The 226,659-nt window shown below is 40.4% G+C and overlaps 5 protein-coding genes and 2 long non-coding RNA genes across 15 annotated transcripts; 2 read left to right on the top strand and 5 right to left on the bottom strand.

The window, feature by feature from the left end:
• Positions 1-14,423: 14,423 nt before the first annotated feature.
• On the bottom strand, positions 14,424-16,540 carry kcne4 (potassium voltage-gated channel, Isk-related family, member 4). The gene is made up of 2 exons (XM_003456952.4): positions 16,425-16,540; positions 14,424-15,882 (listed from the first exon to the last, which is right to left on the bottom strand). The coding sequence occupies exons 1-2, from the start codon at positions 16,445-16,447 to the stop codon at positions 15,330-15,332; spliced, it is 576 nt and encodes a 191-aa protein (XP_003457000.1). The 5' UTR covers positions 16,448-16,540; the 3' UTR covers positions 14,424-15,329.
• A 2,868-nt stretch (positions 16,541-19,408) lies between these two features.
• acsl3a (acyl-CoA synthetase long chain family member 3a) lies at positions 19,409-58,585 on the bottom strand. Of its 3 annotated transcripts, none has more exons than XM_025898418.1 (15): positions 58,219-58,585; positions 50,898-51,414; positions 48,276-48,453; positions 41,517-41,626; positions 40,886-41,024; positions 37,505-37,652; positions 36,009-36,132; positions 34,302-34,373; positions 29,012-29,151; positions 28,747-28,919; positions 26,618-26,692; positions 25,980-26,171; positions 25,448-25,562; positions 22,063-22,220; positions 19,409-21,971 (listed from the first exon to the last, which is right to left on the bottom strand). In XM_025898418.1, the coding sequence occupies exons 2-15, from the start codon at positions 51,270-51,272 to the stop codon at positions 21,814-21,816; spliced, it is 2,157 nt and encodes a 718-aa protein (XP_025754203.1). In that variant the 5' UTR covers positions 51,273-51,414; positions 58,219-58,585; the 3' UTR covers positions 19,409-21,813. The 3 variants fall into 3 exon arrangements, with proteins under 3 accessions (XP_025754203.1, XP_025754202.1, XP_003456999.1); XM_025898417.1 differs by having other exon boundaries at positions 37,505-37,655; positions 50,898-51,282; positions 58,219-58,584; XM_003456951.4 differs by having other exon boundaries at positions 37,505-37,655; positions 58,219-58,584.
• A 2,155-nt stretch (positions 58,586-60,740) lies between these two features.
• LOC102081338 (uncharacterized) lies at positions 60,741-64,628 on the bottom strand. Its single transcript, XR_267456.3, has 5 exons — positions 64,430-64,628; positions 62,296-62,452; positions 61,478-61,549; positions 61,275-61,375; positions 60,741-61,183 (listed from the first exon to the last, which is right to left on the bottom strand). It is a non-coding gene; the product is annotated as an uncharacterized LOC102081338 (long non-coding RNA).
• Positions 64,629-65,432: 804 nt separating this feature from the next.
• farsb (phenylalanyl-tRNA synthetase subunit beta) lies at positions 65,433-87,374 on the top strand. Its single transcript, XM_003456950.4, has 18 exons — positions 65,433-65,557; positions 68,588-68,643; positions 68,808-68,962; positions 69,485-69,557; positions 69,679-69,794; positions 73,689-73,839; positions 73,924-74,032; positions 74,256-74,326; positions 74,414-74,475; positions 74,844-74,895; positions 74,997-75,058; positions 76,662-76,869; positions 76,986-77,066; positions 77,207-77,299; positions 77,788-77,905; positions 78,179-78,331; positions 85,904-86,051; positions 86,401-87,374. Exons 1-18 carry the CDS (start codon positions 65,500-65,502, stop codon positions 87,179-87,181), a joined length of 2,547 nt encoding a protein of 848 aa, XP_003456998.2. The 5' UTR covers positions 65,433-65,499; the 3' UTR covers positions 87,182-87,374.
• Positions 87,123-101,119, bottom strand: sgpp2 (sphingosine-1-phosphate phosphatase 2). 2 transcript variants are annotated; one of them, XM_005461724.4, is made up of 5 exons: positions 100,741-101,119; positions 99,661-99,822; positions 94,600-94,779; positions 91,173-91,262; positions 87,142-88,570 (listed from the first exon to the last, which is right to left on the bottom strand). In XM_005461724.4, the coding sequence occupies exons 1-5, from the start codon at positions 100,927-100,929 to the stop codon at positions 88,025-88,027; spliced, it is 1,167 nt and encodes a 388-aa protein (XP_005461781.1). In that variant the 5' UTR covers positions 100,930-101,119; the 3' UTR covers positions 87,142-88,024. The 2 variants fall into 2 exon arrangements, with proteins under 2 accessions (XP_025753996.1, XP_005461781.1); XM_025898211.1 differs by lacking the exons at positions 99,661-99,822; positions 100,741-101,119 and adding an exon at positions 96,753-96,886 and having other exon boundaries at positions 87,123-88,570.
• Positions 101,120-111,899: 10,780 nt separating this feature from the next.
• On the top strand, positions 111,900-138,978 carry LOC100698441 (paired box protein Pax-3). 6 transcript variants are annotated; one of them, XM_005461722.3, is made up of 9 exons: positions 111,900-112,451; positions 112,943-113,178; positions 113,341-113,395; positions 113,857-114,000; positions 128,535-128,734; positions 129,402-129,567; positions 129,898-130,112; positions 133,655-133,934; positions 137,571-138,978. In XM_005461722.3, exons 1-9 carry the CDS (start codon positions 112,367-112,369, stop codon positions 137,603-137,605), a joined length of 1,416 nt encoding a protein of 471 aa, XP_005461779.1. In that variant the 5' UTR covers positions 111,900-112,366; the 3' UTR covers positions 137,606-138,978. The 6 variants fall into 6 exon arrangements, with proteins under 6 accessions (XP_005461779.1, XP_005461778.1, XP_005461770.1 ...); XM_005461721.3 differs by having other exon boundaries at positions 111,905-112,451; positions 113,338-113,395; XM_005461713.3 differs by having other exon boundaries at positions 111,909-112,451; positions 113,341-113,467.
• Positions 138,979-148,296: 9,318 nt separating this feature from the next.
• LOC109205049 (uncharacterized) lies at positions 148,297-152,604 on the bottom strand. The gene is made up of 3 exons (XR_002064514.2): positions 152,553-152,604; positions 151,080-151,114; positions 148,297-149,154 (listed from the first exon to the last, which is right to left on the bottom strand). It is a non-coding gene; the product is annotated as an uncharacterized LOC109205049 (long non-coding RNA).
• Between the last annotated feature and the right edge of the window lie 74,055 nt (positions 152,605-226,659).

A 226,659-nucleotide genomic window follows, 5' to 3' on the forward strand; every position in this document is an offset into this window, starting at 1 on the left:
AGGTTCTTTACCTTACAATATAAAGTGCCTTGAGGCAACTGTTGTCATGACTTGGCACTATATAAATAAAACTGAACTGCTACATTTTGAGTTCAGATTAACAATCCTTTAGCATTTCCGCCAGCTGCTGTCAGCTTGTGTTCACTCAAGCACCTTCCCTGAACTGCGGCATTGTGTGTAAGCCTGAGCAAACATACTGTTTCACCTGATAACACATTTAAATATTGGTGGGGTTTTTTCTCCAACAGTAACTTAATGATTTTGGAAGGCTTAGTCGATATCTTCCTCCTCACTAGGCTGTCTGTTAGTAAAAAGCTTCCCTGTGTACTTCTGGAGAGCACAAACAAATACATTTTGACATTTAATTTTGAACAAGAAGAGAGAAGAACAGATTGTCCAAGCAGCCCTACCCGCACTGCTGGTGAGCATTACTGAAAGACTGTAATGAAAGAAATAACTGAGTTAGTAATAGGGTTGCATCTTTTGCTCAACTGTGTTTACAAGTGAGCGTAGACTTTGAAAAGATGATGCAGGCAAAGAAAAGATTAAAGTGTTTTTGTAGCAATAGGCGTGGTCGTACACGACTCTCGAGCAGTGACAAAAACAGAAAATGCTCATATTGTTTAGATAGCATGACCTGTTGTTGACTGCAGGGCTCGTTGCTCTTCCTTTGACATTATTTTGCTTTTCTTTCTACTTTTAATTAATCTGCGCTGTGGACGCAGGAAGCTGTGAGTTAACACTTATCATTTTATGACATCTTCCCCTCATTGCTGGTGCTGCTTTGTCCCTCACTCTATAAATAACCCGAGTGGATGAGTCATTCACTTCATTTCATTCACAGCATACTCTATGTTGGATACAAAAGAAAATTTACAAATTGTAAAATAGCCATTAAAAACTAGTGAAACACCATTTGCTCTGACTGCCACTTCAGGTTGAATGTTGCCATCATTCAGGTTATTTGTGTTCGCCTCCACAGCTCCACAGAGAATAACACCACAGAGGCAAATCAATTGTTTGTCCAGACAGATGGAGGCAGCCATTTGAGGAATCTGATGGAGACTCTTTAGAGACTTCAGTTGATATGGGCTTTTGATTACCAGTAATGATGGGACTACATTTAATTATAAATTCAGAATTAAATATCTTAATACATGGTTGAAAAACCTAAATGACAGGCGATAAAGGCCCTGGGTAATCTTTATGCTTTATTCCTTGTTTTCTCTCTGGGATAGTACAACAAACTGCAACACGCCTGTGTGCATTCTAACCATGTAATGTTTATGAACCAAAACAACGTCCCAGTAATGCAGAGTCACTCTGCAGGATTTGAGGTAACTTGCAGAGACCTTGCATTACAGACAAGAGGCCTCTGCAAAATATTTAATTGGAACTTGATCCATTATAAATGTATGCACTCTCCAAGCACTTTATTAGAAATGCTGGTACATTTGTACATATATTCATGCAATTTCCCTCAAAGATAATTGGATGGATATAGATTAAGGTCAGAAGCTTCAATTCCTGCTAACATCAGAAAGAGGTAAAAGGTTGATCTCACTAACTGTGATAACTGTAGTTTGATTGTTGGCAGACAAACTGATTTTTTTTAATCATTTCTGAAACTGCTTCTACACTGTATATCAAAATATCCTGCTAATCTTCTGCCATCACATTATTTTTTTTTAAACAGAGGTTAAAAAAAGTCCTTAAAAAATGAATACAAAAATTTCCATAATTTTAAAATGGTACATTTGGCCTTTTTTTTGTAGGTTTTTTTTTTTCAAGGGATTTACAGCACGGTAAGACAGCTGGTCACAAAACAAAAGCACTGCAAACTGTTTTTGGGAACAATGAGGAATGACTTCGTTGAACTTCGGCAGCCTCTACACAGAGGAACCAGGATCTTAATCCCATTGAAGCACACTGGGTCTGTGAGGAATTATGGAAGTAAAATGAAATAATGGAGCAGAATCTCAAGAATATTTCGAACATCTTAAAGAACACAACATACCAAGAAATGAAGCCAAAATTCACTGCAATATTGACAATGGACAAAAAAAGGAGAACAATAATAAGACGGAGACAACAGTGCTTACGTTTGCGTTACAAACCACTCATCTCTTTTGTTGTCTTTTCTTATTCAGAATGGAAGAGCAGGCTGATGTATTTCTTAATCTGCTCAAGGTTTAGTGCGCATAGCTGGCTTGTACTCTTAATGTTCCCTGTCCTCTGGTGTGCCAGACAGTTTCCTTCTCTCTCTGAACGTGACTCTCGTAATCTTTCACCAACCCTTTTCATTCATATAAATAGCTGGCCTGCAGACCCATCCAAGCACACGTTGTTCCTCCCCTCAGCCCAAACCCTGTTTTTAGCTCACTGTTGAAGGTTGATACATGCTTAAAGTTAATAATGCACATTTTTGTTGCAAATGAGAAATTGTTAGAAACAGTTACAGAATCTAAAGAGCTCAATTTTACTTTATGCTTTTTGTCTTCTTTGCAGCACGTGTAAAGTTCTTGTAGGAGCAAGTCTTGTCACTTAAAGGCAGCCCTACTTTAAACTACTCTGCACACCTATTTTGAAGCCCAATTTAAACCAATCTAAACTGTATTTTCAAAAGTCACCATAACGTATCGCTGCATGTATAGAATTATCAGCCATTATGTTAAAGGTGCCTAAAAATTTTACTGACTTTGCTCTAAAAAAGATTTAAAAATGTTTCTTATGCCTTCTAATGTTTTGGTAAAAAGACTGGTTTTTAGATAGCTGGCTTATACTATATAGTGGTTTCAAAGCATTTTATACAACATCCTCATCCATCTCATTCACTCAAGCGCTTTCTATCTAATCTATATCATTCACACTTAGATGAATGCTTCAGAGGGCAACTTGTCGTTCAGTATCTTATCCAAGGCATGCTGCAGCAGCCAAGGATCTAACCACCAACCATCCAATTAGTAGATGACCTGCTCTACCTCCTACAGCCACCCCAACAGGCACCACTGCAGTGAACCAGAGAAAACATATCAAAAAATATATGAAAATGAAGATGAGCTAAAATGTAAAGCAGATTATTTAGTGTTCTAGCCTGTGATTTTGGGCTAAGACACTAAGATTGGTCAGGCACTTACTTTTAGGCATTAGGAGCATTTGTATGGCTTTTTTCTTTAGTATTCTCTCCTCCTGTTCTTGCTCTTAACCTTCCCTCTAATGAACCATCTTGTTGATTAGAGGGAAGGTAACCTGCAGAGAAGCAGAGAGTGGGTCTGCATCCATTCATCCAGGTCTGTCGTTAGCCTGTGAACCTGTGCGTCAAAGACATTGTCATATGAGTTAAGATAGTCAAGTGGGTTTTTGGGAGGCCTCTCAGCTCATTTCTGCTTGCAACAACAGTGTCGGTGCAGCGCACAGCAAGCTACCACGACTGCCAGGCCACAGTAGTAGTTGCCAGGCCCAGTAGTTACCTGCATCTGCTTACCCGTTTACTATAATCATCTTGATGTTCTAGCTGGCCTTGCCTGAGGAAACCATCCTCCTTGGAAACACACCTTGCCTCCTCACACCCATCCTACAGGAAACCTAAGTTTTTGTTTTGTTTTGTTTTAATGAAAGCCCTGAGCTAAGTCTCTGCTTTCCTTATTTGTGAGTCTGATAGTTCTTGCTGAAATTGGAACAACAAACTGTTGATATTAAAGAATGACACTTTGCTAAAATTGAGGAACAAATCCTATTTGTCAGACTCACTCCTACATACTGCAAAGAGTAGGAGTAACCTTTAAGGACAGTGATCCTGTGATTAATCACATATATGCTTCAAGCAGGAGCCAAATAAAGGAACTGAAACTAATAATGTCATGTTGGCACATTTTTAGCTGAAAGCTGATCTCATGAAACTACAGGCGTAGAGTCTGAAAAAAGAAAAACATGAGCATTTACTCTCTAGCAGAGAGATTAAAAAACTGCAGGATGCTGTGTTTTTGAGCTTTGCACATATTAAAAGTCAAGACATGCTTGCCTCTGCTGCTTCTATTTTAGTTTGAATTATTTTTGCTTCTTTTAAAAAAAATATCTCTACTTAAGGAAGTTTCCCTTTAGTGCTTGCAGCGACACTTATCACACAGGATTAACTGGGAATTAAGCCTCCAGTCAAACAGGGCTAAAATTCTTATGATAGGAAACTGGAACCATAGAGGACACTCAGCAGAGCAGAGAATAAAAGGCTAGAACAAAAGATCCTCACATGCAATCAATGACAAGCTTTCAAGGTTGGGCTTCAAGTCGGTGTGAAAGTGGAATGGATGAGCTACTGAGCATGTTTTTAGTTTTGATGATGAAGATCTCTCAATACAGCTGAAAATTATGGGAGTGTAGTAACTCAGTTACTGGCAACAAAATAGTAATAGTAGAAGGAATCACATAAGGGAATTTTTGATAACTGACTTTATAGATCAGATGTAAATGACCTTACAGCTGGCTATAAGGTACTATAAATAGCAAAGTAATCAAAACCTTCCATTAAGCTAAAAACGGAGGGCTAATGGCAGAGAACAGAAGGCACACAGGCCGAGAGACCAGCAGCAGATTGGGCCACGTAATTGTGAGTAACATCAAGAAAAACAGGCCAGAAACAGCTCCAGAGAACACACTTCTCAGACCAGTAAGAACGTGTACAGAGGGAGCGTGAAAGCCATTCACAAGCTCAAAGAAAAAAATAAAAACACATCTAGGTCTAAATTAGTTAACAGACAGTAAGTTTAGGAGATACATTTTTTCAGATGGGTCCAAATTCAGCCTACACGGATCTGATGGTAGAAAGTCCTGCCAGAGGGGAAAGAATTATGTCCAAGAGAATTTGGATGCAAATTTAAAGAAATCAGCCAAAAGATTATTAAAGCAATGGGAGTGGGTCTTTCAATGGGATAATGATCCAGAGCACACAGCTAAATACTTACGGAATATTTTACAAGGAGAAAATGAAAGTGCTGGAATGACCACGGGGCAAAAAACAAAACAAACAACCTAACAGCTCGCTAATGTGCCACTGTGCCACCCAAAGCTATGCTAGTCGAAACATGGAGCAAACTTTTATCACCACGTGACAGCGCCCGGCTGAATCCACGATCAGATGGCAAGACAAAGAAAAACCAGCTTGACTCTCTTTTGCTTGATCTCCAGTGAAATAACTTTTAAGCATTTTAGATATTTTTTTTTTTCCAAATTTAAAGTGTCTCAGTTGCTTTATTATTTAAAAGTGCAATGTTGTATTTAAAAAATTTGATTTAGATGTTTAAATGCTTCTGAATCCAGTCGGGTTGTGTGAAAATTCAACTGGACTGAACCACACAGGAAGTTTCTTTTTGATACTGATGGTCTAATTATCACTCATTACTTAACTTAAGACCGTCTCCAGTTTTAATAAAATTCTTACTGAATTCTTACAGTGGCGTCCCATTTTCGGATAATAAAATGCTAATCACGACATGATGAAATAATATGTAGTTATTATATGCATCACTCAAGATGCTCCCACATGAACACATGGCTTTATTACATTCTGCACCCATGCAGATGGAAACTGTTGCTTATAATTACTTACACCATATGGCAGTTAGTACACAATGATCTGCCTCGTACAAGACGCCTCAAATACGGGTAACATGTGATTTAAAAGCCTCTGAGAGGCATCAGAGCTCCCCCATGCTGTCTGCTATCAGCACCGTGTCCATCGCAGTAAAGTCCTCTGACTCTTGGTTTCAGTGGAGACACACCAAAACAGGCAGTAACAAGCTCACGAGCAGTTGTGACAATGACAGAGCACAGCTTTCAAGAAGATAATAATGGAGATACTGGCATTGGTGTGTGGTTGTCACGGTAACAAGCCTATAGGGGCTAGCTCTTTGACTGCATAATTAACAATAGTGGCTTAATTTGCCTCTCATTAGACAGGTGTGTTTAAACAGCCAGCAGAAAGCAACTTCTTCTTCTGCCGCTGCTGTTTGAGGCGGCCTGCAGTGTGCGATTACATGGAGCTGCTTTTGAAAAATAAAGCAAAATGTATCTTTTCTACACCTTGTCACTGAACCATGACTGTGCTCATTAGTAGTGATCCAGGCAAAACTGGCAGGAAGGCGCAACACCTCCCACTGACTTAATGAAGCTTCATACACACAGCACTAACAAAGCCGTGACCAAGTATTTTCAGAACTAAGGACTTCACTGCGCCTGGCTCGATGTGTCACGTGTGACTATGTCCGTACACCCCCAGACTTTTACATGAGTCAGGCTCTTTTAGAAAAGCAACAGCTTGTGCACTGGGTGACATGGTCTGAGGGAGACATTACATATTTCTGGTGTATTTGTTTTCTTTAGGAGAGACCACAAATCTTCTTCCACTTATCCAGTCCCAGGTTGTGCTGGGACTGAAGCCTATCCTAGCTCTCACAAAGCAAAAGGCAAGCTACACTCTGGACAGGTCACCAGTCATTCAAGGGTTAACACACAGAGACAGACAGCCATTTAGACTAACATTTACAGCCAGTATGGAATCACCAGTTAACCTGCATGTCTTTGGACTGTGGGAGGAAGCCGGAGTAGATGCCCAGCCAGTGGATTTGAACCCAGGATCTTCTTTGCGGTTGGACAAGACTTCAGTCTTTTACATTGATGCCTGGATATAGATTAATAATAGGTTGTCCCAATAGACTGTATATAAAAGATGGAAGTAGCCACCGTGAGATCACCCATTTCTTTCTGGACTCCATATTTTGATGCCTTAATATTAATATTATTGTTTTGGCTTCACTTATTTATTTGTTTGTTTGTTTTTTAATTCAACCAGAAGCAGGCATGTTTAGGCAAGAGGGCATCATGCTAATTCATCAGCGAATGCTAGCTAGTATCGTTAACAAGCTGTATGAGAGTTTTGCACACATTGAGAAGCCTGGTCGTTAGTGCTAACTATTATAAAATAGTAGCATTTTAATCATCAAACACAAACTTCTTGGATGTCTGTACCTCACACAAAGTCAGATAATTCCATTAGAAATTTTCACAAATTTAAAAACACACCAGGAGGTCTAGTGCAGTGACTCTGCGAGGATACTGATTGGATACAGCTTCCCGTGGTTCTTCTTTCAATCAAAGCAGATAGTCCTTAATTTTAAGCCTTGTCTAACTCCCTCAAATCCTAACGCTTCCCTTTTTTTCTGCTCCTAACATCAACTCTTAGGACCAAATGTTGACTTGCTCCCTCATATATCCCACCCACTAACAGGTAGTGTTGGGAAGGTTACTTTTAAAATGTATTCCACTACAGATTACAGAATACATGCCCCAAAATGTAGTTTGTAACATATTCCGTTAAGTTACTCAGTGTGCGTAACATATTCTGAATACTTTGGATTACTTAATATATTGTCATGCTTTTTACAACTACATGAATGTACTATTGCTGTGTGATTTATTACTATTACTGAAGGCTACTTGCCACCGAGCTAAAATTGTTAGCTGGCATTAGCTGAGGTTAGTTCATAGACTGCTTTCAGAACTGAACATGATTATTTGCAGCGAGCAGGTTGTTAACGCTATCCATCAAGTCTAACAGTCTACAGTCTATGAACTAACCTCAGCTAACGCCAGCTAACAATGTTAGCTCGATACTTAAGTGGCACATAACCCAGGTAGCTACCATAACTAAAACAAGATAGTTGCAGTAGACTAACGTTAGTTTTTTTTTAAAAGAACTTACTTCCAGATGTTTCTTTAGGTTGGAGGTGGACTCTTTTGACACTGAGAGCAGCTTGGTTGCTTGCAAAGAGAGTTTGGATTGATCGGTCAGATTTTGCCCATCCCTTTCTTCTTTAAATATGAAGTGGTGTCAGAATTTCCAAGTAAGAAATGCATTCCTGCCCATGCACTGCTGGCTCTGTTGTGCTGGCTTTGGGTCCAATGTGTAACGGACGCCACCAACATTAACAGTACACTTACATTAGTGCCTATTATTTCGTGTTTTGTTTGGGTTTGGGCGAATGTGTGGAATTACAAAAATTAGAGAGGGGATAGAGAGGGGATAGAGAGGGGATAGCCTAACATATAAAACAGGAAAACACTGCCGTTTAATCCATTTATTTCAACAAAGTAACTGTATTCTAACAGCTACTCATATTTTGTATTTTAAAAAGGTAACGCTGGTACATGTATTCTGTTATTCCCCAACACTGCTAACAGGTACCATGATGGAGAGATAATCAGTGCTATTCACTTGACCTGTCAGCGCTCATAATGTTAAGCCTGATTGGTGTATATTGATGGTACAAGTCTGTACTTTACAGGCTCTTCTCTTTCTTGACTAGTACCGGTGCTCCCTTCAGACCAGGAAGACAGATGCAAATTAGCCTTTTGACTTACGTTTCCATAGTAACACTTATTAGATAAAAGGTTGAGTCCAGACTAATGTTTGTGAAAAGGAAAACATGACTATCCACAGTCTGAGAGAAAGAAACACATTTAACGTGCAAAATCACACAACACTCGCACTTATTAGCTTTCTCTTTTGCTGGAGCTGACAGGTGTGTGAGTGCATTCAGTGGATAAGAGCCTGTTTACAAGGACTAAAAGAGTAGGAAGTTCGCACACAAACAATTATTTTTACTGTGCTGTAAAACACTACAGAAGAACACCTCTCAGTGTGACCCGAGAGCTCACTGGTTTAGTGACTGTGAGAAAGATAGTATTATTACGGTCTGCCCAGGAGAATGACTTCAAAACACAAGGCAATATGCTGAGAAGCTTTCTAAGATTAGGCACTAATGGTCTCTGAGATAAAGATCAAAAGGTCAGAATCAATACAAGAACTCCAAAGAAAGTTGTGGTTTTCATAATAAGCTCATCAGAAGAGTCTGACTACATTTCCATCCCCGTGTTATTAGTCTGCAAGAGGCTGTGAGAACAGTTCATACAGTGTGGATTAGAGTGGCATACTGAAATGCCACGTGAGGAGACAGAGCTCCGACGCCTAACATCCTCGTGAGGTGAAAAAAGGAAGGTCAGCAGCTTTAGATTAAGCACCTGTAGACTAAAAGTACACACAAAAATATCAGTCCATCATTTAGCTGTGAGTACTCTGTTAGACATCTAAAGCTAAGTTACCTCTCAGAGTGATTTTCTGACTGCCAAATAATAACTCTCAGCATGGCCCAAGTAATTCCTTTGGATTTGTGTTATAATTTTCTTCATCTTATTGACCTAGAAAAGATTGGGCACACACAAAGCAAAAAGATCCATGAAGACTGTTCTGGTTAATCCCCCAAAATCGGCAGATAATAGAAAAAATTACATAAATATGAAGCAGTTTAGATTTTGGGATGTGAACATTTCTTTATCACTAGAAAAACTTTTTTTTGGGGGGGGGGGGGGGGCATTAGTGGGCAGAACAATAAGTTTTAAATTCAGCACTAATCTGTATAACTTTACAACATTGCTTTATATGAATACGTTGCAGACTAGCTTCCTATTTAGATTGCTAAGAGAGCAACATCAGTAACATAAAGAGTATTGTAACTGGGACTCTGATGGATGCCAACTCAATATTTTACTCCAGCATCCACATGATCAAATATTCCAGAGGAAATATTTGATCATGTGGATGCTAAGTGCTACACTCTCTTCTCACGTTAAACAATTAAGAAAGGTGTTTGTTCTCTGTGGGTTCATCGCTGTGGGAACTTTTCACACTACACACAATAATTTGATCCATTATTAATATAATACCATTGACTATAGCAGCTTTAAACCTTCAGTATTTTTACGAGGTTTGCTTTCCACTAGATAAAAAAGACTACTAGCATGACGAAGATTTTCATATTTTTGATGAACTGACAAATGCAAGTTCTAAATACTTCCACTGACTACTTTTTACCTTGGCTCTTCTGGTGTCTAACTTTGAGCTGTTTCAGTGGGTATTTTTAGAGGTGTTTCACTGAAAAAAAACAGCTCCTGTTTGTGGTGGAAATTGGGTTGATAATGGTGCATTCACACAGGACTCACTGCTGGGTTCGACGTGCTATTTGAGGGAGCTGCAGAGCAAAGTGCGAAACTGAGTGTCTTTAAAATTTCCACCAGGATGCGTTGTGTTTCTGCCTCATTTCCACGTTATCTCAAGACCTTCAGCAGATGGATAACAGATCTAACCTGAGGTTACACTCACTGCAGACTTACAGCAGGTTACAAACATGCAACTGATGTGTGTACTTTGATGAAATCTGTTTACAAGAAAGGCTTTTCCTCATGTGGTCTTGATACAAAATGTAACGTGTCGTAGTGTTCAGTTAATTCAGTGCTGTTCCTGTCTGCTGCTGCTGACTGGATGGACCTTCTCTGGGCAGTCGTCACATTGCACACTGGTCAGTGCACTGCGTGAAATCACCTTAATGGTGCTATGAGTAACCCCAGCCTACTCCCTCTGTAGACCTAAGAAGAGTTGCAGGGGTGGCTAATGCGGCTAATAACTAACTATGGCTTAGTTAGTATACATTGCCTCTTGATGCACAAAAAATTAGCTGCTACCTGTAAGGTGATGTAAAACATTTGTTCAGACATACTAATGCTAATTATATTTAGAGGAAATCTGAATGTGCCTTTAAGTGGACCTGTTACATAAACGCACATTAGAAAGGCTCCATTCTGCTGAAATCTCCACGTTACACTTAATGAGATAAGAGAAGAGAGGACAAAAGGAGGACGAGGATGGAAAAGGGGAGAGACTATGTTGGTGGTTGGTAGTGATGGTGGTGTGTGTGTGTGTGTGTCTGTTTGTGTGTGTGTATGTGTGTGAAAGAGGCCTGAGGCAGGACGCAAGCTCCACCATTGACTCCCACAGGGGGACACTAATGACACACATCCTGCTTCACAGTGCAGGAGAAGCTCCATGCATCACATCTGCTTCTTATTCTTGCCCTTGTTACACTCCCTTGTTCTCTTGCTTTCCTGCCCCACTATGTCTCTCACACACTCACACAGCCGTTCTTAGACTGTGAAATAGGACAAAGGCAGTTTGCAGATATGTTTCCCAGAGACACAGCAATGCACCCTCTTCGACTTCCTGGTTGATAATAAATGAACGGTCGACTGTGTGGCAGTGGGTTGGCTGTACATCAATAATTCAAGTGGGTGTTTATGTCGGAAATGCGATTTCGAACGCTTCAACAAGTCTGCATCCGTGTCAGAGTGTCTGGAGGTAAGGAAGACACACAGAAACAGAGACGTGCACAAAGGCTCCTCAATCATGCTTTTTCTCTTCTTCTCATAGCACTTCCAACTTATTTGAATGCGTTGCGTTCTGAAAAGATGACCTTCGTACTCTTACAATGGTAATAACGCATACTAGCAACCCCTCCACTAGGAATGTCTATAATAATATTCTTATTTTTTCTTGAATTGATCACCAGAAAAGAGCCCTTTAATGTTAGTGCATGGAATGGGCACTGGTGGCTGACTACAACAGCTTAAAGAGTCATATCTCAAAGACTCATTTTTAGGTGCTCGTACAAAAAAATCTAGGTGTTCTGGATGGCTTCATTTGGACACTGAGAAGGCTTAAATTTAGATTTACAGTGTGTGGACACAGCTGTAACCATTTGTTTACTGCTAGGCCTCAATGGCGGAAATTGGACTAACCCAAACTGGACCTGCTGGTGTTGGTGGTTTTTAATGATATTCTTTTTTTCATATTTGTCTGCAAGCACTTGCTATAACTATAAGCTGAGAGGTAGCACAATTTAAGCAAGTTTGACGAAGACTGGAAATGGAGAATTCTTGCCTGCTAATTCAAAGGTTGAAGGGAAATGGCGGTGGCCCTGAGAGACCAAACGCACTGCAACTTAACAAAATACCAGCAAATGCTGCAAAAATACACAGAAAAATGGAAGAAGTGAGACAATAACCAGACGGAACAGCTGCGGAAGTGGCAGAAAACAAAACATGCAAAGGATGGAGCCACACTTTTACAGAGGAGGATTAGTCAGTGTTGTGAGGGAAAAAAAGATGGAAGGTAATGTGTGCTGTATTCACATTATTCATATAATACTGTAGATATGTTTGCTGTTAGTCATTTACTGTAGCTCTCAATCACTTCCTTTGTATTTTGTTAGCTTTCATGGTGCTTTTCCTACTTCTGCTGTGTTTTGTGTTCTTTTGTAGTGTTTTTCGATTTGCTGGTGTTTTTTTAAGTTGCAGTGCATTTGGCCTCTCAAGGCCACTCTTCCATTTCCTTTCTGTGTGACACTTTTTAGTTTCATTATGATTCAGAGAGTAACTGGAAAATGGATGGCTGGATGAATGGTTGGGGAATATACATTTTCCGTAGGTCCGTGTCACTGGGGCTTTATTCCCTTGAGATTACATCGTTATTATGATTGTCACTTCAAAATGGTGGACAACTTAATGTCAACTGGTTAGTGGTCATGTGTCTGCAAAACCTCAATGTTCTGTGCTAATTACCCCCGACACCAGACTTTCCCTTACCTATGTTTTCATGTCACTATTCCAATGCACCAAAAGTTCCACTTTCCAGGTGAGTTACCCTAAAGTCAAGTCATTTAAATAATAAGCCTGCCGAGACTTTTGAAGCCATATGACAGCACAAGTGAATTTAGGTGTGCTATGGGAAAGAGTCTTTGTTTAAGTCCAGTTAAATTGCATACACAGCCAAGCTAGCTGCTGAGCTAAGCCACAGTGGTGCTTTGAGATAAATGCTAAAACATCATGCTAATATGAGGCTAACAACTGAGCTGAGCCAAGTTAGCATACTGAGCTAAGTTAGCATGCTAACTTGGTCTTAGTGAAAATGCTAAAAGACCAAGTTAGCATGCTAACTTGGTCTTAGTGAAAATGCTAAAAGAAAAAAAACCCCTGATGTTTGTTATTATATGTTTGGCATAAAGTAAGTAATACAGGTAGCTATACGCATATCTACATCCTCAAGCAAGCATAAATTTCTTATGAGAATCAAGCTGTTCAATGTTGAAGAAACATTAAAAGTGTTAATCCTCCATATGGGCTTCATTTGTGCTGATACTATGGCTAAATACCAATTACTGTGCTAGACAAAAAATAATTTAAAACAAACAAAACAAAAGAAAGCCACACTACCAAAAGATAAATCTGAAACAATTCCTGACCTCTGAGGCTGAGACTGGATACACTGTGGGTGCTTCACTGGTTGGGGTTTTATAAAAGAAGGTCAAAGCAAAAAGCTCAAGGCTCTGTGCCAGTAGTCTAAATATCATGTTTAGGTCCTAAGCATAAGCATTCACTAAACAGTGTTCGTGGTGCTGAATACTTATGAAGTCAAGTGCTTCAGTTTTTATGTTGGTAATAAACTTGGATCACATTGACATTCACATTGGATCTGCTTTGATTCACATGAGAACTTTCAGGGGAGTGGGTACTTCTCTTGATAAGAACTAAATGTCTAATCTCCCGGGATGAGGCTGAAGACCATAAAAACTCATAAATCCATAAAACCAAATATTTAGTGTAGCTGACTTCCTGCCTTTCAGTTCACTGAAATGTATTTACAATGGTGTTAAATTGAGCATGCCTGATAAACAAAGAAGAGAGACCCAGACCCTTGCCAGACACCTTGTGGGCCTATCAGGGCTGATACGGTGTCAATACATATACGTCATAAAGTCTTTACTTGTATTCCCCGTGGTCTATGTTGGTGCTAATGTTGTTGTGATGAGTTGTCATTGCAGCTGTGGGACTCAGAGCCTGCAGTGCTGCTGATAGCCCATGTTTGTGTGCTTGTGTGAGGCTGGTGGACAGGGTTGATGATGCGGTGGAGGAAAAAAAGACACATACACACATAAGAGCGAACTGAAAACTTGACATCTTTTCCCCTTCAGAGGAAAACCTTGGTGAATCATTGCTGCTGTCTGCTAGTGCTCCGTGTCAAATCACCACACGATAATGGAGGCTGATGGGTCTACAGATGTTGTCTGCGATCCCTCAGGTGGTCTGCTGTGACCTTAAACCCCCACACCAATAAAAATATTACCAATAAATAAGGAAACAAATGGGTTAAGGCTTGCTGGTTAGCTGACGGTAAAGGTTTGGGCATGGTCTGTGTTTAAACTAAGAAGCAGAATTGTGTTTACTGTGATAACCCCTGCTGTGTTTTTTTCAGGACTTTGGAAGTTTAACTAAGGATATGTGCAAAGGAGATGAGCTTCAGAGGCAACGATACACTTGTTATCAGCCCTATTTTGCATTATTCTAATATTAATCAAGGCTTTCTAAAAATAGTGAGTATTTCTCATTTCATCTCCATCATCCTTATTTGTTAGGAGCTACAACTACAACACTGCCCTCCATTGGTGAACCATTACAGTGCAAGAAAAAAAGACCTGAAGCTTGTCTTGGGTTCAAAAACATTTATTCTTTCTGTACCACTACAAAGATTCAATTTTAAATTAAGCCTTACAGTGTGACAAATGCAAACCATATGTACAGTGCAGTGGTGTCATCAAGTAAACCTAACTCAAAGATTGTGTACAAAGCTACAATTACATCAGAGTTTACACTATTTTTCAAGTGGGTTCCAGGTATATATAAAAAACAAAACAAAAAAACCCAAAACTTAGGGTTGGGTGGGCCAGAAAGAGGCCAGGTTCAGTTTCAGACAAAATATCTTCCCCACAAGAAAAGTCATCTGTCTTCCACTCATCCCCCTGCAGCAGGGTGAGTCATCAGCCCAAACCAGTGCAGTGGAGCTCAGTGTGGCGTCAGAAGAGAGGGTGGGGAGCTCCAGCAGGGAGGCGTCACCACAGAGTGAAGCAAAAAACCCAAAACAAAACAAAATAATCATGAATATACAGTAAAATCATAGAATATATGAGTAAATACTCTGATTTACTTCTATTGAGGATATCTGAGTTTGACATGAACAGAATTCACCACTTGGCAGTTCTTCCAATATATAACATGTAAAATGACATCTGAATCTCAGCTTGTAGTTTTAAATAAAAGCAGATATACATTTAAATATGTGGCCTAACGTGGTGTATGTCTGTGGTTTCATGCTACCTCTGGGCACTCAGTCATAACTGTGACACCCTCTAAGTGGTCTGAGAGCAAAATCTAAAACATTTCACACTCAGGCTTCTTTGACAGTTCCCAGTCCCTTCATGGAACTTATATCATAAATAATGGTGGCTTGGGAAGTTGATGTTGGGCTGTTTAAGGCCCCTCTGATAGTAAGACGTCAGAAGACATCCCGATCTTCTCTCATGGTGATGTTTCTTCTCTTTTGGAATGGGGGAGGTTCAGCCTGAATCATCCCCGCTGTTCTCGGTTCCTGGCTTCGCGCTCTCCTCCGGTCCCTCCGCCGTGCCGCTGTCGGACTCCTCTTCTATGGTGAGGCGCGTGTCCGCGGAGGAGCACAGGGAACTGATGCTGCTCTGCTCCGTGCACAGCGCGCACGCCAGCGCGCTCTCATAATGGAGATTCCCAAAGTGGCCGCCGTGGTTGTTGTAGAAAGGCAGGGACATCTGCACCGAGCGCAGTCCCGAGGCCGCAGCGGGGCAGCTCAGGCTGTGCTTCTTTGGCAGTGCACCCCACTCCCGCTGCTCCTCCTCGTGCACTAGGCGCGTGAATATGTTCACCCTCCTTTTCTCCCTCCTCTTGGAGCGGAAGTAGCCCAGCATTATACCACAGAGGAAGACTCCGTAGAAAGACATGACTATCAGTATGTACAGGTACGCGTTCCCGTCGCTTTTGTCTTCTCCGGTGCTCTGCGCGTCCAGAACGAGGCGTTTTGGTGAAGCTGTGGAGTTTTCCAAGTGCTCCATTTTTAAGTGCAACTTTTGTGTAGGGGACCTAAAAAAAAAGAAAGAAAAAAAGATTTCCATCCATAAATATAAGACTTTCTGTACCTTTTACACGCGTTTTACGCACACGGCAAAGTTTCTACAGAGTGCCCCCCCCAAATAGTTTTAAAAATTTTATAATTAAAATAATTTTCACGAGTTTATCTCCATGTTTAACACATGTCACTGTTAATGAAATTCTATCTATCCCTTTTTAAAAAAAATCCAGTGTCCTGGGGCAGGAGGCGAGGTACCGATACAGCTTGCCAGTCTGACCCAGGGCCAACACTGACAGACTGATAATCATTCACACCTATAGGCGATTTAGAAAACGCCCTCTTCTTCTATTCATGCACTCATTGCTTAAAAATATCGTTTTGAGGGTTTTTTGTTTGTTTTTAAAATTTTGCTCATTTGCTATATTTTAATTAAGCTTTTTGTGCATTTCCCTAAAGTTGAGAAAAAGTTACCAGCAGTCAAAAACAGAATTAGTCTCAAACTAAACCTACAGTCTGTAAACATTAAGAAGAGTATCAGGATTTGTCAACTCACCAAACTGAAGAGCGGTGTCTCATGTGGGCCTTTTTACCACTTGTGTCTTCTTGCAGCTCTTCTGGAGTTTGGCAGAACTACTAAAAGTTAGAAGTTATTTATACCCTTTCCCTGGAGCGTCATCGTGAGTCACATGACGGGGACTGATTGTAAGATGAGCCCTCTGTATATGGAACCCTTGAGGGAGAATCTTGTGTTTAAAAAAAAAAAATTGAAGTAAAGTACATCTCTGAATATTCTTCACACCTCTGGAGGATTGTTATGAAACTACCACATGCTCATGAGTACTTTAGATCTTATGAAGAATTACATCACATCTCCAGAGTCCAGGAGAAAGTGGCCCCTGGGAGGGCGTAATGGAAAAAATACTTTAAGACTGCAACTGTTTAGAAGCAGCTGATGAAAAGTGAATTAATACTGGAGTCACTGCTCACACTCTCTGCTGTCAAAGTCCATATCTTATCGGACCACTCTATTTTTCCATCAATCTTCTGGACCATTCTGAGGCAAAAACAGTTTTACGTTTCCTTGCAAATGAGCCTGAAGTCTATGGATAAAATCTTAAAGATGTGTTTGAATAATGTAGGGACTTCATTTCCAACATATCTTTGCTGACAAATATTCTGAGAACTCTATAGTCTGATGGTGGTCTTTTGAATCTCCAGCAGAAGTATCCATGTAACAATAAAATAATCACAAAATCCGTCCCAAATAAAAGTGTATCAGTGCTGTTAGCAATATGACAGTCTTACAATCAGAAGTATTTTAGTGTCCTAGCTGTTAAAGGAGCCGCTAACTGATTTTAATCTAGTGGTTCACCTCATGGAACAAAGTTCTGCTGCAGACTCTGTTCTGTTCTTCTATTGTTGTTCTAGCATAATTTCCACCTGTTGGACCTGGTTTAAAATGAGATAATCAGAGAGGCTGAGAAGAAAAATCATTTTAGCCACTGATAGAGGGTTGAAATGTAAATGCACTTCAGAAGACCAACACTGATATTTGATATCTGAAACAACTGTCTGTTGTTTTAGATATCAAATGTTCTTTTCAAAATTCAGTAGTAACCTTAAACATATATGTAAATAGATAAAGTGCAATATCCCTTTCTTAAATGTATTACAAAGGAAATGTAATATAAAAAGTTAATACTCAAGTGCAGTAACAGTTTTTATTGTTTTTATAAGTATAAAATATCAGTGTATTAGCAAAGCACTATTTTTACACCTTCAGCAGTTATTGCAGTATGCAGCAATAGAACTGTTAGTTTGGAGTTTTGCATCTTATTATTTTGTTAGTGTAACTCCAATACTGACTGGCTCTTTGGTCTCTTCTTTGGTCTCCACCAGCCACTTAAAAGAAATAGCTCTACTTTATGTATCATGTATGAAAAAGAGCCAAAAGCATTAGGTTATTATGAGTTGTTACAAGCCAGGGAAGAGCTGCAGATTCATGTGAGATTCCCAAGTTCATCAAAAGCTTCAGTCTTGGGGGTTGAAAATTGAAGGTTTTGCTAAAATGCCAAAAATTGCAGTTTTTCAAGTGGCCACTTGAGGCCAGCTCTAAAAGCATGTTAATCCAACACGTGCTACGCCCCGGGAGTGAGAACGGGCTGGTTAATCTGTACAGAACGTGATGTTCAAATGGGCAACTTTATACGAGAAATAACCACGATTATGGCACGGAGCAAAAAACAGTTTTGAGTTCTACAGATATTTTAACCGTTTCATAACAACCGCTGGTAGAACACAGAACAATGGTACAGTTGAAAAACACCTTAGTTCTTCAACACAGTGTGAACTAACTTAGGCTTTCTGTAATTTCTTTAAGTAATCATCAGGAATAGTGTCAAGGCTTCTTGACGGACATTCAGAGCTCTTGTGGGATCCTCTTGATCCCTAGAGGATCCCACACTGCTTCAGTGATGCTGAGGTCCGGGCTCTGAGGAGGCCAGTACAGGCTGATAGTGTTCCACTCTGGGCTTTTTCTAACCGGGTATGCTTTTATTGCATTGGCAGTTTGGGATCATTCCAATGCTGAAGCCGTTGCCAGTCACTGAGTCACTCTTCCACTGACATCATTTCTGAGAAGATTTCAGTGTAGATTTATCACACTAAAGAGCCAGGTGCTCTCAGGCCCTGTTTCAGATATTTGATGGATTTTTTTCTGTTGATAAGATAACTTTCAGATACTTTTTAAATTTTTTTTAGATATGTCACTTCGTTTGTCCTACACTTTAACGGTTTTCTCAAACTTTTTAAGGACACACTGCACACCATGCAGCGACTTGTCAGATTTTTTTTCTACCTAACAGCTCTTTGGAAATTACCTTACTGGTGCAAGGTACAAGGACTGGACTGAAAATGAGTGAAAAGCAGCCAATGCCCAACGAAAAAATTTGAAAGGCCCTCAGAAAGCTGGAGAACTTAAGCTCAAGACCTTTTTTTTTTTTTTTACTACTACTATGTTCAAAGTAACACAAATAAATAGGGCTCAGATAAAAGGGCTGACCCTCCAGAAAGCAAAGCTAACATAGATGTTAAAGATCATGAAGGTCACCTTGCAGTTTCATCTTCCATGTGATGTGACTGACCTGCTGACTGTTTGTGTCATTTCATTTCAAGGGTGCCTCCATTTGTTTTAAAAACGTGGCATCCAAAGGACATTTCACCAGACACAGCCAAGGATCAGTTTGCAAACACTCCAAACTGACTCCTCAAAACTCCAATGACTGCTGAGCATTAATGATTGAATTGAATTTAGTTCCAATTAGCCATTAGCATTATTGAATCAGTGGAGGCTGATTTCACTCTGTAGCTGACGTTCAGGCACAAATAAATGTCATCATTTCTCTGTTGTCTGGTGACACAGGCATCACCCCCACACCCAGTAAGGCTAATGTGCTCATTACAAAAGAATGATAGTGCTTAATACTTTCAATTTAATTAGTCAGACTTGGTGACCACAGCGGAAATAAAACGCACTTACAAGGAGACCAAAAGCAATCTTTATTTACTTCATTGGAGAAGGCAAATTATGAATAAATAATTTTCATCACTGGGCTGGGCGATGTGTTACAGTGTTCAAACTGGCAAACCACTGAATCACAAATATTCATGTAGGTGGGCGTACAGCACATGCAGGAGGTAGTGTGGCTCACTGCCCCGTGTGCCCTTTTCACCAAATGCAATCACGGAAGACTTTGTTATAGAATAATAAAAATGACGTATTCTTACACTTGCAACCTCTGTATAGAAAGACAACAACAGACAATAAAGCCCTACATAAAAGGTTTGGTCTAATTCTCAAACATGATTTTGGAACAAAGGTGGGAAAACACGATGCCTCAACTAGTTCCCGTTCTAGCACACACTTTAAATTGCACCTGACAGGTTGATTATTTAGCAGGCTTCTCAAGGTCTAGTTCCCTGAGCTGCAACACACACAAAAACAAAATTAAACACAGCAACATTTCACTTTAGGGAAAAGGTAGCCATAATCTTTTAAGATTTTAAATGCTGGATCCAAAGGCTCTCGCTAAATGTTGGTACTGTTCTTGTGTAAAATATAAACTGAGGGAATGAAAGAGGAGACTGGAACCTAAGGGACTACTTTAACAAAGATATTCAAATGATGTATAGGCAAAGTAGAGGACCACATACACACCATGAAGCTCACAGTTTTTGTGCTGATGTTAATGCCACAGAAGGCTTAGGTTCCAAATGCTTCCACTCTGTAGTAATACCACTTACAGCTGATTCTGGAATATCTCGGCTGGACTCCAGTGAACTCTTCAGAATGGCCCATTTTCCCACAGATGCTTGTAAAAGCAGTCTGCATGGCTAGGTGCTTGATTTTATCCAACTGTGGCAATGGGACTGAAAACATGTGAATTAAAACATGAAGAGGTGTTGCCCAAAATTATACAAGGCAAATATTCTAAGAGTAGAATAGAAAATAACCTAAAACAGCTCTACAATATCCCTTCTGTTTCCATAAAGTGAAATATTGTGTTTGGACAACAGAGTCATCGCATCATCAGATTAGCTCACGTGTATCTGATGCATTCATCGAATCGTGACATGCTCCAAGGCAGGTTCTCACTGCAGCAAAGGAGTGCAGTGAGTTACAAACCTGGTTTTTGATAATGTAACTTCAGTTTAAACACAGCCTACACATTTGCTTCAGTGACGGATGTGTGTGAATAAGGAGGAACACCCGATCAGCCAAGATTGACAAAAAAGGCAAAAGGCTGTGAGGGTCGTGTATGTGAAGCTACACACTTGGCCATTCTCACGCAAAAGACAACACGTATGACACAACTTTAAAGAGAATGACTGCAAGGCAGACAAAGTCACACTTCTATAAATGTGCTTGTTCTCCAGCCCAGACACACACACACACACACACACACTGATAAAGTTTTATTTAGATCCTGTCTGTAATCAACTGCCTTACTCGAGCAGATGCAATCTACTTTCATATTGCATTATGATTTATCAATACTACAATGATTACACAGTCATTTCATCTGTAATATAAGGCGTACCCACTGAAAAGTGTACTGTATTGCTGTAGGGAATGTCTAAACATGCACTTTTGTTTCTTTTTCTTCAGTGTTTAAAAGGCCTATTAGTCACAATTTGGTAATTTTCCGAAACTAGAATCATTGTTAAAAGATAAAAATCATCAGATCACATAAAAGGATTTATCTTTGATTACCAACCTGCTTTCATTGCCCTCAAATGACTTTGTGCTTTTAGTTTCACAATGTGCTGATGGGAGAGACGCCCCACGAGCGTGGGAGTCGCAGTCTGACTGTGGGAGGGAGGCAAAATAAACCACTGACAGAACACCAAACAAGTTAAAGACAAGAAAAGAAAATTAACCGTCTCCTGACCTGCAGGAAATTAGAAATTTGAAGTTAAACTTTTAGAAGAAGATCAAAATGAACTGATTTCGCCACATAGTGCGACACAGGTGAGCAAAAAGCACCGAGGCTACAAGCGACCTGAGCTTCTACTGTGGCAACTCAGACAAGAGTTCAACAGACAACACCAGCTTACGCATGCTCTGTTTCATAACTCACATCTGGAACAATAAAGACCTCTGGAATAGGGTCACACACCTGGATGGAAAAAAAGGGCACAAGGGATGTTTTCTTACAAAGACCTTCTCAGCCCGTCTTTTGCAACAAATTCAAGTAAAATCTGCTTCCTCTGTAAAACTGGTTTATCTGTGTTTCTGTGAGATCCTTGAAACAACAAGATTTCGCACAGATTTATGTTGCTGTGGCTCTTTCACTGCAGACTAAAGGAATGGGGGTTGGGGGTGTGGGAGTGTTTCAGAGTTAAGTATTGTTCTGGTCTCGGGTCTGTGCTGGTCCTGGCTGTCATTTTCCACCGTACATTCTCTCTATGTCATCCTGGTAATGTGTTTTCAGCTCCTTGCGTTTGAGCTTGAACGCATCAGTCACTAATCCTGTCTCGGGTGTCCACGGTTCTGGGCTCAGCCGGATCTTGCGGGGGATCTCAAAGCGTTCTAGCTGGGCTACAAAGGAAGAAGAAACATGAACTTGGTAAAAACTAGTTTGTGTATGCAGCTCTGAGATGAAGCTTAACCCCTTCTCTGACTTTCTCACCTGTCAGTGCGGCCTCAGTAATGACCCTGAGGACGAGCTCCTCCACGGCTTTGCTGTTGCACAGCTCCTCCCATGACCCTCGGATACCGTACTGGTCAACCAGAGCCAACAGCTGCTTCTGATTGGGCACCACAAAGCCAATCACGTACGTCTCGTCACTGCAGAGCAGGAAGACGAGTCAAAGAGAAAGAAAAACAGAACAGTTATTAGCTTAAACTGGTCTTCAGGATGTGGACGCTGGGCCGAATAAGGTGATGGAGCACCAGAGTGAGCAATCTTTGCAATCTTTTCGTCAGTGAGTGGCATATTTAGCCTTGTAAGGAGATGGAAAAACTACATGCTTGAGAGAGTGTGAACAGATTGCACGCTCCAAATCTCTTGACAAACAGCTGCACTGTGACCCAGAACTGAATAAATATTTCAGGCTGCAGAAACAGATCCAGGTTCTGAATCAGAAAAACAAAATGTTTTCATGAATCTGTGGAAACACACAGAGCAGGAGGGCCTGCCACTTTTAGGGCACAAAATGACGGTTTTCACTCCTACCGAATAATGAAAAACAGATCAGAGCCCTTTGTTGTTAGCTGAGCTTAATTCACTATAGAGATGTCAACTCTGCCTGTTGGTTATATCTTGCGGGGTAGATACATGGAGCTTAATCAGAAAAATATTGCACTGCAGATCGCCAGACAGCCAAAACTTTAATAAACGATGAATAAACATTCATCTTCTTCTGCTTGTTATTTGCTAGTTATTTGTCCATCACATAGCTAACACAGACAGTCATGCTCACACTTATACCTTACAACCATTTTAGAGCCTTTCGGCCACAGATGTGGGCCTGTGGGTGTCCTGTGGACTGCAGCTTCCGCAGAATGGATTTTTTGGCACATCTGCTGTTAATGAATAAGACTGAGACGTGGTAACAACTTTGGCTATTTTTTGTGTTCCCTCAAGCCATTCCTGAGCAAATTGCATCTTGCTGGGTGAGACTGCTGTCATTGGGGAGTGCCTTTGGCATGAAGGGTTTGCTTTGACAGCCCCAGTTTGTTAAGGTGGGTTGATATGTCAGAGTAACATTCATACAGATGAGGACAAAATTATTACCCACCAATAACATTTAAAGTTTTTGTCAGAATTTTGTGTGTGTTTTTTTTTTAACAGAGCAAAAGATTTTTAACGTAATATTTCTTAACATAACAGTTTTCTTTATAACATATTTCTATTTGCACACAACAACAGACTCATTTAAGAAAAAAAAAGATGACCGATTCATTATTAAATTAGTATCGATAGATCGATAAATATTATTATTAGTGCCCTGACCCCTTTTTATTGAACAACAGAACAAACCAGTGCTGTGCAATGATGTGCTTAAACTTTTAATGCTCAAAGCAAATCAACTTAAAACTGAGAGGGTTTGAGCAGTTATCAGGCCAAAAACACAAGAAATCAGTTTAGACTAAGAAAAAATGTTGTTGCTCAAGAAAAAAAACTTTGCAGAAAGACAGACTGAAATATGCTAAGGAAACCTGGAGAAAGATTCAGGATACGGAAGCAGGTCCTTTGGTCAGATGAAGTGAAAGTAGAGCTCTTTGGCCACAGAGATGCTGCTTATATTTAGAGAAAGAAGGGAGAGGCGTACAAATCTGGAGGGGCTTGAGAGATTCCCCAAAGAAGAATTGGTTGGGATATTTCAGGAGACGAGTTTGAGACTTACTGAAAACTACAACAAAAGACTGCAGGCTATTATACAGCATAAAGAACACATAATTAACTATTAGCATCAATAATTTTGACCTTGGTAATTTTTGTAAAAAAAATTTGTTTCTAAGTACACAAAATAAAACCAGGATGTTTGAAAAAGCTGCATAAGAAATTCCTAGTTCTGCTTACTAGAACTTGGAAAATACTTTTTTAAAAAAACAGAAATTTTCATAGGGGGACTAATAATTCTGTCCTCATCTGTATCTGTGCCAGAGGGTCCTGAGAGTGGTTGTTGTTGATGATGTGAGTCGGGCTCTGAGCTGGAAAGCTGCAGCTGACTGAGTGTGTTTATAGCAGCAACTGGAGTTAACAAAAAGATGGTGAAAGGCATGTTCATGAACATGTTGCCGGGTCTGCCGTGGTTTGTTTACAGTGGTGCCAAAACCCAGCATGGGGGCACGGCAGACTCAGGACTGGGCTGAAATGGTGGCCAAACTGGCGGCCACACAGCAGGAGCAGGCCAGAGTGTCACGCCACCAGCAGGGAGAACTCCAGGACGGTATTGAGCACCAGATGCAGAGGATTGAGAATTGAGAATCTGGCAGCTCTGATCCGCTCCTGGCCGACACCGCCGCCATTCCCCCGGCATTCCCCGGCGGCGTGACAGCTGCTGAGGTCCAGACTGTTCCGGCATCTGTGCTGGCCCCCAGGGTGCAACCAGCCAGGACGCAGCCTGCCACTGCACCCATCCCCACTCCTCGGGTGGAAGCGTCTGGTGCCCAGCAGGGGCCTGCACCCATTCCGGCTCCCCAGAGGAGGGCGGCAGAGTGACCATCGTGTCCTTGACCGGGGCAGCCGTAGGTGGAGGACAAGGGGTCGGAGGTCACAGCACTTGAGGGTCCTGCCCAGCCGGTGCCGGAGTTCGTTGTGCGCAAGGGACATGCCCAGCCCGAGGTCGGTGTGCTGTCTGGACCAGCCTCGTACTGTGCGGTCCTGCGTGCTGGCCGCCTGTCCAGCCGTCTGTGAGCCTTGGCTCACATCCAAGCCTGCTGCGGTGCCGCCACTGACCACATGGGTGGCCCCCAGACCAGCTCCGAGGCCACTGCTGGACACGCACCTCTGGGCCCATCTCGTCACCAGTCCCACTGGATACACGGGTGGCCACCTGAACTCACACCTCCCTGTCCGGGCTGATTCCCTCTCGCGCTTGTGTGGGGGCAGTAGGTTCAGCCAGATGGCTCCCTGGCCTCAGTCGGGTGATGTAGGTATGTGGTGGGGCGTGGTCTGCGCTGCCACTGCAGGGGAGGCAGACACACCTGAGCGGCATCCGCAATCACACCTTGCTGGTACAAAGAGTTCGTACTGGGTCCTGTTAGGTGTTGCTGTTGTTGTTAGTGTTGTTAGTGAAGCTGCAAAGCTTCAGCCAAGCAGTGTGTAAACAGCAACTGTGTGAGTTAATAAAAAGTTAATGCTAAAAAGCATGAAAACGTCATTGGGTCTGCCGTGGTATGTTTACAATTATAGATTATGGAAAAGAAGCTAATGCGAGAGGTCTGTTTTATAATTAAAAGTCAAACCAATACGACGATCTAAAAGAACAGGATCCACAGAGACAATAAAGGTTTCAGTGGATCTGTAAACTACTCTTATGTATATTTCTGCCCCACTCCTCACACACCTGTTGGCATAGGCACAGATATTATCGATCAGAGGGCAGTTCTTCAGCATGGCCTCCACCTTTCCCAGGGAAACGTACTCTCCTGCCTGCAGCTTCACCAAGTCTTTCTTACGATCTGGAAACAGCAAAGGGAGCAGCCGGTAAAAAGTGTGTTTGTCCATGCATACGTGTGGATACATCTTAAAAAGAAAGGAGGAAGTGAGATAGAAGGATGCATTTTCTACTCAGCTGTGCGCATCTGAACAAAATCATCTTGATAAAAGAGGAAAGTTAGGGGCTGGGACTGGCTCACTGAAGTAAACAGAAACGTGAAATCATCCTAGGATATGAAGTAAAGCCTGATTTGTTAAAAGCTTTCCAGACACACTGATAAATGGCAAGTGGAGATGAAAGGTTGTCTGGGACAAGACCAAGCATGAGAGGCACAACTTTGAGAATGTGAGCTTTCAGACTTAGTGGCGTTAAAAACCAGGATAAGACCTTCTCGGTCTACTCACTCCACCCACACACACACCTCCTCATGCCTCCTCACCAATGATCTTGAGACAGCCGTCTTCCTGAAACTCTCCAATGTCGCCTGTACAGAACCAACGCTGGCCGTTCTCGTCTACAAAGAAGTCCTCTTGGTTTTTCGCATCCTTCTTGTAGTATCCCATGGTTACGTTGGGCCCACCAATGAGAATCTCTCCCCTGGGATGAGGCTTGTCAGTGCTACGGTACCCACCTAAAAGCATTAGTGGATTAGAAATGAAAAAACTTTTATTGGACTGAATCTGCTACATCATAACACTGCTGAGAAACAAACCCCCCCCAAAAATCAGATGGTATGTTTACTTAAAATTCTATTTTTACTCTGCAAGCAGTAAACTCAACTCGATAAGTATCAAAACTTCAACAGAGTGCAATGAAAGTGAGTTATGATTCCTTGCGTAAAAAGTGGAGAGAGCAGTGCTGTCCTTACAAGGTTACAGAGCAATGCTCAAAGTGCCACCAGGCAGGGAAATGTGAAAGAAAGTGTTGGATCAAGTGTGTATGTGTGTAAAAGATGACACATAAAGAAACAAAACATGCAGACTAATGTTTTTTTGAATATTAATCCAAATGACCGTGTTTATATCATCATAAAATCTGCGTGTGTATGTGCGTAGTGCCTCTCCCAGTCTCACTCACCCTCCACCCAGTCTTTAAGCTTGATCTCACAGCACACCAGCGGTCCTCCCACTCTCCCAGTGCTGTAATCCCACACTAGAACAGACAACACACATAGACACACGCACATATCAGGAAGCACACTAGCATCAAGGCACAACATTTATTGCCATAGCAACACGACCTGACTTGCTCTCTCGCCATGGAAACCCCATCCCTAAGGAGCATTCGCAACTCAGTGTTTTCCTGACTCAGATGACCACAGTGGATTTGATGGGTCTGTTGGTCTGGGCTGCCTGGGAAAGGCTGATAGGGTTTCTTACATTTCGCAAACGCTTTGGCAGTGGAACAGATAGATTAATTCATATCTGATTATTGGGACAGACATTGGCACTCTAGTTATGTGAAACATTCTTGGTCTTCATGTTTATGAGGGAATGGAGACTCTCACTTGTGTCTCTTTTGTTTTCTTTTACAAAACTCATAAAATTTCACATTCATTGCTTTTTCTTTTTCCTTTTTTTTAACCTGATAGGGTCTCAGTGTAGCGTGACTTATTGCTAATGTTGATTTTTCCACACCACTCTGTCTGCTGAAAACAGATAATATACTCCCATTTTTTGTTTACTGCAACCCACGCACTGTATATCTACTAATTATTTTCCTCTCATCCATTTTCCCATCCTGGCTATAAGGCCTCTTTCCCTCTTTGTGTTCTCCCCCTGTTTTTATCTCTGCTTTCAGGCTGTCAAAGTTGACGGGAATTTCATGGGGAAAAACCACAAAATAGCAGGGTGCCAGGACTTGAATGGAAAAATATGGGAAAACTGAGGAAAAACTGGTAGTAGGTATATTTTTATGTTACGTGCCTGGGCTCTACAGATGTAAATTAGCAGCTTTACTAAAACCCAGCATGTTTACATCTTATATATTCACATTGATATCCAGTAATATGGAATGTCCCTGTTAAATAAACAAATAAACACAACAAGCTAGCAATTTTGCCTGAGAAAATGTGATTTGTGAAATTCCAAGGATGTCTAAAATATTGGCAACATCCCATTTTTATTCTTACATATCATGATAAAATCAGTAATAAATTGTAATACTTTACATAAACAGTGTCTGTCCTTCTGTTTGTCTTTCTTCCACTGCACACAGACTAAGCATAACATAACAGTGGTTTGGAGTGTTGCTTCCAGCTGTTTATGAAGCGGCGGTCCTGTCTGTGACTTTATTAAATGCCTGCAGATTTACAGGGTTACCTGCCCATTTCGGTATCCATAAAGCACGATGGTAAAATGTGACCTTAAAATTATTTCTGCTTCTATGATCACTAAAGGAGGTTTGTAGCTTTAGCTATGCTGAAATTTTTAGGTACACTTAGCAGTAGCTACTACAGTCTAGTACCATTGTAGTGAGGCATTTCCCTTGTTTAGTCTAGCCTCGTTTATAAAAATAGGGTCAGCAGAATGATAGAAACCACTGTGAGTGTGTCACAATGATACCGATGCAATCGGTGATCATACAGCTAAATCAAAGCATGTGTAAAACAGTTTTAAAAAACAGGACTGTACTGGACTGAATTAGTTAAACTGGTTGAAGCTAATAAACTTGACAAGTGAGTGTATTTTTTTCATTTGCACAGGACAGATGTAAAGTGTGATCTACTGACTGATTGTTGCCAAACAGGATACAGGGATTTTACTCTGAATGAGTTCAGCTCACATTAAAAATACTGATGGCCGGCAGTGCTAACACTCAGACTCCGAGTAGCTACACCTGTGGTATGAATTTGAAAATCCTTGGTAATTTTCAGAAAACTTGACCTCTGACCTTGACATGGGTTAAGGTCACAGAGATTTGAACTCATCTGAGATTTTTAACAGTTGCACCTTTTATATAAGTTTGAAAAATTACAGCGTCTCGCTCTCGATTGATTAATTTTCATATTCACCAACTTGGGTGTCCACCCCGTCCGCTCACTCGGTGGGGTGATGACAATATGTCATCAGCCTTTTAGGGCTGAGGGGTAAAAATTAATGACATAAAATGTTTTCGTTTTCCTAATTTGTGAGTGGTTTGAAATTTTACATATACTGCTTGCATGCTAACTGCATGCCTACTATAAGATTTCCATTCATGCTCACGCTCGCTAATGGTTCCAGCTCCGCAGGTCTCCGTCAGGCCGTATCCTTGACCCACAGGGCAGCAGAAACACACATTCATGAAACGCTGCGTGGCTGCTGAGAGTGGCGCTCCACCTGAAAGCAACACCCGTGTCCGTCCTCCTAGCAGAGAGCGGACTTTCCTGAACACCAGTCTGGATGAACAAAGGAGGAAAGAAATTCTGACTTTTAAATATTTCTTGCGAGTCCAAGCTGCAAATGCAACAGTAACATCTTGTCTCCATACCTGTCACACAGTGGTGTGCTGTATCCTTTGGCGAGCTGCTCCAGTTTGTAGTTGTATGCCAGAATGAAAAGCGTTCGCTGAACACAGTTCATCTCCTCAACCTTGGTCATCACGTTCTTATAGATACGGTCCATGATCTCCTGAAGTCAGGAGGCGGGACAGGGTGAAAAGAAAAAGAGCATTAATAAGTAAAAGAAAACAATAAGAACAACAGTTAAGCCTGATACAGATACAGATACAGAGAAAATACTAAAATGATGGTTAAAAAATGTAAATTTTTATATTTAACTTATAAGTGAACTTACAGCTGTGATTACAGGTGATTATACTGGAGTCAGAGCAATGAAGAAAATATATATCAGAACTCGGGCCTGAAGCAGAACCCGAGCAATGCTGGATTTTAGAGACCAGTGCAAGTTTAGGGTGCAAAAAGATCCCAATATAAATATATAAGGCAATATTTTTTTTTTCTTAGAAACATTTGGTAAATAAATCAGTGAGAGTTTCTTAAAGTTTTTTGGAAAGCACGGAAAAGAATCCAGCCATTGAAAGTTGGAGCACGCTCTGCTGGACAGACTATGCAATGACACTGGTTCTAATGTTACCCTAAGCATGTTTTTTCAGCATCATTGTGCAGAAATAATGTTTCACATCTAAACCAACATATACACTGATAGCAATATCCCTGTCACAGGACGACAATAGGAGTTAACCTTCATGTTGGCTGGGCTTAGACATATGGTCCCTGCTTTGGAGGTATTTAAACAAGACTAAACACTAATGTGTTCAAAACCCCGAAATCTCATAGTTAAGCAACTGTATAAAACAAAAAAAAAGATCAACACAAGCACACATGCAAGTGTGCTCCTCAAATCTGGTTTCATAACTATAAGGCTCCCAATGGATATGTAATGTGTTTCTAATTTCTATGTGACCTACAAAACTACTAAAAAACCAAAAGCAAACCAGAAGAGGGACTTTCTCTTTGGAATAAACAAAACCATGTGGTAAACCCACTGCTAACTGTGGCCCTAATCATCAGATTGTTTTTTTTTTTTTAATATTTATTTTCTGACATTTAGCCTTTGTTGGATAGGAAAGTAGGGAAACACGGTAGGGGGACAACACACAGGAAAGGATTGGAGCAGACTCAAACCCAGGCACCTGCAGTGGCAGCAGCTCAACCAGGTGAGCTAAAGCAGCTCCTACTGAGCTCCTTTGTTTAGTATAACAATATGCCAGCGACAAAGCAACATTTGGGACTTCCTTGGAACAGCTTTCACTGATACATTACAGGAGAATTATCACCAGAATGAGCACCTGCATTCATCTCTATTGTGATTTACACTAAGTTTCATCTCCAGTACTTTCTGAGCACCAAACAGCAGGCAGACTCAGTTAGAAATGAGCTGGTGAACGTTAAGCAGCAGAGGATGCAGATATTTCCCCACAGGAGTCCAAGAACAGAGCAAAAAAAGAGGAAGTATCACATTTAAATCTGCCAGGTGGCCAGAAACCTTTTAAAAATCCTAATGAATGCACATGTTTCTCTGTTAATACTGGGTAACTAAGCCACTGTCTGCCATACCAACTCAAACTATCTTCTGTCAAATGCCCAAAATGCCTTAGCCCAACATTCACAACAAATATCTTCTTGGCTAAAAATGGGGTGAAGTGGTGTAGGAACAGGACGGTACAGGGAAGAGGAATGTCAATCATGGGAAGTGGTATAATTTTGTATCACCAAAGGGACTGTGGTGCAGAGAACAGAAACCCACAGATCAAGAGCACTTCATCATCTACATCAGTGTTGTCAAAAGGCTGGACATGGTGAAATGGGGGAAAGGGCACAAATAAACCCCCCTCCCACCAAAAAAACAATAAAAACCAGCTGGTCCCGGTGGGTTTGTGTATGTGTGTGTACGTGTGTGCATGAAGCAGTGAGAGAGGAAGTCGACACAGGATCCATGCAGCCGCCTGTTGTCATATCACAGCAAACAATTTGTATGTGTGTGCGTGTCGTGGGGATAACCACATGGGGCTTTCTCACGTTCTGTTTACAGCTGTGAATGGTTCCAGAAACTGGGGCCCTCTGGCCTTTACACCACGACCACTGGGAGATGGGGGGGAGGGGGTCTCCATGTGAGTGAGAGGGAGAGAAGAGTGCATCCTGTATTGAATACAACTAGCTCGTTAGATGACATTCATTTTCAGGCGCCTTCAGTATTGCCAATGGTCACAGTCAAACAACAAGATATGGGAAAACAAAATCCTGAATGGAGGAAAAGTGCCGAGACCGTCACTTTATCAATGTGTCTGCAGTCTGTTCACTTTTAAACAACTGGTAGGTAAGCAAATGTAACTTTTCAGCCTAATAATACAGTTAAAACAATAAGTGTTTTTATACATGTAAATACAGTCTGAACTTGTGCATCAAACTGGTAAAGTTTTATTAAAAAGGAAAAGAACTTTGAGGCCACAATATACACAAATTTGCTCATCATGGAACGTCATATTAATTTGGAGCTTTTAATGCTTTCTTTTTTTCTGTTCCTTTTTCCAGACATCTTTAATGAGGCAAAGAAAAAAACACAAGAATTGGCTGCACAAGTTTGAATTTCTCAAGGTTTTTCTCAAATTCTCTACACAGAATCAAAAGATTACACAGATTACTGTCCATGAATGATTGTAACAGGTAGTTTATCTCTGCCAGCATAAAAATAATTTATTTCACAACACTCTTTCACTCACTCATTTCCCTCTGGGATTAATAAAGTTTTGATTCTGATTAGATGCCTTCTGGAGAGAAGTTTTATGGTGAGACGAGATAAAGACTTGGCTATGTGGCCACAATGATAAGAGATATGTGGAGGAGTAAAGGTGAGGTTTTCAATGAGAAGTGCAACTTCTGAAAAACAACCCCACACCATAATCCCCCTTCCACCAAACTTTACACTTTACCGTTGTCCTGGCAACCACCAAACCCAGACTCGTTCATCGAATTGAGAGACAGAGAGGTGTAATTCGTCACCCCAGACAACAGTGGCGGCGTGCTTTACACCACTGCATCCAACGCTTTGCATTGTAATTGGTGATATAAGATTGCAGGCAGCAGCTCGGACATTGAAACCCATTCCATGAAGCTCTCTACACACTGTTCTTGAGGTAATTAGGAGACCAGATGAAGTTTGAAGGTTTGTTGCAGTCAGCTCTCCAGAAAGTTGTTGACCCCTGTGCACTATGATCCTCAGCATCCGCTGACACCACTCTGTGATTTTACTTGGCCTACCACTTCATGGCTGAGTTGTTCTTGATACCAGTTGCTTCCACTTTGTTATAACCCACTGGGCAAAGTGATGTTGGAGAGACATCTTTTATGAGTCATTTTTGGACCTCCAATTTTGGTCCACTGAAGGGGTTGTTTTGTATCACCAGGCGTTCACAATGAAACAGGATACTTGAAACTTAATGCAAATGCTCTTTTAAACTTATGAAAAAATGAGTTTAAGAGCAAAAGGAATTTAAACATTTTTTAAATACTCTAACCATTACTATTTTATATAGATTTCAACATGTTTAATATTTCAACACATTTCAATAAATGACAGTTTTAACCTGGTTACAAACAAATAAGTTGATTAACTAAAATACTATCTATATTGGACCAACAGACCCAATATACACATGATCACATCTATCCACCAGTGTTTAGTGGGAACACCCACAGCTGACTGTGGAGCATTTAGTAGCAAGAAAATTTCACAACAGCGAGCTGTTCTTTCACAAATGTTTGAAGAAGCAGTCTGCATGCATAAGTGCTTGATTTTATTCACCTGTGACTAGAATATCTGAATTCAATGATTTGGATGTGGGGGTGAAGACATTTGGCAACATGTTGTACAAGTTTCCATCCTAGAAAAGAACAATGAAGAAATAATTAAAAGCCCCCAAATTACCATGACCTTTATGCCCATGTTGAGTGGATGTAAACCTCTGACCACAACTGTATGTGTCGACTTTTATTGACTATTTGAAGAAATAACATTTATCATACTATGGCTGTAGATATAGCTGTTATTGCTTTCTGAATTGAAGCATGGATTGGACTTTAAAGTATTCCAAAAATACTACAGCCTCCAAAACACAATTTCAGTCTATGAATTTTGTAGAATGTCCCGGGAAGAGACACATATCCTTTTGGAGTTGTGTCAGGATCCAGGATAAAACTCTTCCAAATCAAGCATGTGGCGCTACCTGCTGTGACAACTCCTTGTGAATAAGGATGTGGGTGTAGAATGGGGGAAAATTAAGACACTGCAAGCTGGAAAATGCAAACTAAAAGACACTTTGACAGTAAAATATAATTAAGACTTCTTTTGGACCTGTAGACACCCTGTTTTTCCATCACGACTGAATAGAGTGCTAAATTTTGTTGACTCTGAGTATTTGTATGAATATCTCTCTGCAGCAAAGCACAATAAAATTACAACCAGAAGAACCTTCAAAAGTGTGAACACTTGGATTTGTTTGAAGTCATGTTTCAGGCCACAGTCTGAATTTTAGTCCAGCATTTACTATCATTTTTTCCACTTTTAATAATAATCACTTCATACACATTATATATCTACCAAGTAGCTGCTAAATGTGGTTTTTGGTTTAGAGCAAAAGAGGGGACTCTTTCACTTAAAACAGCCATCTGCAGCATTTCTACCAAACCAAAAGTTGTGTGTTGTAAAAGAGAAGTAAAAAGACTCTGAAACAAACAACTTGGAGCTACAAGTGACCTAATTTCACCTTAAAGTTTTTATTTGCATTAATTGTGTAAAATGTTAAAAATGTCCATGTGATTACAGCAGCTTAAATTCAGACATATTCTGACTACCTTGGGGTGTTCTTTAATAAACAAACTGTAAAATGTTTTAAGCAAAGTCCATCTCGGATTTCTGACTGCTGAAATGGATTAATGAGTAAAATATACTTCAAAGACAAGCAGCACTAGGCAACCACAAATATTCAACTTAGACCCCTGAGAATCAAACATTGTCTGGTGATTAAAACCAGCATTGACCATTGGTAGGATGTATTTACGTCAGACCAAGATCCAGCAGATCCAAGACTGCTGGACTCTGTCACTGCTATTCTATGAGTAAACCTTGTGCACAGGCCTCAAACGCAAGCCAGCACCATTGTTTGACACACAGACTCAAGTCGAGTGAGTCAGTGAGTGATACTGTTATTGTTAATGGTAATGGTTCTCTAACATTATACTGGACAGTGCATTATGACATACCGGGACAGCTGCCATCAGAGTGGGCTGGAGCACACTGGTGTCTCCTTTGCTTCCTTTCTTGATCTTTGTTGACTTAGGGTGGGAGAAAGAAACATCAATTTATTGATCATTTAAATTATTACATTTGTAATTAGCTGTTACCTCATTTTGGATTTTTTTGCACATATTTGGACTGAAATGATGTCTAAAATCTAGTAGCTCCAGCTATATACAGTCATGAAAAAGTAAAAGTACCCACTTTAAGGTTGTTTTTGTATCAGTACATAACAGTAAAATAATCTGATGCTTAGCGAGATCTAAAATTATTTAAATACAACCTCAGATGAATATATTATATTGGGTCATTATTTATTTAACAAAAAGTATGCCCCCGCTGTTTCCACAGGAATTCAGAGGGTAAATAGCAAGCATGTCCTGCAAATCAAACGCATGTTTAGAACTGATCATCTGCAAGTGTGAGGCACCTCTATAAAAACAGAAGTTTTGGCAGTTTGCTGGTCTCGACTATCCACATGAGTGTTGACAGATGCAGTGGAGGAAAGACATCAGAAATTATCTTAGAAGAGTAATTGTTGGTGCTCATCAATCTGGGAAGGGTTATCAGGTCATCTCCAAACTATTTGAAGTCCATCATTCTGCAGCGAGAAAGATTATTCACATGTGGAAAACATTCAAGACAGCTGTCCATCTTCCCAGGAGTGGACGTCCCAGCAAATTCACCCCAAGGTCAGACAGAGCAATCCTCAGAGAAACTGCAAAAAACCCAAGAACTAAATCTCAGACTCTACAGGCCTTTAACCCTTAAACTTCAGGTCAGTATAATTAGAAGGAGAAGTATTTTTTTATTTGGAAGGGTTGTCAGGAGAAAGCCTCTTCTCTCCAAACAGAACATGGTAGCACAACTTAGGTTTTTCAAAGTCGCAACTAAACTTCCGCAACAATGTCCTTCGGACAGATGAGACCAAAGTGGAGATGTCTGGCCATACACAGCACAATCACCTTATATTAACTGTATACCAACTGCATGAAGTTTCATGATTTTGGCTTGTTTTTAATCCACATGACCTGGGCAGTCCTTGGATACCAAAGTATTCTACAGCCCTGTGTGAGGCCATCTGTTCAACAATTAAAGCTTGGCTGAAATTGGATCATGCAAAAGGATAATGATCCTAATTTCAGCAGCAAACCTACAAAAAATGGCTGAAAAGAGAAATAAATCAAGGTGCTGCAGTGGTCCAGTCAAAGTCCAGACCTCAGCCTGACTGAAATGCTATGGCTAAGAGAGCTGCGCATAAAGGTATCACAAACCTCAATGAACTGAAGCCCGATTGTACAGAAGAGTGGGCCAAAATTCCTCCACAATGATGTGAGAGACTGATAAAGTCGTACAGGAAGTTACTGTTGCTAAAAGTTCTACAAGCTGCTGAATCATGATGTATCCTTAGTTTTTCACACAATGCTTCTACATGTTAGCTTAGTTTTTGTTGAATGAATAATGACACAGTGTGATATGTTGTGTGTTCTTATTCATCTGAGGTGGTGTTTAAATAATTTCAGAACATGGTAAAGATGTCCTGATATATAAAACCTTAGAACAGTCAAAGGGTGTGCTTTCTTTTTCACCACTATATATTAAATATTAAATACATGAAAGGTAACCTAAAACCAGAATGCACTTCAGATGAGACAGATGAGAGGTTTTATTACCTGGTCAGCAAGAGTCTGAGGCGATGAATAGCCAATCCTACAGCCATGAGACACACATACGAGCTCTGCACTGAGCTCCAGTACATGGGCAAGAGGCAGGTAGCCGATATAGGTGTCTTCTTCACTAAAAACACACGCAAATTTCAAAAAATGTGATGTGGGCTATTAAATGTTTGAAACTACTGCAAACATGAAGGTCTTAGGGTCATCCCATCTAAAGTCAGAAAATTTTTAGAAGGCTTCCTGCATGACCTTTCTCAATTTGCGTAAAAACTTTACCTTTATATATAAAATACTTTTCAAGATATATTTGCATATATTTTTATTTTTTGTATTGTTCAAACATTGCCACAGATTTCATAGCGCAAGACAAACCGCATGAAAGTGGGTCAACAGGCGTTTGGAATTTTTTTTTTTTTTAAGTTATTTGTTAAAAAAAGCTGAAATTAACAGCAATCATTACAGTTTGTATGTTCAATTCGAATTTGGTTGGTTGATTTGAGACAGAATGACCCTTTAGTGAAATTAATCAGGCATTAGCGGTAGTTTCCAAAAGTTGAATCTGTTCATCTGGATGTAGCGTTTTGTGGGAGAAACGTTTCGTCACTCATCCAAGTGACTTCTTCAGTCTCAGCTGACTGCACCTGCAGTCAGCTGATTCAACTTTTGGAGGTTCAACTTTTGGAGATTTACTTTCCTGGATGATTGAGAATGCATCAAGACGATTAGCGTTAGTTCATTTCATCAAGCTGAATCAGTACTTAGACAAACTATTGCAAAACATATTCATCTCAACACAAGTAACAACCAAATTTTGGGGAAATTTCCATTTTAGTGAACATGTTGTACATTCAAGCCATGAATGAGGGGGAGGTTTACATAGTCGTGTTACTTAATCCACAAAGGAAAGCCAACATTTTTATAAGATCGACTGAGACTGTCACAACTAAACCCCTTTAACCTCCATCCATCTCACCCTGACTCCCTTTCTCCCACATTGTTCCTCTACTCATACTAAGCTCCCTCCCTTTTCTGTTTCCTCTCACTCCCATCTTAATCCCCGGAGACGGGTCAGTTTCTCTTTTAATATAAGCAATTGAGCTGCATGATGATACCAGCTGAACAAGCATACTTCCCATAATGTTGGTTAAAATAATCCTTTGAAACATGCAGAAGAGAGAAATTTGAACATTGACCTCAGCTTAGTTTTGATTACAGACTTCCCGACTATTTCTTCTGCTTCCAGTAATCCAGTGCATCACACTCTTCTGGTAATGAACAAACCTAAATGGCATGTTCTAATCTGTATGTTTCCTGGCTGGTGATTCTGCTTAGACATGTAGCAAAGGAGATGAGCTGCTTTGGAAATTGAATTTCCCTGCGAAACTGCCACCATATTTTACAAACAGATGAGCCAAAAATCATCATATTTAAAGCCAAAAACTATTAGACCATACCCCGGGGTGTGATATAATAAGTACGTTTGAGGTCTTTACCACAGGTTGGGTATCCTCTCAGCCATTCCTGTAATCCCAGCGATGATGTTGCTGTGGGAGATCATAACGCCCTTTGGAATGCCTGTGGATCCGCTGGTGTACATGATGACTGCAATGTCCGAGGGCAGCGGGGCCTTGCGCTCACGTGCTGCTGGAATGTCAACAGAGAAAGCCCCAAAACATACACACTCAAATGTGGCAGAACTAGATTAATGGTTTATAGCACAAAAATTAACCAATGTTTAAACAATCCCCAGAAACACGGTTCACTTGTTGTGTGTGTGCTGGCTAAAAAAATCTTTTTGTATGTAGGAAAAACCACATCACTTAAGAGTCAAACACAGAAAGGTTAAATGGTTATCGCAGAAATTAAATCAACTAATTTCAATTAATCAGGTAACACATCTGGCACAATGCAGAGTTTAAATAAGTGCGTTCGCCAAAAACACTATTTGCACGTGTTCATTCATCTCTCTTTCTCATGTCGTTTGCTGCTGTCTGTCCTTTCTTATCTATTCTTTTCTCCCTCCTTACACTCTTCCTTATGCTCCAAAAACTATCATACTTCCTGGTTGCACTGTTTAGGCCAGGACGCTATGTTCAACTTTTACCAAGAACTGTACAACTGCATGTGTTTTACTGGCTACTGCAAAAAAGTTGGTAGATTCCTTGATATTGCACTGCAGCAAAAGTTGAGCATGACTTTTTTTATGCATATTTTTCTTTCACAGACAGTCGCTTCCCACCCATGAGTCTGTTTTCATCACTGCCTCCCAGCAGGTAAGGTTCACAATCAAGACATGTGATCAAGAACAAGAAAAGCTGCTGTGAATGTTTCTTTACATCAAAGAACACAGCAGATAAAGGCAGTGAAAAAGACATTCACATGTCTAGACAGCAGAGCACAATATGATGAATCTCTTGCCTTCTGATCCCTCTCTTGGACTCCTACGGTCTGAATAAATAAGTAAAGAGCAAGTCAGTTTCCAGCGGGAACAGAACCAGTTGGGAAACAAGAGATTGGTTTTTGTTTTTCGCTTTCTGTCAAGAACAAAAACAGATCTAAGACGCCCAAGCTCAGCAGGCACTGACAAACCAAAGGATGAAGTAAAGTGCATCACAGTCACAAGGGCAGACATCGCTTCTCTCCCTCCCGAGACGTGGATACGAGGCGTGTGCACTCTGAAAGCTGATGTCATGTGAAGTTAATAGCGCCATGTGTAAACATGACCCTCGCCTATATCGCAGCACTCTATCCTCCCTTCCTACTTCCTTCTCCCTTTATCTGCACATGACTCTACCAGCTAGACATGTTTTGGGTCAGTCAGTTCAAGGGGCCTCAATAAAAAGTGAAGATGGGTGATGGCCTCTTCCTTATCTGTGCGCTAACTGAGCATGCACGGTATCAACCTTAATCTGACACAGATGTTAGCACTTCCTTCTTCACATGACCTAATGGGCCAGATACCAATCTGCCCCCACTCCATACCCCCAAGAAACAAGCCCTGACTATTTCATTTATTTGAGAGGAAGAGATGGCTACATCAAAAATCCCGGCAGATTAAAACACATGTGCTGTGAACGGTAGTGTTTTAGGACCTTTTAGTTGGAAAGTTGCTTCTCTTCAAGGTGTTCTGCTGTTTGTTTGTTTATTGGTCTTTTATAAATTATAACAGCACTGCCTGCTAATGGATTTGTTTCATTTGCTTTTATTCACTTCAAGCTTGTAACAAGGCAATTGTGCGTTGTAGGTTGCTTCTGCTGCCCCCAAGTGGCCAACTGTCATTTTATTACATGTTGATGAATACACACTTTTAAAAGAAAAAAAAATTTAATGTGTATATATAACTGAATAAAAGAAATAGACATTCAGTTTTGAAAATCTGTATCCATGGGAAAACAGGAGCACTGCAAGCTGCTGTCTGTGTCCCAAGTGGCACAGAGAGGAATGTAAAGTTTGGTTTCCACCAGAAAGCTGCCAGATCCATTAACAGAGCGCTGCTTAGTCATAGAAACCACACTAGCAAAGTTGGGACAGCTGTGTGGTGTAGGTGTAGCTCTCTTTGGACTTGAGCTTGGCTGTAACCTCAGAGGATAACAAAAATGAAGCAGCAGTTCTGCAGTTCTTCTGGTCAGGCTGCCCCCAAAAAGGAATCAGTCCCTGTATGCCCCAGTGTTAAAAACCTAACTGCAATAAAAAGTATGTTTACAGCCTGATACTGGAGTGTAAGGATAGTTTGTTCTTCAAAACAACCACACGAGTGGTGGATGCTTGGTGTGACAGGTGTGGACAGTGGCAGCTACACCTGACTGATCTCTGCTAGGCCTCATGAACACTGATTGAAGTCACTGAACTGGACCCTTCAGCTGTGTTTGTCCTGTTGGAGCCTTTTGGAGCTTTTACAGTGGAATTATCTGACAAATAATATGGTGTGTTGTGTGCTGCCGACCATTCAGCTTAACAGTCAGATCAGGGCAGTGGTTAAATCAAGCTTTTTCCAATTGAGGCAGCTGGCCAAAACAAAGCCAACTGTTTCCAGGCTGATGCTGAAACCATTGTAGCCTCACTCCACTGTCTGCCCTAACATTTTAGGATTCATTTTAAAAGTCTTTTCTTTCCTTTTAAAGGCCTCATTGGTCTTGCCCTTCCCCACCTCTCTGAGCTCCTGCATTCTTTTGCACCCACCTGTTTTCGTCTGATAAGCTGCTCTTGAGTGTGCTTAAAACGACACGTACGCTGTGAGGGGAGCACACTTTCACTGCTGTGGCTCCCAGAATGTGGAATGATCTGCCTTTGCACATTAGACCGGCCTCTCCTGTCTGTTTTTTAAAGCTCTTCTTTCAATCTCTTCTTCTCTTCAATGACTTTATTGTATTTTATTTGATTTAGTGTATGACTGTTGTTCTTCTAATATTTTGTGTCTTTTATTTATTTCTATTAAAAAATATTCACACTGTACTTCTAAAGGCTGTTAAGAGTTTTTTTTTTTTTGTCAAACTGTAGTTAAGGCCACAATTTTAGATCAAAATGCCTCCTAAGAGCTCCAAAATCCTTCACTGGAAAATGGCATTTTGCCATAGTGAAGCAACATGGAAAATATTAAACACTACATAGATCACTCTGCACAACTCAGTTCTGTTTACACTGTTAATGTCCTGCAAGAAAGTGCTTTATCTCAAGTGTTGTGTTGTGTGGTGACTTTAATTGTCACTGTGACTCACCATGATACACAAAACTGTAGAGAAAACCTTTTTCTTAATGGGCAAGCAGCTAAATACTTTTTTATGTTTTAAAATGGAGCAATCCTAATTCTGTGAGTCATGAACTCTTGAAAGCAAACTTCACATAAATCAATAAACAGAAACACAGACAAAACCTACCATTCTCATGCCTGGCTCCCAGCTTCTGAACCGCAGCCATGTTGTGGATGCTGATGCCACGTGGATAGCTGGGCCACACGGTCGGTGTGTTGTCCACTACAATGATGTGCTGCAGCCTTGGAACGTCTGTTAGGATGGCCTGACACACACACACACACACACACCAAATGTATGCACATGGCATCTTGATATATGTTGTTTCTATATTGACAAAAGATAAAGAGTGGGTTTATCTGTGAACAAGTGAACAAAGAAACATTCTGTTTATGCCGCCTCAATAAAAATGGAAAGATGAAATGCAGGAGCGCTGCTTGTCTTGGCACTGAACCTGGCCAAAACAGGCCAAAGCAGTCAGCACGTGTCTTCTAACATTTACAACTCTGTTATGGGAGGCTGCAACTTCTCTGTTCTGTCAGCGCTGAACATCGTGTTCTATCTGATTGAAAACTTTGGCTCCGACGTTTCCTCAGAAGATCAGATATATGAGATATTTGTCCACACAATGATGTTTGTCACTGTAATGTTCGCTGCTTTATACGGCTTTGTCTAGTAGTTTCTCATACTTTGTGATGAAAAATTAATTTCCTGTGAAAAAAGATTTGCAAAGAGAATTTACTCAGTGTATTCTAACCTTGAGTCTGGTCTCCAGGAGCTCCCTGCTGGTGATGATGTGGGTCACCTGAGTCTCATTCAGCCCGTGGGCAATAGCGGGACCTCCCAATGTGGAGTAAATGGTGACCACTGCAAGCCACAGGGACACAGAAAAGGCACATTAGAGTATAATAGACTAAAACATTAATGACCCCACAGGCAAATTTGCTTTCCACATAGTAGTCCAACAAAATATATACATGCATACACAGAGGACATACAGAACCCACATCCATATGTACTCGTCTGCCACTATGAAGCGTGAGGCAAAGGTGGACTTAATGTGATGTGCAAGAGGCAGGATGGGCTGTTTATCTAAACTGCGTTAATTCAAGACAAGCCTGTCTGTGTGTGAACACAGTGACCGCGCAGACATGTGAAGATGGACCATGTACGTGCTGACTGTCTACAATCCTCAGTGTCCCTGATTTAGGCCCCTCTCACTCAAATGAGCTCTTCAGGCACCTCCAGAGGCTGCTGCTAAAGCTTCCGAGCCAAACGGCTCTCGTTGCATGGTAAGTACTCTTTGGGGGATATAAACAAGTACTGATATTTGAGAGGGTTTACTGTTTTGACTAAGTGCATATGTCTAATGAAGCACTGTGTGTTTGCATGAATGCATGCACTCAGCAAAGCAGGGTTAGCCTTTCAAGCCGTCGTTTAAAACCAGATATTGACTCTTGTCTCATGGCTCATTATGGATATGATCTAGTTTGGTTACACAACATTGTGCTTTTTGGGAAGAGTTGATCGGAAGACTGATCAAACTCTGAACACCCAAATGATGCACCTATATGCGCTTATTTAACATCTTTATAAAACTGCATTTTGGAATCAGGGTTGTTTGTATGGGGTCGACTATGTTGACTCTGTACAGACGTTCTTCACGTTCTTTGTGCTATCTGCGTGTGCATGAAGGGTCACGTCATGTTTAAACAGGAAACGGCATTAGCCCGATTTACTGCCACAAATTTAGAAGCTTTTGATTTTCTAAAATATCACTGGATGTTTCAGCATTATGATTTGCCTCGAAGGGAATAAAAAGGATCAAAGGGACTCAAAACATGACAAAAATAGCCCCAGATCATAAGCACAACTGAGTATGTAGTTTAAATTCCCAAACGCAGATCATAAAGTTTTTAAGTGAATTATGTTTATGTGCTTTTACAAAACTTCTCAGCAGAAGAAAGTTAAAAAAAGGTTTTCTCTTCTCTACTTGGGGCAAAAAAAAAAAACATGGTTTCCCTGGAGAAGTATAATCAAAGAGGGTTAAAAATCACAGCATTAAAAAAACCCTTATTTAAATTTGGACGATTTCCCCTTCAATCTTCTTATGCATGTTTGATTGGCTGTGTGTGTTATATGTTCACATCATACCAAATGTTCAACATATGTATGGTCTCTTTCTTCCTTTGCATTTTTTTCCACTCTGTCAATTTTTAGAGCAAATTTCAGACCATAAACTTTTACCTGTACTCAACGAGGAATATCATGCATTTTTAGAAAACAGAACCACAGGCCTATTAAAAGACATTTTAATCCTCCACAATTAAAGTACAGACAATAAAACCTGACTTCACTATCCATATGATTCCTACAATTGTTTTTCTTTTTGGCTGCCTCTCCCTGAGCTTGGACCTCTTAGAGGCTTCCTGCTATCACCTAGTGCTTGCTCTTGTGACTATTGGCATTTTCTCAAATGTTATAGTCTTTTATATGTTATTAAGGTGACTGCTGTTGTGATTTAATTCTATATAAATTCAATTGCTTGCCTCAAAGTTATCACGGGACTCGCTTGCATTGTGTCACTAATGGTTATTTCACCTGTTGACACCACATGTTGCAGAATTTGCTCTCTGTTTGCTTCTAGTCTCTTCCTGCATGGACCCCCACCCCCAACTTGTTAAATAAAAACACTACCAGTATTGATTTTGCTTCATGTCCAGCTTATGATTATTATTCAGCCTGGTGTCTCACTGAGGTACTTAACGGGTAATAACATAATTGTGATTGACTTAATTGATTGCCTCGAAATTTTCTTCATTCTTATGATTTAAAAAAATCTTTTGCTGCATGTCCTTGTTGTGACTGATTCCCTGAAACTTAATACATTTTGAAAAAACTGCAATTATTTCTTCCTCACATTAGACAGAATGTATTTTCTTGCAAAGTGCCTCTACTATGATATACTGCAGGAATCCCCGCTATGTGTGCTTATAGTGTGCTGCAGACATGCACATTTACACAGAAAGACTGAAAAAAACATAATATAATTAGTGCTCAGCTGAAGAATGTGTTTGTTTTAAAAGATGAGGGCAGGAGACAAAAAAAACAGGAGGAAGGAAAGAAGGAGGAAAAAGTAACAAGAGGAAACAACAGTAGATACACTGACAGCAACAGAAGCAGGCTAGCACAGAACAACATAGTCTGCAACCCTGTGTCCCGGCTCTGACACAGACACAGGGGTTTATGGGACAGGGCTTTGTGACATCAAAATCTTGCGTCATGGAGCTCCAACACTTCCTGCGCTGCTGCTGTGTGTGGGTGACCATGTGTGTGAGAGGGAGGGCCATGACACCTCCAGCCGTGAGATCTAAACATTCATTGTGGCCCAAGCTTAACACATACACACACTGTCACACACTAGATGTCAGTACAGGAAGCTTAGCAAACATCCAGATTCCACTAAGTAGCAACAAAGTGGAGTCTGGACTCTTCTTTTTTTGATTTGATACAACAAATGACATCTTGAAAGAGAAGCCTGTCCTTGACTCTGCGAGGGGGAGCTCTGCTGTGCAGCTGATGCTTGTGATACACCTTATATGTAACTTATATACGGTAGAGTAGACAGGTCACAAAAGTTGGCCTTCTGAGCCAATGTACAGTGAATATGAAGTACAATGAACACACATACACACACACTAAGTATGTGAGTTCACTGGGGGCCTTTGGCTGACTCCTTGATGCCTCTGTCAACATCAGATGCTCACGTAGACTCTCTCACCCCTCTTCTGACGCCATCGGCCCTCGCTTGTCTTGTTCTCCTTCCTCCCCTCTGTTTCTTCCTCTGCTGCTCTTTCCAACCTTTAAGGCCTCTGTGTGCTGTCCACTGCCCCTGGCTTTTCCACTCTCCCACTGTTTGTGTTTGCAACGGAGGAAGATGAAATATAAAGATGCTTTCTTGGCTTGCATGGCTGTGTCTTTTATGAGAATGACAGTTTAATGGAGCTTAAATTAAAGTGGATAGCCCAAACAAAAGCGTCCTCTATGGGTAATCAAAAAGATTTAACGAACTGCCGTGGAAGCTTGTGATGAATAAAAGGTGCTGCAGTCTTTGCTATGGAACATATTAAATAGTAAATCATGCTGAAGCCCACAGCTGCTTTGCTCTCTCTGATTATTAACGTTTTTATTCAGAGCGAGAGAAGATCTTTGCTTTTCTTTCTTCCAAGTAATCCTCGCTAGCTTTTATTGTCGTTATTCTTGACGTTCCCAGAAACACCATTAGGAAGCTCAATCAGCTTTGCGCTAACACTGAATGATTCATTCACTGGAAGAAATGAAAAACTACACCGAACAAACCACTTTCCATTACACAAGACACGTTTTTGCTAAGTGTATGAGTGCCGTACAAGTACAGACACCATTCGTGTATAATTTTTTTTTCAAAAATGTACTCTTGTCAGTGTTTGAGCATCTTTTCCTAACAAGAACTCGGAAAAACGGATGGGGAAAAGAGAAGCACCGAAGGAGGAGAAATGGGACACTTATATAACGCCGAAGCAGAAGGGACAAATTGACCTTCTTCTGTCTCAGCTGGGCCCTCCATGTTACAAGTTGTCCACTAACATGAAACCACTAACATGCAAACACACACAAACACATTTTCAAACACACATACATGCACACACACACAGAGAAATGGCTATAAATCTGCCACATCCAGACTTATTTAGAGCTACTCAGTGGGAAAGACCAAACAGAAGAGAATACAGAGAATACAAACCATACAGCCAAAACTGAAAGCACATGATAATGTGCAAATTATCTATATATCCATGAAAAAGGCAGATCCATTTGTCAGCCTGTTTTACTGCAGGCACTCTTACTTTTCAATTGATACTATCCATTAGAATTTTTTACTGTAACACCTGTGGGAAAACATCAAACACCTTTTACTTTGGGAATTACAAAGTTACACGGCAGGTAGCTGTGGCTTACAAGTGTAGCGTGGGTCAGATACTAAATGAAAGGTTTGAGGTTCGATTCCTGGCTCATCCAGTGTATGGGCCAAAATATGATAATAATGATAACAAAGCATCTAGAGGCATAAAATAAAAGTGCTGCATGTGGGAATGAAGCTTGTAGTAGAAAAGCTATACAACTACAAGTCAATTTATAAGTATAGTTGGAATTGTTGTGGGAACAAGGTTGGTATATTATCTAAAATAAAAGTTCACTAATAAAATTATCCAGGATGTGTTACAATTTGTGTCTGAGTGCCTCTGGTGCATGTTTATTGATACTGGGATGTCTACTATGAGCCAATCAGTTCCTCATGTGAACGTGGTCCAGCAGTTTCCCATGTCACAAGTCTGTTTATTGCTTTCATACCATTCTGTATTGAGCCTAGTTTATTTGTTGCTTCTTTCCTTTGTTCCTGGATATAAAAAACTGTCTTCTAGGAGTGGTGGAAAAAAATCCATACAGCAGAGTATTGCAATATTTTGTTTGGCAATATTGTATCAATACAGGGATGCCAAATATCTTTTTTTTTTTTTAAATAAGTTCAACTACTCTGAAAAAATACTACGATCAAGAGAGCTCATCCCCTTCACCACACTCCTGAGATAACATTATCTAAGAAAACTTGAAACATCAACACTGGAAACAAATCTTCCTCCTAAGAGCTCAGTCACACAAGTAAAATAGGACAGCAAACTCCTTCCATCTACAAAAAAACAAACTGGTGGCTGATAGATTGCATTTTTTTCACTACTTACAACTTGTGATGGTTAAATCGTTGCCCAGAGTTCAGGCTGTTACACACTAATGGTTGCTTATGATCCCAAAGTGATTGCACCCGAGCACATCTCAAGTGGACTCAACTCAACTGGCTGCCAGCTGGTTGTATTGTTGTTATGTTTCTGTAGAATACAAACGTTTCAGAGTGCAAATGTAAAGGTTAAATGCAAATTTCTGTCTATGTAAAGAGCAACAGATATGTGATTTTTTATGCTTTATGGCAGTTAATTGTTGTATTATCAGAAATAAATAGGATATAATTGTCATAAAATGACCCCATACAATTGCAGACAGATATGTGATCAATATCAGACTGTTATCAGATGGATTCCACTTTATGGGAACATGTATTTCAGTTTTAGGGACAGTGTTGGTACGCTAAAATATCTTATTTTTCAGCAAAAAAATAACTGAAGTGAGATAACTTTATCTTATTGAATAACAGATATTGACAAAGTTTGACTCGGAGGACACCATTTGCAGGTGAAAACATGATTAATCACAATATATATTACTGAAATACTCAGCATATCGTGAGTTAAGTATTGTGATAATATTGTATCATTCGGTGTCTGGTGATTCTCACCTATAGCCTCTTTCCTGTGTTTTTATGTACCTGACTAGGTTTGCAATTTTAAGCTGATGCCTCCTGTGTCCCACATCTGGGCTCGCCTACTTCTGAAGTAACACTGAACTGAGGAGGCCTTAACTTCAGCTCTGGACATACTGCTATAAGGGTGGATTGTAGGCTGAATGTCAGTTAGCATTTGTCACATGTAACACCAAGAAAAACTAACAGTACCTGACAGCAGCTCGCGCTGCACTGGCAAGAGGACCCAAAATAACACACAAGACACACAGACACACACTCCTCTCCATTACACATCTGTATACAGTGGTGCCTCGCTATATCGCAGTTCACTTTTCACAGCCTCGCTGTTTCACTGATTTTTTCTGGTGCAATTTTTCACCAATTTTGCATTTTTTATTTTTTTAATTATTTTTTTTACAGCGCATTGTGTTCTGCACCCTGATCGGCTGTAGACCATTTTCAATCAATCTTGTGCCGTGTCTCCTGTACAGTACAGAATGCATCCAGCTTGTCAAATTTAAATCTTCGGTAGCAGAAGAAAACAAAAACAACAGTGTCGACGTCAAAGGATTATAAGGCGCATTAAGTGAAACCAAACAGTCAGATAAGTCAAACTTTACTCAACTCATTCTTCTTGCTTCCTCTACTTCCGTACCATTGATTCATTAATGTTGAATTCTCTCGCAGCTGCTCTATTCCCATGTTCTGGACCTGAAAACAGTTTGATCTTTGGTTTCATTCTATAATACTGGACTTATTTTTCTTTGAGAGAACTTTGAGAGTGTTTAAACAAGAGAGAAACGTGTGGAAAATGTCGATGCCTGTCTGGGAAAAGTGTATAAAGTGTGTAGTGAGGGATTTTACAGCCTTACAACATCTATAATAATTGTAAAAAATAGAGTTCACTACTTCGTGGATTTCACCTATTGCGGGTTATTTTTTAGAACGTAACACCAGCGATAAACGAGGGACCACTGTCGTGTAAAGGAGGGCAAATGGAAAGTCCATATGAAACAAAAAGATGCATAGTAGTATAGAGAGATCGATGTTTCTATCCTTGTGTTAGCATTATGTATGCAATATTCGCTGTATGTTTAAGTACTCAGAGAAACCTGGACTTACATGGGAAGTTGTATGTGAAACAAGCCTGGGCAGCTATTATCCATTCTGCTCGTGTCTCACAGAAGATAGCGATGTTGGTTTTAGGCCGCTGCCCCAACGCTGCCAGACCACTGCCCAGATGGGTGGCTGCAGTGAGGGTGTCCTTGTAGGAGAGCCAGCGGTACTCGCCCAGAAATACCTGCAGGGGTGTTGGAAAGAGGGGAGGTCAGAGAAAGACGCAGAAAGATCTTGCTGTCAGTAAGAGAAAACTGTTTCCAGTCTCAATGAAGACAAAGTGTAAGTGTTAATGGGTTTTATTATCATTTTGTCAAATATAAAGGGCTTTATTAATGGAACAGAGCAAGGAAAAAGATGAATAGTAAGAAACTGAAAGATGAAATGATGCAAATCTATTATCTCTTTAAAAAAGCCACTGAACTGTTGCAAAGCCCTGCTCCTGTGTCCCATCCCACAGTCACATGCTTGGCCTGTTTCTTATTAAGAAGTCACAGGAAAGGGAGCAACTGTCCACTGTTGCCAAACAGAAGTACTTCCTCTTGCTGTCATTCTCATGCTGCTGCATGTCACGGTCATCAGCTGCACGAGAGAAAGATAAGCACAGGCTTCTGGATATTCTCTTCACCACTCACACATTATGATCAGAGAGCTTCCTGCACATGTATTAGTGAGCTTATACCGGCTCCTAATGGTTAATAAATGTCAGTGCACATAAACACGCAGAAGGACACAGAGCCACAGTGCCTACACGGTGCTGTTTTCCACTGGTTGGGAACAATAGCTAGGAGCTAAACAGCTTAATTATGTACTCTTGCAGCAATAAGTGTTTCAACAGTGGAGATTCAATGGATTACAGGGATCAGGCCACTGGGTTTAATGAGGTAATTCACAAGTAACATAAACACCTAACTGTGCAGGCACACTGAAGAAGAAAACATATAGCCACAAATCTTGAAAGCAGAAGCCTTCCTCCTTTCTTTCTACTCCAATTTACACTAATTCTGGATTGATAACAAATACTTTTTTTTTTACTGTTTTGACTTTACTACTTCGTATTCATACTCTATCCTCTGTCCTAACATTTGCAAGGTCGAAGGAAATAAGTGGTCTAGTAGACAAACAAGCTGTCAGCTGAAAGAGTAGCAGCATCTGGAAGTGGATTTTGAACATTTTAAACATTAACAAGAGGTTTGTCTAGACAGCAGGCCAAGAGAAGTCACAGAGGAACATTTTGAAGACATTTGGAATTTTACAAACTTTATTTTTTAGAATATGAAAAATGTCTAGCCTCCTCTTTTCCTCATTAGTTTCCGAAAGCTATACCCTTGACAGCTTGCCTATTGATTGACATCTCAGAATCCTTCCGCTCTTTGCCCAGTCCCTATCAGAGGCTTCCTTAGACTGACTGACACCCTGTCCAATATGGCTATGCAATCTCTTGCTTATTATCCAATGGATGTGATGTTTTCATATAACACCATAGAAATCCATACATTGAGTGATAACTATCTAAAAATATTGTCTTACAAATACACCATTGAGCCACAGCGTTGCACTTGAATAACACGATCCTTCAATATAATGAACAAAGGAGCTCCAACATATCAAGACATTTCCACATACAGTTACCTGGAGCTTTGAGTATGCACCGATACAACAAATCTACAGATGAAAATAGTTCACAACAAAAGCTCTTTTTAGTCTAGAGTGAGTAACTTTTATTAAAAGCTACACTGCGTAGCTGGTTTTCAGGTATTCATCCTAAATACATAAAAGATGTTTTTTTAAATGTGAGGTTGGGGCTGAGAGCTGGGCCTGTTAGATTTAAAGAAAAGGTGCCATGTATTTCAATGCTTTGCTTTAACAGGCACGTTGCTAACATAACTCACACTAGATAAAGAAATGAGGCAAAGCTTGTTTAAACAAGCTTTAAATGAGATCAAAGGTTTGCACACTGGGTGTTAATGCAGTTCACAGATCCATACCACAGTCATTATGGAAATATGAATTATAACTGAACCACTGTCGATGCACTTTTCCTACATGGAGCTACACACACAGGTGTTTATGGGTTGTAATTTAGTATCTTCTATGCTATCCCACATGGGAAATAAATTAATAAAAATGGTAAATATTCATCCACTGGATATATATAAAACTTGTGTTTTATATAGATGGTACCTTTCATAAGACTACTATGTCTCACATTTCCTGACAAATCCTGAAATTGTACCCATTTTACTTATTTCAAAATCAATATTTTTATTCTTGCACTCTAGAGCAGCTTTGTATGATTCAACTAACGCAAGCCTTCCTTTTTCCACCGTTCTTCCGGCTCTAGATGCAACTTCCAACCCCACACCTTGCAGCTCCATAGTGAGTCTTTCAGTTTCAGCCCCACTTTTAATATCACTCTCTGTGCTCCTTCTTATTCTATTTCTATTACCCCATTTGTAAGTAGACATACTTCCTAACTTTAAATGCTGGTTGCAGCTGCATACTTAAGGGATAGATAAAAGTGTGTGGTCCTTTAAGTACCTGTAATAGAATGTTGGATAGCCCTTTTTTAGCTACACTGCTACTACAACACAACATTTACTGCCTCACTTCCATATCATTTTTTACCTTCTTGAACACCTTCCCGTTGCTTTGTCGCTCATCTTCCTCGCTAATCACCTCTCTTGTCCCAAGGCAGTCTCTGTGGGGGAACCTCATGGCTGCATACTCGAACATCTTATCCAGTGTGTCCACTCCTGGATGCAGAGATGTGACCAGCTTCTTCATGGAGCTCACTGCTCGGTATGGTCCCTCTGGTTGTCCCAGGACCGAACGAGCTTTGGCTCTCTTGGCTCTCTCCTCCTCTGAGCCGTAGAAGCTCCCGTCAGGTCTGGACACCCAGCTAAGGAGGTAGGAAGGTAGAAAGGTGATGACGGTGTAGATCCACACCATGAGGTGGAAGAGGAGCAGCAGCATGGGGTTCAGGTCCTCTTTCAGCTTCATCTTAGCAGAGCTGTGACAAGCAGAGAGGAGAGAGTGGGGAAGAAGTGCCTGCTCGTGCTGGTTCAGTTGCTCCCTTGTTTCTTCTGTTGCTTTCTCAATTCTCCCTTTCTGCTAATGGAATGCCCACAGCTCTGCAATACTCCTAAAAAATATCCATAACATGGCATTAGAGGAAAAATTTAAACTAGTTTCAAAATTATGCTTGTGTCTACAACACTCCTGTGGTTTTCCAGGAGATTCATTCTGAAACTGAAACAAAGCACTGTCTCACATGTTCTCGCTGATAGTAAAGCAGAAGCTTGTTATTGTATTATTGGCAGGTGATGGTGTGACACACCGACTCTCTTACTCAAATGTTCCTTCCCCACCCTGCAACTCCTGTGTCCAGTGCACTCACGCCAAAGCAGAGAGCACATCAGTCAACGTCAGCCACTGTTAGTGTCGAAGAAAGCAAAACAACACAGACAGATGAAGGGGGTGAGGAAGGAGACCAGAGAGGAAATATAAGGAGAAACAAATCAAAAAGGATGGGGACACGTAGGAAGAAGTGAAAAAAGTAAAAAGGTCAGCTATAACAGACATAAACTACACTAACTGTGAGGTTTCTGGAAGTCTACATGTGGGCTGTGTGACAGGATACAAGCAACTCGACAGAAGGAGATAGCCAAGTCAGGAGCAGATAAGAACAGGGAACAGGCTGTAGCTCAAGAATCCACCCGTTAAACTCCATGATGTAAAATTTAGAGAGAATGTGATGAGGTTTGCATAGAGGGACTACCGCACATCTACTTCACTGGGTAAAAGGTGACTGTATTGTATGTGCGTATCTCTGAAATTTTACCTCATCCCTAGCTTCTTCACACACAGACAGAACAGATATGCACTTGGTGACGGAAACTGTAACCTACAGAAGATGAGTTTGGGAGCTATCCAGCGTCCTGAACAGAGATCAGCGTTAAGGTTATCTTACAGACTTCCTGGTAAGTGTAGTTCCCTATAATCCATGAAGGGAATTAGGCAACATTATCATGTCAATATAAAGACGCCTTACCAATAGGTACCAGTTAGGTACAGTATAAAGTGCCAATATCTAATTTTCAAGGCAGATACAGAACCTGGTCAATGACCTAAAAAATAATAGGTTCAGCATGAATGTTTATTTCACACCATGAAGGAAAAAGCAAAACAGATAAATGAATTTTGAGTTGAGATTATTTTGCAATTTAAAAAGCCTGCATTGACTGAAATCTTACATTATCCTATCAATGGGATTTTTTAAATTATCTGAAGCATGTAGTTGTAGAAGAAATCAGGATGTGTTTTCATTCATCTGAGTTTAAGACCAGATTTTTTTTCATGTCCTGATACACAAAACCTCAGAATTTAAAGAGAGTTTACTTTAATGTTTACCATGACTCTATATGCCAAAAACTGAATGTAAATTTGCCATCAAAGAGGCACAGAATTGGGAGTTCACTGACTGGTTTTAGTACAGAGTGTTGAGAATGAGCAACATTAAACAGTTTCTTTTGTCAGTGTTACATACGTCTGTGTATCTACTGTACATACATTGACTAAACATTGACTTTCTCACAGTTGGACTTTTTAGTGTGTGTAATGAGAGAAATAATGATTTCAAATTTGGGGTGAGGAAACAGGAATGGTAAATAAAACTAGTTCCCAGTATAACCAAACACTTAGTTATAATGTCTTCATCTGTATTAATAATGACAGTGATTCAAGTAAATTAAATGTCATGCCAAGCTGTAGAAGAATGTCCCATCGACTCTGAGACACCACAGACACCAGATCACAATTACTGTGGATTACTAGGATAGCCATACCCAACAGCCGAATAATATGACGATCTGGCTGTTAGGTGTGGTGACTGAGCTGGAAAAATGCTTATCTTAAAACTGTCATCACTACTGGCAACCACTTAACCACTTGTTGATACAACATGATGTTATATTTACCAAGACATTAAAGTAGTGATGAGACTATAAACCTATCAGTAAAGTACAACAGTTTAAGTGAGCTGTTTTCATAGACTGTATCCATAGACTATACGATCAGAGAATCAGCCCCCTCTTTGGTTTTAGGCTAGTTAACACTTATTGATAAGCTGTTTTCGCTACTCAGCTCTGTGCTATATTATGGGGGTTTTTTTGTTATTACACATCTCTTAGTTTCTGGGTTAATAAGGTTCTTAAGGTGTTATTTACGGGCACCACTATGACAAATAACCATAATGTATATTGATGTTTCTATTCAGGCCATCGGCCGACTTTGCAGCTGCGCAGCTAAAATAACACCGTCTGTCAAAACAGCTTGTGTGTGTGTGTGTGTGTGTGTGTGCGCGTGTGTGCGCACATTCGCACTCTACAACAGTCCGTTTTAGCAGCAGTAATTTATTATTCATAGGAGGAAGAGGCTCATCTTGCCACTTCACATTGTTCCCCCACCTCTCCAAAAAATTGCCCGCTGAAAAACACACACACTGTGCCCACCTTCCTCCTGTACACACTCATCTCACAAGTGTCCCTTTGAGACTCATAAATAAATCAAAGATTTTACCAGCGCTGCTCTCCCAGACTACCATCTGTTCCCTGTGGGACATGGACTCCTTTCTCTGCAGCTCTGTGGTTCTTCCTGGTGTCTCGTTACCCAGCAAGGACACCCTGCTTCATCACAGGATGCTAAAGCCTACCAAAACTGTACCCTGGTGGAACACAAGTTTTACCCCATCACTGTTCAGTGTTCGTTTGTTGGCCCCACTGTCCCACTTGTCATTTTTCTTTTGCTCAAAGTGGAGCTCAAGGAAATACAGACAACGGACGAGCGGCACTGTGCTAAACAACCTATAAACAAGAGGAAAAAGATTCAGGAAGGCATGGTGCTGGCAGACTACAACTTCTTCCACTGCTGCTCAGTGTCAACAAGGAACAGATGGCTTAGATCTCCAGTAAAAAATCAAATAATTTCCACTATCTTCTGCTAGTTGTTAAAAATGACTCCTGACTTCCATTAAGCAATAAAGTTAAAATCTGTTTTTCTTCTGAACTCAGTGACTCTGTCCTTCACTTTGCTTCAACTCATTCAGAGGGTTTGACACATTTTATACCATGGCAGAGGTTAAAGGGCCAGTGATTTATGTTTTAATTTAGTTTAGTTCTAATGATACAGTGCTGTTATTGTAGTGGATTTTTAAAAAATTGAGAACATTTAACAGAGAGATTTAAAAAATTTGAGAAAGTTTAGCAGGATAGACCCAGACATACTGAATTTTACTCCAGAAAACACAATGTCACCCCATCATGTCTTTAGAGATCCCTTACTGCTAAACAGTGACATCTTTTAAACTTCACAGCTCTAGTCAGTATCAGACTTCAGCTGCTTTGGCTTTGGTCAGGACTTTGAGGTCAGTTGGCATCTTTCCGTCACTAAAATAGGAGCAATAAATATTTGTTGGGAAGCTTTTCTTGTTGGCTTATCTCTTCCCTTCTCATCTCTCTCTCACACACAGTGTCAGCAGAGGAAAGAAATTGTGAGAGTATGACCATGAAGGTTTGCATACTATGCCCTAGAAAGCACCTTTCATAGCTGTTGTTCAATGTAATTCATGTGTAATTGATATTCTTTCTCACGTTTCTGCTTTTTTTCTAGTGTCTGAAACATGTATGTGTGAAAATAATGAAATAAAAAGAAATCATGAAGGGGGTAATACTTTTTTACAGCACTGTACTTCCTGTTTTTTGGGGGGATTTTGATGGAGGGGGGGTATAAAAAGTCTCTGTTTGTTTATACAGATTTTCCTTGCTTCTTTGTGGACAGCTGCTTAGCGCTCATTAGATTCCCCTGTGCCTGATCATTTTCACCTCTGTTTAAACAGTATTGCTCCTCTCCTTATCAGTTCTCTATTTGCTCTTTACTTGTTCCTCTTTTTCTCTTTGTTTTTTAGAATCCTGCTGTGGTTTTGAAGCCCTTTGGACTTTGTGTATCTCAGCTATTAAAGGTTCATCTCTTGCGATTTAACGTTGCTCTGCATCCTGCATTTGCAGACTCTCCCTCACGAACCTTTACAGAGGAGTAATACTCACATTTCAAAGGCTGAATACACACAATGTCCAGCATTGTTGCTACTTGAACAATATTTAAAACTTAACAGTGGTTAGTGCTATTGTGTGTGTTACCAGGTACCATTAGTTAGTTTGTGCGAGGGCAGTGAAAGGAGGACCTGATAACTTCACTACCTTTACAAAAAAAACAGTGAGTTCCACTAGACGCCTTCAGAATCAGTTAATTTTTTATATGATAGCTTTAGCGTATTAAATTAAAAACATTAGACAATACAAATTTTATTTTGACACAGAAGGATGAAGATGAGCCTGGTATCAAAATGTAGCTAAGAAATAGACCTTTGAAATGCTGTAACTTGTTCAGGACCAGCCACCTGCCCACCTGCATTTTTCGCACTGCCCAAATGTGTCGAGGAAACTGTTGCTGTGATTTGGCACTATATAAATAAAATGTAATTCAATTTTTCAGCCCTCAAAATGTAATGTAAGATATCTTCATGGACAAATTATATAGGCTAAAAAATGTTGGAAAAAATAAGGCAGTTTAAAAAGTAGCACGTCGCACCCCAAACCTATGTGCTTATAGGCTTCATAACTGACATTATGGAGGTCAGATTTCACTTGGCTACATTAAATATACTCAAGTTACCATAAAGAAAAGATTGATGGTTCTGAGGAGGTCTGGTGAGAACTTTTTTCTGATCTACATCACTAACTACCCTAAATAGCCATTTGCTGACTATAAGACAGCATCTTGACCTCCTGATGGTTTAGAAGAGGCTTTTCAAAAGATACAACCAAAGATACAGCCTGATTTACACACGTCTTTGCACAAAAAAAAGGATCAAGAGTCTAAACTGCAAAACTGGAACCAATAACAAGGCTGACTCTAATCTCCTGCATTCAAGAATGGGTATTCATAACATGTAGCTAGCTTAGCTTTATGCAACCAGCGCGATCTCTGCAAGCAGCCTCCACTCACTGGATTAATTGAGTAATATAGTGGCACGGTCTACGTAGTGGTGGGGTGAGCTGGTATGTGTGTGCGCCTGTGTGTGCGCCTGTGTGTGCGCCTGTGTGTGCGTGAGGGAATCTTTGCTTCCTCAGGAGATGGCGTGAATGGGGTCTTTTGTGTGCACACGTCATAGTGCTTACACCCACTCAGCTATGCAGGCGGCCTCGAAGCCTTGCAGAAACTTTAACAAGGATATTGTGGCGAAACAATGTACCAAACGGAAACAATCGGGGTCAGGGTTAGCAAATATAATCCTTGAGCCGTTTGCTGTGTGGGTCAATCTAATCTGAAAAGGGGCACCTCTAGGCTAGAGGGTCACACTTTGTGTGTGTGTGTGTGTGTGTGTGTGTGTGTGTGTGTGTGTGTGTGTGTAAAAAGAAATAGGATATGAAGTTAGTTTGTATGTTTGTGTTTGGTTTGAGGGATCAGATTTAAAATTATGACACAATCAAAACAAATGAAGTGTGATTTCAACAAGAGTGAAAGCACAAAACACAATTGTTTGGATTATGCGGATCAGACTGCAGCTTTACTCTGCTTCTGTGGTGACACAAACTGTTGGCATGCATGCCAATCAACAACTTATTTCTTTCTCCGATATGAGCTCGCTTACAATAGATCGAAAACTGTTAATACAGCAGATACAGAGCCTTTAATCACATCAAATTTAGAAGGTGTTCACAGTGAAGCAGAACAATGACAGTAAATTTAAATAAAAATCCTTATTTCCCCTCCATACCCAGCTTCAGATGTGTTTTATAACAGCACAACAGCACAATGAAGTAGATAGTGTCTTGGCTTGCAGGAAGGAGTGTGTGTGTATGTATGTGTGTGTATGTATGTGTGTGTGTGTGTGTGTGTGTGTGTGTGTGTGTGTGGTGGGTTTTCTGATCACATCAGACCATTCCCTGCAAGACAACAGCGTCTCTGTCTCTAGGTACAGGAGCACTCTAAAGGACCTGCATCATTTGATAACTGCCACCACAGGCCAGTTCCCCTCAGCTGTGTAAATAGAAACTAAAAGTGGCCAGCAGGTTGGGATTGTACGTGTTAGAGAAAGGATTGTGGTGAGGTTGACACACTTTCCGCTCTGGGCCTTTGAGTACAACAAATGCTCTTTTAAAATGTGCTCCACTTGTCTGCTTTTCGTAATTGGGTAAATGTGAATACCAAAGGAGAGATGGAAAAGGGACATTTATAAAAGTTTCCACGTCAAAAAAAAAATTAAGACTGTAATAAGCCGGCCTATATTAGCTCATGAAGAAATGTTACAAAATTATTTTAAGGGGCATGAATCATTCCTTATTAAGGCTTAAGAGTGAGACCAAAGACATGTAACATGTTGTGTAATTTCAATGACTTTATCAGTTCAGTGGGCTCAGCAGTGAGCCACAGATGTTCCAGCTGCAACATTCAACACAAACCAGTTACCGTCAGTTACACTTCCGGTTTCAAATTCTAAAGTAAAACACTTTACATGGAAGGCAATGCCCACATTTAATTTAAGAAGAAAAATAAAAAACAAACAAACAATAAAAACAATAAATATGGACATTATTTATCCTTACCTGCAACGAAACAAGTCAGGAAGCTAATAGCAAAACTGCTATTTAAAATACTTAGTACATAAAATCCCCCCAGTCACTGGCTCTTTTTTTTTGGTAGGCCTCTAAGTTAGCTCCCAAATATTTAGAACATGTGACATTCAACATCATTTAATAAACCCCTTAGACCTGTTTTTGTTTTTAGACTCATAAAGTTTGTTACTTGCAGAGTAGACTTCATTTTTTAGTGTAGCTTGACGGTGCCACAGCATCCTGTGTGCTCGTCACAAAACGACGGGGAAACTTACCGGTAAATGTTTCTGTCAGTTTATCGCCGACACGTCTTCAGTGTGTCTGTGCTCAGGCTCTGTCTGTGACGTCTCCGTTCATATGTTCATCCATCGGCTCTCACTCTGCCTGCTGATGCTGCGCGCTGCACAGTCCGGAAGTGACACGCGCGCTGTGTTGTTGTACGGGGACGACTTGGATGGCGGGTTGGGAGGGAGAGGGTGGGGATTCTTTGAGTTATGATTGGACTCGCGGAGGTGGCGCGTGCTAGGGGCCGGCCGACATGGAAGGAAGGCTCGACATGACCGCATGGGTTACTGACGGTCAGAAAAGAGCAAGATGCCACGAGCACGGCACCCGCACACAAACCAGTGCGCGAACCCCGAATTCACCTTTATAGACAAAATTTAAGATGGGATGCTTGTCGCCATGACAACGCGCGGTGACGAGCTTCTCGGTGATGGGAGAGTCCTGCCTGAGTGTTTGTTTAATGTATATAATCATTAGCTCATGCAAAATAGTGTTCGTATAAACGTAGTTATTTTTATGTGTAAAACCACACAGACAGCGGTTTAAAATCAACCTCTGGGTAATACTTCAGAATAAGTACACACTGTTAAACATTAAAGTCTACCCTGGCATCATCAGAACAATTTGAAATTTTTCAATGTTTCAATTAAAGTGTGCTTTAAATCTCTGCATCTTTTTTTCCCCCACAACACTGAAAGTCTTATTGAGGCTATTAATGACAAAGCGCACTGTAACATCATGACATCAACAACACTGGACATAAAACCTGTTTTCATTCTATCCTGTACTGTCATCAAAAGATAAGTTAGAAAAAGATAGACAATTCCAGATAATAATTTTTTAAAGCTATTACTACTATTATTAAAGGGTCTAAACTTGCCTATGATATGACACACAATGCTAATCTGACGTTTCATTGTACTGTATACTACGATATTTCATAGAATGAGTGGTGAAGTTCAAGTGTTTTTAACAACCTGTTCTTTGTTTTTGTAGAATTCATCAGCATCTGTGGAGGGATGTATTTGAATATCTCCAGTGACACTTTTCCTAACCTGCAAGCTGAGAGAGGGCTTAATCCTAACCAAGCGACAGATCTCAGTGCTTTGCATAGATGTTACATCCTCTGTGCAACAATTCCACTAAGAGAGCAACGATCATTCTCTACGATCAGACACAAGTCTGTCTCTTTCTGTTGCTGTGGTTGAAGCATAGCAAGATAACAATGAACAGATAAAATAATAAATACTTCAACTTCAGGTAGATTTGTATGAATCCGAAAACTGAAACTCAACTCTATTACCTATTTGCTTTTTGTCCAGGTGTATGGAATGGCAGTGCGATTGTTATGTCTGTACTGAATAATGCTATTTTAATCACGTAGAGTAAAATTGACTGACTTTATGTGATTAGGAGACTGAAAAAAGGAGACTGAAACAACATTGTACATGTTTCTCCTCATATCTACTTTGCAACAAATTATTCTTTACTTAATTTGCACAATGTTCGTCAAAAAATCGAATCGGGTTTGATGACTAAAGAGTCGACACTTAAACACTGTAGAGTGGACATTTCTATATGGAAAACTGTAATCATTCATTCTGAATCATTCTTAGACTTGAAAATAGGTCATCCAACTTAGACTGCGTTTGAAAGTATCATCGCAATGTGTACTCTGTTGATTTGATTAGAAACAGACTGAATATGTTTGCAAGCAGCAAATATATGATCATGTGTTTGCTTCAGTTCTCTCAGGGTACTCCACAGCTTCCTCCCAAGTCCAAAGACATGCAATTAGTGAGGTTAGGTTCATTGGTCCTGGACCTGTCCAGGGTGTACCCTGCCTGCTACCTGTGGTAGCTGGGATAGACTCCAGAATCCCACCCCCACCCCACCCCACCCTGTGTGATGGGAGTGCATCACTACAAGTCAAATGTTTCTTCTCACTCATCCCTTTACTGTAGTGTTTTCAGTCAGCCCTCAAGGGTTCTCTGTCTTTTTTGACATTTGAATTCATTATTTTTAGCTAGTTCACATACTGCTACTCTTTTTCAGTACATTTTTCTTCTCTGAAATTATTTAACCTGACTTTTGCCTTGGGCGCCAACAAACAGTTTTCTCCTCAGTGTTACAAATAGTAGTGTATTTTGTTTTCTATGAGAGAACTTAACTCTTATTTGCTATGCTATCTGTCCTGTCAGTGGTGCTTTTTTAAATGTTTCATATATGTTCAGACAGAAAATGAAGAAAAGTACTATTTACTATAGCATTCATTTTTAATTACATTATCTTCTTTAAAGTATAATAATAATTCCCTCATTAAGACAACTCATAATATTTATGACAAATGTGAAAGAAAATATGAACAACATACATCTAATTTATATAGCGCAAGTATGTTATATTTATAATTCAGGCTAAAAATGAATGTAATTTACCTCTGTAAAAATGCCAGATTGAGTGATTTTAAATTAATGAGACCACAATAAATAATTTTAAAAGTTTTCCCGTCTTTAATGTGACCAATTTAATTTGATTTTTCAATTCAATTCTATTTATGTGGAACCAAATCACAACAGGAGCCGCCCGAGGGTGCTTTATATCAAAAGTTTAAGTGCAGGATATAACCTCCGGGAGAACCAGGCTGAGGGAGACGCAGCCATCTGCCATTGTAGAATAAACCTGCATAAACTGCACAAGTTCATAATAAGTTGCATAATCAGTTTAGATCACCAAAAGAGCACCATACCCTTGGTGAAGCATGGTGGAGGCAATATCATGGTTTGGGGTTGCTTGTCTTCAGCTGGAACTAGGTCTTTAGTCAAGGTGAAATGAATAATGAACAGTTCCAAATGCCAGTCAATTTTGGCCGAAAACACAGAACATGGTTTTTTAAAAACTTTTTTCAGAAGTGGTTTGGCTTCTTTTTCCTCAAAATCCTCCAAGTCCCAAAGCCTTCAAAAGAAAACAAAACAGAGGTTTTCTCTTAGCATTTACACTTCATCAGGTGTGAGGTGGATGGTCTGTAGGTGTCACAGTAACTCACTGCTCTCTGAATGTCTGTTTGCTCTTCTCCATCAAAAAATCCCCCAGATATTCAGCAGCGATGTGTGATAGGATTTTGTTTTCCTGCTATAGTCTAAGGAACTAAAAAGGAGACATTTAAACCACCACCACTCTCAGGTCCTCAGAAATGATCTCATATCAGTCACTCATGTCAGTTTTGGTTTCGATGGGTGTGGGTCTTACATAAGCCCTGTAGCCTGGAAGATGCCAGCAGATCTTCAAAGCTGTGTTGCAAATGGGCGTGTTGAACAACACCTGCCAAAGAAATAAGAAGTTACTCATTGTTACTTCAGCTGATTCTCAGTTTATCAGCTTTTAAAACTACATCAAGTTCTTTAAACTGCTGAAATGCAGTAAAAACAAAAACTGTAACATACCCTGATGGGTTTGTACATTCCTCTACTTGCTTCTATGTAAATGTTGTTGTTGTATCACAGTCGGGAACAAAAACTGTCAAATACTCTCTAAAAATTGCGTAATGTAAAACTCTGAACTCGATGGTTTCTCTTGCAAAGATGAGCTGTTTTTAAAGTCTGTTGCAGATTTACGAATGCAGAATTCTAGAACGGTCAATATGGAAACACTTGATACAGGTTTCAGGTTATTAAATTATAAGAAAATGCTATTTTGCGCTACATTACACTAAACTTTATTTACAGTATCATATAAGTAAATAAGTGTAGGCTGCAGCTGTCCTTAGGTCACTCCTGTGAAAAGATGCATAAAAGCTGGTGAATCAGAAAAAAAGCCTGCAGCATCGTCATGTCCTTTCATATTATTTGCCTGCTTATCTCTATTTTCCTTCTGTAGATGTAAAACACTGGACTGTGGAGGGGGCTAATGCATAAATTTGAAGCCTGACAGCATGTGGTATATATTATATTATATATTATATTAAAACAGCCCAGAGGGAGAGACCTCTGTATAATCTGTAGAGTCTAAAACACAATAATAATGATAATAATAATAATACCCTAAATAATTAAGTCATTCTTAGTTACTGATTGTGAATGATCCAGACCCCACACAATGCTCGGGTGATTGTTCACTTTTGCTCTACTGCACACAATGCTCTTTGGTTCGGCATCCATTCTCAGTTAGGCCAGCGTTCCAGCGGACCTCAGGTTCCACTCCTCTCTCTTCCACTCCCCGGCGTCACTGAAGAAAGGAAGAGCATTTGTTAGGCAAATGACTTCCACGTGCCCCCTCAGCCTCCCTGGCATTTATGGAGAACCACAATAGCCGCACGTATCGAAATAAATATTCTGTTAGAAAATAATGAATTGTAGAATAAATTGTCCATTTGTAAATTCATTTTTGAATTCATTTTTTAAATCATTTTATTTAAAGACTATTTTTAAATACATTTTTCAAAATTAATTATTATTCCACCAATAAATGCTTGAAATCGAAAATAAATTTCACAAAAGAATTAAAGTCTCAATAAAAACCTCATTTCAAAGACCATTTTTGAATTCCAAATTTAAAAAATGATTTTTAAAATGTTTTTTTAAACACAATTTAAAATGATAATTCCATTCATTATAAAATCAATTTTCCTTTCCTGTTTGCTCACGGATTAGCTCACAGGTTAACTATTGGATGAACTCCGGGATTAGCAATGTAAATTAGCCACACCGTTGGATGTAAGGAGCTCTCTGATTGGTTGGACAGACACAGGCCTGCTGGATTTTTCTATGCTGGTGTTTACTATGGAAGAGGATCAGGGCCATGAAAAAAATGGGCACCGCTTTTTTTTTTTTCCATAATCCTGAGAAAAAAGTCTGAATCTCAGAATTCTGACTTTTTTCTCAGGATTCTGACTTTTTTCCCAGAGCTCTGGAAAAGAAATGTAAAAGACGTGTCTACGTTTTTCGTTTTTTCTGGTGGCCCTAATCCTCTTCCGTACAATTGAAGCTTGCGTTGAAAAACGGTGCATTACTGAAAGCTTTTCAACACAGTGCAATCTGGTGACATCTGGTGGCCAATAATATGAAGAGCAGCTTAAATCTACAAAATAAAATGAACCGCTTAATTAGACTGCCCACTCTACAGAGTGGAGTTCACAATTCTGTCTGATATTGGGCCACAATAGATGAAAAATACACACACACGTGTGTGTGTGTGTGTGTGTGTGTGTGTGTGTGTGTGTGTGTGTGTGTGTGTGTGTGTGTGTGCATGTTTATAAATAAACAAAATAAAGAGCAAGGAACAAAAATGAAGGAGATAAGGGGGATCATGAAAATCATTAAAAGTGAGGTTTTATAAACAAGACATATAACTCAAATAGGGGTTAAGAAAGATCAAGCTCTTCTAAAAAAATTTATGCAATTTAGTTGCCTGGGGCTTCAGAGAATTACACAACAGGGAGAGCTCATTTAAGAGCAGGCCATGAATCTTATCTTGCGGTAATGACCCGTTTTTTAACACAAGCTTCAAAATGCTTCAGAGAGCTTCATTTTGCCCTCATTAAATTTAGTGTTTATTTGCTGGTTTGTTGGTGGTAGGGCTGGGTATCCGCTCTGATTTCAATAATTGATTTGATTCCGATTCACAAGGTCCCGAAATTTTGCCTCAGATAGTCAGAAATATTATAATTCTAAACTGTTTATCGCAAAGTGGGCGATAAACAAACAAGAGAGACGGGACTTGCGATAGAAAAGCCGATCAGCTGAACATTGATCACTTTCATGATTGAAGTAGCAAGGGGGGGGGAGAATAGGGGAGGAAGAAGAAGAAGAAAGGGGCACCTGCGCAGCGTAAAGACACAGAATAACTCCAGCTTTGTGTTTTGTTTTTTATTCTAGCTGAAGTACGGGACTAATCGCGTTCCTTTTAACCTCAATACGGATACCTCAATACCATTTTCTTCTGTTTATCTGTGATAAGGTTGCTTTCAGAACCGTTGCTCAAGGAAGGGGGAGGGTGCAGCCAACCTCCTCGGCTGTAATCCTCCACCTTTCATATACCGCTACAAAAAAACGAAACAAAACAAAACAAACAACAACAACAAAAAACATCTGCTCATCTGCCAACGGAAAATCACCATCGGCCCACACATCTGTTTGGCCGTCACCGGTTAATTCACGACGCCAGTTAATCCAGAACACTGGCGACACAGAACACCTGTCGCACCTCCATCAGCGGGCACTCCCGCCTCAGGTGTCACAGCAGCCCACACTTCCAGCACTCCTGCCCCAGTTTCTCGGGAATAGTACCGGCAGAGACGAGGGAAAAGGGTTAGTCGACTGCAACGGCGGTGTCCGCTCCACCGGAGCGTTGCCAGGGGGCTTCCTCCTTGAGCCTCCGTTAAGTAATGATACTTGAAAATAGGTAAAGTGCTGCATTTCTTCAGCCCAAGGCTGTTCGGTCAGCACACGCAGTCTATGTAATATTTAAATAAAAATAAATATAGAGGTTTTGACCTTCAGCTAAAAGGAGCTTCGGGTTTTGTTTGTTTGTTTGTTTTAATATCTTACACACTGTACTACACCATACAGTGTAATTACTGTACTTTTAATTTCTGAAAAGCTACTCTAAAGCTTCAAAACCTATTTGGACAGAACTGAAGTATGAAAGTATGCGTTCCAAGGTTTATGTCGGGGCCCATGGGGTCAGGCGTAAATTCGATTTACTCAGTGTCTTTGGCAAATAAACTTACTAATGTGTATTTTGAAGATGTTCAGCTACTTTCCAACCTTGAAACTTCTCTTCTGTGTGAACTTCATCTTTCAGGTGAATGATTCGGTGTAAGTCAGTTAAATTTAACAAGTTTCCCAAATATTTCAGCAATTACAGGATTTCAGCTAAAAATATTCGCGTATCAGCTTTCGCACTGCATTTTCTTTAGGGAACGCATTCTCTAGTTGTTATTATTATGATGATAATTATTTATCCAGCACGCAACAATGTGTTACCGATTGTTTGAAGTAAAATTAAATAGCTAAAAAGCTGTAAATAAATAGCTTAACCTTTTTGTAGTTCTGTGTCCCAGAGCTCTCATGCTGCACTGCAAAAATTGAACAAATATATATCTAAACGTTTCCCTTATGTTCAGAATGAACATAACGGCCTGTGTTAAGTTCTAAATAAAATTTTTGTGAGAGTAAAAAAAATGAATAGTCACTCAGGCACCTCTGCAGACAACTACAACCGGCTAGTGAGGGTCCTTTTTCCCACATAGCTGGTGACGATTAGCAGCAAACATGCCGACTGTCGGAGTTAAACGGGATCTTCTGTTCAAAGCTTTGGGTAGAAGTTACAGTAAGTCATATTTACTGTATTTTCCGGTAACCGGTAATTTGCTCGTCTATTTTCTCTGTTTTTTGTTTCTAAACAACAGAGTTAGGTCAGTACATTGTGAACTCGCTGTCTGATTGTTAGCAATTTAGCAGCTGCTCATGAACTGTATAGCTAATTTTAACTGCCTTCATTTCTAATTTTTTTTAAAGAAAATACCACTTATTTGATGGCGAGTTTATTTATTAATTTGTTTTTTTTGCGATAAGAAAATAGTACTAGTTCATTTTTATCTGCTTGTTGACTGACAGCGTGATTGCATCATTTCCTCCGCTTCCTCCTGTCATTTAAGCCTCTGGGTTTGTTCAGAGTCACTATCCTGTCAGCTTGTTCGTTGCCAAAAGTGTCCACCAACAGATTATATCTGTAATTTTTAAATAATTTTTATGTTTTGTTGCTATTTTTACTGCATAAAGTCTTTAACATCAGTTTTTATCATTTTTTTTCACAATAGTCATTACGTTTGTTTGTACAACGCACATGTTGGAAGACAACCTCAAAAATTACCGTTTCATATATTTGCAGTGCTGCTTGATTTTCTTGTATTGTTAATGGTAAAGTCTGGGACATGTAATCGATTAGATAAACATTGTCATGAATTCCCTCTTACGTTTACTGATTTGCTTCCACCACGATTAAATCACACTTCCTGCACAGCTCTCTCTCAGTGTACTTCATGACCAGTATTTCACATCTCAGTATCTCAAATCTGTTTTCTGCATTATTCGCTTTATTTGTTTATTATTCGCTTATTATGCACAAGTCATGTACAGTGCTGCTGGTTTTTGTTTTTGTTCGACAAGAAAGCATAATTTCTGCTGTTTAATACCGAAGGAATTTAAACTTTTTAAAATTATGCCAAATTTCAAAATGCTTAGATGTTTTATTAGAGACACAGCCAACTTTGCTGTGCTTCACTTCAGCAGCATTGGTTAATGTTCATATGTTGATTCATGGATTTCTTCAGTTTTTGATCTACTGCAGAATTTTTTTGAGGCAGTTATCTGTTATAAAAAGCCAGGCCAGGAAAATCTTCTTTGTGTTTTTCTGTGTTTTATCCTCAGTTACTTTAATACAAAGGCATCTGCTGTGATGCTTACACCTCTGATGAAGTCTCACAAGTGTCAGTACTGATCAGAATTGTAATATTTCTGACTGAGTCAAAATTGAATTGAATCGAATCGAGACCTTGTGAATGGGAATCGAATCGATTATAGAAATCAGTGACGATACTCTGTTCTGGTGAGTAGCCTAGGCCCAACAGAAGTGGAAGTAGGTGTGGGTAATGAGAAAAGATGAAAAGAATGTTTGATGACTTTTTTTTTTTTAAAGGCCTGAGCCATCTGAAGTTCATAGCTAGTGCTCTGACACGGAGCCATCAACCTCTCAGGTTATGTCTAACATTGGTCCGGAGACCGCATCAGATAATGAGCCACATACGATCGACTCCGAGCCAGAGCCCACTGAAAGTAAAAGGGGGAAAGTGTTATACAAAGTATTTCAAAGAGAGTGGCTTGACCAGTTTCCCTGGCTAAGATACAGTAAAGTTGACAACATGATGCACTGCATTTACTGTCGTGAGTGTGGAAGGACCATGGGCGGCAATACTGCATTTGTGACTGGTGCTAATACGTTTTAAATTGAAATGCTGAAAAAGCACAGTGTATCCAGAAAAAACATTATATGTCACGATAAATGCACTGCTCAAGTGTCCCCTCTCCCCGCTGCCTTTCAGCAACAGGCAGCAGCAAACAGGTCATCAGAGGAGGCTGAGAGGATGGTTAAGTTTAACATTACCTACGATATTGCCAAAGAGTGACAAAGCACTTTAAGCACAAGCACTTTTTCAGTAACTTACCATATTTTCCATACTAGAACTCACTGGCTAGAACTCATCATCATGCGCTCAGCCTATTTGGAGATTGTCCCCTCATCTTCTGGAGAGGAAGTTTCTTCATCTTGGGTAGATGTCTTTTCTTCAAGGGCAGAAGACTCCTTGCTGTCCTTGCTCTCTGACCAGATCGTATAGACACTGCTTCAAGCAGTGATGCCCTTCTTGCCATCTTACCAGAAAAAAAAATGATCTGGAAGCTGTTAGGCTTACTTATAGCAGTAGCACTGACTGCACCTGCATAAACTTAAGGACAGATTTACAGTGTTTGGTGTTGTTTGTGCTGCAGCTTTAGCTGTGAACTCTCCAAAATGTCCTGCGATTATTATTATTATTATTATTATTATTATTATTATTGTTATTATTATTTTTTGAGAGTTAATATTTTGGGTATGGTATTTTTTTTTTTTTTTAATGAAAAGTACAAGAGTAAAGGTGCTTTTAGCATTTGCTTCAAAGTTAAGGGAAACTAAAAGCTCAATAACCTGCATCAACATAAATTCACTGCAGCTTATGTTATGTTTAGTGCATCATAATTTCTTTCAGTCTGTCTTGCAAATACATATTTCTGCTGCAATGTCATGCACAAACACAAACTATTATCTGACATCCTCAAGATCAAACCTGTGTCAAAATTGTGTCATACCTTTGGTTCATTGGAGTCTGGTAAGCCATCATATGCCCCTATTGGGAACTAAGAATATTACATGAAATTGCTTGTTTGACTAAAAATGGGTAAATGACGTAATTTAATTTAAAAAAAAACCCATTAAAAACTACAATTTTCATGTGTTGAGCTTAGAATGAAAGCAATTTTACCTAAATTACATGATTTAGTACTGTCAGTAACAAGGAATTAAAAAATGGGTTTAAGTTGGCCAAAAGTGGGCACCATAGAGCCAAGAGGAACAATTGGATGTATAGTGTATATTATTGATATAATTAAGGAGCTGAAGTTGAAAATTAAAAATTAGTGAAAAATTGAAGAAAGTGAAGTGGAGACAAATGGCCAGCATAGAGCCCAGAGGGTTAAATGTGAGCAGGCTGCTGTGACATGTGTCAGTAAATATCTTCTAATCATGTCTGTCTGCCTTTTGTTTTAGCTGATGAGGAGTTTGACGAGCTTTGCTTTGAGTTTGGGCTGGAGCTGGATGAAATTGTAAGTACATGACATCAAATACGAACAGCTCGCTATTTGTGGTTAATAAAGAAATACAGTAATGCTCTGTTATTACGGAGATGTAACTACAGTTCTTTGATTTGTCTACATTTTGTGTCTGAATTCCGGCATGCTGAAGTTCCTCTTCCCCATCTGCTTTACAGACCTCAGAGAAAGAGATAATCAGCAGAGAGCAAGGTGACACTAAGGCCTCAGGAGCATCTGATGTGATCCTGTATAAGATCGATGTACCAGCTAACCGCTATGATCTGCTATGTCTGGAGGGACTGGTTCGTGGACTGCAGGTCTTCAAGAATAAGTGAGTTTCAGAATATGCAAAGCGTCTTCTGTTTCTGCAATTTTTAACAGGCTTAACCTGAAATAAATGATAAGAGATTATTTATAAATCAAGTTTTGTTGCCGTGATTGACCAGGACTTTGTTTTTTTGTTTCTGTGTACCGTATTTTCCGCACTATAAGGCCCACTTAAAATCCTTAATTTTCTCAAAAATCAACAGTGCGCCTTAAAATCCGGTGCACCTTATGTATGATATCTGGTTGTGCTTACTAACCTTGAGCCAATTGTATGTGGTACACGGCGCTCATAAACCTGTAAAAAAATGTTTTAGTACGACTTTGGTAAGCTACGAAGCTGCACTGCTTGATGGATTGTCGGAGCGATTGTCGGAGCATTACGGCTACCGTAGTCAGGAGCCTCGTGGAGTAATCTGGGTCCAAAACTCTGTCCGCTTCAGGTCCCAAAGTCAAACAAACACTGCGGCATCACTGAGAGTTAAAACTGTTCTTCCCGCTAACTGCAGAGATTGTGTTTTTGTTTTAGGCTGGAGGCGCCCCAATATAAACGTGTTAGCCCACTCAGTGGGGAGCCTCAGAAGCTGATCATCACTAAGGAGGTGTGTGGAGCTGTTCACAATGTTAAAATGTTTAACAAGAAAAAACTAGTTTGTAACCTAAAACAAGTATCAGTGCGATTTGCCTGTTGACCCTACGTTTACGGTGTTTCACTCCCCTCAGACGGAAGCAGTGCGACCTCACGCTGTGGCAGCAGTCTTGAGGAACATCACTTTCACACAGGAGCGCTATGACAGTTTCATTGAGCTGCAGGAGAAACTACATCAAAACATTTGCAGGTGAGAGCACACCAACCATCTACTATATATAACATGAATGTGTTTCCTTTAAAAATTTGAGTCTAATGGCTAGCTGCAGCTTTATTTACAATGAAAAGCCCAGCATGATGCTGCCATTACCTCTGACACTTGTTACTATCCTAAGTCACCTAGTTAAGCAACTAAAGACATAATATACTTATTTAAAAGTACTAAGAATCCTTTTGATAAGACCCAGTAATAAATCTTGCAGAACAACACTTATGTTCTGTGATGATAGTTTTACTCTTATGAAACTCACTGCAGAGCCAAAAATCATCAGGGCCTTTGTTGCCTCAGATTGATTTTTCCACATGCCTAAGGATGAGTTTCGTAAGGACTTAATTGTTTACTTTTTATTGATACTACTCCTTATTTTGTGTAAAATTTACTTGATGATTCATCAAGTAAATTTCATGAATGACAAAAAATCCTGGATTCAATTTTTTTTTACTTTGATGCTTTGTTTACAAAACAATACTGTGGCGTTCTGTAGCCTTCATGGCAAGTGGTTCACATACATTTGCCAGTGAAACTACACCTTGAGCAGAAACATATCTAGGAGCATGTGTGTCAATAAAAAGTGTGACAATTTTAAGCCCAAGGAGCCCCCAGTTTTCAAGAAAAAGACCGATAACACAACAACAACAGTGACAAATTTGCTGTCATAATTTAATGTGGAGCTTTTCTGTACACGTACAGCAAAGAGTGAAAAGGCGGTGCTGTTAATGAGATGGTGAGCTGAAATGGATTTATTACTGTAACCACTATTAAACCCCTTTACTGTGGAAAAAGTTGGCGGAAGTCATTCATCAAACCACCTGATTACCAATGTCCAACATGAAGTAAAGCTAATTTTGTAGCTGCTCCCATTTCGTCGCAATTTGTTATATATACAGCAAAACTCGGCAGAAAGCTACAGAAGTTCAAATAAAATATGCAGAGCTGTTAACCTTGTCTGATACCATGTTTCAATCAACAGCTGTTACAGTGATACATGCAGCAAGCAGGAGTGAGGGTACAAGAGTACATTTATTTAAAGGCTTTTGTGACATTTTATTTTTCAGATGTAGACTAATCTAAAATATGAATACCATATTGTAATAATAAAAATGTATTAACCTTTAAAAATAAACTAGGGTTTGTTTTTTTGCATTTCAGTAAAAATATACATAGGCCAGTAAAACTGAGCTACTGACCTATGGCTGAGTTAATTATTCACATTGTTAACATCTACACCATCAAAACAGGAAACATTTCACAGAATACTGATATGCTCTGTTTTCCTCATTGCAGCCACCACATGCTCCTATAAAGGCTTCGAGACACACACAGTTATTCACAAGCACACTTAAATACACAGAGGCACACACAGAGAGAATCTAACTCGGTGTTTCCCAAGCTTTAGGAGCCACGGCACATATTTCACATTAGAAAAATCACATGCCACACCACGAAACAAAAATGTCACAAAAAGCATATTGATAACTCTTCCGGTATACCTGGTGCACGTACCAGGTATACCGGAATTGGCTCAGTTTGTCCCCAATATACCATTTTTGCTTTCTTCTGACCACTACTTCATGCTAGGGCCTTCATCTGGGTCAGAATTTTCTCCAGGACCCAGGTTAGATTGACTACTTTTTCTTTTCAAATATTTATCTATTGCTATTATGTGCTGCGTTCTCACTCACAGCTTGACTATTATGTACTTTCTTCAACCCATTTCATTAGAGCAGAGTAGTTATACTGCCCTCTAGTGGAAGAGAATGTAATTGTTGTGTCTGTTACTCACACCGATCGCTTAGAGTACTAATGAGCTTGAACCAGATAATCTTCCACGACACACCTGATCATTTCTCACGGCACACCTATGTGCTGTGGCACAGTGGTGGGGAAACACTGATCTAACTCATCCAGAAGATAGAAAAAAGCTCACAGTATTGTATCTTGCCTCCCACCAATGTAAGAAAGCCTGATCAGTTAAAAGGTCTGAGTGTTTTTCTTTTGAATATTTACTATTTCTCATTAATAAGACAAAAGCATTTCTTATCCAGTTGCATAATTAATTGATGGAATAATCAATAGAATAACTGATTACTAAAATTACTATTAGCCGCAGCCCTGGTTGTCTCGAACACGCTGCGTGGACATCCACCCAACTGATTTTCAGCCTTTTTGTTGGAGATGAAAATAGAGGCTCCTTTGATGGGTTTTTTCTTTTTTCTTTTCTTTTTAACATGTATTCCTAACCATGTGTTACACTTCACATCACATCAGCTTTTGATTGCAAATGAGAGCAAAATCCTTTCACAATCAGAATATCTGAAAACATTGGTAGTGTTAATAAATTAATAAATGTTACATAAATACCAATTCGGCTCAGATATCAATTTAATGTTAGTTCTTTTTATCCTATTGTGTCCCAGACTCTACTGCCTAGTAGTTATTGAAACAAATTAAAGTGTTGTCTCAGGGCCATTTGTTGTTGTTTAATACTAGAGATGGCACGATATCACTTTTTTATGTCCGATACCAATATCATAAATTTGGATATCTGCCGATACCGATATGAATCCGATTGTGTATTTTATAATCAATAAAACTGTTTTTTAAAATATTTTGCTGCATTTTGTATAAATTCATACTCAAGTATTAAAAAGCAAAACATTAAAGCTATTCTGTTATGCCTGTATGCAAAAAATACACTGCACCCAAAATATTTCGTAGTTCAGCAATACTGATCAATCTAATAAACTTAGACCTACACCATCCTCCCTATTTTAAAGAGTACTTAGGGGAAATATTAAACAACCTAACTAATAGGGTTGCCAACTCCCAGCAAAAAAACAGTCGACGTAATCGACTTTAATTTAAAGCTTGTGTAAAAAAAAAAAAAAAAAATGCACAGAAATCAATTATTTTTGTACAATAATTAAATAGATTCAACATCTTTCTTCAACAGAATTGCAGACTGCACAGATGGTACCTTCCCAAAGGAAAAAGTACTATAGCTTACTAACTATTAGACTTAATATTTACTATATACAATAATGGACTTTATACAGTTTACATCAGATGAAAACTTTGGTTGTAAGATTCAGATAATTATTTATTAAAAGCTAGACATTTTAAATGAAAATAAGAAAGAAAAGTATTTCTTTGTGCCCCCCCTTCTCTGTTAATGCCCCTGGCCCCAAACAAATTTTTGCTAGACCCGCCCCTGCGCAGTTAACAGCTCTCAGCTACGTAAAAGGATCCTGGTGTAGAAAGTAATATTAAATAAATTCTAACAACAGCTTATCAAGCTTTAACGTGCTGCTGTTGTTTATCCGCTCGTTTCCTCTTTCTGGCGCAAAGTGGGCGATAAACCAACAAGAGAGACGGGACTCACGACAGAAAGGCCAATCAGCCAATCATTGATCAGTTTCGTGATTTCAAGTAGCAACAGGAGAGGGAGGGGGAGAGAAGAAGAGGCAGTCGGTCCATATATCGGTTGTTAAGCTTAACGTGAGAATGCTTTACAAACATTCAGAGATGAACTTACACACTTGCTTTACTTCTCTGGGATACCTTTCTCAGAGATGAAATGCCGGTTTGGAAGCACATAGCGAGGCTCCAAATGCTCCACCAGACAGCCGACAGCTCTTGCACACCACAGCCGCTCTATCACGTGACGCATACTGCTCCGATGTGCTAAGGTTGTGAGCTGGGTTACACCATGTCGCAAGTTTTGTGAGGTGCTTTTATGATATTTAATGGATCGGATTACATTTTTAATTTCTCTCCGATATCCGATCCAGTAATTCAGGTCAGTATCGGACTGATACGTAATATCAGATCCATCCCTATTTAATGCCATTTATGTTTGTGCAGAAAGAGGAGCCTGGTGGCGATTGGGACTCATGACCTGGACACCATCTCTGGTCCTTTCACATATACGGCCAAACCTCCAGGAGACATCTCCTTCAAACCACTCAATCAGACCAAAGAGTACACGGCCACCCAGCTCATGAGCCTCTATAAGGTGAGCAGGTGAATGACTCAGTGTGGGTCACACAGACAGTTTGTAGTTTTAGCTAACCCACTGATGTTCTGCTGGTTCCTACAGACGGACAGCCACTTGAGGCATTATCTTCACATTATTGAAGACAAACCTGTGTACCCCGTCATCTACGACAGCAACGGCGTTGTTCTGTCTATGCCTCCTATTATCAACGGTGAGTGCTGTAGCCTCATTCTGCTTTCATTTTCTGCCTCTTGTTTTTATCTTTGTTTTTTGCTTTTTTAACTCAAAAATTTGTGTTAGATGAGATTACACAGTTTACAATTAATATATTTTGTTCATAAATGCCCAGGGTCTGTAGTTAGAGAAGATTAAAATAGGAAAGCAGTAACGCTTCTTGAAATATTTCCAGTAAAATGAAGTGCTGTTTGTTTCAGGGGACCATTCAAAAATCTCCCTGAAGACTAAAAACGTCTTCATTGAGTGCACAGCGACAGACCAGACCAAGGTACAGTTGAGAGAAGAAAACAATAAATCTGTCACTTATCACCACTGTCATGAGAAACTGACTTTAACTTGATCACATTTCCTACAGGCGAAGACTGTGTTGGACATGATGGTGACTATGTTCAGCGAGTATTGTGCTCAGCCTTTCACGTAAGTAACGTCTTTCTGAAATGCTGGCTTTCCTGTTTGCAGGCAGACAATAAATGGGATGTCAGGTCACTTATGCTTGTTCAGGATTGAAGATGGACATGTTGTTGACTGTGCAGTATAGTGTTGTAGAGGTTTACATTAGCAGTGAGTCATATTTTCACTTTTTACCTCTCACACTCTGCTGTGTGATGTGACAGCAGCTGTTTGCCATCAGCTGTCACATGTTTACTGGATATCATTTTAAAAGCCCGTCTACAAGCTGTACTTTATTTCACCGACTTTCTGTCTGTCTGTGTTGTTAAATTCGGCCCAGCTTTGACGTCACTGAATATTACAATGAGTGTGATGTTTTCTTCTTTCTCCCTCAGGGTGGAGGAGGCTGAAGTGGTGTACCCAGATGGCAAGACCTGCATATACCCAGTACTGTATCACCCACAGTTATCCTAAATGTGACACATGTGACACTAATTTCTTGGAAAGGCTCTTAATTCTTGTCTCTTGATTTTTGGTTTACACTTTAGGAGCTGGCTTACAGGAAGGAGAAGCTGTCTAGTAAATTCATTAACCAGAAAGTTGGCATCAAGTAAGTCATTTATGTATCAGTGTAATTATCAAAGTTTGAGATGCATATGGAGCACGTGGATAAAATGCTTTGTTTAAAGAGCCTTTTTTAAAGTTAATAATAAAGCTTAAGAATAAATGTCACGCTTACATGTTTCAGATTAACAAAAATTTATATAAGACAACGATAATCTGAATTTACATTCAGTTTTTGACCTTTACGGCCAATATAGGCCGGTACAGAGAAACAGAAAGAGACTCCTCTTTAAAATTCTCTCTGATTTCTTTTCACACTCGCATGTTTCATATTGTCAGATAAATCTTAATATTAAACAACGATGATCTGAGAAAATGGGGAAACAGTTTTTAAAGTGATGATTTCCTTAAGCGGGAGAAAAAAGCTTTCCAAACCTACCTTGTTAAATCACAGAAATTTAGTTCAATTTCAGTAGTCGCACCGAGGCCCGATTACTGCCAGAACTGTTGATTTAAATGCGTATTCACAGCACTGTATATTTTTAACTGATATATGGAGAGTAGAGTTACCTAAAACTGACCAATAGCTGCTGATTGGTCAGTTTAAGGTAACTCATCTTTGAGCCACTTTCCCAAGTGTAAATAGTGTAGTTTTTAGGTTTAAAAGATTTAATAAAAATTAAAAATTGTCCGACATGTCACTCTGAACGCTAAAATGTTTAATACAGTGAAGCGGTGTTCCTGTAGCCCTTGTCCATTTAGTAAATATGTCTGGTGTACATTTATTACAATGATTTAACTTGGCAGCTTTACATATGTTCACATAAACTAAGTACAGTGTGTTAATCTGAGCTGTATATTCAGTGTGTTTTGTTTTCTTTCTCAGGATAAGTTTGATTTGAATTTTAAAGTAGTTTAATGCCTCAGAAGATCCTAAGATCAGTGTTTGAAGGAGACAGATTTGGAAACTTTTCATGACCAAAGCGCAAATGTAGTACCTCCTTTTCCTGGTATGATAAGTTGGTTAACCCTTGTGGGGCTGACTTCAAAGATCTTATCAGTGATTTATCACATTGTACCAAATTTCAAACATATGTTTAATTCAATTCAATTCAATTCAATTTTATTTATATAGCGCCAAATCACAACAAAAGTCGCCTCAAGGCGCTTTATATTGTACAGTAGATAGCACAATAATAAATACAGAGAAAAACCCAACAATCATATGACCCCCTATGAGCAAGCACTTTGGTGACAGTGGGAAGGAAAAACTCCCTTTTAACAGGAAGAAACCTCCGGCAGAACCAGGCTCAGGGAGGGGCGGCCATCTGCTGCGACCGGTTGGGGTGAAAGAAGGAAAACAGGATGAAAGACATGCTGTGGAAGAGAGACAGAGATTAATAACTATTGATGAACAGATTTTTCCCACTCTGTCAGAGTATAAATCCATGTTGTGCCCAGGGAGAACTGTCTGTAGCCACGTTTTTACTTTCCATTGAAAAGTTTCAGATCAGTTTGTCAGTATATGTTCTTAAAATGATATACTCACAATCTGCATTTGATTCTTGGTACTAAAACATTACATGCTTGGTGTCAGCTGATGTTCAGTAACATGAAAAGGCTCACTTTTGTTTTTCCTCTCCTGACAGTGAATCGACAGAGAAAATTGCTCAGCTGCTGACCAGGATGTGCCTGCTCTCCCAGGCTACCGGTGTCGGTGATGAGATTGAGGTCGAGATCCCACCCACTCGCTCAGACGTCATCCACGCCTGTGATATCATGGAGGATGCCGCCATTGCCTACGGTTTCAACAACATTACCCGCACCACCCCACGCACCTACACTGTAGCCAACCAGGTAGCTGACTTTGCTTGTTTTCTACACATGGTGCATTACTGTAAGCAAATGCTGAGTTAATTAAACAATCAAGTTTGTCTAATCAAGCATGTGCATTCTTATGTATTTGTTCATAGTTCCCACTTAATAAACTGACAGAGCTGCTGAGGCAAGACCTGGCAGCCGCTGGATTTACAGAGGCCCTCAACTTTGCCCTGGTAAAAAAAAAATAAAAAAAATAGTCATATACTTTTGTTTTGGGTTGGGGTGTTTTTTGTTTGTTCTGGGTTTTTTGTTGCTTTTTTTTTTGTCTCCCTTTAAAAAAAATCCTCAAATTTTTCATCTTCTCTTTCTGTAGTGTTCTCAAGAAGATATTGCAGACAAGCTTGGGAAGAAGATCTCAGAGATGAGGGCAGTTCATATCTCCAACCCCAAGACTGCCGAGTTCCAGGTAATATACAGTCAAACAGAGAGACCAAAATATAATGGTGACGTGTTTTGGGCATTAAAAAAAAAAAAGTCACATTTTTATCCTCAAAGTAACTTAAAGAGTAGGTTTATTTGGTTGAGCATTAATTGGTCTTTTTAGGTCACTCTGTGATTGGATATTTACACTGTACAGTAATCTGCAAACAACAGGGTGCAGTGAAATTTGGAAATGTTCAGCATGTCATCTGCAGGTCTTCATTTCACTGTATGTGTAATGTACTCTACAAATGTTTCAACTCCAAATAATGTTTATAGATGCATTTTAAAATTTCTCTCCTTAAGCTTAAAATGAAAAAGGTAAAGACGTTTAATGCAGGGATGATTTTGAGAAGTTGAGAACTAATCAGAAGCACAATGTTGTACTGTTTCCATAAGAGGGCGCCCTCTTCCTCCATAAGGAACCGCAGGCCTGTTTCTAGCTTGACCTGATTATTTTTTTTTCCCCACCAGGTGGCGCGCACCACCTTGCTGCCAGGCCTGTTGAAAACCATAGCAGCCAACAGGAAGATGCCACTTCCCCTCAAACTGTTTGAGATATCAGACGTGGTGCTAAAGGATGAGACCAAAGGTAGGCGTCAGCAAATCTGAAGTGATGGAGACATTTTTATTACATGTAGAGTTGTACAGTTTTAGAAAGGGAAAAACTTTCCTAAACACTACAAATTAGATAAACTTAAAGTGGAATCGTAGTTGAAATTAATAGATTTACTTAAAGAAGGGTCGATGAATGTTTTAATAAACATAAAGGATTAAAAAAAAACCCTAAAATGTGGCATACTGAATTGTGTGTATTAGCTTTACTGTAGAAACTGTTACTTATGTCTCTCATTGTTCCACCCAGATGTTGGGGCGAGAAACAGCCGACGTTTCTGTGCTGTTTACTACAACAAGAGTCCGGGTTTTGAGGTCATCCATGGCCTACTGGACCGAACCATGCAGCTGTTGGAGGTGAAGCCAGCCCGTGGAGAAGGCTACCACATCCAGACTGCAGACGGTAAGAAGCGTGGAGATGAAGGGGGACGTGGGACTAAAGGAATGTATGTACAGCCTAGCTTTGTTGGTAAATAACTGAAGACCGTATTTGTAAAGCAGAGAAAATCCCAGCCACAGATTTCAAACCACGTGATCTTTTGTTTCTGTACAAGCTGTTGAATGAATTAATCTGCCTCGTGATGATAAAAGGCAGGTTTTGTTGACATTATGTAAATCAACTCTTTGACTAGCAGCAACTGCCTTGTTGTGTTTGCTATGAAAGCAGCATCTACATGCTTTATTGTGAGGGAACATTTATCATCGCAGTGAGCTGCACAGTTCTGTTTCAACTCCACACTGGCTTGCATCATCAGTGGTGAGGGTAACTCCACAGGAAGGATATACAGGAGCTTGTGTATGTATACAGAGGGGTGATGTAATGATTGGCATGGATATGAAAATGGATTGTTGGCTTTTTTTTTTTTTTAAGTCAGAATTATGGGTTGTTAACTCAATCCTACAAAACAAAAATGAATAATCAGTAGTTGCTTGGGCTGTTTAAATCAAAAAACACGTCAGGGGTTCCACTCATAGACGGATAACCATGGAGTCATAAATCAGATATTATGCTGTAACTTCAGCACATTGTAGTGTCTATTTTCATCTTATGTTGTATGGTATTGCATTTTTGAGCACACAATCTGATTACTTGGAAGTCGTGGCCCAAAACTAACATTTAGATATTTGAGTTATCACTGACAACATGGTTGCTGCACATGTAGTCAGACAGTGTTAGGATCCTTTATTTTCCCCATTCTTCATGCTGTAGTGCCTGAGCAGGAAGAACAGGTCTTTGTGTGTGTAAAACTGACCACACACATTTTTTTTTCTTTTTTTGTTAGCAGACAGAATTGTGAAGTAGCCACCTTCGCTCAATAAAAAGTTAATGGAGAGCATGACCGGGTTCCCCTCTGGTCTGGGTTGGACTGAACGTGCACGGTTGCTACAGTAGCTTATATTTTCAGTCTCTTCTGGAATAGACTCACCGGCTTCTATTTTCTTTTTCTTTTTTTAAAATTTATTTATTTTGGGACATAAAGAACAGGAGTGAAGGTCAACCCCCGCTTCCTTCCTCACCTCCAGATTGCTCACCAATTCCTGTAAGAAGAGGTTATGACTTATTTTTTATTGTTTGTTTTAGAAAGCTGCAGAGTGAGTTGCAGACCTCACTCATCCAAAAATCTGAAAGATGTGCGGGAAGGATTTTAGAGCTTCTTCACTTAAACATTCTGCTACAACAGATAATATGAACAGTGACCGATAATCATCAAATATTTTTATATTTAGAAATCCTATGTCATTTGAGCTCTTTTATTGATAGTAGACTATTTAGTGAGCAGGACTTGGCTAACATTGTGAAGAGCAGCACTACAGCACATTTAGCCAATGATAACAGTAAAATTTTAACAATATGGTAATAGTAAGGGTCAATTGTTGAATTAACTAACCCTCACAATTACTTTTCTCCAGATCCAAAGTCTTACAAGCCCAGTGGCCTGCTGTTTTTGTGCAAAACTACAACTGTTAAATTGGCTAATGCATCTCATTAGCCTACTTTTACCTTCAATTCAATTCAATTCAATTTTATTTATATAGCGCCAAATCACAACAAAAGTCGCCTCAAGGCGCTTTATATTGTACAGTAGATAGCACAATAATAAATACAGAGAAAAACCCAACAATCATATGACCCCCTATGAGCAAGCACTTTGGCGACAGTGGGAAGGAAAAACTCCCTTTTAACAGGAAGAAACCTCCGGCAGAACCAGGCTCAGGAAGGGGCGGCCATCTGCTGCGACCTTGTGTGTTTAGCTCTACATGTGTAATATGTGTTTAAGATACGTAAAAGTAGCCAGAGAAAATCTATCAAAAGGAATGAGGAAACGGAGAAATGTTGCAAGTTGACACTGGAGATATTCATCTTTTAATCGTGGATTAATCTTGCAGTTATGCTAAGGAGAACTGTGGCTCTGGTCAGGGCATGACAAAAATGGCTGCAACCAGGTGCAATTAACTTGCAGTCCTGTTCCATTTGAAATGGTTGAGTTCTGGTGTGCCACGCACAGACACTTGCAATCTTGAAAGTGAGTTTGTTGTGTCTAGATGGTGATAAAAGCTAACAGTATGGAATTGGTGTGCTGTCAGGTTTCAATTTAATGGGGCCAAGTTGGCAATTACATACAGTCTGTTTATGATGAATGAGCAAAAATTGCAAATCTCTTGCTGTATGAATGTAAGTAGTTACTGTTTCTATGTGTAGAGTTCAACCAGAACCATACAGATCTGAAACAGAAATTCCTCCACAATGATGAGATAGTTGTTACAGGACAAAAATGTAACTGCAAAATGACATCATGATCGACAGCCTTGCTTTTATATAGGAGTGGAACCAGTTGAGTTGAGTCCCCTATTGTCTGTATTATAGAGACACTGCAGATGGGTTGTGCTACTCTGTATTTATAAATTGGACAGCAGTTATTTGCCAACCTTTGCCAAACTGTCTGAGAGCGACTGCAGTCAGTCTGAGTCAGACCGCAATTGTTTGCAGACAGGTGGCCTTCGACCTGTCCTCCTGTGCAATCACCCAGAGGTGGAGGTGTCAAATGTGAAAAAATCAAATGCAATCATCAGGCAAGGATTCAGTATCTCTCTCCTTGTGTGTGCAGAGGTGTATCTAATACACTGCACCTTCACTTCTCAATCTGTGCCTCATGATTAATGGTATAGTGGCTAAAAACATGCCAAAATATGTCTTTATACACGATTCTTTGTTAAGGATATCACTCTTGAAGTTGACTGCATGTAAATCATCCTAATGCACACCATCCAGACCTGGCTCAATCCACCAGGATGTTAAAGCCACGGTGCTGCCAATGCATCTACACTTGATGCCAACATTTGACATGTTGGTGGTGTTGGTGTCATCCAGTTTCTCTAGCACCTGGAAAATACCAGATACGATTTTAGTGGGAACTCATAACGTGTCATCAGTGTCAGTTTTTGTGACACCCTGATTTTTAACACGTGTTATATTATGTTCCTTCGCTGCAAATCCAGCGATCACATCCCATCACCCTAATAATCAGTCTAACCCTCTTTCTATTACATTCATATACAGATGGCATTAAACTGTTCCTGTCATCTCTTTGCTCAATAAAAATAAAAGGTGTCACATCAGCGTTGCTGTTTCAGAGGTCATGGACCCAGAACGCCACTTCACTTAACTCTAATGATGAAATGCATCTGAGCACATTTTCATAGGGGTTCTTTCTTAAGTCACTGTGAATGAAATTAGTCATATTGCATCAGCACTTGGAGCCTGTTGAGAAATCTGCTGACCTTTAATTCTGAAAGGCTCTTTTAATCACCGAGAACTTGAAAGCTGTAAACTGTACAGTGCGAATGAATTTTCTTTTTCACAGTCCGCTGATATTAACATGTGGTGACATGTAACCAGCTTTGTCAAATTTGCTGTAAAGCTCAGTTTGAATGGCAGGTGTGACTCAGTTTCTGATGCAGTTGCTCTGTTCCTATGAGATTGGCCTGCAGTCGAATATTTCTGATTAACAATCTGTATGCATTTGAGCTGCCCCAAGTTTCCCAGAGGGATTCTCATCCATTCATTTCAGTTTTAGATTCTTCGCCTCTTTCCATTTCCCCCACCCCCAGACCCATATTTTCCTACCTATTTACCTCTCCACCACCCACCACTTCCGCCCCACCTCTCCTTTGGGCTTTGCAAGGTCACGCTGTAGGATATCTGCCTCTACTGGCCCATTCAGACTGCAAATCAATGGGCTCAAGTATCGGTGAATGAGAGATGAGTGCAGAGAGAGGAGTGGGGAGGATTGAAAGCAGACATAGGAGAGGAACAATGGGGGGGAAAAACTACAGGGTACAGATAAAAACTTGGGGGTTGGGGGGCAGAAGAAAGAAGCTAGGTATGAGAGCGTGTAAAAGCTGCAGAGTGGAGAGGAGCACAGGAGTCACGTCACCCACTGCAGTGCCGAGCAACGAGACAGACTGGCACATACAGCACCCACCCACGGGTGCTTAGACTGGCCATCTGACAGGCACAAAGTAACACACATACTTCAAACAGGAGCTGAAATGGACATCCTCACAGTTTGCTCTCATGCACAACATACTGGAACACACACTCCCACTCACTCTACCTTCTCCATTTGTTTTTTCCTGTAGTCTATGCACCATTAGCCACACACATGTCAGCATGTCCTTAAACCCATTACAAGGTCGTGACCCAGTCTCAGAGCCCACCTGATGCAGACACATGTCCTCAGGATGTGTCCATCAGCAGCTCTGGTGCTCCCTCAGCATCGCTCCCCAGGAATACATGTCAGCCGTGTTTCCACCACTCAATGCAGAAAGGAGATGAAATAACGAGTCAGGGGAACAGAGGCAGAGCAGAAAACACTTAAATGACAGATGCCCACGTTTCACTTAACAACTGTATCCAATGCACGGTCTCGGCCCATTTATTCGTATCATGTCTTCTATGTTTGTTCGCTTTCTGACCTAGAGTGATCAGTCTGTGTGTGTGCTTTCTAAATTGTTCACAGGCTGAAGGCTCAATTTAATGACACTAAATTACTTATTTTCAATCTGTCCTTTGGTTATTGTTCCTGTTTGTACGTGGTAATGACACCTGTTACAAAGGTCCTGAGATTTAGGTGACGTAACTCGGTGTTCCAACACAGAAACAAGTGATCAAGTCTGTTTTTTTTTAATAAAGCAATACATTATACAAAATTACTTGGGGAAAACCAGTGAGCAGTACTAAAAATAACCAAGTAAGCTGTTGTAAATGTGCAACATTTTACAAACCAGGCTCTTCTGTCTATACATACACAGCCTAATATTTTTCCCTCTGTGCTGTAGAGATTTGTCATTGGCATGACAAAACTCATTATGCATCTGGTATTTACATTAATTACATTAGTTTTAATGGTGATAACAAAACTGTAGACCATCCCCAGCTGTAACTAAGGAGTCTTGACTGACAGCTTCTGCTCTGACCCAGATTGAATTCATTTTAGGGGTAGAACTATAATATCATATCTCAGGAATTACGTGAATACACACTGTTTATCATAATTAACAGAAATGATGGCTGAAGCTATGAAAGCAAGACCTGGAATAAGATTTGGTGAATTTTTAACTCATTTCACAAGTTCTCCTAAAATGTGGAATTAAAAGCAGGGAAAAGCCTCAAAAAACGTAAGTGATTACTGAAATTCATTTGATGAAAGTCAGTTATATTGGTACTAATTTCAGATGTGTACCTGCTCACACAGTGAGGCATTCATTGCAGTTTGCTGCTCATTAAGTTGATTAAGAACTTGTTTGAATTCTCTCTAAATAAAATAATGGTGATAAATTGTCCAGTTGGACTTGTTGATGATGCTCCGATCTAACCGCGGCTTCCGCTGAAAGCTCCGCTGCAAGTTGGAGGAGAGGGGGCGGAAAGTGGCGGCGCTCAAGTGTAGGATTTTCATTGACTGATTGGTTATTTAAGATGTACCCGAGCTATTTATATAGTTGCCATGGTATCCTGCTCACGGTGCAAGTAAATGACGTGTGAACCGACGCAAGCACATTCCACCAATTTAACAGGCCCTGAAATAACTGCTCGACTTTTTCTGCTCTAGCAGCCCAACACATGTTTGAAAGCTCATGCATTTCTCTCGTAAGCCTTCGTCCACAGCAGTGATGGAAGATCTAAGCAGTGGGCTCTGGAATCCATTAGCAAGGCAGCGTGGGAAGAAGCGGTGCACGATGGGAGAATGCCGTGTCTGTGTGAGAGTGTGTGGGGCTGTAGTCATAGCAACCCCTGTATCTTGTTATCTCCTGACAAGTCCGTCTTTCAGTCAGTGTTTCACACGCCTCTCACACAAACAAAAATGTTTTCATATCTGTATCGATGGAGAATTTTTCTTCCCATCTGGAGCAAAGTGACCTTTTTTTTTTTTTTTTCCTCAGTCCGGATGCTGACACACTTACCGCATCATGTGTGAGGGAGACTAAACCAATTATGGTCAAATGGCCTCCAGTGGTGGTTGTTTTAGAGTAGTGACCCATGACATTTTCGCATAAATGGTGTTCCTTTCTGTGCTTTATCATTGATCAGTAATAAACGGTAAGAGTCCAGCTCATACTCAGTCCAGAGGGCTGTTTTCAGTTTTTGAAGTTTTTCTTTTTTTTTCCTTGAGAAGAAAAAGATGCTCAGGAAGTAAAGCCTTTGGAGGTTTTGGCTTTGTTCTTATCAGCTAACCAGTGACAATGAACGTGGGTGAACAAATTATGATCAGGGAACAAGAAAAGCTGTGCAGTGTTGCCCACATGCTACACTTGACTCATGATCATTATGATGTAAAGCAGGAGAAACACCAAGCATGTCCAAGGAGCTGGCAAAATGCCTCATTTGGAGATGTTGCAACTATGGCACAAACAGGATCCAAGAAACACCCAAATCACACAGTTGGGTGTGTAGATAGTAACACTAGGGGGGGGGTGGAGGTGATAATTGTCCAACAAAAGAAGTTGCTCTTGCGGGAGCTCAACAGTCGGGACTGTGGCAAGAGTAGAAGTTGGTGCCAGGTGTAGGTGTTAGCAGCCAAGACCTGGAAGTCTAATTTAAGCTGTTTTATTTGTGAGCAGAATCCAATCAGAGCAATGGACCTTCAAATTAGTTTTATTTATCTAACCCCACTTCAATCATTTTATATATTGTAATGTAACAACCCTACAGTGTTTCAAAAATACAAAGACGAGACAGAAGAAAGGAAAAAGCTTGACCATCTTTAAAAAATTTACCCAAGGGTAAAACCAGTGAGAGACTGGGACTAGGTGGAGGGCCACACTGATGAGCTTTCTTTATAAGCTGCTTGGTACCGCCCTCCACAACAGTCCCAGTTGTGGCCCCTTGGGTAGATTAGTTGGCCACCCCTGCCCTTTAGGATGTTTCAGTAATTGTAGCTGGTTCGTTGTCTTGGGCTAAAAGATTAGATGCTCCATCTGCTTCATTTTCCAAGTCTTTTTTGCTTTTGTTTTTTTGTCATTGGACACAATCCTGCTTCATTACTGCCACCCAGGCCTCACATTGTTAACCATTGTCACATCTTAAGAGACAAGGTAGCCATTCTGGCCTAACCTCTGACCATTATTCTTAAAGTTTCCTCATGTGGAAATTCTCCTGCTTTTTACTTTAGCAGCTATAATTCAGAATTATTGTGTCGTGAATGTCACGAACATTCACACTGTATTATGAACAAAATTGGCCATTACTAAAGAACACATGTATATTCATGATGGCGAATGAGGGCCATTGTCTGTGTTGAACACATGGTCTGACTGTTAGAATCAGTCCGTTGGTTTTTATTAGAAGAAAGCTGCCTGGAGCTCCTTAATTTCTAAAAGAAAAAGATAACTGTTGCAATGCTTTTTCTAAAATGGCTTTAACAAGAAGGAAGTGGGGCCAAACTTAAGTTTATTTTTTTTTTACCCCCCCTTTCAGATTCCACCTATTTCCCCGGTCGCTGTGCTGATATCTTCGTCCGTGGAAAGAACGTCGGGCGTCTCGGAGTGCTTCATCCAGATGTCATCAATCGCTTCGAGCTGACAATGCCCTGCTCCGCCCTGGAGATGGACATCGAACCCTTCCTGTGATTTCACCTTCCTAAACCTAAAACCATATATAGCTGTTTGTTTGGTGTATGTTACGGAGGTGTGCTGCTGATGATCGTTTTAGTTGGTTAATCAGGAAACAATACTGTGCGGGACTGTGTGGAAACATTGTTTTATATAAGAGTAACAGGGCTGTTTTTACTGAAGTCAGAAGAATTAAAAATTAACAAGACTCCATTGTGTTTGTAGCATGTGTTTGTGCGTCTGTGTGTGGGCTTGTGCATGCATGCCTGATCTTAATTTAGCCTATTTGTGCCTTGGGGTTAGTGCATGGTAATTAAACTGAGTGACTCATTACCTGTTGCTCTGTTGCCTTGGTTCTTCCAGTGGCCACACCGCTGAAACTCCCCTCACACACGACGTTCCCATGAAAGAAGTCATCAAGCACAGGTTCCCCACACGAGATGAATCCCAGCAGAGTGCCCACTCCCGCCCGACTTCCACAAAAACTGTGTTTGGTGACGTGAGCACACAAGTGGGCCTCGAAGCTCTCAGTGATTTTCTGGCTGACAAAAGCTACATCGAGGGCTTTGTGGCATCCCAGGCTGACATGATCGTGTTTGACGCCATCCCCTCTCCTCCCTCACCGACGCTCTGCCACCTCTGGCGCTGGTACAACCACATAAAGTCTTTCCAGACAGACAGAGCTCGTCTTCCATCAGCCAAGAGTCGGTATGTCCTCCCAGCTACTCCACCGGCCACGCCAAACGATGCCAGCGACGAGGAAGACATCGACCTTTTTGGGTCAGATGACGAGGCAGAGAGCGCAGAAGCGGCCAGAATCAAGGAGCAGCGCCTCGCCGAGTATGCCGCCAAGAAATCCAAGAAGCCAGCTCTCGTCGCCAAGTCCTCCATCCTGCTTGACGTCAAGCCCTGGGACGACGAGACGGACATGTCCAAGCTGGAGGAGTGCGTCCGCAGCGTCAGCATGGACGGGCTGCTGTGGGGGCAGTCCAAGCTGGTGCCAGTGGGTTACGGCATCAAGAAGCTCCAGATAGGATGTGTGGTGGAGGACGATAAAGTGGGCACTGATATGTTGGAGGAAGCCATTACCGCCTTCGAGGAATATGTTCAGTCTGTGGATGTGGCTGCTTTCAATAAGATTTGAATCACTGAGACAGAACGGTACCATCTGAGATTTTGTGGACTTGGTGTAAGCTAGGTGATAAATGCAATGTTCAGTTAATATTCCAGCATCCTTGTATTAAAACAGCTAATGCTCAGGTGCTTTATTTCTTTATCCTTTGATACAAGTCCAAAAGGCTTTTGCCTTCAGACACAATTAAAGCCATTCAAACTTGTGACTTGAGTGCTCTGAATCTTTGTTTTTTCCACATATAATCTGCACCTGTTTATACATTACTAGCAAATGAAAGAGAAATTTGTGGAGCCAGTGGACTCCTGTAAGAAAACGAGTGACACAGACATCAATCTGCACTGTAAATGAAGTCTGACAGATGCTCTCACATTCCTTTAAACTCTACTGAAGCAAAGGGAGCTTAACTGCTTCATTCCTGCACTAGACAAAGTAACCAGGCCAGCATGGTGTAACAGATTGCATGCTCTAACCTGCTGAGAGGACAAAGGGGGGTTCGGCTGAAATTAACTTGTCAGGATTCAGTTAAACTGGATTTGGTATGAGCTAATCAGGTTTAAGGTGTGGTTCTCCCAGTTGCAAAAGTAACAAGAAACTTGGACCTGTGTGCTCTGAAATGGAAACGACGTGTTCAGAATGTAAAACCAAGCTTTTAAACACAAAATTTTATTTAAGCAAAATGTTTTATTTTCTTTCAGCTCAGTTACAGGTCAGTCACAAGTACACAGTTGTGAATCATTCCCTCTGAGGACTTTTTCTGAAAATCTTGCAACGTATTACAAAAAAATTATCATTTTAAGAACATTGAGATAAATATGAGGTTCAGTTTTGTTCAGATCATATTGATCAGTCAGGTCATAGCAGTCCCAATAAAAGGAAAATTCTGTTGGCCAGTATAGAATTAACCAGCCCAACAGATGTATATGTGGCAAACTTAGAAGGCACTTCAATCTCTTTTCTCCTCCTGGCATTGTTGTCACTTTTTGGTACTTTGTACCATGAATACAACACATGCAGGCTCACCGTTTTTGCTATCTGCCGAGTTGCCAGCAGTATTGCAGCCCCTACCAAGAAGCGGCCAGTGCCTAGCGCCAGTGCGCTCGCTGTCATCGTGGGCAAAGGTACGGGCAACATCCCCTCGGGCTCAAACGTCTGCCCCAGCTGCTGATTCACCCAGTACCCCGCTGAGGCCCCGGCGCATGTTCCCAGAATGGTGGTCGTATCCGCCCGTGTGGTGCTGTAATGATCCAGCTCTGGGTATATGTAGCAGAGGAAGTAGAACAGTACCAGCACTGCAATGGGGGAGATGGGGCTGTTGAGCTGGAAGTGGTCTATTGTTTCCCAGTAGGGATAGGTGCCCCCTAACAGCACGGCAGAGATCAAGAGCCCACAGATCACATCCTGAAGGCAGAAAGAGAAGAATCACTTATAAACTGAATTCCTAAAAAGATGGGATGCCGCAATGCATCTGCATATCTCATCTACCAGCATTTTTTTCACATAGGAAACATATCAAATGTTTGAACTGTGACATTTCACTGTTTCAAGAAAATACTAGCTCATGTTGAATTTGATAGCAGCAACATGTTTCTGAAAAATTGGGAATAAAATGAAACAGCTGTAGGAACATTTTGCAACTAATTAGGTTACTTGGAAACCGCTCAGTAACACGACTGGTTATAAGAAGAGCGGCTTAGAGAGACAGAGTTTTACCAATCTGCAGAAAACTGCAAATTTCAGAATACTGTTCATCAGACTCTAAATATCTCATCATTTACAATGCATAAAATCATCAAAAGGTTCTGGAGAAATCTCTGTGTGCAAGGGACAAAGTGGAAAATCAATATTGGCTACCTGTTTTCATCAGGCATGCATCATCCTCACACAGCACTGCACTAAAAACAGTCAAGATTCTGTCATAGAAATCAATGCATGTGCTCTGGAACACAACAAGTCTTCTCTGGATGAAAACATTGTTTAAAATGGACTGAGGCAAAGAGGAAAACTGCTCTGTGGTCAGAGAAATTGAAATATGATATTCTTTTTGGGAAAACAGAATCATCTGGCTCGTTATCAGCACTCAGTTAAAAAGCTCTGATTGAATGGAGGTGCATTACTGCCTATGGAAGTGGCAGCTTGCACGTCTGGAAAGGCACATCAGTCTTCAAAGGTAAATGCAGGTTTTAGGGCAACACATCTTCCTGTCCAAACAATGTTTTTTTCAGGGAGGGTCTTGCATATTTCAGCAAGACAATGATAAATCACATGCTGCATCTATTATAACAGCATGGCTTTGTTTTAGAGTGTGTGTGCATAATTGACTTGCCTGTAACATTTGGCATCAATCCATATGAAATGAGAAATGCAACCCAGGATTGTTGCGCAGCTAGAATGCACTATGCAAACACAGTCCCTGCCCTAACTTGAGATGTGTTGGTGCCATCAAATTCAAAGTGAACCAGTATTTTTCACATTTTCCTCAGTTTAAACATTTGAAATGCTTTTTTGCGTTCTATTGTGAAGGAAATAGTTCACGAGGTCTGTAAATCATTGCATTATGTTTGTATTTACATTTTACATAGTGCCCCACCAATTTTTTTTTTTTAAGATTTGGTGTCGTACAACGAATGCATCAGGAATAAAACAGAAAGTTACAGGTATTTTTATCTTGACAAAATTCAGATAAGAAGACTTGTCACCTTTGTGTCTACTCTGAAAATATGAGCCTATTGTTAGTGCTCAGTTAGCTCTCCTGATATGATATGTCGGTCATTTTGGAGAAAAATCCGGAGGAAGAGGAGCCACGTCAGTATTTACTGTAGCCATTCACATGCTCTACAGTGATACAATATCACAATATTTACTTTGAATTTATGCAGAAAAATGACAGGAAAATCCAAACTTTAGTGAACACATCAGACTTTTACCAACACTAAAATCAACATGTCTGACAGCTTTAAAGGAGTCCAAGTCTCAGTCTGAGGAAAGCTCCTGTATGACAACTCGTCTGTCTGAGGTGGAGAAAAATACACACTGTAATACACCAGTTCCTCCTGATCTGACCTGGTAATTAATAATAGATTTTAATATCAAATGAAGGAACCTTTTGTCCTCTCACGTGTGTTAATATTTGTTGAATCTGCTGTGGGCTATGAGTCTCATTCATAACCTCTCATTCAAGACTTTATGTACACTTCTTGCAACCTAAGCAAGTAGACCTCTGTTTGTGTCCCCTGTGATGTTTCAGAGGACAGAATTGTGGAGACATGTCTGACTCGGAGTAAATCTGACTGTGTGCACACCGATGCTTTTTCATTAAGGAATGTCTGGAATGAGATGTGTTTGGGCAGAAAGTGAAAGTCTGTGCTATACCCTGCAAAAAAGTTGCAAATGAATTATTAAAGATTTATGGACTGCAGGCATAGGTTAGATCATGTAAAACCTGACCAGGCATATATATTATTTATGATTTACAAGGTGCATTTATGAGGACGTATGGTGTTGTAACAGTGGACGATGGGTAGTTTAACCTTCTTGTACTCCACTGTAAATAAAGATCAAATTTTACTATGGTGCTGTGCACAAATCTGAATAGTGTGGCCTCTGTGTGACTGACCAGCGTGACATACGCCTCTTGAAACCATGAAAGACGTCAACTACCATTCGATCTCAGTGTGACTGGATATTAGAGTCAGATGTTTTGGGAATTTTCTCACAAGCAAGAAAGCAGATGAGCATATTTCCCGTAATCCCACATTTTAAATGGCTATGGTCTTAATAAATGTGATAAAAAATAACTGTGTGAGTCATAAGTGCTGATGCTTCCCATTTAAAAGAAGGCAGCATGAAGTGCCTGCTGAATTTTGAGTCTTGGATCAAAGCCTCAGCCAGACAACTTAACCAGACACAATGAATAATGAATCCCGTGTTGAGCTTTAATGTTTTATACTGTAGTATGTGTGCATGTGTGTGTGTGTGTGCGCGAGTTGAGAGAATAGCTCACCAAAACCGAATGCATGCCAGTGTAGAGGCGGCTCAGAGACACCAAGGTCGCCAGTGTCACTGCGATGATCAGGCCCACCTCGAACTGGAACTGAGGCACAAAAATACCCACGTTATCAGCAGACATCACAGCGACCGTCGAGCAAAAAGCACTCCCTGATTACATGATAAAAGATTAAATCCATCAGCAGGATGAGGCATGCCTACAATTCTTCCTCGTGCAGTCATCTTTCAAGGAAAAAACCCAAGAATTGTTTTTATTTGGTGCTTTTTGTCCTTCCAGTTTGCCATTAAATCATCCATTCATCAATGCTCCTCATTTGGGCATTTAGCTCGTCTCTGGCAGTTATATAGCCTGCCTAGTTGATGTACTGCCTGTCGCTGCTCCTTTATTCCTCTACAGCAGGGATGTCAAACTCATTTTACATTGTGGGCCACATACAGCTCACTTTAATCTTCAGTGGGCTGGATGGGCGAAGCTTCCCTTTCTGTCAATGAAAAGAAGTTTTTACTGCACAATTAATTCTTGAGATATTTTAATACAAGAAAAAGAAGTGAAATTGCAACAGCACGTCTCAGTTTTTACACACGATAACGAAATCCTGGTGTAGGAAATGAAGGCCTCTCAGCATGACTGTTTGAGCTTAAAATTGCTTTGGTGTAGTCTAAATGGTCATGGAGGAGGTCTTTATCAGTAGAAAAAGCTGTAACACTTATGAAAGTACAGTTTAAAGTCCAAAATCTCCATCCTTCTTCAAAGCCGTCCAGTGGGCCGAATTGGAGTCTTTGCCAGGCCGATTCTGACCCTCAGGCCGTATGTTTGACAACCCTGCTCTACTGTCTCTCCATCTTTTACCTATAGTGGCAGGTTTTGTTTCCTTCGTCCATTTCAATAACAGTGAGAAGAGAGGCCTCCCTCCTCTCCTGAGCCCCCTCTTATCCTGCCCTCTGCCTTTTTTCCTGTGTCTGTTCCTGTCCACTGCAGCTGGAAGCCTATTCACTGCTAGTTCATGAAGAGTATTTTTTTTATGAATGGCCACAAAGGATGTCAGGGAGAGGGGGGGGGAAGAGTCACTCTGTGATTGACTGTCGTGACCTCTGACCTGCTTGGGGAGAAGTTGCCCCAAGGCCTTGTGGCTATTCAGTGGCCTCTGCAACAGCCTGCTACTCATCTATAGCGATACATGCTCTTTTCTTTCAGGGCATTCCTTGTGGAATTTCGGGACACGTTTAAGGGCTCTACTGTACATGCACATCCCTGGGGTGCTGATCTGATTTCTCTGACCCTGAGAACAGCCACAGCAACAAAGTGTGACACAGAGCTAGCCTAAACGATCCAACCGCAAATCAGTCTGACAGCACCGGAGACTGTAAACTACTAAACTGAAGGGTTTAGCATTCATTCAGCTCCTCAGTCAAACACGCTGCGTGACTAAGACACTCTATGATTGAGCCCCTGATTGTTTTATTGACTGGACAGAGGAGTGGGAAAGATAAAGAGAGGAAGAGTCAGAAGGAGGAGGGAGGTGGAGACGTGGACTGACAGTCATTGACTCAGCGGAGTCCATCAGAAGACCAAACAGCAGCTCGACGGGTGTGGCTGATGGTGACTGATGGTGACTGCTGGCCCCGCCCTTCCCCACCCATTGTCCAACAGCTCAGGCACGACTCTGTGATGGACAGCTGGGCCACTCCCTTCATCCCAAACCGCCATCCTCAGGATCCCAGTGACGACACTTGGATCTGAGAGAAAACGATCATTTAGCTGGGATAACTCAACACCCAATCTTACTGCGGTCCATAAAATCCAATGGCAGTTTAATAGCACTTCTAATTAGAAACCTAGTGTCTGAATTACAGTTCAACATCCACTTAGCCAACACTTCCCAACTCTAATAGCAGATGAAATACATCATCTGTGGTAGGCAATGGTAATGAGCCATGACTATTACAGTTTCAGTAATATTATCTCAATAGTGAATCAAGAAATAGTTTGTAGAACCACACTAAAAACTATCTGATTATGTTATATTCTGATCATCTTGTTGTGTTAGCCCTGGGATGCCCTGTCAAGGGCGTAGCCTGTGACCCCAAGTTTGATGAACATTTAAGAAAAGAGATAAATGTTAGAGCCTGAAGTTATATAAGTTGGTATTTGTCAGGTTTTTCAGCATTGCAGAGCAAGTGCAGAATCTGATAGTAAAATGCTATTTCATTTTCCTCTTTCACATAAGTCCACACGTACAAGGCCTTGAATAATCAGGTCACATATCTTTTCTTGAAGACCTCATAGTCCTGTATCACTCCATTAGAACACTTCGCGCTTAGACTGCTGGTTTATTTGGGGTGCCCAGGATATTTAAAAGTAGAATGGGAGGCAAAGCCTTCAGTTTATCGGCTCCACTTCTGTGGAACCAGCTCCCAGTTCCCAACTCTCCCAACTCTCCATTCTGGAGACAGACAAGCTCTTTACTTTTAAGATTAGGCTTAAAAAGTCTTAAAAGCTGGATCAGGTGACCCTGAATCCTCCCTTAATTATAGTGCAATATGCCTAGGTTGCTGGGGGATTACCATGATCCAATGAGTGTTTCTTCTTCACTCACCTTTTTCCCTTTCTATGTGTTTACACATCACTCGGTATCAATTTACACATCATTCTTAATCATTAGTTATTATTAATCTCTGGCTCTCTTCCACATCATGTGTTTTATCCTGTGTCCCTCCCCTCAACCCCACCTGTCACAGCAGATGGCCGCCCCTCCCATCGTTCTGCTGGAGGTTTCTTCCTGTTAAAAGAGAGTTTTTTTCTTTCCACTGTCGCAAAGTGCTTGCTTAATCCTAATTTTGGGCAGCAAATTTTATGGCAATCCATCAAGCAGATTTTGATACATTTCCCTCAAAGCTGCAGTGTCATGGAAACCCAACAAATTGTATGTGATGTACTTCGGTTTTGTACAGACAAACATTGTAAAGAAGCTCCAGATGGTCATGGCTGAAGTGTAATGTGCATTGACTGTAGTGACTTTGGGGTCTGACAAGTGAAGCTAAACTGGCTTTCTTGCCAGGAGGGGACAACTGGTGTGGTTGCAAAATCAGGAAAGCTCCTGTTGTATACAAGTCTATGTAAAAACACGATTTGGTTTCCTGATGAGCCTATGGGCGCAGGTTTGAACACATATTGAACAGAACATGACATTATTTTGTAAATTATGGTCCCCATAGTTCCCAAAATGTGATAGCGAGAGTGAAATTTACTGGTTGATAGCTTTGTCCTTATTGTTGCTGTGACTCATTTTAGATCTAAGCCAGCTTCATTCGCCCGTGGAAATTCTGGGATGATGTTGAAAACTCAGGAAAGTGAATCTGAGCTAGTTTGGAACATATCATTAAGCTTGCTTGCTGTGTTTCATGTTTCCCTGAATGCTCACCTGTATTCTGGAGGTGGCGCTTAGTAAAAGTGTGAAGGAGATGGCAGTTGCTGCCATGGCATGGGTGGAGGGCAGTCCATATTCTGCGTCCACACGCATCTCCAGCTTGACAACAGGGGGAGAGAAAGGGCGAGGCAGCTTCAGGAGGTCCTTCATCACCTGGCCGACGTACATCACTAACTGCAAACGATAGAGAAGCACAGCTTTAGTAGTGCATTATGGTATCGTGTTGTTGGCTTCAAATGGTATATATCTGCCATCCCTACCTCAATGGTGCATTATTACAATAAAGCAATAAGAAATGCTGCAGAAGTGTACTAAAGTATGCTGTCCACAAAAGCAGAAATTAGATCATAAAATAATGCAAAGAGGAAGCAAGGATCCTACTTTAAAGCTAACCACACAATCTCATAAATAAGTAATCATCGTCCCCACTCAAAAAAGAAAAACTGCCCTAGAGCAGAGACTCACACTTGTATAAAGTGCAGATGCTGCAGTAGTATGGTAACAAAACCTACTGCAAGAAACAGACGACTGAAGAAAGTAGAGGTTGCTGATGCAGCGTCTCCAGCTGGTATGGTGAGACAGAGGGGTTCTGACACAATGACACAGTCGACGCGAGGTGTGCACGCGTGCTGGGGGGGTGTATCGATGTGTGTGTCCTGCCAAATGTGCTGCCTATTCTCTTTCATGAGATCCCCAGTGGCCCTCGATGGGGCAGCCTGCTCCAGCTCCAGGTTTATTTAAAGCTCTGCCTTGTATATTTAATGAATGGCTGTCTTAGCAAGAAGCAGGGAGGCTAGTTCATGGAGAGGGAGATAGGATACTAATGTATGTGTTTAAGGGAAAGAATAGAGAGGTTGTTATTACCATCTCCACTGACACTGTAATCAGGAAACTCTTGTTACCATGGCAAATGATATAAGAGCACATCTTCTGACCCGCTGTTAGTGCAGCAACTATTTAGAGAAACAGATGCAGATAGACACAGAGAAAAATGATAGGACCAATTGTGTGAGGACACTGAACATCCGTCTCAATCTTAAACAATATAAATAATGTGCTGGATGAGGATGAAATCAGAGCTTGGACTGATAAAACCTCTTCTTGAGGGTTGCTGTGTTCATAGGTGGGATAGAAAGAGACACAAATCCGTCATGGAGGGTATTTGGTCTCCAAATCTACCAAATCAAATATGTGAGCTGCCATCTGTTGTGACCCTTTGTGCCATTCCTAGACTGCATATTATCTTTTTAAAAATCATATTGTATGAAGTTTGACTTGGTGAAAGTAGTGAATAAAAGCACAAACCTACTAGGCCTGTCACACAGGCCTAGATGCCAGTCTGGGACCCCCCTGGGAACATCTAATCGTATTCTGCAACCAGTTGCGCAGTGGTTGCTGGGGGTTGTGCTAGGTAAAATTGGTTGCAAAGGTAGTGCTGGTCACTTAAAGATTATAGCAGTCACCTATAGTCATTTTGTCTGCAAACATTCACTAACTAAACACCGAGCAGCAGTGAAACTTGAGAAAGGGAAATGGAAACCGGAAATGAAGAAAGTCCACCTTAAAAGTAAACGTTGTACTTAACTGCCAAACCGACCAGTTCCTAGAAATTGGGACTGGGGAATTAGGTAAGTGTTTACTGACATCACAAATCAAGTGACTGATAGTGACCTTTTCTCCTAGACTTTTATATAATCACCCCTAAAGGCCAGAAGAAAGAATGCACATTTAAGGCACTTCTGCTTTGGAGAATTGCATCGGATATGGACAGTATCTCTCACTGTGAGCTCTGGTGGCAAACCAGAGCTCACAAACCTCTTTATGTTTTCCTCATGCCAAACTACTCTGTTCCTTCTCTCCCTGTCCTCTGGTCATGACTGAATACGAAGTGTGTTATTGCAATATTTGCGTCTACACTGACTGTACCCACACAAACTGAGACAGACAGAATAATTGGCTCCAGGAGGTGAACAATAAACTGAGGTCAGACAATGGCAAACCCAACCCCTTTCATACATCACAACTGTGTATTCAAGCAATAATCCATACTAGTGTGCACCCCCACCGTCTGCCTTCACACAATGGATCTGCATACCAGTTCAAGTGCTTGCATGATATGATACCCCTCCACCACCCTCTGAACTCACCATCCACACAAACATCACATTCAGCTGCCTCCAGTGAAGCTGTCACCCCAGTGTCTCATTGTAACGGTCACATCAAACAGGCTGACCCAAGGACAGTCTGGCCACATTAGGGGAAGAGTTAAAGATAGCTCACACATGCTCTGAGTGATCCTGTGAATAAGTGTATTGATCGAGGCCAGAGCAGCTTTGGACTTTGATCTGTCAACATGTAGATGAGACTCTGTGCATGCGTGCATGCATGTGTATGTGTCGGTGTGAGTACTTGTTAAGACATCTTTGTGAGGACAGAAAATTGGCATGTCACTAGACTTGTGGGGACCAACAGTCACTTATGGGGACAAAATGCCCATCCCCACAAGTTTAAAGGCATTTTTGAGGCTCAAAATGTGGTTTTAGTGTCATTGTTACAATTAGGCTATGGCTAGGTTTAACCTAAGGGTTTGGGTTAGGCATTCATTTTTGATCGTTAGGGTTAGTGTAAGCGGCTAGGAGAAGCATTATGTCAATTAGATGTCCTCACTAAGACATGAAAATGAGTGTGTGTGTGTGTGTGTGTGTGTGTAGGTGTGTGTGTGTGTGGAGGAGATTGGCTTTCCCACAGGCTACTGTTTATAAGTCAGAAACACAAGAATGTTAGTTCATGGTGACATGCTAAGCGGGCTTAGCTTAGCTCAAAACTGGGTGGCTAGCTCATATATTTTTCTAATATATGACCTCCAAGGTGCTGTAAAATACATGTGTCATCAGAATTATTGTGATAAATCATGGTAGGACCTGTTAATGAATGCACACAACAAGTAAAGTATCAGTGATTATAACCACTGATATCATAGCTTCAAGAGGTTCTATCATGGATTTCCTTAAAACTGAGCTTATACACCAACATAATGTTCAGATAACATGTAGAATCATTAAAACACTGTGCGGTGCTTTTTTTTCTATAATACTTACTTTTTGGATAATTTTATGTTTAAATTTACTTTATTATTTTGTCTTTTTAAAGTATACCTATCATTCTTTATTTTATTTTCTCTCATAGTGGCTGCCACTATTAAACATGACCAAAGTTCAAAGGTCAGTGTATGTACAGATAATCTCTTTGATCCAGGTCTGACTGCTCGGAGTCTGACAGTTTTTTATATACTGTTGGCTCTACATGATGTCATATAAAATGGTCATCACAAGCAAAGTCCCCACCCACCTATTACTTAGATCACTTTGCTCCTGTAGTAGAGTCCAGGAAAAAAACCCATTGTGTTCAGATTGAACATCACAGGATTCCTTTTACAATAAAGCCTTGAAAAGTTTAACTTTCCTGACTTCATGACTCCTTAACTACAAATAATAGGGGCTGGGTTTGTACAATGGGCAATCTGGTAGTCACGTTCCTCCGTAATATGGCTGTGGAGCCAATATGCCAGGTCCCCACAGCATGGTTTCTGCAATTTACTGCAATAGCTTTAATAAGGAAGTGGAAACTGTTATTCTTCTGGGAACAGTTTTAAGCAGTTCTTTTAACTTTTATGATTTAGAGTACGATCCTCCGGTGCTCCTTTGTAAGTTTCTACAGAATTGACTTTGCTGAGCGGGCCTTTACTTTTCAATTTGAGAATAATCTCATCTGTATCAAATAGCTTGTTCTAACATTTTGTTACAAGTGGCTTTTTCTGGGAATAAAATTAGTTTTTATCTCTATGTTGGAACATCATATTAGAACACCTAATGTGGTTAAAAAAAACAAAAGCTATGCCACTGTCTGGATGTAAACCTTAAATTTTTGACAGCACATGTGATTTGCATAACGCTATGTTACAATGACACCTGTGTAATTCATGACCATATGGTTAGGCACAGTAACTGTTTTCTAAGTCAACCAAAGTCATTGTTTAAGTAAAGCCAAGAGCGAGCAGTGAAGGACACAAGGGTGCATGTGGCATCCGTGCTGCCGGGGCGAAGATTTGCTGTTTATGTGCGCGACAGAAGAGAGGACGGGGGGTACAAAGCCCTCCATGAACCTCAGATAACTCCACCGACACAATGGCGGGGCGCTGTGAGAAGTTAGAGGTGCGGGCTGACACGCCCCGAGGGCTGACAGACCAAATAGTGGGTCCAGAGAGAGAAAGCTCAAATGCACTGACGAGGCCAATAAAACACTCTGCTGGTAGAGCAGGGGGAGGAGAGCACACAGTAACGCTGGTAATGTCTAACTAGAGGGAGGGCAATGAGTGTGTTTAGCGAGTGAGATGGGGACTGTGAGTGTGTGTGTGTGTATGTGTGTGTAGCTGTTTATGTGTATGTTTGAAAGTTCACACAGGGGCATGGTGCAGCCAGGATTCCAGAAGAATGATATCCAATCCACCCCACCCCCAAAAAACACGGAGTTCAGATACAGGGCATCCACCCAGCTTTAGGGGCAGGGGCACAAAGGGCACAAAAACACACTGCCCATCACACACACTGCAAAGAGTGAGGCTGTCTGTCTGTGTCTGCATGTCTACATCTAGACTCCTTCTGGGGTTTGACATGTTTTCAGGGTCATCATGTGCTCGATTCTGCCAGAATACACATCTGAAGGGGAGCTCCTAACAGTACTTTCCCACTGATGTGTCCTCATGTGTGGCCTTTCACCATGTCAGGGGTCCTGGTCAGGCTGGCCCCTGTGCCCCCCACCCCAAGGCCTGGGGATATATGCACATGATGGTGTCAGAGACAGGTCACTGGAAGGGGGGGGCAAGGATGAAAGGAGGTTGAAAGGTGAAGAGAGGAAGGCAGAGAAGCAGAGAGAAGAGAGGTGGCATTGTGAAGGAAATAGACATCAGACTGGAGGCTTGTGCACGCTAATGCAGTCTGACTGACACATACACACTCACACACACACACAAAGACACACTCTCCAGCTGCGACTTACGGCCCACATGTTGAGAAGGCGGCGGCACAGGAAAGGGTCCACACTCCAATGTATGTTGGGCAGACAGGTGATGTAGAAGATTTCATGCCCGAGGCTGGCCGACAGCAGGAAGAGGAAGTGCAACGGCCAGTTCCTCACCTCGTACCGAGGCCTGCCGCAGTCCTGCAAATGAAATGCAAACATCATGGAACAAGCTGCCTACAGATAATGCCTGGCTGTCTGTCAGATCAGATCAGACCAGACACACCTTTTGTTTGCGACATATCATTTTCTTTTAAAGCTTCCTTATTTAAAAAGCAGGGAGTTTGAAGCCTATAGAATTCCTTTACTCAAGCATGTTGTGTCACTATCATGAAACCAGTGGATTCACAGAGATACCTAAATTGCAGTTTTAATCTCATGGTTCCAACATCTCCCATAATGCAACTGCTTAGCCTCTCCTATTAAACCTCACATTGCCTAGTAAATCCCCACTGCTTTCAAACCTGGCACTTCCACTTTGTTACTCACACTTTATGTTATAAACATTTCCTAGACACACTTACTACATCACTGCAGCATAATGGGGGAAAATTAACCTGGCAAAGGTCCTCCAGAGCCACAGAGGACATCACAGCCTTTTCTGTCGGTATATAAGCCTCATAGAAGGAAATATACTGCAGTTACTGAGGCTTCCTAGTCTTTAAAAACATCCATATCGCTTTGTGCTGCTCCGTTTATCAAGAAATCTTTCATTCTTAAGTCAGAATGTAACCTGACTGCATCTTCACTCAGTGGCATTACTTAGAAAAACAACAAGGCCACTGTTACATGTTAGTGTGTGACCCAACTTGTTATAGTGCACATGGTGATCTGCTGGCTGACAGAAGCAGCCAGTCAAACGGGAAAAGCCAGACAGCTTGTTTTGCATAATCTCAAATAAATCTAATTAACCCGAAAGTGAATTCTCAGAGATTCGCCACCAAATGTGTGCTTTATCCTACTGGATTTAATGCCGCATAGCAGGAATTAAATAAATGAATAAATAAAAATGAACACCTTCACTCCGGTGCTTTGATTGAACCAAAGAAGAAAGCTTACACGTGAAGCGCATCCATTCTCCTTGTATTTATAGTTGGAATTGCTGTCCTGGTGGTCCAATCTGTCCCTCACCAGCTGCCCACGTGGTCTCTCGGGCTTGAGATGCGCGCTTTCGACGAGGAAGAGTCCGCATCGCCGCTGGAACCGGGCCACGAGCTCTGAATCGTGGAGGTAAGTCAGGAGCTCCATGCAGCGCGAAAGGGGAACCGGAATACACACTCACACAAAGACGCACATACACACACACACACAAACTAAGGAGAGGAAGTGGGTGATGAGGACAGGAGGAGTAGTGGAAAGTGATATGAGCCCAAGCAGGGGCGCATCCCAGGGGGCAGGGTGTAGAAGGGCGTACAGGTGCGGCTGGCCGTGCGTCACAGGTGTGCGAAGCGAGGCGGGGCTAGCTACAAAAGGGGGCTGACCCGGTAGTCTTTAGTTGCTCACCAGTAGCTAAAAGTTAGTGCGACCTTTATACCGGGCTGGATCAGGTGTTATCATCAAGTATTTATAGCAAGCACGAGGAAGATTTATGGCATGTCCATGATAGCAGGGCTTTTGACGGGACTGTATCTTCATGTTGCTGACAACCGCACAACAGAAGTTCAGTGGTCCAAGGCTGTGCTCATAGAAGGTTTTAAGTTAAATCAGCATGTCAGGAGGATTATTACTGAGTTATTACTATGGAGTGTCTGAAAAGTCAAACTGTGTGGCTTATTGCAGTAAACTGCCATAACTGTGAGCATTTGTCTCAAAACACAAGTCTCCCTTTTCCAATAATTGGTTTATCTCGTAGATATCAGATTCAGTGATGTGCTTCTCCCACAGGCTCAGACCACATGCATGCTCTAAGAGGTTTAACAGGCTTTTCTGAAACTTTATGTTTTCTTGTAATGACTTGCCTTTTCTCCCGAGCTTAAGATAAGATTTAGCCCATCAGACTTCAGTCTATAGTATTCAATTTATTTAAAATTTTTCTGGTCTTTTAAGCTTAAGATTTCTTTTATGTTTTTATTGAGCTAAATTATTGTAAAGTTGATGATTTAATTTAAATGGTTTGTTTTTTTGTGTCATGTGTCAGATAACCAAGTGGAAACCTTTGCCAGGGGCACACTACTCCATCATATTCTGCAGGCTATAGGTATTTTCTTAATAATAACTATTTGTTTTTCTATCAATAATTAATTGATCATTGATTTAAAATAATAATAAACATTATTCCACGAAGCCCAAATGCACATGTTCAATTCAACCTCAAAAAATGCTTATTACCTAAATCAACATTTTATGGTCATGAGGTGGTTATCCACAAAATTAATCTGCCTGTGATTTTCACCACAGCAGAGACTTAACTGTACAGTTTAAATATAGCAGTGAGCTTTGATTGGGAACAGCTCTGAGGTGAATACAGGTCAATTGTGACCATTCTGTAGACATTATCATGTTCACTTTCATATGTGCAAATTCTAAACTCATTGTTGGTGCTCATATTCTCATATCATTGAATAACCAAACAGTAAACTAACTTACCCGTGGTTACTTGGGACCTGATACAAAAATCGGTTATACAATCCTGTTAGAGTGCAAAGTAAAATGTTATTACAAACAGAATGCGGTGATTCAGACATCATTTAACCTCTTCAGATGGAAAGGGTACAATGAAAACTGACAGGTTCAAATATTTGCTCATTTTAAATATGATAACACGGTGCTTATTACTGTGTTGCATCACCTCTTCTTTGTGCTTGTGCTGACATCACTGATATTGCAGGTGTTTGGGAACTCAGGAGCTCAGTTGCTGTAGATTTGGAATAAAAATATTTCCATCTTGCTCGATCATATAATAGGAGGTTGGCTTCTTAACAGTCCGAGGGTGTTCTTTGCTGTGCTTTTCACTGCTTATTGTTCCGACTCTTTTCAGTTGATCTGGGCAGCAGTTACTCCACACTATTCATCTATGGAACCATCCTGCTATAATGCAAGGTACCGGCTTTCTGAAATAAGCAACAGCTTCTTTGAAAAAGACAACTCTGCGTGGCAGAACCTGTGTATGACATTCAGCATTCATGGTGTCCTCACACATTCTGCAAATGCACCATGGATGCTGGCTTTCTGGGCAGTTGGTCCCTTGCACAAATAAACCAGAGCTTGGGATTCTCTTTTCACACCCAGTGTGCCACTGTGGGCCAGGTTTACTAAACAGGGTGAAATAGCGCTTATAGGTGTGGTTAGTTCTACAGGTGTTTACAAAAGTTGCACAGTTTTCTAAACACAGGTGCAGTCAGTTCATTTCAATATTAAATGCAAAAATAAGACACACTTAGGCCAATTAGCAGTAAATTGCGTGCTGCAAATGTTAGTGAGTCAGTTTGCTCCTTCCTGTATTTTGCGGTGTGAGAGAGGAACTACTAGAAATACATATGTATCAGGGTAGGTCGTAAAAAATCTCTGAATTGTCACCTTTTATGCCTGATTTAGACTTCTGTGGGAAATCTGCATTGTAACGACATAACTGGAAACTCTAACTCTACAAAGTGACTTTCTACTTAACCTGAAGTGCAGCTCCCTAGAAATGTAACTACAAGTCAGGCTGACACAGCCCGCAGCGACTTGATGGAATGGAAGGTTCCGACATCAGGTGAAAAGGGGTGTAGGATGCATTTGATTGCATTAGTATTCGCCTCCCCTACAACTCTGTATGAATTAATGCGTTCTTTCCTTTCACGTTTGAGGGACCGCATAAGATGAGAGAGGGGCCACCACTGGCCGGCGTGCTGCATGTTGAGAACCCTGGCCTTAGCTCAAACCAAATGTGTGTCTCAGATGATTTCAATTCTGCTCATTCTTTAAAATACCTCTCCAAAGGGTTCTCATTTGAGAGCTCATGTTCATACTTTAGAGTTTAATTTGATAACCCAACGCCTAATTAGATTTGCCCTAAATGTTCAGATGTTATGCTTCAGCTTTAGTCCCTCACTTCCTCTGGGGCAGGTATGAAGTTTGAAAAGACTATGACTATGATTGTTGTCTGTCCTCCATCTACAGCCTACACCAGCTACGTATTTTTCAGACTACAGGTGTAAATGATTCTGAAGAGTGTGTGTATGTGAAACTTGTTGATGGTCACTGTGACACACCGCGTTGTGTCTGCCAGAACACCGTGTGAGTTTTGATGTTCTGTGTTACAGGAAACAGAGAATTGACGCCCCCAGTTGACCAAATAAGCGCATCCTATTGTGAGCCAGGGTCTACGTAATTCCCAGCCAGCATGGCTGTCATCATAGGCAGCCTGCTGCACGACCACAGCGGGAACAGCAACAGCAGCTCTCTAACAGGACTCTAAGACGCAGAGTCCTCTCTCTCTCTTTCTCGCTCGCTCTCTCTCTTTCTCTCTCTCTCTCTCTCTCTCTCTGTTTTGTGGGATGCTCGGACTCTCTGGATGGATGAGCCCCCCTCCTCATCCCCCCACCTTCCCACCGGAGTCACCACCATTACATCATCTATTCCCACACAGGCGAACACGAAACGAGGGCTTCTTTTGAAATATTTAACCGGGATCCCGAACTGAGTCCGGGCGACTCCACGTGAAAAGGACGCTGAGGGAGGATTTTTTTTTTATTTTTAAAAGAACCAAAAACAACAACAAAAAAAGAAAACACACGAGCGGTGATGTCTGCACACGGATGATGGCGTTTCAATGAAAGGGGAGAGGAGAGGAGGGGGCAGAGGAGGAGAGACGTGCACCGTCATCAGCATCTGTCCGCCAGCTCCCTTTGTGTTCACCGGAGAATGTGAATGGCGAAAGATGACATGGCAGAGGTAGATCTGGCATCGAGTGGAGCGGAACCCCCCGGCGAGGCCTCCTCGGCGTTTCCCTACGAGGAGTACGAGTGCAAAATCTGCTACAATTATTTCGACCTTGACCGCCGGGCTCCCAAGATCCTAGAGTGCCTGCACACGTTTTGCGAGGAGTGCCTGAACACGCTTCACCTTCGGGAGGAGCGGCCATGGCGCATCAGCTGCCCCGTCTGTCGCCACCGGACCCCGGTTCCTGATTATCGGATACAGAACCTCCCCAACAACACTAAGGTGACGGAGGATTTCCCGCTCTACATCGACTCGGACCCCCTGCCTCAGGACGCTTTGCCGCCGTACCCTCCCCGCTGCACCCGGCTCTCGTCGCCCTCCGCCGGGAGGAGGGGCGTCCAGCGCCAGTCAGGCGACCCCGTCCACCACCGTGTCCGCGGCCACAACCCTCTCCCAGGACTCGGTGCGCTACGACAGCTGTCAGAGCTGCAAGAGGGTGGCGCTGACCACCGGCTGCGTGTGCGTGATCTTCTCCTTCCTCTCCATGCTGGTGCTGCTGTTCATGGGCCTGATCTTTGTGCACAGCCACAGCATTCCTCCCTCGCCGGCGGACCCATTTGCCTGTCGGTAGCCAGCATCTTGGCCATGTTCTCGGTGGTCGTCACATGGCTCATCTGCTGGCTCAAATACAGACCGGACCATGAGACAGGCCGCTCATCCGCCACCAGTAACTCCCGGAGAAACGCCTGATAGGCTGCCGCCTCTGACTATCGATGGAGATGTTGCAGGCTGCTGTGGGTGTGTGGGTGGTGATGTACATAGTACTGGCAACTCCTGCTCCCTTTACTTTTCTAGGAATAAATCTTGCCCGAAATGGCCTTTTATGAGTATAGCAAACACCCGAAGGCCTTCATGTTGTTGGAGCAATAGGCCGACATGATCCTATATGTTGTTTTTTCTTCCCTTAAGTTATGCACTTGAATTTGCAGTCTGGGCATCTCGATGAGTGAACTCCAAGTCTTAGACCCTCTGCCTGGGCCTAAGTCTGTATTTGGTTTGTATATGGCTGAATGTTGAAGTGCTTATTTCCAAGGTTTGACACCCTCACCACCTTACCCTGCTGAATAATATGCATATCCCACTATGCCAATCACTGTATGATAACTGTCCACGATCGTTCATTCATATCTCAACAAAGCACTATTGTATTGTACTGATATTTGCCGATATCTCATCTCTGAGTTTCCAGGCTGGTTCTTATGAAGGGTTGCTTGTATATGTTTGCGTGGAGAGCCTCTAAGATGCCGATGCAGGTACAGTAGAAGATGCATCCACAATCTAACCTTGTAAATAGTCAACAGGTGCAGAGGTGTGGGAGTGATCAGCCTTTCTTGAGGACACTTCATGAACCTTGTGCTTTAACCTCGCCCTGCAGGGTACCACTGCAGGAAAACTGCAAAGCTTGTGATTTTGAACCTGTGTTTTGCTACATTTGTGCATGTTTGGCTACTGAAAGGTCAAGGCTTTTTTTTAATAGGTTTATTTTATTTTTTTTTATTTTTAATTGGAAGAGACGGTGTGTCTCCTGACTCGTGTGCCTCACCTTGTTGCTGAATGAAGCAAAACGTCACTGTTATAATAATGGAAATCATGCACGGGCCTCCTGCTGCAGACAGCACCCAGCTGTGGGTGCTGGAAGGGATTTCCCCCTCCTGTCACATCAATGAGAAACAGGGTTTCCAATGTTTAGCACACTTGCTCATGAAAAATGTGTGGTTTTGAAGAAGGAAGCAACCTGCCCTTGTTTGCTAAATGATCCAGGCTCCACTCCCAGCTGCTTCCAAACCCGCCCGTTTTCTTCCTTCAAAGCCATGTGTGAAAAGCCAGTGATACATCTTTAAAGCTATGAAGGAAAACTCCTAAAAGGATACATTTGGTGTCATTCTGGCTCTTGAGACATCCTGTGAGTCATAATTACCTCTGGACACTTAAAGAGCCCCGTGAGCAGTGTGTGGCTAGGATTAGGAAGAGGCATTCAAGATAGAAAAACAGTACAATATGGTCTGAGAGGGTTTGTGCTATTCCGGTGCCTGCAGTAAACTAAAGCATAATATAATTTAGATGATGTAATTTATAGCTCTGAAAGGCATTGCGGGTCTGCATGTAATGCACTGGGATGAAAGAGGCTGAAGCTCACAGGCTTTATCATGAGTCAGTGGTAAAGCCTGTGAATGTTCCTGTTGCTATAACCTATACGGTTATTTATTAGGGGTGCAGTGTGAGGCCTTTACACTGCTAAATGTGCTCCACGACACATGTGAATTTGAATACTGTGATATCTTCTAACTCCGTGACAGCATTTAATATAGAATTTGAATTCAATCTGGACACCAAAGTGGTTTTTTTTTCTTTTTAAAAAAATATATAAGCACTTCTGGCCCTTGGTATCCCTACCTCACTGCAGGGGGAAAGAGCAAAGCAATTTAACCTGATTATTAAACAAACCCCCCCTCTTCTCCTTCTCAATCTGATGTCGCGTTCAATCATCCTGCTTGACCTTTTCCCAACTTGTATTTGATGCACTTTCACCCTCTTATTTGACACAAGTAAAGGGGTTTACCTTTGACAGATGTACGCATATTGTATTTATTTCAGAGGACCTAGAAAAACGTTTTTCTTTTTTTTTTCTGAGATTCTGTGGTTGTTGTTGAAGTACCAAATGTATTTGCACAGAGAAATGTTCTTTATGTGCTGTTTTACATACATAAACACATTTCAGTAATAAAGGAAACATGAGTATCCGCTCCATTTTTTATTTCTCTCACTAGGCTGAAGACAATGGTCTCTTCTTCTCTCTTACATAATGAGTGGTCATACGCTGAGTACTGTACGATCCAACTTGACACATTTAGCTCCCTGCTGTGCGTCAAACATGCCCCCTGCTGGACAAAGGATGCTACACGCAATAAAAAAAAAAAGATGTACAAATTCCATCCCTTAGTGTCAACATGGTTGCACTTCTCATGTAGGTCTAGTTATGCAAACGTTCAGCGGCTAAACGCTGATTAAAAGTAAATACATTTTTGAAGTATGAGTTGGATGCTGATGTGCGCGTTAATATCACAGCCTGAGATTTGTCATGCGTGTTTACCTACTCATACAAGGCTTCCTTTTAGTTCACATAAATTAAGCCATTGAGCATCAAGATTTTTTCCCTTATAACATAAACCCAGCAGAACAGATTAAAAATAAAAACAACAACAGTGTTGACTGTTTACCGTCTAATTGCTGGTTACGATTCAGCTCGTGCATTCTTCCGATCACGTGTTAACCAGAAGTTCCATACCTCATAAACTGATGTTCTTACACAGCGGATTTCTTTGAGGAATACGCACCTCTTTTATTATCATTAGAGCAGCATGTAAACGAGCCCCGGTTCACCGGTTTGAGTGTGCACCGCCCCTCTAAGTGCAGTTACAGAGATTTCTGGTAAATAGTTTGAGGCACATTTACAAGCATTTACAAACGACATATTCTTGTAGCAATGCTAAACTTATGTATGTATGTATGTATGTATGTATGTATGTCGCTTTAGATAGTTTATTTTTATTTATCTTTAGTTTAATAATTACAAGTTTCCACCCATTGCCCTACAGTATAATATACATATATAATGCAGCTTAGTATGCCCAGTTTACTAGTTTTATTAGCTTAAAATAAAGACCAGCTTACATGTTCTTTGTTTCCATTAGTCATTGTAGACAAAACATCATTTTGGCACAGCACAGTGACATCTTATATTTCTTCATTTAGTTCTCATTGAACAATAAAATATAGAGTAGGATGCTATCAAACACTCATCGGAAATTAAAGTGTCTGGCAACAGCAAGGTAAATGTAGAAAATAAATTCTCTCTCTCTCTCTCTCTCTCTCTCTCTCTCCCTCTCCCTATATATATATACATATATATATATATATATATATATATATATATATATATATATATATATATATATATATATATATATATATGTATATATATATATGTATGTATAGGTAGTCGAGTAGAAGTAAAAATAAATACAGATACACAATTAAACAATTAAACCATAGCTACATCGTAAATGTTATGGTTCCACAAAACAAAGCAAATTATACAATAAGGCTTTATTGTATAAAGCCTTATTGTATAATTATACACTTTTCTGTGTGTGTGTTGCTCTTAAAAGTGATGGATACAGAGATGGACGAATAAATTTAAAAATAAAACTACAGTAAACAGAAAAACTAAAACAAAACTTCAGCTGAATCAAAGACGGTAGGCAACTTTAATGAAACATAAGTGAGAAATGTTAGTAAAAGAGTGGTCTATAAAGTTATTAGGCAATATCTCAACAACGGAGAAAATGTTGCTTTATATTTTAATGAATTATGTTTCCATTAAAATATACAGGCTATAGTGGTAAAAATATGTAAGCAAAAGAAACAATCACACAGTTTAACTTAAAAAGTGGTCCACAACCTTAGCCTACTAAAAAATAGCCGGCCTAATAAACTTGAAGAAATAAAAGGACTCTACAGTCAACATGTAACAAAGCCAAAAATAAAATATTACCATTTATGGTGTGTGTTAATGCAATGTCATTATTGATGTTTTAATTTATTTTGAACAACTTTCATACAGTTGTGTGTGGTTTGTGTAAAGCACCGAGCTTTGTGAAGTTGAACTTTCTTTCACCTGAAACACTCAACCCTATCTCAAATCAAATAATTAGCCCGCTCCTCTAATACACTGATGGAAAAGTGTCCTGATTGATGTGACAAATATACGTGTTTGTGAATGCCGTCCACGCATGATGCAACTAATTTATTTCTCATCGGGAAAGATTTCTGACTTTGAATCTCATCTCCCGGTAATGGATTGGACACGGAGATTCGATGTCGCTTTAAAAGAAAAGGGTCGAGGTATGCATCATGCCTCACTTTCTGTTTTCCATTTGCCCCTCTATGGCTTTTTTTAATTCTATAATATCCAATTTCAACGGGATCTATCCCAAATCGTCACATCCGTCATCGAAAAGAGTGATGGTTCAAACTTTAGAAGAAACGAAAACACAACGCAGTTTAACTCCCAGCTTCTTCTACACTTTATTGTACTGTTCAGATGGGGTAAAACATTCATTTACATATTAACACTGTTCATTTGGATTTCTCTACAGCCTGAAAAATCCCTGACCTTACTACTCATGTTTAATTTGGCTTGAATGGCTGACATAAAGCTCTACCACAGCGTAGAAATGAAATCACTCTTTACGCGTTTTCGGTGGAAAATAAACAGTTTTCTCTTCTCTTTGAAGCCGCCTTATGAAAACCTGCAGGATTCATTGGCTGATGATAATAAGCTTCAGCCCGCAGATAATGACACCCTCATTAGCAGGTGAAAGACCCCCGTTAGTCCAGCTTATTTTAAAGGCAGCTTCTATCTTTTGTCTTCGCGCGTTTTTGACAGTAAGGACAACATCTGAAGCCGCCCCCCCGCCCCCTTTTTTTTAAAGGCGAGCGTTAATTGAAACCTACTAAGCCTGTGGGGTATCTCTTCCCTGCGTACATGAAGGTGAATGACAGTGAACCCCTCTGTCGAAGCCCCTATTGCTCAGTGGAAAGCCCATAGGTGAGTGGACTGAGACGTTAAAGGGATGATCAGGTGCTGCGGGGCTTTTCAGTTTTAGTTTAGCGGGTCACACGAAGATTTCAGGACTTTCGGTCCAGGCTTTAAACAGTGTACATCTCCACCTGGCGTATTCATCCATGTAGGCCCACCACAGCTCATATTTAATCATACAAATGTTTTTTGTATGATCACAGCGAAGCCCACAAGAAAATATGGGCTTTGATTTGGTCCAAAATCAAGGATGTAATTGTATTAATGAGAAATGCATCAGTGCCACTAAAAAGTCAGTGAATTTTAACTGCAAACCCAGCATTTATGATATTTTCCAAAGTCAAATATTGATAAGTTCATCTGATGACCAGACCGAATATCCACTTTGATTGTCACATAGGTGATGATGGCGTCGCCTTTCGTCATCTAGACAGTGAAAGAAAGCGAACCTTCGCTCACAAGTGAGTCTCTGGCTTCAGTGACTGATCACAGGCTAAAGGATGCTATGGCCCACGACACCCTGAAAAAGGAGAAAGGATGCTGAATGTTTACAGAGTCAACTCGTCTCCCCCCATCGTCTTTACAGAGTGGTGGACAATATTGGACAATAACCTTTGGGGGGGGGGGGGGGGTATACGGCTCTAAAGTGCCCCAGAGCTAGACTAGCTTTACGGCCGCCCTGGCGTCGTATCCTGCTGTGGCGCACGTCCCCCTTCAGACTGTTCTCTGCTGGTCGGTGCTGCAGTCTGAAAACCACAATAAATTCCTAGAGGTCCACACTTTTTTTTTTTTTTTATCACCATTTGAGTCATATGTGAGGGCATGGGGTGGGAACAAATTGGAGGTCATGAGCCATAACGTGCGTAAAACACACTGGAGACGATATTACGCACAGTTGTCTTTTAGCTTTGCTTTAATAGCTGATGCTCAAAGTTCTGAAAACGCTGAACTCATAGGTTTTGCTTCAGACTGAAGCTTTTTCTGAAGCAAAATTCACCATAAAACGTAGTCGAAAACAGAGATGACAGAAAAATGTGTGTCTGGACATACGCAGTGTACAGACCCTGTTATTTATCAATAAAACTGGGTCGAGAAAATAAAAATAAATAATAATTATTATGTTTTTGGTGCCAAACCAGTTAAATCACAAGAATCTTTCTACAATGCAACACATCAGGCCGTCAGGAATTTGTGGAGTAATCGTTAGGACGCAAATGTTTCACAAGAAAAACTTACGCATATCTGAGATTCAGCGGGTTAAGCTGCAGTGGAGGGCCTTATCATTTTAGTGCAATCCTAAATATTAAAGTTTTTAGTTTTTACTTGCACATCAAGTCTTTATTATTATTTTTTGGCATTAAAATTGTGTTTGGATAATTTTTACTTGACAAGGCAAAAAATTAATAGACGCGCTTTTTTCAGGACCGAGTGTGTAGTTCTGTGAAAAATAGTTCTGTGACCTGCTAATTTTAACAAAATAATTATTCCTCGTCAGTCATCTTTTGTTGCCTCACTTTTCACTCAGCAGTTCACTCAACACACGAGTGGATCTGGAGATGTTTCTGTCGTAGCTTTGGATTTGGTGAATTGAAGCCCTGTCCTGTCCGGTCTGAGTGGAATTGTGACAGTCTGTGATAGGACGAAAGTTTTCAGTCTCAGCCAATCCGCGCGCCGTGCTGCCTACCGAGTGGAGACGCTCTACCAATCAAAGCCGGGAGCGCTGACCAGGGGAGACAGAAGAGCTCCGCTACTTTTGACGGGCTGCTCTCACTTTGAACCGGTGTCAACAAACAACAACAACATATTTCTCCCGGGCTACACCGCCTTAGCACCCGCGTTTCTCAGAAAACCTCAATACCGGCGATTAAAACCAACAGAATGAGAAACATACTCTTTTAACGACCCCCAAATCACGCTCTGCCTTTTTTTTCCTCGTCAAATTTGCCTCCTCAGAGGCTCGTGGCTGTCCCGGGACGGTGCTTGGCTTTAGCACGAGCACGGCTAACTTTTCTCCGAAGCTACACAGGATAATTTTCGGGGGAAATTCTCACAGTCGACGGGGAAACCTTTGTAACAACGTCCTCCTGCCGCTCGGTCGGTGCTAGAGCAGCTGCCTCCCCGGTAGGAGGAGGTTCCTGCAGTCGTTGGGGTGTCGGTGGTATGACTGCGTTAGCGGGGTCAATACCCAGGATGATGCGACCCTCGCTGACCCAGAACTATCCCCGCAGCGGCTTCCCTTTGGAAGGTAAAAGGACGCTTTAGTGGCTGAAGATTTTCTGCGTTTGAGAGCTAGTTAGCAAAAAGGCACTATTGTTTTTATACTCAGCTCCAAAGCTCAGCTCCAAGACTAACTTTGTTAGGTCACAGTGACAAGAATTAGAGGTTATATACCTATAAAATAGCCCCACATCTCAATTGACAGATATTTAACATTTTTTTTATTAGGTTTTATTAATTATTTTTAACACTGTTTTCACATTTTTGTACTTTTTTGTTCTAATTTATCCTTTAAAAAACTCTAGGCCATTTTAATTTTCATAAATATTTGCCCCACTCCGATAACATAATCAGCTATATTCTTTGTCAAGTGGAGCATTTGTCGCCTCCCTTTTTTGGTGATTATAGCCCAAATAATCAATGCTATATTATATATTATTTATATATTATTTTTGCGTCTTTGCTAAACTTGCCCTCTCTGTGGTGACCAGTTCTTGTAATATTTTTGATTCAATCCAGTGTCTACACCGCTGGGTCAAGGCCGAGTCAACCAGCTCGGAGGAGTTTTCATAAATGGCAGACCTTTGCCCAACCACATCCGCCATAAGATCGTGGAGATGGCCCACCATGGAATCAGGCCGTGTGTCATCTCCCGACAGCTGCGTGTCTCCCACGGCTGCGTGTCCAAAATCCTGTGCAGGTACCAGGAGACCGGCTCCATCAGACCCGGGGCCATCGGAGGCAGCAAACCCAAGGTAGGGACCGGAATCTCTTTGATCCAAATTCATGTAAGGCTGTTTGATGGCGATTCATTTTAGTAACCTGTTGATTTTTAGTGATAATAGAGTCATGTGCCTTGTGCCCCAAGGGCCACAACAAGTGAATAAACACAGCGACTTTTCTGATCTTTGAAGCAGGGGACATCGCCGGACGTAGAGAGGAGAATAGAAGAATACAAGCGGGAAAACCCGGGTATGTTTAGCTGGGAGATTCGGGATAAATTACTGAAGGATGGGATTTGTGACCGCAACAACGTTCCGTCAGGTAAAAAATAAAAAAAAAAGTCAGAAAAGAACAGAGTGTGCCTACTAGCTACACTTTATTTTTTTTTTAATGTACTTATTATCCGTTGTTTTTATTTGTATTTTTTCCCCAGCATTTAATTACTAAATCTACATCCTGATAAAAATATTTTGAATTTGGAAAATAAAACAATAAATAAACTGCAACTTTTCTACTTTTTAAGACTTCTGACAAACCAATTTATTTCAGATTGTTGTTTTTGATACTTTAAGTATTAGTTATTCATTTATTTCACTTCTTAAAACAATTCATATGATACATTAATTTTACATTCAGACTTAAAAATATTTACTTTAATTATTTATTTATTTTTACTAACTACTTTGCTTTATCTTAACGTACTTTCACAGTGAGCGCCATCAGTCGCATAATGCGGAGTAAGTTTGGGGGAAAAGGCGACGAAGAAGAGGATGAAGATGAAATTGAGAAGAAAGAGCTGGAGGACAACGAGCGGAGGGCCAAACACAGCATTGAAGGCATCTTAGGAGACAGATGTGAGTGAACTCTCCCAGCTGTTGTTATTGTTTTTGTTCTTGCTAAAGAAAATAAGTGAAACGACTTATCTTTTTTCATATCAGTGAGCTTGATTAGAAACATTAGAGCTCAGCAGATCCCGTTTGATCAGATACGGTCTCAGTTTGCTGCAGTCATTTCAAGTTGGGAAGTTGCCTATCAGTGTAGTGAAAGTGGAAACACCCGCCTATATTCTGTGTTGTTGTAATTAAAGGGGGCATACGCTATCATGATCTCCACAACAGCCTCCACACCTCCAACCTGTTGAGCGGAGTGTAAAAAAACATTGCTTCATTTGGTGGTGCACTGGCCTTGTCTGTGAAGCTGCTGCGTGCAGTAAAGTTGCTGTGTGTGTGGGTGGAGAAAGTGTGTGCGTGGAGCTTTGTTAGGAATTCTTTATCGACCATATCTCTTCGCTAATGCTTTTCCCATGAGGCCGTACCGTAAATCAAACAGCAGGTGATGGCTCTGTGCGGGAAAAAAGTAAGAATGTGTGTGTGTGTGTGTGTGTGTGTGTGGTTTAAAAGCAATGTGGGGCTCAATAGCCGTGTTACAGTAACTGCATATTATTATGCACATATTTCAAAAACTCCTGTGTACTTGTGGAGCGTCATAAATCCACGCAGCACTTGTAAGAGCAGTGTCTTCATGCATTATAGAAACATAATTGGCGTTATGGAATAGTTTGATCTTTTTTTTATAATGTAACAAATCGATTTTTATTGGTGCTGCAAAATGCTGTCGACTATAAAAAATAAATAAATAAAGAAGAAAAGTAAGCACCTGTTGGAAAAGTCTCACAATCTGCGGAGAAATCCGAGTTTTATGAAAATAATTAATAAGATAGTTTTTTTTCTTTTTGTATGTTTTTTTTTAAAAATTGAAAGTTCATTACTTTTCTTACCTCTTTTTAAAAGTAGTTGTTAAGTGACCCAAAATGAAACATGGCATATTCCCCTGCCTGCAGTCGCACTCAGACAGAAGCCTAATTGGAGATTAGTGACGTTTGAGGTTTGGGGTATCATTACTTCATAGCTGCATAAGGTCCAGTTAACTACCTCATTTGCAATGTCATCACTTTACCTTTAAGCTGCGTCATTAGAGTAGAAATTCGTTTTATTTGGTACCTTCCCAACTATTACTGCGCATATGCAGCTTCACTCCTAAAAAGGCCTGTAATGTGGTAATGTGCTTGTCAGCCTTTACTCGGTGAAATCACTTTAAACATTTTCTTCCTGGAAAAGTTCATTATAATTTTAACTATAGCTCAGAGGGTCGGTTAAATTGAAACGAGGCATATAATTCAGGAGAGAAACACTACGAATGATGGATGTCCGCTCCATTTATCCCCATCTTTCTATAGAACTGGCGGCATTATAACGAAACCTTTATTTACCGGCTGCTTTCATAATCAAGCTATTACTATCTATCAGCCGTTTGGCACCAAATGCTAGAATGCGTTGGTTATTACAAGAGTACGACAGTTTCCATTGCCTTTCCTACCACTTATTAAATCAGTTTAAGCCGCCAAATGTCAACATTTAACCCACTGTTTCCCTCTAAGCACTCGCTCGCTGTCTGCGTCGGGGGAGGACAGATAAAGGTCTCTGGTTTGAGGAGACAAAATGTCCCCCAGATGAGTTGATCAAACATTTGTTCAACGGTTTCCATCTCCTCACAAAGGCACGCCTCGCGCGCACAACGGGACGCTCAGGGATGAACTTGGGAGACAAAGGCGTGAGAGTCTATTTGGGGCTCACGCTTGGGCTGCACGAGGACAAAAGGCCAGCTTGGAAACAGCTTTGGCCGGCGCAAAAGAAGAAGAAGGCAACCTGCTTATAATTCAGCCCGAGAAAGAAAAAAAAATGTGGGGGGAGAGAGGAGAGCTTCTGCACAGAAAAGCCCAACGACGCACATTATGAGACCGCAATGAAGGATGAATTATTCAGGGAGCGCTCCGGCGCGGTTTAGAGGGCCCGTTCACCGAGAGAAAATGGCCGTTTTCACCTACAAAATGTTTCCTTTCGGGGTCGGCTAAAAGGAGCCGGCTGCCATTCAGAATGACAATTGAGGCCTCTGAAATCCACTCACGTATCGCCCGAAGTTGCGCGCTCGCTCCCAGAACCCGCGCGCGCACGTTGCCGCTCGCGTGTGCGCTGAAAGTGTACATTAAACATTTACAGTCGGTTAGCCACTTTGAAAGTAAGCTAACAAGTGGCACGCAGCAAGATGGAGCGGGTAAAACTTTGTTTACGAAAATAAAAGCACATTAAAAATGAAGACGTAAAGATGCTTAGTTGCAATTTTTGTGTTTTAATTATTTCTTTAAACTTTTCTGTATTTTTTTTTGTCTGACTACAGTAAACTTTGAAGACGTTTCTTGCTGTGTTGCGCGTGCAACCCCATGCGCTTAAAGCAATATTGTCCCATTAAGCAGCATTTGAGGAAGCCTAATTGCCGCGTTTGTCATAATGTTCAGAATGTAATTGGTCAACAGCACAAAGTGGCCTTCTCCTCCTCGACGCATGAATTCCGCGCCGTGTCCAGCCTGTAATACACCATCCATTATCGATTCTTTGAGGCGCCCCGGCCTTGCCCCCTCGAACATCAATAATGTCTTCTAAATGATGTCGATATTGTGCTATGTCACATTTAATGATGGAGGGAGTGTATTAAAGAGTGTTTGCGGTGAATGGGGACCAATGTTCTCCCCGGAGAACCCCGGTCTGGCCCGGAGCGCAGCTTCACAATGGTGCACCCCCCGGCCACCCGTCCTGCGCTGCGCACAGCTCCGAAAACCCTCCGCACCCCACTCCCCACTGCCCCACCTCCTCTTCTACCCCCACTTGCTCCCCAAATCTCTTCAAGCAGATTAAATCGACCCTTTTATTTCATCTCACTTTCATCTGGAGAGCAACACCGCCCCTCTCCCTCTGTTTCCTACTCCTTCTCTCTGTCTCTGTCCCTCAGCCCGCGGCGCTAAGCTCGTTTCATATCGGAGCCGCATCCTCCGGAGCGCACAAAGGAAAGTCAGTCCACTCTCTAAAGTTTTCTAATCAAGCTCTGTATTAACCGTTTGTGGGGTGATTGTGTATGGATTTATTGCAATTTCAAGCCTGATTTTAAAAGTTCCCATTTGTAAATTTCGCTGCCCAGCTGTTTAAACTGGAGCAACACATAGTGTCTTCGATCCCAATGAACTGACATAAAGCGGTGTCAATAACACCATCACTGCTAACTGGGTTTTGTCCTTTAAAAAAAACCCTGTTTCAACAAAAAATCACATTTGTTGAAAAAAGTAGCTTTATAGTGTTAATCCCCTTTTGGTAGTCATGGTCACACTGAAGGCGTTAGATTTTAAAAGGTGAAATATGTAAGCAGCCTGCTTCTAAACTAAATATATAAGGGCTTAACCACTAAGAAATGCCTAAAAGCTCACCTTTTGATTTACAGGTAAACATTTTATTCCAAATTCCCATGCAACAAGGAAACTGAAACTAAAAGAAAGGTTCGCCAAAAACATAATGCCTCTTCTCTTTCAGAATAAATACATCCTTGATAGTAAAGTTGGCCATGCAGACCTGTCACTGGGCTGCACCAAGCTCTCAGCCTCATAGTAATTAACCCTGGAGACAAAGTTAATGATTAAAACAGTCACAGTGCCCCCACCTCCTCCCTCCCCCTGCTGCACATTTTCACAGTATATCTTTTGGAGTCCATACTTAGTTAGGTGAAATTAGCCAGATAATACAGTGGAGCCTTGTTGAGAGCCAATACATTTCCATTTAGGCTGGCCGTGTGTGCACGTACACAACATGCATGCATACACACACACATTCCACTCTGCAATGCAAACAGTCAAAGGGATAACTTTATTTGGTGAAAGGGGATCCTGGAAAGGGCTAATTGAATAAGCCCGGGATCTTTGAAAAACCCCTACCATGGTGAGCGCAGTCATCATGTCATAATTAGGTTTATTGAGGCGCATTCCTTCAATCTGCCTCCATTCTGCCGGCCTCATTGTATCCGTGGCCTGGGCCAATGGCCGAGGGACAAAAGAGAACCGTGAGCAGACAATACATGAAAGAGCCATAAAGATTTAGCTGGCTTTGTCACAGAAACGGAGCAGGACTTTGTTTGTGTAAATAATGTGGGTGAAGGAGGGACTCGGGGTTTCTCTGCCACTTGGGGTGAAGATGGCGTGCTGCAAATGTGATACATGGGCAGACCCTGGACCAATGCCATGGCAGGAGAAAACAACAGATCGAGGAGGAAGGAGTGAAGGAAAAAAGTGAAGGAGCTGAAGGGGAGGCAGAGGATGGGTCGAGAGAACATAAGCCTAAGGCTTTAGCTCAGGCAGAATTTTAACTTGAACTTTTGTATATAAACTATAGTTATTATCTGAAGATTAGTTAAACTACCTATTTCAGTTCATGTCTATGCACATGAGAACACTTAAGGCAGTGGGTGTGTGCTACCTTACGTAATAGAATAATTTCTTTCTTATTTCTGGCTGTTACAAAAAGGGTCCAAAAAATCTCAAAGTTGAAAACTTATTGTACTTTTCACTAAGCTGCTAAGCTGAAACAATAAGCCGGTCAGTCTGTAAACATACCTCAGATTCTCTCTTTTTAACTTCACCGATATGAGTGTCTGATGCTTTCCTCTATTTTGTTTCACTGTATATTAAACATATTTGGGTGTCTGGGTATACATACAAATAAGACAGATGTGACCTTGGATTTTTCCAAAATTTGTAACACACATGTTCTGATATTTCACAGACCAAAGTCATTAATCATAACTGTGAAATAATCAGTAAATGAAATCGTAATGAAAGTAACTGCCCTAATAACTTACCAGTTGCTGTTTTGTCATCAGATCTGACAAACACAGAACCAATAAGATCTCGATAGATCCTGTAGCTATTAGCTGTTAGTGGCCTGAGCCAAGTGTCTGGTGAAGAGGGCTCTGTCTGTCCACTGAAAGAATGAATGTGTCACTCAGTGAGTCCCTGGGCACGAGGGCAAAGGGGGGCACGAGGGCCAAGTGGTCGAGCACCAAATCACTCTCTTCTGCCCCGGGGCTCTCTCTGTCTCTCTGTCCTCTCTCTTCTCCTCGCCCCGTACTCCTCCCTCTCTCGTGAGTTTTTTCTAATAAGCCCATGCATGATGACTATCCAAGCATGAAAACATAGTTATCTGCAAATGAATGGCCGCTCTATGCTTCATTAAAGCCTCTTTTTCCTTTCACACTCTTATTGTGACACTCTGATATCAATTCAAAGGGCAATTAATGAATGCACACCAACTTTGAAGTCAGGGTGATTTCTTAAAAGGGCGGGGCTTTCGAGTGTGCGCGCATGTATGTGTATAAGGGGGAAGGGGCAGTGGTGTGTGGTGGTGTGTATTTGGGGTATTCCCCCTTCAAGACCCGCGGTAGTGCCCCAGCCTTCACCCGTGATGGACTAGCCATATTGAGCTGAGAGTGAGCAAGCCCCAAAAACGATTTGAAGGGAGTGAAAGAGTGAAAAGGCCCAGCGAAGGTCAAGTAGAATGGCTCGCCTTAGAATAAGGCCCCTCTTTATCTGCTGCAAGTATGCACTATAGGCACAACAGCTGGGGGGGTGAAAGGGGTAGAGAGGTTGTTTTTTAATGTGCATGAGTGTGTTAGTGTGCATCTCTGAGAAAATAAGGAGGAATGTGAGTGCATGTCTGTCCCTCTCATATATATATCTGTCTGTTTAGGAGCATGGATGTTTTTTAATGTGTGTGCATCTGTGCATGTGCGCGTTGTGGGGTTAAGGGTTGAGTGTCAAAGATGGCAGAGGCCAGTATATGCTGCTGATGGGGGGACAGGCAGCTGTCAATCAGCTGACTGATGAAGCTTGACTTCTTCTTCACAGCTTTGTTAACTAATTAGCCCATGAGCTTTTGTGTTTGTGTTGGAAAAGAAGCTTTAAAAGTGTGTTAAGGCTGCGGTCGTGCCCTGTGGGAATATGTTTTAGAATAACTCTTAAACTTGAAGGCAACAACTCGACACAGAATTGGTGAACAGATCTATCAGTATTGTCCCGTATACGCCCTGTGGCCTGCCTCGGGCCTGTCAGGGATTTAGTTTCATCACTTTGTATCCTTGAATCTTTTCCTGTTCAAAGAGTATGTGGAAGGATACAAAGACTTTAAAACACTATCAGTTATTTATGTAGAATCAAGATTTTGTTGTTTTCCTGACTCAAATGGGTTAAAAAATAACTGCATTTTCATTTTAAACATTAATATTAATAAATTCTTGGGCTATAGCCAAAGAAAAACACATTTTAATTGAGGAAAAACTTTTAAACTCTTTTTATTTCTTTTTGTTTAGCTCTTCGTGACACTATTCAGGGTTTCTGGAAGCAAAGTCGTTAGACCCGGCAGTGGCAACCAGCATGAGAGACATAATTTATCTAACACTATATCTTATTCATCTTATTTACCCTCTATCACACACATTGCTAACTGTGTGGTAGCTCAGATAGGGCAGCGGGGCTGTGTCAGGCTTGGAGGGAGACACAGAGAGATAAAAGAGGTTTTATTGTAAATACATTTACTAGCAGGAGAGTACTAACCCTTGTTCACGTACAGCCGTGAATGAATTAGACAACCTTAATTAGTGGACATAAGTGATGTCAGCTAAACGGGTCAAACAGAAGTCATAACATTTACCTGGGTCTTTATTTCTGCTGTTGTTTATGTGAGAGATACTCACTTAACTCACAATACTTCAGTAAGGTACACTAGCTAACTGAATGGCTGTACCTTTCTCTTAATTAAAAAAAAAAAGCTTGTAACACTGGCAGATACTCTTTGAGTACAAATTCGGCACTATATAATCTACCGATAGACCAGACGACAAGACATCACCTAAGAAAGCTGATACTGGCCAGTACTGGTTTTAAATATGAAAATATCAGTGCATTTCCAACACAAGTTGCATGTGAGCTACATTCATGATGAAAAAAATTAACCATATATAAGCTGTCTGAGTGAATGTACCACTGTGTAGAACCCGATTACAGGTATGTCTTTGTTCACACAGGGATTCACTGCCAAACCCAGAGTTCCTCTGTAATATTTACTATCTGAGGTAAAAAGTTGGAAATTCATGTCCACATTCTCCCATAAAAAAATGAATCAGTGCACCATTATGCAGCCTGTTACTTCTAATCCATAATCTCACTAGATTTTATTATTCATGCCTTTCATCATATTTGAATTAAAATACAAAAACAACAGTAACACATGTCCATGGATTGTTTCTTTGCCTTATATTTCCTGTGAAATTTACCTTCATTTCTGTTTTGTGCAGTGATGAAGATCCTCCTTGTCAGCAAAAAAATTAATAAATTAAAAAAAATTGCATATGGCTGTGAGGCCAGCTTACCTCCCCATTGACTGGAGCTGAGAGACATTTTCAAAAGTTAAAAGACAGAGAAGGAAATGCAGGGTCACCGGGCTGAGGAGGGTCGCTCCCCCCTAACGCTACACAGGAAACGGGGTTAGAAACACATTTAGCCATAAATGACAGGTAACCACTTCCTGATCCCCCCCTTGACATCCACAACAGCTCCCGTAAGTGTTGACTGACAGCATCCCCCTTTATTCCATTTTTCTGCTCATAACAAGGCAGTGATTGATGACTGTTTGTCCTCGTGTGCCATTTTTCTGTATATTCACATTTTAGCCAACACACACACACGCACACACACACACACACACACACACACACACACACACACACACACACACACAGCTCTGGCTCATTTACAGGGCATCTGTGAAGGTTGAAACCTCCTCTTAGCAAGTCAAGTGAGATCATTCTCCTACCACCCCTCCCTCTTGCCTACCCACATACAAAAAATACACACATGCACACATGCACAGTTTTGCTCAACCCATCAGAAAGAGTCGCAGATGGGTCCATAAGCTGTCAGTAAAGCCATTATCCATCCCAGCATCTGCCTGCCTTGACTTCTATATACTGTTTAATGCAGTCGGCCAGTCACTTAGTCCCCCTGCCGCTGAATAGGAGCAGCATGGTCGGCCCGCCCAAATAAATGCTGCGTTTGTCTCCTCTGCCTTTTGTTTTGTGGGGTTTTTTTTTTTTTGGGTGAGGGTGATGGGTGGGGGGTGCAATGTGTCAGAAGCTCAATTTACCCTCACTGTTAACCAAAGCCCCAGAAGAGCTATTGGGATGTCCAAAGAGGGGTGTAAATAGCCCACATATGGTCAGTCAATTCCCCCAAGTCCCAAAATCCACATTGGACACATCCCCATCAGCTCCTTCTCTGTCCGTCTCTCACGCACACAGGCGTACATGCTCAGTGTGTACTGTGTGATGTCTCTGTGGACATATTTAAGCCTTTGTGTCCCCATCTGACTATCCCCCCCCTCCCTCCTAGAAATCCAGCAATGCTGAAGTCTTTCCAATAGTGTGTTTCAGCTAAATCCCTCTCTTCTCCTCCTTTTTCTCCTCTTCTCTGGGATGGCGTTGCACGATGGGAGCCATTTTGGGGGTTTTTTTCGTTCTTTTTTTGGCTCTGAAAAAGTTGTTTTGGCCCGGAGTGCTGTGCCCCGTGTGCCTCTCAGGGCTTCAGTTTGGTTAAATTAAACAGTTTTCTTTTCTCCTCTAACCCCTTCCCACCCACCCTCCCTCCCACTCCAACTGCTCCTCTCTTATTTTGCGGCTTAATGCTCCCCAGCTCCCGGACAAGCTCGCAGAGGCTACTTTTCCAGGCCTTCTACTTCTCAGATAATTTTACCCTTTTAAGGCTTGTATTTTCTCAGATTTTGATGAACTGACAAGAGCTGGGACCGCATGCCTGTAGCCTTTAAGCTGAGGTGGAGCAAAAGTATACAGAGAGAAGTCAAGTGTTTACAGGGGCTATAAATACTGCATTTTAAGATATAGCATATGCATATGTGCAGGGAGTGATATGAGAGTTAGAGTGGGTAATTTGATTGGCTAAGGCTATTTGACGGTGCCAAAGCGATATGATCAGATCTTAGGGATAGCGAGGCGATGACGGCAAATGGGGCACTCCAAAACCACAGGTTTACAAGGTTGGAAAAGATCCGGGAAGCAGGGGAAAGGTTTCTCACCATCTAACCTTTCCTTGCTTCCTCTGTGAGTAGGAAAGGTAGGGTACACTATGTACTGATGTTGCTCCGGTATTTTATTTTGTCATTACAAAGATCATGGTGGGCTTGATCGGCTCTTTTAAGCCATGTGAGAAGGGAGAGTAATACTGGACACTGAATTAGGGACGCCTCAGGGCTGACAAGCTTGATTAACGTAGCTTTAAAAGCTTAGAATGAGGAGCGTACATGGTGTGTGTGTGTGTTTGTGTGTGTGTGTGTGTGTTTGTGTGTGTGTTTGAGAGCTCTTTAACTGAGCTGCAGGGTGTAGAGAGCTTTAGTGGTGGTTGGGTGACTGGCATCGTTCTTGGCACAGCTCTGCCTACACAACATATGAACTGCCATCACCTGCCACTTTAATTTGCATGACATTACATTTTTAGAATTTAAGGGATTTTTTTGATTTCAGGTCGGAAAAATTGCCAAGAAATACATTTTAAATTTAAGATTTTTTCTTTTTTTTATGACGAACACGTCTCTCACGGTCCCCCTTTATCACCTAGGTGTTGTGGGTTTTATGACAATTATAGAATTGGTATATTTAATATGACGTATACCTTAAGTAAAAAACAAAAAATGCAGGAATTCAAATCTGTTTTTGGAACACGTTTTAATTATTTGAAAGGCACACTAAAAGATAATGTAATACTGACTTCTGATTCTTTAAATTTTTGTTGCAAATATATATTTACACGCAAAACATTTGTAATAATTGATTGCCACAAGGACTTTATTTCTAGACACAAAAGTTGATTTCCACTGACCATTGCAAATAACAGTATAAAAGGCACTGACTATCGTTCATTAAATTTATAACGTTAATGCAAATTTTATTGCTAACAAAACATAGAATAATAAGCAAAGTTTACAAACTGTAGTAATTATAACATAGATGTCATTAGGGTGTGAAAAAAATTTGCTTTATGAATTTTATCACAGATGATATGCATCAAGAACAATTACATTCTGATGACATCGGCAAACATTTTAGATACATTATCTTCACTGTTAATCATTACCAAATGTTGTAGTTTTGTTATAAAGGATTTGTTACTGGTCAGTGAGCCTGTCCTCTTTCCCTGTGCATCTAATACTATCTGATGGTGTTTTAATGGGACCAGTCTTAGGCTTAAATCCTCATATGTAAGTGCAGCAGGAACACTTGGTGTCATATTTTAATATGATGGGTGTCCTTGTAATTTTTTAGCCTGCAGAGTCAATGTTTGGAATGGGCTTTTTTAACACCAACCCTGACCAAAATGAATAAATAAATATATAACAGTGACAATAACACGACAGCGGCCATAACTGACATTTTACTGTAAATAGATATTTAAATAATGTTTAATGTTTGTTTACAAAAAAATCTGTTTTAACTTGACAATAACCATCCAGACAATGGTCTGCAAACCATTTATTTACCAGTCAGAAAACATTAATACATATAATCTTATTGTGAAGGAAACAGCTTTCAAGTAAAGTTTAAGTTCAATTTATTAACATTTTTATCACAAAGTTTTACATAAATGCTTGAATGAGTTGTGTCATGAGTATGCCATGAGTGTCTTCTCCCAAAAGTGTTCACATTGTTGTTTTTCACCACTAAACATTCACAGTAAACTCAGTGTTTAAAGTCTTTTCCAAAGACATGTCATAAACAAACCTCACACAGTTGATTTGAGAGAGTCTCCAATTTGATTTCAAATGACATTTTACAACCAGCTGCACTGTTGTTTAAAACAAAGGAGACCTGTGGGAAGAGACAGAAGAGGTTTGGATCTTTTAGAGCACATAAAAATAAAATCTGGGGAAATTGTTGGAAGGGGCACACTGTATTAAAAGACAAAACTGTGGATGTACTTTGTGTCTACCAACAACAACCAAACAAACATAGATGCCCAGACAGACTATCCCCATGGGTACATTTACAAGCACAGCAACAGCTCCTGTTGCCTCCACTTCCCTTCTCACCCCCTCAGGTGCTCTTACAGTTCCCTCTGTAAGAAGGGGTTTTTTTGGGGGGGGGATTTAGAATGCCCCCGGCTATACCCCCATCTATCCCACCCCAACCCCTCCAGCCCTCTGAGAAGCCTTTTCATGCCCCTCCCCAGCCCCTTCCAAGCTCCCCCGTGGGGCAGGTGACAGCCCTCCACTGTGAAGGGCTGAGGGAGCCATGACGGATTCCACAGATGGAGCGTGGAAATTGCCGGCAAAGACCTCAACTCTGTGGAGCAACAAAGAGCCCGAGAGTCAGAGGGAGAAATATGGGTGGAAAAGACAGAGAGAGAGAGAGCGATGGGAGACAAAGAGAGGGTGCGAGAGAGGGTGAGAAGGAGGGAGAGCGACTGAGAGAGAAGAGGGAGGAGAAGGTGGTGCTTGTTTAAGGAGGTCCGAAAAAGTGTGTGTTACGCTGCTGTGAAAAATGCTCCACTCTGATGTTTTCTTAGCACTTTTTCTCGCCTGTTTCACCTGTCACTACATGGTGCTGCTATTGTTTTGTTGCACTGACCAACACGGTTATCTCGTTCGATCTTCAGATCAACTGATGCTACAATCCAACAAATCGAAATGAAACGAGCCAGCTTTGGTCCTCTCTGCAGGATTGTATCTCGACTAGATTCCCGAGACTTAAGAGGTGCCACACTGTCGCTTCTTTTGAAAAGTTCTTGAAACCCTGGTAGCGCTCATAACCGATAGGTAATTCCAAAGTGATTAAGGATTTTCCCGGGCTGCCTCAGCTTTCCCAAAACCCAAATCCCTGTGAAATGCCGAGGAACGTGCATGCTGGGGTGGAGTGGGGGAGGTGGTGGTGGGGGCATTCCTTGCGGCCCTCCTCCACGCAGGAACTGGAGGGGGGAGGCTAAAAGAAGGCCTCATCTCTTGTTTTTCAGCCATCCTGTCCAAAAAAACTCCAAAGTGCCACATACCCCACACCCCGAATTCCTTCCTCGCCATCTGAAGCACAAAGTCCTCTAGTCATATAAAAAACTTGGCCCTCAAATCCAGAGAGGTTTTGCCTCCAAAACTGTGAGGAGCAAATGTAAGAAGTTCCAAAAACGGCTGTTATCTGAAACCACAGTTGCCGCAGTTTTGAACGATCGTGTCTTTGAGAAGCGCTGCAGTCTTTTTACGACCGCGATGGTGAATTTCTAAACTCACAGGGACACTGAATAAGAGCTGGAAATTATTGAGAGCAAAATTACAGAAATATTCAGCAGCAGCTTAAGGCAATGTCTCCATTTCTCTTGCTGCCTCTTTGAAAATATTTTACTTATTGCCTCCCTCATGCTTGAATGTTTCTTTACCAATTTGCTCCTAATGCATGTTAAGTTGACTCCCACTGCTATTGGTGTTGTGAGGAGAAAATCGCCAAAGGGGGGCAGAGAGGATCAGTTTCACATGAGGGGCCCTGAGCTATTTGGATTCTCTTGTATTTTATTGTTGCTTCTGAGGGGGGAACTAATACAGTGTTGCACACAAAACTTCCCCTGTGCTGAGGGGGAATTAATTAAGTGTAACACAAAAAGTGGGCGCTTTGGCCTTGGTGAACTTAGAAGGGAGCCAATGAAGTGTTTGAAGTAAGTGTGTTAAAAAAACCCCAAATGGCTGGCTTATAGAGCGCAGCTCACAATGGAATTAATACTAATCTGAGACAGAGAGGAAAAGTAAAAACACACAAAAGCTGTCAAGACACATGATATCACCAGGCTCAGTCAGCCTGAAGATTACACTTGGTAAAAAAGCTAAAAAAATTTTTAAATAAAATTGTGTAACATAGTAAGCAGGAATGGCAAACAATTCAGTGATTGGAGCTTCTCTAACGAGAGGATTTGCAGTTTATAAGGTTTAATGTTAGTTTTGGATCAACAGTGCTGGGCAGTATTACTTAAAAAAAACAAAAAACACCTGTTGAATTCAATGATTTTGTTAAAAAAGTAATCCATTATGCTTTAATATTTCATATTGAGAAAAGTAACCTTTTGCATTTAGTTTTGACCAAGGACTGTGTATACTGGTGCCAGTATAGTATATTTAAAGTAAATCATTAATTTTGAAAAAGTTCTCCAACATGTTCAGTCTGGTGCCATTTTTCACAAGTTGCCAAGCTTGACATGTTCACTATGACACCTGCTACTGCAATGAGTAAAACTGATGTTAGATTTATCATGCTTCATTTCCAACTGCATTAACTTCAATAGATTGTGACTCACACTGTCATAGTTCTATATTCTCACTCTTCTCTTTTCATTCATAAAATTTTTTACTTTTGACCGATGAAAACTGGATTCTCTAAATGTTTTCATCCATTTTGACTTTGTAGTCATGGAGCTTTTACTGAATAAATCTGGGGATGCTTTTGCAATAATACATTTCAAACAACAGGCAGATTATTCATTGAATGAGTCAGTGAGTAATCTGTTGTTCAGTGAATTATGTCACACAACCAGGCATGATACACATTCACATTTTCCTCCCAATATCAGTGTTATAAGTGCTACATTCAGCCCTGTACTAATTATAAGTCTTTTTATGGGTTAGTTTTAATCAAATCAACACATGTCATCCAATGTTTTGTCACCATTATAAAATCACACAGCCTAGTTTACAGCAGGCACTTCACTGACTTGTATCTGAGGGACTTGTGCAATTGTAGTTTTGTGCATGTCGACTGACAGGAAAAAGGAGACATTGTTAACAGCCGTTGCTGCATAGCGTCCCTTTGGATCATAAAGCGGCAATCACCTGACTGAAAAGACAGTTTGCCTTTCATCGAGTCAGCTTGCTTCTGGCCATTCAGGCTACTGTCCATACACTCACACCCTCACACACTCGGAGAATGGCCCCTGGATCCAAATTAGCCTTTTGTGTGGCTTTTAGTACACCGGTCCCCCTGTGGTGCTCTGGGAATCATGTCCGATGGGATTATTCCTTAGGCTTGGAATATTCCTTCTGAATGGAGGTCTGTTTGGCTGTTTGTGTGTGTGATTGTGTGGGTGTGTAAAGAAGCTGAACCCCCCCAACACACACACACACACACACACACACACACACACACACACACACACACACACATCTTCTATAAGCAACATAAACAAAGGACAACAGATGGCAAATAAGTGAGCATTTCCCAATCCTGCTGAAAGTGATATCTCGTCCTTATCATAAATAAAGGTTTTAGACTTTAATCTCAGTTGGTTTGTGCAGCAACAGGAATTCAGGTGTTCACTTTATGTTTTCTAGACAGACCATAATTTGGCTTTCAATGTGTCATAAGGAAAGACCAATGGACCTGTTCTTAAGGCTGTCTTCTTTTATTTTCTCCTATGTCTGAGCAGCCAGTCACTCAGATGAGGGTTCAGAAGTAGAGTCGGAGCCTGATCTGCCGCTGAAAAGGAAGCAGCGGCGCAGTCGGACCACCTTCACTGCAGAGCAACTGGAAGAGCTGGAGCGGGCCTTTGAAAGAACACACTACCCTGACATCTACACCAGAGAGGAGCTCGCTCAGAGGGCCAAGCTCACGGAGGCCAGGGTGCAGGTATGAGCAGGCACATGCGTGCACGGTCAGGAGCTACAAAATGTTTTTTTTTTCTCTCTCTTTTTCAGCTTTTTAACCCTACAGAACCATGAAAGCCATGACCTAACACCGCCATACATTAAACATCCCTCTGAAACAGACGTAAACTTTGTGGCTTTATACACACTAACCATTTAAAGGCAACCTGCTGATCTCTCTTTGCTCCATACAATAGCACAAACTTACCCTCTGCTCCCAGGGGCCCAATCTGTACTTTCCTATTTCTAATGTGAAGTCCAGTAAATTCTCCTCCATGGGCTCCATATGTGAAGTGTAAACACTCCCAGCATGAGCTCCGTCCATATGGGCACAGTATGTCAACTCAACCAGCCGTGTTATACACGCACACACAGACTTTTTCTCTCACATTGCTTCCCACCTTCGTTTTCAACTTCACACCCTGAAAATGTTTCTCTGTGTATTTGTGAATATGTTTGTGTTTGTACCATTCAAAATATTTGTAATTATCACTACAGCTTGTAAAGGTGTTACGTTATTACCTTTATAAGCTAGATTCTACTGTAGTAGATGGGTTGTGTAAGATTGCAGGGCTAAATACCAAACTGTAATCATTAGGGAAGCACACACACACACACTGACTGAACATCATCACTGTGATGTCTTCTAGGTGTGGTTCAGCAACAGGCGAGCGAGATGGAGGAAGCAAGCTGGAGCCAATCAACTGATGGCATTTAATCACCTCATTCCAGGGGGTTTCCCACCATCAGCCATGTCCAGCATCCCGCCCTACCAGCTCTCTGACAGCAGCTACCCCCCCTCATCCATAGCTCAAGGTAGGTTTAAATTGTGAATGCAGTGCTCTTGGTGTCATGTTAGTGGGTTGTTCTTTTTCAAACAAATTTTTGTTTTCCAAAATTCCTATATATTATTCTGGTATTCAAAACATACTTTTAATATCTTTTATTCTGGCATTTTTCACGTGCAAGGTTATATCGACAGCATCAGTTTTGCTTTTACTTTAGTGAAAATTCAGTATAGATGTCTGAAATCTGCCTGGAGGATTTGTTATAGTTTTAATTGCACTTTCAGTGATCCAAATCACTTCTCCCAAATGTTTTTCCAAACAATGTTAACTCTAACTCCATCTTTCCTGTTTCCAATAGTGTCAGAGCCACCCAGCACGGTGCATCGCCCTCAGCCTCTGCCTCCCTCCTCGGGCCACCAGGCCTCCGGTGGCGGCGGACAGGGAGAAGGAGGCTCCGCTTACTGCCTCGCCTCCGGACGCCACTCCTTCTCAGGGTACTCAGACAGCTTTGTGAGCCCTGGAGCACCAACCAATCCCATGAACCCTTCCATAGGGAATGGGCTTTCTCCACAGGTGAGACACAAGGTAGAAATATTTGGAGGTATGTGTGGTGATTAATTACTGACATTAAACAGGAACTTATATCAAGCAGTGTAAAAAGCACAGACATTCTTGGATTCTTGATTTTGTTTTTAGAGAATAAGGAACAAACTAATCACTGAGGTAAGACTGCTTCACTCGTGCTCATTATACTTTATCGTATTTAGGGAAAATAAAAACCTTATATTAAATTACACATAGTGACATTTAGTTTGGGATTAAATTAACCCATAACAACCCACGGTGTCACCACCGCTTTGCACATTGAAAAAAGTTCCTGTTAAAGTTTGAACATTGACCTTCCCATAGTTTTCCTGACAGTAAAAATGGGTCTGTGCTGTCTTGGGTTAATTCAGGGGAAACAGCATAATTAAGAAGGTGCTTCTTCTGACTTGATTTTTTTAGGTTGGGAGATGGAGATCGTGTTACATACTGTATCTGGGGAGAATTAAATCTGAACATGACTTCAAAGAGTTGAACTCAAGTCGAGAAGCATGTGACGTGAGCTTTAAAAGTCTCAACCAAGTTGCAAAATGATAAAAAAAAAACAGCGTTACTTCTTTCTGGTTCCAGTTTGCACCATAGCTTCAAGGCTCTCCGCTCAGTGGCTGATGGGTCACTTGCTGTTGAGGGAGATAAGTACAAAGACTCTAGAAGCACAGAGGACAAGTGAACGTGTGACAAATGAGAAGTGAAAAGACAATTACAGTCAATTATCGGGCATGAAGTCCCAAGGTCTCTGCATCTAGACAGAGGGCGCAGCAGAGGAGACAGAGGAGTCAGAGAGCCTAACAGGCAGAAAATGAGATTTCAGCCTGGCGGAGGCTGACTCCTCAGAGATCAGGCCACAGCAGTGTGAAGACGGAGACACTCGCAAAGATATACACACAGATTCAATATAATTACACACACATACACACACACACAGTGTAGATAATTGATCAACTCCATAACATTTAGAGGATCACTTAAGGATTTTGCAACATCTTTTACACAAATATTACATGTCACGGTCAAGCGGCATGTCTAACTTAACTCTTCAATCTTGTGTTTAGATTGGAGGATTTATTACTGCATTTTTTAGGATTTTCAAATACATCATGCACGAAACTAAAGCCAATTTATTCATGAATGACTCACAGTAATTTTGCTAGGAATGCACAAATTATGTAATTCTGGGCTGACACGGATACCAATGTTCAAAATAATCATTTGGCTGTTATTTTATCTTTTAGTTTAGTTTATATTTCTTTTTATTATAATTTCCAGCTCCGTGCCAAGGAAACAAAGACACGTCAACCATTAAAGAATACTAAACTTTTTAAAACTTTTTAGCTGTTGATCCTGATATATTTTAACATTTAGCCAGAACAAGAAGGATGCGATATAGCAAAGAAATATCAGCCACTGCCATCAGTAAATAGATCAGTGGTGATGTTTGGCTGCTCTCAGCATTGATAGTCAAATGATCTGAATATACGCAGGTAAACTGAGGGAGCATGTGGAAGAGCTTTTAGTTTTACATACATCATACATACTTTTAGATGTTTAGCTGTTCTCCTGCATAGATAAGACGTGCACAAAATAAAATACTGTGCACATGTAGACAGCGTGGTCATGTGTGCATGTGCATGCACCGAACGTTAAACTACAGCTGCAAGGAAACCTTCTCATGATCGCATTCTTAAAATGTTTGCTTCAACATTCTTCCACACAAAAGCAAAGCTTCTAATTTTATTTGTATATATTTTGTACGGATGGGAAGGAATGCCCCATCTTAGACATTTCCCCCATCTTGACATTCTTCCCTGCTAAACCCTGATTTAGGCCGCTGGCAACGGCAGCGCTCCAAAATAAAACACCCTGGATGGGGCAGCCCCCTCGTGAGGTAGGGAGAAAGGGGAAGGATGGTAGCTAGAAGTCTGGTTAAAGCAGCAAAAGCATGAAAGTCATCAGAGTAGAATTCATTCACTCATGGGGCAGGTATTCCTGCTCGTTGTGGTTTGATTCGGCCGTGTTGTCTCCCCGATCTCTGTGTGCTTAAATCGAAACTTCCAAACGCAGGTTAATTCTTTAGGAAAATGTTACCAGGCACAGGAGGAAACACAACTCTCCTCTCAAAATCAACTTGGACTCCTCCACTCACCTCCCCTACTTGGGAAATGATTTAAGCAGGACCATGTGTGTATGTGAATGTAGAATAATATGTCACTTAGAGGACCAGGAGGACGCAGAGTGGTGTACCTGCTTCTGATTAGGACAACTGGAAGAGCCTTGAGGCCTTTGCGTGGTTGAGAAGGAGGTGGGATATGATACATTTAGAAGTAGCAGGTTCAGTTAGAGTTAATTTCATAAGTGATAAGGTCAGTCTATTCCTTATTTATGGTTTACCAAGGATTTTGTTAACAAACAGGTAAATTCAAAGAGTGAGCGAAGAGCATCGTGATATCAGGTCTGTTTTGAAGCCAGCTGAAACACTTTGCCCCGCAGCTCTTTTCCATTCTTTGCTGGCCAAGGACTATTCCCCCCAAATTTGATTATCTGGTCGCTAATAAAGACCAGGTCAAGAGCTAACGGAGATCTGAACCTGGAAATCTATTTGGAGGGTTTGAACGGAGCTGAGCTCACACAGACCTTTCTTTTGTGTTGCCTTTGTCAGCATATCTCTCTTGGAGATAAGTTGTTATCTTGTGCCATGGGTTTTGGAGCAGTGTCAAAAAGGAATTTTAGAATAAGTAGAGCCAAGGATCAGAAACAAATTGCTTAATTCTTCCTTACTGGTGCTATCTCAGTATGGGACAGGCTCGCTGGCAGCCTTTTGATGTATGCGACAGGGGGATTTCCTTACTTAGGGTTGGTGTTGGTCTTAGTGTCTGTGGTGTTTTGTACTCTAGAAACTACAGATATTTAAGCTATTATAGTGGTTTATCAGAAACAAAAAAGGAAAAGGAAACATGTCTTCCACCCCTTTGGTATTAGAAAATAGGGGTTAAGGTGCTAATCACTAGCATTTTGAAAATCACTTTGAAATATTAAAGTTTGCCTTGCTTATAACGCATTATGTTCCAATGATTACACCTATCTGAGCAAGCCACTGGGAGGTGACACATATATTGTCTTCCGCTTATTTCCAAGATGAATAATCTGCACTAACATTATTCAGATGTCATTGTCTGCCGGTTGCAGCAGATGGCCGCCCCTCCCTGAACCTGGTTCTGAGGTTTCTTCCTGTTAAAAGGGAGTTTTTCCTTCCCACTGTCGCCAAAGTGCTTCCTCATAGGGGGTCATATGATTGTTGGGTTTTTCTCTGTATGTATTATTTTAGGGTCTACCTTCCAATATAAAGCGCCTTGAGGCGACTGTTGTTGTGATTTGCGGCTATATAAATAAAATTGAATTGAATTGAATTCAGATCCTACCAACGTTAGAGGCGGTCTCAGTACTCGTATTCAAAAAAGAACACATAACTTATCCGATTTTCATTTCTCTCCTCTTCTTTTCATTTTTCTAATCAGGTGATGGGTCTTCTGAACCCAGGCGGTGTGCCGCATCAGCCCCAAAGTGACTACGCCATCTCCCCACTGACAGGCGGCCTTGAGCCGCCAGCCGGCATGGCTGCAAGCTGCAGCCAGCGGATGGATCACATCAAGGGCTTGGAGGGTCTCACCAGCGTTCCTTCCATGTCAGCTCTGCCCTCCCTGCCCAGCTCCCAGTCCTACTGCCCCCCATCCTACAGCTCACCGGGCTACACCGTTGACCACGTGGCATCCTACCAGTACAGCCAGTACGGACAAAGTAAGGTCAATAAACTTCACCTTTTTTATTCCTACCTTTTAGTTTCACACCAGCCACTGCATGGACAAAGTAAAAGAGGAACCATGTCTAAATAATGACATTAAAATGCCATTATTTAGATATGGTTCCTGTTTGTGTGTGTTTTTTTATGCAATTGTGTAAAAAAAAAAAAAAAAAAGACGACAATAACACACAGACACACACACTTATGTGTTATAGAAAAAGTATTCAGTCTTGACTCCATTACAAATAAAAAGCCTGTATTTCAAAAACACCGGTGTAGCTCAGTAGGTAAGCAGTCTTTTCTTCCCTGCTTAACTGTCTAAATAAAGGCGTAAAAGTAAGCAGTATTTTAAGATTATAGATGTATACAATTGACAGATCCAACTTTAAATACTTTGTAAAATCTTAAAAATTTGTTGTATTTTATAAAGTGATTTTGTGTTTCGTGTGTATAGCATTAAAACATGCTGAGTGAGAAATGTATGAATAAATAAATACAGAGGAATGAAAAATACAGTATCCTGCAGTAAAATATGGTGTATTTTCATGTCTATACTTTTCTTAGGACTTTGAGATCATGTAACTAAAGAACAACAAAAACCACAGAGTTGTGTTTATTTTGAATCTATAGTATGGCTTTCAGTAACTTTCCAGTTTTCTAGTCCAAACTGCTGACTGGTTTTATTGTGGCCTTTTACTTACTTACACATGAAAACATTTGAGCCAAATCAGGCGTTACAGTGTATGATTATCGAGCACGCTGGTAGTCCAGTGGTCTCAGGTCTACCCTGTAACCACAGATTGGTTCCTTTCCTTCCACAAATGGGAAAAAAACGCTCTTGTACATGCAGGATGCAGGTAGCTGTAGCACTGCTTGTTAACATTTTGCGGGTCCAGTTATGCAGTTTCAAGTGTTGGGGTTAATTGTGCAGATCTGATTCCATCTAAGAGGAGATTCAGCTGGGCTGAGACTGAACTCGGCGGTGAAGTACACTGCAGAGTCAGCTTGCATCAGGGTAAAGGACAGCAGCAGCGGAGCCCTCCTCAGACTGTTTGTCCTCAGAGAATACCTGGAGTGAGGGTCTTTTCACTTCACATTACTGTTACCTGAAGGGTTAAAATCAACTTCAAACACATCTCCCTCTAACTTTGGAAGGCAACATCGTTTTCCGTCACAGCGTGATTACAGCGGCCGCCGTTTCCAATTTTGCTCCACAGGGGGTTGACCAATCAGATTCATCCATTGACCTTGTGGCAACCTCAATACAACTGGGTCCTTCAAAGAGCATGGCAATGGTCCAACAAGTCTGACTCTGTGTAGCTCTGTGGGGCGGCGGGTATCAAATGAATATCTAACTTAATATCCGATAGCAGCAAATGTCTAATGAAATATCTCGGTCTGATATCTTAAAGCGGACAGAATAAAGAATTAGTGCGACACACATGATGAACCGCTAACATGTAGCTCTGTGCGCTTATATACACACAGACCTCCAAATGCAGCCCCACACACACACACGCACGCACCTCGGCAGCGATACAAGGCTGAGCAGTCCATCTTGATGTGATTAATCAGTGTGACTGGATAGCCGGTGTGTGGTTGGGTTTGGAGCTGCAGAGGAAAGGTCCTTTCTGGGGGTGGACGGATCCTAATAGCCTCTGGCAGGGCGGCTATTAGAAACAGGTGCTAGGACTGAGGTCAGCTGGGGAAGCAGTGTTGAACAGTGCTGCTCCAGGTTCCAGAGCAGTATGAAAAAACTAGTCCACACACTGTTGCACATTTTGACAACACGTTAGCTCTCACTGGACCGCCTCACGGAAATTACAGCGGTAATCCATGAAGCACTTGTTTGGTTTTATTTATGTAATGTCTCTGTTGCTAAGCAGACATTTCTGTGGTGCTTTTTGCAAAGGTCACCTGTCATTTTCTTTACCTGTAAGGCTGTGGTGCCAGTTACAGCTCACGTCGAGTACATTGGGAAAAAATGGACACATCTCACATAAACACATCTCTTCCTGTGTATTAGGAAAGGCCTCCAATCAGAATTAGTCTGAAAACTGTTCCATAACAGACAAGTCACGGAGACCCAGGGCGCTCATCGACCCATAAAAACGTCTTTGTTTGTTGAACCGATGACATTTCTCAAAAATCTTCAGAGCTACTGTTTTCTGTGCTCTGTTCATTAAGTCTTATTTCCATTATATCTTTCATATGTAATCAGCCCTCAAAAATACAAAGCCAGTTTGTTCTTTAGCATTTGGTTTTTAACATACATACAAAACTCTGTTATAGAGGACCCTATACACACACGTGCTAATCAATGACAAAAATTGATGGTAAAATTCTATTATAACAAAAAGCTGCGGCCAATTAGACATTTTTGATTTTCATATAAATACATATAATACTGAAATACTGGTATTGCAACATAGCTACCTGATTCCGCTGGCGGCACATATCAGTGTTTTTAATGAAACTTGCAGCGGCTCTAAATAGCCTCTCCAAACAATTCTACTTATCAGAATCACTACTTTATAATCCTCTGTGGACACGCTTGTCCGATGAGTGAGTGTGAGTGAATGCCAAGGACAGGTGACAGGCTTACAGAAGAAGAAAAAAACTACTAAAAAGATCGGAGCATTGGAAAAATAATCTGAGAGCTAATAAATGGAACTGGACCATTTGGTTTATGTGTGTATACAAAATTAAAGACACATTAAAGCAGGGGTCCCCAATCTCAGTCCACGAGGGCCGGTGTCCCTGCAGGTTTTAGATCTCACCCTGGGTCAACACACCTGAATCACATGATTAGCTCATTATCAGGCCTCTGGAGAACTTCAAGACATGTTGAGGAGGTAATTTATCCATTGAAATCAGCTGTGATGGATCAAGGACACATCTAAAACCTGCAGGGACACCGGCCCTCGTGGACTGAGATTGGGGACCCCTGCATTAAAGTGACCTTTCTAAGGCCTTTTTTGTAGTTTCTAAGATATTGGGATGTTTATTTAATAACAGTCTTGCAGTGTATTGAGTATTACAACGTCTCTGTGTCATGACACACTGATAACCACATATTGTAACATTATTACGAGGCGCTCTGAGATTCTCTGCCCTGTTTGTACATCAGACTCAATAAATAAGTGCAACACAAATAAAAAAAAAATTCTGCAAATTACAAAATGTAGTTGCTGCGAGTCGGGAGAAGAATTTAAACCAGCATGCGATTATTATTATTATTATTAATATTAATATTATTGGTATTTAAATACATGACCTCAGTATATTCTACCTGATCAGAATAATATGTAGCAATTATTAAAGTGATATATGCTCTACATCTAAATTCTTCCATTAAATTTTTACTTTAATAATTAGTTTATAGTTCAGTTTCCCTCTGCACATACCTGCACTTCTCACACCTCTCACCACAAACCACTGTTATCACATGCGATGCTAACAACAGCCATATGTTGGCAGAACTGGACGTAAAAACACATGCCCAAAATTTATTGCAGCCATATATCTCTTTTATTGTATTTCCACTTAATTTTTTTTGAAAGAATTCACATTTTCCAGGTAATAATTTAACAACTGTTTCATCCTTTGTTTCTTTTCTTTTTTTTTTACAGGTACCCTTCCTTATCTGAGGCCTGAAATCACCTGATGAGCAGCTACAAGCTTCACTGAAGGCCCCACAAGTGTGTGTGTGTGTGTGTGTGTGTGTGTGTGTGTGTGTGTGAGAGAGAGCGAGAGAGTGTGTACGTAGTGACAGAAATATTTGAATATCTGGACCAAATTTGTTTTACCATTTACTGTCTACTACAGGATGTTACTTAATTGTCTTTGGAGGAAAAATGGACAAAAAAACAAAAAGAAGGGACCACAAGAAAGAATACGGGAGCAAAAACTCTTTATGAACCACAAACATTGCTATTTTAGATGAATGGCGGAGCCTCCAGTGCTTAATGTCGTTGAGTTTGGACCATTTGCTGTGACACGAGGATGAAGTTGTACGGCCAGCTCTGCCTGTAAGGACAGAGAACCCCGACCTATCATCACAGACTACCTTTGAGCCTCGAAGGGACATGTTTACGTATCTCTGCACCACATGAGCGCCTAGAAGATTCCCAAATTAATCCTTAAATTGTATGGGGGAAGAAAATGGCTTTGTTGATTCTGTTGCATTTATTTGACATCTCAGCATCCCACACATGGAGAGAAATTCCAGAGAGAAGGAAAACAAGCTCAAACTAACGAATCCGTGGGTTTTTATTGTGTCAGAAAGTCTAATGTACACCACAGCTGTACGGCAGAGAAAGTTAATTCAAACATTCCTCCCGCCTCCCTCCCCCTCTGCCTTCTCTCCCTCCTTTCTGTCTCATTGATGTCTCAGACGGTGAGGCCTTTTGTCGTTTTAAAGAGGAACTTTAAAGAGGTCAAAGGGTGACTTTAAGGAAAGTGACAGATGAGAGCGCAGTAGAAGAGGGTGGCAGAGAAGTGGCTTTTAAAAAAGGGTGTGCGGAACGGGAGGGGGGACGACAAGCTAGATCGATCACAGTGTTCAAAAAAAACCTCTAAAGATCTTCTCCTGGCAAGAAAAATCCAGCGGGTCACAAGTCACGACCAGGAGACACTTGAGAAAGCAAGAAAGCAAAAGAGTTTAGACTAAAGACAGCCACTCTCCCAGCTGACCAGAAGTGCAATATCACATAACTTAGAGTCAACCTCAGCATTAAAACAATAAGAAAATCAAATGTGCCTCTTGAAGTCATTCTCTGGATCGAGTTTGGGACTCTGCAAAGGAGCAACACATGTGCCTTTGAAGGCTTTCGGGTCCAAAACAAATAGGAAACACTGCTAATATAGCTAAAAGAGCACTCTGAGGGGACCACATTTGTTAGGGCTTGAGGGCCTTGAAAGGACTGAGTGAAGGGAAAGCCAGTATATAGAGCAAACGAAGGAATGACAAAGCCAAAATTGTATTTTTTTATTACTTTGTGTTGTTTGAAACTTTTTTTAAACTTCCGTCTTACAAAAGCAGGAAATGCTGATTAGATTTCCGATGCATTCCAGGCATATTTATTGTCACGAGCGTCCTGTGTGTCAGCAACGTCATTAAAAAAAAGCAAAAGAACTAAAATCCTTTATCCGTGAAATTGTGAATAGCAGTGTCCTCAAGAGCACTTCTGCTTTGTCCTTCTGTCTATATTAGAATGAAGCAGTCCTTTCATTCATTTGATATATTTTTTTGTATTATTTGACAAAGCGATATGACATGATGTCATGTGTACGAGCGCATTATCACTCCTATTTATAATGAAATAAAACTTCCAAAAATAGCTGCTTGTTTTCGTCTCTTTTTTGTTGTTCTGCTAAATGGGAGTCTTTGTGTTTATTTTTTGCCACAGCTTATAAAAAAAAGAGAGTGACTGTAATTCACTGGCGGAAGAATACTAGCGCACTCGGAGACAAATGTGTACTTTTCAAGGGGGCTCATGTGAACCTTCCAACCAAAATAGGCCCGGCCAAATGGGGATCACCAGACATTGGATTTGACACTGAACACAACAGGCTTTCTCACGGATGGCTGTAAATGCTCAGACATCTGCATTGGTGTGTATTAATACCCCCCGCTGGCCCCCCGCTACTGTAACAAACTCACTTTTGTTTAACAACCTCTCCGATGAAGAGAACAAGCCTTAAAGCGTTTCTGGACAAACAGCACGCCGGCCCAGCCGCTCCGAAAACCTCTGCAACCCATCCGGCCTGCTTACATACACAGGGCCCCTTCTGTGTATGTGTGCGTGTGTATATGTGTGTGTTTGTGGACCACATGCATTCATACATTATGTTCATGTTCACTTATAGTGTTGTTTCTGTGTGTGCGAGTGTGTGTGTGTGTGTTTTCATGCAGCCTGAGGGTATTAACCCTAATTATAACATTCTTCTGATTAATCGTGTCTGCTCGCGCGCCTCGGAGGGGTGGCACTGTGTGCAGCTCATGCAGCAGGACCACACACTCTATAAATAAAGTCTGAGTCAATAACAACGTTAAGGATCACTCATAGTCTTGTCAGCTCTATTTGCCAACACACTGAGACCCACACACACACAACCATACACACATATTCTGGAAAAGTGCAAGCAGCGGTGGTCTAATCACCTGCGGCGCGCACCAACACTACTGCGGGTACACACAGATGCGCGTGCATGTGTGTAGCCACATTTGGACTCTCTCTCACATACACACACTGTTTGCTTTCTTAATCAGTGCGTACCATTAAAGATGAAGACAAATCACACCTGCACAGTTCCTAAACTAAGACATTACTTTTATTAATGAACTGCTGCCCCCTGCTCTGAAAAGGCTATTATTTCTTTAATACACCCCAGAGTGTAGTTACATGGAACTATTTTAATGACATTTCATACTGCCAGATAATGATACATTTTTGGACGGGTCTTTTTTGCTCAACACAAGCTGCCGTATTCAAAGAAATCCAAATGAAATAACCTGATTTTTCCCCTCAAATTATTATTTTTTCCTTCTTCTTTTTAATGCTCCTTTCTTTTCCACAGCATGGAACTGGTTAGTGCTGCAAGTGTATTTATCGTACCACAGACATATTTTATGATTATCTTATTGTTCTCACTGACTCCTGGTCAGGATTGTTTTCTCTTGGTTGCAGCACAGTTATCTATAGTACTAAAATCTTTTCTATTGCTGTCCTTCAGATAAAACGTTTTATTAAACCCAATCACACACACACTCTCTCTTTCGTTGTTACTCATAGAGACCCACAAACTCAGGCAAACACTCGCAGCGTTGTATCACCATGTGATCCAGTAACTCAGATCTGAGACAACCCCCCCGGGTTAAAGAATTTGTTTTTTACCTCAGTGTTGTGATCTAACATGACCTCCAGATCATGCCAGCAGCTGCTTCTGTCATTCTCACTATGTTAAGTGTGTGTGTGTGTGTGTGTGTTGGTGTGTGGACACTTTCTGATTGTCTCTACCATGTGTTTCGTGGTTCTTGAGTAACTTTTAAAGGATCATATAGTCAAAGAGAAAGCTGCTGGCACACTAGCTCAGTGGTTAGCACAGAGGGGTTTTGGTTTGAATGTGATCACCAGCTGGCTGGTGTTAGCATGGTCTCCCTCTGTCTGTGTGGGTTTAGTCCAGATGTACTGAGGCCAGTTTCACACAGATAGACTTTGACTATGGCTTAGGTAAAACAAACAGTCAGACTTTCGATAGATGTATAAATTAATCAGTGGCACAAGGCAGATTAACCAATGAATTCTGGGTAAATGAAGACTTTGTTTACCCTGCCAAAAAAGTGCCTTCTGGAAGAATTCATCAGTTACTATAAGACACCACTAGAAAAAAATCAGTCAATTCAAGTATAATGATAATACTCTTGCAGCTTATCTGTTCTCTAACTCCTCTTAGGCACGCTGATTTGTTGATCAGTCTGAACGTAACTTCCTATGTAAACTGTCTATGGTACCAGGATCATATATACAACATCTATATAACTTCTGGGAATTATATTTACAACACTCAAATCCTTACAAGTTACATATTTTATATGTATCTGATCTCAGAATGAATGGCATGTTATATAACGTGTACGCTATAGACGTTGCCTGTATTATGTGTATGTTGCTGTTTGTAAATAACATTTTTAGTGCAGTGTATCACTGAATTGTGTCATCATGCATATCTGTAAATAAATGTTCAGAACACAATTGAGCTTGAAAACAACAAGAGCAATACATGTATGTTTTATTAAAAGTGCAAGACCCAATGCCTTGAAAAAATAATAAGAATTGCTAGTAATAATAATAAAAAATGAAATTAATAGTAATATTTGTGAGGAAGGGGGAAGCACCAGTTAACAACGCAGTTCATTAGTGCTGGGAACAAGTCCTGATATCTGCCGCAGACAGTAACCTTCTCTGTCTCCCTCTGATATTTGTCAAAAACAGGCAGTGTAGACTTTGTACACATTGTTTTATCTAGACATTGAGAGTTCCTTTAGCTACAACAATCTCAGCCAGTCTTTTACCGTAACGATTTAATGTTTTTGCTTTTTCAAGTGGTAACTGAACTAAGCACACTGGCACTTGTATTTTGTCTGAAACATCAATGAAACTCTTGCTTAGCAAACATATGAGCAGCTGTCAGTAACGTTAGACCTTCAGCTTCCTTTATAAGTGATTGTGACAAGGCAAACAAACACATTTTGACATTGATTAACAGTTTCTTGGTGGGGCTTTTATTTGTGAATTGTTTGATATTTTCCTTTATTGATTACGTTGTCAGTCGCTAGCTGACCATACAGCTATGGCTGATTTAGACTAGAGTGAAACTTTGTAGAGTCTATGATGTAGCCTATGCAAGTGGACAGCATTTATATTTATGCTGGTGCATTACCTTTAAGTTAAATGTGTGGTCGTGTCCCGGTGTGCACGTCAGGTTATGGTTTGTGGTTATGTTGTACCTACAGTATAGATTTCCCGTAGAAGCATATCTCCCCTGTGAAGAGTTTTATAATGCTGATGTTAAGCAGCAGAGAGGCAATTTTTGCATTTATTTGATAGTGACAGCAAAGGAGTGAGAGACAGAGGGGAAAAACATGTGGCTGGGTCGCACTCGAACCCGGGCCACTGAAAATCAATACTGGATGCCTGTAGTTGAAAACAGTCATGATTCTGTTGTGGAAATCACTGCATGGGCTCAGGAACACTTAGATAAATCACTGTCTGTAAACAAAGTTCACTATTTTCATCCACAAATGCTCTATCATGCAAAAATGAAGCCAGCATGATCCAGAAACACCATTTTTGGAGTCCATTTTGAATGAGTTGTTGAGCTTATTTAAAATTTTTATTGAGCCAGATGTGCCATCCAGGATGACTTTTTCAAGGTAGGCCTTGCGTATTTCAGCAAGACAGGAGTAAACTGCATGCTGCATCTATTATAACAGCATGTGTGAGCAGAGTGCAGTTGCTGAATTGGCCTGCTTGCAGTTAACAATTAAAAGGAGGACCCTGGAATATTGAGCAGCTACTATGCTATACCTGAAAACAGTGGAACAACATTCCTCTTCCAACAGTCTACTCACTTCCCAGACATTTATGGACTGTTGTTAAAATACGAGGAAATGCTACACAGTGGTAAACATGATTCTGTCCCAACTTTTTTAAGACATGTCACTGCTGTTAAATTCAGTTGTTTTTCCCTTCTCTTCTATGTTGTTTTGTGAATAAAATATGTTTTAGGAGATTTGCAAATCATTGCTTTCTGTTTTTATTTACATTCTACACCAGCGGGTCCCTAACCTTTTTTTGGAAATTCAATATGATAAATTTCATCAGTAAAGCCTTTCTGTATTCTTGGCAGTTTCACTAAAAGGGCTTCAATCTATTTGTACTATAAACCATAGATGTTTATAATATTTGTACAATATAAATATTATATTTGAAAGGAAACACTCAGAATCCAGACTAGAGTTAGCCAAAATATGAATTACACCACAGATTAGGTTAGGTGCAGTGGACTAACAGGAATTACAAACTGACATTAAATCTACGTGAAAGGTTGTAAATTGTTATAAATTCCAGAAATCAGGAAAAATCAGGTATCTTAAATTCTCTAATTAGATCATTCTTAACTTCTATTCAGATTTTGTTCATATGTAAACTCGTTAAAACCTGTTATCAACCCTGTCCTGTCTGAACACCAGGTGAAAAGAAGTATTTTGGGGTGTATACCCCAGCTCGCCATGCAACCTGTACACACACTTAACCCCTGACACTCCCCAGCGTTCACACACTCTGTCATCACAGGTTTTGACTGTTGCTGACCTGAGCGCTAACACATGCTGGGGACAACTTAACCTATGAACCTCCGGATGGAAAAACACATCGACACAGGAGAAGGAAGGCATCTGAGAAGGAGGAGGAGGAGGAGATGACGGGAATAGGAGGATGAAAGATCACTGTGTGTGCAGATTATGATTTATCAAATGTTGTCTCCACCCCCTTTTTTTAGCATCCTTGTTCCTATCTAATGTATCTACTTAATCTTGCCTGGCTATCTTGGGCTCACTGTATGACTGCAGGACTTAGGAGCACTTTTCAAAACTCAAGAGTTGAAAAGAAAAGAAAGCCATAAACAGCAGTTTTAACACTTGAAAAAGCTGACATGATGGTACAAATTTTATCTCCTTGGTTTGTCTCATTTCCTATGCAAAATATCCAAAACATCTGAAATTGTGCATCTGTTGGTTTGGTTTGTTGAGTACTTGCAACTACAATCATTGCACAGTGACATCTTATTTGGTGATTTAACTAATTTTCTATAATTATTACTTTTTTAAGTCAGAATGTTCTTTGATTTTTCAGCAAAACACAAAGCGCCAGCGTTGGAAAACATGTATAAGCCTCTGTTAAACAATCCACTCTGTTTCCTTCATCTTTATCAGTTGACTATTGGTTTTCTTAATGGCTGACTTTGTTAACGAAACTGTTCAAAGTCAGAATCCCTAGTTTAACAATTGCTAGTTATTTTAGTCACAGATGGTAAAAGTTAAACCAATCGTGGCTTATGTTAAACACACCCTCTGTTACATGCACCACATGTTCGAAAGCGCCATTAGGGTTGTGCTGATGGACGGTGAACTCGGGGGAAGGTCAGAGTGAGCCAGTAACTTGACAGTCAAGGTGATATTTAGCTTGTTTCCTTTCAAATGTTTTTAATTATACTAGCTTCATATTAAATCTCATCTCCCTTGCTATGGTGTTATTGCAGAATTTCTGCATTATGATGACACCTGTCACCCGTCTAGCTTCTTTAAAACGAATGTGCATGTGGCAAAGAGATCCATCATCACCTCAAGATAAGAGAAAACAGAAGGAGGACGCTTCTCTCTGAGAAAAATTGGACCACTACCATTTTTACTGTGCCCATCCAAGCTGGGCGAGTGTTCCTCTACTGTTCATTCATATATATGTGTTCTTACACCAACTTAGAAACCTTGCAGGCTGCCTGCTGTTTAACTTCTAACTCTTAGGAAATAGCATAGAACAGAATAGCTCTTTATTGTCATTGTACATGTACAACAAAATTATGGAGCCTTTCACCTGCCAAATGCCAATAAGCTAACCCACTTATCGCTAATCCTACTTGAAGTTTAAGAAAAATAATGTACAGTTGCCTTTAAGAGCTTTTGTAGCTTTAAGCTGCTGTTGGTATAAACCATGTTAATGAGTGGGTAGAGAATAAACCCAAAAGGGCATATAAAACCCAAATAAAAGAGGTTAAAGGATAGAGATGAGAAGACTTTAAGAGTCTATAAAAACTGTATACACTGTTTCAATAGTTTGCCACTGTTTCTATGAGCTGGCATGACTGCATTGCAGTAGTGGGAAAGTTTGCCTTCAGGGCTCTCCGCCAGAAAGGCTTGCTTGCAATCACGAGTTTCATAGGGTTTAGGCACCAAAGCTACTTGGAGGAGTTTAGAAAAATGGCTTTGGTTAGGGTTAAAGTAGACCCTTTAGCAAAGTTAACTACATGTCAGGCCGCCTTGAAGCCAAATTCCCTTTGCCCATGTGCCCCATTTGGTTAATAACTGCTGTTTAATACAGAGGATGAAACTATAAACCTTTAACAGCTACTTTTTAAGACAACAGCTGGTGAGTGTTGGTCACCCAAATGACCCGTTCTGTGTGCAGCATCACCTACTACAGCAGCCAAGAGACTGTTTTGATAGTGAGGGAGAACAGCAAAAAGTGGGACTGTACTGACCCGTTTATAGAATCACATACTGAGATAGAAATTATGTTGGGCAAAGAGAGAGTGGACGGTTGTGTGTCAGTGGAAGCTAGGTGCAGTATGTGCGCTGTAGCTTACATGTGTTTCTCTGTAAAAGCAAAAGACAACTGGCAGACACAAATCAAAGAGGAAGAGCTAGGGGAATGAAGTCAGGCAGGAATTTCTAGGAAATGACGGCTAGCAAAACAAGATCAACGTGACTGCATCAATAATAGTGCTGTTCTAGTCTTTAGCTATGCACTACCGCTGCTTTTAGGGCCTTGCTTTGCCCAGAGAAAATGTCACATGTCTTCTGTGTGTGTGTGTGTGTGTGTGTGTGTGTGTGTGTAATGGCTTGGATGAAGAAGCTGTTGGAAACTGGGCAGTAACATGAAGATCTATTCTGTGTCAGAAGGAGTGTTAATATCATGATATAATAACATGCCACAAACTATATTAGTGAAGCTAGATAATGTTATTTAGCACTTGTTGGAAGCACAAACACTCAAGCTCTAAAACACTAGAAGTTAATATGGGCTCTCTGGCAGGACTTATTTCTGTCTAATCTCTCTTGACAGTCATCTGGACTACAAGGAAGACATCTGTGTAGGCAAACCCTGTCCTCATGTGGACTTTCTTATTTTACTCATCTTAAAAGCTGTTCATCATTTTTTTCGAATGCACTTCTCACTGACAATAGCCTTTCCTTACCCGTTTGCAAGTTGTTAGGTCAATCCTGAGGAAAAAGAAAATATCTAGGAAAACTGATGGAAGAAAATTAAAATAATGGCATAAAAACTATGTTGGAGAAAGAAAAACTTTTGTCTTGCTAGAGTCTTGAGATTAGCCTTTTCACCGTTGCCCTCTTGGTTTAGAAAAACAAAAAGATATGACACGTGATATGACAAGGAGGTGGTGGTCTGAGTGTTAAACCACTTGGTCATTACTTTACAATTTGTCAATAACAAGTTGATACTGTGATTGAAACTGTATTTTGGCAAATGGACTGACTGAGACCCTGAAATCATCAGTAAAGTGTTATCAGAGGTCAACCATCTATCACTGTCTGGTGGCCTTTAGGTAGAATGTAGATTAAAAGGACTTCTGCATGGGCTTAATCTTTCCAACCTGGATGCTACGTACATGTTTTATCCTATCAATAGATGGTACTCTAAAGTCAGCATGCTAAAAATGATGATAAACCGAGCAGCAGACTAGCTTAGCCTAACATAAAAACTGAAAAAAGCATTACTTTTTAAAGTTCTTCTTTACAGTATATAAGCTCTGTTACATGAGAAATTCCTATTGTTTCATTTTGGTTTCAAAATAAAAAAATTAGAATACTTTGAACAAATTTCATAACAAGTTTTAAAATAAGTCTTTTGTGTGTGTGTGTTTTAAAAAAAAATCTTTTTAGAGTTTGTTTGCAAAAACATAAAAATAGTATATTTCTAAAAACTAGTTACAACATTTTGTGTAAATCAGCTGAATGGATGAAATTATTTTCCATCTGCCACACATATTGGTACATTTTGTTTTGGGTTATTTTCTTCTTCTTTTATATGTCTAGAGTTGTCACAACACTAGAATTTCAAACTTACGGCACCAATACCCAGGGAAATACTTGATGCTCATTAGCACTTTTGATGACATACTGGTATCTGAGTAATATTTTAAGATTCTCTCAGGTAGTGCAAAAGGAAAACCCAAAAAGAGACAGTAGCACTGTGCCTCTGGTGACCTGGCACCATATTGTTTTTGGTAAGGTAGGCTGATGCTGTTTCTGTCTGTTGCTGGTAGACTTTTCTCACTTTTAATCTGGGTAGTTGAGAAATGCAACACTTTTTAGAGACAAATAATTGTGTTCTCCTATCAAAATAACATTGTCTATTAACGTTACAGATGGGCAGGACTCATGAAGTTCCCTAGCTCGAGCACATTAACATTATTATTTTAATATTATCCACAGCTGCCAGCCACAACCCTACTGACAACTTCACAGACAGCTAATGTGGCTACTGGGTAATTGCTATAAGCTAAAAGCTGTGTTGGCAGCAGACCGTACAAACTGGATAGGGAACCAACTTTGACAGGGGCGTTTGGCTCAAGTCGCTTTTCACTCACATAATTACAACCATACATGCATAGTACTCACAACACTCACAGTTATAAAAGTGCAAAAATATGTGTCTTAGATTGCAGAGGCAAAGCAAGCAAGACACCTTTTGTAGGTGCAGAGGTAGGTCAGTGAACCAGAGGTGGGAAGTACTGAAGTACAAATACTTCATCACTGTAGTTAAGTAGAATTTTCAGGTATCTTAGGTACTTTAATTGAGTATTTTTTTTCTCACAACTTTTTACTTTTACTCCCTACATGTTTAAACAGATATCTCTACTTTGCAGCAATCCTATTCTATTACTAATAACCAGGATATGTGGCACAAAAAGAGATGAAAGAGGAAAAAACTGTGTGACTAGTGTAATGAACACACGGCAGACCTATCCACACATTCATGCTTTTCAGCATCTTGCTTTTATTCACGGGTTGCTGTTCACACGCGCCTGAAGCTTTCCAGTTGCCAGCTGAACATACATGCCAACAACAACACAATCTCAGGACCCAGTACAGATTTTAAAGCCAGCGAGGCGCGACTGCAGATCCCACGAGCAGGAGAGAGAATCAGCCTCATCCTTCGGCATCCACAGCCCATGGCCCAGCGGCAGGGACGTGTTGATTCAGGGGGCCGCCCGCGGATCCACCGGCGGCGGTGATGAGGTGTGTCTGGGGGCCACCTGTGTGTCAACCAGCAGCGGTGCAGCAGTCGCGGCTGTGACTCCCAGGTGGTTTGGCAGTGGAGGTGAGGCTGGTCTGGCCAGCACGCCGAGTTAGGCTTGGCAGGACCCTCGTGCCCCTCGAGTTCTGTCTCCGGCTGATGAGGTCCCTCGTGCGCCTCGTCCTCCACCTACGGCTGGTGAGGTGAGTGAGCTGGTGGTGGGCCCAGCGGTTGCTCAGAGGCCCTCCTCCGGGGAGCAGGAATGGGCGAAGGCCCCTGCCGGGCACCAGCCAGTCCACCCGAGGAGTGGAGACGGGTGCAGAGGCAGACTGCGTCCTGGCTGGCCTCACCCTGGGGGCTGCCATGGGCGCCGGACCAGTCTGGACCGCAGTTCCCATGCAGTCGAGGGTCGCGGGTGGGAATGGCGGCAGCGTAGGTCAGGAACTGACCCGAGCTGCCAGACTCATGATCAGCTGCACCTGGCGCTCAGATTGGTCGTGCAGTTCTTCCCACTGGCAGCGAGACATGGCTGCCTGCTCCAGCTGCGTGGCCGCCAGCTGGTGATGATGCTTAGATCCACTGACCGAATTCCACCTTCATACAAACTTCATACTATCTAGAAAAAAGACAGCATAAACAGGTACTGCCACTGTAGAGGAAGGAAATCACCCACGACAACTCACGAAACATCTGCCCACATCTTGTTTAATTCAGCTGTGTACATCCACAAAGAGCAGCAGGTCAGCTGATCACAGCCTGTACATTTAGAAAGTCTGCTGGCGCTCTCAATAAACATTATTGTGAGTTGTGAATCTTTTCCTTACGCTGAGCCAATAAAACTGATTTTATAGTTCCCCCCACCTCCTGAATCCCACTTTCACCTCTTCCCTGCTCATTTCCCTGTTTAGAAGCAGAGTCACCCTCTACAATGTAGGCAACAGAAAATAGGGCTTTTTAAAAATTTCCGTTTTTTCTCTGCTCATTTTTTGCCTAACTGATTCAAGCTTAGTACCTTTATTAGAATTAAAATTTAGACTAAAATAAAGTCAGTATTCCTATTTACTAATATTATTTTATTACTACATTAATAAAAATAGATGGTAGAATTGTCCTTCAAGGAGCTCCTTTTTACTTTCTTACTTCAGAACCAGTACTTTTTCACTTTTACTTGAGTAAAGAAGTTGAATCCATACTTCACCATTTACTGGAGTATTCTTTTTCACTTGCATCTGTACTTCTACTTAAGTACATAATGTCTGTATTTTTGCCACCTCAGCAGTCAACTCACCGCACATTAGGACGGTTAACTTATATTCTCAGCACTTTTGGATTTGTTTTTGGAACTTGACCTCGTTTTTGTTTCAAAGAGACATAAGCAGTACTGCCCAAAGTGTGACCTGCGCAGCTCCGTCTGCTCAGCATCTTCCTCGGTCATGATGGTTACCACGACTGCTGCAGAAGCACCAAACTACTGTGAACCAAATAATTAAATTGAGCTGGCACTAGGCAATAAGCTAATTAAGATATGAGTGTCTAAGTTTTTTCATTACCAAATTATATAAATAAGTGTACTTTGTATGTTGTATTACTACTTACACATTTATAGAATATAGTTTTACAAAATTAAAGCCTGATTGTCCCAAAAAGGTGTCAGTATTGTATTCTTGTCATCAGTTGATGAGAGAGGCTCCTTCTGTTCACTTGTCTGCTCCCTACACCCTCATACATAGCTGTAGGTCTCTTGCTGGGCTCCACCTTGCCAAGTAGTCTGAAAGATGTCCTGGCTCATAAAAATCCCAACTACACTTGTAAACATCGCTTGTGCTAAACCGTGTAGTAATCTGGTTGCCATAGCAAACAAAGCCATGCAGTAAGCCAGACTGAAGTGCCGTCTGACAACACGATGCTCACAGCAGGTGAGCAAATACAGTTATGAAGAAAAAGTAGAACATTTTAAAAGCACAGAGGGACTCTTATTTAGTGGCTTGGCAGATGCAAGGCAAGAATCTGCACACAGGACAGAAACACGGAAAATTCTTCCTGTTAACCATAAGACAGTAAACTGCACCTATTGTCTTGTCTCTTACTACTGAGTACTGTCTTAGGATACCTGTAGAAAAACTAAATTAAGTATGCGGCCTTAACAAGAGAAAAACCCGTGGCCACTGCACACATTTTCTAAGGACATTTTCCCTTCGTAAAACTAACAGCCATGACCCGCTCAATACGAAGAGGAAACTGTAAACCTTTAACAGTCACATCATAAGCCAAAAAGGGAATTCTGTCCAGTTACAGAGGCAAGTGCAAGGGTGGTTTCAATTTTCTCTTGAAGATGTGTGATGGACATTAGGCCTGTCACAACTGCAGGTTTTCACAACATCCTTACCATGGTGAAAATCCTTCACAGTAGCAGCAGTTTTGTGACATGCATATGCATTAGGAAAATAATAGAATGAGCTTAATTTGTCTCTTGCCCTATGTAGTCTAAGTTACCTGAATATACTAACCCCCCCCCAAAAATAAAATAAAAATTAAACTTACCCGAGTATATAAGGGAAATCTCAGCAGAGTCAAACCTGTGAAAACAAGAAAGAGGAAGTTATTCAGCTCTAAAGGTCTAAAAAGATTATTTTCTTTTCTTTGTGGGGTAAAATAATGCATAATTATTTTATAATGCATGATAAAAAAAATTTCTTCTTCTTATTTTTTTCCTTCGTTTTTCTTTTTCATAGAATTTCATTAGGTTGACTGACATATTCTCTCTTTGTATGTCTTTTTGATTATTTTAGATTTTTATATATATATATATATATATATATATATATATATTACATTGTATTATTTATTATTTCAGTTATTTAAGTATTTATATATTCACCTTTTGCCCTTTTAGCTTACATCCTTTCTTTAGAGGAGGGGGTGAGTCTCAGCTAAAGCTCCCTGCCCAGGTGGAGTGTCGTATATGGCGACAGGAACCAAACCCCTGTTGCCAAATCACTGGAGCCAGAATCGTGGCAACAGGATACCAATTTTCCCTTATCCAAGTCTAAATTCCGATTCTTCTTCCCAGTCCCAAATCAGTAAACAAAGAAAAAGAACATTCTAACACACATTAAAAACTGTTGGCATGCTTTTCTCCTAAGAAAATTCAGTTTTGCCCTTCTCTAAAATATAAGATTAGGGTAAAGTTAACAACTATGATGGCTTAGACCTCAGAGGGTTAACTGATACTGAAAGGGTAACCAGATGTACTGATAAAGAAGATACAAGGCCTAACATCTGCTATCCGTACAGGGTCAGCTGAAGAAAAACTAGTGGAAGCAGGTGACGGAGAGTTAATGTGTACTGTATGAGAAAATTCATATCTACTGTGGTTTAACCCTCAGAGACTCTTTGGCAAGAGTGGTAAGGAAAAAATCCCTTTTAACGGGAAGAAATGGGTGGGAAATCATACTCCTGTTTAGCCTTTCTCCAACATATAGCATCACCTATGATGACTTACACCTCAGGGAACTGTGCTGTCCACTGAACATGCCCTTGCATGTTTTTAATTCTACCAAATGTTTACATGTGGATTTCTAATATTCACTGAATATAAACATTTTACCTTTTAAATATCACAACTAAGATTATCATAGTTAAAAACATTCAAGGGGGCAAACTAAAAAAAGTGCATTCTGTTTTTAATGACATTTCACACAGTGTACTACCTTTTTTCAGAAGTGGGGTGGTAAATATGCTCCATTTAAGCACTTAAAATGTGCATTTGATCTTCTTAATTAGTTCTAGATTGCCTGCAGCCACTGGCAAACCAGTAGAGTATGTGGAGCATTTGAAGTTGATACCACTACACTTGCATCATTGTAATGTTATGAGACAAGTCCATGTGACTCATCTGAGACATACAACAAAGCTCTTATGTGAAGCTGAAATCAGGTTTTCTAATGCAGTGCATTATGGGTATTAATAGAAAATATTAGGAACAGGAGAAAAATTTGTAGGGTGTTTACCCACCTTAATACTTTAAGTATCAAAACTCAACTCATGACTTCAGCCATTAGTTGACCTGGAATGACATGACAATTGATCTAATTACACCGAGCTCATAAGAAAATAGAGCAGTTTATTTAATATAACATTGTAGCATGTTGAATTTAAAAAAAGAGCTTTTTTAAATTTGAAAAGAGTTGTTTAATTTCAGTTTAATATTAAATTTGCCTTAAAGTAAATCAGTAACTTGACTTGTTCATAGAATGTCAGCAATTATGAACCCTGATAAAGTACTGCATGCATATGTTTTATATCTCAACCTCAAATTCATAAGAACACTACCAGGCAAGTGACCAGGAAATCATGACACTAAACTGCAGTCAAAATAATGCAAAAATCTGTCCTGGGGTGTTTGGTTAACAGCAGACAATTTTTTACTATATGTAGTAAAGCTATATGCAGAGGTAATGCATCTCCCTGTGCAGCATGTTAGAGGTCATATGTTACCATACTGCCACATCAGCAGAGGATATGAATCCAATCCAGCCGTCAGTATCCATTCATAATTCATGCAATTTCTTTGCCTTTTGTCTTTTCATAGGCTCTGTGGTCTTGTGATGTGATTGACAGGGGAGTTCCTATGAGTGCATATCTGAGACTACGAGTGCCTCATGGCTCTGGATTGTGCAACAGAATCGCCCGCGAACTACACAGTCCATACCGTGAGGTTTGGCCAGCAGTCTGAGGACAAACTAGCAATCTTGCATTTGTGGTTATGTCATGTTGACGAGTGTGAAAGCTGAAAAGACAAGAGAAAGAGAGCGAGCGATTAAGATGCAGGGTGAATTAAGAAAGGGAGAAAGAAAAAACAACACAGAGAGGAAAGTTGGCTGTAATTTGCACACTCGTTCTTCCATAAGGGCGTTGTACAATGGTTTTATGACATGGAGGTAAAACTGGAAAACCTTGAGGGCAAGCAAAGGAGAGGAAAAGGCAAAGGTGGCTGTGCGTTGGAACTCCCAGGTCAAGAACAAGCGGGGATTTCGTAAAGCAGATGGACAGAAGCAGATGTAAATGTTGGCCAACACTTTTTTTTTGAAGGATTCTACTTACTCAAAGAAATATTGGATCTCTGCAGAGTTTGTCTGTCAGTGGGAGAGCAGTGGGAGCTGGGAGGTATGCAGAATATTTTTTTTTGCAAAACGGTGGAAGTGGGATAGCAGCTGAAGCTGTCCATTGCCCATGAATCAGGCTGAGGCACCGTGAAGAAGTGGCCCTCACTGGAGCCAGATGGGCCCTTGGCTCGATGCTGGACAGGATGAAGGAACACACAAACACACACAGCGAGCAGGATAGGAACAAACGGCCCCTTGTGCTCGCTGCAGATACTGATGCAGAAAAGTAGGCTAAAGTGCCCATGTATACAGGGTTTTATATAATCGATTCATAGCCACATATGCATATATATGCAAGTAATTACTAAATTGTATAGAACTGCCACGAAACTGCTAAAAAGCAGAAATAAACAGTGTGTTCAAAAATACATAAAAACATTAGCTACACAAATCAATACTAGTTTTCTGATAAAAAATGTATTCTGGTAACAGCGGTTTTATTTTATCCAGCTAATGCAAATAGCATCAGTTAACTAACTTGTGTGATTTTGATAGAAACAAAGATTTAAATCAAAACACAATTTCAAGTAACAGATAACTCTTTTATTATTTCCATTCCATCTTTGAATTTGAAGATATTGAAAGAAAGGCAAACGTATGTGAAGTGTTTTCATGAACACTGAAGTTTGTAAGGTTAGCGAAACTGTGCTAGCTTACATTAAATGACATGCTGTGTCGTGGCTAGCTACAAAACTATGGTTAGCCTATTATAAACACTTGTGTAGAGAAGATGTAGGGTTAAATTACAAATGACAGAGAGATTAAAAAGAGTTTCTGATCCTATTCATAATATGAAGTTATTATCACGCCATTGTGTAATTTGGATAATGTGAAAAAAAAAAACTGAATGAAAGAAAATGGATGGATGGTTAGCTGACTGTCCACACTGAAATCCTAATGGGCAGACACAGCAGAGTGGTTTTTACACTATCAGAACAGAAACACTGTCTAGAATGGCCTTTTAAAAATGTAGCTTAAGGCTTGCTACACATGCTACACATGCTACACAAGTGCTTATACAGGCTGTAGAGTCCTCAAATGGCAACCGAATCGCTATTCAAAAAACGAGGGACAGAGCATTACACCATGTAGGCAAGAGTCTCATCCAGTGCAGTGGAGGCTTGGACCCAGAAACAGTTGCTATATTCTCACGTATCAAATTGATAATCTATGTATTTCTATGTGCACCATATGCTGTTCCTGCTAAACGCTTCTAGCAGAGAGCCATAAAGTTATAGCTAACATGCATGACTTTAAGTAGTCATTTTTTAAGCAGAGATTTTACTCAACCAGACACACAATTACTGAAAAGAAACAAACTTCAAGTGGAGTTAAAAAAAATCCACATTCAATTAAATTTAAAAGGCGGGGTAAGCATAACAAAGACAAATGAGGGAGCAGACAGCTGTAAGTAGAGAAGATCCTCTGCCCTCAGATCATTTCAGCAGGTCACTCTTTCAATGGGGCCTGAAAAGTGTACGTTTGCTACAATGAATGGTTTCCTAAAGCCCATCAGCTCTCTCTGGCTGACTTAACTTAGACAGACAGTGACTGAGCTCAACCCAATTTATAGGCCACAGAAGAGATGGGTCGAGGATAAAAAGCCACAGTTTTGCGACTAAGATCATTATTCAGTTTTATGTGATGGATTTCCCTTAAGTCTTTTCTTAACATAAAAAAGGCCAGAATTTAAATATTCATTAAAGAATTTACATTGATTTTTATTCTGTACCAAAAAATGGGTTAAGAGTGAAAACTTCCATAGTTTAAACACAAGTAAAAAAACATTATAAGGCTATCTTAATGAAATCTTCTTTTATAAAAAAGAAGGAAACAACAGTAAAATACACAGCATACATTTTAAATCTTTATACACTGCATTAATTTGGAAAGTGCTTGAATAGAATATTTTCCCTGGGAGGTCTACAGAGTCAACATATCAAAACAAAACACACAAACCAAACTGACCACTGTTTGTATATGAAGAAAAATAATCGCTCCATAAACATCTGAGGCCACTTGTGATCATGTTCATAAACATTTCCATAATTTTATCCACTGACCTCAGAAAAATCCGCAGGCTTGTGCCAAGGGTTTCATACAGTGACAGCTAATCATAAGCTGCTTTGACATATGGCTGCTCCGACATCGATCAGATTACTGTGGCAGGATTTGGTTTTTGTGGTATCGACTAGCCAATAAATCCAGTCCTGGTGAAGGCAGAACACAAGGCTGTAATTATTAACAGATAGAAAACTCAACCTGTGAGCCACGCTGAACAGATGCTCAGCCTCCAAGACAGAAAACTAGAGAAAGTGTGTCAAAGACTAATACTGAAATCATGCAACACCTTCAGATGCAACAACACAGACAGAATTGGAGTGTTTCGTGATTTATCTATAAATGCAATAAAAATCGAATAAAACAAAATACGAAAAACTCAGGTTAATTAAAAAAACCAAACAAAAACAATGTTGTCCTAGATTTAAGTTAAATTTATGAAAAGAAAAATTATGATTGAAAGCAGTGTAAATTTTGTTTTTGATAAATAAGTTGTTAAGAGTGAATAGTCACCCTGTTTCATTGTACAAATGCAAGCACCCATATTAGCATTTGTTCATAATTCTTCTTTTGGCAGGTCATTTAAGTCAAGTCTAAAACAAGGAGGCAACCTTAACATAATGACAGGAATAAAGAAATGCATCAGTAATAAAAACAACTGAAGACACTCGATTGTGCAGCACATCCACTGAGTTGTAACCTCCTTAAAACTTACTTGACATCAGCATTATCCAAAGCCTGCTGCTGCCGGTTTACTAAACTACATTTACTACTCAACACTGACCTCTGCTGGCCACTCGATGTAAAACAACTTGAATTCACAGCAGCTCTCACACAGTCAGGGATGGATCTAGATACATTTTCTTAGGGTGGCATGGAAATCAGATGGGTTGACAAAGTCAAAGCCAGGTGAGATAATTTAATATATTCAGTTTTAAAATTCATATTCATTTTCATTTGTAGCTAGACTTGCTCAAAGCATCAATCCTAGCTCATTTTAATAAACAAAACTATGCAAAACTAGGGTAGTGCTCAGGTTGGCAACAAATTATTTTAGAGTGGCACATGGCACCACAGTAGATCCACCCTGGTGTCTAGCTGGGATAGGGTCCAGGCCCTAGGGGCATTTTGGAAAATAAATGGATCGATGGATACATTCACAGATATATTCTAAGGGGTTCTGACAGGAACAGATACTTTAAAATACAGCTCTGTTGGAGGTTTTTTTTTTGTTGTCATGTTGTGGAATCAGTTTGAATGTTTTATTCTGTTTGTTTTATTAGTTCGCATTTGTAGTTGAATGTTTTTATATGTTTTTGCATGCTTTTATTTTGAAAAGTTATCACTTCAAACTCGTATTTACCTAATCAAGGAAATTATCAACAAGTGCTCAGTCACTGTATAAAAGAGGGAGGTCACAATCAAGGGAGCAGATACACAGCACAGCAAGCAGAAGGAACGAAATGGACATTACAGACAGATGTCAAGGAGACCTGGGATTGGCTACCAGAGCTGGCAAAAGTACAGACAATCTGTACTGAAGTAGAAGTACAAATACTACTGCTAAAAAATAAAGCTGAATTACTGATTCAGCTTCTTTACTCAAGATAAAGGAAAAAAGTACAAACTCTGAAATCTACTGAAAGTAGGGAAGTAAAAAGTAGCTCTTTGGAGGATGTTTCTGTTTTTGTGCAAAGCTAACTGAACCTTGTGCTATATTAACTTAACGATAAAATAATATCAGTAGATGGGAATACAAACTTTAGTCTAACTTTTTAACATTCTAATTATATTCAGCTTGAATCTGAAAAAAGAAGGAAAATAAAAAAAAAGATATCTGTTTTTTGTTGCCTACATTGTAGAGGGTGACTTTGCCTCGAAATAGGAAAATGTGTCCAGTTAGGGGTTAAAGTGGATTCAGCAGGTGGGGGAACCTTAGAATTAGTTGTAATGGCTCAGTGTAAGGAAAATAATCATAACTCACAATAATTTCCATTGAGATCTCCAGGAGATTTCTTAGTGTACAGGCTGTGATCAGCTGACCTGCTGCTCTGTGTGGATGTACACACCTGAATTCAACCAGATGTGAGCAGATGCTTCATGAGTTGGCATGGGTGATTTCCATCCTACATTGGCAGTACCTGTTTATGCTGTCTTTATATTGTACCCTATACAGTTGGTATGAATTTGGAATTTGATATATGGATCTAAGCAACATCAGCTAAATTCATATGAGTCTCTGCTACACTTGATGTAATCTAACTCTGACCATGAAACCACAGCCACTGTGCACCAGTCACACACTGCTCTTTATTTTAAACCCACCCGTACAGAAAACCTGTTTATCCTGCACTAACCTGCAGAGGATTTTGCAGCCTTTAAAAACAGTTAGCCTACCCCAGTTTGTTTTGCAGCAGGTTTCACAATATGAAAAAGCATAATGTCACATGTACAGACCCAATATCTGATTAAAAACATGAAGACTTCCATGTAAGCTTAAAATTTCCAGTTTATCAAGCACCACTGAGCATTCTTACATTTAACTCTAAGCTCTCTTCTTCCTGTCCTGTCTTTCTTACCTTCCTCCATCTCTGGGTGAAGTTAGCTCTCTGTCTTTTCTCTCCCTGTGAAATACAGCAGCTGGAACTTTAGCTAGCAACACACTGTGAGACAAACTACGCACAAACAAATTGTGTGATGTTTGTTGAGCTGAAAGAAACAATGGAGTTGCAATGACCTTCTACTTAAAAAGTGTCACTCCCTTTATGCTCCTAGCGCTAGTCGAATACTAAAGTACTGCAACTGCAACTTACAGACACCTGTAGTGTTGTGCCGAAAACAATAACAAATAAACAAAAACAATGACTTTAGCTCTTGTGTTTTAATGCCCTGGGCTTGTTTTTATTGCAAATGCATTAAATTCTTAACTACCACATTGGGTTTTGTAGTCCTTGACTACAAAGTTGCTCTCCAAATGGTGAATAAATGGACTGGTTCTATAGCGCTTTTCTACTCTGAGCACTCAAAGTGCTTTACACAACTTGCCTCCACCTGATAGAAAAAGGACTGACTAAAAGCTCTTTTCCACTGCTACCTACTCGGCTCAACTTGACATGGCATGACTCGACTGGGTTTGGATTGTTTTCCATTACAATTAAGTACCCACTAATGTGTGTGGGGTTGTTATAGCACCCCGGCCTAGAGTCCTGCAACATCATTTATATGTGACACGAACACCACAACAGTGGAGGCTGTTGGACACTGACTAAATGTCGAGGGGATGGTGTACCTGCGGCTTTTTGTCAGACTCAGGGGACCACGTGTTGTTTTTGTGAAGCCGTTTCCCTTGTGACCAAGTTTCAAAAATGGTGGTTTTGATTTACGTTAAAGAGACGCTTTCATGACTCATGGAGAATGCCACTGACTTACCAATAAGTGCCATGCAGTTTGTTGACATCTCATTTTAGAAGCGCTTCAGATCGCATACATAACTTTAACCAAACACAACAAAGGTAATCCAAGACTTCCCTGTAGCTGGACGGAGGAACATAGTAAAAAGATTTTTTAAAAACACCAAATAGGGTATACTATTTTTCAGCTCTTAACAGAATTTGCATTTGGATTAAGATTTAAATAGTAATACATTTTTTTAATTTTGCCTTTTATTTTTAAAAAAAATGTATATATTAAAAATGCCTCTGCATCTTATAGAGGAAAATTTAACCTGTGAGACTCTATAGAACACCAGCCTTAAGTCTTATGTCTCATCTAACATGAAGCCTTAAAAATGAGAAAAACATTTCTCACTCTCACACTACATCACCTCGCAGTATCCCCCAGATAATGCACCCCCTCTGTTTACATACCCCCATTTTCTCAAAGCAGGGTAGATTGTCATCCAATAATCCCACTAGGTGGCAGTAGTAGCCTGCTGTTGACTTGAGTTGATGAACCCATTAACCCCCACTTTCCACCCCAGAGCAAGAGAATCCTCAAGCTCCCAGCACTGTAACAGAGATATGAGCCTGTCTCATGCTGTTTCAACTCTGACATGCTGTGCTGCCAGACTAGACTATGAGATAGTTATGTATGGATGTGCACGTCTGTAAATATGTGAGTATGTCTGAAGGATGAAGTAAGTTGTCAAGAGTCCACCACAGTTTCCCATCCTAGCTGCTTAAAGCATGCAAAACCTCCACACCTCCTCTCTGCATATTGCTGGTTAGAGCTGCATGTATATGTGTGTTTCTGCTGTCTCCCGGGCGCTGCCACTCTGCCCAGACTACTAATGCCCTACCTGCTCCTCATTAGAATGTCCTGCTTGAGTGTAGCCATCTGCACCAGCTGGTTGGATAACCCTCTGCCAAGCGTTTGATGTCATTGAGGATCTTGACGAGGTGTACCGCCGCCAAACTACAAAGCAAAAAGACCTTTTTGCTTTGTAGTTGAGTTTTTTTTTCTTCCATTTTTTGAAAAACCTGAGAAAATTCTCAATGTTTTCATCTGGCAGGCTCATAGGGGACCAAGGTGGGTTTGGATGGCATGAGTCACAGGTACTTCACTGAGGTTTGCACAGATTGGACAGCCTGAGACGCACTTGTCTTGGCAGATGCTTTAACAGAGGGTGGGAGAGGTGAGGCGGCGTAAAACAGAGAGGAGGGGAAACTAGACAGAATGTACAAAATGTGTCCCTCTCAGTGGGTTTCAGAGGATTTTACAAAATCAAAACCACAAAAATTATTAACTGTTTTTCAAACAGAAAATTTTCTTCATCCTTGGAAGTCTTTAAATCGAATCTTAAGACCTACTTATTTTCCAAGGCTTTTACATTTCTCTTTGATATCCTTTTTATTTTTGTTTATTTGGTCTCTTATTTTATTGGATGGTGTTGTATGTGTATATACGTTATGTTCACATATGTGTGCTTGTGTGTGAATGTGTACAGTTTTTGTATATGTATGTGCATATTTGCATGTACATTATATGTTATATACTCTTACATGTCTTACAATTCCTTTTTTTAAAAATGTTTTTTCTTCTATTTTAATTCTTTCATTATATTATCCCTTTGTTCAGCACTTTGGCCGACACTTGATGTCTTTTAAATGTGCTATATAAATAAAGATGACTTGACTTGACAAACTCCATGTTTTTATATTTGGGCTACTTTGCATGTTTCACTAGTTTAAATGAATGCCTATTTAGTCTATGCAGCCTCTTAATTCATCCTCTGTCTGAAACTCTTATTTCTTTTGGGTAACTTGTTTTAAGCATGTTTATTGAAGGCGTATCAAACTGTTTACTGTGTGCCATGGACAGGTTGCCAGTCTGTCACAGGGCTAACACAGAGAGACAGACATCCAATCACACCTACCAATTAGAAAAACTAATTAACTAACAGGATGTCTTTGCGCTTTGTTAGGGAGCTGAAATACCTGGAGAGAACCTACAGACACAGGGAAAACATACAAACTCCACACAGAAACGCTCTAGCTGGATGGTGGATTTGACACTGCTGACCCCTATTCCACCATGCCGTCCTGACATGACTATAAATTCAGCACTCACATTGGATACTTACACTACTGGGGTATTTACAGTCTATTTGCTATCTGTAATTTCTTCAAGATTTACTAGCTCAGAATCTCTTGAAAAGCCTCTAGATCAATAAAATTAGGGTAATGGCAACCTTGTTTCAGTCAGTACCACTAAACATAAAGAAGATGTTTTATTTTCATCCACATCCACCATATTTGGTGGCAAGACTGTGTTCTCCAAACTCTCCGCCCTTCCACATGGATACCCAGAGTAAAGCTGTGGATGACAACAGATGAGGCATTGGTTAAGTCAGATGCAGTATGAATTGGACATAAATTTGCAAAGTGGCTTGCAGATGTGCAGCAAATGTGTGCAGGCTGAAGCATCTGAAATAGTGGGTTCTACAAGAATTATTAGCTCAGATATAAGCTGATCTCCCAGGAGCTCGACTCCACAGCGTGCCGGATATGCTAACATTTTTGTAATTAAGGACTGTAAATAGCTTCTTTCATAAACACTGTCCTTGTTACTCTCGATACTTCAAGTCCACAGTTTCCTAGAAAGTAGTTCCTGTGAAACGTGCTCAGTTTCAATTGTGAGGATTATGCAAAAGAACCATTTCTTTCTGAAGTCAAGAGGCAGTTTAAAACTAATATAACCAGCTCCGTACCTGCTCTCTTCCCCTCTAATAAAAAGATGAGTTATATGGATTTAGCTTCAGTACAAAGCATGCCCTGGTGGTTTTTCACCCCCCGTATCTGGATCAGCGATTCCTCTGCCCAGAATAACAAACAGTGAGTGGCTATTCTGGCCTGCTCTGATGTCAGGCTGGCCTGTGAGGCAGGCAGAGACGTCTACTGTCGTTGCTTTTGGATGCCTGCGAGGTGGGTAAACATGTGTTTGGAGATACTGGATACGGGCAAATACATTCACAGGCACAGGCTGACACATGGCTGAGCTAATCCTGCTCTCAATCTCTTCATCTGCCCCTCTCACCCTCTCTCTCTCCCTCCCCTGGCTCACCTCCTCCTCCTCCTCTTCTGCAGCATCATTTCCCACACTTTGAAAAACAAAACTACATAAACCTGAGGATCTAAATCAGGAGCCAGGGTGAGAAGAGGGGAGGAGGATGAGAGCAGTGCTTTAAACACGGTAATGACTGACTCTCCATCGTGAAGGGCTTCTTAAAGCTGGCAGCTACCATACCCGGGCTTCAAGTGGTCCACTGAAACATAAAGATAAATGAATTGTTGGCTTATCTCTTCATTCCTCCTCTCCTCCATGCCTGCTCTCTCTCACTTTCCTACAGCTACTCTCTTTGTCAACATTGCCTGCTTGCAGCATCTCTGTCTTCCTTTCTGCACTCTCTCTTACCTCGTTCCCATCGCCCCCATCTGTCTCTTAAATCCTCCCCTTCCTCCACTCCAGCGGGTTGTGCTGATGTGTAATGCTGACCCACTTTATCTGACAAGCAGTGAATAAGGAAGAAATGGCTGAGGGAGAGGGAAGATGGAAAGACTTTACGTCTCTCCTCTGCTCCCCGCTGCCACTGCTGTCCCACTGTGCTTTGTTTAAGGTAAATATTATTGCAGCAACGCTCACAGGAAGAACTTCCAGCACAGCCGCCCCTGACTTTTTCCTACCACCCCAATAAAACCTCTCTCACTATAAATTAAAATATTCATACACCCTCCTATCATATCTCTCACGCACCCTCCTCATCTTTCTGTTACTCAGTATGCTTAACCCCAACATCGTGCCACTTCGGGCTCCATAACTCCTCCACACGCTTTTCCACCGTCACCCTTATTTTTTTTCCCACCTTCACCCTAAACATGTTCCACCATCTCCATACTTGAACTCCCACATCCCTCAGTCTGCTCACACGCTCATGAGCAACATCACTTGCAGCCTACGTATGCTATCACTTTCAGCATGACACGAGCCTGAAATGCACGTGGTCACATGATCAGACCGACATGCTCAGCTATGAATGTGCATGTCACTCATGTGCCTGTAGTTTTTTGAGAACAGCAGAAACAGCAAAAATTTACCGAGTTCACAGAGACAACTTGCACTTGAAATGACTGATTTATCACAGCAGCAGAATACACTTACAAGTTTGGCATCTAGGCTCAAAGGACATTTGATACTCCCCTGCAAATATGATACACTGGGGACTAACAGTACATAAGTATGTACTTATGATGGTAAGAGTCTACAGCTGGATGTTGGTGGTGGGGGAGGGGTTGAGAAACCTGGCAGCAATATTAATTAAATAGACTGGGAGATACTTAAACTATAATAAAAACTAAACTAAGTGTATTTTTTTGTGTTAAGCAGGCTTTAGAGAAAAATGAACTATTTGATACTTACAAAAATAATGAAACAGGCTAAACATATACAGCAGTCATCCTAGTCTCAGTTTTTTATGATTTGGTCAAACTTGTCAGCACAGTCAGCATCAGAAAGCTTTGGTACATGCTTCATGAGCCAGGGATGTCTACGTCGCTGCCACTAAGATATCAGTACTGTTGTACTGTACCAGCCACATTATAATAACAATTAAACATGACTCTAAAAGTAATAAGAGAACAAACTCAGTCTGGGAAGTATAAGTGAATCTGATCTGCAGTCAAAACTTAATGAAAATAAAAAACTTTAATGACTCTATTGGGAGGGTGTGTTCGATGTATAATATATGGCATATGGTATGTGAGGAGTGTGGGGCATGTTATGGGTGTATGGAGTGCAGTGCAGCTTGAGTCACTTGCATGACCTAACTTGCTAGCTTCACTCTATTAAGAAGACTTTGTAAGAAAGGAGTGAACGGCAAATGTCATTCTGCCTGATTTATAATGAGCTTATACTGCTGCTGTACCAAATGTGTCTCATTTTGTAGGTATTTAACATAGTCAGAGGGAACACTTCTACCATGTCAAATGTCAAAGTCATAGTCAGTGTTAATGAACCAATGTGCTGAAATGCTAAAAAATGTTCAGATTTGGTTCTGTTTGTCTGCACTTGTATAAAACATTTTTTTAAAATAAAGAGCCTTTGACGCTTCCTCTTATTTGGCATGAGATTTGTTTGGGCAGCATGAGAGCGTGAGACTGAGAGACTTGGCAAACCTTAACGATGTACTGTCCAGTCTTGTGCATATGCCAAATATGGCACATATGGTGTGGCTCTCCTTGTCACTGTCATGGGTATGTTCAAATGAAGCCGTGAAAAATATTCACATAAAAGTGAACATTCTGAACAACAGAATACCATCACTTTAACAGACTGACAATGTGAGCAATGTTACGCATCCTTCTAGAAAGCGGCATAGTGTATGTTAGGATAGACATATAGCGTATAGGTGGTACTTCGCATGTATTTAACACATCAGGTAGAAGCAATTTGTGGTTCCTGGTTCCTTTTTTTGGACTGATGTAGGTTATGGTAAAGTAGCAGTTCAGCACAAACACTCACTCTGCCACATGATTGCATGCAAGGACAAAACGGCACTGCTGGATCATACTGGAGGCTGAAATCTGAGAACAGCAGTGTAGGAGTGAAGCATGCTAAGTTAAAACATATCTTCTCTATGTCTTTTCTCCTTCCTCACTTTTAATAATACAGTTTAACCCGTAAAAAACATGCACTTTCTCAGTTTATCTAAATACCAAAAAGCAATCAGGACAGGGAATATGTTAAATAACATAGTAGTAAGATATGTACAGTGCTTCTCGAAAGGAGTCGCAGCGCTTCACTTGTCTCACATTTTACTGATTTTACAGGCTTTATTCCAAAATGGATTAAGTTAATTTTTGTTTCAAAACTACAACACCCCATAATGACAAACTTGCTCAGATTAGCTGGGCAGCTCTAGGAAGAGTACTGGTGGTTGCAAACTTCTATTATTATATGAATAATGGAGGCGACTGTGCTCATTGGAACCGTCAATGTTGCAGAAATGTTTCTGTCCCTCAAAGAAATCTTGTTTCAGAGGTCTACAGACAAGTTCTTGGACTTTACGGCTTTGTTTGTGCTCTGACATACTCTCTAAACTATGGCACCTTATACAGGCAGGTATGTGCCTTTCAAAATCATGTCCAACTGAATCAGGTCATAGAAACATCTGACAGATGATCAGTGAAAAGAGGAAGAGCTCAGTTCTGAGTGACGTGGCAAAGGTGGTGAACACTTGTACAATTTTTAATACATTTGCAAGAATTTCAGGCAAACTTTGTTCACGTTGTCATTTTGGAGTATTGTGTGTCGAAATTTAAGATGAAAAATGAATTTAATCCATTTTGGAACAATGCATAAAAACTGTGGAACAAGTGAAGTGCTGTAAATATGGAAGCCCTGCATATGTTTGCTACGTTCTGTCATGAACAAAATATGGCTGTATGAAATTTGTAAATCTTTTTTTAAATTTATATATTTTTTATTTAACAGTTTTACAACTTTTAAGGAATTGGGGTTGTATTTGCTGGGTGTTTGCAACATTTGCAATACCAATGTAATGCAATGACATAGGTTCGAGCTTGTGCTGAAGCAGTACATGTGCCTAAAAATAGTCAATAATGCTTTACTATAAGTAAAACATGGCAAATGCATAATGCAAACGGGGATTAAAAAAATCATACAGTTAGTATTTGCATTACTTTCTGTACTTTGCAGTAGAACATATGGATAATTTAGCAATTTGTCTTTGTTCTTTTCCACATTTGTGCTTTCAGGAGTGCCCACAGATCAAATCAACAGGGACAACAACAGGAGAGGGCAAGCAGGACAGGGAGAGAAAAAAATGAGTCAAGAGGATTTAAGGTGCATCTGAAGAGAGGGATGTAATTCATATGGGTGGTGGGCAGAAAAGCACGTGGCAAAGCTGCCTCTCTTCCTCTATGAATATTTGATACAAAGAACTAAAACCAGCGTCGTGAACTCTGAAAAAGTGTGACAGCTGAAAATGCTCAGAGGAGAATAGCTTACACCAGCCATCTAGAAGCAAAATGAAGGGAGGGCTGCTACTCCGAAAGACGTCTTAGAGAGGGAGAAATAAGGAAGAAGAGAGCACGTGAGTGTGTAGTAGCATGCCACGGGTTGAGTCACCGCAAAGGGTAGTCTGAGACACTGACATCTCTATTATCAGCATCCCCAGAAGAAATAAAAGGGAAATATCAGTGTGTTTCTGAAAATCACATGCTTTTGTTTATTGGCGGTGGTTTTCTTAGGAAAATAAGAATTTTGCCCATCTTTGTGAAGGTGTTTGTGCATTACAGAATGTGCAGGAACACACATGGTAGCACTTGCACACACTTGTGGGCAGGCCCATTGAAATATTGATGGAAGCATTCCCCTCGCCGTAATGAAAAATCGTCCTCCGATAAATGTTTCATCCCTCTTGATGCATCACCTACCCATTTTTAACAGATGAGGCAATTCGCTGCAGAAACACAAACACTGGGGAAATGGGTCGCAATTTGTTGCCCTCTGCATTCGGCTGAGAGGGACAAGCTGAGGGGCTGGCTTTAAAACCAAAGAGAGTACAGGAGCAATGCTTTAAATCAAATTCTCACCCCAATTAGTCTAATTTAATAGTCTTTTTAAGATTATTTACTACCATCCATCCTACAGAGGTTGCTTAGGAAGACACAAAGATGTCCATGTAGACGAGATTAATTTAAATACAAAATTATTGTTGTCGGAGTTTAGCAACAGACATTTAATCTGGTTCAGATACCACAGCTAAATATTAGAATAGAATAGAATTCAACTTTATTGTCATTGCACATGTCACAAGTACAAGGCAACGAAATGCAGTTTGCATCCATCCAGAAGTGCTTTAGCCGTGATATAGATATATTACAAAATATATATTAGCAATAATATAGATATATAGATATATTACAGAAATGGGTCTGTTATAGGTATGAGGGTACAAAATATGAGTCTATTATGGGTATGTTAGAATGTACACGGTATGAACGTATGTTATGAATATGCTATAACTATAAGTATGTACAGGCTGTAGTGGTGTACAAGCTATGAACAGGATATAAATATGAAAACTATACAGAAATATGAAATAAAAAAAGCTATACAGAAATATGAACTATGCAAGTTATAAACAGTTGTAAACAGTTGTAGAATTAAAATTATCATATTGTACAGAATAATTGTTTATACAGAATTATACAGTAGTGCAGTTAAGATAAGTGAAATGTGTGGATAATTTCTACAGAGGCTATATAAAGTGCTAGTGGTTGTGAGTGGTGGTTCAGTCCATGTTATTATTATGTGTATGAGGGTACAGTTGTCCATTTGTTTGTTTTTGTCCATTGTGTAAAATCTAATGCTGAAAATCTCGGGCATTTTCCCCCCTCCTAGGGCTGGGCCATATCATACTGTTCACGGTAATACCGGTGTAATTTTGGGCAACGATAGGAAAATGAAATATCGCGATAGAATGTGGGTAAAACGCGCATGTGCAGTGCCTATGTTTACATACGCACATGGCGGCGACGCAGAATGAGAAGAGCGAAAGTGGATCGTTAAATGAAACGGATGAACCAGAATTGGTTTGTAAAAATGCTGCAACTTCAGTGGTGTGGAACTGGTTTAGCTTTCGTCCGTCAGATACACAACAAAGCACTATTTTTGGTAGCGCATGCTAGCGGGCCGTCGTTATTACCGTGTTGTTTGGAAAATACGGCACACTTAAAATCAATCCTTTGATTTTTCTGAAAATCGACAGTGCCCCTTATAATCCCGTGTGCCTTATGTATGAATTCTGGTTGTGTTTACTGACCTCGAAACGATTTTATGTGGTACACGGCGCTCGAAAATCTGTCAAATGTTTTAGTACGACTTTGCTAAGCTACGAACCCGCACCGCTTGATGGATTGTCGGAGCATTACGGCTATCGTAGGCAGGCGCCTCACGGAGTGTTACGTACTGTGCTTCAACATAATATTACCGTATTGTGTGTGTATAAGCTCTTTTTAAGTTTTGTGGATATTATACATGGTTATGCTGAGGATATGTCGGCCAATTTCCACTGGAAATGCCTTTTGGTTAAACTGTCAGCAAGGAATTTGCATTTGCACTGTTAATTTTTATATAACTTTAATGCACATAAAAAACAGCTGCTTGTTTAAGTGAAAATACATTGATGGGGTTTTTTGCACTAATAAAGTTGTGGAGTTGTAAAGTATTTTGTCTAGTGTCAATTATATCGTCAGTTATATCGTTATCGCAAATTTTCAAATGTATATCGTGATAAATATTTTTGGTCATATCGCCCTGCTCTACTCAGTCCATTGTAAAGGAAGAAGCGCTATCAACACAACAACAGAACCTTTATAGACCAGATTGCAGGGCAGTCAAAGATGTGTAGAGCTATGAATGGGAGGTGTGGCTGCTTCTGAGAACTAGGAACTTTGAAAAACGCATTGAAAAACCTTCCTCAGAGGTAAACTCTATCTGTTTACTATACAATGCACCGCACCATTTTTTTCAGAAACCTGATCATGCTGGAAGGCATGAAAACTTTCCATCACACATTGCCTACTGCTTATATTGTGTCAATCATAAGCATGCATAGGAAGCTGCAGCTTATAATTTCTTTGTAATGATGCTTCCAAACAGTGTCGCATCATTTGAGAGTGAGTCAGGAGTGATTTCTTCCCTTTGAAACGACAAATGCGTCAGGCAAAGCAAACTTTAAATAAAGATTCAAACCCCCAGACAAATGAGTCATTTCCCAAAAGGATACAGTATGTGTCTGATAATTGATTCCTCTCTTAAGAGTTGCTTTGCCACAGCATTATATATTACCCCAAGGAAAGCACAGAAACTAGAGTTGAATTCTAGCTCTGTGACTTGAATGCCCTCCCATCATTGTGTGGGAATGTTTAATACCCCTTAGATGTTGAAGCTAACTCAACCTCTAGAGCCTGAAGATAATAAATAAATATATACAGACAGCTAGCCTGTGTAAAAAGTATATGGTTCCTTTCAGGGTGAACCTCCAACCCACTGACCCATTTTATACCATACCAATGGCCCATGGCTGAGCCATGCAATGCGGCATCTGCTGTTCTGCTCGCAGCACCTGCTTCCCTATATCTGCACTCTCTTCGTATCCTATTTATACATATATATATATGTATATATGTGCGCATGTATCTCGCATGCCATATGTCCGCTAAAGTGCAAAAGCTCTGGCTGAAATTTGCATGCAAGCTGTTTCCAATGTTCAACTGCTCTAATAACGTATGAAGAGTTTAACTTGAGTAACAAGGGCCACACGCACCCTCCTCTCTGTGAACACCGGCTTCCACTGATATACAGTGAGTGATTGATTGTCCACGGCCTGATATGTCATCTAAAGCATGAAAAATCACATGAATGTTTTGATTGTTCTTGCATGGTGTGGCTGGGCGTGGCTGAGCTGGGTTTGATTACAGCAGAGACTTGTTTGGGCCACATTTTGCCGCTCAGCGTCTGTAATTAGAAAAGCCTTTCTGCTCCCTCGCCCATTCAGCAAAGCGTACTGTAACTGGAACTCCTCTGGGCTATTTTCCTCAAACTCTTTCCAGGCTGTAAATGACTTGCAACTTGTTTGATTGGCAGCGCGTGAGAGCTCGTCATGGAAAGCAGGCCCGTGGTTGTATTAAAATGCGCCCGTCCTTATTAAGATTCAGAAAGGATTGGCTGATTCTGTCTTTATGGTACTCTCTGTCGCTTCATTGTTATTGAGCGAAAAGCCATTAAAGCTGGGCTAAGACTTGGCAAGCGTGCAGGATGCCGCCAATACAACTTCGCTGACATTGTCTGTACCCTTGATACCGCAGCCGTTTTGCCGGTCTCGTGCTGAATGATAGAAATATTGGAATTCAACTGAGTTTCCACTGGCAAAGCCAAGACACTTTTCCAGCTGCAGTTAAACACAATACGAGAGGTGAAACAGCTAAATTGAAATGATAAAACACTTACAGCTGGTGTTCTTAGAGACAATAATATCAATCAGGAAGGATCCTAAAGGCTTGAATGGGGAAAGAGTAATGTCATTGAATTCTTCTACAATGTCCTTGTGTGTCAGGGTGCTGGGGGGAACACAACAGCAAAATGGCCTTACAGAATCCCTTTTAGCACTGCAGTCATGCTTATCCTAACAATCTCTGTGATTGTTGGAAGGTCAAAATGACAAGCACTCCAGGGAAGATCACCTGGTCCTCGAGTTTTTGAGGCTAAACTGTCTGTGCTGTGGTTAGTTAGCACTTTATTCATCAACAGCTGCTTCGCTTTAATAGCTAGCTGAGTCACATGCTCTTTGGCTGATCTCTGCTGATCACTGTAGTTCATTCAGGCCCATGCTGGGCTGGTCACCAACACAAATACACTAATCACTGGTGTCAGTGGGCCACTGTCAAGCAGGGAAATGGTCTTCTTTATACTACCCTGGTTAGTCTGTGTACATAGGTGTCAATAAAAGATGCATGAAAATCCTCTACAGTTAATAATTTTAAATAATTATGGGTCAGAAGTTCTTGACCTCATGAGACGTCACTGGTGCATTGTAACAGGTTTTAGTCATGATCATGTGCACAAGTCTGATCATGCTAAGACACTTGTTCTTTCTGCTCTCAGTTCCAATTTTAGTTTCTATAGAGGTTAGAGGTTAATTTAAAAAAACATGCATGATTTTTTTTTGCAAGCTGTAGACTATTTATATCGTTGAACTGTTAAAACGCAATAGCTGGGAATGGGCTTGTTTAGGTGTTGTAGCACTTGCTAGTTTTGCAACACTCTAACATCTGTGGTGTCCAGCTCCAGGCCTCAGGGGCTGGTGTCCTGCAGGTTGTAGATATCACCGTGGGTCAACACACCTGAATCAAATGATTAGTTCATCACCAGGCCTGTGGAGAACTTCAAGACTTGTTGAGGAGGTAATTTAGCCATTTAAATCAGCTGTGTTCGATCAAGGACATATCTAAAACCTGCAGAACACCGGCCCTTGAGTCCTGGAGTTGGACACCTTGTTCTAAACCTTTGACCCTGAAGAGACTAATATCGATGATGAATATCGATAGTTTAAAACAGCAGTCCCCAACCCCCGGGCTACAGACCAGTACCGGTCCGTGAGTCGTTCGGTACTGGGCTGCAAGAGTTGAGGCTCGGGTGTGAAATTTGTGGTTTTCACGATTTTTATCGTTAACTCGGTTTCCCTGGGTCTTTTCCCGTGTTGTAGCTGTGTGTCTTATTTTGAAAGAAATATTTAAGCATTACCATAGCGACCAGAGAGCATTAAGGGGCAGAGAGGATGTTGTTGGTGCATTTCAGGAGGACGCTGCAAATAAAGTTACACAATTACACAGTGAATTCGTGTTTATTATTATATTTACAAAATACCACAGTTTTTGTCTTGGTCCTATCATTTTATTTTGTTGTATTTATTTGCAACATCTTAAAAGCCCATCCGTGAAAATATTGTCTGACATTAAACCGGTCCATATAAAATGTTGTGGACCACTGGTTTAAAAGATTTTTTTTTTTTTTAAATCATTGCTTGATATGTGATTTAAGCTGCTGAGCACTTTGGTGCCTCCTTTGTGCTTTAGAATGACTGCATGTGGTTTGACATGGTCTTGCTGTAATAAGCAGGTATTTTCTTTACAAACTCTTATTTTGAAAGGCAGCATATTGCAAATACTGCAATAATCATTTAGCTTTAAGTTAAATGTGTTTAACACTGCATCCCAATTTTTCAAAACAGGAATGGAAATTTTTGTGTAGTTCATTTTTATCACGCTTTACCACATATGTTTGCATAGACAAGTTAAGTTAATTGAATATTTCATTACAAAAGCTTTCTTTCATTCCACAGTTTTTTTCTTTACAAAAAATATTGCTGCTTGACTACAGTGCAGTCACATTAGAAGAGGCCAATGTTGCCTTGAACTATTTTTTCTTTTTTACTTCCTCACTCTCTATCAAAGTTTACTCAAATAACAAAAGTGTTCATACAACTTTTTTTTGTTTACATATGTAGTCGACTAGAACTTCACAACCACTCTGAAGACATTTTTTTGTCTAAAATCAGAACAGCTCCCTTTAAAACGGTGTGTTTTGGAATGATTAAAACAATAAATGTCCTTAACAGTTACCAGATCCCAGCTGAAACCTTTCGTGAGCCTTGGACTGACATGCTCAGACAGCACTCTACACAGACATCATAAATACGCTAAGTGCATAATTATCATTTGGTCATACTCTGTTCCACAATCAAACTAGAGTCTCTATTTTGCGTCTTCAAGAAGAGCACTGAAAATGAGGCCTGAGTACTGTTCTCACCAGTACATAAAAAAGATATGACTTTTTAATCAAGCCTCTATTAGTAGCTGTAAGGACTAACAGTTTTAGACAAAGGTGTTAGAATAATCCTATTAAGCTTATTGTGTTTCTACTCCTAAGGGGGGGATTTACAGTTGACCACTGAGTGCGTGAGGTGACCAAAGTCGCCTCCAGGGGGTGACAAGCTACAGGTCATCAGAAGAGGGAAGGAAATAAAAAAGAATTGAACAGCTGCCGCTGGGTTTGGAGAGCTGGAAGAGGATAAACTTTAGAGAAAATAAATAAAAAAATAAATTGCAGATTATGAGTCAGACTTGACCTCATTTTCCATGGTTGGGGGCTAAAAAGGAAAGAAGCACAACCTTGTAATGGGGAAAATGGGAAATTGCGTTAATGGGAATGTATGTATTGATTGTAGCTTTAAAGGGAGTTTTTGTCAGTCTTTTTTTGTTTCCAGCATTGATCTTATCTCTCAAATGCACTGTTGGACTCCTTCCTATTTCATTTAAATTGCTGCCATCAAGGTACACCATTTACTCTGCTATAACTGAACATTCAAGGTAAAAACTATTAAGCCTTTATGTATTACAAACCTGCACATTCTCTAACTTTCCACTTTCTACTTTGGAGCTGTGTCGGTCCAATTAACAGCAAACAAACTGAGGCAGCCTTTTCTGATATACATTGTTCGGCCAGATAAATTGCACAAAGATCGAGTGGTTCAGTGATACAATTTCATGCCTCAGCAGATAAAATTATTTAACAATATATATAGTGAGAGGTTTATGGTTTCAAACACTATTAAACCCTCTGCTGTTATTTTTTTAACTTAAATTTAAAAGGAAATTCAATGTGATTCCATTTTCATATATCACAAACCATACAACTGATCATTTTTTATGACCATTAGGGGACAAAAACACAAATCTTTCCTTAACCTTATTTATTTATGGGACATTTCTTCTAACCATTTTTGTGCAAAGGCAACTGAATCTTGAGCTATATTAATATAACAACAATATTAGTACATAAGAATGCAAATATGATTCATATCTATATTTTAGCTCTAATGAATGTACTCAGCTTGAATCTGTTATCTAGGACATATGCATACATTCACACCTAAACAGTAAAATGAGTACAGTCTAGGGTTACAGTGGGATTCAGCATTTGAGCTTCAGTAGGTTTTCTTTGAGTACAGACTGATCAGCTGTCCTGCTCTTTGCTGATTTACACACTGAATTCAACCATATGTACGTAGTTTCACGAGCTTTCCTGGCTAATTTCCATCACCTGCACTGGCACAATATAGCTTGTATTATCTTTATACTACGCAGTATAAACTTGGTATAAAGTTGGCATTCAGTGAATGAATCGAAGCATCATCAGCTTAAAATCAGATTCTCTGCTACACTGACCATCACAGCCACTGTGCACCAGTACAACACAGCGCTTTACTGTAAATTCACCACAGTACTGCAATATGTGAATAAAATGATGACATCGAATGTAATCTTTAAATTTGCAGTTTATCAAGCGTCGCTGAGCAGTCCTTACCTTTTAATCTAACCTCTCTTCTTTCTCTGTCATCCTACACCTCCCTTCATCTCTGAGTGAAGTTGTCTCACACTCTTTTGTATTTGTACTTTGTTACTTTCCACCTCTGCTAATAAAACAGGTCAAGAACAGCAAGAAATGGGTTAACTAGTGCATTCATCCACTTCAATGTTAGCTTTAAATTTTAGCTCACCTAGCTTAAAACCGCCACAATATAGCCTACATGCATAGCAGCTTATGAAAAACGTCTCTGCTGTTGCTTTATTACAGAACGGTTCAAGCGAGCTTGGTCAAGCAACAAAATTATATTAAACTGATTTAATCTACTTTTCTGAAGGTACACAATGAAGTAACTACTGATACTCTCTTTGAAAGGCTACAGTAAAAATATACATGAAAAATGAAAAAAAGACATCAAAATCTGTGGATATGTTTCCACTAAACACGTATTTGAACATGTTTGTGGGTAAACTGCAAAATAATATATTTAAATAATTTTACAGTTCACTTAAATTGATGTAACTAGTAGATATTAATGAACTTTCACCATCCTCTGTGACTGCTACACTGCTATACACAAAAACTTCAAAACAATAAGATAATGAATTCAGTAAGTAGTGATAATTGTAACTTTAGTTGGACATAGAGCCCGGATTAACATATATGAATCTTTTAGGCACAGTTTTACTATTGCAGTAGGATGACAGCTGCTACCCATGAAGTATACACTCTATAAATTACTTACAGTGCCATGTTTTCACATTTATTGCATATATTATTAGAAAATGTCCCGTTAACATTACCAAAAAATATAATACTGCAAAACACACGTCACTTTTCATTTTTGAACCTTTTTTCCTCTTTTTAAACAGTGAAATACATTCAAATAAAGATCTCTGTTTCTTGTCCAGCTTTCAGTGAATTTTTAAACAGTCTGATTTTGCTTTTTTACTCATGATCTGGTTAACCTCATTAATACAAGGCTAATCAGGCCTATGATATAAGCACATGTGCCATCACATGAGGAGGACAATGATGTATTAGTGAATATTTTGGAAAAAAACCCTCTTTGGTTCTCCCTAAAATGCAAATTTCTTCATAGAATGACCCTGTAAAATCACCTATATAAGGTAGTAAAAATCTGTTTTTACTTGAAAGCCCTCCAGCTTATTTCTTAACATCGTCTGTGTACAGTACACTGATTGCTATACAGTAGGAGGAAGGGTTAAAGGTCATCACTAAATAGAGTGTTTTGCATCGACAGAAACAATTCTACTGTGATTTGGCCTTTTTTCCTCTCTTCCCCCTCATCTCTTTCCTGCACTACCCTGTTGTCTAACAGCCTCTGGTCAGCTTGCAGCTTGGTACTGCCGAGGACAGAGAAGGTTAATTGCAGTGATGTGTGCCTAGCACTTCGCTGAGGATCTGAAAACAACTGCAATAAAGAAGAAACAGCAAAGAGCAAAGAATGTTTTAGTGGTTTTGAATTTGCCCATGAAGCAAATGTCCCTTTGAAAATCCCAGCTGTGAAAACTGTGCAGCTAAGACAAAAGTGCTGGCACCTCTGATGTTGGAGGCCTTCCTTTACCTTTGAATTACAGAAACAAACCTTTGTCAATAAAAACATCAATCATGCACATCGGACATTATGCATTTCTTCTTTCGTGCAAGCAACTTACTGGCACCAGAATGAGAGAGGATAATTGCGAGTGGTTGGAACAGCGACTGGGATTCCCAGCAGGCTCTTAGAGCCTGAAAGCGCTGCTGTATGACAGCATCAGACAGCACCCATGCGTCAAAATGATGCAGCATTGGCACATTCAGGACATATATAGACACAGCAGTATCGCCAAGTTGGCAATGTGGCAATCATGCCCACACACTGGTATGCCTGGCAGGAACATGAAGAAGAAAAGCTGCTGTCTGGGGCCTCGGGCATAACTGTTGGCACGCCTTGGCATTTATAGCGCCGGTGTAATGAGTGTGTGATTGATTGGCACCACAATAGGGGCTCATGTACTCAGAGTGGTATACAGCACACACACTCACACAGACACGGTGGCTGGCACTCCTGGATTAGAGGCCCCCTGGGCTTCCACCCAGATTAAAGGGTTACATTAAACAGCATGAATAAAAGATTGAAATTATTCTCTTTGGAGTGTACCCGCAGGAGAAAGAACCAGTTTCAAACTGTGCCTGCAGGGACGGATGCTTTGGATGAAGCTTTTTAACCATTTTTTGTTTGCTTCTGAAACACAAAGACGTGGATATCAGGGCCGTATCTGTCGCTTTATGCATCCAAAGGGCGCGCAGAATTTAAATATGTAATTAACGGCGACAAATTGTACAAATGGGACACTGACAACGTGATTATGCAAGAGTTAAAGGTTACCTCAGTCATTTGGATAATTGCATTTACACGCTTGGGGCCGAGGCTCTCCTTGAGGAGGAGAGGGCATGGAGGGAAACGAGCAGTGCCACCTGAACTGTTTTGAAAGGATCCAGGAGCTTAATGTTATCATGCTTTAATGAGGGCCTTTGCAACTGCCGTCAACATAATTTTGCTTAAACCTTGAGAGGAAGGACGGTTCCGGGCGCTTTTATGACTTTTAATCTTTGTAATTGGCCCTTTAGTTCATGAGTTTATAGCATAAAGAAGGACAGGGCATCTTAAATGCAACGGTAGGTAAACCGGCGCCTGGTAAGCTCTGACTCCCACGCCCATGCCACGATATTTCATCTCCAACTGATCACTTAACCAAATGAACTGACTTCTGCACATGGTGCCATGATGATATTTCACATGTTTTTACCAGCATCATAAATATTACAACCATTTCTGCCTTACTGGGCTTTGGTAATTATTTATTTATCAGCAGCAGTGCTTTACAGTTTTTAGATTTCTAATGGTTCATACCCGGCTTCGCCAAGACTGAAAGGGGGGGCAAAAAGCCATACTTACCATGACATTAGGATAATTAAGGTGGTGGGGGGGGGGGGGGGGGGGGGGGGGGAATCTTCATTCTGTGCCATCCTGATTGGATATTCTTCAAACCGCTCCTATTGATCTGTAATTCATCATTCAATCCAGGGCAATGGGCTAACGCAAGTGGAACAAGCATTGGCTCAGGTCTCAGATGATGGCTCGCATATAATCAATGGCTGATAATAAAGAGGCCTCCTTTGTTATTGACGACCAAAGCAATGCTTCCTTCTGTTTCACTCTTTATTCACACAGGGGTCCATTAAATTGCCGTTTTGGCCTCAAATCCGGGCTGTCCAGTTGGTCAGGGCAGGCTGGCGTCCTGTGGGAGGCAGAGGTGATAGGGTAAGGATGAAGGGGATAAGATCCAAGAAAAGATTTACTTATCTGTCAGCTCATCAGCGAGCAGCCGCAGGATCACAGGTGCTGCTTGGCAGGGGATGGACTCAGGGCGAAGACACAAAATCAACAATGACTTAAGGCAAGGTTACAGTCTCAATGTTATTCTTTATTTTCTTTCTCAGCGTCTGCTTGAGGGACATTATGTGTGTATGTGTACATGATATTAAATGAACGTTTAAGTGCAGCATACTTAGTGCTGCATAGTTGGAAATGTTTCTCAGGATTTAGTGTTGGAGAATAAAAAAAAGGTCCTGTCATTGCAAGCATTTCACATATTTCTCTGTCCCAGCCTTGAAAAACAATTCTAGCATAGGCTGGAAACAAAACAACACACATTGTCTTGTTTTTTCCCATGAAACACACACCAGCTGGGCCGATAGGTGATGCTTGGTGGTAATTCAGGATATTAGATGTTGTGAGAGTGTGGTTTGATATTTCTCCTTCCACATCACAACACTGACACTGATAAAGCTACGGGAAAATGGATTTAGCTAGCGACAGCTGCCCTCTCCTCTTAGCCACAGCTTACTTCTTTACGCAGTCCTTCATGTATCCCATTTCTTACAATAAAGATCTGCCAGGCATTTCGGAAAAGCTTACTGTCATCAGAGCAACTGTGTTGTTCATTTGTGACACGATTATTAGAAGATTTGATTTAGTTTAAATATCCATTTTTAAAAAGTGCCGCTTATTCACAAAGTTGACCCCATAACCATCTATTCTTATCACAGTGCATTCATGGTTGCGATGCACGAATGGTCATCACTGACAGGTTGCTCGTGTATTAAAAGAGAATTAAGTTGTATTTTTTTAATGTATCTTTTTAAAAATTATTTTTAATAAAGTTCTTCTATATGTAACAAGTCTTTAATTAGTAGGGTACTACTGCTGAAAAGCAGTTAAAGGGCATCTTTAATGTTATTAGAAAAGAGCTGTCATCAAGTAGTGTAAGATAAAAACTGGCAAAACCAATGGCAAAGTGAGGATTTGCTATGGAAGCCATCATATTGTCCTTTCTCAGAATTAATTTCAATGATAAATGAGAAATCAGCTCTTGTATGAGTAAACAAGTTATAGTGCCTTAACTTCAAATGCCCTTGCAGCAGCCTAGTAAACACTAAAAGATTTCTTTCAGAACAGATAATCTTGCTTCCAGCGTGGATTCAGCAGCCAAACTGTCTTCTGTCTTGGTTTTTGAAACAGTGTCAGTTGTTGCATATCACATAATACATAAACAAGGACGATTATACACACCTGCAGGTGATCAGCCTCGTCGGGGGAGCTGCTTAGCAGTGTGGCTGAGCTCTCCTCGATGCTGGATCATTGCGTGAAACTTCCAGTCGGTTTCCCAGCTTGAAGTCAGTGAGCGTGAGCTTGTAGTGTGAGGTACTAACAGTTGCCTCGGTGTTTCCCCTGCAGGAGTAAAGCTTAAAGCTGGTTTATTTAATTAATATCCAATTTATTTCCAATTTGTGTCAAATTTATCTGTGTTAAGATGGTGTTTTAGGTCTGATTGAAGGACTAATGTGATGGTAAGGTGTCGGCAGCTCCATTTTGAAAAATAGTAATAACTTGACACAGATTACTTAATGGATTTTAAGCAAAATTGTGCCCAAGTTCAAGACCATATTCATTGGTTGTTTTTGTTGGTTTTTTGTTGGTTTTTTTGGGGGGGGGGCGGTTACAAGAATTGCTATTTCCCCTAGAGTTTTGGCCACCCCAACATTAGACAATTCCCTATGAACAAGTATTTAGTAACAGTGGAGAGGAAAAATCCCCTTCTTAAAGGGAGTTCTTGATGTGATGACCTCTGGTTGATTTATAATGTAATTTCTACCTCTTTTGCAGACTATTACTAGATTCCTGCCCTTGTGATGCCTCAAGGCACTGCTGTTCCAGAACTCCCTCTATCCCTGCATAGTTTATGGTTCATGATGATGATATCTTTTGAAAACATCATCTCAGTCACCTAAATTTTGTGAGCCATTCTTAATCGAAGAAGAGTTTGTCATTTGTCAGCTTTTGGGTTTGTTTTTTTGGCCTTTTCCAACATTAAATCAAAAGTTTGGGACTGTAGTGGCATGGGGCAGCCTGAAGGATCTGCTCTTTACTGTTGACTGAACTGTAGATTATCAATGATAGCAGAACGATTACATTTGTGATATATGAGCAGTAAATTATGTTTGGTGACTTGGCTCTATTCTAGGACCTCTCCACTCATGCATGCATGGAGAGACTAAGGTGGGGGGAGCAGCACAGAAACCACAGCACAGAACATATGCCATGAAATTATGCTTAATTTCCTGACTTCAAGGTCAGAGGTCAACTTTTCTGAAAATCAGAGGAATTACACATTTATAACACAGGTATGTCTACTAGGAGGCTAAAGGGTAGCACTGTATTTATAAAGAATTACAAACAACAATTATTATTCAATTTATTTATTGATTGATTTCCAATTTGTATTGAATTTATCTGCCTTAACATGTTTTAGGTCTGATTGAAGGACTGATGTGATGGTAAGGTGTCCGCTGCTCCACTTTAAATATTGGTAAGAACTTGACTGTGCTCAAGTTCAAGACCATATTCTTTAGTTGTTTTGGTTGTTGTTGTTTTTTTAAGGCTTTTTAAAAAAAAATTTCACAAGAATTGCTAGTTCCGCTAGAGTTTTGGTCACCCCAACAATCAGACGATTCCCTATGAGCAAGCATTTAGCGACAGTGGGAAGGAAAAACTCCCTTTAAAAGGAAGGAACCTTCGACAGAACCAGGCTCAGGAAGGGAAGCCATCTGCCGTGACTGGTTGGGGTGGGGGGAGTGAAAATTTAAAAAAAAAGAGGAAAGTGATCATTATTGGAGAAGCTTAATTAATTTTTGCAGTGTAATTTGCTGTTAATATCCTTTTCCAACCCCAGTTTGTGTTTTTGTCACTTTTGCCCAGGGTCAAAGAAGCGATGCTGGAGATTGCTTCTGTGTGGTCTTTCAGTGTAAATACACAGGAACCTCTTAGAGAGACCAGGGTTGAAAAGGGGATGCTGGAGAACCTCTGAGGGTGTTATCTGCTGGTGTGCATCCAAGGCCAACATCTGTTTAATAAGGGTGACAAATAAATGTTGGCCATTTTCATGTCCTCTTCTAACCTTCATTATCTGTTCGAGGTCATCAAGATGCTTGAGTTTAATATATCGAGTCTCCAGGGATTGATATCCTGTCTCGTATTTAAATTGTTTTTCGGTCTTAATTGTCCAGCACTGTTGGTTGTAGCTGTCTTCAATAAAATAGTCATCAGTGTAGATGCCAGAGTCAAGAACAGAATCTGGGAGCTGACCCTGAGTCTGTACGATGAATTTCAGTACATCATAATCAATATTTCCAGGGTAGAGTGGCACCCCTGTAGCAAGTTCCACAGCTACCAGTCCCAGAGACCACGTGTCAGTTGCTACATTATAAGGAAGGCCAAGCATAACCTCAGGTGCACTATAGCCAACCGTCCCCACACAGTCACGAGGATTCACTGCAGACGCAGGACATGCAAGGCCAAAGTCTATAAGTTTAACTTTGACGGGAGATTCATGGTGGTTCACAACCATGATGTTTCCAGGTTTGAGGTCAGCATGCACTATTCCCAGAGAACCCAGGTGGGACAAAGCATTTGTGAGTTGACGTAATATTGGCCTGAATTCTCTTATGGGGAGACCCTGGTTATTCTGGCTCCATATGTAGTCCCACAGGCATTGATCAAGGAGTTCAAAATTTAAGCAAACCCGCTCTCTGTCGAGGAAAAAGCCGTTCCATTTAACAGTGTTGGCGCCATCTGGATCCAACCTTCGCAGCTGCTCCAGGATGAAAATTTCCAGTTCCATTCCATTCTATACTACAGACCTGTGAAATGTACACATATGATTGTGGAATTTGTATAAAATATTTTTATATGTGATTTAGATTCAATTTTCTGTATGCAAAGTTTCATCAAGATCAGTCTTCTCATCTAGGAGTAAATAAGGAACACGCATACATAAAATCCTTGTAGTATGATGATTACTCTTAGAAAAGTGGTCCAAAGGCATAACACTGCATGATAATATTTCAGTTTAAACATGGATAAAAAAGGACATTAATCTCATGCAGATTTGGGTCTTGAACTAGAGCAATGATGCTGGAGAAGACTAGCTGTTGGCCTTTCCATTAAGAATTATTGTGGAAATTAAAAATCATACTGATTTAATGGTCATGAAAATGTGATTGGAATGTGAGTGGAATTTATAAATCTCCCCTAAACCTCCCCTACATAAGCTGCCTTTATTGGCTAAAAGTATCAGTATCAGTATTGGTATCATCATTACAGCCCTATATTTACTTGGAATTACTTGGTATTGGATCAATAACAAAATGTAATGTTTAGTATCCCACAGCACTACCACTGTCAGTCAGATTTGGTTGTTGAGCGAGAGCAATGATGCTGGAGAAGTCTAGCTGTTGTTCTCTGTGTATGCCTGTGCTGTTAGACCAGCAGAAGGAGAATGATCTCAAGAATAAAACTTGCTCTGATTTCAATTTAAGCACACTACCACACTTCCTGTATGCTTTGTGTGTATATCAGAGTAAGCTAATCACCCCACATCATTTAGGATTAAATAAATATTAAATAATGACTAATATTTAGAATAGATCTGTTCAAAATGCCAGATATACACTAGATGAAAAGCTCTTTTTTCCAAATACTTAACACATGGACACATGGAATTAAAATATATATATATATTAGAATGTATTTGAATATAATGTTCCCTGTTTTGTATCCATGAGGGCATCATTTGATGGATTGACTGCAATGTCATTCATCTATTCTATGGGACACATTTCCATGCCATTCCAATGATTTATCCCAATGTCACATCTCACATTCAGCTTGTCAGCCTCTAATTAAGTCTCTGTGATAAGAAGCGCAGAGTGCAGACAGAGGAGGAGCAATCAATCTCTCCTCTGTGGTCACAAGTGTAAATGTTTAGATGTACATCCATGTTACTTCCCATGTTAACTTGCACATCCATTAGAAGGAGCCAGCAGGTCTATAGACTCCCTCTGACCTGTTGGGCTTTTATCAGTGGGAGACCCTGCACCTGGACTCACACGTTTATGTGCGTAGGTGTGATGAGTATGGATCAGTTCACAAGTGAGGGGAAAATTGTGTATTTTCTCTATCACAGAGTGCAAACTTTGATTTGTTTTACAGAATTATGGGTGTATACCCAAGTGTGACTTCCTTTGTGATTGTTTTTATGTCACAGGTCAGAACTGGGAGACACTGGAAGGTCGATGGGATCGTGACATAACCACCACAACCGTCTCCCAACACACACATACGTACACACACACTCCTCTCTCCCATAAGGAATGCCATTTTTCAGTCTGACGCTGACTTTCCTGTTTGAATTAGAGGTGCAAACATCAGTCTGCTGTGATAAATGGTGTTTATCCAGTGCCAAAGGATCAAGGCGACTGTAATATAGTGTAAATTGATGAAGAAACAAAGAGAGGCACAACAATTGAGAGTGGAAAAAAATCCCAATGAAGTCAACATTGTATTCTGGCCGCTACAGAGAAAAGACAAAGAAGCTGAGTGTGAAGCAGAAACAAAGGGTTGGATGGATTTTAGCTTGAGTCAAAGAAGAGCAAGGCATGGGGGCATTAAGACTGTCTGGAGGCCACTCTTATCTCTTTCAATGAGAGGAATGCGTACACTCACAGAGAGAAAATTAAGAAGTGCATTGAAGGAGAAGCATGAACAAATCAATGAGCAGTTTAACACCACTGGTCAAAGGGTTGCAGGATACTTTCAGGGTAAGACACCAGCTCTCGACTGTTTTCAAGTATCACTTTTTGTACATGTGCATGTGGGGGTATGCACTATGTACTCTAGCTGCAGGGGGGAAATTAGGTGTGAACATACACCCACACACATGCTCAATCATCATCCCCCATCCTTCAACCACTAGAACACCCCACCTCAGCAGGTCTGCCTGCCCAACTGCCTGAGACCCTTTTTATTGGGGAGAAAAGAGCGTGTAGGGGGTGTTTAATGACTGAGCGGCAGGGTGTCCTTAAGCCACACGTGGGTGTACGTGAAAGATCACCATCCCCCTGAATGAGGGTTTGTCTTTGTTTCAGAGAGTAGGGGTGAAGGATTCTGGCCTTTAAATACTGTCTTACAATAGTAAACCGCCTTCAAACAATCCACACAGTTCCCTTTTTTATCTTATGCTTAAGCAACATTTTACACAAAAAAGAAGCTAGAAAGCATTTTTATAAATAATTTTATAAATAAAAAAATATTAACATGAGATGTTCATTTTGACCTCATTCAGTGTAAAATAGATTATATAGTAGCATGTGATTTAGGGCAAGGCTACCTTGTAAATGACAAGGCGCTACCAACAGGCTTTTAAATATATATATATGTGTGTATATATATATACACATATATATACACACATATATATACACACATATATACATATATACGCACACACATATATACATATAGATATATACATATATATATATATATATATATACACACTACTGAGATTGAGATTATGAAAGAAATAACAAACCATCAAATCATCCCGTGACCTCTCAAAGCTACTACAATCTAAACTTAGCTTTTCGTCTCAAACCATGAACCTTTCATGCTAGCTTATATTCAGACTGCAAGTCTGCTTTTTTTTTTTTTTAATAAAGCTGTTTTATTAAAGAAGAAGAGAACTTTTAGTAACTCTGCCTACTTGGACTGAATTGTGCTGTGAATTGTGCTGGTCCACTGCAGCACTGCAGGGTTAGAGTCAAGCTAAACGCTTCCTTCCTAATGTAATAATTTCTCTTGCTTCTGTTTTGAGTTTGAGCATTTATTACAATATAGTTAGGCATAAATAACCTATTGCAGTTATAGACAGTGAGACAAAAATGCTTTTGTCTTCTACCATGTCAAATAACAGGTATACATTTTTGGAGTGTAAACAAAGTGTCTGCATTAGTGTTCTTGGCTATGCCCCCCCAAAAAACATGTCTTTAATTTTCTTACAAAAGTCCCTTCACATTACCACATTTATTGTTGTACTGAGAGTTGGAAGGTTATGACTTGATTTTGGACTTCTCAAGTCTTTATTAAACATTATCATGAACATAGATCACTCCTTTTCTTAGCTATGAAATTATGCTACCTATATTTTTTCATTGTATTATATATATAGATAGAAAGAAGCTAAGATTAACTCTGAGCATAAGTGGGGCACTGTATTAATGCCCAAATAAAGAGTCAGTCTCACAGACCGAATGAAGGACAAAATAGGAAAATATCTTTTCTATTACTTTTTGGTCTTGACTGAATTTCAGTATGTTAAAGTGCTCTAAAGATTCACTTACAGTGTTAACTTAGTATTCCAGCATTTTCATATTTCTGTATATTGCATTATTTTTAAATGTCATTTTTCCATGTTAAACTCTTATTCCTTTTTTATTAGCTGTAGAAAGAAAGCTTCCCTATTGAGAATAATTAATGTTTTAATTTACAGCATCTAAGAGGCCAGATTTCAAAGTCAAAATATTTCTTGAACATTACATTCTTTTATTCATCGAAAAGCAGTTTCGTGGTTTTACAAATGGCTCAGTTTGAAAATTACATTTATTGGAATTAGGTCAGGAGAAGTCAGAGCAGGGGGGTAAGAAGTGCAGCAGAGTGTCTCATTTCTTAGATCTGGCTTGTTTAACTCTGACATTTGAACAGAACATATTTCAGATCGCTGTTTTTTTTTTCATTGCAGCAGAAATTATAATATGGAGGAAATTAGTTGATAAATTGTAAAAGAGACACTTTCTTCCCTCTTTCTTTGTTTCTTTTTCCCCTCTCTCACACTCATACGTACTCCCACACACACATACACACACACACACACACACACACACACACGCACACAGCCTGGCTGACCCTGGTGTTTAATCATCATCCATTAGTAATTAGGAGCTGTTTCCTGAGTGTGTATCCAGAGGCTTGCTGAATAAAGGCTTTAGAGGAAATAATAATAAATAATAATCAGACCGAGCCAATTAAGACTGATTACCTTCCCCATGATGTTGGGTGCTACACACTGCTCTGCGCTTACACACACAGAGCCTGTTTATAGAGCTGTGCTGATATGTGAATATTTATGTACAGCCCTCAATACCATACACACACACACACACACATACATGTCGGATATTTATATCTTGTGGGGAAATCTAATTGAAATAATGCTTTCCCTAGCCCCTTACCCCAACCTTAACCATGAAAAATGAATCCCTAACCCTTACCCTAAACTTAAATATAACCCAACTAAATATAACCCAACCCCCTGTCACTAAAACCACATTTTGAGTCTCAAAAACTTGTGGGGACCAGAATTTTGGTCCCCATAAGTACAGTAAACTTCCAATTTTTGGTCCCCAGAAAGATATGAATACACGCACACACACACACACACACACACACACACACACACAGCCTGGTTTTGTCCTAAAAAAGCCAATTCTATGCTCCAGTAAATAGTGGCGCAGTAATTGGGAAAATGTTCCTCCTCACAGAGGCTCAGTCTGACTCCAAGAGATGAGGCCTCCGCCTCTCAGGATGACTCTAAGCCCCTTTAAGTCTCAGTCTTAGCTGAAGACAAAAGCTAGGTGGCTTGGGGAGGATTAGTAATACGGGTGGAGAGGGTCGACATCCCAAAACGTGATTAAGTGTTTGGTAAGTGACTGAGAAGGACTCCTGAGATTTAAAGGTACGCACTGAAGACGTGGGGGCCTTTCTGATGTTAAATAAGGCTGGGAGATGCAGCGCAAGAGGGAGGAGAGGGGGTGACAAGTAAGAAGGAAGACGTGCAAGTTGTCAATAAGGAATGCTTGGCTTCTAATGACAAAGATGCGCCTGCTTTTGTTTCTCTGATAACCTGAGGCTGGACCACAGGGAGGTATCAATACACAGATGCACTGAGGAACTATTTTTGAAATACATGATAAGTTCTTGACGCTTATAAAAAAAAGGCACACTCTTTTTCATGTATTAACTCAATTTGAATCCACTTTCATACTTTTGTAACAAACAGAATGGACAAATTTGTCCATAGTTTTCCCCCCAAAATTAAAGAATCATTCTGTTATTGCCGCTGTCTCTTTCTTTCTGCTTCTATCAATGGATTTTTAATGGCGTGTAATCGTCATCTGTCAGTGGCCTGTGGGCCCTGTCCCCAACGGCTGGTTGGAATCCGACACCCACGGCAAGTCTCTAAGAAGTGCCATATGGCCACAGTTAACACTGATATATAGGACTGTAACACAGCCTCATGGGAAGTCAGTGACAGTTCTTGTGGAAATGGTGTAATGTGTCTGTTGTGTGTGTGAAAGCGAGTGAGCACAAACACACAGTAACAGATTGGCTTTAAGAGATATCACTATCTCCGTTAGATTAGATGATTAGAAGAGTGGCTCTGATTTGTCGAGATGAAGCCCTTGTAGATTAGAACAAGGCCAGCGTGGATTTAAAATATTCTGATAAAGCATTTGAAATTACACTGGAGTGTGATTGGACATAGCTGACGAGAGCAGACGGGAGCAGGAAAATCAAAGCATTATTGCTTAAAAGAAAAAAGAACCCACAATAGGTGTGGCATATTACACATAGTTGTAATTATTCTCTGATACCAGGACTCAAAATGCTAATGATATCATACTCCCTCTTCCAATAATTATAGCACATTGATGAAACCTGAATTTAGTAAATTAATTAAAATGGCTACTGTCAAATATGCCTAATAAAAAACAACTTTTTTAGAACAGCCTGAATTTTTATGTTTTAAGATATATATTAACAATAAAATCCTACCTTCAGTAGTATGTATTTTAAAAAACTAGATAGAGCCACATATCTAATTTGGCACAGATGTTTACACCATGCAACCTTTCATTTATGCAGGCTTTAGATCAGCAGGGGTTATCCACTACCCCGTGACCCCTTACAGGTCTAGTATTGCATCTCCTACCAATTGTGAACCAGGAATTATTCCCTAGACTATAGAAACACATCAGCTTTAGTTAACTTTCAGCTTTATCCTGTAGACACAACATGAATGTCCTTGAAATATTCAGTGCATTTTGATAGTTTAGGCATTAGCATGTTTGTCTGACGCATCAAATTTGCAACTAGCATGATAAACAAATCCAATCTTGAGTGGGGCGGTCACAAGTTAGTGTAGGGGTTGATCAGGAAAGGTGTTTGATGTAAAAATCTGTGTTAAACTAAGAAAAGTAGAAACTCATAGGAACATGGCAACTGATTAAACAACAGCATTCAAACTTCCAAAATTCTTCTCCAAATGTGAAAATCTTAGCAAAGTTAACAACAGAGGTCAAATGTTGAGCAATTGTATGGAAGCTTGTTCCCGTCATTGACAAAAAAAAGCCATCCATAACTTGGCATTTCAAGTAAATAAGTCTAAATCCTGAGAAAATAACTCGAACTTTTGAGATGCCAGTTAGTAAGCTCTGTGAAGCTTCCCCATTTTTTTTCAGCAGAAGGCAGAAAGCATCAGCTGTTCAGCAGGTTGACATGAACACATTGCATACCTTTTATGCAGGTATCATTTGCTAGAATGCAGTCAAAGAACCTGAAGAACCTGGCACAAGTTTGCTCACGTTTGCTATACATTTTGCTATCGCTACCCAATTTTGAGTGCACATGCGTATGTGCCATCTACCTCCAGGTGACAAGGAAATGCTGTCAATCATGGGACTTCTGATTGGCAGAGCTAACTTGAAATATCAACTTGCTAATTTTGAAAACTTCTTTCTAGAAAATAACTCAAAATTTTGACTTATTTGCTGAAAATTATTTCTGCTTATTAACTTGAAATTTTGAGATACCTAACTTGAAATTTTGTCTGAAGCACATTCAGTTTGGGAAAGTCTTCAGTCTTACTACTGTTGGGAAACCATAGACTGAAGTTACAGGAAAGCTAGCCAGCTTCTGAAGCATTTAGTTTAGTTTAGTTTAGTTGCCAGTACTGTGATAGCTCACTGACATGTGGATATGACACAATTATTTGAAGCAGAGCCTTTCTTGTTGTTGGGCTAATTTTTACAGACTTGTCTCAGTTTAGAATTATCCCACCCTCTCTTACCTGGACAATATACCATAAAATACACTGCATGCATTGATTAATCAAAATAAAGTCATTTTATGTGAATCTAGGAAACAAAGCAAATGAAAGTGTAACGTTAACTTAACAAATAAAAATGAATCAAAAGTCTGGGATACATTACAACACTCCCAAGATAAGAGAGCAAGATAAAAAACAGGAGTGCTAATATTTATGTCTGTAATTTAAACAGTTACACGAATGAACAAAAAATATATTTTTTAGAGTGGGATGATACATTTTTCAGATGTGTAAGCAGCACACTGACATACTTCTGGTCCAGGTTGTTATTTCAACAGCAAAATTAGCTTTTAATAGGACCAATTTATTGCAACAGCTCTGAAGAAAAAAACTCTATTAAAAAAGCAGCATTCATTTCCTGTCTTACATGTTACAAGCACTATTCCTGCACTGATTATTTACTGAAAAACTGTGCTCGTACTGTATGTTCTGGCCTGAGTCATTTACTATTGGCTTCGTGTGATAAATATGACCTGTCTCTGCTACTCTGGGTTATGTGCCATTGAGGGATGGAGGCTGTGTTTTGTTACTGGGGAATGAGGCAGGAGAACTGGCCTAGTAAATGACTTTAACCCTGGGAGAGAGTTAGGTTATCATTAACAGAGGCGCAACACCGTCGCGCTGCTGTCAGAGCTCTAACCCGTGACATAGACGTGACAAGGACACGAGACGCTTCTCTACAGTTTTGACCTTGTGTTACTTTAGAGAGGCTGTGTTTGGCAGCTCAGCTGTTTGGCTGGCTGGTTTCCTTATTTTTGTGCTGCTTAGATTTATGCACCAGGTATGTCCATGAGTTTCAGGATGTCCATGAGTGCAAGTCCGAGAAAACATGCTGACACACATGCACACAAATTCACACACTTTCTCAAAGGCTCTTTGTCAGTTTGAGTTGACTTGGGTTGTATTCCACCCCTATTTTTAGATAGCTATCCTTTACCAAAAGCACAGATGTCAGATAAACAATGAACTAGTCGTATAACATTCATCAAACTATACACTTTGTCTGATGCCATAAAAATCCTTTGGAAAATGATTCCTTGTAGCTCAGATTGTAGCTACTATATTATTAATTCCTGTAATTCCCTCCTGGGTCATCACATATATTATTTTTTCAAAGCTGCTGTATTCATAGTGACATGAACAAGGTGTCCTTTGGTTCTGGTGCCTTGACACACCAGCTGCAGCAATGTTGCACTGCAGGAGACTGCAATTTGTATCCTGTCCTGAGAGCTCTATGTTTTGCACTTTACTTTTTCTTTTCTCCTTTTTTCACTCACTAGGTTTTGGTACCAAACATTTGGTTCGGTTAATGAAAAGTTAATGACAAGAAAAAATGTAATTAAGCCTGAACACTAATAAATGTTGAAGTGTAAGTAGTGCATTCAAAGGTAACATTGAACGTTCCTGACCAAGAATCCTTATGTTATGTATTGGGAGTAAAGCACATGTGCTTATTGTCTTGACCCATGCATTAAGGCACTTACACTAAAGTTAGATACTTATAATACCTAACAAAAGTATTTGATGACCTGAGAACAAGCATGGGGTCAAATATGTCAGCTTTGGATTGGACATGCCGCATGGATAAACTGCACTAACTATATAACATCTCCCAACTTTTGATGTTGTACAAGAGGTTCAGATCTGTCTAAGAGGGAGATATCTCAACAGCTGTTGATCAAACTGATGGAAAAAGGATTCAGATCCAGCTTTAAAGTAACTCTAATATTGTTAGAGTTCTGATCTTTACTTTTTCCTGATGTGGTAATGATAGTTTTGCTTTACTTTTGTCATATAGACTAATATGATCAAATTTAGTGCAGTTAGCTAACACTCTAAATTAAAATGGATATTATTTCCTCTAAACATCTGTATTTTAGCTTTAGAAATGCAGCTTTAAACATGGTCTAAACAGAGCTCTCTGTAGACTCTGTCATTTTCCACTAAGGCCAGCCTAGTTAAAAATAATACATTTCTTTCCACTGTTGCATTGTTAGAGAACCCCTGTCTTCATCAAAGAAGCACTAAAAAAGCCTTCCTTTGTCTTTGTCTAGCCCACCTGTCTTTATTCCACACAAACCTCTGTCATCCCAGCTGTCTTCCTTTTCCTCCCATGCCCATGTCTCTGTCCTGTTGCCTAATCAGTTTGTCAGTCCATCACTTTCTAAATAGGCTAAGCCAGTGCAGCATTGTTGTTGATTTCATACATGTCATACGACACAATTGCGTTAATGGCTCCATGAATAGATTTCATGGAGAGTTGGTCGGATTTGTTTGGGAGGCAGTTTAGAGACACAAAGACGCTGTCATCTCTGTTTGGCCATCAGCGCCAAAGCTCTCATTAGCAGATGATAGATTTGACAGTCTTGCTGCAAATGAAGTGATGATTTCTTTATGATGAACACATTAGAGAATTGTCGAAGATGAGTTCACTTTCTTTCTTGCTTGCTCTTGTTTTACATGCTGGTGAATGGAATATTGAACTTGAAATTTTTTTATGTTGAATTTGTGTTTAGTTTGCTTTATAGTGTATGTAACGCAGATGGTTTGGGTCAGCAGTCACACCACCTGGGCTATTAGAAGGAGAAAATTTGAACTTTCTTTGGGGAACTGAGCCAGAGAAGAATGCAATTCAGTCCAGTCACCTTAACACTCGCCTTTGCTGCTCCTCACTTTTAACACTTTAAATCTCTTTCCACCTGAAGGCTCAGATTGTTGTCCTTCGAGGTGTCCTTCGAAGTTTTCTCAGTACAGGCTTATACAAAGTTATGAAACCAGCTTGTGTGCACACTGTTTTGTTGTTTAACTCTAGTTTTTGTGTAGATTGCTTATATTTGAAAGCATTAAATTTCCCCAGCTTGTGAGTAATGGGGTTATGACTGTCTGAGATGTCAGCCTCAGTGAAAAGGCTTGAGTTCCTGCATGACACAGTGCAGTACTGGTTTGTAAACTGGTTCGTGAGTCTAAGAAGCACCAAAAAGGCGAGCCATTTCATGGCAAGCCTGTATTCATATCTTTGCAAAATAGCCTTCGTGCCATTTGTCTTGCCTGGCTAATGGATGTCATTTTTAATAATAACTTTATTGTTTTTTCAGGTGGTATATAAATAAACAGTTTAAAAATAACAAAATGATAAAATGACATCAAACCAACTTCACAAAAATCTGGCTTTAGAAGTGAGTGCAGGAAATCACCGAGCCTTATCTCCTCGGCCAGGTTGAGCTTGATGGCAGAAGCACGGTCTCCTTTAGATTTAAGCTCTGACTCTGGAACAGCTAAGAGCTGTTTACTAGCACATGTGGGGTTAAGATTTCTGCTGTTTAGGCAGAGACCACACACAGCTGTTTTGTAAGTGATCAGTAAAATATTAAAAATCAATTCTATAAGAAGAAGATTTTGAAAGCTGAATTGCAACATCTGGAACAATGTGCACAATGTCTGCACATTTTGGATGTTGCTAGTCCTTTGGCATATACCTTGACTTCAGTGCTTTATCCAATACTTTAACATAATCTTGGTTGAAATCTGGTTTGAATTCAGTACTCTTCTCTTCACAGAAGAAATGTTTGGTTTCCAAGTGCCTCTCTAGATTGCTTGACACCATGGTTGTCTGATTGTTGGGGTTTTCTCTGTATTATTGTAGAGTTTTCCCCTTACATTATAAAGCCCCTCAGGGTTACTGTTGTTGTGATTTGGTGCTAAATATATAAAAATGAATTGAACTGAGTATATAGCAGTAACAATATATCATAATTACAAAATGCAAAGTAGCTGGGAATACAGGAATAGCAGCACAATAGCAGTACTCTGTGTGCAGGTATTATAAAATACCATATTTAATAAAGGTTATACAAAATGCGTCCCTATTTAAGGTTAAGTTTGGGAGGATTTGTAGTGGTGATGTTCTGGTACAGTTATTCACATGAGCATAAAAGTAATAAATTGTACATTTTTTGATTGAGAGCCCATTCTAAGTCTGGAATACATACACAAGGTGTCCCTGGCATATCAGTGCAACAAGTCCCAGTCAAAACTTGTCACATATTGTCTACATCCTTTGTTTTACCTCTGACCTCACTGTCTTAAGCAGTCTTGAGAGTCCTTTTTGAGCATGTAGTGCAAATGACTGGAATGCTACAGTTACAGTTTGGTGTAACTTTTGAATGGTACTATTAAGCTACTGTGTATTTGTCTATTTGATTTTTTTTTTTTTTAAATCTGAGTAAGGCTAGATGGACAGATGTGAAAATGTGAAAAGACATGGCTGTTTCTGTAAAATGCAAAGGAGTGCAGCAATATAGGCATGTGAAATAAACTGATGAAATAAACAACGCTCATAGTTAGTGTAATAACCATGTAATCTTTCTAATCTGACAAAGCCAGCATGCCAGGTAACTTAGTAAGTTGCGCAGTAGCATAACACAGATCCAAGCAGAAAAGGCCCGTTCCTGCTAGCTTAACATTTTCCTTTTAACAGAACAGTTTTCCCAATAGCACAATCACCCCAATGGTATTTTACATCTTTACCTGTAAATGTATCTACCACGCAGCTTAAAAAGTAAACTGTTCTGCTGCTCTTTGAAAATCTGAAAACAAAGAGAGGACTGAAAGTTAAAGCTAAGACAAAAGCCCTGGATCTGAAGAAACTTCAACACAAGCTGCTGTGGCAAAACTTACCAAGTAGCATTAAGCGGCTAACATAACCACTGAGTAATAGCCCTTATATGTCAGAGACCACTGACTTTGACAGAACGAATCAAATTTATCAAAGGGAGTTTGAATACAAATCTGTCATCCCGAGGCTCAGAAAATTCTTGCTTTCCCCTTTCCACTTGAAGTCACTTCTGTTGTTTTCAACCACCTAACAAAGCTAAGAACTACATTTTCATCAACCAGCCATCAAACAGAAGCCAGCAATCACAGAATATATCCCCACTTTGTGTTATCAGAGCTAACTGACACAGACTAAGACACAAGCAGGGCCTCGGTGCGCTCCTACCTGGCTAGCTGCCACCACAGCAGCCCTGTTAGCCGGGACATTGCAGACAGGGAGCCTGGGCTTTTTGTGCATTCACTGCCCACCATGCCAACCAAAACTGAGTCATTGTGCTGCAGGGAGTTTCACAGTGGACTGTTTTTCTTGGATACTGTTACCGACGCCAGTGCAGAGAAACTTGTGTGCGCAGCAGCACTGGAATTGAAGCTGTTTTGTTCACAGATAAAGGAACAACCGCCGCCAGCAGGAAGAGGGCCGCTGAGTTTTGTAACCTAATGCTATTGCTTCACCTCAGATTGCTCCTTCATTCATTCACTTTCCTAAAATGATAAGCACTTCACAAATTATCAGGAGCAGTAAGTTATGAATCGTTTTCTTTTTGCGTTAGCCAGCCCTGGGCCTGAGATCAGGCAGTCCAAGCAGGAAGTGGAACACAGGAGTTCAAAAGAAAACACACACACACAGAAAATAAAAGAACCTGCAGTGTATGATATTGTTTCTGTTTAAATAATATGATTAAGTACTGCAGGCTGGGGAATTTTCTATCAGTAGTGAAATGGCCACTGAAGTGATTACAACTATTATACAGACAATCCATGAAGACATGTACCTAGTTAGTTACAAAAGTAGCTTTAATGGCTCCAAGCGTAAGGTTATATGTGGAAGTTCTTTCTTTTCTCTTCTGTCTTTGCTTCTTTTAATCATAGAAAGTATTCTTGTCATATTTCTGCAATAAAACAAGCTTCCTTTATTATTTTATCATCAATATCTTACTTCAAAACAATTATCATACTTATGAATCATTGTCTCCTTTTTGATATGTCCCTTGTAGCTTAGAAGTCTTCCCTATGTGTTTTTACCTTACCAGACAAGAAAACCGTCTCTACTGTAAGTGAAGGTAACCCTGCAGGTGACAGGGTTTAGGGTCCCTTTTAATTACTCTGTTGTCTTAAAGCCTTTCACCTCTCAGTATAACTCTCATGGAATAAGCTGGGATGGAGAGGACAGCGCTAAATTATTGCAACTGCACGTGTGTGAACAGTAACCTGCACAGTGATCAGGGATATAAAGGTGAACAAACGTGTGCTTTCAGTCTTCAGTGAAATATCTAGTGTTGCCAAGGCAAATACCCGCTTTAATACCAAATACTAACACCTCTGCCATATTGTAAAAGACAGCTACACTTATACAGCACTTTTCTAGTCTTACTGGCAACTCAAAGTGCTTTAGACTATAAATAACATTTCATCCATTCAGACAGCGCTTCAATCTGTACATTTCAAGCACCCCACATGCACAACTTATAATCACCAATTAACCTAACATGCACTGAACAGTGGATGAAGCCAGAACACTTGGAGAAAAGCCATGCAGGTACAGGGAAAACATGCAAGCTCCACACTGGATTCAAACCAGTGTAACAGTTTTAATCAATCCACCACTAACACTGAGTTACATTAGAGTCCATACATACCCATAATCTCTTGACCGCTAAACAATCTTAATGCGTAATTCCACTGTTTAACTCCTCAATGAGACAAACTAAACCAGATTAAAGCATACTGCTGCTGCCTGTCTCTAGGCAGAGCTTCTGCAAGTATTCAACTATATTTGACCTATAATGTACTTTATAGAAGAAAACTAACTTTACAAAATACATCTATAGTGATCATCAAAGTATTTAGCATTACCTGACAGTGTCCAGGAGTAATACCACTTCAAGTAAAACTGTAATAAAATGGCTGTAATATGAAGCCTTAAACCTCTGTTAGGTACTTTAATCTAATCTACTAAATCATATGTGTGTAGTGTGGCTGTGCTATAAAGAACACATATCTTGTGTTCTCATGTTCAAATATATTACTGTAATAACAAAAAATCAGAGCATCCAGTAAATCAAAGCCAAAAACTGTCAGGATCTACAGGAGACTTGAAGACATTAAAGAATAATAACTGTGTTTAAATTAGCATTACTGGTTTAACTTAACAAGTTAGTTATTGTGTTATACGCTATTGTGCACTCCACACACATGGAGAGATGCCAAACTGCCTTTCACTGTTCTTGTACCAGTGACAATAAAAAGCTATTCTATTCTATTCTATTCTATTCTATTCTATTCTAGTTCTCATATGTGGAGTGGAGCCCTGCACATTTTGAACTATAAAACGTATCTGTTTTCTAAAAAGCCTACTTGGAGTAATAGCTCACAGATGTTGTCTAAGTCTAATTTCTAAAGTTGATCAGCTAATTGTTTTAGGTTTGACTGTTTTGACTGAGTCCAACCCCAAACTGTGCCAAATAAGGAGGATGAATGAACTTATGATCATCAGGTGAACAGAAACATGACATTAAATGGGTGCTGCACCACACCAATTGGCTGTATAAATATAAATAAACAGATATATAAAAAGCTGTTTAGTTTAGCCTAGCAGACAAACTGAAAAGGTGACATTGTCATCTTTAAAGTATATTTAGATGATGATGCATAAGAATAACTGTAATAAATTACTTCTAGAAAACCGTAAAAATGTAACTTTTACTCCTAATATTCCTTTCCTCATCAGAGGTCCCACGCATGACAAGCGAAAAGGCTTTATGTCACATGGACAGACCATGACAAATGTAAAAATAATGAAAGGAAATGATGATTTATTTGGCAATATTTGCGCAAGTAAAAATAATATCTTATATAAAAACATGCGAGAATGAGCAATATAATTACTTTTTAAATAATATAATTAAGGGTGTTCGATTAATGGGGCCACAAATTAGCCACAAAGAGTAATTCATAGTCAGCAAACTTACTATATGGTTAATATAAAGTATTTTAAATGGGTGAATAGTTTGTATTTTTTATGCATTTTAATTAAAGTTCATTCGCAAATGAACCGCTAAATTAGTTTATTTAGTGTTTCCTTTCCTAATGGATGCCCTCTAGTCATTCCATACACACTTTTTCCAACTCCATATGGTGAAAAATCACTAGCCATCACTGGAAATGACTTCACTAAGGTAAGTGATGAGAAAAGTAAGCACGCTTTTCTTCATAATAAACCCATTCAAGCATACGTTAAATAGAGAGATAGGGTAAACCAGTGAGGAAGAAAATGACAAATGAATTAAGTTGGCTTATGGTTTGAGTAGAGACTGAACAGGCACAGTATATATGTGTGTGTGTGTGTGTGTGTGTGTGTGTGTGTGTATGCTGTACTGGTCAAAGGTGGCGTTAGATAAAATACTTGCCTCTCTGGCGACCCCACTCCCATCCGTCATGGTAGGTAAACAGCCCTCTGACACCCACTGACACTCCACCAGGACCCCGATCGTCCCAATGTGCCAAGTGACGGGTGGGCTTCTGTGGATAGTTAAATGAAGGACACACACACAGATACACACAAAACCTCTTATACATTACCCTCGAATAACACGGCAATAACCAAAGTTTTCTTTCTTTCTGGGTACGTTTCTTAACAAAAGAAAAGAAGGTTCTCTGACTTCAACACATGCACAGAAGAAAAGATAACACACACATTTCCTCCTCACTGAGGGGTCAGTGTGGGGTGTGAGGTTGCTGGCAGTTTGTTGTCACATTCATGACAACAGTGATGGGGGTCTTCCGCCACCTGGTTTAGACTAGCACCTTATGCCAGATGTGTCTTTTCTGCAGCACATACTAAGTGAGCAGGAGTGCTGCAGAGCGGTGGCAACAGAGAGGCTGAGCTCTGCAGCCGCAGAGCGACCGCCTCGTGACATGCATGATTGAATGAGCGGCGCATCTGCTCTCCTTCCCGGCCTCTTGCAATAACAAAGCCTGATTTGAAAATCCTCCGCCTAGGGCTCTGGTTCATGCTTCATATGTAGCTATACGGGCCGGAGCCCTATACTCTGTAACTGCTTCCAGTGCTTGTTGAAAATTTCAGCACGTCAGTGACGAATGTGGGGGAATTAAACTTTCTAGACACCACATTGAGAAAATAATCCTAGCTCCAGCTCTTTTTTTTTGGTGTGTGTTTATGTAAAAGATTTGTGTAACAGGTCATTGTAGAAAAAATGCAAAACTCCTTTTTCGAGTCGGTTGACAAAACAAACTCACTTCAAGGTCCATTTGATATGATACTCTGGAGCTTTCAATCACCCAACCTGCAAGAGCAGATGGAGTTTGTTTGGCTTTTACAGAACTGTAAGTGCTCAAAATTCTACTTTTTGTAAGACTTTTTTCACGCACTTTAAACATTTCATGTCCATGTGCTGTTGAAGATGATCTCAAATGATTAAAAGGACCACAATAGCTACTAAATGTCCTTTGAGGTGCTGAGATTTAATCAGTTGCCGTTTTTAAGGTAACAGATGAACTTTCAAACTCTGATTTCTTAGTGCACAGCAGTTCAAAACAATCCTGAAAAATCATTTTCTTGGTACTTTAATGCAGTAATTATTACTAAGAGAAAATAAAGAGAAGAGAGTGGCAATCATTACCTTTCCATATGTCTACAAACATACTGTGAAAATAATTTTAATCACGTACTTTAAGATATTATATTCCAAGCAGCATCTTCCGAGTCTTTCAGTAAAAAAAGAGTGCACAATAATTGGCTAGATCCTTGTTTTGTCTTTATTTTGCAACAGATTTCTGCATATTTAAAGCAGGATGTCATGCACAGATGCAGACCAAACAAAGGGAGCTCATGTTTCATGCATATCTTCAGCATTTGCATCTGCTGATTCACTGAGGCCACCGAGTCAAATGATGATGGCAAGAGGCAGAGCTTTATAAGCATCTATGTGCTTTGCTTTGTGTCTGAAATCCACCCTGTCCTAAAACCTGCTAGCCGTTCCACATATGTTGAATAGATACCAAGTGGGGACACTATTTTAAAATGCTCGCCTATGACCTGACAAACACACAAGTGAATGGAAAGCCAATAATAAAAGGAAGTGAGAGACCAAACTCAACAAATTTAACAAACTTTAAAAACATAGACTTTATTTAAACCCACATGAGGAAATTCACTTGTTACAGCAGCACAAGGGACAAGAGGAAAAGACAAATGAAAGATATATTAGAAAAATAAAAATAGAAACAAATAAATAAATACAAAAAAAAAGTGTACAAAAAACCCCAAATACTATCATATCACCAGGAATTTTCTTTTTTATATGTACATAAATTGCAGTGGGAGTGATGATAGCTGTGGGTATATTTACAGTCACCGGAAGTCCACAGCACAGGGACCTTCTCCAAACTGAGGTTCATATAGACAATCTGTGGAATTTAATAATTCCTCCAATTCTTGGTGGAAGTCCCTTTTTCTGTGAGTCCACACTGAAGAGACTAGCTTCATAGAACAATTTTGTGATCTTTCTTGGCTCCACTAGTAGATAGTGGTTGTAACAGTAATGTTCCTGTTTGTGGTTCAAATACAGTCATTCTTGAGGGAGCTCCCAGTGGGCATTTACCTTTAGGAAGTCTCTAGAACTCTTTAGTTCAAAGGTGATTATTAACACTACATTATTTTACATATAAAAACAACTATCTGAATCTTTTTCCCCAAAAGTACTTTTCTTTAAACTCCAAAACATCTAGATTTAAGGATAGACGTACAGTTAGGTCTGTACATTTTTGGACAGTGACATAATTTGTGTACTTTTACTTCTGTACAAATACCACAGTGGCTTTGACATCAAACAATCAACATGTAATTAAAGTCCAGACTTCCTTTGCTTTAATTCAAGCAATTTAACAAAAGTATTGCGTTTACTTTTTAGGAATTATTTTTACATACAGTGCCCCAATTTCAGAAGCTCAAAAGGAATTCAGTGGTTGACTGACAAGCAGTTTCATAACCAGGTGAGGCCTATTCCTTCAGTATCTCACAGGTTTGAGCAAATAAAAAGATCTGCAGTTGACTCCCAGTGTAGAACTTGATAGCTGTTCACTGGACCTCTAAATATGAGGTCAGAAGAAATGTCGATGCACGTGCCATCATTGACTGCAAGGATTTTCATCCAAGTAATAAAACAATCCTCATATTCAAAATTATGTTAGTTTGTCCATTTACTTCTGACTCTCTGAAAATGGGACATTTTAAAAACGGATGTAATTCCTAAACAGTTAATCCAATAGTTTTGTTTAACCTCTAAAGTCTGCACTTCAGTCACATATTGATTGTTTTATTTAAATTTCACTGTGGTGGAGGCGTGCAGAGCAAAATCACAAAAAACTGTGTCTTTGTCCAGGTACTTATTAACTTAACCCTAATCCTGAGATGAGTTAGATCTCAGAGGGTTAAATCCGTTTTTAATGTAGTGCTCAAGTAGAATTTAAAAGTCAAACTGTCATGCTGCTTCATGTATTTCCTCAATTTGTCTGTACTCATTCCAGGGGACAGACAAATGGCTATGATGTCATGCTGCCTAATATTTTCAGAGTGGAAACTGAAACACAAATGACCAACATACGTCTCCTCTAACAGTCAGCTGGATCCGCTTAACTCTGAAGGAAAATGGCTCTCCTACACTAGCCTCTACAGAAAAGATGTAATCTCATGGATTTTCTTTGAAAATTAATGAGCAATATGTTATGCTTTTAAAGCAACTTTCGGAACAGTTAAGATAAGATAAAACTTTAATGATACCTCTGGGTAAACTGGGTCATTTCAGAAGAAAAAGAAGGTTATATTGTGTGAGAAAAGAGAACAAATAAATGCTTGCTACAACACTTTGGTTGGATTTAACAGTCATTAAGTGAAATTCTAAGATGAGTACATATTGTGTTTCCACAGAAGTGCTGATTCTGTTCTTACTATTGTCTGGTGGACTGCCTCTGGGTAACTGGTATCAGGCCAACTTTACTCCAAAAACAGGCTGTCATCAGCTGGGTCCTAAATGACTTAGCGCTCCCTACCATTGCTTCTACCCCAGCTCCAGTCCTTGACTTGTTATCAAGTTGTTAGTCCTCGCTAATCTTCAGGAGCTTCTGTCTAAACCTACCCCCGACTCCATCCACCCTCCAATAAACATTTTCTGGTTGCTACTTGCAGTTGGATCCAGCATCAACACGGCAATACTTTAACTTCTGTGTGTCTCTTAGGTGATTTTTTTTTAGGTTGTTTTAGCTTTTACGAAACCAGAAGGGTTGCCTGCTGCTGGCCATCAGAAAGAATTACGGCTGAGCATTAATTTTTACAATTTTCAGACCCAGAAGCTACACCTACCTTCTATATACAATGTAGTCTATGGTAGGGAAAAGTTTAGAGGTGAAATTGCATTTGAGTTAATTTACAAAACTGTGATGACAATGTTTACAGAGCTCACCATTTGCATATTTCCATTTGCTATTTACATGTTTATGGGTTTAAATGTTTACAAAAGCCTCTTTTCCACTAGCACCTACTCGATTATGCTCAACTCTGTTTTGGTCATTTTCCATTACAACTGAGGACCGCCTCAATGTGGATGGGGTCTCTGGTTTTTAGTTTGACTCCAGTCAAGTCGAGTAGGCACTGGTGGAAAAGAGGGTATGTGCACCTTTCAAAACAGCAATAGAAATGTGCTGACCTCTGTGGTTTTTAATGGTGCTACAATGCAAATGTACCATATGTCCACTATGCACTATAGAGCCACTATGTAGATTAGCTAATTGTTAGCATAATAATAATGACTCATAATAGCAATAATAATATGCTAATGTTTATGCAGTACTATATTATCCAAGCATCTCAGCTGGCATATGCAAACAAACTCTTATACAAAGTTGGGTTTACAGCTAATGTGAACATGATCATAGGATAAATGCAAATGTTGGCATGTTAGTGGTGGATAGAGCATCAGCAGACCATATCTGCCGCAGATATTTTGATTAGCCTGAGATTAATCTCAATATATGGACCAAATTGCATTTAGTTGGTCACATCTGGTCAGAAATGCCAACTTCACAGTGGCACAAGAGTCTCTATCAGAGAGTCATGCAAGGCCTTTAAAACACAGTGTCTGTGAACCGTGAAGATCTGAGTTGACAGGTAAATGTGGAGACACTTTACAGTAAGTGTGAGCCGAGTGGCAGTTCAACAGAAATATTCAGGGTATCAACAAAGTCAGGAAGAATATGTTCAAATTTTCAAGGAAATCAAGTGAATCCTTCCATGATGCTATCAGAATCACTCAAAGCCAGTAAAGAAGAATTAGAATTAGCTGGAAAATGGATGAATCACTCAGTGTTTTGGCAAAGTTAAGAAGGGAGAGCTGCTCTCAGGTCAGTTTAATAACCTGATTCAACTGAAAGCACCCATCAATTAGTTCAGGCCTTGAAGATGCTAATGGGAGTCCATGTGTAATACACAAGGAGACAAGGAAACGGGCCAACAGGCTCACTCTCACCTACATACCACCCGACGAATATACTGCCCTCACTGTCGTTATCTTCAAATGAAGAGTGGATGGGTGGTCTGGGAAAGGGAGGAGAGGGTGATAAAGCACTGAAGTCTTGTTGACAGGTAGTTGCTCGATGGGCCAGACTGTGTCTGACAGGCCTGCCAGAGAAGTAGTGTTGACGTGTCTTGTTCTTTGAAGAGACAGCTGGGTGTCTCTCTGTCCTGGTCATTGTTATAGGAAGCAAATGAGCATCTCTTCCGCTGCCACAGTGTGTTACAGGAAGTTCTTGACACGTTGTGATGTATTACATTGTCTTCTTTTGGACTGATTCAGCAATACTGGGCTCAGAGTTGGGAAAATAGCATGTCATGTAATTTCCCAATTGTCAAAAGTGGACAGAACTGGGATAAATGTCAAAGGAAAATGTTACCATATGGAAGTCAAACTCTGATCTCAAACACCAGCTTTAAGCATATACTGTACGAGGTTTCATGTTGTAATAACTCGAGTTATTGAAGTGACAAGATTTATATTATAATTAGTGTAGGTGCAAAAAACCTCAAGTGCCTGTTTCTAACATGCGCCTCAATAAGATTATTTCTTCAAGAGTTGTGCCACTTTGCAGAAACGCTGCTCTATCATTTAGCCTTTTCTGCAATGCTGCACACAATCTCACATTTTTATAAATGAGCCCGCTCGTTTTATTCGCCGTGTCTCAGCGCAGAGCGACCTTGAATTTACGGTTGGTTGGTTTCGGCAGCAGCGATGATGGTTGGAGGAGCTCAATGGGCTGCGGTGCTGAAACCCAATAGGGGCTCCATATTAGCAGGCACTGAGTGAAACAGTCAACAGCAGTGTTTCAGGGAAGCAGTGGAGCTTTAACACCTACTGTAACGCCCTGTACTGCTTCCTGCTCTGGATTACATCTAGGCTTAGGACACGCACACATAGATGCTGAGACTTTGTCTCTGTGTTGGCCTCTTTTTACCCTGATTTTTTTCACCTTTCCCACCTACTCGCATTCATGCAGGGGTTACCGAAACTGCGGGACTGCACCTACTCATGATAACATAAGCGCACACACGAGCTATGACATCTAAGCTATTTCCCATCCCACTTAATACCTACTTGTTATAATCTGTTTGCAAGTGTTGTTAATGGACAACCAGCAAAACAACCAAAGTACTGAGCATTAGCAACATAAAACACACCATTCAGAACAGCCATGATAGGTTTTCACATACATGCACACACACACACACACACGCATGGCACATACACCCTGATGGAAAGCCCCTTCTGTAAGTGCTGGCCTCATTTTAGTAATTACCGTGTGGAAGGTGTAATGGAAGCCTAACCCCTTAAGCAACACACGAATGCAGACAAGCACACACATTCAAACACTTATCAGCATATAGAGCTACATATAAGTGTGTTTTCTACTTTCCCCCTGTTAATTCTCACTGTTACACACACACAGCATGAATTGTTCCTCTAGTCAGTCTGCCTATCACAAATACACACACACACATACACACACAAACATATGTGCCATCTGTCAAATGGCCAGTCATATCTGTTATCAGCATGTCTTGGCCTGTCATACCTGCCTGTCGTCTGCAGCCTGTGTCCCAGAATGCTGACAAGATAAGCCTGTGCTGGTGTGTGCGTGCATGTGCGTGTGTGCTAGCGTCAGTGAACATTTCACGCATCCCACACTCACCCACTTATAAGAGTTTCCCACGTTCTGCAGGGTTAATCTTAGTCCCACTAGGCCCGACTGAAATGGCCAACTTTACAGAGACAGCACATTTTTTAACCCACATAGACATCCACGCTACTCTAAGGACATGAACACAACAACACGCTTATGAATACAAGCGAAAGGACACACCGTATGATGTCACGCTGTAGAAACAGTAGAAACAGTTGTAGCAGCGATACAGGGCGCTCACGAAACCATAACATCAGTTTAGCGCTGTGTTTAATGGCATAACTGAGCATGCAATAAAGCCTGGCAATTTAAACTGATACTTGTTATAAGGGTGAAGTTAGAGAAAACAAGTCATACACTGATAAAACTTGGAACATGCCCTTTCTCAAACACACAAGCTCTTAGGAGCTCAAGAGGCCACAACTCCAGAGCTTCATTCATTGAAAAAAGAAGATAAAAAGCGGAAAAGCTGTCTCTAGAGGTTTTTTTTTCTAAGTGTGACTTAAAACCACGTAATAACAGATAACGTTCTGTTTTAGTTGTGTGTCTTTTTCTCTCAGTTGGCCACTCTTTTTCATCTTACTCTTGTTTGGCTAGTCCATACGGTGGCCCTGTGAGGCCAAATGGACTGCAACTTAAGAAAACACCAGCAATAAGAAAAACACTGCAAAAGCACACAAAACACAGTGGAAATAGGAAAAAACTGATTTCCAAAAGCACAAGGGAAGGGTTTCTGGGGAGACAATAACCTGACGGACCAGTTGCAAGAACCAAAATATGCTAAGAATTGAGCTGGGAGACACTTAAAAGAAGTGGAGGATCTATCGGTTTTGTGAGGAAAGAAAAGATGAGAGGTAAGTGTGTTAGCCTAACTATTAGCCTAAAAATCCATCATCAGTATTATATGAATCATAATAAAACACGCCTACCATGTTTTGGGTTCCTGCAACTGGTCCGTCGGGTTATTGTCGCCCCAGAAACACTTCCCTTGTGCTTTTTCCTATTTCTGTTTTCGTTTTTCCTATTTGTGTTGTGTTTTGTGTGCTTTTGCAGCGTTTTTCTTATTGCTGGTGTTTTCTTAAGTTACAGCCCGTTTGGCCTCTTAGGGCCACCGTAAGTCCATATTAAGTAGTTACAGTTTGAAACATTTTTTAGCAGTTTGACCAGTGATAAGTCTTCAGATTTCTTGCATTACCTCTGTAAGAGTTTCGTTTGAGCTAATTCAGTTGAATTCAATTCTATTTAAATAGCGCTAAATCAGAACAACGGTCGCCTCAAGGGACTTTATATTGTAAGGTAAAGACCCTACAACAGGGGTCCCCAATCTCAGTCCACGAGGGCCGGTGTCCCTGCAGGTTTTAGATGTGTCCTTGATCCATCACAGCTGATTTAAATGGATAAATTACCTTCTCAACATGTCTTGAAGTTCTCCAGAGGCCTGGTAATGAACTAATCATGTGATTCAGGTGTGTTGACCCAGGGTGAGATCTAAAACCTGCAGGGACACCGGCCCTCACGGACTGGGATTGGGGACCCCTGCCCTACAATAATACAGAGAAAATCACAACAATCAAACGGTCCCTATGAGCAAGCACTTGGTGACAGTGGGAAGGAAAAACTCCCTGTGAACAGGAAAAAGCAGAACAAGGCTCAGGGAGGGCCATCTGCTGTGACTGGTTTGAGGGTCAGGGGAAGGAAACAGAACAAAGACACTGCAAAAGAGATCCAGAGATCAATAATAACTAAAAATGAATGCAGAATGATGTATAAACACACACAGACTGAAAAAGGTGAGTGAAGAAGAAACACTGTATTATGGGAAGCCCACAGCAGCCTGTTGCAGCATAACTAAGGGAGGATTCAGGGTCACCTGATCCAGCCCTAACTATAAGCTTTATCAAAGACGAAAGTTTTGAGCCTAATCTTAAAAGTAGAGAGGGTGTCTGTCTCCTGGGCCTGAAAGCTGAAGACTCTGCTTCCCATTCTACTTTTAAATATCCTGGGAACCACAAGTAAACCAGCAGTCTGAGAGCAAAGTGCTCTATTAGGGTGATACGGTATTATAAGGTCTTTAAGATAAGATGGGGCCTGATTATTCAAGGCCTTGTATGTGAGGAGAAGGATTTTTAATTTGATTCTAGATTTAACAGGGAGCCAATGATCCTAGCAAGGCAAATTTTCAGAAACTAGAAGTTGCTCTTCAGTTACGTATCATACAACATTAGTTTTTCAGCTTCTACATTTGAATCTTTAACCTTCGAAAAGCCGGTGGACGTTAACCTATCTGAAACTCTACCCTTTACCTAAACCCTAAACCTAGCCGTAGATGGGTCATCAGTGACCTGGTGAATGTTAGAAGATCAATACTGAACACGTTGCAACATTCTGAAAATTTTAACCTTTAATAACAGCTGCAAACGTGATGTAGCCCTTATATCTAACAATCCTGTCTTTTTCACTCCCCAATAACCTCTTCTTGCACAACAGAGGTTTTCGCAAATGCACTCTGCAACCCTGATTTGTTTTTCAGTATAACTTTGTGATGCTCGATATGAGAAAGTAAATATCAGATCCGACATTAAGTGGCGTTTGACCTGCCAGCACCTTAAGTACAAAGTCCATGTGAATGGTCCAGAGCATTCACAGCAAGCCAGTGGCTATCCTATGTCCCACCTCCTACACATTATACCCAGGCAGAAATAAGAGTATTTCCATTGATGCTGACTATCTCATGCTGTTTCCTACATGCAAGGGCAGATTTTCCTGACACTGTCTGGAGGTGACATTTGAAAAACCCTTAGTTATGTAACATGCTTTCAGCAAGCACAATCTCCCAAGAGCAGTTTGAGACACTCTACATCAACATCAACAACATCACCAACCATGAATTTTTGGCTAGCAATAAGAACAAATAACTGAACAAGATCTTGGTTTCTCTAAATCTGGAGCCTGCTTTAATTAGTTGGAGAGAGAGCTTCATTAAATAACATGTAATAACACTGCTTCACTTTCAAAGCTGACTACTTGCTTGCTTCTGATTATAAACTAAATCATCCTTTTCATCTCTTGAGACGATGTTAGCAGCCTGACAATATCACACCCTTGGACACTGTTACTGGTAGTAAAATATCATCCCTGCCTCTTCCAAATCCTTGACAGTGCCAGCAAATGCATGTAAACAGCTGTCCATTTGGATGATGGGTGTGGTGGTCAAAGCACGGTTTGTATTTACAACAGTGGTGTAAACATGAATTGCACATATGGGGGAGTCAGCTGCAAAAAGATGACTTGCACATTCCTGCAAGCCTCGATTTACTATTGTGCATCCCAATGGTTAGCATCACTACGTTTTAAACAAACTATCTTTTATACAGAAACATTTAGACAAATAGTTGTTGCAATCAACGGAATGAAACACACATTAAAAGAATAAAAAGACAAACCCAGGATTATTACATTGTATTACATTGGAGACACACACACACACACACACACACACACACACACACACACACACACATACACAGGGAGACCAAACAGTGGACTGGAAGACACAGTGGTGCTTGGAGGTGGGTGGCACTCCTCAGCGACTCTCAGTAATAAAAGTCGAGCGTGATTTGAAAAGGCCCTATTGTGGCTTCATTCTGTTTTTCCACGAGGGTAGCATTCCTCCCAAATTGGACAAAAGAATTTTAATGGGGCGGCTAATGGACTGTGATTAGATAGGAGTAGAGGGAGAGAGACAGAGAGGGAAGGACAGAGAAAGAGAGAAATAGGTGGGCCTTACTGGGAGCTGGCAGGGTGGGGGTCTAAATGCTGTGATGGGGGGGCTTGAGTTTCATCAATCCAGAGAGAGGGGGTGATGGGGCAGGAGATTATCCCATTTACCTGCAACCTGTGAGGGGGAACTGGAGAGGAGGACAGAGAGTTTTATTGCGGAGGTTAGGTTGCTACGGGGGACACAGGGGACTCCACTCCAAAGGTATATCTGTACATATAGTGGTGGGATGGATGGAAGCCCACCTGCTTTTAGCTGTAAGTGGATTCAGTGCTGTTGAAGTGGTTTAATGCAGGGCTTACTTACTGCTGCACCTTGTGGGGCTGTGCAGCAGTATATATATGAGCACAAAGATGCTAAAAACAGAGTTTCATGTTTGAATAAACACCAAGTCACCTTTACGTGAAAGTTACCAGTAACATTTCCACTATCAACAGAGAACATGTCTGAACAGAAGCAACGGGACTGATGGATAGAAATGCACAAAATTACAACTTACAGAGGCAGGATACTTCATGTTTAATCACAGTGGCTTAAGAGGTGAGGAAATGGCAGGTTTGACTACAAAGACTTGTTGTGGTTTTCTTTGGAGAATAACAACAAAAGCAAGAATGGTTGGTGATCTGGTCTGATTCTCCTTTACGCTGGGAGCAAGAAAAACAGTCATACTTTGTACAGAATGAAATACATGGTCTAGTCTCATGAGTCAAGTGCCAAATACTGTGTGCCTACCTGGACACGTCTGGATAGTGTTACGAATGCTGCAGATTTTACTAATTCCAGCCTATTTTCAAACTGGAAAGATCGAAAGATCAACAAGGTGAAACTGAAATGGTCAGAACATACTGTATGAGTAGACATTACGGAGTAGAAGTTGCTAATTATTTCAAAATTTGAAAGCTAAAATATATATTATGCCCCCCCCCTTAGGAATAAATCTTTATAATATGAACCATGATGAGCTCTTCTAGAGTCCTACCATGAGAATTTGAATAGTGCGCCAATGTTCTTTACACTTTATTAACAGCTGTAGAAATAATGTACCACTACTAACACTGTTCTCTGTGAGCTGCTGCTAAATCTCATGGCCGTCCCTGTGTGTTTTCTTTTTCCACCATTCTGTTATACATTTGCTTCAGTGCTTGGGATTATTATTATTATTATAGTCCTGTTGCATGACCCAGTTTGGACCAAGCTTTAGCTGTTGGACAGATGGCCTCTAGAATACTTTGATATACAGAGGAGTTTGTCGTCGACTCAGTGACCGGAAAGTGCCTGGGTCCTAAAGCTGTAACACAAGCTCATATCATTACCCCTCTACCATCGCGCTTGCCAGCTCATGTGAGGTGTTTGTGCTGATATGCTGTGTTTGTTTTTCTCCAAGCGTGGTGCTGTCCATCATGACCAAACATCTCTTTCTTAATCTCATCAGTTCAGAGGACATTTTTTTTATAAAAGCCTAAGCTGTTCGGACATGTTCTGTTTAGAGAAAAGAGGGTTTGTTCTGGCACCCAATTCAACAAAATTATACTTGGTCAGTGTTTTTCTAATCTTACTGTCATTACAATTAGAAGAAGACCTCAGACAAGCATTGAATTTGCTGGAATGTTCACTCCTGGGAAGACTGGCCTTATAACCCTCCCCAGATTGATGGGCAGCAGCAGTTGCTTCTCTAAGATCATTGTTGATATCTTTCCTACTTGGCACACCTAAATGCTCCAAACCAAAGTCCCAAAACCTCTGCTTTTACTTCTGGGGATTAGTTAATCAAGTGCATTTAATTAGCAGCACCTGGCTGCTACTTAACCTCTTAACTCCTATGGTAGCAGTAAGTACTCCCTGACTGACTCCATAACAGTTAAGAAATTATTTTTTTACCAGACTGCATAGATTCCTCTGACATCTTTTCTAATAACAGAAAATTATCCGTATTGAAAAACGATGTAGTTTCCATTTAAAGCCAGGATTGCATGAAAATAGGTTTAATTTGCTGAACTTTTGTTTTTGTCATGTGAGCTCAGGTTATATCGACTTAATATGTAGAGTCAGAGTTAAGTTAAAGTTGTTATAAATAAGTAACATTATCAGATTTGAAGATTCTTTGAGCTGAATGTGGGTCATTTTGATTTCTAGACCTGATTAAAAAAACAACAGCAACAAACATCACCACTCACAATGACTTGTGGTTTATTTTGATGAAGATTATGTAATGGAAGCATGAGCAGAGAGTATTTGTTTTACAATAGATCAGTTAGTCTGCCAGCAGAGACTCATGATCTGAAGAATGGAACGCTCCCCTGACAGACTAGCCATCAGACGTTGTGTGATCTCTCCTATTTTCCACATTCAGATCTAAAGATTCTTCTGTCTTCAACAGAAGAAATGGATGGCAACATGTAAAAAAGTGTAAAAAAAAAAAAAGTGTAACTATGTCATAGGATATGGCATAGTTACACTTCCACATTGAATTTTTGTGTTTCATTTATGGTGTTTTCTGAATTAAATTCCAACTGAAAGTGTGACATTAGTTATGATTTTCACATACTATAATCTCTGACTTACATAATATTATAGCTGCTAATTATTGGGTTAGCTGTCACCACTGTACATGCAGCTTTACGAAAAATTATGACAATAAAATAAGCTTTAATTACACCAATCACGGCCACTATTCAGATCTCAAGAGAAATGCCTTTGTTTTAACCACGGTGAGTAAACACTACATTTCCTGTAGAATTAGAGCAGCTGGTTGATGCATTAAAATGTGTGTTTAGCTTTGTGGTTGTAAGAAAGGTGAGAGAGGTTGCTCGGTCAAGGCTGGTCAGAGAGGAGGTGGGTCATAACACTTTATCATCTCCCTGTCTAAGCTAAGACAAACAGGATGTCAGTGATTAATCAGCTACTGGTTACTTGTTATCATTTGACAGTAACTATGAAGATTGCTGAAAGTAAAGTGCTGTGATTGATAAAAAGGTGAAGCTGAACTCTGACAACAGGATTACACAGGCCTGAAAAACACAAGCTACACTGCTAGCGTTTAAGTAAATCTAATTATTTCATGTAATTAAGGAACTGTGCCCATTCAACTAGTCACACTCATGCCTTGCATATTCATCAGATTTTATTGCTATGCTTTCACTGTAAGTAATGTAATTGGCGTTAATAATAAATAATTAGAAATGTAATAAAATCATTTTACACCTTTGCGTTTGTATGCTAGTGTGATCGGTTCTAACCGAATTTCTATTCAGGCTTTACTTCAATTGTGCAAGTCTTCATACGAAATCCACATGAGATTCACAACATCTTGTTAGTGGTTATTTCTGGACAAATGAATAGGCAGTTATCTGAATGGAGATGGAACCACAAGTGACGTTGCTGAAAAAAAAAAACGTCTTCTATGAGTGAACAGGGTTTCAGGAAAGTACAGCTTCATCTATGGTTCAGTCTACCCGAGAAGACTGAGCCATAGAAAATGTCATGCTGATTCATGTTGGGGATAAAAATCATAAGTAAAATGACCAGCATCTTTACCACAGTAAACACATGCCTGTCACCTCACAATTGAAAATGTAATGAAGTTTTATTATATACAACAATATGATCAGCTTACATGTTTCTCAGTTTGGCAGTTATAAACAGAGGTGGCAAAAGTACACACAAGTTGTCCTTAAGGAGAAGTGCAGTAAAAGCTGAGTAAAAGTAAAAGGTTAAGCACTGAATCAACTTCTTTAATCATATAAAAGTGTAAAAGTACAGAAATTAAAAAGTAGCTTCTTGAAGGAAAATTCTACCATCTATTTCTATGCAATGCTAACTGAAACTTGTCCTATATTAATATCATAATAATAAAATAATAGTAGCATGTGAGAATACAAATCTAAATTCTAATTCTAATGAATGTACTCAGTTTGAATCTGCTGTGTAGGACACAAGCAGTGAAAGATCATTTAAAAAGTAAGACTTTTTGTTGCCTACATTGTAGGTGGTGACTTGAGCTTCACACATAAACAGGATATGAATACAGTAAGGGATTACACTGAGATATGCCATATAACCCCAAGATTGTAGTGTAGTGGTTCAGCATGGGAAAAAGAATCACAACTCACAATAATTTCTGTTGAGAGCTCCAGTAGGCTGTGATCAGCTGACCTGCAGTTTTTGGTGGAGTTGCAAAACTGAATTAAAGAAGATGTGAGCAGTTTCATGAGCCACCTTGGCTGATTTCCATTTCCTACACTAACAGTATATTGTCATTATACTATACAGTATAAAACTAGTATAGAGATGGAATTTAGCGAATGAATCTAAACATTTTCACCTTAAATGCAAATTAGTCTGCAACACTTGATGTAACCTTACACTGACCATAAGGACCGCAGCCATTGACAAAATAAATAAATTGACAATACATTTAACATAGTATGGCAAGCTAACCTCTTTATCCCATACAAACCCAGTATTTTCATGCCACTTTTGAATAATACAAAGTTAGCATACTTAGTTTACGTTTCACAATATGATACTTACATAATACATAATTATACATAATAATCTCAGAACCACATCCTAATATTATTAAATAATACACAAATACATAATTTATCAAAACCCATCATAAACAGATCCTTAACGGTTCTTACCTAAGAAATCTAACCTCGCTTCTTCCTCTCCTAGCCTGTCTTTCTTACCTTTCTCCAGTTATCTCTCACTCTTCACTCCCTGTAAAAACCAAGTATACCTTTAGCTAGCAACACACTGTGCTACAGACTGCACACAAACAGTTTGTGTGTTTGCTGTTGTTGAGCTGATAGAAACGTTGAATTTGTAATTCCCTGACAGTTTAAAAAAAGTTTAGACATTTAATGTTTAAAAAGTTAAAAACTTCTTTCATGATCACTGCTGTTCTGTAGCTAGCTAGTAAATGCTACAAAGTAGCAAGGCCACAACTTCCAGACACCTGCAGTCGCTGCTGCCCACTTTAATGCCCGCTTATAACGAGCCTGTTTTGAAAATGTAAGGAGTAAAAAGTACAGGTATTTGTGTAAGCGTGTAGGGAGTGAAAGTGAAAAGTTTCCAGAAAAAAAAAATTCAAGTAAAGTGCAGATACCTAAAAACTTTACTTAAGAACAGTAACAAAGTATTTGTACCTCATTATTTCCCACCTCTGTTTGTTCTAAGTAAAAACCTAGCTAAGGTCTAATTTTTTGTCGGGTTTTTGATTTCATTGGCATTATAGTTTCAGTTTATGTGGTTTTGAATCTTAGTTCTCAAAGTGATTTCCGAATTTTGGTTTCTATTTGTTATTCTACCCTCCTCAGCGTTTGCTTGTGTTTCTTCTGTCTCTTTTGCGTTTCACGTATGTTATCATGCTTAGGGTAGGCTCCAGAGACAGTTATCTGTTGTTTATTCTCTGCTTTAAATCTCTGTGTCCTGCATTCTACTTAGTCCACAACTCTACCCTCCACACACCCACTGTGGCAAAAAGCCACGCCGATAAGATATCTAAGTACTTTTTGACCAAAGTGCAGAATAAACAAGTTGATGCAAATACATGGGTATGATAAATTCAAACATTTCTACAAAATGATTTGGGATTTTGAAACTGATTGTGAAACCTTTTAGGCTTAAAGCATGGAATTCCTGCTTTATCTTCCTAAAATGTTGCAATCAGTGGGAGCAGTATTGCAAAGTATTTTTATTATGTATCTATCTAGGCTAACAGGCCTCCAGTAAGAAAATTAAAAAGATTTTCATCTGTCTTAAAACTTACATACATTTCAATTAATAATATATTAATTAATTCAGTTATTTATAATACAGTATTTGGAACCAGACACTTCAGTTGACTAGTTAAAACTGTTCGGACGCTTGTTAATACAAATATCTAAGCAGTAAATCACACGGCGTCATCTTAATACATTTAGGTACGTAGACATGGCCTAGATGACCTGCTGACAACACTGCTGATCTGATGGGATTTTCCCACACAAGCATCTTTAGGCCTTACCAAGAATGGTCATAAAAAAAGGCAGTTCTCTGGATGAAAATGCCTTGTTGATGTCAGAGGTCAGAGGAGAATGGCCAGACTGCTTTCAACTGATATGAAGGCAACAGTAAAACAAATAACTACCCATGACAACCAAGGTTTGTGGAAGAGCATTTCTGAATGTGCAGAACAATGGCCTACAGAAGCAGAAGATCACACTGGGTCCTAAGAACAGGAAACTGAGGCTATGATTCACACAGACTTTCCAAAATTGAACAATAGAACATTAGAAAAATTTTGCCTGGTCCGATGAGTTTTGATTTTTGCTACAAAATTGTAGGGTCCACATGAAAGCATGGATTCATACTGCCTCGTGTCAGTGGTTCTGGCTGCTTGTAATGGTGTAATGGTGTGGGGGATATTTGGTACGCTTTAGGCCCCTTAGTAGCCCTTAGTTAAATACCACAGCCTACCTGAGTGTTGTTGATGGCCATGTTCATCCCTTTATGACCTCAGTCTGCACATCTTCAGACAGCTGCTTCCAGCAGGATAATACATCACGTCAAATTTATCTCAAACTGGTTGCTTGAACATGACAGAGTTCACTGTACTCAGATGGCCTCCACAGTCACCAGATCTCAACCCACTAAAGCACCTTTGGGATGTAGTGGAACGGGAGATTCATTCATAGAGGGTCGCTGACAAATCTGCAGCTACTACGTGATGCTGTCATGTCAATATGGACCAAAATATCGGAGGATTGTTTCCAGCAATGGCGATTTTGATTCTTGTGAAGGAGTTGCTCACATCACTCATCCAGTGACATCACTCCCTGGCCAATCAGTGACATGCAGTCTGTCACGTTTTCAGTTCGACTCAGCTCACTTGGAACGCTGAGCAAGTAGGTACCAAAAAAAGCACCTGGTACCAGGCACTACCACCTAATGGAAAATCCTAAAAAGTAGAGTTGAATTGAGCCAAGCAGAATAGGTACTTGTGGAAAAGAGGCTATAATGACTTGGCCAGTGACTGAGTATATATAGTTGTTGCTGTTGCTAAAGAACCTCCGACTTTTATCTACAGAAAGCTTTTACTTGTGGTGTTTCTTCAGTGTACCCACTGAAAATCTGAGGATTGAAAAAACCCATAAAGTAATGATCAGTTTGAGATTGTTTTGGTTCTTATATGTATCTTCAAAAGAATTCTCCTTTTATTTTCTCTTTTTTAAGCTATATATTGTGATGTGATTGTGATTATTTTTCTGTTTCAGACTCTGTTATTTACTCAATAACAAAGCTATCACTATTCTAAATATATGGATCTCTTTTTCCAATCCCACCAGACTGCAACGACTTGAAATCTCTGTTTTCTCGACTGCGTGCAGTGAACACCCAAACACACACTTCGCTCCTACCCTCATCCCTATGCAGATAAACCATTCTGACACACACAAACACACACACACATTCACACACTGTCATTCTTTTTCAAATTGGATAGAGACACAGCCATGCGATATTTACATAAGTAATAACAGCGGCTGCTCCGGGGGCCAGAGGCTCCTATCTCACAGCACAGGATGGGTAATTGCTATTTTGGCATGGAGGTGCTACCTGTGTGCGCGCTTAAGCATGACTCTGTGTGTGTGTGTGGGTGTAAGGAAGCAGCATCTGAATAAGAATCAAAGTAAGAGTAGTGAATTTGTAAGGGATTTGTGTGTGTGTCTATATTTGCATGCTCGGCTTCTGACAGAATAAAGCTCTTCCTCTTCCTCTTCTTCTCTCTTTTTTTCATTTGCAGCACATGTCTAGATGACTGTTTGTGTTAGTTTGGGTCCAGTGGGAGACAGCAGGCTGCCTCTGTAGCCCACAGCTACACAGCTTCTCCGCTTGATATTTAGTGTTGGGCTGGTGCATGTGTTATCAGTACATATTGTCCCATTCTGCAAGTGTGCTGCTGTGTGTTTTAGATGGTTGGTGTGAGTGGATCTCACTGCTGCCCTCCCTCGCTTTACTTTGTGTGTGTGTGTGTGTGTGTCTGAATATGCTTTTGTCAAGCAAATGTGTGGGCAGCTGTCAGTTGCTCTGGACGACTGCGCTTCTGTGTGTTTTGAATGAGTTTGTTTTTGTGTTAGGATGTGGTTGCGAGATGGGACTTTGCGCCGCATATGTCTGTTTTGCCGAGTGTGTGTGTCTGCGCGTGCATATGTGTGTTCCATCCTTACGAGAACCTTTTTCATTTGCACACTAGCAGACATTTTTTTTGCAGGAAAACATGCACCCTTTTTTTTCTCAGAGGAACTAATTCAGTGGTAGTGCAAGATTAGTTTTAGGCTGGATTTAGAGTCCAAAGTTGTGTCGGAGGATTAATGATACTAATAGAGGGTCTTCACAGGTATAGCAAGCCAAACTGTGTTGTGTGTGTAATCCTCAGTGCTCTCGACAGCTCGACACTTCTGCCCTCCTCTGTGCAACTCAATATGCTGCTGTCACTGTGCAGTGGCAGGACGCCATAGCAACCAGCCCACCTTTAGGTGATTACCATGCTCAGCCCAACCTCACCCACCTCCTCCATCAACACCCATGGTGCAAATACATCCCACCCCCAGGAGGAGAAGGAAGGAGAGGAGGAGGAGGAGGAGGAGGAGGAGGAGGTGGTTGGGCAGGAAAGGAAAAGAATAGCTGGTCTAAACAAAATATTTTACCTCGGCATCTGTACAAGATTAGCTTATCAAGATATTTGTTTTTTGTCATTCTCACCAGCTGTGACGATGAGATCAAAAGCTGACAATAATTAGGCTACTAACAAGCCTTTGCAGCAAAAGCCTAATGCAAAGCTCTGAGGTGTATTGTGTAAAATAATATATATGGTTGCTCAGCAGCATACCAGATACATCCATTTTCTTCCACTGGGCTAGGGTGGGTTACACTGGAGGTTATACCAGTGATCATAGGGGGTATTTTCGTATTTTTTCTAGTTAGTCCTTTGTTTTTACTTTATGTTTTTAATTGAGTTTTGTTTCCAGAGTGGGTTTACGCTTTTTAGTTTAGTTTAGTTTTTTTTGTTTGTTTTTTTTTTTTACTGTGGGCTTTAGTCTTCTTTAGTACTATTGGATGGAGGGTGTATGCCAGTGAAACTTAGTCCAGCTAATACAATAAAAAAGCCTCATTGGGCAAGTTATGGTAAGAAATTTTAGTAAATGAACATGGAGTAGGACTAAGGGTAGTTGCTCTATACTTTGCATTTTTTTTATTTTTCCAGCTTCACAAACTCATTTCAGTGAGTTTTGCTGTTTTTAGGAAGAAAAAATGCTTTTCCACCATATTCTTTTTGTTATAACATTGAGACAGACAACCATTCACACTCACGTTTATAGGTACAGAAAACATGCTAAACCATCATGCCTAACCTGTCTTTGGACTGTGAGAGGAAACTGGAGTACCTGGGCATGGGGAAAATATTCACAGTTCTGCAAACTTTATCAGCAAAAAAAGCACAAAATGCTTAGTGGTAATGCACAAATGACTTGTTGTGTTATTCATATACTATTCTGTGATGCCAGGCTGCTGAAATGGTTCAAGGCATAGAACCCTTGAACCAAAGTGATAAAAACAATAAGAAGTCAGTCATAACTTAAAGTAGACACTGTACATTTGTGTTAAAGATTAAAGTCGACTTATTTTAAAGGCATTGCCTGAAAATTTCTCTCAGTGTGTGCAAAATTCTTCCAAGAGTTAACCCACCAAGTACAATGTGATATGACTTGACTTAAGCTTTAATTTGCTGTGCTGCAATACAGACATGGCGTGAAATTCAATATCTGTAAAATGCGCCAGCCCTTTTCTTTACTGTCAAACAAGACAGGATGATGTACTTATCTTACTGCAAAACCCAAGGAGGTTTGTGTTCTCTAGTAAAACACCTCACCTATTTTTCATCCTGTTACTGGTTTGATGTAACACAAAACACTGCCGGGTACACAAGCAGCTGCAATTAAAACATTCTGAAGAAGAAGACAGAAACTTTAAGAGTTCCTCAACACAGTAGCTAATGTCGTCTCACAACACACTGTGAAAAAGACATAACCTTTAAAAAAAAAAGCAAAAACCCCCCACTAGGGTTACAGCGCATATTTTTACAGAGCATTTGTATAGTTTTTTTTCATACATAATTGATTGTAAATATGATATTTGGTCAGATGTATTGTATTAGCTTGGTTAAGGTTTGGCATTACAAACTACTGAGTTGGGTTAAGAAAATGACATGGAGTGGTTTAAAATACAATGGCTGCCACATCTCTAAAGGCCTTATATTACTGGTTTCCATGGTGATGCTTTATCTGGATAAAATATGTTCTTCTGACACAAAATATGCTTCCTATTCAAATAATTTTTTTTTACAGATTTCTGTTACTGATGTGACCATTTCAGTTCATGGACATAAATAGATAAACAGATTGGCTTATTTGTGCCTGCAAATCACAAATAAACATGTTAAAAAAAAGGAAGTAAAATTAAAATTCTCTCCATCCCCAGCTGCCCCTCCCTGAGCCTGGTTCAGCTGAAGGTTTCTTCCTGTTGAACACGAGTTCTTCCTTCCCACTGTCGCTAACTGCTTGCCTATAGGGGACTGTCTGATTGTTGGGATTTTCCCTTTAATATTGCATGGCTTTTTAATGTGTAAGTGTTGAAGTCGGCATGTATTTGGTTTTCATGAGAGACCATTGCTGATTTTGTTGTGGACATTGTGTCCCATATTGTATATGCTGGACTTTATGTTGCGTTTTAACATTTTGTTGTTGGTACTTTTGCAATCTTGGCTCTTCTAAAAGAGATTTTGAATTCAGCTGGACTTCCTGTTAAAATCATATTTGTAGACAGCATTTACTGTAACTGACGAGGCCAGACTACTGCTCACATGTCCGTCATCGTAAATACGTGATTTATTTTTTATGCCATCAACGATGCCAATCCATGTAATGAATATGCAGATTTATGAATTCAGTCAATTAAATGCAGTGAAGTATGTGTCACCATTTAACATTAGTAAATCACTTATTCATTTACTGCCCTGTTCTGCTGGTTTTGCAGCTTGCTCGTCTTGAGGCTGAGGTGGATTTGGCAGTAAAATGTGATTGTTTTATGGCTGGAAGCAGGAAGAAGGGGCTGTCCTTACGCCACATGATGATCTGAGGCTTTGCTTGGTTAGCAACAATCACTGTGGCTGGGGAACCACTGGAAAATACGGTGTCAGTTTTGTAAACCCCTTCTTGTAACATCAGTAATGCCAAGAGCACACCATATGAAGGCACCACAGTTCTTCACATAGCACCTTTCATTTGTCCCAGTTTGTCTGAGAGTAACAGCTGAAGGGCCAAATGCTCATTGTGTGCTCGTAAACTCCCACCGCCTTCTGTGCCTCCTCTTGATTCTCACTAAGTTGGGAGACGACGCGAGATGGAACGTGAACTCCATCACCAAATCCGACGGTCAGCCAAGTGTCAGTTCATTTGTTACCGCGACGATGGTGTCTGCACGTGCGCGTCTGCGAATTGTTAACTACGCAATTAAAACAATGGATCAGACTGAGGGAGAGAAAGTCTGTACATGGCTTTTATGGATGCAATGTGACTGACACATGTGTGCCTGAAAAGAAATCCATGTGAAGAGCTATACGTGTGCATTTGTACAGCTTATCTTCCACATGCATAAACTCACCAATCCACCTCCTTGTCTTTGAGGCTCCAGAGCAGCTGACACCATGCCATAAAATAACTTAGAGACACCTTAAATCATCTCCCCTTCAGTGCTTATTCCCTTTTGCGGCTGCCAAATGTATTTCGCGTGTAATCTTTCACATACAAATTCGAAAGCTGCCTAGAATCGGAGGTGATTTGTAGCTTGTGTTGACGCTTTAAGCACTGGGCGATTGCACTGCCACAGACATCTAAATGTATCTAACGGCAGCGGTTTAATCTGGCAGCCAGTTGAGTATGCGCTGGATCGTTACCCAGCCCCCTAACAACCAAAAATGATGCCTCTACAACAAAAAAGTAGCATAAGTAGGTTTTCATGGGGTTACAAAGAATAATTTGTGACTTTGATATGACTTCGCAGGCTTAACGCCTCATAAAACAAGACACAGCAACTTGTAAATCACACATTTTAGTCACAGCTTCAGAATAAAGGTATCCATAAAAGATTCTGTTATACTTTGTATGTATTTATATCAGACTTTCCAGAAAATGCCATGCGACTTCGATATGTCTTGATCAGAGAGGTTATATCAGAGCGTGGAGAAACGCTCTGTGTGAGCACATACCGCCTGCTGTTCACTCTCAAACCAGTGGCATTTCCCACAACAACAACTCAGGACTGCAACATGAAGGGTGGTAAACAACAGGGTAGACACAATAACGGCCCAGCTCTGAAAACCCCCAGGTAAATCTGAAACGACACAAAGGATCTCTAACTGGTCGCTTGCTTTTCCACAACAGCAGAGAGAGCTCGCGCCTGCTGGGCTCGACTGCCAAACCTGCCGTGATGCTTATTGATTGACACACTGCCGTTGGGGGGTAAAGAGCTGGGTGGCAGGGGCGTGAATAGGTCAGAGAACAGCCAGTCAACATTTCGTGGAGCACACGGATGGATGCTGCACGGTGGAGGGTTGTGGAGGGTGTTCAGAGTTAACATGGCAAGGCAGAAGCATGGCTTTCTCTGTGAACTGTTTACCCAGTTGTGACACTAGCAGGACTTTACCAGTATGGACTGCACATGTAAAACCTTAACCCTTTAACACCTAGTGTATCATACTCAATAAATACAGGTTTTTGTATGTAACGCAGAAGGTTTTGAGTCTTCTACGTTTACAATACATTTTTAAGTAATAATTAAACAACAAAAAGTGTTCGGTGCAATTATGGTATGATAAAATTTCATCAGTAGCTATATTAATATTTATAGCCATACTGGGATCACATATAAATTCAGAGTAATGATGATGGACACACTTGTTTCACTTTTTTGTATTAGAAGTTTAACAAAACCATGTTAGGGTTTTGTTTGCTTTACATGCTCCTCTTGTAAAATTAAGGCACAATGCATAAAAATCTAAATATTATATGAAAGTAAAATGCTTATAAACCATACAAAAATGTGAGAAAAGTTGGCAGACAGCTAGTATCCCAGTTGGTGCAGGTTACTTTTTAAGCCCCGCCCCCAGATTTATTTGAGCTGTTAAAATCGTCTGAAGATGTTGCCATTTAGAACAGGTCTGCAAGTTGCTCCAGGTAACAGCATTTTCAAATGTAAGTAAAACATTACATTTGAAAATGTCATGTAGCTGACTTATTCGCTTTAGTGCTGATTTTATCTGTAGTCAAGTTCTGTTTTGCAATTTTAACTTATTGTATGTATTTTATGACTATTGCTTCTTTATTAACTTTGTTCTTTTGTAAGGTGACCTTGGGTTTTTGAAAGGTGCCCTCAAATAAAATGTATTATTGTTATTATTATTATTATCATTATTATTATTATTAAAACAACTAGGAAGATGACTGTTGGAGCATCTGTTTGGAAGATAAACATGGCATGAAGTGGGGCACACTATGTTTTTAAGAGCAAGTGCTTGATGGGGATAATGAGTGTCCAGTGAAAAGAAATGCTGGATGGTGAAAATGGTTAATATAAGGAATGTTTTAATGTGGAGCCCAGTAAATCATAGCGACATAAGCTTAGAATTAATGGAGTTTTCAGAGTAATTGCCTTAGGACATGTGGATGATCACAGGCAAAGATGTGTTGAACTGAACCCAAAACAAATGTGCTTAGAGAGTACAGAGCTTGTCCATGTGTTTGTGTGAGCGATGTTTCCAGTCCAGTGGATTTTATCTCATCTTTGACATTCTGGTTCAGAGCTTCTCTCCCGCTGCTTCTTTGATCTCCTCTCTCCTTTTTCTCTTCTTGTCTTCTCCAACTCCCACTCGCTCTGACCTCCGGGGACTGTCTTCCTGACTGTGGTCTCGAGGAACACGGCATGAAGCTGGGGATCCGAAGGCGGTGGGCTGCGCCTTTAGCCTGAGGGGGGGTCGCAGGCCAGCAGGAGGGACTTTAGATGGAACAATGAACCAAACTGTAGTAGGGAGAGTGGGAGAAGAGGACAAAAGGAAAGGGAAGGGGGGCCAATAAATATGTGGTAAACCTCCTGTAAAGGTGGAAGATTGGGCAAGTTTGTTGGCTCAGTGTGTGATGGGTTTGTTTGGAGACTTTCTGAAGGTTAGCTTTGGTAAGTTTTAGTTAACATTTTCCTGCTATAGTGAACTCAAGACTAAAACATGTCTCTGCCATCATGCGCTGTGTTATGAAATATATGCCTCCCTAATCTGAAATTAAAGCTGGAGGTACAAGCTTCTGGACATAAAATGTTGAAGGGAGACGTTGACTTGGACTTCCAAAGTGGACACCAGGCAGGGAAATAAAGACTCAGTAATCTACAGCACAATTCAGTTCACTTTTGTCTCTGGTTTTCAAGGCTTCAAAGCTGACTTTAGCAGCCTCTGATATCATTTTACATTTCATAAAAACAGAAATGTCAAATGGACTGCAGTTATACAGTGGTTTTATATTTTTTTGTACCAATCAAAACACTACAAGGCGCATTTATCCATTCACACACGCAAACACACATGTGATGCTTTGTGAGCAATAGACAGATTTGATATCTTGCGCAAAGGCAGGTAAAGCTTTAAGGCTGAAAAATGAGGCTGAAAGCAAAGTGACAAAACCTGCAGTTCCCGGAGTGGCCACTTGAGGCTGCTTCCAAACAGGAGTAAACAGTATATACCATAGGCTCAGCTTGTGGAATTAAACAGCATTAAAAAGCAGCTTTACAACCTACTACAAAGACCTGGTTTGGATTATAAAAAACAAAACAAAAAACAATTCCTTCATCTGGATGCTGTTGAGACTTAAAGGTAGGAGTGTGGCTGCTTGGACTGACAGGTGTTCTGACAGCTGTAGCTGATAGCGGTCTGCTAGGCCTCATCTCTGTGGGAATCACTGAATTGGACCTCTGAGCTGTGTTTGTACTTCAGTTTTGTTCAGTGAGGTTCCAGTGTTATATATGTCTGTAACACATCACTCATTATCACATATTTGCGTCTATTGCATTGCAGTGCAGTTTATGGATGGTGGCAGGGCTGGACTGGGACAAAAAATCGGCCCGGGCATTTTGACTAGAGACCGGCCCACCAGGTATTATAGGAAAAACCTTTGAATCCTTTGAATGAAAACAAACGCTGTTGTCACAGTGATGTACACTGTCTTGTTGGTATATATGTATCAGTCTAATAAACTTAAACCTACACCATCCTCCCTATTCTGGTATTCTAAACAGTACCCAAAAGTAGACTGCTTGGTCGAGTTAATCTCCTGAACTATCTACAACACATGGTGAGAACCTGAGATTAAGACAGAGAAGACTAGAGGTGAGACATGATCATTACTGATTACTGATGACAGATTTAGATATATTTTCATAAACCATACATTTGGCACATCAATAAACAGCATGGCAGGGCAAAATATTTTTTCTAACATGGCAACCTTTAAAAAGTGAAAGGAGACAGAAAGACAGATGAGAAAGAATAAAACTTAATTGACTTTTTGATGGCATTTTACACACAGTACTGGTACAGTATCTAGAAAATGTGGGAAAATGCTGGCATCATAAACAGTACTTAGCTACTTCCGAAGAAATTATGATGGGACCCTAAAAAAAGTACTATGTACAATAATGGATAATAATGAGAGGAGAAGAGGCAGCTGTGCAGCAAAGACACAGAATAACTCCAGCTTTGTGTCTTTTTCATTGTAGCTGAAATACGAGACAAACTGTGTTCATTTTCACCTCAATACGAAACGCGCAATATTTTCTCTGTATACGAGACGATTCCGTTTTTTACGGGACAGTTGGAAACTCTAATAACTAACCTTATAAATAAGATAAAACAAGTTCAACATCAATAATATCATAGCACCCGCCCAGCAGTATGGAAACGAGTTATTGTAACTGACTGTAAAAAGTCAGCATAACGAAAATAAACTCCACCAAAACTTGGTTTATATCTGACCCAGATAGACTGCAGGTCATAACTTCTTACCTGAAGTTCAGTTCACCGCCTCGGGTCTCTGCTCCTCCTGCCTTTCAGTCATCCACCTGCCAGCGTGTTGCATCTGCTGGCCTCCACCACTTGCTAATGTTACTGAATCTGTAGAAGCTCCGCAATAGCCACCACCAAACAAGTGAGTTATTTTTACACATCTCCCTTCATCTGGCCAATCCACCACCTTTCAGTGTTTATACCGTTACGGAAAAAAATGAAGAAAAAAACCCCCATCAGCCCATAAAAACGAAGAATCTCCATCGGCCCACCCGGTGGGCCGATGGCCAGTCCAGCTATGGATGGTGGATGTAGCTTGCTAACAAACCTTGCTAGCATTAGCTAACAGCTCAGCACTTTACCCATTAAACCAAATATGACCACTTCTGACTTCATAAAAAGTCACACTAGTGGTGTCCAGAACGCTGACTTTGAGGGTTCAAAACACACGACTCATTTTACTGCCAGTCTTTCTAGTACTCACTACCCCCTAACACAGACTTTGTAGGACTGTTAACCCTCTGTGGCCCATACCGTGGTGCCTCGAGGTGACGACAGACACCTCGTGTATAATGCAGAGACACACAGGCATCTGACAAAGCTGCAGTATGTGTCACATCAGGATGAGGTATAGATGGAGACGAGATATGATATAGCCACTACTAGAAGATAGCTTCATTGTCCTCGAGCTGTAAAATTCCTGTGGACTGAATGATGAAATATTGTCAGGTGGTTTTTAGTTACTGCATGAGGTATGATGTTCACTTAATTTAATTACTTTTGTGTGCTATGAATTCTGTACACCTTAACTTGAAAAATCAAAACGTACACACTGTTAAAGCTGGACTTTGTAGCATATCAGTGTGTGTGTGTGTGTGTGTGCAAACTCAAGCAAAGGATTTGGAGTCGGTGTGCATGATTGGCACACAATGCAGATGTGTGGGCAGCAGATGCCATCTGGAGAAAGCGGAGTGGGCTGGTGGAGGGAAGAAAGAGGGGTGGTGGTGGTAGTGTGTGTGTGGGGGGGGGAGTTACCCCCCTTCACCACCACCACCACCCACCCTCCCTCAACTCCAGAAAAGAAAAGCCACCAGTCTGACAGGAGCATAAAGGAAACGATGGGAGTGTAATCAATCAAAAGCACAGCCGCTCAAATAAAGGGAGACAAGAGACACCACCCGCCCACTAGCAGCCTGTCCCGACCACCACTGCTGCCCCTCGTCATTGCTTCAAACTTTTGCCACCGTTGGTCTACAAAGATCAAAAGCACCACTCCAGTCACCGATCAGGCTCCACATCTGACTGAGGAACAAGAGGTATAATCTATATTTTGGGTTGTTTGACCAATTTCAGTGGACACTAGATGCTCTGTCTGCATCATTACACTGGGCAAACTAGGGAGACCATAAAGCCACAACGAGACAGAGTGTCCAGGGCCAACGAGAACAACATAAACCCACACACTCACCTCTCCATCTTTTTCTTAAATCAGCCTCATTTTTTGCAATCCAAGATCAGGACTCAAGAGCTGCCCTTTTAGAGCATGTGAGACACAAAAACACTCTATATATCTTTCTTTTTTTTTTATTGGCATCTATGAGGGGAAAACAAAGCCACAGTATGTCTGTTGAATCACTCAAGACAAAGGCAAGTCTATTTGCCATGAGATCACCACTGTGAGGGAACTCCTGGATGTTTCCTTGTATGGGCACATATAAACATATCATAGCCACCGTTTGGAAGCTTCAGTTTGGTGTGACAGCTACAAAAGCACACAAGAGCTGGTGCGCTTGGCAATATATCCACACAGACACATTCATACATGTATGAAACGAGAAAAAACAAACAACCAGAAAAAAAAAGGCATTCAGACACCTGCTGAGAGTGAGGAAAGTTTCTTATGGCTCTCGCCCTTGCTGGCTCGCCTTTGCAACCTGGGCTGTGAATGAAGCTGCCTAAATCCAAAATGCATGCAGGTGCATTTTGGATTTTAAAAACAGCAGTTTGCACACAGCGCTGGAATACTTTTCTGATCTGCGTGAAAAATTCTGTTTTGACTTTCCAACCCCCAGAAAGAACAGGCAGCCATACAGCTGATAGGGATACAATGACAAGCCCAAGGACAATGAAGGCAGAGGGCATGTTTCCCAGCTGAATCACTGCCTTCGTAATCTGTGAAAAGGCCACATTTCACTAAAAAGGAGACACAACATTCAAAGGGTGCCGGTCGTGGTTTGCGGAAGCCTGGCTGCAGTCACTGGCCGCAGTGTGTGGTGATGCAGAAAGCCCTAATCTGCCCACACAGTGACAGTCTCCTCTGCAGATCATTGAGAGGCCGCCTGTCAGCCACAGCAACGGGCGCATCTCACGGGAGCAGTAGAAAGACCTGTGTAGGAGGACAAAGATGAGTGAGAGCACCCTGGGCAAAATCTTAGACCTGGACACAGCTGGCTTTTCTCAGATGTGAACAATGCTGCCTTTGTTTGAAGAAAAACTGCAGGGGTAACAAGCATTTGCTTTTTACCTTTTTGCAGCAGCAGCAGCAGGAGCTCAACAGACAACCAGGTCTGCCTCTCTCACGCTGCACTGTGCCTATAGCTTTCATCGTAAATACCCATAAAACCCTGATAATATCAGAATAACAGCAAGTGACAATAATCCAATACAAGCTCGCCACCCATCCTGAAACGGGCATTGTCAATTTCACAAAGTGCAATTCTGTGTAATGTTAGGGGAGGTCATGCTCATACTTGTTCTTTAATCCATTTTTCCCCCCTTTTATTCTTTTGGAGAACAGGCGTCGAGTTGTCCG

This window comes from Oreochromis niloticus, linkage group LG14 (assembly GCF_001858045.2).
Source record: "Oreochromis niloticus isolate F11D_XX linkage group LG14, O_niloticus_UMD_NMBU, whole genome shotgun sequence".
Classification (NCBI taxonomy): Eukaryota; Metazoa; Chordata; class Actinopteri; order Cichliformes; family Cichlidae; genus Oreochromis; species Oreochromis niloticus.

What these genes read in the sequence shown, in the direction of transcription:
- farsb (XM_003456950.4), top strand. Translation starts at nt 65,500, where the DNA reads ATGCCGACTGTCGGAGTTAAACGGGATCTTCTGTTCAAAGCTTTGGGT. An exon ending in CAGCGACAGACCAGACCAAG is followed by an intron (nt 74,327 to 74,413) that starts GTACAGTTGAGA and finishes CATTTCCTACAG; the next exon opens with GCGAAGACTGTGTTGGACAT. An exon ending in GCAAGACCTGCATATACCCA is followed by an intron (nt 74,896 to 74,996) that starts GTACTGTATCAC and finishes TTTACACTTTAG; the next exon opens with GAGCTGGCTTACAGGAAGGA.
- sgpp2 (XM_005461724.4), bottom strand. Translation starts at nt 100,929, where the DNA reads ATGGAGCTCCTGACTTACCTCCACGATTCAGAGCTCGTGGCCCGGTTC. An exon ending in GCGCCACCTCCAGAATACAG is followed by an intron (nt 91,263 to 94,599) that starts GTGAGCATTCAG and finishes TTTGTGCCTCAG; the next exon opens with TTCCAGTTCGAGGTGGGCCT. An exon ending in CTGGCATGCATTCGGTTTTG is followed by an intron (nt 88,571 to 91,172) that starts GTGAGCTATTCT and finishes TTCTGCCTTCAG; the next exon opens with GATGTGATCTGTGGGCTCTT.
- kcne4 (XM_003456952.4), bottom strand. Translation starts at nt 16,447, where the DNA reads ATGAGACACCGCTCTTCAGTTTG. An exon ending in AGACACCGCTCTTCAGTTTG is followed by an intron (nt 15,883 to 16,424) that starts GTGAGTTGACAA and finishes CTTTTTTTTTAG; the next exon opens with GTCCCCTACACAAAAGTTGC.
- acsl3a (XM_025898417.1), bottom strand. Translation starts at nt 51,272, where the DNA reads ATGAAGCTGAAAGAGGACCTGAACCCCATGCTGCTGCTCCTCTTCCAC. An exon ending in GGGAGCCAGGCATGAGAATG is followed by an intron (nt 37,656 to 40,885) that starts GTAGGTTTTGTC and finishes TTGACATTCCAG; the next exon opens with CAGCACGTGAGCGCAAGGCC. An exon ending in ATCTGTGCCTATGCCAACAG is followed by an intron (nt 22,221 to 25,447) that starts GTGTGTGAGGAG and finishes CCTGCTCTGCAG; the next exon opens with TGACGAGACGTACGTGATTG.
- LOC100698441 (XM_005461712.3), top strand. Translation starts at nt 112,367, where the DNA reads ATGACTGCGTTAGCGGGGTCAATACCCAGGATGATGCGACCCTCGCTG. An exon ending in CCGCAACAACGTTCCGTCAG is followed by an intron (nt 113,468 to 113,856) that starts GTAAAAAATAAA and finishes GTACTTTCACAG; the next exon opens with TGAGCGCCATCAGTCGCATA. An exon ending in AGGCATCTTAGGAGACAGAT is followed by an intron (nt 114,001 to 128,534) that starts GTGAGTGAACTC and finishes ATGTCTGAGCAG; the next exon opens with CCAGTCACTCAGATGAGGGT.